General features: G+C 37.4%; 9 protein-coding genes across 22 annotated transcripts in view; 6 read left to right on the top strand and 3 right to left on the bottom strand.

Moving 5' to 3' along the window:
* si:ch211-266o15.1 (zinc finger MYM-type protein 4) overlaps nucleotides 1–484 on the top strand; it is a 31,336-nt gene extending 30,852 nt beyond the window's left edge. For all 4 annotated transcript variants that reach the window (XM_051868336.1, XM_051868337.1, XM_051868338.1 and 1 more), the window contains one exon: nucleotides 1–484. This exon is cut by the window's left edge and continues 57 nt beyond it. In XM_051868336.1, coding sequence (XP_051724296.1) covers nucleotides 1–154 — 154 coding nt within the window. In that variant the 3' untranslated portion in view covers nucleotides 155–484.
* Nucleotides 485–10,150: 9,666 nt separating this feature from the next.
* Nucleotides 10,151–15,189, bottom strand: gjb9a (gap junction protein beta 9a). The gene is made up of 2 exons (XM_051868576.1): nucleotides 14,321–15,189; nucleotides 10,151–11,777 (listed from the first exon to the last, which is right to left on the bottom strand). Exon 2 carries the CDS (start codon nucleotides 11,761–11,763, stop codon nucleotides 11,002–11,004), a length of 762 nt encoding a protein of 253 aa, XP_051724536.1. The 5' UTR covers nucleotides 11,764–11,777; nucleotides 14,321–15,189; the 3' UTR covers nucleotides 10,151–11,001.
* A 59-nt stretch (nucleotides 15,190–15,248) lies between these two features.
* ptp4a2a (protein tyrosine phosphatase 4A2a) lies at nucleotides 15,249–19,873 on the top strand. 2 transcript variants are annotated; one of them, XM_051868577.1, is made up of 7 exons: nucleotides 15,249–15,397; nucleotides 16,785–16,861; nucleotides 17,128–17,725; nucleotides 17,818–17,910; nucleotides 18,647–18,777; nucleotides 19,021–19,095; nucleotides 19,186–19,873. In XM_051868577.1, the coding sequence occupies exons 3-7, from the start codon at nucleotides 17,630–17,632 to the stop codon at nucleotides 19,295–19,297; spliced, it is 507 nt and encodes a 168-aa protein (XP_051724537.1). In that variant the 5' UTR covers nucleotides 15,249–15,397; nucleotides 16,785–16,861; nucleotides 17,128–17,629; the 3' UTR covers nucleotides 19,298–19,873. The 2 variants fall into 2 exon arrangements, with proteins under 2 accessions (XP_051724537.1, XP_051724538.1); XM_051868578.1 differs by lacking the exon at nucleotides 16,785–16,861 and having other exon boundaries at nucleotides 15,276–15,397.
* A 1,721-nt stretch (nucleotides 19,874–21,594) lies between these two features.
* On the top strand, nucleotides 21,595–66,590 carry ppp1r13ba (protein phosphatase 1, regulatory subunit 13Ba). Of its 7 annotated transcripts, XM_051868405.1 has the most exons (19): nucleotides 27,593–27,761; nucleotides 27,929–28,238; nucleotides 33,431–33,578; nucleotides 36,287–36,406; nucleotides 39,610–39,680; nucleotides 55,171–55,272; nucleotides 56,923–57,097; nucleotides 59,390–59,586; nucleotides 60,211–60,351; nucleotides 60,609–60,801; nucleotides 61,501–61,632; nucleotides 62,602–62,708; nucleotides 62,792–63,224; nucleotides 63,335–64,086; nucleotides 64,375–64,512; nucleotides 64,624–64,757; nucleotides 64,914–65,080; nucleotides 65,188–65,387; nucleotides 65,537–66,590. In XM_051868405.1, the coding sequence occupies exons 2-19, from the start codon at nucleotides 28,230–28,232 to the stop codon at nucleotides 65,576–65,578; spliced, it is 3,261 nt and encodes a 1,086-aa protein (XP_051724365.1). In that variant the 5' UTR covers nucleotides 27,593–27,761; nucleotides 27,929–28,229; the 3' UTR covers nucleotides 65,579–66,590. The 7 variants fall into 7 exon arrangements, with proteins under 7 accessions (XP_051724364.1, XP_051724365.1, XP_051724362.1 ...); XM_051868404.1 differs by lacking the exons at nucleotides 27,593–27,761; nucleotides 27,929–28,238 and adding an exon at nucleotides 21,595–21,800; XM_051868402.1 differs by lacking the exons at nucleotides 27,593–27,761; nucleotides 27,929–28,238 and adding an exon at nucleotides 30,510–30,762.
* A 377-nt stretch (nucleotides 66,591–66,967) lies between these two features.
* On the top strand, nucleotides 66,968–70,669 carry sdsl (serine dehydratase-like). Its single transcript, XM_051869063.1, has 8 exons — nucleotides 66,968–67,200; nucleotides 67,386–67,564; nucleotides 67,806–67,848; nucleotides 69,279–69,418; nucleotides 69,537–69,625; nucleotides 69,742–69,969; nucleotides 70,051–70,175; nucleotides 70,263–70,669. Exons 2-8 carry the CDS (start codon nucleotides 67,412–67,414, stop codon nucleotides 70,451–70,453), a joined length of 969 nt encoding a protein of 322 aa, XP_051725023.1. The 5' UTR covers nucleotides 66,968–67,200; nucleotides 67,386–67,411; the 3' UTR covers nucleotides 70,454–70,669.
* An 8,888-nt stretch (nucleotides 70,670–79,557) lies between these two features.
* daam1a (dishevelled associated activator of morphogenesis 1a) lies at nucleotides 79,558–143,118 on the top strand. Of its 4 annotated transcripts, XM_051867505.1 has the most exons (27): nucleotides 79,649–79,666; nucleotides 91,217–91,333; nucleotides 109,916–110,149; nucleotides 114,497–114,586; nucleotides 119,255–119,326; nucleotides 119,659–119,753; nucleotides 122,476–122,809; nucleotides 123,048–123,158; nucleotides 123,245–123,348; nucleotides 123,439–123,505; nucleotides 123,589–123,706; nucleotides 125,407–125,545; nucleotides 126,468–126,526; nucleotides 126,734–126,921; nucleotides 129,670–129,948; nucleotides 130,345–130,452; nucleotides 130,694–130,720; nucleotides 132,393–132,490; nucleotides 133,916–134,000; nucleotides 134,877–134,983; nucleotides 136,023–136,111; nucleotides 136,251–136,419; nucleotides 136,508–136,615; nucleotides 137,988–138,048; nucleotides 138,380–138,511; nucleotides 139,971–140,141; nucleotides 141,740–143,118. In XM_051867505.1, the coding sequence occupies exons 3-27, from the start codon at nucleotides 109,964–109,966 to the stop codon at nucleotides 141,947–141,949; spliced, it is 3,207 nt and encodes a 1,068-aa protein (XP_051723465.1). In that variant the 5' UTR covers nucleotides 79,649–79,666; nucleotides 91,217–91,333; nucleotides 109,916–109,963; the 3' UTR covers nucleotides 141,950–143,118. The 4 variants fall into 4 exon arrangements, with proteins under 4 accessions (XP_051723463.1, XP_051723465.1, XP_051723464.1 ...); XM_051867503.1 differs by lacking the exon at nucleotides 91,217–91,333 and having other exon boundaries at nucleotides 79,558–79,666; XM_051867504.1 differs by lacking the exons at nucleotides 79,649–79,666; nucleotides 91,217–91,333 and adding an exon at nucleotides 91,665–91,996.
* Nucleotides 142,685–150,281, bottom strand: LOC127498287 (G-protein coupled receptor 135). Its single transcript, XM_051867507.1, has one exon. The coding sequence runs from the start codon at nucleotides 148,964–148,966 to the stop codon at nucleotides 147,623–147,625; it is 1,344 nt and encodes a 447-aa protein (XP_051723467.1). The 5' UTR covers nucleotides 148,967–150,281; the 3' UTR covers nucleotides 142,685–147,622.
* Nucleotides 150,282–150,411: 130 nt separating this feature from the next.
* Nucleotides 150,412–158,191, top strand: jkamp (jnk1/mapk8 associated membrane protein). Its single transcript, XM_051867509.1, has 7 exons — nucleotides 150,412–150,559; nucleotides 150,749–150,828; nucleotides 152,863–153,017; nucleotides 153,184–153,390; nucleotides 156,614–156,795; nucleotides 156,889–156,965; nucleotides 157,068–158,191. Exons 1-7 carry the CDS (start codon nucleotides 150,556–150,558, stop codon nucleotides 157,284–157,286), a joined length of 924 nt encoding a protein of 307 aa, XP_051723469.1. The 5' UTR covers nucleotides 150,412–150,555; the 3' UTR covers nucleotides 157,287–158,191.
* A 1,826-nt stretch (nucleotides 158,192–160,017) lies between these two features.
* Nucleotides 160,018–172,044, bottom strand: ccdc175 (coiled-coil domain containing 175). The gene is made up of 19 exons (XM_051868258.1): nucleotides 171,901–172,044; nucleotides 171,627–171,712; nucleotides 170,972–171,083; nucleotides 170,698–170,833; nucleotides 168,127–168,355; nucleotides 167,935–168,057; nucleotides 167,727–167,836; nucleotides 167,559–167,640; nucleotides 164,548–164,684; nucleotides 164,350–164,460; nucleotides 164,191–164,262; nucleotides 163,616–163,751; nucleotides 163,407–163,535; nucleotides 163,149–163,287; nucleotides 162,775–162,854; nucleotides 160,624–160,776; nucleotides 160,432–160,534; nucleotides 160,299–160,342; nucleotides 160,018–160,203 (listed from the first exon to the last, which is right to left on the bottom strand). The coding sequence occupies exons 1-19, from the start codon at nucleotides 171,965–171,967 to the stop codon at nucleotides 160,054–160,056; spliced, it is 2,199 nt and encodes a 732-aa protein (XP_051724218.1). The 5' UTR covers nucleotides 171,968–172,044; the 3' UTR covers nucleotides 160,018–160,053.
* Between the last annotated feature and the right edge of the window lie 116,314 nt (nucleotides 172,045–288,358).

A 288,358-nucleotide genomic window follows, 5' to 3' on the forward strand; every position in this document is an offset into this window, starting at 1 on the left:
CCACCCCAGCAGCCCTGTGTGGTACTCAGCCCAGGCATTGGACAGCACTATGATGGAGAGCATGCTCACACGTATCCTAGCTATACGGGACATTCATCTGGACTCTAAGCATCAGCAAAAGTACCTGGACTCATCAGATGAGGAGAGCTCTTAATTAGAACATACAAACTTTGAGACCTTGCTTTGAAAATGAACTAAAAAAAACTATCATGAGACATTTAATGACATCTACGTATTACTTTTATTCAGACGGGAATGGGATGAAAACAGAAATGAAATTGTGCACAAGCTCAACAGACATTCCTTAAGTCATCTATTCTATCATGAATGTTAGACAGTTACAATGAAATTTGGAGGGAATTGTTTGGTTTTTAGTCACAGTAGATATTGTTTCTCAGTATTTAGTATTATTTAGTGCTTTTTAAGTTTAAACATTCATCATGTCATTGTTCGTAACCTTTGAAAATATATATAAATTCTCAGATGAACGACTGGCTTACTTCTGGTAAGATTTGTAAGGGTTGGCATTGATCTTAACATGTTTTCTGGACAATTGCTACTTTGTGCACTTATTGACATGTAAAGGAACATTCACAGTGAAAATGTTTCACAGCCACAAAGCAACCAGAAGTCATTTTGTTTCCCTTGAGAATTGGTGAATTGAGCAACTATTAGCGATGCTACAGATTTATGTAACAGTAAACCTATAAATCTCATTCTGAGAGCATTTTAATGGACAGAAATTTGTATATTCCCATGTGTGCAAGATGCAAAAAAGTCTATTTTGAATGTGCATCTGCTGAAAGTAATTTCTCTAGACCACAGACACAGGTACAGACGACCTCAGCGCTAACAGATGTACTAAAAGCTCCAGTTTTATTTCAGTGGGTCTTCAAGAAATAGATATTTTAGATGTCTTGCTTCTAGAAAAGACATTAACGCAACATTTATGAGTGCGATGCATTCATGGAGTCAAAGTGTCATGTCTCAGTCAATAGAGGGCAGTCCTGCTTTGTTAGTTCAAGTGACAGGACCTTGACAGAGCAACAATGGGGAATCAAATAAGAAATGTTTAGCCAGATGATTATGCTGATATTTGCACAGATAGATGCAGAGCCAGCCTACTATGTAAAGCCAATTGTCATTCGCTACCATGGTAACAGAGACAAGAGCTGTTGCATGTGCTTCACACTGGATTCTGAATGTGCTGCTGCTTTTGAGAATCATGCAACGCAGATATGAAAAGCACTTAAATACGTGCATCAGCCTTCAGTAATGGAATTATTGTATAACTTAACCAGCACGTCCCATGTCGGGACCTTTAATTTAGCCTGCACTGACTTTGAGCATTACCAGGCTAATGTAAGGGGAACAATATATAAGAGAAGCAGCTGAACTATTTACAGTTGTAAAGGGCAAATGCTGTTTGTGTGATCACTACATCTCCTACCAATTGTTTGTACATGTACAATTGGGTATGGCGGACAGAAAGATGTATCTCAGGGACAGATCACGTTTATATTGCCTGTTCAAAAAGAGTGTGTGGGCGTGCTCCGGGCAGATGAGGTGTGATTCGAGAGGGTTCGAGAATGAGAGGAGAGTGTGTGGGAGAGAGAAGTACAACAAAGACAGACAATCTGGCAGTGCATGACTGGATTGCCATTTGAAAAATCCAAAAACAGTGTCAAACTTTGCTTTTTTAAAACCAATGCTATTGGCGTAATGTGCTAAATGTTTAATTTAGATGAGGTTTTTATTTACACAGATAAGACAAGGATATTGGCAAATGCAGATAACGTCTGATGAAAATCTAAGCCATCTTATTAGAGGTCAAAACAAATTGAGATAAAAGTGACTGAAAGGAAATGAAATGAGTGAGGCAAAAAAAGTCTTAAGCTCCTGATAAGTGCTAAAGCCCTGAAGCTGCCTCAAAACTCAGGGGAGGGAGCTGAGAGAGTGATAGTGAGGCAGTAAGAGAGAGGAGGGAGAGAGAGAGAGAGAGAGAGAGCTGCCGTTGGTGTTGATATAAGAGGCTATTTATCAAACCAACTGTGTTTCTGTGTGACGAAGGACAAGACTCTGAGAGCTGCTAGATAATGCTGGAATACAGACTGGATTCCTGGACACTTTTCACACCTGGACCACCGGTGCACAAGGGACTTGGACTGTCAATCTGTCATCCTGCGATGCTATGATTGTTAGTTACGTCAGTGAATAACAACATGAAGAGAGGCAATGCAAAGAGACCGTGGAGAAGTGTTATGTCACATTTGAATGAGGAAAAGAAGTGAGTTTTTGCTCTAAAACTGCATTTTTGAAGTGTAAAGATGCTGCCTCAGGAGACTGGGAGCTCTAAATTTGGAACAGAACTGCTTATATCTAACTAAACCAAGGGGATAGACAGATATACAGTTTCTTTGTCAGTTTACAAACGAAAAGCTACTATGTTTACATGGATATGTAGAGCGTACTGACTCACAAAGTTGCTTCCTTCCCACTCGATGTTGCTATCAAGCTATACATGGGAATGGCATGTTAAAGGCATGTTTTTTTTTTTTTAATTTTTATTTCCAGTGGAGGTACTGAAGCCATTTCACCAGAAGACCAGTAAGTTTTTTTTTTTCAGTTTTTAAATCAAAAATGTCTGCCTCCAGTAACTGCTGAGAAGATCTGGTACATATGCACTGGCAGTGTCACACGATAGACTTCTGGAGGATTGTACTGGAGGTTGTGTAGAAGGCCATCGTTAAGAAGTGACACAATGGGAAAGCCATTAAGTCGTCCTGGCTGCTTACGGCAGAGCCCTTGTTGTTCGAAAAAAGGTGATGACAGGGAGGGCTACAATGAAGATGGGTACATACCTCAACGCTCCATTTATGACACAATGTGCATCAATGAACAGATCGACCACGGTTCGGCACACAGCACTCTGGGTTCGAGAAGGGGCAGAGAAACTGACTTCTCCAGTAATGGTTCCCTGGGAGCAGGTGGAGACATGTTTGACACAAGGTCTTCTGTGCTAGTCAGCAGTGGCAGAAAACTGGACGAAAGGTTCATATTTGATTCTCTGAAATTAGCAAATGATGAACTAAGCAAGTCACCAAGAGGGTTTGTAAGGTCGGCATCCCCCAGCGTATCCTGCAGTTCGGCTCCAAGCGGATCTATGAACAAACGGCATCATCACCAGGACAGTGGCAAGAAGGACAACCTCTGCCGTCACTCCTGGAAGGTTCTGTCTCCACCAAAGTTCCAAGAAACATTTGAAATCTCTCCAGGAGAAAAGACCTACTTAAACCCAGGAGTTGCCTTCTTTCCAAACAGCATCACCTCCCCACAGATTTCACCCTTTTCCGGATCCCCTTTCTCCACTGGTACACATACACCTTCCGTGTTCTTCTCTCCCTCTCCCTTGCCCTACCATCAGCAGTTCAACAGGCAGTCTTTACCTACCCAACCGTCTTCACCAAGACCACCTCTGTCAGAATTATCAGTCAGTGCCCTAATGTGCGGACAAGAAGACCAAGACAAACTAGAGATTGGCCAAGGTATAAGAAATGATGGGTGTATGGCAAAAGATACTTTGTTTCTGACTTTTAAACCCCAGAATACTGAGCCTGAGAAAGAACCGCTGCCAACCACCCCAGAACCTGAAACGGACACTACACCCCTTCTGCGCTCCCAAACGTCAAAAAGACCTGCTGTTTCCCCCACTCCGATGGAGTCCACCTGGCCACGCCGACTGATTGGAAGGAGGAGAACGGTAAGACAAGGTGGTGCTGTTCACAACCTCCCAATTCTTCCCCCACTACCCTCTCTGCTAATGCGGAGTGTCTCTGATAAAAAGACCATTCCCCGTCTTTCACCATTCCCTGAGCACCAGGGAAATGTGGATGGACAGCTTGGCAAGTCTACATTGACAAGAGATTTGAAGGAATGCTCACTTCAAGAATGGAAGATCTTGCGAGAGCAAGAAGAACGTAAAGCTGAAGCATCCAAAAATGAAAGTGTGATTGAGGAAGCTTTAGAAGAAGAGAGCAAAATGGTGCTCATACAGGAGAGCATTGAGCCGAGCATTGATGAAAATACCACTCCTGAATGTGAGGAAGAAAACTGGGAGGCTGTGTTGGAGATGGTTAATTCACTTTGGGATGAGACATGGAATGAAGATTTGCAAAATGTTGGCTCTCTAAGGCGCTGGCCTCTTTTACATCCTCCATCGGGGTTTGGTGGCTCACAAGCTCCATCAGGTACAAGCTCAGAACTGGGTGCTGAAGATATGTTGGAGATTGAGAAAATGAACCGAGAGGTTGTGGAAAGCCAAGATGATGACGAACCAGTATTTCAGTACAATTTACAAAGATGTGAAGGTAAAAGTAATATTATTGTTACTCAGCCAGGGGGCCATAAACTTGCTCATGCAAAGATCCCAACCAGTTTAGATCTTGCCACCATTGACGCCCAAATGGGTAACAAATATGACAATAGCGAATCGCCAGATTCTCACCTGACACTAGACTCGGATTCAAGTGGCGTCTACATGTCAAATCCCAGCCAAACGAGTAGAGAGGACATCACTTCTGATAATGACAGACCTATGTCAGATCTTGGAAGTATTACATCGCTTATTCAAGGGGAAGAGGGAAAAGACATTGTCAGAAATATTGGGGCTTACGCTTCAATTCCAAAAGCAAACAAATTGGCATCTTTCCACAAAAAAGATCCGTCTGGACTGAGAGCTAATAGCGTAGAGCTAGGCAGGCAAGCATTTTGTAAAGAGATTACAACCAAAGCTACAGAAATACAAGCACGCTTGAAACCTGTTAACAAAGGATCTCTAACCCAAGAGATTCATAACACTGTGAACACAACAAAGACTGATGTACCTTTACCACTTTCCCCATCCAAACATGAGGCTAAAGAAACTTTATTAGTCAAGAGCGACACTGATCCATTTGTTGCCACAGACAGTTTTGTCTACCTGGCAGTATCAGTGCTGCCCCCACACCAGGAAAGTGTGACCAAACCTGCACTGGAGGAGCCATTGCCTCCTACTTCCTTTGCCAAACCTTGCCGTTACCCTGATGAATGTGACTTCCTCTCTACAGATAGTTTTGTTTACCTGGCTGCTCCTGACTGCCACCTGCTGGTTACAGAGGGACATTCAGTATATGGTGACTCAAAAGATTCTGAATCAGAGGACAGTGGTTCTAAGGCAGACTTTGTTCTGGCCTCTGCGGTAGGAGGAGATAGCGATTGGGACTCAGATCTGACTGATTCTGAAACCGAGCCAAACTCTTCCAAGCCTGCGTGGGACTACTGGGAGGAGCTAGAGCAGGGGGTGCTGCAAGAGCTGTTCGGCGAGGACCAATCGGATGCAGACAAACTGCTCTATGGCAACCAAGCTCAGCAGATTTCCTGCCAGCGTGGGGAGTTGGCTGCTATTGTTGTACAGGAGCTGGAAGAGGTGTCCTCACAGTATACACAGGGGGCAGAGGCACACACTGAGGTGAAGTCTGTATCCTAACTCTTATTACTGCACTTGCAAACCTATTGTAATAGAGCCCATTTAATAATTCCAGTGCTAAACATCATAAACAGGTATTTTCATTTATGTTTTCCTCTCTTTCTCATTATTTAATGATGTATATATTATTTCAAAGTCGTGACTCCAACATCTACCAGTATTCACAATAAAATCTGGATGTGTTCTTGATAGCAATTTTGTTGAAGCACAGTTTAAGTCTCTCTTTTAAGCTGCATTTCTGTTTTAAAGTTCATGTCATGGTGGACAGCTTTATGGGTTTATTGAGTTGTTATTGATTTCAATGTTATGTTAACCAGTAAGTATTTGTTACCTGATAGGTTTGGCTATTAATAGGTGATCGTGGATGCAATATGACTATCAGAGATCAAGCATAGGAGCTTCAAATCTATTGCACACTAATGTTACGTCAATAATAGATACACTATATGCTGTGTGCTCTGTGTAACAATAATTAATGTTTTATGTTACTGGGATCATTTTTAAAAACTGACTGTGAAAGTCCTGAATGGCAAATAGGCTGATGTAGAAATTTTGACCTCATCAATATAGGAGCACAGTTTATAGCACAAATAATGCTTAATATGCAGTAAAATGTGTGTACTTAGCTCAGTTTATAAAGTTTAAATTCAGCAGGGAGAGTTGTTTCACCTTTTAACACATTGCAAAGGAAATGCGTTTTTGCCTGGGTTGTCAATAAATGAAATGTAAAGGATCTAAGTCTTCATTTCTTCACTTAATTTCTTTTTATTCTTAGCTGTTTACTTAGCATGCTGTTGCATAGCCTTCTTAGGCCACCCCCTCCAGCCTCCTTTCCACCGCACCATCTGTCTCATGGCCTATATGTATATGATTTCTCATGTGAATTATTTGGGATCAGAGTGAAGGAGCCTGAAATTCTGGTGGTGTTGTAGGGGCCAAATGGGCTATTTTTAGTTAAATTAATTAGTTCAGTGTGAATGAGGCCAAACTGAATGCATTGTGTGCCAAGATAATACATAAGTGGGTCGTGTGCATGGGATTTTGCTGCCACCCATCGTTGTTCCTCAGTAACCTACATTACGCTCGTTGTGTTCCATCTTTTATGCATAGTATGCATCAACAATGTCACAGTTGTTCCTGGGTCCAACCTGAATCTTTTGGCTTTGACCGAATATCCTGCAGCAACACATGCCATGCATTCCCAGCACTTTGATTACTCTATTATGTGTTTCTATGAAAGACATAAAATGGTTTTAAGCCCTTTTAGCAAGGTTAGGCAAAATCATAATTTAAGAACAGTCTCCCTTTCAGTTCAGGTCAGAGTTAGGCAGAATGTGGAATGGTTTCACATTACTCTTAGACTTACTATATCTGCCTGTATCTTTATATGACAGAAAAAGTATGCTAATATGCTATATAGCCATAATATTTGAATTAAATTGTCCCCACAGGATGTAGAATTGGAGTGACGCAAAGACGAAATCAACAGTTACACAACAACAAAATGGGCAAGAACAGAAAAGTTGGTGTAAGCTGCTTGTAAACTTGTATAAGCCGCTTCATGTTGTTTGATTCCATTTTGAAGATTTGGACCTTACAACTGAAAAGCATTCTCAAAAATCAAAGTGTTCTTTCACTGTGGTCAATGGACCAAATTTTATATTTTTTATATAATGTATGTTATATGTTAAATGATTTATTTACTACCATTCAAAGATTTGGGGTCCGTAAGATTTTTTATGTTTTTTGCTGAGCATAATTAGTCTCTTTTGCACACCAAAGCTGCATTTATTAAATTAAAAATACAGTAAAACATATTGTGAAATATGATTACAATTTAAAATAGCTGTTTTCTATTTTAACACATTTTAAAATGTAATTTACTGACAAAAGCTGAATTTTCAGCAGCAATTACTCTAGTCTTCAGTGTCACATGATCCTTGATTGATATGATTTTTTTTGCTGAATGTAAAGTTCGAAATTAATTTGAAATAAAAAATATTTGTAAAGATGTAAGACTTTACTGTCACTTTTGGTCAATTTAATGCATTCTTTATATATATATATATATATATATATATATATATATATAAATGTATATAAGCAATAAGGTACGAGAGGCTGTGCTGTATCATGAATAAGTCATGGCTGAAGGGCGTTTTTTTTTTACCCTGCAACCCCTTCAGCCGTGACTTATTCACGATAACGCACTAGCTCGAGTACCTTATTGCTTTTATAAAACGGTTACCACACAATACAAATATTAAAACCAAAAATATGTATCAATGCAACTTTCATGAAGTAAACTTTAACTAAAGCCTTCCTTCCACTGGAAAAAATAGTCCCTGACCGTGAACAGCAACAGAAGTTACATTATTATGCCATTAGATGGCAAAGACTGTCTTTATGAGTGTGTCAGTCAGTAGCGAAAACTTACATTGAAAAGACTGAATTGTTGTGAACACAGAACAAGACACAACTGACAAATGCTTTGACTAGCGCTGTCAGTCATGGGAAAACCCCTTAACTGTTAAAAGGACAAGATAATACATCGGACATTTAAACAGATTTTTTATTATGAACATAGGACTGACCTGAAGGAAAATGCTAAATCTGAATGCAGGTAATAAACTCGTTCACTCGATCTCTTTCTCACAATAATCTTCTACATAATACAGTAAGCTTCAATGAACAATATAAATTGAGAACAAACAGTTTACGTTGCTAAGAGTGGTTGCTAAGGGTGATGTGTAATGATACACAGAACCATTGGGTGAAGCGGTCACAGCTGTGTTTTATCGTGAATATATTGCATATAATGCTATTGATCAATCAGAATTAAGGACAGGAACTAATCGTTTTATATATATATATATAGTTCAGTCATGAAAAGCCATTGGTTCACTTTGTTCTATCTACGTAACCTATTTATTCCTGACTTCGAATAGGATCAGTTCATTGCAGCGCACCATGAGATTTTGCTTGCTCTCCACCTTCCCCAGCACCACCTGCCAAGATCTGCTCGGGGGGTTCTCCCTATGTTTTATATATATATAATTGTAATTATTTATTAATAATTATTAATAAATGAAAATGGTCATAAATGATCAAAAATTACAATAACAGCAGTTATGTGACCATTGAAGTTTACTCTAATTTAATATTATTTCCTTACATTAAAGTTACACACAACTCAGATTCTAAAACATCATTATTTGCAGTGGAGAAGGAATATAGCTGAATGTGTACGAGTCTATGGTGGTATTTCTAAAAGTGTGTGTGTGCTGATTTGCGTTTGTGAGTGGGATGGATTGTTTGCTGTGTGCATTTGAGCCGAAGCCAGGGCACATGTGTAGGAGGAGCAGCACAGAGTGAGTGAATCATACATTAGGACATTTGCTGTATTCTTTCTGGTCAATGTACTGAAGACTGAAAGACTATCTGCAGGTTAGCAACATGCCAATGCCAAGGAATTGTTCAGGTCGGATAAAATGCTTAGGATGAAAGAATCACGTGTCGTTCTCACATTATCATTGAAACACATTAAAATAAATATATACTAAATCTTTTTTTTTTTTTGCCCTTGGTGTGCAGTGATATATTTGTGTGTGGTGTGTGAGTATGAGATAGAAAAGGTAGGAGGGATGTAATCATTGGTTGCTGAAGGCAAAAGATCAAGAGGTGCTTCTTATGTAACATGTAAATGAAAGTGCACTGGGTTCTAAAAGATTTTATTTTTAAATGCATTCTAGGTACAAAAGCAGTGTATGCTGACTTAAATTTGGACAGAAAAGATTCAGAAAGCGTTAGAAGAATTATATGGAGAGTTTGAAATGTTAAGAGATTTGATGCGACATATTTGGCATTAATGCCAAAAGTCATTTTAAAGGAATAGTTAACCCAAAAATTTAATTCTTAAAACGACTTTCTTGACACAAAAGGAGTGGTAACACTTAAAGGGTTAGTTCACCCAAAAATGAAAATTCTGTTATTAATTACTCACCCTCATGTCGTTCCACACCCGTAAGACCTTCGTTCATCTTCGGAACACAAATTAAGATAATTTTGATAAAAACCATGAAAGCAGTGTTTCTCGTCGCTTTATAATATTAAAGTTGAACCACTGTAGTCACATGGACTGTATTATAGCAGCTTTCTGGGCATTGAAAAAGGAAATTGCTGTCAATGCAGGCCTCACTGAGCCATCAGATTTCATCAAAAATATCTTCATTTGTGTTCTGAAGATGAACGAAGATGTTACGGGTGTGGAAAGACATGAAGGTGAGTAATTAATGACAGAATTTTAATTTTTGGGTGAACTAGCCCTTTAACAATAAGGTTTTATTTGTTAACATTAGTTAACTACTTTAACAATAACTAAGAATTAACAATACTTCTACAGCATTTATTAATCTTAATGTTAATTTCAGCATTTACTAATACATTATTAAAATCAAATGTTGTATTTGTTAACATTAATTAATGCAGTGTGAACTAACAAGAACAAACAATGAACAGCTGGATGTTAATAAATAGATTAAATAATGTTAACAAATGAAACCTTATTGTAAAGTGTTACTGGAGGAGTTAATATTAGAGCTGCTTTTTCCAATCAATAAAAGTGGGGAAGAAAAGAAAAGAAAGGCATAATAAAAGTGGTTTTCACAACTCAGTCACTCTGTTCCGAGGCTTCTGAAGGCATATAATGGATTTGTGTGAAAAAAAGAAAGGCACCATTCAATTTCTCAGTATTCTTCTATAAATATATCCTTTTGTGTTCCATGGAAAAAGAAAGTCATGCAAGTTTCGAAACACATACAGGTGAGTAAATGATGACAGATTTCTTATTTTTGCGTAACATTTCCTTTTAATATAACGATAACCTTTCCCATCCTGTCAATTCAAGAAAACTAATGAAACCAAAGCAACATAAATGAGATTTTATTGATATCATATGCACTGAATACACACAGAAAACTTTAAAATGTATGGTACTTCTGAAAAAAAAATGCAAATGAGGTTGCGGCTGATACCATATTTGCATAGAGCACGCTGACACTCATCGCACCATATATTCAGTCAAGCTAACTTCACCCAACTTTTTCCTGCATTGTGCTTTTAAATTCCATTCTAAAGTGCATTTACTGTAAATTCCAACAAAAATACATACATTTTTATAAATACATCAAATATGCGGTGAAAATCTTTAAACCTCTAAAAACATTTTATAAAAAATATATATCTACCACTGTTTAAAATTAACATGATGTCTAAAATGCCTCATAACATTTTTCATTTATCAACATTATTTTCAATATGATCTATCTATGTATCTATGTATCTATGTATCTATCTATCTATCTATCTATCTATCTATCTGTATTCGTTTGCTACCATTTTGGATGTTTGAGAAAAAGGGCTTTTTTAATATCCCAATCTCAGGGAGGTTGTAAAGGTTTTGCAACATACAGCTGTCATTAAAGAGCAGTCTTGTCCATTTTTGTGTCCTTTAATTTTTGTAAACCCAAGTTTTGGCTGCTGGAGAGAGTGGGATCAGGTCTTTTGATTCGTTGCGGTGGTGATTGTGGCATCATACAGTATTTGAGTATACGCTTTCCAATGAGATAAATCATTTCGCAGATACACATGAAGATGCAGAGAGCAGAGGAGGCCACCATGAAGATCATGAAGATTTTCTTCTCTGTAGGGCGCGAGATGAAACAATCCACCGTATTGGGACAAGGGTCCAGCGAGCACTTGGTAAGGCGGGGGAGGTCATAGCCTTTATACATGTGATGAAGAATATAGAGAAAGGCAGCATCAAACACCGCTTTAAAGATCAAGCTTAACAGGTAGGTCCACCAAAGACCCCCGCGTTTTTTTCCAGGGTTGGCGTATAAATGGTTGCCCTCGTGGAGAGCAGTGTACTTCTTGTCTTTTTCCTCTCTGTATTTGACGTGGGCTACGACCATGAGTGATGGACATGTGACGAAGATGAGCTGTAAGGCCCACAGACGGATGTGAGAGATGGGGAAGGTGCTGTCGTAGCAGACGTTGACACAGCCGGGCTGCCTGGTGTTGCACACGAAGTCTTTGTTCTCATCGCCCCAAACGCGCTGAGCCGCCACCACAAACACCAGAACACGGAACACAAACACCACTGACAGCCACACTCGACCAAAAACTGTTGAATATTTATTGACCCCGCTAAGAAGGGACTCAAGTCCTGTCCAGTTCATCCCTGATCACAAACCTGCAATAAACAGTTATATATGATAAATCATGAAACTCAAAAGAGACACTTTTGCATAATATAGGCCATTTTAGTTTGGGTCAGTGAATCTCTTGACAACTGGTGTCAGGAAAGTATGGTCTAAATTTAACCAAAAACTTAATGGCTTTTTTGTCATTTTTTTTGTGTTGCTGATTATCTTTTTAATTAGCCAGTGGAGATTTGGTCTTCGATTAATATTTAAACTCCAAAAGGGATTTAGTCACACATAACAGGTATTCCAGATTGTTTCTAAAAATCTTATCAGAAAGTTTGCAGAAACTGATTCTGTTCCAAGCACTTTAAATGGAAGTTATGACAGTTTTTTTTTTTTTTTTTTTTTAATAATAAGGGTTTTTGCAATCACAAGGATGACACATTTCAATATAACAAGCCTGCGTTGACACATATTTCCAAGCATGTTTTCACCTGCTCATTATAAGTCTTTGCTGTTTTGACTTTGCAGACAGAAATGTGGATTTGTCATCCTGCTGGATCACACCAGGGTTTGTCACAGCTAGTTGCTCCAACATGTTTTTAGCAGTTTTGTAATAAATTTTGTGTGTGTGTGTGTGTGTGTGTGTGTGTGTGTGTGTGTATATATATATATATATATATATATATACAGTCAAACCGAAATTTATTCAGACACCTTGAACATTTCATTCATTAATTCAGTTTATTCACTATAGTTTAAAAAAATGGTAATAAAATATGACAAGATCTCAGAGTTAAACTGTGTCAGAAAACATTAATCTTAATTTTGTCAGATAACACTTAAGCAAAACATGGTCAGGTCAAAGTGTCTGAAGAATTTCTGGTTCCAAATTTTTATCAATTTTACTGGTAGTTCACTGTATGAAGAATTTTTGGGTATAATATGACACAGTTTACTTTATTTTGCTATCCTCACTTACATAAATGAACTATAGTGTCCTGCACCCACTAGTAAAAATATATCAAAAATATCTGAATAATTTTTGGTTTGACTGTACATATACATATACACACACGCACACACTTTGGTACACCTATTCAACTGCCTGTTAACACAAATATCTAATCAGCCAATCACATGACAGTAACTCAATGCATTTTGGCATGTAGACATGGTCAAGACGATCTGCTGAAGTTCAAACTGAGCATCAGAATGGTGAAGAAAGGTGATTTAAGTGACTTTGAACATGTCATGGTTGTTAGTGCCAGATGGGCTGCTCTGACTATTTCAGAAACTGCTGATCTACTGGGATTTTTACGCACAACCATCTCTAGGGTTTACAGAGAATGGTCCGAAAAAGAGAAAATATCCAGTGAGCGGCAGTTCCGTGGGCGAAAATGCCTTGTTGATGCCAGAGGTAAGAGGAGAATGACCAGACTGGCTGGTCAAAATTCTTAGGCCACCACCAGCTTTGTTGTTTTAGCAATGTTTTAATGACCATCTATATTTATTTTTCAGTCTCTTTATAACAATACAAACAGAAAATACAGTATTTAGCGTTACCTCCTGTCACATGTCTCCTAGACTTTCATTTTCTCAAAGAAGAAACTCTGAGAAACTTCTCATCAGGTTTTGAATGTTTTCTTGGCCTTCCAGTCCTTTTTCATTCCATTTAGGTTTAAGAGAGCCAGGTTCCTGCTATTGCTCAAGTGTAAGGGGAGGTCACTAAATACTTGCCACTTTAGTCTATAGAAGCTGTTTTTATTTTTTTAATACTGCATACAAACTGCATACAAATTTACTGTATTTTCTGGTTATATTCTAATAAAGACTGAGAAATAATTATATATGGTCATTATACCATTGCTAAAACAACATCTAATAATGACCTAAGACTTTTGCACAGTACTGTGTACATATATATATATATAAATATATATACACAGTAATATAGTGAAATATTATGACAATTTAATGCAATTTAATAATTTATAACAACTGTTTTCTATTTTGATATATGTTCAAATGTAATTTATTCCTATGATGGCAAAACTGAATTTTCAGCATTATTACTCCAGCCTTTAGTGTCACATGATCCTTCAGAAATCATTCTAATATGCTGAATATTTTCTGGATACTGATGAATATATAAGAATATATAGTATGTGTGTATATGAAGACTTTAGATGCAAAAACCTTTAAGTCCATCTGACGTTTTTCTTTTAAATGAGCATTTTTATTAGGCTCCTATATGTTTATGTCCAGTAATTTCACTTTAATGGCAATTAAAGGTTATTAGTCAGTTGTTGATGTGCCTTATTTTCAAAAATGTCATTGAAAAATTAAAAACATAAAAATGCTCATTTAAAAGAAACATGTCATATGGTCTTCAATATATGCACAAAATAATACAATGCATTACTAAATAATGTATTAGTTCAATTTAGCCTACTGTATATAAGCATAAATCAACTTTTGCATTTTCATAAAGCTTCTTATAATTGCAGTGTTGATAAGGCCTATATTTGTTTGGTATACTCAGTAATAAATAAGTAGGCTACTAATAAAGTACAAAAGAAGATCTTACCGTGTTTTACCCCAAAACGGATAGGCATTGAAACAGGAACCTCAAAAAAGCAAAAACAAATGTGAAAAGGTGAAACTAAAAGCCCTAAGCGATCCTGTCCAACCTGATCTAGGGACATACCTGAGTGTAAGTACTGTGTTCACATAAGAGACACCTGTGATGATGCAGCCTCATTTGCAGGGTGTGGCGGTGCTGGAGTGTGGGTGGTGCATGGTATTCATTAGATATCATCTTACAGATCTGTCTACAGGGACTGTAATGTGAGTTGGCCTATACTAGTGTCCGGATACATTTGCAAGCCTTGCAGCCTTGCCATGTGCCATCACCACACCCAGCAAACAACAAACATTATATAATACAGGAAAACATACATGACATTTTCACGAATATCATTTAAATCATTAATATATTAATAGTACACATTCCAAAACAGACCGCAGAAATATGTTGTCGGTCTGGCTAAGAATTGATTTTTTTTTTTTTAATTCATGCTCTAACTCTTTCTCACCAGGAGATGGTGACATAACCTCTTTTTTAAAATCTGTGCAACTTCCAAGCTGTACGAGCTGATTTTTTTTTTAATACCTTTTGTAAATATTGCATTTAAACTAGATATTTATTTGAATGATATATATGACCATTGGATCGAATATGTTTTTAAGACTAATTTATTTAATATAGACCTAAGCATTCTTATATAATTAATTCATATTTATCCAGCCTAATTGAAAGTATATAATTTTACCTATCCCCGAAGCCTTTTATGTGTGCTGTAATAATAATAATCACAAACAATTATAACAAACAACCATTAAAATATGTACAGGGCATGGGAACAATCAACAGGATTGGTCGATACCCATTATCGGATAAAAACTAACATCTTGAACGTTCGAGTGTAAAAGGTGCGGGATTATTGGCCACGTGACTACTGCCAGCCAATCAGCGGTCATTTGTGCGGACCGGAATTGTCGCTTGGATACGGGAGCTCTACGGTAGAGGAGAGCTAGCCGGCTAGCAGCGTCTCTCAATCCGTATTCTCTTTGTCACGGTATTCATATCTACCGTCAGCTCTCTGTGAGTATCTATATGAAATTATATCTATATTATTCTATTATTTATAAACATCTAGATGAATGATGAATTATGAACATGTGCGTGTTTTTTTAAACATATACGCATTTAGCAGCTAAAACACATGCTAGCAGGACAAGAGCGAACTAATCTCGTAAAACATTTGGGACTTTTTGAACAATGTTTTACCATTGTAATGTAATTATAGTATATTGTTTATATATAAATATGTATTAATTTTTTAGATAACAAGGCTGTTCATTATAAACGAGTTCTGTTTTTATAATACATATGTCATATTCAACCAAATAATGCAGTGGGTGTTACGGGCATGGTGTTGTTCTTGTAGAGATTAACAAAACAATTCTCCTTTAATGAATGTTAATTTTGAATTAAATGGTTGTTTAATTGGCTTTCCACAAATATAGATTAACGTGTAGTCAGCAAATGTGAAAAACCCAAGCATACATACTATTTCTTTGTCTTAAAGGAATAGTTCAACCAAATAATGTTTTTGTTTGTTTGTTTTTGTAATTTACTCTCCCTCATGTCGTTCCAATCCAAAATATGATTTTATTTCTTCCGTGGAACACAACACAAAGGAGCGCGTTAGACAGAACGACATCCTCCGTCACCATTGACTTTCATTGTGTGGGAGAAAAACATGCAATGAAAGTGAATGATGGCCGAGGCTGTCATTCTGCTTAACATCTCCCTTTGTTTTCCACAGCAGAAAGAAAATTATATGGGTTTGGACTTTGGAGCAGTATCAAGGTTGGTAAATGACAGATTTTCCATGTTTGTGAGAACTATCCCTTTAAGAATGAGATAATGGTCAAAAATAGACTTGGGCAGTAGATGAGGTGAGCGAGATATGTGTCATAGGCATGTGTAGATTGGCTCCAGCATCTTTGCTCCTTTATATTTACAGTTTTAAGATGGTGTGTTAATATTTGAATGCTTAAAGGTATAGTTTACCCAAAAATGAAAATTATCCCATGAATAAAATTATTTTGAAGATTTTCAAGCCCAAAAAAATTCATCCATCCATCATAAAAATAATCCATACAGCTCCAGGGTGTTATTAAAGGCCTTTTGAAGCGAAGCGATGCGTTTTTGTAAGAAAAATATCCATATTTAAAACTTTATCAATTCAAATAACTAGACGACTGTACGCATACTGATGGCTTGAGGGTGAGTAAATAATGGGTTAATTTTCATTTTTAAGTGAACTAACTATTTAGGTAAGCTTATCTTTTATAACTAAAGTCTGTACAGTACTTAGCTGTTTCCATTTTCCATTCTTGACTTGTTTCTTTAAAAATTAACTCAGGTTGGAATGAAGAAGAGTCTTGTTTAGTGCTTGTTTTATGTTGATTATCTTTTCTAGGTGCAAAGTAGAGACAGTCACGAATGGTGAAGATAGAATGCAGAGTTCTCAACTTGTTTTCTGTTCACTTATTGAAAGTAAGTGCATGATAGGATTTTCCATATAAACCACCGTCTTAGTATGTGGTGCAAGACCTGTATGCTTTTATGAGTTTATTATCCATCCAATGGCCAAAGTCAATATCAACTGCAGTGGAATGAGGTCTCTTTTCAGCTGTAGGCTATATCCAGTAACCATTTGGAGTTAATGGTGACATGTTTTGATTCACTGCACTTGCTGGTTGTGATGCTTTAGGATCCACTACCCCGGTTATTTATCGGTCACCATCTTTTTCTTATTCCAGGCTGCACATTTATGGCGTTTGTCAGTGTGAGTGGAGACTTCTGCCAGGCACAGCACCTGGTCATTGTGGACAAGTGAACAGAGGGCCTGCCATATGAAGATTATACTACCTGACTGCCCGTCTTACATTCTGCACTTTCGGGGAGCATCTTTTTTTTTTGTCCAAAGTTGAAGTGTATGAATCGGTTCGAGCCAATCCAGGTACTAGAGAGTGAATCGTTTTTCCCTCTCTCTAGTGCCAACTGATCATCTCTCCTCTCCTGAATGGGGTAATTATAAATTGCGAATCAGAAGGATAGTTCCCTTCTTTAGTTTTTATTTTAAAACCGTGGGAGCGTGAAAGTGGTTTCCTTCTCCTGTTTCCCTTTTTTAGAACATTCAGAGATTTGCCTAAAAGTCAAAGAGCTTAGATATTTTTAAATCATTATTTGTACCCCTGTAGAAGATTCGGAAGTTGTTTTTTTTCCCATCAAGTACAATTAAAACTTCAGTTGAGTGTCAAAATGAATCGCCCTGCTCCTGTTGAGATAACTTACGAATGCATGAGGTTTCTCATCACTCACAATCCCACCAATTCACAGCTGACCAAGTTTACAGAGGTAAGTCTCTAGATGGTTGAGGTTAATATGAATAGCAATATTATCATGAGTGACAAAGCTGAATATTTATTTTATTTGTCACTATCTATTAGGAACTGAAGAGCTTTGGAGTGCAGACGCTTGTCCGGGTTTGTGATGCAACTTATGACAAAACACCAGTGGAAAAGGAAGGCATTGAAGTTTTGGTGAGATTTGCTGTTAACCCCTATTAACAGTCCAAAAGTTTCTGACGGAATTTAGTGATCATTGTATATGTGTTTTGTATGTTTTATTTACTTCTCTCCACTCTTATGATTGCACAAAATTTTAGTGAACGAAATTCAATGAAAATTACCCCAAGATTTACTCACCCTCAAGCCATCCTAGGTGTATATGGCTTTCTTCTTTCTGATGAACACAATCTGAGTTATATTAATAAATATCCTGATGCGTCCATGCTTTATAACGGCAGTGAACGGGACCAATGAGTATGAAGCTCAAGAAAGTGTACTCCACAAGGCTACAGGGTGTTAATGAAGGCCTTCTGAAGCAAAGCGATGCGTTTGTGTAAGAAAAATATCCATATTTATGGAAGGCAGTCTGGCGGAAGCTAGATATTTTACTTTATAACTTGTTAAATATTGATATTTTTCTTACACAAATGCACTGTTCGCTTCAGAAGGCCTTTATTAACCCCCCCGGAGCTGTGTGGAGTACGTTTAAGATGGATGGATGCACTCTCTTGAGCTTCATACTCGTTGATCCCGTTCACTGCCATTATAAACTTGGATGTGTCAGGATATTTATTAATATTTCTCAGATTGTGTTCATCAGAAAAAAGAAAGTCATACACACCTAGGATGGCTTGAGGGTGAGTAAATCATGGGGTAATTTTTCATTTGAAAGTGAACTAATCCTTTAAATCGTAATGTTTTTCTTTAGGATTGGCCTTTTGATGATGGTTGTTCACCCCCTGACCAAATAGTTGATGACTGGCTGAACCTTCTCAAATGTAAATTCAAGGATGAACCAGGCTGTTGTGTTGCAGTACATTGTGTTGCTGGATTGGGACGGTAAGTATTATCAGGACAAATGCTGGTTTATGGTTGTCTGTTGCTCACTGATCTATTACACTGTCATTTGAGTTATCTTGATGTGCAGTAACACATTCTTTTGGAACATTTTGTGCTGTAATGTTGTGAACCTCAACATTTATCTAGATCAGTTAGGGAAATTCCTGTTTAGTAATAAAGTGACTTGACTCTTGACTTATTTTAAGTAGTTTTAAATGAGAACACAGCATTTTTTGTGTTCAGAGCTCCTGTCTTGGTGGCCATAGCCTTAATCGAATGCGGGATGATGTATGAAGATGCTGTCCAGTTTATTCGACAGTGAGTCACAAGCGAAGTTTCTTTTCTTTTTCTGTAGGATATGATTTTGTTGGTCATTTTATGATGTGGATGATTATTTTTTTCTTTTAGGAAAAGGCGTGGGGCTTTTAACGCCAAACAACTTATGTACCTTGAAAAATACAAACCCAAGATGCGCCTGCGCTTCAAGGATGCCAATGGTCAAAACTGCTGCATTCAGTAGAGAAACATTCGTCCAAAGGAACTTTGGAAACTATTGACATTTTTACTGTTAGTGTTATGATTAGTTTTTGTTTGGTTATTATATTAGACCAGGATTTTGCTGTATTACAGTGCCAAGCACACAAACAGGTTACACAGCATTGGTGGGTTTTTTTTTTTGACCAAACAGTTAAGCCAGTCATGTAAACTCGCAGGCAAAGCGCAATGTTTTTCATTGTGACAAACACATTGGTGTAATGATTGACTGCAGTTGTTAGTGTTTTATGCCCTCTCTAAAACTAGATGTCCCCAGTTGTCTGGATTGTGTAACATCCTGCAGTACATGAAAAATTCACTTTGTTGGTGAATTGGTTGGTGAATGTTTGTCAGCTTCTCCAAAGTTACATGGGCACAACTACTGTATCTAATGTTATAGATATTAAACATTCCAAGACATATTCACAGCACTATTGGACACTAGATCTGTAAAATGGACAGATGAAGGAAAGCCTAGTAATCCATCAATAAAACTTGTTCCTCTCTAAACTGAATGAAATGAGTCAAATTCATATAATAATAAAAAAATCAAATAATTTTATTTTTGTTGTCATGTGTTTTTTTTTTTTCTTCTCACACTAATTTTCAATAATGTGGGTGGGAAACATAAATGTTTACATAGACAGCCATGTTATACACTTGTAAGCTAGTAACGTATTAGATGTCAGATTGTACAACAATAGAAATCGTATACATATCATGGTAGTGAATTTCAATATTGATGTAGAATGTAAAGTAATTCAAGTAATGCCATTGTACTATCGTGGGACGTTTAAAATGATAATATGGTACTTTTCGTTAGTAGCTACATATAGCATGTATCTTGTATTATTACACGTAATCAGCTGAACTGCTGTAACTCCTGTTTAAAAGAAAAAGTGGTGAATGTTAAATCCGGTGGTTACATTTTTTTTTTTTTTTTTAAATAATTTAATACCAAAAGCAGAGAATATTCGTGTAATTTCGTACATGTGGACTTCTCATTCGGTGGTGTTTTCTTATCTTGACCACGAGTCGGTGCAATGCAGATTCACTGGACAGACAGTAAAATGCATGATGTTTCGACGAGAATCATACTATGGTGAGGGCATGGCTCATGAATATTACTTAATTTGCGTGAGTGGACGATTTTGGAAGTTTTACCGGTCATCGTCAGTATGGCATGTTTAATATTCATTAGCTAAACCTTCACAGTTGTAGTACTATTCGTAATTTCGTTGTCCGGACTGGTTAAGACCTATGGCAATCCGCTTTAACATTTATTCTTTAAAAATATATTTTGTAACTTGTAACTGTAATTCACACCCCTGTCCAGTTGGTGGTGAGTGCGCTCCAGTGTGGCAGCAGAGCGCGAGTTCAGTCTCCAGAATAAAATGAAAATGATGCGATTGATTACACACAGACGAGCACCCAGTTTAAGTCCATTTTATAATAATAAAGTTATAATACTTATACTTACATAATTATGTTTCTAATTCAGTTTGTTTTGTTATTTTTCTTACTGACAGTCAAGTTTATGGTCAACGAACGGCTTTTCTTTGCAACACTGATTGAACTGATTAAGACGTGATACAGATTTCGGTAAGCTACTGTATCTTTCAACATATTTTCTCATGTTCATTCATGTTTATTTTGTTCTGTAAAGTAGTAAAGAGGAAGGGATGATCGTGTTCACTCACTATCCGCGACAACTGTTCAAGATGAAGTCTTTGTTCAACTTTCTTTTCATAATGTAAATAAATGCATATCCATTAAGTTCGTGAATGAAAATGAAAATGTGAATGAAAACAAGCTATTAAATGTCTTATTATCATTAAAATATAAAAATTAAAATGATGGGTAATAATTGATAAGACAGAATTTTTACGATAGGTGCGAAAGTCTAACGTGACCTCTGCTGTTGACTTCAAACTAATAAGTAAGTAAGCTGTTGCTGGTACCTGTTTCAGTCATTAGTGCTTATTCTTTAGTTACTAGTAACTATTTAGATATTTACTAGTATCTATTCCAGTTTTCACTACAAAGTGGATTGAGGAGTTTTCAGACATATTCCTATTATAATTATATAGGCATATATTAATCAAATGAATAGTTTGTAAATAGTACATACATTAAAAATAAGTAGTCTACTAGTAAAATGAAAATGGATAAAACATTTAGATTTGTGTAAATGAATAGCTAAATGTTAAAACGGCTTGCCATAAAAACCTGCGCAAAACATCGAAGCCACTGGATTGGGACGCCGCTGTGACGTAAATGACCCAGTTCAGATGGCGCATCCTTTCACCACATTCACAGGACCAAACTCATAACGGGAAAAGGGCTTGAATAACAGAATTAATCACTGAACTATTTGTCCTTGCTCCTTTGGGAGTTGCCGGCGCTTATTTTATTTTATTTTTTTTATTTTTTTATTTTTTTATCCAGGTCTCCCTGTTTGATTTCGCCATTCTGCAATCATGATGCCGGTAAGTTTGTAACAGCTGATGATACTTTACTGGCGCTCAAACTCAGAACAGTCATTCAGGATCGTGACTGACAGCTCTGTCAACATTCATTCATAACTTGTGTAGGCTATACATTGCGTTGGAGTGCGGGATTCCATTAGACTATCATGCAGGAATGCGACTCTTATGGCTTGTCAATCATAACTAGGGAAGCAGTCATGCTGTATTTTGTCATATGGGTGTAGTATGGATTTTAACATTACATTTTGGGTTGCTTCTATTACCGGTCTATTATAATAATCACTGTTATATCTGGTTTTACAACAATAGTAAAGTTATTAGGCTTCTCAGAGTTTGGTTAAAATCAGTTGGCTTACTTTATGACAGAGTAAATGAAATGCACAGTATGTAGGATCTCTTTATATCTACATAAATGGCCCCAAAACGTTTTTGGACACTCAAAAGAACTCAAAGAATTTGTTACAAAAAGTAATATAGGTCTTAAATTTGAAATGTATTTATGCCCTATTAAAATATATTTATTAAGAATTTGACTTTGCAAAGTATTTGAAGTTAATATGATGCTTTGATAGGATAGTTCTACACTCTAGTATTTGTGATATTTTGTGTGTGTGTATATATATATATATATATTTTTTTTTTTCCCCCCTTGTTTTACCAATTAGAAATCATGATGTATTTTACTGCTTTGATTGATTTCTTGTATTGTCATTATTTCTGTGTGAGAGTGATGCAGTTGTGGCTGTGTTGAATGAAACATTAGCCTATTGGGAATATTTGAAAGCACTGTGCAGTGAGCTATGGAAAAGTTGTCAGAATTCCTAAATTGTGACACACTCACTCAGGGCTGTGTGCTTTAAATCCCTCACACCCTAAATCCCAGAGCACTTTTTCCAGCCATTGCACAGAATACTGTTAGAGTAGAAACTGCCATTTTATCCTCCATCTCCATGAGGCAGCAGACAGTGTCCCTCAATAGGAGACATTAGAGCACAGATTACAGGGAGAGCTAGATGGGGTCAAAGGTCAAAGGTGAAAGAAAAGAGCATCCTCTGTACTGAAGTTAACCTTTCACCTTTGCAAAGGCGGTCACATTTAGAGTTAATGGACTGCACACTTCCCCTGTAGTGAATTAGACGGTCAAGAGATTCCTTCACTTTTGACTGCATATTTTGGCCCTTTTGCTTTCATTAGACCACCGGAATAATTCTGTGACATGTTAAATTCCAACACAGACATGTGTGATTAACCTCAGGATTTCAGATTGACTTGTAAATATAAAAGTACTAGAGCTTAGATGTCCTTACATCCTGCTAGAGCTTAAGAATTGATCTTCCAAACACACTCAGATCAGTTTTTTTTTTTTTTCCCAGATCTGTGGTTTATGTTGACTTACTGTGCATATGAATATTTATAAATCTAGAACTGTCAGATGGGGAAATGCAAAAGTAATTTCTTTCTTTGGGACAAGATACATAAAATATCAAATATGATAAGCAAACAGATATATCTGTCCTCATGTTATGTTAAAGTCTTTTCAGAATTTTCACTTACAATAAGTGATAGTTGTTCTGTTTTGTAAAATTGCTCTCAGCATTTTAAATATTCATAAACAAACGCCCATAGTGTGAAGTCTATGACAGCTATGGCAAGTGTGAGTTTACGTTTGCAGTGCATTGAGGCAGTAAATAGGGAGATGTGGTCTGTTTACTTCACAGCTTGTTCATTTCCTATAGAACTGAATATTAAAGCTTCTAAAATGAACCATGACAGAATTTCATTTGCTGTGAGAATATAATATAATATATGTTTTCTTGTCAATTTCCAGTTAAAGGTTGAACAAATTGTGCCCTGGGTCAGGGGTTTTCAAACCTGGGTCTGCAAGAAAGTGCTAAGGAAAAAACCTGAAAAGTGTGAAAATAAATGAATAGTAAAAATATAGATTAAAATAAGTAATTAAAAATATCTTGAAACTAGATATAAATAAAAAATAATACATCTAACAGCATACCAAATTGAGAAGAAAAAAGTAATATTTTATAAATAATATTTTACATTGGTGTAGTATATACAGTAAGTGCCGGGTAGATTACTTACAAATTGTAGTCAGTTATTCCAAATTAAATGACAAAAATTTAATTAGTTAGTAACGTAATCCATTACATTATACATTTAAGGTAATATAATTTGACTACTTTTTGATTACTTTTGACCTAATTCATTTATCACATTGATTTGAATAGGATAATCTTGTATCATACTGATATAAAAATACAAAGAGAAAGAAAATATATTCCATTCTTTGTTATCAACTACATAAAGTGCATTAAATACTACATTACACCAGGGTTTCCCAGATTATGGTTCGCGAAGGAGCTGCAGGTGTTGAGTTTAATGAAAAGCTATTATGCAATTAATTCATAAAAATGTAAAATAAATAATTTTAAAATAAAAACAATCAAAACAAAGCGCTTACTAAAAAAGAAAAAAAAGTACTTGTTTATCTGCAGGTCATGTGACCATTAACCGACACAACCGTGAACATAATTTTATTATTTATTGTTATTATTATTAACTTAATTTTATTATTGACCTAACTTATCAACTTAAAATCTCAGGGGGTTGGAGGAATCCCTGCATTGCATGTAAATATGAAATGATGTGAATTTATACATTTGAATGTATAAAAAGGAGCTGATTAGATATGAAATTTTGAGAAAACATTAAATCCAGTGATTAAATGCTGTGTTGGTCTCAGTTTTCAGTGATAGGCATATGACTAGTGTGAGCAATTCCACAAACCTGTAGTCTGATTATAAGTATTTAAAACAATATAATCTTATTACAAGTACTTAATTTTTGGAAATCTGATTATGCAGATTACATGTAATCAGTTACTACCCAGCACTGAGTATAAAATTATTCAGACATTTTTTATATTTTTTATATATTTTTACTAGTGGGTGCAGGACACTATAGTTCACTTATGTGAGGATAGCAAAATAAAGTAAACTGTGACATATTATACCCAAAAATTCTTCATACAGTGGACTACAAGTAAAATTGATAAAAATTTCGAAGCAAAAATTATTCAGACACTTTGACCTGACCATGTTTTGCTTAAAGGTGCAATATGTAAAAATTTTGTCTGCTAGAGGTCGCTAGAGGCCTATTCAAAACAAAGGCGTAGCTTGATGACGCCAAGTTTGAGCGCGGAATCTTGGGACATGTTGTCTTCACCTCAATGGACGGTGCAAAAGAATAGGGATAGGACTCGGGAAGAAATCATGTTCATGGATGCGATTATTAACATTACTGTAGTATGAAGCAGAGCAGGACCGAATGTTGTTGGGAGCTGAACGAGGCCGCTGGAGCGATTGCGCAACACACGTTGCGAGCAGCGGAACTTTTAATGTCACAGTCGCCGGCGCTGCTTCCGCTTTTCCGGTCATGAGTATGAGGTAACGCAGATCTGTTTATCATATTAGATACATTTGAGAGTGTTGAAAATGATGTTATAATGTTATTCTGTGCGTTTGCTCAGCGGCTGCTATGAGACACTAGTTGCACACTGCAGTAAGATAGATCGATTTTAGAATATCATATAAAATGCTGGATGGCTTGTGTTGATAAATGGCATGCAATTAATTTTAAAACGTATTGTATGATGGAGAAAATGCTGTATTACTGTTACTAAAAATAAAGCTGCATCTGATTATGCTATGTTAGCTACTTGACAAAATAGTGTTTTTCTCTGAGGCATGGTAAAGCATGGTACTCGCAAAAAATCAAGAAAATTAGATTTAAACAATAAGACTAAACGTGTTGAGCTATATAACAACAATTCGTTTTCTGTCTATAAATATATCAAAACAGTTGTTCCCTTGTCTATTAAAACATCTAATATATTAAAGCATCTTTGGTGTTTCCATGGTTTCTACAAAATAAAACCGGAAACCGAGGGTAACGCGGGTATGACGCAATTGACAGGCGACTCCTCACACGTCCCGGAGCCTTGGTTAAAATTGCAGTTTTCTCACAATTTACAAATAGTTGTAAACATTTGGGATATTGTAAGTACTCAAGTACTCAAAATATATAACACTGGCCTAGTGGTTTTTGGATATTTTACTGCAAAAATATTACATATTGCACCTTTAAGTGTTATCTGACAAAATTAAGATTAATTGTTTCTGACACAATTTAACTCTGAGATCTTGATATTTTGTATTACCATTTTTTTAAACTATAGTGAATAAACTGTATTAATGAATGAAATGTTCAAGGTGTCTGAATAAATTTCGGTTTGACTCTAAGTAAAAATTGGGTCTTTAAACATTGAATGTATACTGTATAGCTGCCTTTTGAATTTTAGGATGGGGGTCCATCGCATGATGATGATCATATTTGGGGATATGTGGCATCTAAAAGATTGAAAACCCCTGCCCTAAATGAATGCTTGTGAACATGCACACATTTTGACTGTCTCATCTTGTGTTTTGGCCTGTCCTTTGCACTGTGGCAGGCAGCATTCTGTCTGTGAGATTACAACTTCATCTGCACTCAGAACAGAGAGTGTTGGCAGCTCCGGATCTTTAATACGTCCCACATCACTGTAGTATAGGCAGCTGAGCCAGAGTGTGCTTTAGTTATTAGAGTCCACGCTAGTGTCGCTCACATCTCCCCAGAGCCTCATTATTGAAATTGCGACCTCACGGCATTGCCACAGTATTGCTGAATCTCTAAGTCTGCCTCAGCATTGACTCCTGCACTTCACCTTTGCATTTATGGTTACTTTGATTATTTTGTGACCAGTGTTGTACATTCATTAGTAAGAGATAGTAGTAAATATTTATGATCTGAATGTGTCTTATATGTCTATAGCTGTTACTATATTGTGAACTTCAACATGGCTGAAACACTGTATTGAAGCCAGAAGCCAGTATTGAAACTACATTTTATTATTTATATCATTACCAAACATGATATAATGCTTGGCAGATCAATAATGTAATTGAAATATTCAGCAGTGTCATAGTTACAGTAAAAATACAGTGAAAACAGTAATATTATGAAATGTTATTGCAATTTAATGTTTTCTATTTTAATATATAGTATTTAACTTACTATGCCAGTCTTTAGTGTCACATGATCCTTCAGAAATCATTCTAATATGCTGATTTGATGCTCAAGAAACATTTCTTATTACTATCAAAGTTGAAAACAGCTTTGAAACCATGATATGTTTTTTCAAGATTTTTGATGAATAGAAAGTTCAAAAGAACAGAATTTATTTGAAATACAAATCTTTTTCAACATTATAAATGATTTTGTGCCACTTTTGATCAATGTAATGCTTCCTTGCTAAATAAAAGTATAAAGTGTAAAAGTGTAAAAATATAGTTATATAAAGTTATATGAAAAAAGAATATATTGTTCGTTCGTTGCCTCTTCCATTTCCATCTGATTTTCCATAACCCTCTCATGCACTCTTTTCCAAGCTTATAACCTCACAACGCCAACCAATGTTGTTTTCCTACATGGAGAAAAAAAAAATCAATAATAAAACTGTGACTAAAGATTATTGATTATGAGTAAGAGACTGGAGAATGCTCTCTGCAAACTTTGAGTTATTTATACATTTTTTCTTGAATTTATGATGCTTTAATCTGAATTTTCCAGTTTCCTTTTAGTGCTTTTCCATGCCATCTAAAACTTAAATGTGAAATCCAAACATACTCTCGTCTGTTTTCAAGCTCACTGGGTCCAGGTGTTGGCCATGAGAGCGAGGAGCTGTCAGAGCCATTAAATGCTCAGAGATTGAGTGTGCTGTTTACTGCTGTTAACTGCACTTAACTATGAAAGTCTTTGACCAGCAGTGTAGTGAGAGGAACTGACATGTTTCCATGGGTGCAGTCGTTGCTATGGACACCCTATTGATGGCTCAGTACAGTAAATCAGGTGAGCATTCACAGTGTCAACAATTCCACAATGCTTGAGCAGGGGCACATGTCCCATCTGCATCAAATAAATAAAAACACTTATATGTTGAGAAATATGGGTATTTAGGAGTTTGACAGTATTATATATTTAGTGTTTCACAAAAGTGTTTCGTTGTCTTTTTCTAGGATTTTCCATACAGCATCTTATTCAATGACATGTTGTTACAAACTAAAGGAACCAATAACAGTTTTTACAGTGGAAACTGGGCAGCTATACCCAGCCAGAGCTCTATTTGTCAGGACTGCCCAAGACCCACAGTGACAAGGCCTGCCTGTGTCCTGAGATTTATTATTGACAAAGCATTGAGTGCTGCGACTTCACCTCCTTCTTTGGAATCAGAAAACCTTCTTCTCTGACTTACAGGGTAGATACTGCGCAATCGTCGCAGAGAGAGATCAACAAGAATGCTCAGTGCTTCAGAACAAGATGGTGTTGGTTAGTGGTTATAATGATTACTCTCACATTTTTGGTTAGGGTTTTTTTTCACAACTTACCTTTCTAAACTGTCAGATAAATGGGTTTTTTTGATTAAAAAAAAAAAATCTCCTTTAAGGAGGGATTTAAGTCATATCTAGAGACCAGAATATTATAGATATTTGGGGGTGGTTTTAATGTGGGCAACCATCTACAGTGGACCACCCTAGCAACTGCTTAGCAATGCCTTGGTGCTGGGAAGTTCTACTGTAGATGGCTCCAATTGAGCAACCACTTAGCAATTCTCTGGCAACCACCCAGAACATGCTAGCTACCGATTAGCAATGCCTTGGCATTAATCTAGAACACCATAGGAACTGCTTAACAATGCATTAAAAAAACTGCCTAGTAACTGCTTAACAAGGCCTTGGAAACCATCCAGAACATGCTAGGCACGCTCTGGCAACCACCTAGAACACCCTTGCAACCATTTAACAACATTATGGGAACCATCTACATTTTGAACGGTAACATAAGCTTTTAAAGACCGACATACTACGAGGTTGTTAATTGATGGTATTATTTCTGCTTATTTTCAAAATAATTGTTTAACAGCGGAATTCCTGGTGAAAAACTATATTACCCATGATGCTGTACAGAAAATTCCACCAATCAGAGTCGAAAAAAGCAACAAGCTCCAAAATAGCTCTCGAGCTCCGCCCACTCCCATGAAACACTGCAAATGATGTAATCGAGTCTATCTCCCTACACTCTCAAAATACTTAAATGTTTGTATATGCATATTTTGCAATAAACTTAATATATATAGTTTTTATACATATAATCAACATTTGTAAATTTTAGTAGTTTTATATTTCTCCATCGTTTTTAATTCGATTATGCAATGCTTCAGGGGATTGTAGTTCTTTCCCTCACTAAAAGTGTTAAGTATACAGTCTTGTATCTTTTCTGATTTTCAAAAACTTTTTTTTCTTCAAATCAAAGTTTGTAGTGTTGTGATTCACCTCATAGCTGATTGGCTTGGTTCATGGCTTAGAACTCTTTAACGAAGACTTTTTAAAAATCCTGATGGGAAAAATGAAAGGAAAAAAAATACTTCCGGAACCAGCGCCACTGAAAAACATGGCGGGTGCTAATGTACTCTATGGGCTCTATCATACACCCGGCGCAATGTGGCGACAGGCGCAACGCAAGTGTTTTTTGCTAGTTTCAGCCCGATGCAGTTATCATTTTCACATCTTGTGCCTCGTTGTTTAAATAGCAAATGCATTTGCACCCATTTGTGCGCCTATGGGCGTGCTGGTCTGAAAATGAAGTGTGTTCAGGTGCATTGTTGGTAAATGTTTTACCAAACATTAAAAATAAAAGGATTACAATGTAAAAGATTATTATTGTTTGCATAAAGATAAAAATGCTTTGGTGGAATCCGGCTTTTCCCGTAGATGGTCTGCTCACACGCTAACCTTGCAGATCCGTTTTCTCGCTAGAGAACTTTCAGTTTTTCGCTTGCAAATTCCGCCATGTAAATTGCGAATCCGCCATGGCGCGAGTGCAACTGACTTTTAAAGGGAATGGGAGATGAGTCTCTGATTGGTTTATTGCACGTTACGCCCAAAACACACCCATGGCTCATTAAGAGACTAGGTACTACTTTTGGCGCGCTGACCATTTTTCCCATCGTTAAACTAGCAAATGAGGATTTAGACACGCCCTAAGTGCACTTGCGCCATGCGCTTTAGACCATGTGCTTAGATCGTAAAAATAGGGCCCTATAGAACACCCTAACAACTGCTTAGCAATGCCTTGTCAATCATCCAGAACATGCTAGAAACTGCTTAGCAATGCCCTGGTAACCACTTAGAACACCCTAGCAACAATTTTCTTAGGCTATATAAAAATGTAAATTGTGTATAATTTGAATGGATGATCAGCAAATTCTAAAGCTGATGTATACTTCAAGTACATGCTGTCTATCTGCACGCTTCTTAGTTTGATAACATAAGTGGAACGAGCATGACTTCCTATGGCGGCTTGAGTTCATGGAAGTGTGTGTTTTAGTGAGTGAGTTTGGTCCCCTCTATCAGTGACATGTCACAGGACTGTCTGTGTATCGTCATCAGATACTTCTTATCTTCCCCTGGCACCTCTGCTTGTTCCTGGAGGGAATGCAATTTGGGAGAGAGAGCTTGCCTACCCTCCCCTTTCCAAATGCCCCCAAACCCCCTCCCCTTCCCTTGACCACTCTATAGTATCTACACTCACACACACTCAGTCAAACAGACAGGCACCCACAGAGAGAGAGAGACAGACACACTCCAGTGGTAGCAGGCAGCTCCCCAGCGCCTGGGCTGCCCGGCTCCTTCAATCCATCAACCCCCAACCTCAGAGCCTCATGAGGAGGTTCATCAGTATGGTGCTACGCAGCCTGGTCAGCACCTCCAAGGGCAGGCCGTGGCTGCAGAAGAGAGTGCGGGCACAGGAGAAGGAAGACCGGAAGCTGAAGGTCCCACACGGGTTGACTAAGGTGAAAGTCCGGAGGGCTTAAAGTCGAGCAAGATAGGGGCAGACAAGGAGAAGCTGAGTACAGAAGTTTAGGCACTTGTGTACAGCTTAAAATAGCGAGACATGTCTGGGACATGGATTTCAGAAGACTGACATTTGTGTTTATGTGCATGTGTAAGTGAGTAGTGCTAAATTGAGTCTTACTGTAGTTGGAATGGATCGCGGATATGATAAATCAAAGGTTGCTATTTCACGCACATGATTGTGGCATGCTGGGATAGGCTTGTTGTTTGTTTGTTTCTTGCACGCTAGCATTTGTAGTTTGGAAAAGTTGTAATTCTGTTGGTTATGACAGAATAATTATCTTCTCTCAACTTGTAAAAACAAACAAAAAAACATGTATGGAATGGAAGTTTAAGAGCATTATGGGGTATGTTGCTTCCTTTTATTTTAAGTACATATCTATCTTTTTGTTTGTTTGTTTGTTTATACAAATTGAGGGATGAGTTGAAATTATTTTCTGAGGTAATCAAATGTTAATTGAATGGAATCTGGAACAATCATTTCCGGTAAAGGATGATGTTACATTTCCTAGGATTCACATACTGTCAGTCAGTACACTTTGTCATGAACTAACAATGAACTTTATGCTTTGTACAGTATGTATTAAACTTTGTTCATGTTAGTTGATAAAAAATATATTGTTTATTGTTCGTTCATGTTAGTTCACAGTGCATTAACTAACTTTTGAAATTTTAAAAATTGATTGGTTAATGTTGAAACTAACATTAACTAAGATTAATAAAGGCTATTTATTAAGTATTGCTCATTGTTAGTTCATTTTAACTTATGTTAAGATAATGAATGTAAACTGTTACCTGTCGATCTACTTTTTTAATTATTCAAAGGGATAGTTCACCCCAAAATAAAAATTTTGTCATCATTTACTCACCCTCATATCTTTCCAAACCTGTATGACATTTTTTATTCTGTGAAACACAGAAGAAGATATTTTGAGAAGTGTTTTTTGTATATATATATATAAAATCAAATTAATTGTTTTAGACCGCATTGACTTTCATTGTACACTGTAAAAAGGAATTGTTGGTTTAATTTAAAAAAGTAAGTTCCCTGGTTGCCTTAAAATTTTGAGTTCATTTAAATTAAAAATTTGAGTTAATACAATGAAGGTGATGAGTTTAATCAACAGAAACTCAAAATATTATGCTATCTGAACCACATTAATTATTTAAGTTGATTTGACAAAAGAAAAAATGTGATAACAAATGAATTTTTTTTTTTTTTTTTTTTTTTTTTACAATTTATGTACTAAAAGTTATTTTGTGTTCCACAGAAGAAAGAAAGGCTTCCAGGCTTTGAATGACATGAGGTTGAGAAAATAATGAGAAAATTTTTCATTTTTGGAAGGGGACTCTACCTTCAATTTTGTTTGATTTACAATTTTTGTCTTTGGTCATGGCTAGAGTCCAGTAATTGAATTGTTCATGTGGAGCGTTAGCATGATTTGACATTTTTTTGGCCCTGGGCTATTTTAATATGAAACCATGTGACGCTAAAATTCCAGGCAGCTGTCCAGGTCGGGATTATCTGCTGTCTTCACAGATCATAGCAGCATTTCCCTTTCTGGATTTGTTTGGCTTCAGCCAGCGAAACAGTTTCCTTAGCTCTCTGTAGCCACACACGCTTGCATGTTTGCACCCCCTCCTAATCAGATTATTATAGCTCTGCCCTGTAATCCAACCCTCACAGAATTTCTCTTTCAATCCGGTGCTTGCTTGTTTGAAGGGATTGTGTTACACTTTAGAAGTAAAGCCTCCATTCTTACCCGCGGGGTGGGAATTGAATTCAGAAGGATTTATAAGATGTGCAGTATTTAAATTTTTGAGTGAAGTGAAGGGAAGCAGGATGAAGAATACATCGGTGTGTTTACATTTTATTAGTGACTTGTGTAATATAATACACGCATTACCCAAATGCCTATACCTACAAAGATTTATTTATTACAATTATTCTTACTGTACTGCGAAGTTTATCCAAGATTGCAGATTTATGTTTTTCAAAATATTTTGCATTTTAGATTTTTTAATTAATTTTATTTTAGGGGTGCTTTCTAAATCCAATCAATCAATCAATTAATCAATCAATCAGTCAGTCAGTCAGTCTGTCTGACTATCTATCTATCTATCTATCTATCTATCTATCTATCTATCTATCTATCTATCTATCTATCTATCTATCCATCCATCCATTCATCCATCCTGGATTAAATAACTCTTGCAGATTGCCGTCTGGAAATGATGCAAATTGTGTTGTCCTTCCTGAAGATTCTTTCCTAAATCTCCTTAAAACCTTAGACATTTTCCATTTTGAGTGTGGCTAAAGTCCTCGCAAATATGTTTTGGTATGTGGGAGATAATCAGTGCACAGAATAAACATGCAATTCCCTTAATTTCAGCACAAATTTTGAATGTCTTTTATTTAGCTCTCATCTGTCTTTGCAACTGACATTCATTCCATGAGACGGTTGTGATGCAGACCACTGGGAAAAATAATGTAAACAGTTAGAGAATTATAACAAGGCAAGGAAAGATTAAGGAGAAGCCCACACAGTCAAAAATGAGAGGCTGCAAGTTTACTCAAAGACAGATGTTATTCTTTCCTCTTTACAGATGATTCTGACTGTTTTTCTGAGTGATAATCAACAGTTGCTGACTGAGGTGCCCATTACTCCAGAGACGCTCTGTAAGGATGTGGTGGAATTCTGTAAGGAGGCTGGGGAGAGCGGCTGCCACCTCGCTGAGGTCTGGAGAGGCAAAGGTACCAGTCCGCTAGCACATACTCTACTGTTAAAAAGGAAGTCGTTATAGTTTTAAATAGTTTTATTCAGCAAGGATGTATTAAATTGATCAAAAGTGACAGTAAAGATATTTATAATGTTACAGAAGATTTCTATTTCAAATAAACACTGCTCTTTTGAACTTTCTATTGATCAAGGAATCCTGAATGAAATGTATCATTGTTTCCACATTATTAATATATATTAATACAAATATTCAGCAGCACAGCTGTTTTCAACATTTATAATAAAAAAAATGTTTCTTGAGCAGCCAATCAGCATATTAGAATGATTTCTGAAGGATCATGTGACAGAAGACTTGAGTAATGATGCTGAAAAATCAGCTTTGCTGCCACAGGAATTAAATAGACAACAGTTATTTTAAATTGTAATAATATTTCACAATTTGGTAAAACTTTAGTTTAGGGTCCACTTCTAACTAATTGCTTATTAGTATGCATATTACTAGGATATTGGCTGTTTATTAGTACTTATAAAGCACATATTAATGCCTTATTCTGAATTACACAATCCTACTCAATACCTAAACTTAACAACTGCATTATTAACTATTAATAAGCAGTAATTAGGAGTTTATTGAGTTAATCTGCTGAGTGTCTTCTTTAAAAAGAGACCAACCATAGGTCTGTATTCTAATTCCAATTCTATGAATTACAAGTACAACCATTTAAGTTTAGAGGGGGGGAAATAATTAGTCTGTGTGGCTTTTGGTTGACTTTAGACAATATAAAACAATCAGCTTAAAGTCTGGTGCACTTTTCATATTTCTTCTGTCCAAGAACCACTTTATTAATGCAAAAAAGCAGTCATCTGGACTAGTATATACTGTTTGTGTTAACATCTAAATGAATTACATTAAAATGCATTACTTCAATCCGAAGAAGTGGAAGGAGAACCATAATAAACTCCTCTGCTGAAGCGCAATGCATTGTGGCCTATATTAGTATACTTGGAAAATCTACAGGAATTAGTATACCATCCAGGCACCTTTGACATTCTATTTTCTTAACTTTTTTTCAGGAAATGGGCAGACTTGAATAAATAGCAGCAGACTTGAATAAATAGCAACACAGTAGCGAACAATAAACGATAAACATTGCAAAACAAAAATTAATAATTAATCCAAAGTTTGAACATTTATGATTAGGCTAAATCATCTTTATTTGAACATGCATTGTGTGACTGTTTACAGTAAGCCTACACTTTGCTCATACACAGTGCAAAAATAAAGGCATTATATGGGTAAATTTGACCTGCTGGTGGTTTTAGGTATAAATGCCCTGGTTTTATCTAAACAATTTTTAACAACAGGTGATTGTAAAAAACACAATTTAATAAAAGTAAATGACTGGGAGACTTGGATATTTTTTTGAAAATCTCTTAAGTACATTTGATAAACAGACATGGGTAAATTTGACCCCGAGGCGGTTCTAGTGTTAATCTCACATAAAATTTAGGTGGTATGCAATAGATAATATGCAAATTTGGATACATCTTTTTTTAAATAATGTAATGCTGTAAATGAACTATTGAGTGCCTAGTTCTTTATATGAATTGCTTAATTTTTCGCAACATGGTACAACTTTGTTTTCCAGATTAAAAACAAATGGTGACGACCATGTAATCACATTGGACTGGATCTTATGTGAACTTTGAACCTGTTATTTTAGTATTATTTATATGCTATTATAGTATCTATTAATATTTTGAGTAAACTTTTATTTTATATTTTCAATTTTCAATTTTATTTTTAGTTATGTGCTTTTGTCACTGTTATTAATAAAAAAAATCTATTTAGTTTTAATTTATTTTTATTTCAGTTACAGTTACTTCAACTTAAACATATTTATTTCAGTTAGTTGCCAAGGCAACGTTTGTAATTTCTAGAAGTTTTTTTAAGATTAAGTTTTTCATCTAATACATAAATTTTATTTTAGTTTTATTTGAGCATAATGAGGGGTGTGTAGGCGTGCTGTCTGAGGTTGAGACTAAGTGTTGATTCAAAATATTACACAGTACTGTAAAATTATATAGTACTTTCTAGTCTAGTCTGTCTAGTCTCATGAGTCACCCCTGTTTTCAACTCTTTTGAAAATCAAGGATTGTTCTTTAGTCAGTGGATACAGACTCATGCCATAATGTGCTGTACAGGTTTTCCACATGTGGCTGACAGATACAGATGTATTGCTTAGCTCTTTTATATCACTAAATACCACTGAATGGAAACATTCATGGACCAGGTCCCACAGAGAAAGCAACGCTGTCCATCACATAACAATGACATCCTTGTCAGAGTTTGTCCTAGACAGTGGGTGGTAGTATGTGGGACAGAACGTCTCGGGGCCTGGGCTGCAGCCTCTAGGTTTGTTTACATGGCTCCTGTGGGCCTGTTATTCCAGTGTCCTACAGATGGCACGCGGCCCGCACTGTCAAAGACAGTAAAGATAGCCTTCAGCAAGGATAGCCAGACCTTTTTCATCTGGACGTGTCACCATGTTTTGCTATGGGGCTGTTGTACAATTTTCCATTTTAAGTTTACATATCATGTGGACTAGATTAAAATAGATGTATTGTAACATTTTTGACATTGACATACTCTGTGCTAAGTGTAGAGCACAGGGTTTTACAGCCTGCTTGAGACAAAGAGTGTCTGTGTTCTTATTCACAGAGAGAGCGATCCCTTTTGATCAGCTGATGTTCGAGCACCTACAGAAATGGGGTCAGAGGAGACAGGAAGTGAAGTTTTACTTGCGGCACGAGGAGTCTCTCATCGCGAAATTTTCTCAAGGTGGGTAAAAGTTACGCAAGACTGACCACGACAGGTCCTTTTGTTGGATGCTTGGTTTCTATTACCATTCAGAACTTTGTGTTTGGTTACATTTTTTCGAAGTAAGTCTCTTATGCTCACCAAAGTTGCAATTATTTGATCAATATACAGTAATATTGTGAAATATTACAATTTGTAATAGACAGTAATATTGTGAAATATTTTTACCATTACAATGGATTGTTGGATGGTTTGCTGTTGCTGTGATCTCATGTGAGTGACAGGTTGTCCCGCCCTCATGTCGAAAAACATGTTATCAGAGAAGAGAAGAAATGTGGCTGCAAGAGGGAGGCGAAGTTATTTTGATGAAAAATTATAAGGTTACACATGAATTAAAAAAAATTGATGTGCACAGATAAATCATTTATAATAAATACTGCAAAAAACTAAAAAAAAAAGAATTTTAAAAGAAATTTAAAAAAGTCCCTTTAAAATCCCTTAAAACTCATGTTTGATCACCAAAATTACATATTTAAATGTTTTTACCTGTGAAAAAAAAATGTCATGCCTTAAAATAGTTTTAATGTAACTGTACACCCTTGCTTCATTTAGTATACGCGGATCTATGAATATGCTAATTAGCCCCGCCTCCACTCACTCGCACGAGCTCAGAGATCCTTACTGAGGTAAACGCTGCACAATGGTATTACTTTTTACAACGTCGGACACATAACGGTAATTAATATGATTAGCCTTTTGCTTGACTGTTATCAAACAGCTAATAATTTGTTGCTAATGTTACACAAACCATGTTCACATTCACCATCTCAGAGTCAGACAGCTGTCTTCTAAAAATCAGCTTCCTTACAAAAGCTCTCTTTAGATTTGTCTTAAAGCATATTAAAAACACCACATAGATAGACATATAAACAACATTAAAAACTTGATTTTCACCACAGGGGGTCTTTAATTTCATGGCGACTTTAACACGTTTTAGGTTTTTGATTAAAAACTTTCTATTAAATCTAGTGTTCAAACTCGGGTTCTTTCAGTTCTTTTAAGTGAGAGTCCTGTCAGCTTTGGGCATTGCAGAGTTTTGCCTCTGCAGTTATCTGCAGTTACGTAACTAATCCTCTTTCTGTGTAATTGGTCTCCCGCCTTCTTGCACTCATATCTGCACCTGAGACAGACCCCAGCTCTATCAGACTAGACACGGCGAGTGTCCGATGCCTGCCTGACCTCAACAGTGAAATACAGACTTTAAGTTTTAATATGGGAGAAAACATCACTATTAATATTGCTCATACATAGGGTTAGTGATTTGAACTTGGGCTGCATGACATCGGAATAAACTGACATGGCGATATTTGGCTTTTCTCCAATTGCTTGAAGCTTTATTTGGAAATAATGAATCATTACCGAATGCTTGGAGTGATTTTGTAGGTGTCATGGTGCAGGCAAGGTGAATATGAGCAGAGGATCTCAATTGCAGCAGATTTAGTTTATTTACAAAAAATTAAAACAATGGCAATCCAGAAGTCAAGAATCAGTGTAACAGATTCACATATGTAAAGACAATACAAGACACCAACTATAAATGGAAAACCTTTTATGTTTTTTGGCCATTCATTTACATGACGACAACGTTTTGGGGGCCTGAAAACACAAACTTTTGAAAATGGGTTAAGTTTTTGAAAACAATAACATTATCGTCTCTGTGTAAACTACAAAAACGCGAATTTGTGAAACCGATGTGTCATGCACATGCGTGTTACGTGTTCAGTCTGTGGGTGCGTAGTGTTTCTTTACTAAAGTGACATCGCCAACTACTTGGCTTGGCATAAATAATACAGTGTTTTTAAGTGTTTTCACGGATCCGTGAGAACAGGGATTTTTTTGACAATGTTGTTGTCTGTACGGCAAGCTTTATAGTTTTTAGTACATAGTTGTCGTGTAAACGTACCCTCAAATACATGGCTAAATGAGGAACCAAACAAGAATCAGGTGAACATAATCAATTAACCAGTGAGTAACTATAGAAACCAAATAGCAATGGGAACAAAGGGAACAGGAACTAAACAGATGAAGGAAACATGGGAACCAAAGGAAAAAACAACAAAAGAGTTTACACATAGAACATAACCATTACAGTAGGGGGGTGCATCTGTATAGAAATTAAATAAAAATAAAAAAGCAGAAAGTTTTAAGTTTAAAATGTAATCATTTTAAGTGTAAACCATCCTTTAGGGCTGAAAAATATGCGGGGAAAATGTAAATATTTGGGTATTCATATTTGTTATAAGAACCAAAAAACCTTCAATATTTGCAGTATTTGTTTTTATTGGCTACATTCCTACTTTTTTGACCCATTCATTAAGATTATAGAATAATAATTAGTATGATTATAAATAAAATAAGAAATACATTGTAATAATGCTGTTATACTGTAAAATAAAACATTTAATAAAATGTAATAAAACATTTTAATATTTTATAGTACAACTGCAAAATTGCAATACTTATATTTACATTCTAATTTCTTCACTCTCAAACCATCAGTCTTTTATTTTATTTTATTTTATTTTATTGATATATAACAATGCATGAAAACCATAACCTTGTAGTAACATTGTAGCAGTAAGTTTTGCATGGAAAGCAGTACTGTAATGTGAAAATGTATAAATCTAGTTCATCGTATCACTATTCTAAATTAGTCTTTGAGAGCAGAGGGCGGTCAGTGGGATTGTGTACAGACCTATCAGAGGCGGCGCGGTCCATGAAGGTCTAGGTATTTCCAGAGCCTCTGACAGGATTACACATAATAACACAGCCCTGGATTTAGAGAATTAAGCCCCTACTTATTTATAGAAGGCAGAGCTGAGAGCGCTGGTGAAACAAAGGCTCACAAAAGAGAAATGACTGGAGGTTGGTAAACGTTGTCAAACAACCCACTGTCTCGGCAAAGAGTAATCAGGGTTAATATGCCAGCCAAAATCCCACTACTGGATCACATGCTTATTAGATGGAAAGGTATCCTTTTCCTTCCTTTTTCAGCCATACGTGTAAGGGATGTTTTAATATTTTAATGTTTTGTCAATATAAAAATGCCCTTTTGTCTAGTAGCACTGTATGTGCTTGCCCACAGCTGTGAGTTTTTGCACTCTGCAACCGTTTCGACTTTGTTCAAGTGCAGGGGTGATGATGTAATCTTGTTTTATTCCCAGCAGGAAGTCAGACTTCAGAACAGGCCGACAGGAAGAGCAGGGGGAGCTCGGACAAGCCCTGCGAGAATGGGGTACGTACGCATTCACGCTGTTCTCAGTCACACTTCACTTCTGGACTGTTTAAGGCTCGTAATGAGGGCTGCTCACTGACGCTTCACATAATTACGGTGAAACTGTCTAGCCAAAACACAAGTTCAGCACTTAAGTGAGCAATGCTCTCAGAGGTCACTTTCTGTGCGTTACGTGTGTGTTTCTGTGGAGCGTTCATGTTTCAAGCCGTAAAAGCACTCTTTTTTATGTAAATCATTCACTTTCTTTTTTTTCTTTTTTTTTTGGTGCAAAAGAATAAAAAAGCTCATGGCCCTTTTATCTGTTGCTTATTTTTGAGCAAATTATTGTTTTTATACCTTAAATTTGAGCATGTGTACAATTAACAAGATAATGATAATGTCCTTGATATTGAAAGCACAGGCATTTCACTGTAATAGACTTTGACCCTTTACACAACATGGGAACATGTAATTATGGAAAATATTGTTCAATCCAACTGATGTCAATTTTTTTAATTGCATGTAAATGTACATATACAAATGCAAGTTTGAGAGCTAGAAGGGCAAGATTTTAAGCAAGTGTTGGTCTTCACACACATCTACATTAGAACAGTGTTATTTTAGTATTCCTATTATATTTTTTTATTTATTTTATTATTATATTTTGAATTAGCTTTTATTTTTCTATTTTCATTTGAATTTACTAAAATTTGATTCATTTTGTTATGTTCTTTTGTCATTTTTTATTAGTTTTGTAAATATTTCTTGTCGGCTTTGGCTTTGGGTTTTGGTTCATGTTTATGTTTTCATATCTTTTATTTTGTAGTTTTCATCGTCAAGGTTCCTGTTTGTCATGTGATTCCCTTATCCCATTTTGTGATCATGTCATGTGCTTCCCTAGACTTATGTGTAATGTTCTCATTGGTTCATTGTCTGATTGGTTCATTGTTTCATTAGGGTCAGGTGTTTCTTGTTGCTCATTGGTCTTTGTGCATTAATAGCCCTCATGTATCTTTGGGCTTGTTTGACTTAAGCCCAGGACACACTGCATGACTTTCGGCTGTCCCAGACGAAAGATTACCATCGTGAATCAATCGTGGCGATTTCTGTGATCGTGGCTCCTAATTGGTGGTCCTATGTTGTACAGTGAGAGAAGTTCAAAGACAGCAGTTGTCACAGTCTTGCGACCAAAGATAGTCTTCAATAATTTTCTGACAGTGTCAGAAATTCAGCATGATCATCGCACAGTGTGTTTGCTGCTATGACCTACGTGAAAAATGTGAAAATCAACGAGACATGGCACTAAAACTTAAAACTTTTTGTTTACCACTAGCTAGAGTTATCAAAAGTACTGACTTCGGTACCTTTTCGGTACTGAAATTTTAAAAATGTGACGCTTTGAGCGCTGTTGAGCGGATTCGTAAACACCTCTGATTGGCCATTGTGTTCACAGCTCATCGAATATGTCTGTGATTGGCTTCAATGATCAACGCTGTAAAACGTTGTAAATAGTCACAATCACAGACATATCCGATGAGCGCGTCAACACAATGGCTAATCAGAGGTGTTTACGAATCCGCTCAACAGTGCTCAAAGCGTCACATTTTTTAAATTTCAGTACCGATTGGTACCGAAGTCAGTACTTTTGACAACTCATGCTGACGACATTTCAGTCTTCTATAGAAACTTGCACCGTAGCCTACTAGTCAACAGGTGTCATCATCGTACAGTCTATGTGCATGTCGTACCCAGGTTTAACAGATCCATGTCGCACAGTGTAATTTGTAATGATCTTATAGGATTGATAAAATTGTGCATTCTGTATCGGGCTTTAGTGCAGCACGGCGCAGACCAATCAGTGGCTGATGTGTTAGAAATTTTGTCCACCTTGAGACAGCGCTGACAGCATCTCACTGTGATGATGTATCAGAGCATCAGAGTACCGTGAGAGTCTGAGAGAGATTTGAGAGCAGTCGGCTGAGTCGGCCGGCAAAGCTTCTTCAGAGCGGCTGCTGGCCGCTGCATGAGCTCTAATGAGGACCCAGCTGCTTCACGATAGGCCAGATTCACCGATGGCAACGATCATGTGTTTTGTGTTCATTCTGACAGCCTTAGTTCCACTAATGTTTACAAATATGCATTTTTATAACAGTTCTTATAACAGCTCTTTTCATGTAGTCATAATGTTATATTGTGTCATGTTTATCAAAATAAAACTGATCACAAAAGCATAAACCCCACTTCATTGGTATTTAAATAGTATAGGCTTATGCTGAACTTTATTCTTGTTCAAACAGATGCTGTATTAAGCAGTACATAAAATATTGAATGAAAACGTCTGAAATGCCTGTGTATTTGACAAATGTTGCATTTAATTCATTTCATCAGTGATAAAGTATGCAAACACCGTACAAGCCTCATAAGGGATGCAGAAAGTGTCTGACTGCACGCAACTCTCGCCGATCGGTTTGTGCAGCACAGCTTGAAGTCGAACAAGCCTATTGTCTCTTGTAGAGCTTTGTTCCCTGTAACCTCTGTTCGTGAGTTATGTTTCATGTTCAAGTTTAGTTTTTAAAGTCAAGCCAAGTCAAGTCTTTGCTTATTTTGTATTTGTTCATGTTTTGTTTAAATAAAAACTGCACTTGGGTTCTCACGCTCACGTCAGTGGACTTATTACAGAAAGCTAGACCTACAATAAACCCAGCAGTTTGCTTAATTCGCATTAGTCAAGAAAACCGAACCACTGAGGACTATGTTACTGAGTTTCTTTAACTTTCCAACCTTGTGGATTTTAACAACATCGCCATGATGGATATTTTCAATGGAGGATCAAATGAGCCCATTTACTCACAGATTCCTGGGGGGATTCCTGTTGCTAAGTGGATCATCGTTCAAGGTGGGAATTGCAGAGGAACTCCACAGTTCTGCAGCTTATGCCACGCCATGGCCGCCACACCAGAGCCTCTTCACGTCATGGCTGCCATGCCAGATCCTCTTCAAATCATGGCCGCCACGCCAGAGCCTCTTCACGTCATAGCTGCCATGCCAGATCCTCTTCAAATCACGGCCGCCACGCCAGAGCCTCTTCACATTATGGCCGCCACACCAGAGCCTCTTCACGTAATGGCTGCCACGCTAGAGTCCCCTAAATTCACAGTTGTTCAAGTCTCCCATAGAGTTTTTTGGAGGGGGGCTATAGTAACCAAGCTCCAGCGGATGCGGGGCTTGGCTCACGACGAAACTAACTGCCAGTGTTATGAATTTAACAACTGGGGTCAGTGAAAGCGGTGAGCAGGTCAAGTTCTTTGGTCCCAAGTCCAAGTCCAGTGGTCCCAAGTTCAAGTTTGGTGGTCCCAAGTCCAAGTCGGATGGTCCCAGAAATTATCCCTTTGTCCACGGCGCTGCCTGTGATGGCAACTTCCATCCTGTGTGTTTGAGCCACACACACTTCCCCCGAGGTGGCAGAAACCGCTACAGCTCCTACAGAGGCAGCAGCGACAGCAAGTGAACTCACTGTGTCCCATGTTATGAACACGGAGGCTATCCATGAACTCACTGTGCCCCATGCTAAGCCCATGGAGGCCGTCCATGAACTCACTGTGCCCCATGCCAAGGCCACGGAGGCTGTCCATGAACTCACTGTGCCCCATGCTAAGGCCACGGAGGCTGTCCATGAACTCACTGTGCTCCATGCCACAGAGGCCGTTCATGTTCTTTCTCCACCAGGGCCTCCCGATCCACCAACTCCAATTTGGTGCTCTCCGGCTCCACTACGGTGAGATCCAGGCCCTCCACTGCTCTACGATCCAGGCCTGCCAGTGCTCCACAATCCTGACCCGCCACTGCTCCACTGTCCAGGCCTGCCACTGCTCCACAATCAAGACCCATCACTGCTTCACAATTCAGGCCTGCCACTGCTCAACGATCCAGAACTGCCGCTGCTCTACGATCCAGGTCCACCTCAATGCCATTATCCAGGGCCACTTCTACGTCACAGGCCTGGGCCTCCATCTCTGCCCCTGTACCACCTCCGTTCCACCACCCTTCTAGTTTTTCATGTTATTTTTGGGTTTTGGGTGGGTGTTCCGTCGAGAGCTACCCTTTGGGTGGGTGGGTGGGTGGGGGGGGGTATATATGTCACGTTTGGCTTTGGATTTTGGTTCGCATTTATGTTTTCATGTCTTTTATTTTGTTGTTTTCATAGTCATGGTTCCTGTTTGTCATGTGATTCCCTTATCCTTCATGTGATCATGTCATGTGCTTCCTCAGTCTTATGTGTAATGTTCTCATTGGTTCATTGTCTGATTGGTTTATTGTTTCATTAGATTCAGGTGTTTATTGTTTCTTATTAGTCTGTGTATAAATAGCCCTTATGTACCATTGTCTATTGTTTGGCTTTGTTCCTTGTAATCTCTGTTGGTGAGTTATGTTTCATGTTCAAGTTTAGTTTTCAAGTCAAGCCAAGCCAAGTCTTTGTTTATTTTGTATTTGTTCATGTTTGTTTAAATAAAAACTGCACTTGGATTCTCACTACGCTTGCTTCAATGACTCTTTTAGTACTTCAACTTAAACCTATTTTATTTGGTTAATTTTCATTTAAGTTTTTTTATTTAAAAATTTCATCTAATATTCATATTTTATTGGTTTGTATTTTAACACATTTTTAATAGTTTTAGTTAACAATAGCAACACTGCTTCAGAAGCCTTTGAATATAGTGTATGGATTTGTTTTTTGGTACTTTTTTGTAATTTTTTTGGAGATGGACAGGTCCCAGACTCTACACTCTTATTATATGTAAAAGACACTGTTTTTCTCAGAAGAAAGAAAGTTAGGTCAGGTTTGGAACAGTTGATTAATGCTGACAGAATTTACATTTATGGGTGAACTGTTCCTTTTAGGAATCAGGCCTGACTGTTGCCATATAATTATGGTCCACATGAGAGGCTCCAGTTGGAAGTTAGAAGTTGGAAGCTTTCACAGCAGGGAGCTTGTGTGCAATGTGCTGATAAGCTGCAGTCCCCACCACAGTCATTTTCAGCAGATTGGTTCACGTGGCGGACGCAGGAAGTGTTAGAGAAACAATGCACAGCTTTCCCTGTTTCCAAAAGATCACTCGACTACATAATGCTACCTTCTGTATGCTTTCTATTCGACTACATACGTCTGCCTTACTGATATATGATGATATACTGATCATGCTTTAAAAAATGAGGTGGTGTTCTCTTTTTCCAAGCTCAAAAACGCACATCTACATTCCTCTGTCAGTATCTATGTCAGTATTTTAAAGAGGCTAAATTTATGCCCTTGATTTAGTTTTTAGGGTCTACTTGAATAGGTTTTCATGCTTAAATGTAAAAAAAAATAAAAACTTTTCAGGTATAAAAACTAACACTTAGACATGGCGACAACACACTACTAACACAACTCAAACAAACCTCAAACCTTTTTTTATGTGTATGCCTTGGGTGGGAATTGTTTAAATGAGGAATATTGTGATGTTCGTTCCCTGAAGACTACAATTGAGGTGTTTCAGGGAGTTCAGAAACAGTGCTTACTGATAGACAATAACCCCTTTTGGAGTTGATTTTGTGCTTGTAACTTTGCAGACATTTTTCATGCTCAAACAGCATCATTACACACTAAAGAAAATGTAAAAAAGCATAATAGGTGCTCTTTAAGAAAAAGGAAACTGATGTCTGTATGTATGTATAATCCAGATCTCTAGATTGCTTAACATTTCACAAGGCTGTAATCATAAAATGCTTAAAGACACACAGCTATTGAACAGGTGGTCATTGGGAGCTCCCCAGCGTCACCAGTTATGATATAAATGAGTGACACGCTCACTGCGGCATCTCGATATGCGGCCCTCCCCACGTCGCATTATGCAGCTGTTATTACAGATAATCCAGGCAGCGGGGGCTTCTCTTTCAGGCAGTATCATGTAATGATATTTTAATTACATCCGGCCAATAAACTTTAGGACTTCTGAACTCGTGCTCTGGCCTGATTGTATACTCTTACTCTAAAACTGTCAACGTAATATGCAAGTGTGCAACTGTGCTCTACTTTAAACCAGGTCAAAGGGCCAGAAGGCAAAATATATAGCTGCATGTTCAGCACACCAAAAATCTCTCCCTCCCCTTAATAATACAGCCGAGCAGCTGAGAATGACATTGTACATTTGACAGTCATGCATTATCTTTATATAGTTTAAAGCAGTGTTTCTTTTAGCGTCAGAATACATCAGACTTTATTCATGATGTCTTATGTCATTATGCTCATGTCAACAGCATGTAACCCACATATTTAGTGTTGTTTGCTCATCTGCATCTATTTGCAGAGAGCTCAGATGGATGTACACTACCGTTCAAATGTTTGGGATTGGTATGATTTTTAAAGAAGTGTTTTATGCTCACCAAGGCTGTGTTTATTTGATACTAATACTATTAATACTGTGAAATGTTAATACAATTTAAAATAACAGTTTTCCTATTTATTATTTTAAAATGTAATTTATTCCTCTGATGACAAAGCTGAAGTTTGTAGCTATCTAATATTTTGATTTGGTGTTCAAGATTTGGTGCTTTTTAATTTTAGATAAACCCATATGCAAATGCCATCTAAAAACAAAACAAACTGTGGTTGGTCTCTTTTACATTTACTTTAAGTTATTCTCTGACTGACTAAGTGGGCGATTCTTGGCCAGAATAAGCTGCAATCTGGACAAGACTTTTATGCTGTTAGTTAAAAGTCTGGCTTTGCAGGAATATAAAGAGATCTTTCATCAGGCATGTTGTTGGTTTTCAGGCCCGGATCGGCTGGCAGCTTTGTCTCTGAGCTCACTGACCTTGCCCCACTCTGATATCACTACCATTGACCTTCACTCTCTCCTTTTCTGCCTCCTAGATGCTTCTGTAAAGTTCATGATGATGCTTATAGTTATCATTTCAGCGGCTCAGCGCTTTCTGCACCCAGCAGATAAAACTTTATTAGATAATCAAAATTCACCGTAAAATGCGATTAGGGGTTCTGTGAGAATGCAAATGCTTTGTCCGTAGAAATGAATGCTTAGCTCTTGAAAGTTCCCATAGATCTGTGCATGTTGTCCCTAAGGGTGCTCTGCATAGTCATGAAAGAGCAATGTGTTTCTGCCTAAATGCAGCAGAAAAAATAAACATATGCAGTGAATTAAAGTGTCACTGCATTTGAAGACAGCATTATGAACATGTTCACACTTGGCAGGTTTGGTTCGATTAAAATGAACTCTGGTGCGATTCATTTGAATAAGTGTGAACACTGCCCTCTGAACCCTGGTGTGATCCAAACAAGTGGACCGAGACCCCTGAAAAGGTGGGTCTCGGTCCGCTTCCAAATGAACTGCGGCGTGGTGCAGTTTGAATGAAATATTAATGCAACATGGACTAAAGACATCTAACCGAAGCTAAAACAGGACGTGATGCCACAAGATGTGACCCTAAAAAGGAAAGAATGCTCAAGCACATCTGTTTTTTCTCAATACTGGAGCAATGTTGTCCATTACAGGCATTCGAAATGCTGTCTCCTTGCAACAGATCTTCGTCTGTGTGTGACAGAGGAATTTCTGGCTCAGTTTTGACACTTCTGTAAGTTCTCAGCTGGTAAAAATTCCATCCTATTTTCCATTATTTCCAACATTCCATCATGTTTTGAATGGTCTGTCACAAAATAAATGTCATAAACGCCTTTTTTGTATCTTTAGGTTCGGTCTTAAAAATGACAGCGTGGACACTAAGAGAATCAGGACTAAGGTTGTGTTCACACTTGTAGTTCGGTTCTCTTGGTTCTGTTGGTCCGGACCAGAAAAGAAAATGATACATTTAGTCCTGGTTCGCTTAGCGTTCACACTGTCATGACATATTTTGTGATGAAACTTGTTGAACATGCTGGATGCTGGGATAAATGCGCACACTGTATGTGCATATACATATGATGGTAAATGATGATGCTGACAACTCATGACGAGCTTATAAAATGTGTAAAGGAGTCAAAGCAGTGGCAGGAATCCCTATGTCACACACACAAATGAAGATCTGCTGCGAGGAGACGTGGTTCTGATACCTGTACCGAACTGTGATGGCCAACATTGCGACTATGACGAGAAAAAAACAGGTATGCTTGAGCATTGTGTCCTTTTAAGGGTTGCATCTTGTGACATCGTGTCCTGTTTTTTGTTTGTTTACATGTCTTTGGTTCGTGTTATGTTCATATTTTAATTGAACCGCACCAGAGCTCATTTGGAAGCGGACCAAGACCCATCTTTTCAGGAGTTTCGGCCCACTTGTTTGGAGCGAACTACTGTAGGGTTCAGATGGCAGCATTCACACTTATTCAAATGAATCGCACTAACAGAGCAATCGCACCAGAGTTTGTTTTAAGGGTGCAATATGTAAGAATTTTGCAGTAAAATATCCAAAAACCACTAGGCCAGTGTTATATATTTTGTTCACTTGAGTACTTACAATATCCCAAATGTTTACAACTATTTGTAAATCGTGAGAAAATTTCAATTTTAACCAAGGCTCCGGGACGTGTGAGGAGTCGCCTGTCAATTGCGTCATACCCGCGTTACCCTCGGTTTCCGGTTTTATTTTGCAGAAACCATGGAAACACCAAAGACGCTTTAATATTTACATGTTTTAATAGGCAAGGGAACAACTGTTTGGTTACGTTTATAGACAGAAAATTATTGTTAAATAGTTTAGTCTTATTGTTTAAATCTAATTTTATTGATTTTTTTTTTTTTGCGAGTACCATGCCATAATTGCCTGCCATTTATCAACACAAGTCATCCAGCATTTATTAATATGATATTCTAAAATCGATCTATCTTACTGCAGTGTGCAACAAATGTCTCACCGCAGCCACCGAGCGAACGCACAGAGTAACGTTATAACATTTTCAACACTCTCAAATGTATCTAATATGATAAACAGAGCTGCATTACCTTATTCTCATGACCGGAAAAGCGGAAGCGGCGCCGGCGACTGTGGCGGACCTGCAACCCAATTTTTGTCATAACCTGCCAGTTGATAACCACTTATTTAGTGGATAAATTTATCTAGAGCACATTACAGTGCATTATCAGTGCTTTGCATCTTATGAATTGCACCTTATTTGTCCGGTTGTTCTCCTCCAAACGTCTGTTTTTGCAGAACAAAATCATTAGAGCACAGATTTTGGCCTGTGGCAATGACTGTTTTTCAGCATATGGACATATGAAGGTCAGTCATGAGTGACCGTGGTCAGTATAGAAGCTATTAAAATACTGAGGGAGCTAAATGGCTGGCTCAGCGTTATTATAGCACTTATCGACTGTGCCCATTTCTGTCCAAGATCCCTCATCCAACTGGCACAAAAACGGTCTTGTTGAATTGCTCATCGCTGTTGGAATACTAATTTGAATTTGCCACATTGCCCACATGAGCTTCACATCTTGCCAAAAGACATGCATTTTAAAATTTTGCATTTTAGAATGACAAATTGTGCATGAGATATGACAGCATTTTAATTTTAATGGCAAAAACGTGTTATTAAAATTATGCACCTTTATGATATAGCTTATTGGACGTGTACCTTGGTATTATTTATAGTAAAGAGTAGTACTCTTTGGAGGAGTAAGATGTAGTAGCATGGTGTCACGACATAACCGTTTAATACTCTAAATGTACTATGGTACTTTATGTAAGTTAAACTGACGTGTTTACTTGTTAAATATCCAATTCATCAGCTCTTGCGCACTGTAATGCTTGGTGTATTTTAAAGCACATGCACGCTGTAAAGTTGTGCCGCAAAGCTGCAAACATTAATGGCAGATTCTCTGGAGACGGTCACGCATCTGGGAGTGAGTGCGGGGCAGCTGTGGCGCAGCACGGGCAGTCTGACAGCGGCGCTCCCGGGAGAGGAGGGGTCTGTGTGTGTGCATGTGTGCGCTGTTGCGATGTCCGATTCGCGAACGAATCAATTTTTTTGAACCGCTTGACTCGGATCATTTGAACCGAATCACATTGCTGTGTTAAATTAGCTGTAAATTAGATTATTAGGTGTGCAAACTTTAAGTAGAAATTATAAACTTAAATACGATGTTTGTTTGTTTATTTGTTTGTTTCAAGTTGCAGCGACAAGTACAGAATTTAATCGAATCATTTAAGCAAAGCGATTCGCTGAAATTAATCAGAATTCTCCTCCAATTTGCCAATTGAATTGTTAAATTCAATTGTGAATTGTTAAACTAGATGACTGCGACTGAACCCGTCCAAACGCTGGGAGTGATTCAGTCCGAGTCTTAAATTTTAATTTAAAGTTGGCTATTGGTATTATTGTGTTTACATATAGGCTAATATTACCAAAGAATAAACAAAACAAGTAATGTTAAAAAATAAACAATATAACATTAACAAATAGACTAACAATGAAAATGTATTAAAACAAGGTGCTAAGAAATTAATAAAAATAAATATATAGGCTATGATATAAAATAGACATGTATCAAGACAATATGAAGAAAAAAAAATAAAATGTGATAATTTTTTTATATAGATATTTCTCAGGGTGTGCCGCTGTGAGTTTAGAATCGTTTAAATGAATCGTTTAAACCGGGTTTGTGAACTTGTTCAACCGATTCTTTGAAAAGATCCGACTCAAAAGAACGATTCATTCAGGAATCAGACATCACTACTGCAGTCTACTCCAGGCAGGAGAAACACGCACACACATTAAGAGCAAGAGAAGTGCTTGCACGTCAAAACTGAGCCTGAGGGGAAAAAAACTTACGCAGTCTCCATCATCACAGATTCACGTTAACATTTTACAAAGGTCACGCATGTCTTTCCAACATATTAGTGTTTAATGTACTGCAATTCCTCATTAGAGTCACAGGACTAACTATGTATAGTAAGCAAAAACAAGCAAAGTCAGTCGCGCGGAGTGGGGATGACAGCCTGACTCATCGCTAATGTGCTGGATGACTTCACTCCTGCTTTTTGGAGAGAGGATTGCGGCTGTGAGTGTGACTCTGGGGTCTCATAACGAGCACAGCACCGCAGATACTAGGCTACAGCTGCACTGCATCCGTCCACACTGCCACTGCCGATGCTTTTCTCATAAGAGACTCGGAAACACGCACCTGACTCTTATTAGAAATGGAGTGGAACCACGTCGAGACTGTGCAGGAATTCACTGCTGAAGGACAATGCAGCAAAATTAAGGTCCGATCATGCAGAATAACCTGGGACTCTCACCAGGTAATTTTCGCGCCCCTCTTTTAAGTGTATTGGTCTTTGTAGCATTGATTTGTGAAGAGCAGAACCGGTTTACTCAAATTTTCACACTGTTCGTTTGTTGATCAATAGGAAAAAGGATTGACCAGTTGTGATAAGTGTCAAAGTGTTGGATCAGGTTACTTTGTTGTAGTTATGTGAGCTGATAGATCACAGCTTTATGTATGGGAAAGGGATGCTCTCACCTGACATGTAATATTTGGGTAGTTGACATGACATTTCAGACAGTGAGTGGCTAATGCTATAGTTCATCTTACTTTAAACTGCGTTTTTCTAATTTGTATAATTATTATACATGCAGTTTTTGTGATCTCATATTAGTAGAGACTAAATTGAATGTTGTTCTTTTAAATGATTTATGCGAGCTTCAAAAAGGTGATATAAAAATGGCAAAAAACTTAAAATATAGCTTATTCTTGCCCTTACACATACATTAACTTTTTAGGATATAATATATGTGTGTGTATATATATATATATATATATATATATATATATATGTATATATATATAATATATATTTCTTCACTTTTCATTTTAAAGTGCCTTGACAGAAATGTGATAGAAGTGAAACTAATATGGCAAATTATACTTTAGGATGTCTCCTATTACCTTAGATCAGACAAAATATTTTAATATTGATTGTCATCCTTTTGCAATTGCAGCCATTTTGTAATGTTTGTAATATCAAAACTCATTGTCACTATCAGTTGACAAATCATCATTTTCCCTACAGCTACCATTCTGGGGAAATGCTTTATTTAATAATTTATGGTTTATAATTTACACGGTTTTATATTTCAGCAATGCACCAATATTGAATGTATATTTAGATAAAATATAATGCATATTTAGATAAAATATATATTCTGAATACATTTGCTTTGACATTAAATTCATGTTACCTGCCACAAATAAAATTTTCTGACATGACAAAATATGTTGTAAAAACGTTTTTAATAACGTTTCTCTTGCATCTCTCAATCACATACAGCTGTAGATTATGGGCTGTTAATATATGTTTATGTAATAAAAAAAAAAAAAGTGCTCAGTTTACATTATGAAACTTATTACTCTCACTCTCCTCTAAATGTTATTTGTCAGCTACCCATTTACATATTTGCCAGAATCAAGCAGGTTTTATTACTTGTGATTAAATAAGTGTGATGAAGCTTTCGGTACACACTGTCATTTTCAGGAGTTGCCATGTCAGACCTTGAAAAGAGCATTTTTGGGATTTGTTCTTGTGACAGGAGGAACTAAAAGTACTCTAATTATGGCTCATTTGTCAGGCGAGATATGAATAGCAGTGGCTGCGGGCAGGCGATGACCTAATGGACTATGTCATGTGTGAAAAAGAGTGAAAAGGAGAGAGGTAAAGAGAGAATTATGTCTCCTCCTGTAGATACTATTGGCTATAAATTGACTAAAAAATGTTTTTTAGTTAAAAAGTCACTCATTTTGCTGTAAGTTATTTTAATATATTCCTCATGCTTTAGTTTATGCAAGGTGGGTTGATAATGTAATGGCTGAGTGTGTTTAATACTTTGTGAGTGATCTCATCCTAAAAAGAGGGCCTGTTTCCTCAGAAGCACCAGGTGCTCACCAACACCAGAACGGCCCCAGGGGTGACCTCATTTTCTGTGGCTAGTGCCACATTTCAGGCAAATCCTTTCTCAGAATGAACATCCAAGGTTGCTAAGAAAGACACTCAGAATTGTGATTTTTTTTTTTTTTCCCATGAAAGAATGATTCCCTGAATGTTTATATAACAGAGAAAGCCTTTGTTTTTTTTTGATGGTACCTGTAGATTATCTGTAATGTTGCCTGTACATGTGGTCTGACACTTTGCTAAGTGTTTCCTTCCCAGTATTTCCCTTATTCAGTTAAACAAGTGATTAACCAAATGGCATTTACAGCTCAAAGTGACTGGCCTCAACTTGTCAGCAGAACTGAGCGCCAATCAGCAAAAATGGCTGATTTCAAATCACATAATCACATAGTATTTCTGCCTTATCTGACAGCACAGAGACCTCTTAGGATATTCTATATTAACTGGCCAGCCCCAATTTTAACATAGATTAGCCACATTGACTTTTCTTATAAAATCTCAGTGATGCCTCAATGAGATCATTTAGATAAATGTACCCTCCACAGAAAAATGAGGTTTTTCGGAGTACTGCTCTGACTCACTGGGGCCTGTCAGATGTTTTAATCATTATAAGAATAACATGTGTGCAGTGAGCCAGTTATGGAAATTGAGAGAAGCCAATGACTCAATTATTTTGAATGTGTGCTATACTGACATGTCAGACAGAAAGACTATCCCGGATTTGTTTGTGAAATTCAGGAATATTCGCATACATAGGCTCTTGTTATTTGTGCTTTTGAGTGTCGCTGTATACATTGTGTTTTTGTGTGTGTGTGTGTGTGTGTGCCTGTATCGTTAAGTATGAGTGAATGTTATGGAGTGTATATAGGTGAGTTTGCAGGATATGGCATAACTGTGAGCATCCTGTTCAGTCTCTTTAAACATTTCCTCGTGATTTAATGGTGATGATTTTGTATTTTGTGATTGTACCTGTTAAGTTGTTTTGTTTACTGTAGATATTTCTTTTGCCCAATGCCACACAGCTGTCTACCCTGCTGAAATCAACAACTTGGACCAGTTTATATTCTAAACTCATTTTAGATGGACAATGGTGGTCTGTTGCTGGCATGAAAATGCAAAAAAGAAAAAACCATATATGGTATGGTGATGTACTAAAAACGGAAACGTTTCTCCTTTGCATTTTTCGCATACAGACAACAATGTTGCAAATAACGATTCCGTTCACACTGATCCGGGAAAATGACTAAAAACTCTGTATTATGCATGCCAGGCCAGTAGTTGGCAATGTCACTTTGTTAAAAAAAAAAAAAAAAAAAAAACACTACGCGCCTGTAGACTGAACACATAATACATGCATGCGCATGACGTCACAGTTTTCCTAAATACGCGTTATTGTAGTGTACACAGAGACGATAATGGTATCGTTTTCAAAAACTTGCACTTTTAAATCAGTTTTCAAAAGTTTGCGTTTTCAAAATGCTGTCATTGTGTAAATGAATGGCCAAAATGCATAACAAGTTTTGTTAGTTGAAAACGGTGTTGTGTAAACGGCTTCTAATGCTGGGTACACACTACAAGATAATCGGGCTGATTTTGGGCCGATTTCTCCCCTTCGGACAATCCTAAGTATGTCCCGATTATCTTGATGGTTCTACAGATTATTTTATCAGATTTACCTGTGGTGTGAGGTGTGTTAAGAGTGGCTGAATCTGCTCGCCCGATCGCAACATGTTGAATATTTATGATCAGAAATCCTGAAGTGTGGGGGTAACCCCGAGGACAAACTCGCGCACGCTATGGAGATTATGACGTGAAACGAAACAATATCCAATCAGAAAGCGAGCTGACAGAAGACAGAAGCATAACAAACGCAGTCATGGCGCAACATAAAGTTAAATGGATTTGGACAGCAGAGATGGAGGATCAGCTTGACGATTTGTGGCAACAGCACAAGTATTTATACAAAGTGTCTTGTAAAACATACCAAAATCATTCCAAACACTATCATCGCAATTTCTTCCTGCATATCGTCCGTCATGTTTATTCTGAAATCTCGAGAGATTTTGCGAGATTTCTTGTGTTCACAGTCGGGACTCTGGTTGAAAATCTGTTTGTGTGTGGTGTGCTGTGTTTGTCACATCGTGGCACACCGCACACTATAGGAGCAAAACGGTTAAATCTAGGATTTTTTTGTCCACACTTTCAAAATCTTATACGTTTTCAAAAATCTTTTAGTGTGTACCCAGCATAAGTCAGACATACAGAATAGCACCAGTATAACCAACCATATATATATATATATATATATATATATATATATATATACATATATATAATATTTTGGCTGTCTACTTGAAAATTAACACAAAATACCTACATATACATAATATACAGTCTGTTGACTACTAATTTGAAACTAATTTTATTCTTAAGATGGCTGATCATTTTCATTTTATTGGAAAGATTTCATAAAAAAAACAAAAAGTAGTAATTCTTTGTTTCAACAAGTGAAGTTCAGCGTGTTTGTACACAAAGATGATTTTACGTTAATTTGTGTGTATGTGTCTGTGTGTGTATGTAGGTGGGGAATCCACGTGTGGAGTTAACACTGTCAGAGCTGCAGGAGATGGCAATGCGACAGCAGCAGCAGATCGAAACACAGCAGCAGATGTTGATAGCTAAGGTATGAAGCCTCTTGTCTCTTTATTTATTCATATGTCTTCAGATCTTTTTCCTCGTCTTATGCTTGGGCTGTTAAATTAAGAAGAAATTGCCTGTCCTATATCACTTTTATTTAGGATAAGATATGCATATTTTATTTTAGAGTCATTTTCAGATCTGTTAATAGTGCTCTGCTGGTCTGCTGACTTTTGCTTATTAAAATGAAGACCCCTGTGGTTCGCCATAAGCAGGTGTACGCACATGTATAAGGGGCATATGTGAACACATGGTCATATCATCTGGGGAGTGCATGAACTGTCATGTTTGATTAATTGTACTAGCCTGATTCCATGCAGCCATGTTAGGAATTTTCTAAAAGCCTTTTAAATGATTTGCATTTTAAAAGTGCACTCAAACCTGACTTCATTCGTTTAATTCGGCTCTTTTGATTTTGTGTTTTGAGAATTGTTTATCTCTGTAATGGAGATATTGTCTTGAGGTCAGTGTGTAATGGTTGAATATAACACTTAGGTCAGGGCTGGAGGGAACTGTGCGTGTTGCCTGGATGCAAAGTTCTTTTCCTCAAACAACAACAGGAAAGAAACTGCATTCACATAGGAAATGAGATCAGCATGGAACTGCAGCTGTCAGGAAGAGGGTGGACGTTAAGACCACCGGAGATTGAGTGTGCATGTACGTGTGCTCGTGAAGGTGTAGTCAGTTCCCGGGAAAAAAAAGTACCAGAATGCTTGGAAATTCGCAGACAAGCGACACAGTGACTAGCTATGATCTTTGAAGTATATGTTACTTGAAAATGTGTCAAGAAGTCATCAACTCACCTGTTGTAAGGTAAACAAATTCATGTCTGTTTAGAACTCTTCAGGTAGAGGTGGTTGTTGAATTGCTAATGTATTTATTGTATTTTTATTAGTTTTATATTGCTAATACATATTGTTTTGTGAATAGATAATGCAGATTTGAGGCAATTTCCATCATGTCAGACAAGAAAATATTGATATTTTTCACTTTAAACATTGTATAGAGATAAAAATAAATGAAAGAATATAAAAAAGTGCATGCATATTTCAAACAAACATGTTGTATGTAACTAACCGTAGTAGCCCTGTGGTTAAAACACACTTTGTTTGTTTGTCCATTCATTTAACACTGAATTGTGTCGAGTCAACACTCTGGGACTGTTAGGCCTGGCTTTGTATTTGCTCATTCTGAAGCAGACCTGAAAGTGCTTGTCAGCATGAATGCCTGTGCTTCCCTCCACTTTCTATTTTAGTCTCATTCCTCATACATTCACTTTTTGGGTGTGTTATGTTGTAATATCCCACATAACTGAATCTTTCATATACATTTGAAGTAATTAGAGTATGATTTTCAACATGTAATCGCTTCTCTGTTAACATCGGCACTGAAATTAAGTTGATATTCTTTTATCTTGTCTCTATCTTTTCTCTCTCTATTTTACCATCCTACCTGGTCCTTCCTTATTGTTTCTATCCCATTCTCTCGCAGCTCTCCACTGTGCGTAGTGAGGTGTGAGAAAGGGCTTTTGTTGATCTGTTTCGTGTTTGTTTTGATAATCTGTGGAGCATGCCCCCCCCCCATTTTGAAATTGACCCTCTCCTGTCCTTCCATTTCCTCTCCCTTCTGCGTTTAGGAGCAACGATTGCGGTATCTGAAGCAACAGGACCCACGTCAGGGCCAGTCCGTGTCTGAGAGTGAGAAGCTCCAGAGGTTGAGGGAAAGAGTAGACAGTCAAGAAGCCAAACTCAAGAAAGTCCGTGCGATGAGGGGCCAAGTGGACTACAGCAAACTCATCAACGGCAACCTGTGTATGTACTGTACAGCCATGTTAACAGACTTGAAAACGCTTTTGGGATTGCTCACTTTATAAACGGATTTAACTTATGTTCTCTGAAACATTAAAATGGCATATGATCATATCGAGTACAATATCTGTTTGTTATTGAAGTATCTGATATTGTATTGTATTGATATGTTTTTATGGTGATGTGACATAGTATTTATTAAAAAATGACTTGTCCGTGCACATCATTTAAAAAAAAAAACCCATCACAACAACATCTCTTCTCTGATATACCAGTGTACTGTATATATATACTAGGGGTGTGACGAGATCTCATGTCACAGGATCTCGCAATATATGACAAGATTTCTCATTGAGGTGAAAAGCTGTTTCGCGATATCGCCATGATGGAGCATGAGGGTGAAATTAGCATAGAATATGCCACCGCTATGTTTACATTACATTACGGTGCCCGCCGCGTCACCGCCTCCACTGTCATTTTGCTTTTTTATAGAAAAAAGCACATACACAGAGTACGTGCGGTTGTGAATTTGAAAGCGAAAGTAAAACGCGAGCTCCCTGATGTGCACAAATTAGGCTACATACAATAGCCTGTCTCCCAATATCAAACCTATCTTAGGCTGGGCTGTGTAGTTGTAACCACCTCTTAGCTCTGGTCTCTGTTTGTACTTAGAATATTGAGAGAGTACTTTGACTATGGTTGCACTTATTGTTTGCACTTAAGAAGACTAAGAAAAAACTGTTCTTTTTATTGTATTATTATTTATTTATACTGTTTTTATTTCTGTTCAATTTGTGGAAAGGAGTTCAATTAGGAGGTCACACACAGCCTCAATCAGATGTTCTGGAAGCTCATTATTCATGTAAAGAAAGTTCTGAAGAGATTCCTGTGAAATCATACAGGAGAGAAGCCAGTCAGTTGAGTTTGTGGCCAAACCTTTTACAGTGCTTGTATATTGTTGTCTTTCAATGCATATGATAATTCATACTCATAAAGTAGAACTGAAATGACATTCATTACAAGATGATTAGTTAAAACATTTCAAAAAGACTATTTTTCCAGTCATGAATTTTGTCATTGAGGATTTCTTAAAAATACTGTGCAAAAATCTCATCTTGTCTTGTTCTCGTCAACCCAATCTTGTATCTCGTCTCGTGAGCTAAGTGTCTCGTCAAACCCCTAGTATATACAGAGCAAAATGGTTGTCCAATGGCCAGATGAGATACAACCCATTTGGACAGAATCAAGTCCCATCCTCCTTTGTTTTTCATTTAAGAATCTGTTTCACTCAGATATATGTCACAATGGGGCCCCACAAGTATTGAGTCACAAGCCATCACTATAGAGTGAAGCAGGGATGACGTCAAAACCTCGCCGCCTTATTCCCTCAAGATTATATATGGGGTTTTATAATATATATATATATATATATATTTTTTTTTTTCAATTTATGAATAAAATATCTTGTGTGGTAAACATAACTTGACGAAACTTTGACGTTTTGTTCTATAACGTAAATTACACACACCCATAGCAAAAACGTGAATTTTGCAGCAGTTTTGTGCATTTTTGAAAATGTACATTTCCTAATAACTAGATAATTCAGTTTGTGCAGTTTACGTTGTAGAACAAAACATCAAAGTATCGTCAAGCTATGTTTACCACACTAGCGTATTAGACTTACAGGTTTTGCGTCATCCCTGCACCCACTCTATTGTTCCCTTAAGCAAAGCACTTAACCCCAGATTTCTCCACAGTGATTGTCCCTGTAATACGTTCATATCACCAATCAAAGGCAACCGTGCACAAAAAAATTCTCTCTAAAGAAATCAAACCGCTAGGTCTGAAACTAACAGTTATTACTATTGTTAGAGCACACAGTGGAATTTCATTCCTTGCTCCAGTTGCTTTTGCCGTCCACTCCCTCTGTGTTCCTGGCTGTGGATCAGTCAGTATGAGCATCTCTGAACTTTGAAACAGGGAGTTCTGTTTGGGGTGTGGAAGAGCCTGGGGACGATTTCACCCCCTCATGACATTCTTGAGATAAAAACCAAGATCACAATACCATTCCTCTCTATTTACAATATGTCATATGACATGTGAACATGGGGGGGTGGACAACTGGGCTAGCAGCAATTTGCACTGGACCTCACTCCCACACACTTGCTCAAACACACCCACACTTGAAAAATCCACAGACACTAACATATATATGAAGCGTATCAACAATCGTGCATCCATTTGCACATTATGATATTGTATTTATAATCTGAATGCTTTGTGCGTGTCTTTCAGCTGCAGAAATTGAGCATGTTAGTAGCCTGTTCCAGGAAAAGCAGGCAGAGCTGCAGTCGGCCATGGTCAAGGTGGACCAGCTCACACAGCAGCTAGACGATCTGCGACGGGGGCGTCTCAATGGACTGCAGCCTCTGGGGGGACCAGTGACCAGTAATGCTGCTCTGGAACTCCGCAAACTCTACCAGGAACTGCAGGTAAATGATGTAGGGATGATTCAGACAGAACTCAAAAAAGCTGTTCGGTGAATTTTGTTTGTTTTAAATTTTCTTTTCTTACTGTACAGAAACTACAATGTATGACTACATGTGACTACATGTGTTGGTGGTGGTGATGCTGTTTGTTTTTTGTTCAAGTACAGTCAACTTATGATAACTCGAAGGGCAACCGGCACCAAAACTAGCCAAAAAGTCAAACCAGAAAAAAATCATCCAACTCCGTTTATCTTAAAAATATTGGACTCCCTTGGGAAGAGTAATATGAAATAGACTTTCTTTTAATCCATTAATGCAGTTTGATCATCAAAAACTATTTTATTCCCTGGGGAATTTTTTAAAAGACTTTGATTTTAATGCGCTTTCCTGTTTTGCCACACTTGTTTATTCTTTTCTCAATCTTCTCTGAAGTTGTTTGTGGTACAGTTTGCACCCCAGAGTGATACTGCATAAAATATTCAGATTATCAAGCGTGTTTTTAAATTCCAAAGATATTAGTTGCATAAACATGTGACATTTGATGAGATAAAATATTCAGATGCAGTAACATAATCATCACTTCTGAATGCATGTGTATGACTCATGTATGATTGTATTAACATTTAGATCCGGAACAAGCTAAATCAGGAACAGAACAGCAAGCTACAGCAACACAAGGATATGCTTAACAAGCGTAACATGGAGGTGACCATGATGGACAAGCGTATTGGGGACCTCAGAGAGCGTCTCTACAAGAAAAAAGCAGAGGTAAGTGCATTGTAAATCATTGCTTAATGGCTTTTAAAGATAGTCTGGAATTAGTTAAACCCAGCATTTTAAGCTCAAAGAATTTTGAAGCAAAGTGTTTGACCCCAGCTATGCATACAAATCGCATTCAAGGGTATTTGTTGATATATACAGTATACTGCATATTTTTAGGTGTAAAAACTAGCACTGTATTGACCTAGCCTTTTCTTGCAAACTTGTCTGTATGGGGTTTGATTAACTATTCTTCTTCTCTACAGCTTGGCCGAATGAGTGGTCCTCCCTCCCCCCAGGCCACCCCAGGCAGTTCCGGGCGGGTGGCAGCAGTCTGTCCCTACATCCAGATACCGGTGCCTGGGCGCCAGGAAGGAGGCTACTCTTTACCTCCTGATCCCCTGAAGCCACAGTCTCTCTCCAGTCCTGCTACAGTCAACCATGCTCGTTCCAAGTCAGGTCAGTCTTTCCTCTTATTCCTTGACAGAATTTTACTTTTGCACTTGGTGTTTTCCAGGACTGTAACCAAAACTGCTACAGGAATTCTGGAGATTTGTCCAGGGATTAATGCATCATTGAGAAAACTCTTGGTACTCTCACACAGAAAACGTCCAAATAAAAGCTCTCTGTGGTAAAACAATGAGCAACAAATGGGTATACAAGGTTCATGACCCCAATCAGCAAGATAGTACTACATAAATGATGATAGATATATCATCTCAATATGCTTTCCTCTTGAAGGCTGTGTATATCAGTCACTCAACAGCAGAAATCTGCCCACCGGCTCTCCTTGTGAAAATGAATCTTCTTTCTCACCACTACTGTAAAATCATTCATTCAGCTTAGTTCAAATTTCTTTCTATGCTTCACTCATTTTCCTGATATGTCACAATCTTTATCATCCTTGGCATCATAGTACAGTTGGATGAAGAATTTCAATATCTCTTTCCATCTAAAAGGGGAGCTCATAAGCACCAAGTTTTGAAACATATCTTTATTCAGATATTCTCATCAATGTCAAACTAAAACATCTTTTTGTTTGTTTTTTCCAGCCTTTATCGCTAACATGCTTTTCCATTTTCTCATGTCTGTCACCTTTTATCTCCTCCCCCTATCGTTTGTCATGCTTGTGTGTCACATTTGGGGGCGGCGGGACAGAGGAAGAGAGGGTGAGGATGCCTGCAGGCCCATGGAAGGTCTCAGACTTAGACATCATAGTGGATCCTCTGGTGCCATCCTCAGAGCCTAGAGATGGGCCAGAGGCCCCCACAGACTCCGACTGTACTTCTAGTGAGTTTTTTTCGGGCATGATATCAAGAGGAAATCTTTGATCAGAGTAAATAAAACAGGGTTGCACTTCTACTTACAAGACAGACATTTGCCTTTATAAGACCATGTTTGATTTTAAGTTGTAGATAAATAACATATAAAGACACTGTGAATTGATTTGATTATCAATTATTCACACACACTGACAATCTACAACACTAGCTTGCACTTAGTTTGTCAGTACCCATAATGTAAGTCCTATGCATAATGCCTTACCTTGTGGGTAATGACAAACCAAGTGCATAAAATGGCAAATTTAAGCCCCACCCATTATTCATCCTAAAATGCACACTTACTGTAACATATCCCAATAAACACTTAAGTTAGATCCACAGGACTCCTAAAACCCTGAACTGAACTGGTGGAAAAAAGTAGCTATTATGTAATAACTTTATTTTTGTAAGTAGTCATGAAGATGTCAGGCTGGCCTTACAAATACATAACAAAGGACTCTATTCACAAATTAATTACTGGAAGTATCTGACCTATTTAGAGAAAAGAAAACCCCATATTTGATAGAGTTTAGTCCTTTGCTTCACTCCATTTCTCCTTTGTGGGACTTGGCAGTCGACTTGCCAGTGAGTTTGATGGCGCGTCTGTCAGACGGATGGGATAAACATGCGTCATCGCCCGTGGCTTTGACAAGCATAGCAGTGGACTTGGACACATAGGCTTAGTAATCCATTTAACCCAAAGAGAGCTGGATCTGTGCAGAGAACAGGACAAAAATATACCCCATTCAAGCCCCTGATTAGAAGTGTCCTGATGTCACAGGGGTCAGAGATGTGAATGTAGTCCCATTTGAGACTCATCTCCTGCTTTAATGACCTTATGAGCAGGTCAGTCTGTGTCATAATGAGGCTGACTGGAGAAAGAGCATACACGTCTTTGTCTGTTTCACTCTAACTCATACTGCTGTGCTCCCTACAGCTAATGATGCAGTCTGGCCCTCGTTCAGCAATAGGGTTCCTCTAAAACCTCCAGACTGGAAGGACACAAGTCAAGATCATACCAGCAAGATGGGTACCTCAGACAAGGTGAGATTAAACAGTCCTCCTTAGAGCTTAAGCACAAGTTCTAATGAAAGACATGCTTAATTCATGTTTTTGTCTCTTTCCAGGATGCCCCTAAGCTGTTAGGGACAGTAACAGCATTGTCTAAGCAGCCTCCACCCATCTATGGAACCTATCCCAGTGCAGGCCATCACTCCACAGTTTGTGCCACCAGCTCTTTGCCCCGCTCTGCTCCTGGCACCTTAGGCTGGCAAAGAACACCCCCTGCCTCTGGTTCCTCTTCACAGCAGATCCAACAGCGGATAACAGTGCCTCCCAGCCCTACGCCTCAGTCTGGATCAGCCCTCTTCCCTCAGAGTGAGAGGACAGAGCCTCCTCTAGCTGTGGCAGTGCGTCCCTTTATTCCAGACAGAGGGTCCCGGCCCCAGTCTCCAAGGAAGGGCCCTGCCACTATGAACTCCAGCTCAATCTACAATATGTATCTGCAGCAGCCTACAGCCAAAAATTACTCCAGCAGCAGCAGAGCTGCTGTTAAAGCAGGTAAGAAGCAGTTGCATTGGTTCCACAAACAGGTATGGTAATTAGCTTTCCATATTATGATCATGCATGATCCCTTCTTTTAAATTTGCTTTCTTTTCAATGGATTCCAGTATACGGAAAACCAGTCCTACCGGGCTCCACCTCTCCATCTCCAGTTCCACTCTACCAGCAGTCCTCCACAGATGAGGTCGACAGGGAGGCAGCCCATGAGAGCACTCCCTTACCTCCACCCAGTGTGGAGAACATCCCTCGCCCTCTCAGCCCTACCAAACTGACCCCTGTGGCCCACTCCCCTCTCCGTTACCAAAGTGACATTGACCTGGAGGTGCTGAGAAGGAAATTAGCCAATGCTCCCCGACCTTTGAAGAAGCGAAGCTCCATCACAGAACCAGAAGGACCCAGTGGGCCTAACATCCAGAAGCTCCTATATCAGCGCTTCAACACCCTTGCAGGGGGCATTGAGAGTGGAGTGGGTGGTACACCTTTCTACCAGCCTGACAGTCCTCTGAACTATATGGCCACAGCCCTGGGTGATGTGGACACTGCCAATGGGAATGTGATGGAGTCAAGCATGTTAGCAGAGCCTTCAGCAGAGCCGTCAATCTCAATCCCTCCTCCCACCTCTTCTGTGTCACCTACAGCTGATGACAATGAGAACCAGCCGACACATCTATCTAGTGACTCAGGGGGTGCCCAGTCGGATGATGGATCAGAACCTTCTCCTAAGGACACCCATGAGGACAATCATAACAACAACCACACAAATGTTACAGACACACAATCTAGTCCAGTACCAGAAGCTCATTCCCCTGCAGAGCAGGACACCACAGCACAGTCAGGCACTCCTCCTAGTGCATCTACGGTGAGTTGGCACTAGCTTGTTGGCCAGGGTCATGTCTAGATGTAGCCCTCATTCTGCAAAAAGTCTTGTGAGATTCACAAGCAACATTCATACACAGAGTCCTGCAGCAATCCTTTAACCCTAACCTTGGTAGTAGAATGAGTTTATCATACTGTTGGCTGTATCAATTAGCATAGCTCTGATATATCTTCATAGTTTGATTTTTTTCTCCTCAAAAGACATATGGCTCAAAAGACAAGATGTTCGTCTTTGAAATGTGAAAACTAAAAGATTTTTTTACATCCACAGGTAAAGCGCACCAATTTGAAGAAGCCTGGCTCTGAGAGGACAGGTCATGGCTTGAGGGTCAAGTTCAATCCTCTTGCATTGCTTTTGGATGCATCTTTGGAGGGCGAGTTTGATTTGGTGCAAAGGATTATCTACGAGGTACCATTCAGTTGCCATACGCCCCTTACACCTATATTGTATACTTGAAATGGACTCAGTAGAAGCTTGTCAACTGTTTCCTCCTCAAATTGTGTTTGACTCCCTCCTCAGGTGGACAATCCTAGCACTCCAAATGATGAGGGTATTACCCCTCTCCATAATGCGGTTTGTGCAGGTCACCACCATATTGTAAAATTCCTGCTGGACTTTGGGGTCAATGTCAATGCAGCAGATAGTGATGGATGGTGAGGACTATCACTTTTGTCTGATAGTTTATCTCTTGACATTTGTCTGCAATAGAGAATATCAGACATCTGTTGTAATTTCATATTGTACAGACATGAAATTCTCACTCATAAAGTGGTGCTAGCAATTGCTAACACTATCTCACTTGTGATCAGGACGCCCCTGCACTGTGCAGCTTCATGCAACAATGTTCATCTTTGCAAGTTGCTGGTGGAGTCTGGAGCTGCCATTTTTGCCACTACTATCAGTGATGTGGAGACAGCAGCAGACAAGTGCGAAGAGATGGAGGAGGGTTATATCCAGTGCTCTCAGTTTCTATATGGTAATATCAAAAACATTATCTGTGTTGTTATTTTTACTATTAAATGTGTGTTTCTAGAGTAGTTGTGTTACATGATTTTGAAAGCCAATTCTTTATTTCCCTTCCAGGTGTACAGGAGAAGCTTGGTGTAATGAATAAAGGGACAGTTTATGCTCTGTGGGACTATGAAGCTCAGAGTGCAGATGAGGTGTCCTTCCATGAGGGCGATGCTCTCACAATCATGAGCCGTAGAGATGACAGCGAGACAGAGTGGTGGTGGGCCAGACTTAATGACAAGGAGGGCTACGTACCACGCAACTTGTTAGGGGTAGGATATCTGTATAGGCATGCATTTGTTTCTTGAATGGCACTAAAATATTTTGTTAAAATTTAAGACATAAAATGAGAATCAACCCTGTAAATTGTTTAAAAGGTAGGTTCTCCATCTGTAATTGTTGTTCACTGTTGTCATTGTAGCTGTACCCAAGGATCAAACCCAGGCAACGTTCCTTGGCATAGGTGGCCAGAAGAGACAGCGCAAGTTCCTGAAACAGCAGTTGGCATGAAGCTGCGGGATGGCGCTCTGCCCTATCTTTGCCATCACCACAACACAGAGCCCACCTGGGTGGCGAGATGTTGGAGCACGTCTGGTGTTGGACAAGAGGGAATAACCGAAGAGTGGGCAATTCAGTGGTCTTTTCCGTTTGCATCCCAGATTTTATTCGTCACTTTGATGTGTTGTTTTTGCAGTATCCCTCTTACCCATATATCTGTTGAGGAACATGTTAGCTTTTCTGAACTCTTCCACAGTGCAAACCTCCTGAGTATATGTGCGTGTGTGAGTGTTTCAGAATGGGATGTTACTGTCAGAGTGGGACGTGGATGTGATAAGAGTTGGTGACAGAGTATGCAGTCTTGAATTCCAGTGTTTCATGCTCTGTGGTTATTATCAGGCGAAGAGGAAACTGAAGGGACTGATGTTTCATTTCCCACGGTTAGGAAGTTGCTGATTAAGGGAAAAGGAAGGAAAGTGCTGGAAAGTGTTTAGAAGAGACCTTGAGGCTGGTCAAGCTATTGATGGATAATAAGGAAGTGGCCTGGTATGGAAACATGTATATTTTTATGTGTGGAGAATCATGTGGGCTGATGGAGGTGAAACTGTGTAGTCAGTTTTAAAAGGATGCTGAAAGAAAACTGATGCCATAAAAACTAATGCTGTGGCTGTTTTCCCATCAACCAGGGGATATTGACAACATATCACATAAAACCTATATTACTATGCTTTATTTAAGTTGGGCTTGATTTTTTTTTTTTTTTTTTTTTTTTATGCTACATGATATTTTCCCTCTTTAAAGGTTGTTTATTTAATGAAAATTGAAAAAAAATTCTTTAAACAGCTTGATATAGACTTTTATGGCTGTCAAAACAGGCAGGCAAAACGTCTGCCTTGTGTTTGTGCTGCCATACGAGAGCCATTTATGCAATGTCATGTATATGTGCACAATAAAATTTCCACATTGGGACAAAGTCACATGTTGTATTGACTGGATTTTTCACAGGCTGTAGTCTATGCAGGAGTATGAGTGATGCTGTGTACTGCACAAACTTTTTAAAAAATCTCTTTGGGGTTTCGATCTTGAAATATCAATATAGATGCATTTGTTGTGAAGTTTGATACATGATATTACTTGCTTTATTTTACTTTAATTACTTATTTAGCTTCAAAATAAATGCTTATCATATCTTTTGAAAAATTGAGTCCTTAGCTGGTCATAAGCTGGTTTATGCTGGTCCTTAGCTGGACCAGCACTTGACCAGCTTAAACCAGCTCAAACCAGCTTCCATGCTTAAAAACATACCTAACCAGCATATGCTGGTTTTTTTCAACAGGTATAAGTTGTTAAATATTGGATTTAGACTCCTGTTTCACAGTCTCAGGATATCATTGCTCGGTACTCCCATGAATGAGTAACTTCTAGTTTAACCTGACATTACATTATTTCGCAAGCTGTCATATGGTTTATCTAGCGGTCTTCGACATTAGTTCATTAGTGCACTATTACTTTATTGTCAGTAAACGAACTTTGAACTTCTAGGCAATACTCATGTTCAAGAGAATCATATACACCGCGACGCAATAGGTGAGTAGACCAGAGTGATACTACTTTGTATATTTTATGTTTAAACCTTAACATGCCTGCGACTTAAGAAAACCCCAAGATACTGAAAACGCGGGAAATGTGTCATATTTCTTTAAATGTTCGTAACAGTTTGTGCACAGAGGTCATTTACCCACCGTAACCGGTTGTCCACTTCCTCCCTGCAGGACTGCATTTCAGAAAATTGAACAAAATGTCAAAGCAAAGCGGATTTCATGTCGTCACCCCGCTTCTCGAGAGCGCGGGCATGTCTAAGCGGATGGGGACCACTGTGTTTCTGAAGATGGAGAGCTCACAACCCACTGGTTCCTTCAAAATCCGTGGAATAGGATACATGTGTCAAAATGTGAGGAAAAACATCGCTGCATTTCATAAAATCAAGCACCACAATATTTTTGGACTAAACATACAAAGCTGCTAAATGTCTAACGCATGTTGTTGCATTTTACATCGATCACTGAATCAACGTTTACGTCCCGTACACCCAGTATATTGCGCGTTCACACTGCCCTCTAGGGCTTATTAAAGGAACGATTGCATACTATACTATTCTAAACATTAAATTTTATTTTCTATTCCTTTATAAGGTTGCAAGTTCAAATAAGTCGAGAGGTGTCGTTTGTTCTTCTGGTGAGTGAAATGGTAAACATTTAATTGTATTTCCATTCATACATGGGCACTTTTGGCCCTGGGGCCCTTTAGAAAACAAACCTAAAACAATTTTCACAATGTCACTTGTTTATTTAACATGAATATATTAAATGATATATACCATTCAGGCATAACATTATGACCACTTTCCTAATATTGTGTTGGTCCCCCTTTTGCTGCCATAACAGCCCTGACCCATTGAGGCATGGACTCCACTAGACCCCTGAAGGTGTCCTGTGGTATCTGGCACCAAGATGTTAGCAGCAGATCCTTAAAGTCCTGTAAGTTGCGAGGTGGGACCTCCATGGATCGGACTTGTTTGTTCAGCACATCCCACAGTTGCTCGATTGGATTGAGATCTGGGGAATTTGGAGGCCAAGTCAACACCTCAAACTGGTTGTTGTGCTCCTCAAACCATTCCTGAATTATTTTTGCTTTGTGGCAGGGCGCATTATCCTGCTGAAAAAGTCCACAGCCACCAGGGAAATACCATTTCCATGAAAGAGTGTACATGGTCTGCAACAATGCTTAGGTAGGTGGTACGTGTCGAAGTAACATCCACATGGATGGCAGGACCCAAGGTTTCCCAGCAGAACTTTGCCCAAAGCATCACACTGCCTCTGCCGGCTTGCCTTCTTCCCATAGTGCATCCTGGTGCCATGTGTTCCCCAGGTAAGTGATGCACACGCACCCAGCCATCCACGTGATGTAAAAGAAAACGTGATTCATCAGACCAGGCCACCTTCTTCCATTGCTCCGTGGTCCAGTTCTGATGCTCACGTGTCCACTGTTGGCACTTTCGGCGGTGGACAGGGGTCAGCATGGGCACCCTGACTGGTCTGCAGCTATGCAGCCCCATACGCAACAAACTGCGATGCACTGTGTACTCTGACACCTTTCTATCAGAACCAGCATTAACTTCTTGAGCAATTTGAGCTACAGTAGCTCGTCTGTTGGATCGGACCACACAGGCCAACCTTCGCTCCCCTAGTGCATCAATGAGCCTTGGCCGCCCATGACCCTGTCACCGGTTCACCACTTGTTCCTTTCTTGGACCACTTTTGATAGATACTGACCACTGCAGACCAGGAACACCCCACAAGAGCTGCAGTTTTGGAGATGCTCTGACCCAGTTGTCTAGCCATCACAATTTGGCCCTTGTCAAACTCGCTCAAATCCTTACACTTGCCCATTTTTCCTGCTTCTAACACATCAACTTTGAGTACAAAATGTTCACTTGCTGCCTAATATATCCCACCCACTAACAGGTGGCGTGATGAAGAGACAATCAGTGTTATTCACTTCACCTGTCAGTGCTCATAATGTTATACCTGATCGGTGAATTGTGTTTAACAGTAATGGAAATTACATTTTAAACATTTTCTCTCTGTCTCTGTGCGTACATATAGGTGGTAATGCTGGTATGGCCACAGCATATGCAGCAAGAAAACTCAACCTCCCAGCCACCATTGTTTTGCCCTCATCGACACCCCAACTGGTAGCTCAAAAACTAAAGGACCAAGGAGCTACAGTCAAAGTTGTAGGCAAGGCAAGAGCAAAGTACCATCACAGATATCCTAAATGCCTTTATTCCAGATTCGACACAGTTATGTTATCTTATCCTATCTTAAATCATTTACATAACAGGTTTTTATGTGATGTTGTAGGTGTGGGATGATGCAAATGCTGAGGCCCTACAATTAGCAGAAAGTGAAGGTCTTACTGTAATACACCCATTCAACCATCCTCTGGTCTGGTGAGTTTGTAGATATAACATTTAATAAAGGAATTTAATCATGTGTAGCCCTTATTTATTTCTTGGATTTAGATTTCACACAGTTGAAAAGCTGTTAAAAAAGATCTGTCTCTTAGGAAAGGTCATTCCAGCATTGTGCATGAACTCAAGGCCTCACTGCCATCCAAACCTGGAGCTATAGTGCTTTCGGTAGGGGGTGGAGGTCTGTTTTGTGGGGTTATGGAAGGGCTGGATGAGGTAGGCTGGGGAAATGTCCCTGTCCTGTGCATGGAGACCGTGGGTGCCGACTGTCTAAATGTTGCTCTAAAATCTAGAGATCTGGTCACACTTCCTGACATTACAAGGTAAAAGTTAACAAATCATCTTGAATTTATAAAGTTTTTTGTTTGCATATCTGACTGTTTCTGAAATTGACTGCTTGCAAGTGAAGCAAAGTGTTTGGGAGCAAAAACGGCATGCCAGCAGGCGTTTGAGTACAGCAAACGGCCCAATGTCATTTCAGAGGTGGTGACAGATCTACAGGCCCTGGAGGCAGTGGAACTGTTCCTGGGTAAGTTCATCGCTATGATTAAGCCCATCAAACTGCTCAATAACAACATAGCTTGCTTTGTAATCGATTACTGTATACTACATGCAGATGAGGAGCGTGTGTTGGTGGAGTTAGCCTGCGGAGCATCATTGGCTGCAGTATACAGCGGAGTCATTCAGAGGCTACAGGAGGAGGGACGCCTTCCTAATCCGCTCGACCCGCTGGTAATGATTGTGTGTGGGGGTGGCAGTGTGGACCTGGCTCAGCTTCGACATCTACAGGCAGTCATACGGAAATGACCACATTTGTACAGAGAAAAATGGTCAATGCATCTGCTTTGAATATAGCGCTGACGTGTTGTGTTGCATAAATCAAAAGATGAAATGGATAATCTGCCTTATTTCAAACAGCTGAGAGCAAATTGCTTTGAGGAAACATTCAAAACTATTCTTTGGATTTTCTGTAACACCTTATTTTAGTGAAATGCTGTTTGTGTAATAAAATCCTTTGACGGACCAGAATGTTGTCACTTGACACCTGTAACCAGCAGGTGGTGCTAATGTCTGTCATTTTGATATGTGTTGCTTAGCAAGTGAACATTAAGGCAAGACACTTCAGGCTAATATATATATATATATATATATAATGCACTGATACATTTTGAGATTTTGGGCTATTTGGATATTCATAGAGTGTTGTTTCAGACTTATGGAAAGAAAACATCCAAAGTATCCATGTAAATGTGTTTTATTTCATAGTTAGAGCAGTTGTGGCCTAACGGTTAGAGAGTAACCCAAAGATTGTGGGTTCAATTCTCAATACTGGCAGGAAACGACTGAGCTGCCCTTAAGCAAGGCACATAACCCCCAATCACTCCCCGGGTGCCACAGCAAAATGGCTGCCCACTACTCTGGGTGTGTGTGTTCACTACTCCTAATGAGTGTGCACTAACTGGATGGGTTAAATGCACAGGACAAATTCCAAGTATGGGTTACCATACTTGGCCTTCACATGTCACTTTTATTTTTATTGCACTTTATCTATTTGTATGTATCTGTCTGTATTCTGAAGGATTTTTTACAGAAGGGTTTGTTCATATATCATTTGCCTGATTTTATACCAACGACTTATATAGTGATGGCTGATTTCAAAACACTGTTTCCTGAAGCTTCGGAGCGTTATGAATCAGCGTGTCGAATCAGCGGTTCAGAGCGCCAAAGTCACGAGATTTCAGCAGTTTGGCAGTTTGACACGGGATCCGAATCGTGATTCGACACGCTGATTCATAACGCTCCGAAGCTTCATGAAGCAGTGTTTTGAAATCGGCCATCACTATATAAGTCGTTATTTTGTTTTTTTGGCACACCAACAATATTCTCGTCGCTTTATAATATTAATATTGAACCACTGTACTCACATGAACTGATTTAAATATGTTTTTAGTACATTAATGGATCTTGAGAGAGGAAATGTCATTGCTGGCTATGCAGGCCTCACTGAGCAATCGGATTTCAACAAAAATATCTTAATTTCTGTTCCGAAGATGAATGAAGGTCTTACGGGTGTGGAACGGCATGAGGGTGAGTAATTAATGACAGAATTTTCATTTTTAGGTGAACTAACCCTTTCATGGAATAGTCCACCCAAAAATGAAAATTCTGTCATTTACTCCCCCTCAAGTTGTTCCAAACCTGTATATAATTCTTTGTTCTGCTGAACACAAAGGAAGATATTTGGAAGAATGTTTGTAACCAAGCAGACTACCATAGTAGGAAAAAATAATACTATAATGTAAATCATTTGAAAACTACATAGCCACTGTCTGTTTTCAGCTTAGCCATTTCAAAGATGGCGACAAAAAAGATGATGAGTATCATTTTATATACACTCACTGGCCACTTCATTAGGTACACATTGTTCAGAACTGCTTTAATTCTTCATGTCATATATTCAACAATGTGCTGGAAACATTCCTCATAGATTTTGGTCCATATTCTTTGTGATAGCATCACAAAGTTGCTGCAGATTTGGCGGCTGCTCATCCATGATGCGAATATCCCGTTCCATCACATCCTGTGGAAACCATTGGAGTATAGTGAACTCATTGTCATGTTCAAGACTCATCAGTCTAGGCAACATTTTTCTATTGTCCAATTTTGGTGAGTCTGTGCCAATTGTAGCCTCAGTTTCCTGTTCTTAGCTGATAGGAGTGGCACCTGTGCTCTTCTGCTGCTGTAGCCCATCTGCTTCATGGTTCAGTGCTCTTCTGCATAACGAGTGGTTATTTGAGTTACTGTTTCCTGTCTATCAGCTTTGACCAGTCTGACCATTCTCCTCTTACCTCTGGCATCAACAAGGCATTTTCGCCCACAGAACTGCCACTCACTGGATATTTTCTCTTTTTTTGAGCCATTCTCTATAAACCCTAGAGATGGTTGCGTGTGAAAATCCCAGTATATCATCATTTTCTGAAATACTCAGACAAACCCGTTTTACAACAACAACCATGCCACATTTAATGTCACTAAAGCACATTTCTTCCCCATTCTGATGCTCAGTTTGAATTTCAGCAGATCGTCTTGACCATGTCTACATGCTTAAATGCATTGAGTTGCTGCCATATGATTGGCTGATTAGATATTTGCTATAAAGAGCAGTAGAATAGGAGTGAGAGGCCAGTGAGTGTATATTTTCTCATTATATATATTTTCTTGTGCACACATGAAGTCTTCTGGTTTTGGAACCACACAAAAAACTGCAAAAATGTGACAGTATAATGCAAACCACTTGGCTGTAACTCAGGAGCTGCTTTGTTTCCTAAGGCTGTTATAAATGGACTTCATGACCCATGTAAATAACGATGAAATTACCAAGTACTTCGTCATGTGATTTTTGAAAAGGCAGGTAATTGTGTTGGAACAAAGACTCTGATTGTACATTACAGGCTTTATGGTGCACTGAATGTCGGGAAACATACAAGATACTTCACTGTGGTTAAGATATCATACTGTTTCTGACATGAGCAACGTTCTTTTTGCATTGATTGATGATTGTTTGAAATGACTGATACATGAGAATGTTTATCTAGTTATACATTATTGAATAGCTTGAATTAGAGAAGTTTTTAAGGAACCAGATCTTTGTTGGTATTAAAGTTTCTGCCAAGATTGAATATACATAAACGGCTTTACAATGAGAGTGCATTTAAGCTTCTCACAGTTTTCAGTCCTAAGAGTTAAATGCAGATCAAAGCTGTGAGATTGATTTTGAGTGCCACAGAGGGCCCATAATCTACTCTACTTCTGGCCACTTTCTGTACTGTACTGAGGTTGATTTCAGTTGAAAAATACGACAGCTAAGAGCAGCTTGTTGTTAAATACAAGGCAATGATATGCAGGAAGTTAATCATAGAAGTTGTAAAGAATATTTGTGCTATCAGTTATCCCAAAATGAATGTTGTTCCAAACCCGTATGACTTTATTTCTTCCGTGTAAAAACAAATAGTCCCGGCGACTCATTTCCATATTTTATAAGGGTTTGAAACAACACAAGGGTAATCTTAAAGTGCCCCTATTATGGATTTTTGAAAATGACCTTTCATGTAGTGTGTAACATAGCTCTAAGTGTATGAAAACATCCTGCAGTTTTAAATCTGAAAGTGCACCGTATATATAGTGTTTGTCTCTCAAAAGTAAGAGTCGACTCTGAGTCAATTAAACGAGTCGTTTGTAAAACGAATCCCAAGCCACAGCAAAACATTAGCATATTGCCCGCCCACTTATTGCGCGCGCAGACGCCATGGAAAATTCATTTTTTCAATCATACCACAACAGTACAATCTTTTGTTGCGTTCCCGTCATTTTACTGACGACTGCTTCTCAAACCTCTGGGAGTTTAACGCAGGATTCACAGGATTAATTGATGTTTATATTTTCTAGCGATCAATCAAAATTTGTAGTTATGTTGTGTAACGTACACCCTAGTCTGTCTCCTGCTAACCGGCTAACTCACGTTTCTGTAGTTCTGCTATTCAGATGTGGGTCCAATATTGTCTAAAAATGTGTCGATTAATGCAGCTTGTCTGTCTTATTACTTGGAGTAATGATCAAGGATGGAGCACGACTTTTGTTTACAAAGTGTAATGCATTATCAGCTATTCACGTTTGTGCTCGGCTAACGTGGGAGTTTACAACATACAAAACAAACTGTTTTTTTTCCTCTGCATTTTTATTATTACAAGAGTGGAGCTCTATCTGTATTATAATAGGATGTTAAGATGCTAGTCCGTGCTAACTAGTTGAAGTATTCTCTCTGTAAACAGTAAACACTCATTGTAATGTCAAACAATGATATAGCCATTTTTCTTTCTTAATTATGACGAAAAAGTCACACATCTGGCCTAAATGTTTGGCATTCTGATACAGTTCCCACAGGTGCACCTACATAAAGTATAACAGTGACGCTGCTATCACGTTTTATAAATAAATAACTAAGGTGACACTTACCATATAGAAACGTCCTACTCCAGTCGTGATTGCGAATCAGTTTCTGGTTGATCGACTACTTCAGACGTTTCATCGTCGGACTCGGGCTCGAATTGATACGGTAAAATCGATGCTATCTTTTCTGTCCATACATTATGTCTTGCGAATTGATAGCTGTCATTTTTGGTGCACGCAGTAGACCAATCACAAAGGATTGGGACATCTGACCAATCAGAGCAGCGTAGGCTCACGGAAAGGAGCCGTTTAGAGAGACTGATTCATTGAACTGCTTCAAACGAATCGTTTACGAATCATTGAGAACTGAGGTGAAATTAAATGTATATTATGAGAAAACAAAAGTGTTTCTTGACCTTGCATGCATGTAAACCTGTTGTAGGAGACTCTCAAAACAATATTAGGAACCTTAAAAAAGGCATAATAGGGGCACTTTAAAGTAAACTATTGCCTTAACTTTTTGATAGAAAAGTTTTATTATATTTTTAATATTTATAATTTTAGAAAATGTTTCATATATACTACCAAAAGATTGGGGCCCACAAAGATTAAAAATAATAATAATAATAATACTTTAATTCATCAAAGACACATTAAGTTGATCAAAAGTGGCAGTAAAAACCTTTAAAATGTTAAAATAGATTTCTATTTCAAATAAATGCTGTATGCTTAAACTTTCTATTCATTTAAGAATCCTGATCAAATATGTATCGCGGTTTCCACAAAATATTAAGTACTTTTCAACACTGATAATTCTAAGAAATGTTTCTTGAGCAGCAAATCAGCATATTAGAATGATTTCTGAATGATTCTATACAATATTACTGTTTTACTGTATTTGTATTTCTGATCAAATAAATGTAGCATTGGTAAGCATAAGAGACTTATTTTAAAAACACTTCTTTCATGTTTGTTTTCAAAAAACATTACTGATTCCAAATTTTTGAATGATTGTGTATGATCTGTATCCTGGATTTCCTAATGAATTATGTTCAGGATCAGTAATTACAGTGTTAGTTTAAGGGTCGAACAGGCGTTATAGATAAGTCATGTAATCCAGATAGAGTCCTTTTGGCTTAAGCAGTTTTAAAGAGCTGGGTTTTTCTTTTTTAGCTGCTTATAGAAAGCACAGGCTCATTCCCATTAGTTCCTGCATGCTGAAGTAACAATATGCAGACCTGGGCTGCTTAAATATTTACACACCTCTAAAACTTTCAGCCCAGTCCTTAGAAGCGCTGTCCTCTATATACATTTAACAGACTGTCCTTCCAACCATGACAGCTCTAGTCTGGCATACTGACTCTAAGCTGAAGTGAAAGGAACAGCTTTGGCTTCTGAAAAGACATTTACTGACTGCCAAGACACTGAGGCATGTTGAAAGCCAAGTTAGGTGTCCTTAGCGAGTTTTCAGACTAAAGTTCTGTTGCCAAAATAGCTGAAAGCGAGATAGTGACAGTGTACAGTTGTAGCAGGGAGTGGAGACAGAAACAGTGGAACAAGATTTTTTTTTTTTTTTAAATAAAAATAGAAGTAAAAGATGTGGAAAGTGCATAGGGAATGATAACAGAGGGCCGCTGTGTACTTATAGTCGTCATAGTCACAACATCACAACGGTAATCATAGTTACTTCGAAGTTAATTAAGAATGTGAAAGCAATAGACCTTATTCTAGACTCAAGACACTACATGCTAGCAGGGTTAAAAAAATTGTTAACAATATTGTTATGAGATAGGCCTATTCTTATGAAACATTAGGGCTTTTCACACTTAAAATAGTTAACCCTGGGTCATTCTAAACCCTGTAAATGGAATACTGTGTTATCTTGCTTCACGTTGCACATTGCTCATAATTTACCTGGGGTTAACAATTGACCCTTCGCCGGGAGTTTGATTGGCAAGCGATTTAACCAATCATAACGCAGAATCCGCCATTTTGTCCGACAAAAAAGTCAGGAGTTAGAAAATTAACCTTGGTGGACTTGAACTTGAAAAATGGTGTGTATTTACGTCTTTCCGCATTTTAAACAACATTCCTTCTCATGTTCATTCATGTTTATTTGATGCTATAAATGAAGTAGTAGGAAGAGATGATCGGTTCACGAGCCGCTTGAGCTGAGGTGCTACAGCAGTCTGTCATGACACATTAAAGAGCCACAAAACGGTTTTTATTGTTCGAATTTCTTAAAAAAAATTACACAATTTGAAAGCTGGGACTTTGTTTAATATCATAAGTAACCTGCTCTGTCTTGTCTGTCGACGTGTTGTCAGTGTCCTCTTTGCTCTGCGGTGTATTTTACACTACGTGTGGCATGACAGCGCCATGGCTTGTCGGACAAAGCAACAGTAACTAAGGGGGGCGGGTCTTTGCGAAGGGTCAATTGGGCCTAATCCTGGGTATTTATAAAGTGCTGTTTCAAAAATTCCTAAACCATGCACTGTAAACCTGAATAAGTTGGCAAAACTCAAAAAATTAAGGCAATCAGTTGCCTCAAATTTTTTAAGTTAAGAAATTAAAAGTTTAAGTAAGCAGAACTGGTGAACAATGTGAATATTTTTATTAGTGTAAGCTTAGCTAGCTATAACAAGCTAATTTAATAATGCTATCTTGCTAATTTGCTAACATGTTAATGTCACGTTCAGTATTGTTTAGTTTAAGTGTGATTGGACTTTCAGTTTGTTTGTATCTGTCACATGTTCCTTTGTTCTGTTTCCCGCCATTTGTCTGTCTCCCCGGTTACCATCGTTATTAGTTCATCTGTGTCAGCTGTGTGTTAGTAGTTATCCTCATTATGTTCACTAAGTTGTACCTTCACCCTCAGTCTCTGTTTGATCTACGTTGTGTTAAATTGTGTTCACCCTGCCTGTTGCATTATTGTAATTAAACTTGGAGTATTTTGGATGGATTCATCTGTCTTCATCTTCCTGCCTGAGCACAGTGTTACAGTTAACAATAGCATGGTATTTGCACTTGCTGAATGAGTACAGCAATATAAAGCATTTTAATACTTGCTTTCAAACCAAGCCGCATGCACCACTTGATACCATCCAAAAACCCACATTAACAGAAACTCTTCTAAATTAGCATAAAAAAAACATTAATCACTACTAAATCTCCCACTTAACATTAATCTTGCACAAAAAACATTATATAACACTTAATTTTAGCATTTACTCTCCCTTTCGTGTGCCATGGGCAAAGCATGCTGGGAAATAGAAATTCCAGCCCAGTTTCTGTTAAACTTAATTTATCTAAATTAAAAGAAATAAGTTCATAAAACTCAAAACAATGAAACAGTTCAGTTTACTTAAAATATATCAGTTCTGTGAACTTGAAAGAAAAAGAAAGTGCTTAATACTCATAAAAGTTCATTTGACTGAACTAATTTGTTTAAGTTTGTCCTACTCAAACCAATTAATTATTTTGAACGTTAGGGTTTACAGTGTGGGTTAATGTTCTTATTTGCATATTTGTGGTGTCAGAGTCACTGATTGGACAAACTATATGTTTATATAAAGGTGTTTACATCTAGCATTGCGCATCCTCATTTTATATGTTGCCACCCGTAGGCCTATAAAGTCTATTTCGGACTATAAATGTAAGAATGGAATGGTATCTTTCTTCTTCTCTCCAATTGTGCTTCTCTCCATTTCCCCTCTCAAACGCTGAAACGATTTGTTCTCCTTATACAACGCGTGGCCAACACGCTATGTTTCGAATATATAATAACATATACACATGCTGTGTATTATTTCTGTGTCAACAATAATAATAATGATAATAATAATCAATTCAAGAATCAGACTCACTCTGGTGAGTCCTAATTTTTTGACTAACACTAATTCCTGGAAACAAATTAGAGCAGGCAGTATTTTTGGGAATTAAAATTTGATCATTGGTTAGTGTATCCCCATGGCCCAATCTCAATCACCAGCTGCTGCCATGCCTGTAATTCCACCAGACAGCCCACCATGTACAATTATTCCCATAATCCTGTGTAAGTCTGTCTGTGGCCTGCTTTTGCCTAAATAAATCCTATGGATCTCTTCCTTCAGTTGCTTTTAAGTGGAATGCATGCCACATTAAACCTCACGTGACATACTGTATACAGGAAGGCTGCTAATGGGACATAAATGTTTAATTGGTATTTCATACTAGTTCATGAAAAAAGTAAAATAAGTATTCTTCATATTTTATGTGTTATGATCTTTACATATTGACTCATTGCACTGCCATGCTTCTGATCATCATCTGACTTTACATTTTACTGAAAAAATACTTTCTAATTGCATGCATGGAATTAGAGTGGGATATTTATTCAGCCCTGGCAAATTTGTCTGAAATTTAAGATTTGCTTGCTAATTAGTGCTCATTATGTTAATGTTCTTGTAAGCTAATTTGATGTTTCTACTTAAATCAACCCTTGAAATTTGGCAAGACTTCCACTAATGAAATGCTTTCATCTATTATAACAGAAACTATTGTAGTGATTCAGAGTTATAGAATGGAAAAAAGCTTTGTGACCACACTGGGATTTCTAAAATCAGCACAGAAGGATTATGTTTGATCTTTGATTTAACATTTCAAATAAGATATATTAAAATTGTCTTATACTTTATAAATGTTAGTTAAATTATCAAATTATAGTTCATGTACAATATATAAATAAATGTAACTTAGTGTATAGAGTATATTAACATAGGCCTACATTAATTGACTTACAACCATCTATTTTTATCTGTTTATGAGCAATGCATGTCATTAATTAATTTTAAGTCTGTTTTAAATGTCCAAATGGTTTTTGTGGCTGTGGCGCTTTCCTTCACACAGAGTAGGCCTACTACATTTCCCATATAAACATGCGCAACTAACGGTTGCGCATGCGCAATAATTGTCAATCCTAAAGCCTAAAAGGGATGACGTCACCTGCCTGTTGGGTAGTGCTGTATTGTTACACCGGGGAATGAGGGCGCACGAGCTCAGAGCGTTTGCGGGGAGGATGGGACTGTTTACAAGGTAAGTTCTCAATCTCAAACGTCAAACTGACAGCTACATGACACGTCCAGAAAAACAAATAATATAAATACAGCCGACTTTGGACTTATTTTTAAGTGATTTGTCTTTAAAGGGTGGGACATAGAGATACGCGAAATCGGCGGTTCAATGGACGAATGATTCTCGTCTGATTTATAAATCAATTTGTTTTCAGTTTCAGTACACTTGTTTGCATTCAGACGCTGCCTGTTTGTAATTATTTAACTACTTTGATCTAGTTCACTTTAAAAAGTGCACTTTGTACAATGTTTGTCTTACCAACTCATGACAGTTTGATTCAATTTTGCCATTTAAAACTCCTTTACACGCAAGATATACTTCAGTTTAGTTCAGACAGTATTTGTCACCGTTTTTCCAGCTGTTCTAGTTCATGAAGGACAAAGGAAAGTTAATGATTAAGCAAATGAAAATCTGCTTTTCATGAACTGCAGAAGAAATGTTGAAGGTTTCTTTGGTGTGAGTTGTGTTAGGATAATGAAATGTTTTACTAAGTAAAACCCACAGATAAAACATTAGGAGAAAGATATTGTTCATTCACAACACAGCAGAAGTATAGTGATTGTTAGTACACTAACTTGTGGTCTGGACAGAGTATGTATTGGTTTTTAGCACATTTGCTATAATGTTTCCTGTAATAAGCTTTGATACTGTGGTTGTTGTGACTTGTATAACTGAGGACAAAACTGAGGCTACGATATTTTTTCAAATAATATCCGATCCAGTTTTGTGACATTAAGTTAGATTTGAGGCCATGTAATATGTTTGTGTGCTCCAAAAAATGAACTAAATTAACATTTAAACCTAACTACTTTTCCAAAATATCGATCATATCCAATTTTTTTGTTCAGTTAAATCCTCTCCCTGATTCCACCTGCCTGTAGCTACTACAGCCCTTTAATATGTTCTTCAGAAAAACTTCCTTTTTTTCCAAAAGTAGGTATGTAAATCTGGCAAAGACTGCTTGTCAAGCTATCTTTCGCATTACATGCAGTAGCTTTACCAAAAAGATCTTGGACTGATAGGCAGCTGTGTGTGAGGTCTGTTTTCTGATTGTTTGGATGAATAAAATATTGCTCCTGGGACTTGTGTGGTATTATTTTCTCCTTTGTCATTAATTTTACACAAAGTGGAACGATTACGTCTGCACGCGATTCACCTCAGCATTTTAAATTATTGCAATAACAAGCAGTTATAGCATTCTTCTGTGATCAAGCTCACAAGCACAGACTTGCAGTGACAATGTAAGTATTAAAGATGCGACTGAAATTGCTGCTCGCTCATGGATGTAATGCAGGTTCGCTCACATTGAAAATCATTGCCACATTCCTTTTATATCCGCGACTGCTCATCCAGGGCCGTCTGACCTTATTAATTTGTTGCACCGTGCAGTGTTCAGCGTCTCTCGTTTAGTCACACCTCTAGTACTTAACATGCTGGGCGATAAGCCAAATCCCTCCAGCAGGGCCCAGAATTCCTGCCTGCAGTCCCAGCACTTTTTTTTTGGGAGAGGGTTGATGGTTTATGTGAAGGGTGTGTGAGCATGTATGTGGTCGTGCACAGCAACGAGAGTTTGTTTTGCCTAATTGGGGAGGCTGGTAGAGATGCTGACATTAGACGTGTGGGAGATGTCTTTAATTACAGAGGTGAGGTCACATTGACACATCTTCAGTATCTCAGGGCTAGAGAATGTCAAAATAGTGCCAAGATGTGATACCGGGACTTCTTTCAGAGTGCAACCGATACCAGACGGAAGACTCCACCCTCCTATGGGCTCTGCCTCTGTCTGAGCTAATCTGTTTTTTTTTAGGTTTTAAGTGCTGTTTATGTGTAGTTTCTGTGACTCTTTGAATACGTAATGTATGATGAAATATGTTGTAAATAGAAAGATGTGTAATGTGTGTTTTTTTTTTGGGATTTGGAGCTGGTTTACTTTTGCTGTGCATACAGAATTGAAAGTAAGAGAAGGACAAGTTTGTTTGGATATTCTGGTCTGATAATCACATGCGCATGTTTCTTTGACAAGAGAGAGAAATTGTAATCTAGTTTCAAGTTTAAAGACAACACCTAAAACCCTCAGTCCATGACAACCTCTCTGCTGTATCCATGGCAACAGAGATGTCTTTAAAGCACTGTCAGGGATGTCTCTTGTTTGCCTAAAGTGCTATGTTGTACACCTTTGTTTTGTTTTGTTTTGTTTTTTATTCCAGTTTGATGTTCTTAGTTTGCCATATCTACAGTAGGCAACTTTAAAAGATAGAAAGATAAACCTGTCGAGAAAATGTCTGGGTCATATTTTACTTCAAAATCAAAAGAAATGTTATTTATTCTTTTATTTATTTTATTTAAAGAAAATATATCTTGTTTTTAGGTATTGTGACATGCAAAACATTGCAAAAAAAAAAAAATATATATATATAATATGATATAATAGATATATATTATAATTTTATATAATCAATGATGATTTTAATAAAATTATTATAATGATAATTTATGCAATACAATACGCTCGCAATATTCTAATCAATTTGCTTATTTTATAATAACAATAATTTATATATTGAATTATTTAATGTAATATAATTTGTTGATTTATACAATTCCATCCATCCATCCATCCATTAAAATCAAATATAAAATATATAATCAAATATAAAATAAAAATCAAAAATATAAAATAAAATCAAATATAAAATAAAACAAAAATATAATATCAAATATCAAATCAAATATCAAATATCAAATCAAATATCAAATATAAAAAATATAAAATATAATCAAAAATATAAAATCAAATATAAAACATAAAATCAAATATAAAATAAAAATCAAAAATATAAAATATAACCAAAAATATAAAATCAAATATAAAATATAAAATCAAATATAAAATATAAAATCAAATATAAAACATAAAATCAATATAAAATAAAAATCAAAAATATAAAATCAAATATAAAATATAAAATCAAATAGAAAATAGAAAACAAAATCAAATATAAAACATAAAATCAAATATAAAAAATATATAATCAAAAATATAAAATCAAATATAGCATAAAATCAAATATAAAATATAAAATCAAATATAAAAAATGACAATTTAAAAAACATATATAAATAAAATATGAAATAATACATTTAATTTTGTTTTTGATTTTCAGTCATTTCAGTTTCATTATGAACATTTTATATGATCATTGTAAAGACGCATACTGTTTTTCTCTTTTGATCTGTTTTTTATCAATGGTGGGATGCTTGTCTTCTAGTACTGGTGCCAGCCTCTTCTTCATCGGGTTGTATTTGAGATTGTACTGCACTGCAAAAGCTTGCGGAAGGAGTCGTGTGAGTGATTGAGTGTGTATGTGTGTGGATGTGGATGTGCCTCTGGGTTTGTGTGCCTTGGATAAAGGAGGTGTTCTGGGAGGCCTATCCCAGCTCTGTCCAGTGTAGTGGAACAAAAGCCCAGTGTAGCTGTTTAAATTTGCCATTCTCTCCTGGATAAAGCTCGGACAATGCTCTGATCTCATGTTATTCATATTACGGTCTTGCTTGGCACCCCAGTGCTCCAAAAAGCATTGCACCTCTAACCACCCAGAGGCAGGAGGCTCTCAGCATGGGCAGGGGACACAAATACCATTGAGCTGATCTGTCCTTTCAGGTTCCTGTAGTGTCCATCATTGCCACAGCCCATTGCAACCTGTTGCAACATACAGCTGACGCAAAAGAGCCCTAGTGGCATTCCTTAATGGAGATCGACTAAAGGTTTGCTTCTTTGACTCATCTTAGTTACACCATTCTACTTTGACAGTGCAGTTGTGCTTGACTTGTATTCATGAAGGTTTCTTGCTGTATAAGTATACCCAGATCTAGACTTTGAGCTTGACGGTAGGTGGAAAGGTGCCAGTTTAGATGAACAAAATCCAAAGCCATTTCCAAATGTGGTAAAAAATTGCAAGAGTGTATCTAATGTTTACACGGGACAGGTGTGAAACATACACTGTTTTTTTTTTTAGATTTAACATAGATTTTTATCCAAAGCCAGGGGTTTTCAAACGTTTTGATGCCACAAACCCTCAAATATCATGATCCCCTTGAGAAGGACTAAAATATCTTTAAATATGCAGCTTTATATTTTTATGTATAAAGTATCATTAATATTTTATTTTATTTTATTTTTAATCATCTGTGGAAGTAGCCATAAGTGAGAGAGATTTTTTTTTTTTTTTTCTCTTCCTTTTCTTGTTTGATCCATTGTAGGAGAAGCCGGAAGTTAGAGATTTTATTTTATTTTATTTTATTGTTAATCATCTGTGGAAGTAGCCAAAAGTGAGAGATTTTTTTCTTTCTTTCCTTTTTATCTTTCTTTTCTTGTTTGATCCATTTATTTTATTTTATTTTATTATTTTATTTTATTTTATTGTTAATCATCTGTGGAAGTAGCCAAAAGTGAGAGAGAATTTTTTTTTTTTCTTTCTTTCTTTTTCTCTTCCTTTTCTTGTTTGATCCATTGTAGGAGAAGCTGGAAGTTAGAGATTTTATTTTATTTTATTTTATTATTTTATTTTGCTGTCTTTCTCTAGCTTGAAACCCTATGTCCTCAGTGACACATGGGAAGGCGTGACAGTGCTTCTGCATGGAGTGGGTTTTAAGTGATGGATTCGCCAGATGGAGAAGGTGGTGGCCAGCAGCCATTGTCCATTGAATCCACATCAGAGGCTCAAGTAATGTACCAAAGCAGCAGAAACGGTGTAGCCTTGAACTCCTCTTGCACCAGGAAGACAGGCCGACATTTAATACGCTTGGGGATTGAAACAAAGATGTTTTGGAGGTCATTGTATTCAAGAGCTGAGGGCGCTAGCTAGCATTGCAGAAGGGAATGCCTGCGACCTGCCAGCTTTAACTAAACATTTCAGTGGGCCATGAAATGTGTGCAAATGTGGGTTTAACTTAAGTGGAAATGCAAGTTCCCAACAAGACCGCTGAGGCTGAAAATGCAATCAAGTCTAAAGGTCTCTAATTGGCTCTGGATTGGTGCCGGCACATGCGGTAGGGTGTTTCCAAACAGTAGCCAGTGGCAATGTGATTCTCGGGGGGAATTTTATTGCCCTTTTTGTTACCAGGGTGAACCAGAATGCTTCTTCTGGTTTGGCAACAACTAGAAGCCCTTCGGGCACACATTAGAGCAATAATGGTGGGGAAAACTGACTACATTTATCCTGCGGCGTGGAAGAAAGGCCACAGAGCTCTCAGCTCCATCCCCTAGACTACGGACAAAAGCAAGACTGTTTGTGCCACCAGTCTTGCCAGAACTATTTCTGAAAAAAATGAACTATTTATTCACTCTCTGCTATATTTAATGAGGCCGATAATAGTTGCGGTAGTGTTAGGGAATGCTAGGTCATGTCTCGGACTTAATTATTTCCATGTTAGCTACCACTAGCTGTCAGAATGAATGGTTAAATGGTGCTTGTCAACACTGGCTGTCATATGCAGCTATATGTTTAAGTACAAATAAATCACAGCTTGTTTCTTAAGGGCGAGGCTCTGAGTCGTCACGCCTTGAATTCATCCGCCTGTGTGTGACACACCTACTGCATAATGGAAAAAAAAAATGATTTCATGGACCCAAAACATTGACTTTATTGTCTATTTAAACATTATAGACACTTTGAATAAATTCCACCCTTTTTTACATTAAAACAGAAAGCTCAGATTGTTTTGAACTGCTGTGGATTAGATTTGGTTCGTATCAAATAAAGAAGACAGGACACTGTGTCCGATTTGGACTGGCTGCTGTGTTTTCAACAGCTTTCTGGCACACTTTACTATTAGAATTTGACTTTGTCTGTTTGGACAGTGACTTTGTGCTTCTATTTTGAAGAAACAGGATATCCCTTCTTTTATGGCCACAAAAGAGGTTTCTGCTGTGTAATGAGTGGGTGTATTGATACGACTCTTGTGTAAGTGAAATGAGTGATTTCTGCTGGCCTTTTGTAACCTTCATACTTTTTCTGTGCATCCAGTCCTGATTTATTAGAGCCAGGCGTTTATCCATTCCATCGTAAGAGGTTTTTGGCCAAAGCAAAAGTTTCTATTTCTTCACTTTGTTACAGTATTTTGAAAAGAGCAGGGGATAATCTGGGTAAAGGTCAGTGGTGGGTGGTGGAAAAGCCCTCCGCAGATAGTGTGTGGTCATACTTTAAACACTTTCCCATAGGCCCATGGGTTTACATGATGCACATCCTGTCATCAGGCACACCCACTTCCCACACCCGTCGCTTTACCTGACAGTCTAAGGGTGTGAGAAATCCCTCAGAGAGGATACGGCTGTATTTTCTGAATGTTTACTCAAGACACGCCTCACAACCTGAAGAATCAGATCTGGTTCTTATCATACTTGAGTTTGTATCTGATTAAATGCTTTGCATTTTGTGCTGCACTGATTGAAGAAAGAAAGTAAAAATATTGAAATGGTGTCCTCGTTTCACAGTGCTAGTGTTCAGATATGTTGAGGCATAATTAACAGGATAGTTAACCCAAAAATGAAATTTCTGTCATCATATACTCACCCTCAAGTTGTTCTAAACCTGTACGAGTTTCTTTGTTCTGTTGAACACAAAAGAAGATATTTTAAATCAATGTTGGTAACCAAGCAGTTGCTGGTCCCCATTGACTGCCATAGTATGAAAAAAAAAAAAAAAAAAAAAATACTATGGCAGTCAATGGGGACCAGAAACTGTTTGGTTACCAACATTCTTTTAAAATATCTTCTTTTGTGTTCAACAGAACAAAGAAACTCGTACAGGTTTAGAACAACTTTAGTCACTCAAAATTTTCATTTTTGAGTGACTAAAGTCCACTACGGTTTGCCTTTAGAAGAAAGATGTGGAATTCTGTGGAAATTGCACTAGGGATGCACCGATCCGCCTTTTTCGCTTCCGATACCGATTCCGATACCTGGGATTCAGTATCGGCCGATACGATATTCAAGTAATAATTCAAGTAAGAATTATTTATTAAATAATTGTGCATCAGTGCAACAACTGTAAATAAACCAATAGCTTCACTAGCTCAGTAGACATTAAAAATAAACAGTCCAGCCGATTCCTTCACCCATGACTCATGGCTTGTTTTTCATGAATGTTTGAGTCATACATTACATAAACTAAATATATTTGTATATAAATATAGGCTATACAATAAAATTAAAAGACATTTCTTTTAAATTTATAGCGGAGTTTTTTTTTAATGAGGCAGCAACATATGAATGCTATTAACATTAATGCAAAAAAAAAAAAAAAAAATGCTATTAACAATCTTTCATTGCGCAAAAGTAAGTATATAATATGAATGGCTCCCATACAGAGCAGCACAAAGCGCTTATGCGCATCCCGTGTGCAGAATGATGCGCTTGAAGCAACATGGAGTCACAGCGCGCAGCAGCAGCGCTCCGCAGTGAAAAGTTCAAAGCACAAAGTGAAGATATATTAATGCGTATTGTATTACCGGTATCGTTGTCTACAGATGAAGTATAATAATAGAAACATTGATTCATCTTGGAGAGAGTTTCATTGTGTTGACTGTTGTAACCGAACGCAACACGCAGTTTGAAAGCTGAATTGAGAATGACTGACAGCCGCAGCGGAGGGAGGCATTTACGTGAACTTTAATTTAACGACTTAAATATTTATCTGTACCTCAAATTAAACTATGGAATGGCTTCAGAACACTTGGAATATAGTGCACATAAACTTAATAGTGCTTTTTAATGCTTTTGTGCCTTTTGTGGAGCTTAACAATAACACAGAATAGTACACGCACAATATCGGATTTGGATCGGTCCCATCTGGCCGATACCCGATCCGGCAAAAATGGCAGTATCGGAGCCGATACCCGATCTGAATATCGGATCGGTGCATCCCTAATTAGCATCCTTAATCATGAATGCATTTCTGAAATTTATGGGAACAGTCAATTTATTTGAAAAAAAAAAAAAAAAAAAAAAAAAAAAAAAAAAAAAAAAATATATATATATATATATATATATATATATATATATAAATATATTAAAATAATATTTTATTTTATATTTTTTATTTTGCCATGATTAAAGACTTGATGCAGATATAGCAACAAAAATATTTACAGTGAACAAATTACAGTGATTGCAAGAAGAGCATGTAAACACCTTTATAAAACCTGGCAATTTCAAAATCTCCCAAAAATGAAAATTACCCCATAATTTACTCACCCTCAAGCCATCCTAGGTGTGTGACTTTCTTCTTTCAGCCAAACACAATCAGAGTTATATTAAAAATATCCTGGCTCTTCCAAGCTTTACAATGGGAGTGAATAGAGGATGAGATTTTGAAGCCCAAAAAAGGGCATCCATCGATCATAAAACATACTCCACGTGGCTCTGGGGAGTTAATAAAGGCCTTCTGAAGCGAATTGATGCATTTGTGTAAGACAAATATCCTTATTTAAAACTTTATGAAGTAAAATAACGAGCTTCTGGCGTGACAGCCATACTCATTCAACTTGCATCTTAAAAGCTTTAACTTCCGCGTAATGGCATACGTAATATATATATTTTTTTTAATCAAAATGTTACACACAACAATGATGTCATTGTAATATTGCATTCTGAATTGCAAATGGTCTTACATTTATTTGCATACTGAATGTCATCTACACTGCAAAGGATCAATAATGTGTTTATTCTCGTCAAAGACTTTATATATAGAAAGACGGTGTACTCGTATTATTATGAATGGGAGAAAGTGCAATGCACAATATGGCGGAATAAGTCCCCCCTTCTAAATAAGAGCCAGTCACCGATTGGTAAAGTCATCACGTCACTGCAGCTGCCTTTAGAAACTCTCCGGTTCTTATAGAAACAGTCAGATGTGCGCTTCCTTTAGAAACGCGTGCTTAGGACTGCGCATGCGCATTAGCTTGATCTGTTTGATGTTTCCCTGTTCAAAGAGATAGGAGCTGCATGCCAGAGAGGCATTTCAAAGATGGCCGCCGAGTGAAATGAGTTGTCATAAAGGGACTTTGTTCTCGTGCACAACTGACCGAAAACAAGATGCGTCTCCGTAGCATTTCAACCAAAGCAAAACCAAAAACTTACCCAAAACTTTAACTTTTTTTTTTTTGTTGCCTTGCAAGCACTGCTGTTTCCATCATGAAATGTAATTTTAGTTAGGAGAAATATTCCAATACATAACCAAGAGATATTGCAATTAGATATTCTATTAAAAATGTTCATGTTAACAAAATTGGCGTAGACTCTGACCTCAGATGGTAGCTGTTGTTGTGCTGATGCAGTGAAGTGAATCTATCTGTCCACTCCACTGATGCAAAAGAGCAAAGTTCATGATCAATAATTGCTGTTGACAGACATAGATCCCCATTAGCACTACCCACACTTCCTGCCAATGACCCTAACCTGACCTCTGTGACCTGTGCTCAGCACAGAAGAGGAAAGAGCCAGATACACTCTGGTTCGTGTCCTTTAAACAGAGGTAATTTGATCTGCTCTTGGAAACCAAGGCTTTCATTATTGCTTCCAAGTGGTATTTTGGGAAAATAATGGCATTTCATATCTGAAGCAGATTGCTCAAGTAAGGCAACCAGACACTGTGTACGTGTTTTTGTGTCTGTGTACAAGAGCACAGCTGATTGGTTGATGGAGATCAATGGAGTGACGTGAATTAGTGATTAATCAGTCACTGGAGTGATATGGGCTGATGCTGACTGTCTGCTGTGTGAGTGTCAGACAACAGTTTAAGTCAACATGACATTAAAACCTTGTTGACTTTTTTAATACATGTTCCTGGTCTTATTGTGCATGATTATAGTATTATTATTCCAAAGAAATTTTTTTTGGTCTTCATAGCCTTTAATCAAAATGTAATAACTTGTTCAGTCTCTGAAAGTGTCGGCGTTAGACAATGTCAACAACCAATATTAACAGTAAATTCTCATCCAGGTCTGGCTCCATTCTGGTATTGAACACTTACTTTTCACAATTTAATCAATCCAGTTTAACGCAAAAATGTAATTATAGATGTAAAGTTAGTTGCCGTGCCATGTTGAATTGAACATGTTTTTTTTTAAACTCATAACAAAAAAGTATTAAGATTTATTCATAGTCTATGCAAACAGTATTTCCAGTATTCCGCCAGATAGGATTTGCATGATATGCCTGAAAGCTGGGTAGTTCTTTGCTACAAAAGGTCAGAACCAAAAAATGGAAATAATCGCTAACATTTCTGCAGTAAAGATGTTCTGTGACAGCTGTTCAGCTTTTTAATCGTCCTTTCCAGCTTTGTTTCTAAGTTAAAGGTTTGTAAACTGGAGTTAATAGACAGAAGGCATTCAGAATTATGATAATTTCAAGTCTCACATAATCTGCTTTAACTTGTTTACTATCTTCACTGAACCCACTTTAACAAAATCAGGCTTTATTTGCAGGCATGTAGAGAAAGCTAGTAAAGAAAACATCTTTATTTGTGAGGATTAGTGAATTGTTGCCAGTGAAAAACAGTTTAATATGTTTATAAAGGGTTTAAGCAGTTTTAGATTTTCATGTTTTCCAAAGAAAACTCATGGTGCTTGTTTATGCAAAACTTGCCGACACAATGCTAGTGTGCTGCTGTGTGGTTTCTAAGGTGTTCTGTGTTTTCTGTGTGGTTGCTAGGATGGTTTTCTGTTAACCCGAGTCAAAAGACCCCACAAGTCTTTAAGATATTCATGTTAATAGTATTGTTTTTCTCATTTTATGGCCACTTATTGAAAATTCTAAGTCTAATTGCTTAGAAAAATAATAGCACACCTCCTCCCCAGTAAACCTCATGATTTGAGGTACAGTGATCGTGACAGTTGCCTTAGCTACAGTGTTATTTTAGTATCATTTATATACTATTATAGTATTCATATTTAGAATTAGCTTTTATTTTTTAGATTTTAATTTTAATTTTAGTAAATTTCTTGTGCATTTGTCTTTCATTTTTGTTTTTTAGCCTTTTAGCTGTCATTTTTAGTAATTTTAGTACTTCAACATAAACCTAAATTTATTTAATTTTCATTTAAAGGGATAGTTCACCCAAAAATGAAAATTTGATGTTTATCTGCTTACCCCTTGGGCATCCAAGATGTAGGTGACTTTATTTCTTCAGTAGAACACAAATGATGATTTTTAACTCCAACCGTTGCGGTCTGTCAGTCGTCTAATGCTTGTCAATGGGAACTCCATCTATAAGAGTCAAAAAAACATGCACAGACAAATCCAAATTAAACCCTGTGGCTCGTGACGACACATTGACACAGATGCTCAAGGCAGTTGGACATAGTGGTGTTTTAGAGGTGAAAAATGATATAAATACTGTTCGGTTTCTCGCACAAACCGATCGTTTCGTGTCGTAGGACATCAATGTGTCGTCACGAGCCACAGGGTTTAATTTGGATTTGTTTGTGCATGTTTTTTTTTTACTCTTATAGATGGAGTTCCCATTGATAAGCATTATACGACTGACAGACCGCAACGGTTGGAGTTAAAAATCATCATTTTTGTTCTACTGAAGAAACAAAGTCACCTACATCTTGGATGCCCTGGGGGTAAGCAGATAAACATCAAATTTTCATTTTTGGGTGAACTATCCCTTTAAGTTAATTATTATTTTTTTTTTTTAATCTAATATTTATATTTTATGTAATTCCAGCCTAATTTTAATTTTTTTTTTAAACAGTTTTAGTTAATAATAGCAATGCTGCTTAGCAAACACAATGCTGGCTAGTGATTGGTCATCCAATTTACGTTACTGTTTTAACATCTTAGATTCTTTTTCACTGTACACTTGTCAGCTCTCCCAGTGGACAGTGCAGAAAGGAGGTGTGGCATACAAGAAGAGGGCGGTCCCAGTTAGACCGGGAACATCTGTCTGACTGTGTGTGTAGACGGAGCACTTATTCAGACTCTGAGCTCAAGCTTACAGTTGTAGTCAGATATTAAAATATTCAAACTGCTTATACTGTAAATCCAGTGGAGAATTAAACCCGAGGCTGTGCTTTTTCAAAGAGTGCTTCTTTGTGTTGCTCTTGTGGAGTAGAGGGAGTTTCATCAGCTATTTCAGGACCAGCTCTCTGATTTGATGGTGAGAGATGTATGAGCCGTTGCGGTCTGCGTGCTTCCCACACCGCAGCATTCAGGGCTGAGATCAACACGGCTCTCGCTGCCTGGATTTCACGCGACAATGTGCTCTTGATGTGCCTTTCTGCCAGGTGAGCATGCTTTAGAGAAATCAGAATGTGTTGTCACTTTAACATTGACGCTTTAGGGTGTTTGTTTCTGTATTTCTCAGCTAGTGTAGCTCAGTTAGAGTTTGTTGTGTGGGTTGCCATGTGAAGATACATAGATCACTGCAGATAGATAAGCTTTATGAATACTTACCCTTTGGCCCTAGGGTAGGGTTGCACCAGCCATTAGTAATTTCTTACTTAAATTGAAACGTAAAAGTCCACACAAGTGTAAAATAATGCACAGTCGCATAATATGACGTTTACCCATATTCCAATAGCAGCCTTCAAATATGTTGTGTTGAAATGCAGTTTATCCTTCATTCTAACTTTTACCTTGTGTAACTAATGGTAAAAATAAGTTAAATTCAATACGATACTACTTAATCATGATCATAATAGGTATTTTTATATGTAGCATAGGCTAAATAACATTCAGAAACTGTATTTGAAATGAATAAAGATCAATAAATAAATACTGATACAAAAAAAAAAACATAAGAAATGACATTTGACATGCACTACACAGGATGGGTTCATGTTAAACAAGATGTATTCTATTCACATAATGTTCTTTCTCTCTTAAAATGTAAGCGTAAGTGTAAATGTCAGCATTATTATATACGTCTAAAGAATTGTAGTCTGTCGGGTAAAAAGAGCTTATTGATGAAGTTCGGTCAGTCTGCTGTTTTATTCCAACCATTACTCCTGATCGGAGGCTTCTGTAAATATTTAGTTTATACGTAGAGTTACGCTTCAGCTAAATTTAACGGTGCAACACAAAAACACTTGGTAGTGCGCAAGTTTTACTTCAGAAACAGTTGTAACTTGCGCACAGCTAGTGCAACTGGCCCCAGATGAACTGGTGTGTGTGCTTGTGTCATTTTTTTTGTCCCATAGCTAAGTGTCTCAGATGAAGCAGCCGTAGAGTTTTAACCTCAGCTGAGGAGCTCTTATGAATGGAATGAGACTGGTGTGCATTTTTCCTGTGGGTGTGCCAAGTGACATAATGCATACTTAATCAGCTATACGTAAACAGCCTGTTGATGATTTATTTATCTAATATGTTACTGTCCTCTTTGATTTATGTTTGTCCATTGTGTACCGATCTGTTTTTGTTGGATGAGGGTCAGGGGTTGGACATCTGTGTGTTTGTGTATGTATATGTTCATTCTTAGGAATAAAGGTTTATTATTGGTACAGAAGGTTCTTTATAGTGGAAAAGGGTTCTTTAGATTATTAAAATGGCTAAGAAAGAAAATTGTTCACTGAAAAGTTCTTTGGGGAACCCAAAATGGTTCTTCTGTGGCATCACTGTGAAAACAAGTAGAACTTTTATTCCTTTGTTGTTTTCAGTAGTGTTTTGCATTGTGTTTTTTTTTTTTTTTTTTTTTTTTTTTTTCTTCTCACCATGGTGACATTTGGACTGTGCTTTTGTTGATGACCCTCTATATTAATTAATAACCAGTACCAGCATGTGCTATTTGGTATTTGCTCATCCAATCACAGATGAGCTTGAGGAAACTCATTATATACTCAGTTCAACTGCAATCCCCAGTATTGAAGCCACAGGATTAGCACATGTAATGCGGCCTGCTGAATCACAAACACGCCTGGCAAAAACAGACAGTGTGCGTGTGCTGGATAATACTGGTTCTCTGGACTCTGGAGGAGTCTGACCCTGGGGAATCAGGCTTAAATGTGGCTTTGGAATGAAGTTAATGTGGGTCAGGGGTCTGTATTTTGAAAACTATTTGGCTCGTCGTCTGCCTGATGGACAGCATTTTTGCATCTTTCCTCTCTAGTTGCCTTTCTTGTTTTGTCTGAGTGCTCAGATCCCTGAGGGGTGCAGCCTATGACCCCTATGGGACGCCTCTGCTACTGTCCTGATGTTATTGATTACACATAAAGCCCCATTGAGATACCCAGCAACCTTACTATCTCTGACTTAACGGGGACATAGATAATGTTCTGTGTGCGTACGTGTTTGACATCACTTGTTTTTAGACATTATCTTACATGAATGTATACATGCATAGATAATGTCTTAATGTTTTCTCTTGAAACTTGAATAAAATCTGGAAAAATGAAAGCCTAATGAAAAATTAATCTTTTACCTCAAAAGAACAAAGAAATTTTTTTTTTTTTTTCTTTTCTCCATAGTATGACCCCTTTCACTAATTTCTGCTCCCTTTTTGAGGCCCAGCTAAGAGGCTTTCACGGTCTTTGAGTTATTATTTTTAAATTGGTTTAAAGTTCTAGTATTGTTGTTTTTAATATCTTTTAAATTTATCTGTTTATCTCTATATACTATACTACATTTATATGATACTACATGATACTACATTTCTCTGCCGATACTGATTATTCTGAATAATAAATAGCCAATTATTCTGAATGATATCTGTCGATACAGATAGTTTGATTTTCTTAAGGGGGGAAAAAAAAATCTCTCAACTAATGCTGTTAGGGGAACAGTCTCATTTAGTACATTACTATATCATTATGAAATTATGCTTTGAGCACTGTTGAGTGGATTTGTAAACACCTCTGATTGGCCTTTGTGTTCATGCACTCGTCAGATATGTCTGCGATTGGCTACAATGATCAACGCACAGGAGCGTGTGTATCTGCGTAAGCGCTTGGTGAAGAGTGTCGTTGATGTCTATTTACAACATGTTTTTGAAGCGTTGATCATTGTAGCCAATCGCAGACATATCTGATGAGTGCTTGAACACAATGGCCAATCAGAGGTGTCTACACATCCGCTCAACAGTGCTCAAAGTGTCATATTTTTTTAATTTTAGTACCGACTTGGTATCGCGGTCGGTACTTTTGACAACACTATTATGCATATTTTATGATTAAAGTTATGATTAAAGTTGTTTAACATCCCTGAACTTAAACTTTGTTACAGTTACGTTTGATCACTTACAGATCAAACATAACTTTAACAAAAAAATTCACATTATTTTGTTTAATTTTAATGAAACAGCCAGAAATGCTGAATTAATACTCATACAGGTCACTTCATTTGATGAATTAAAATTGTGGGGTAACGCAGCACTGTTTTACTTCAAAAACAATCGTACTAAAATATGTTTGAATGTGTTGACGTATGTTTAATATATTATTCATTTCATTGTTTCATATAATGTGATTCAAAAACCTTTCATTTGTTTGTTTGTTTTTTTCCACCTGTTTACTTGAACGACAACAACGGATAAATCTCATGGTTGCATATGCCAACAATGGACAAAACATTGCTTTGATTAGTTCAGTAGGGATCAATACTGTAACTTGCCATTAGGAAAATTGGCTTGTGACTGCTGGATGAGAGACCAAAGGCCAGGGTTTGTTTTAGTCGATCCTAGACTGGCCTGAGAGCTGCACTGGCTGACCTCCATTATGTAAACTCTAAAATGGAAACCCATCCGCACTTCTGCAGCCCCACTGATCAAGGCTTCTAGAGTAATGGATTAGCTTTTAATGAGAGAGGCAGAAAAATTACAGACAATGTTGCAAGCCTGCGGAGATGTTGGTTTAGTGTTAGTTTCATGACTGCATTTGATATCAGAGCACTGATGATGATGGATTTTTTTCCATTCCAGATGACACGGGCACAAAATAAATGGCGCAGGGAGAGAAAATGTCACAGAGCAAATAAGGAAAGACAGACTAACAGCCACACATTCATTAGATTATTCAGTGAGGTCTGTTGAGAGAGTCTGGTGTTGAAGTGCTGTTGTCTTTCCCAGGGAAAAAGCTCTTTAGGTCACATCCTGGAAGAGATATGACTGCTGACTTCATCATGGGACCTCAAAATCGTGCCTCATCTGTTCATACAATTGCTGTGCAATTATGCTATTATGGAGCGCCAGGGCTTGAGTGATGTTTGCTTTGGGATGTATGCATTAGTTTTGGTTGGGTTTAAAGGCACAGTATCTTAGGACTATGCTCCTTGCAATCAACCTGCATTAGAAGACTACTGTTCAAAATTTTGGTGAAGTATTATTTCAATTTAAAATATTTTTTTCTGTTGTAATATATTTTAAAATATAACTTATTCCTGTGATGGCAAAGCTGAATTTTCAGCATCATTACTCCAGTCTTCAGTGTCACATGATCCTTCAGAAATCATTCTTATATGCTGATTTGGAGTGTAAGGAACATTTATTATCAATGTTTTAAACAGTTGTGCTGCTTAATATTTTTGTGGAAACAGTGATACCTCTTTTTATTCTTTGACAAATGGAAAGTTTAAAAGAACATCGTTTATTTGAATTTTTATAATAATGTAAAAGTATTTACTGTAATTTGATCAATTTAATGCATACTTTCTGATAGGGCTGCATGATATATCAAAATATCACAAATGTACAATTGCGATATGCATATTGCAACAGCTTGCGATAACTGAATGACTTTAATACTTCAAAAAACATTACGAAAAAGTCTAATTTTTGTCGCCGCAGAATAGACTGGACGTGACAATGTTATAAACAGTTATTGTAACAGTTACACAGAAAGCCGCGTCTCAGACAGATTGTGTATTGAAGTTGAATTTTTAAAAATCTTTACTGTAACTCTATAACTGGTACTGTTGTTTAATACATATTAACATTTTATACTTTTTTTTTTAAGCTAAGCTAAAATATTTCTTAGTTAAATAAAATATAATAAAATACAAAAAATGTCCAATTATTGGCATACATTAAACAACTTAAAATTTAGACTACTCATCCAAATATCTTGTTCCTGTCACAACCGTTGCAACAGCAAAGAAAGAAAATGCAAATTGCCCATGAGCAGTACATTTCCCATGACATCATTTGAGTTGTGTGCCTCTTTGAGAACTCTCTCCTTTTATAAATCCAACCGCCTAAACTCTGTAGACTGTGCCTAAATGTGGTGAGACTTTTAATGAAACTGATTACAACTGTTTAGTTTCAGTACACAAAGCTGAAACAGGCACGTTTGTCTACCCATGTATTTGAAGAATGCACATATTTTATTAATCTTTAGAATGCTCATCTTTGCTTTGAAGCTATGCATGTCAGATTTGTTCATTCTATTGGCGATTGACCAATAAGTCGTTTGCAGTGAAAACCAACAGGTTCCAGTCATTCTGTTGACAACTGAAGACAAAGCACTCTGTGATCTGAAGCTCAGGAAGTGTTTGTTACCACAAGTAATTACCAGTATTTTATGCAAGATGGGTAGAAATTCTAATTGTTTCTTGCACTTTTCTTAAGATCTGTCTGTGGAATGAGGATAATAAGAATGTTTGTGTTTTTTGTTCATTTTACAGCTCTTTAAGGCTAATCAGACCCTTCTGTTAGAGCATATAAAAACAATTAACATCCCGCCATCTAGGGGTGGGTGATAACGGTAAACAAGATTTACCAGTAGAAATTTTTCAAACTGTAGAGAATTTGGACTATCGTCTCTATCGCTGTTACACTCATGTGACATTGCTGTCATGAAAGCTTGTCATGCATTTTTAAAGCATTGCATTTAACCTATTTTAAACTGTTGAAGCGCAATAAGCAAATTTTGCTATATGCGTGTGGTGTCTGAGAGATGGTTTCTAGGCGCTGTCTGAGAGATGTGCACACATGAAGCCGTGCTCAGAGAGCGCATGAGTAAGTATCTGTTAAATACACATAGCCTACTATTAAAATGTCCATCTTTGCAAGGATCCTATAAACACTGTCATTTATGTCTTAAAGGTGGGGTAAGTGATATTTCAATAACACTGTTGGATATTGTTGATATTTGAAATCAACCCAAACAAGCCCACCCCGCTCCTCATTGCTCCGCCTCCAAAACTCACCCTCCAATCCTAACCACCCTGCTCTGAGTCAGTCTCAAACCTCGACTGCTGCTGGCAGGTGAGGTGAGTGCACTAGCAATGATGCTAAACACCGCATTCTCTAGCGGTCGTCTATGCGCAGTGGTTTACCTGCAAAACTCTCACTATCTGGCCACTGTTACACACGCAGTGCGAGAGCTGATGTCTGTTTATCACAGCTGATGCGCAACAAAAAAATGCTTCACGAAAAATAAAGCGCAGATGATGAACGAACGACAAGGCAGCACAAAAAATGAACGTACTGTACAAAAGAGTAAATACAAACAAGTGTTTGTTGTTAGGCGCCAACAGAACAGCAGCTCCAGACAATCATTGCACTCAAACCCAGTGTTACTCACATGTGAAACGGAATCAAAGCAGCCTCCCCATCTGTTTTCAGGCCTTCCCGCTTAGCTCTCTCCAGCACTGGAAAGCTTTTCTAATATTAGCACTTGTCCTACAACACTTGCCCAGTCATAAACCTTCATTCCAGTGATATTCTTTTGAGCTCTTTTGTATTGTCTTATCTCTTTCTGCAGTCTTTCTTCAAATCTCCCTCTTGCTTGTTCTGCCTCCTCAACCGCCATACGCCCCCTAATGCTAATTGGCTACATGTTTGTTGTTGGTGTCTGTCCGACTAACTTCCAAACAGTGTTTTTGAAATATGACTTACCCCGCCTTTAATTTGAACGTAAACAGTTGAGAAAAGAAAGGTGATTTTTAGTGGATGTATGAAGTCATCAATATAAATATTGACATTTGACAAGCAGAATGTGTCCAAATTATCTTATTTTTTTAATAGTTTTTTTCCCTACATCACAAACATCTTACTGTAAAATATTTTACTTGAAAATACTATTTCTCTTTAAAATAAATGCCATATAATAATGCAAATACATTTACATGTATTGGATGAGAACAAAACTGAATTGAGCTGAATAATGGCACTACTATTTTCTGCAGAGCTGCTTTAGAGCCGTTTCGACTTTGTTTCATAACTGACGTAAATTTAATCAATATTGAACTGACTGTATTGTATAAAGCGCTATATAAATAAAGGTGACTTGACAGTGTGGCTAAAGTTTTTAAATATTTTTTTATGGTCCACTGCATCATATTTGCTTTTGATTTTCATTCTGAAACCATTAATTTTAAGCAGGAGTGTATGTACAGTGCTTCATGATGTGCAGAAGTGTAAACGTGCTTCATGATTTTGGTTTATTCTCAATGCTTTTACTCCTGATCCAAGATGAATGGGAATTGCTTCCTGATGCATGATCAATACAGCCGTTCATAAAGATATGACTTTGCTTACATAATGAGGCATAATGAGGCCTGGTGAATCAGATCAGAGAGGTGGTGTAAACGTGTGGAGTGAACGTCAGCACATGCCCTGCTGAAGTGCGGTCACCAGGGTGGGGCACGGAGATACATGGGCTGGGCTGTCATGGATTAGCTTCACTGGTGAGAGAGAAAGAGAGAGAAAGAGATTTCATAAGACAAGTGTGTTATGGAGGCATTTTCATGCCAGTTGCTGCACAGACATGCACATCACTTGAAATCTACCTTCTGGTGTTCCCTCCCAGTTCTGTACTTGTTGTCATTATTCCCTTTTATACTCTGTATATACTTTTATAACTGTTGTGCTTTTTTTTTTTTTTGTATAGTGAAGTATCAGTCTTGTCGTAGATAGCCCTTGATTATAGTCTCCTGAGCCTGACCTTTAATATAGACAGTACAAGGCTTGCAGAAATTGACACTATTCCCCTCCAAAAATGTATCTGAATTGCTTTGGAAGAGGATGTTGAGAGTATCTGGAGAAGTATTTAAAATGTAACTTCACCAATTTCAATCCATTTTGTGTTGTTACAATGTCGGTAGTATATGTATTTTAAACAACGTTTACTCATTCTTTGTGTAACTGAGAAATTCACATTTATTTGTCACCAAAAGTCCACCGGATGATGCAAAAAAGGTCATCCTTTTGACAGCTCCAGAGCTCCAGGCTGCATCATTTTTGTATCCTTGAACACAGACAGTTGGATCAACAGAGGGTTAAAGGGATAGTTCACTCAAAAATGAAAATTATCCCATGATTTACTCACCCTCAAGCCATCCTAGGAGAATGAGAGACTACAAATGCTGTCACAACTGTGAAGTTCACTGTGGCTCTCACATTATATGATGTAGCAGACTAGTTGCAGACCCGTAGCACACTAGTTGTCCAGTGCAGTTCCGTTCGTTCAGCGCGGGTTTGTCGAGAATGCTGTTGTGAGTCCTGAAAGTGTGCAGGTGTCTGTTTGGTTATAGAATGTGGCTGTCACACTCATAAAAAAACAAAAAGCTGTATGAATGCAACTATATTAAACGGTGTTGCCATACTAGCCACTAGCATCTGCTCTAGAGTTTTGTTTTGTGTGAAACGTGACTGGGGATTAGGGATGAACGTAAACAGTGCGTAATCAACATAATCAATTATGTCGATGTGTCTTACTAGCCCTACTAAGAAGTATTTCCTACTAAAGGAAGGCGGTATTTGACTCTGGTCATGCGTATCAAAGACTAGATATAGAAAGATGGTTCACTCCTGTTAGTTATGAATGGGAGAAACTGCAACGTGCAATATGTTGGAATGCGTCCCGCCTTTTAAGTAAAAGAGCCAATTGCTGAATGATAAAGTAATTGCGTCACAGCAGCTGCTGTTAGAGGCTCCGGTTCCCATAGAAACCTGAGACTCGCGCTTAGGACTGCACATGCGCATTGGCTCGTCTAGCCTGAAAAATAAGCTTTTTAACGCTATTTGAGCATAAGAAACAACATTTATGTGACGGTTCATGTCAGATTTTGTTGTTGATTTGAAATATGTAATTTAATTGGGAGTTCGCCAAGCAGTTTTTGAGATTTCAGGATTCAAATAGATAGGACTTGGTCTTGGATGTCCGAAATAGCTGCTTGGAGGCGTTGCAAATATGGCCGCTGAGTGAACAGACTTTCCTTGAATGGGACTTTGCGCATATCCATAGCAGACTGGTGGGAGTAGCCTTGGACGGCAACATGCCTAGTGCATTATGGGAGTTTTCCTACCTATTTGGCAAAGACAACAGCCTTTTTTCCTCTGTTTTCTCTAGTCAAGTAGCACTGATTTCAGTTTTAGTACCCCTTTAATGCTGTGAGGTAATATTAACAAGATGTCCATTTTCAAGGCCAGTGTTATTTTAGTATTATAGTATTTATTCATATTCTGAATTATATTTTTTGTTTTCATTTTAATTTTAAATTAATATTCAGTAAGCTTCAGATTCAGTTTTTATGTACTTTGTTATTGTGCTTTTGTGAATTTTTTTTATTTTTTAATTTTTTATTTGCTATTTTTTTCCCATAAATTTCTGTAGCATGAATTTTTGTTTTACATATTTATTTTTTCACCAAGGCAACATTTCTGTTTTTTTTTTTTTTTTTTATCTAATATTTATATTTTATTTTTTATTTTAAATAACTTTCTTTTTTTTGTTTAGTTTTAATATAACAGCACTGTCAAGGATGCATGTCAAATGAAATGGACTTGAACCTGTGACCACAATTTTTAGAACATGCTTCTTTTTTCAGTTGTCAGTTGTCCATTCAGTAAAGACAAGCTTATACATAAACTGGTTGTTTTATGTGTTTTACAAGCACAGCGAGACTCTTATTTCATTTGGGCTTTGGGAAAGACGTCATTTTTTATTAGGGATAAAATGTTAAGCTCTGTTCATAGCACATGTTTGCTTTCATTTAGGCTAGCTGCTGATTCTTTTACTATTTTAGTTGTAAATATTTTAGTCACCTGTCTTAGTACAGACTGCGGTATCCCATAAGCCTGTGAGCTGAAAGATGAGGAGCAGATGATCATTTTTTTTACATTCACACATTTGTAGGTTTTGTAATAATAACTTTCCTGTTCTAGTCTTTTTACGATGTTTACATTTTAGGGGTTTCCCAGGATGTAAAGATTATTCTGCTCCTAGGTGATCCCAGTGCTTTGTTTGGACAAGATGTGGATTTGGATTACCCATTTTTATTTTGGCATTTGTCAGATAAGCTCCTGCATTGTATTGTGTTTGAATTGCAAAGAAAGAGAATATTTGCTTAGCGGTGTTTGTGGGTCATAGTTTGGATCAGACCTTGCGAACAAGGACATCCAGCAGTGGCACGTGGGATTTAAATCTGCCGCTTGTGAATGATTTACAGTGGCATATATATATATATATATATATATATATATATATATATATATATATATATAGTATTTTATAGTAAGTAGTATTTGTTGTACTGGATTTAATTTAATTAGTACTAAGAATGTAATTGTCAGGTTTATTTTCTGTTTTCATGGACTTTTAGTTTGTATCACCTTGTTTTCCTGTGTTTTGTTCCTGTTTGCTTTTCCTGCTCTTCATTTGTTTCTAGGGTTACTGATTTAGTTGCACACCTGTTTCTAGTGTGATTATTTAACCTGTGTATATGCAGACCTCAGTTTTAGTAGTTCTTTGTCCATTCTCATTGATATCACAGTGGTTAGCTTGTTGTTCTCCTGTTTTTCTCGCATGTTTTATAATTTGGCTCTTTTGTAAATAAATACACTGTAAAAAATTATTTTCATGATTTATCACAACATTTTTCTTTTGTCAAATCAACTTAATTAATGTGGTTCAGATAATATTTTGAGTTTCTGTTGATTAAACCAGTCACCTTCATCGTATTAACTCAATGAACTCAAAATTTGAAGGCAACCATGTAACTTACTTTTAAAGGGGTGGTTCAGTGTTTTTTTTTTCTAGGCTTGATTGTGTTTATGGGGCGCAGTTTAACATGTCTTAATGCTTCGTTTTTAAAAAATGCCGTGTTTTTTATATATTTTTGTTCATTCTACACCTCTGTTTCCCTTCTCCTAAAAACTCCTATCTGACAAATGCCAAAATAAAAATGGGTCCGTTGAGTTCCTGGTTCCATGAAGCCCCTCCCTCAGAAATACGCAATGGACTGAGATTGGTTAGCTGGCCCTGTGTATTGTGATTCGCTGTCCGGAATACGTTGTCGTGATTCACATTGTCCGGAAACGCCACACCCCTTACCATTGTAAATAATGGCATCGATATTGCCGTATTAATTTGAGCCCGAATCAGACCCAGATAGCAGTAATGATGAAGAGTGTCAAGCAGAACCTCTGTAAGCACGGCTTTTAATGGACGTTTATGAATGTTAAGTATTTTTGTTAGTATTTGTCAGTGTTTAGATATGCTGTCACTTGTAAATGTTACTGCTGTGTTCTGATTAAAGCTTTACTGTAGCTGAGTACATGACTGAGTAGTAGCATTTTTGTAAAGGTATTGTTTAATTTATAACATGAACGAGCATGTGGGTAAACACAACATAAAAGCCGTAAAGAAACAATGCTGGACACCGATAACAGAAACGCCAACAAACACCAACAGAAGTTCGCTGGTGTGATTACATACAAGTTTGTTGGTGTTTGTAGATTTTAGCTAACTGGCTAGCGAAGCCAAACCGAGTTGGTCTTTGTTTACGTCCCAGAAACTATATAACTTCATAAAAAAATAAAACATACTTACAGTTAGGGGCCCATAAACAGCAGCTTCTGCTTTTAAAGTGGGAACTGCTCCATCTTTCAGTAATAGCCTTTGTGCAAATCCAGCATTGAACATTGAGATTCTGGAAGCTGTCTTTAGAATTAAACATAAATTTTAAACATTGTTCACTAAGTCCAGCGTCCCTAGGAAGAAGACTTGTATGCACGCGACATGGCCTCACCCACTTTGTTGCGTGTTCCCGTGGGCAGGGTTTATGTTAATTGCAAGGTTTATGATGTCACCAACCCGGGAAGAAGCTCGTTGTAGTCCAAACCGGTTGTTTTTGTAGGCATTAAACTGCCATAAGTTTAAAAGACAATATCTCCGTTTGCATTGAACTTTCAGCGCTGTAACTTTGCAGATACTGTTTATGCTCAAGCAGCAACATTACATACTAACTAAAGTTAAAAAAGTGAAATCGCAATGATCCACCCCTTTAGGTTAAACCAACAATTATTTTTTTTACAGTGTATAACTGCTGCAACTAGATCCTGCATCTGCTGTCCCTTGCTGTAACCAACACTGTGACAGTAATGAGAAATTATCAATACAATGGGAATTTCAAAATAAAACTCAAAATTAATTAGAATTAGAATATGGGGGAATGTGCTTTAATGTGTTTTTTTTTTTTTTAAATGTCATCAGGCAAAACTTATGGGCTAATAGGGCTTCATTATCATTATGCAAAATATGTTTTTTTTTTATTTAAGTAAAATGTTCTTGACATGTTTTTATGAGATTTACCCATCTCCTAAACGAATAAATGTAATATTGCTGAGAACATCTACATTCTCAAAGCCTGTTGTCATGGTAGAAATTGTCATGAATAGAAATTGTGCAGTTGTTCTGTATTCAGGATGATCTAATAATAGATCTGGAATCCATTTTTTTGTGGTGAGAAGTGTGTGGTCCTTGCCCACTGATCATTTGACCAGCTAGCCAGGCCGGAGCTATTTTCACACCTTTAAATAAACCCAGCGGTGAGAAAATTCCCAGCCTCGCTCAGAGGAACAGCTGTGTCTGCTCTGCTGGGTTATCGCTGCTAAATGGTTACAGTGTGAGAATCGAGATACTCTTCCTTGTTGGAAAATTACTCAAGGCCGTGTTAGTGTGAACATCCAGGCTGTTGACATGGCAGAGTGAATCATTCGTTTCAAGGCTTAGAAAAAAAAAACGCATAAGAGTTTCCTCTACAATTTTGCTTTATCTTTGCTTCCTTCTTTGCTTCCTTCCTTCCTTCCTTTTTTTTATCTTTCTCACCTGGATGTGACTAAACTATAAAAGTCGCATTTCCATACTAATTTAACTACATTTCTCAGTAGCATGACAGTCTTTGTAGCTTTTTCAACATTATTCAATTTTCAGAAGTGGTGTAGCTTAAAAAAATGCTGACAAACCTGTTTTTTTTTTTTTTTTTTTTTTTTTTTTTAAATGTCATGTTGTACTGGGCACGTAGCCTGATAACCAAAGTAGAGTCACTCGGACATGCTCACAAAGCCATTCTTGATTTCAAGAAGCAATGGGAAGTCCTATTGATTTTAGTGAATCATTCTGAAGATTCATTTTAAAGAACCAGTTGAAAAGAAATGATTCACAGATTCATTTTAATAATCTCTCAGTGGTGTTCACGGATGACCCTGCATGACATTGCGTTTTTAATTGTATTAGTTGTCTTTAATACAAGTTATTTGTTCACCCATGAGTTTGGGTCCAGCTTGAGTAGGGGTGTAACAATACACTCATGTCATGATTCAATACAAATCGCGATACTGAACTTATGATTCAATACTATCGCAATATTTTAATCCAAATTAAAGAAGAGAATAAATTAATATTAATGAATAATAAATGTTTTTATTATTATTACTTTATTATTATTATTTTTTTTTTTGTTATGATCAGGACCCCATTGCATTATTATACGTTATATTAAACATTATATATAGTAGTTTAATGTAGTATTGCCTCTCCCTCTATTAATGGACTATACATATAAGAATAAATCATCTAAAACACTTTGAATAATCATGTTACTAAAACTAAACATGACGGTGATTTAAATCAATGCAATCAATCACATTAATTACAGTTCTAATCGCAAGAAAGCATGTCAAAATGGTTAGTTCATCCAAAAATTTAAATTCTGCATTTACTCACTCTCATGTTGTAAATCTGTTCATCATATAACACCATCATGTCTCTTCAGAAGACTTGGATTTGGATTAGACCACTCAATTGATTATTTTTACAATGCCTTTGACATTTTTGGATCTGAATGGACTTTAAATGGAGGGACAGAAATCTCTCAGGTTTCATTAAAAAATATTTTCAGTTGTGTTTGGAAGTTGAATGAAAATCTTGTAGGTTAGAAACAGTATGAGAGGGAGTACATGATGACAGAATTTGTGAATTATACCTTATAAATACAGTAAGCTGAGCCTTGGATAAAAATAACTATCGCAAATCATAACATTTACATCAACGATACATATTGTCGCACTTTTATATCGCGGTATCTCGATATAACAATATATCGTTACACCCCTATGCTTGGGCCGCTTTTTGGTCTATCCCTTCTTTTTCTTGTCAATTCTCCACTGTCTTCTAAGTAAAAATGACAAAAGCCTCCAAAAATTGCATTTTTTTATTCTAATTCTGATGGTTGATGGTCTGAAACTGCTCCTTTAATTATTTTGTGTAGCTCTTAGTGTTGTCACGGTACCAAACTTCCATATAATAAAAATTTTACGGTTCTCGGTACCAATTTCGGTACCACAGGAAAATCTGTTGGAACTATTTTACTATTTTATATTTTAAAAACATATTAAATATGATGGTAATCATACATATAAATACTTGGAGCTTGTGTGTATGTATGTATATATACCTCAATGAAATAAATTTTAAAAAATAAATAAACAAATGCTCAAACATCCATTTTGTAACAGACGTGCGTGTTTTATTTTAGCTATTCCTTCAGTGAAACGACACACTATAGCCTGTAAAACTATGAAACAAATATCGGTAAATAATGGTAACCTAAATAATAAGAAAGTTATACATTTCGGTTTTTTTTTATTTCCACACAAAGATGCGTCATATAGCCTACCGCTCTGCGCTTTGAGAGGGATGTGGGACACGAGCAGGAAAGAGACCATCTCTTTTATAATATCTTCATGTTATCTCCTGACGTTACAAGCAACTGACACTTGTTGTAAAAGGTCTGAAGAGCGAGTTTTATCTTCAGCAGGGGCAAGACATTCAGGCTATGTTTGATTTAGTGCTGCCAGAGAAAAGGAAACTACAAATCACCTGCGTGTGTGAAATGTGCTATAGAAAGTCTAATAACAAGCACAAACTGTGTTAAATAGAAATTGACGTGCAAGCAAAAAGGTTTCTGTCCTACAGTGTTTTTTCTACTTTACCACAGTAAAGAATGAGAATAGTCTATAATAGGCCTAAAAGCGAACAAAAGGAAGAAACGTTTATAATCCCCTGCGTGAGTGAAGATTTGGGAAAAGAAACAGAGATTCCATGTTCAGTGGAATAACTAATGGAATATTGTTAAATTCTCTGCTAATCGGGTGACCAGATCGTGATTTGCAAAACAGAATACAAAGCTTAAATTTATGGACTCGCGTACCTCTCTCATTCGGCATGAACCAAAATGTTTCCATGGCTGCGATGTCACATTTAATTGCTAACCTATTATTTCTTTTGTAAACAAAGCTTTGCGCTTCACTTGTGTCATATTCACGTAAATACTGCCACAGCCCTATCAGTGGGTACCGTACCCGGATTCTCGTTACTAACGGTACTACAGAAATGTGGGTATCGTCACATTTTCAAAATTTCAGTACCGACTTGATACCGAAGTACCGGTACTTTTGACAACACTAGTAGCTCTAAATTGATAGAATGATTTTCAGCAGTTTCTTTTCTCAGATGAGCTGCAGACAAACATTCAGAGGTCAAACTGCATAGCGGATCATGTTTGGCATCACCATTTAAGTCTGTGTTTGGGTATGATGGCACTATAAACCTGCGCTGCAGGGTCAAGTACACTGAGCAGATTTTACACAAACACACGTACTATAAACTCCAGTCTAATCCTGAAGCCATTTAAGTCTTTATGTCCCTGTTCTTCTAAAGGGAAACATCTGGTCACTTTGAGCTTCTGGGTCTGATCATAAATTCAGAGTGAAGTTTATGTTTGACGACTTATGGGTCATGATGGCCTTTGCGCTGGAGCTCAGGCTGGTGTACTCATTAAAGCTGGACTGGATGAAGATAAAGTTGGGCATGGTAACTTTCTCTGTTATTCCTAATATGGAGAAAAGGAAGATGAACACGGTTCAGTCTTTTGAGAGGTGAGGGCTAGTTTCATTGTGTGAGGTCTGGGGATATAGATTACAGACAGACAAATCTTTGTGTCTGTGTGTCTCTTTTGTGTTTTATGAAATCTGGGACATCTGGGGATCTAGATCAAACAAGGTGATGTTGTGGTTAAGTAGTAAGTAGACATTTGGCAGACACTTTTATTATGAAAAGACACAAACGACAGTTGCCTTGTAGTAACCTGGTGTTAAAGGGATTCAAAGAAAGTTCATCCAAAAATGTAATTTCAGTCATCATTAACTCACCCTCATGATGTTCCAAATTGGTTTAAGAAGAAGAAAGTTCATTCAGCCCAAAAAAAGGATATAAAAAGCACCATAAAGTTGGTTTATGCACTATTTGTCAAGACTTCTGAAGTCATACGATAGCTTTGTGTGAAGAATAGACCAAAAAATAAGTCTTATCTTGATATGCAGAAGCTCCAGTTTTACACTTTGGTCTGTTCCTCACACATAAGCTATCATATGGCTTCAGAAGACCTGCAATGCAAACCCATTTTTATGGTTCTTTTTGGAGCTTGTGCTCAGTTTGGTTTCACTGTATGTAAAGGAGATGTGTGAACATTTTTAAACTTTCTTCTTTCACAGTGGTTATTGTTAATGTATTGGCCTTTTTGGTGTTCAAACTTACATTTCGGTTGATATTCACACATATGCCACCACACCTTTAAAAAAACGAACTGTTGTTTACATGATATTTTTTAATAATTTCATTGCTTTAGCATTTTTGATTAATCCTTGTCAAGAGCTTCTCTGTTTTCCCATGCAGTTGTCTTTCACTGATAGACACAGACCCACTTAAATACTAAATTATAGGCTATTACTTGTAAAGCAAATTATAAACAATGTTTAGTGTCAACATGGTTTGCTTTTTTTTTGTAAAGGGATTCACATATAAAAGCACCTAATAAGCGTAATGTGATAGCTCATTGCTTTTATAGCTATCTGTCTACATGACGCTCTGCATGTCGAATCATGTCACTGTGTGTTTCTAGAGTTTATGTGCTTGTGTGTGTTTCTAGAGCTTGTGTGATTGTTGTGATGGGTTATAATATCATATAGTGCTGCATATTATGAGTATCACTGCACGGAGACACAAAGAGTCAATCCCATTTCTGATTTTCACCATTCAAAAGTCTAGGTTTGGGAAGTCTCTTATCCTCACTTTATTTGCTCAAAACTACAGTAAAATCAATAATATTGTGAAATATTATTAAAATGTATTAAAAAATAAACAGTTATTTTAAAATATTATTTATTCCTGTGATGGCAAATCTGAGTTTTTCAGCATCATTACTCCAGTCTTCCTCTTCAGTGTCACATGATCCTTCTGAAATCATTCTAATATGCTAATTTGGTGCTCAGAAACCATTTTTTATTACTTGCGATGTTGAAAACAGTTGTGCTAATAATATTGTTTAAACCATGATACTTTTTTTTTTTTTTTTTGATTCTTTGATTAATAGACATTTTAAAAGAACATATTTTTTTTTTTTTTTTTTTTTTTTTTTTGTAAATATCTTTACTGTCACTTTTGATCAATGTAATGATCAATGGAGTTAGCTAATCAATGAGTGCTGCATAAAAGTATTTATTTCTGTAAAAAAATCTTACTGACCCCAAACTATGTACCTTTGCAAAACATGATGAAGTATACTGTAATCAAAGTTTTGATTGTGTTTCATTGCAGTAAGATTTTATGCACCAATACGGACACTTTGCAATGCATATCACTACTGGTCTACAGTGGGAGGTCCAATTTAACCTGTTAGTCACGAGTGTATACTCAATACATTAACATTTTAGTTTCAATACCTCACACTTCTCTTGTGACATATGGCTGCAAATAGCCCTGGTGAGGGTATGATTTTCCACCACGTTGTCATGTTGTTCTGTTTTTCATTGAGATGCATCCCAGCACAGCCATGCACATTTTCAGTGACCTAAGAACAATTCCCTGTATCCTTTTTTTGGTAGCTTTGATATCACGCCTTTTCATTTTCTCTTTTTGTTTTATCTTGGACAGGGGGTCGTAGCTGAAGCGAGACACATTTGACTGGCTGGGGCTCTAGCCATGATGGCCCCACGTAAGCGAGGAGGGCGGGGCCTGTCATTCCTCTGCTGCTGTCTAAAGGGGCAGGACCATCCCGAGATCACCTACCGCCTCCGCCATGACAGCAACTTCACACTGCAAACCATGGAGCCCACCCTGCCCATGCCCCCCACCGAGGAACTGGATGCCATGTTCACTGAACTGGTGGTATGTGCCATGAACTCAGACTTTTTCTTTTGTTTCCTTTCTTTTGTTTTATTTATTTCCCATACTCTCAATTGGATGTATGGATGTATGGATGGATAGATGGATAGATGGATGGATGGATAGATAGATAGATAGATAGATAGATAGATAGATAGATGTTATGGATAACTTATTAACGCAGAGAGTCTTTGTATCGGATGGGTGGATGGATGGATGGATGGATGGATGGGTGGGTAGATGGATGGATTGGTGAATAGATACAGTAAGTGGGTGGATGAATAGGTAAATGGGTGGTTGGATGGATGGATTGATGGCTAGATAGATGGGTGGATAGATGAAGCACTCATTGTAGTCTCATTTTCTTTTAGTTTGCTATATATTTTATTAAACTAATACTTTAGATCTTTGGACTCAGGCCACTTTGAAAGTCAAATCTGGTCTTTGGTTTTGTCAAACATTATACTAACAGACATGTTATGGATAACTTATTAAAGCATTAGAGGAACTTGTCTTTGTATCCCATGATGGATGGATTGGTGAATAGATAAGTGGGTGGATGGATGGGTGGGTAGATGGATGGATGGCTAGATAGATGGGTGGATAGATGGAGCACTCATTGTAGTCTCATTTTCTTTCAGTTTGTTATATATTTTATTAAACTGATGCTTTAGATCTTTGGACTCAGGCCAGTTTGAAAGTCAAATCTGGTCTTTGGGTTTGTCAAACATTATACTGACAGGCATGTTAAGGATAACTTATTAAAACAGAGGGGCGCTTGTCTTTGTATCCCATGATGAATTTTCACCATTGCCTTTTTTGATAAGACAGAACATTCAAAGTTTGTAAGCTTGCATGCCTGCATGACCAAAAATCACAAACAGAGTCTGTTAACTGTGTTTATTCAAAAGAATCCCATCAGAATAGTTAGAAAAAAGCTTATTCTTTATTTAAGAACTGCTTTGCTCTACCATTCCTCCATTTGTGGAGTGAATCAGTGCTTGTCTTGGATTCCGTAATATGGGGAATCCAAGCATTCCCTGCTAATGGTCCAGTAAAGAGTATGTTAGACAATGCATGTCCCCTCATTAGCTCTGCAGACTCTGTTGAGTAGAAGAACGTCTGTATGTCTCATGCCCACCAGCGCATGACCAGCAGGCATTTGGCACAGATGGGCTCATGGATGACTTGTATGCACCAGACTCCATCCCTTACGCAGCCTGTCCCCTGCTGAGCCTTTGAGCTTTCACAGAGAGACACAACTGAGGTGTCAATCAGTGTCATGTTAAGTTGATTTAACAGGAAAATACTTCTGACAGGCTTTTGATTTTGCATCGGTTTGAGGCGAGAAAGCTGTCCTCCTTATACGGAACTTTATCTTTAAATTTTTTTTTTTTTTTTTGACTGAGTCATCTTTCTCTGCAACTCAAACAGAAAACTGGTCTCATAGTTTAACACTGTCACAACCATACGCAAGAAGTGTTGCAAGTACATTGCTGTCACTGCTTGAAAGCATCCAGTTATCATTTGTTGCAGTTTTGCAGAGCTGCTTCTATCTAAATGGCTTTCATTTAACAAAATCTCAAGTTCAGGTTTTCCCGCAGAGACATAAAGAGGGAGAAAAGTATGAGAGAACGATCTGGAGAAGATCAGATTTTGACCTGCCTGCCTCTACAATAGACGTGGTGTCTGGATGTGATGTTCTCTCTCTGGAATCTCTGCTCAAATATACATGAGTACTTACGAGTTGGATTAAACGATTTCCCTGTATTTTTCATTCTTTTTATCCTCATTATTTCCTTATGCAGCCTGTTAAAGTGGTCTCTGGACCTGCTTGTTGTGTGTCTCTCACATGATGTTAATTAACTTGTGCCCGAACATCTGGACTGAATATGACCAACTTAGTCCAGAACTGCATCATGGGAATGCACCGAGGTCACAGGAGTGTGCAGGCAATAATTGATGGTTTACGTGACTAAATCTTTTCTTTGCTGTGAGGAAACAAGAAGTCTCTCTCTCACACAGGATTGTGGGAAATTAACCCCCGCTTCAGGGTCAGTGATATCCAGAGGCTGATGTCAGACTTTAAGTCATGTTGGTTTTGTCAGGCCTCGTGGCTGACTTAATAGGATGCCTGTGTGTGTTACTGCCAAACTAAATATTAAATGCAACAAATAAATAGGCAAGAAAATATTTTGTCTGGATTTTTTTTTTTTTTTTTGTATGGAGTATGACAACAGCCGGTATGCTCCTCACGGAGATCTGATCTCACCATCATCAAGTCCGTCTGTGATTAGGGAGGTAGGATTCTTCAAGTGTCTTGAAGACGTTGCTGCAGTTCCTCTAGATTTAGTCTGTCTCAGTTTTTTCCTGTTTCTTCATGTAATCCCAGATGGACTCGATGATGGTGAGATCAGATCTCCGTGCGAAGCATACCGTCTGTTGTCAGACTCCTTGTGCATACAAATATTTTTACAATTAATTGCAAAAGGAATGTTTGGAAATGTAAACTGATATTTCCTACTGACTCACTACAGCAAAAGATATAAATAACTGACTTAAAACCTCTATTTAGGTGAAAATACAAACATGCCCAAGACTTTTGCACAGTACTGTGTGTGTGTGTGTGTGTGTGTGTGTGTGTGTGTGTATATATATATGTATATATATATATATAAAATATAAAATATACTGATCAGGCATAACATTAGTGAAATGTTGTTACGGCACCTGTTGGGTGGGATATATTAGGCAGCAAGTGAACATTTTGTCCTCAAAGTTGATGTGAAGCAGGAAAAATTTGGCAAGCGTAAGGATTTGAACGAGTTTGACAAGGGCCAAATTGTGATGGCTAGGGTTAATCTCCAAAACTGCAGCTCTTGTGGGGTGTTCCCGGTCTGCAGTGGTCAGTATCTATCAAAAGTGGTCCAAGGAAGGAACAGTGGTGAACCGGTGACAGGGTCATGGGCGGCCAAGGCTCATTGATGCACTCGGGGAGCAAAGGCTGGCCCGTGTGGTCTGATACAACAGATGAGCTACTGTAGCTCAAATTGCTCAAGAAGTTAATGCTGGTTCTGATAGAAAGGTGTCAGAATACACAGTGCATCGCAGTTTTTTTGCGTATGGGGCTGCATAGCCGGAGACCAGTCAGGGTGCCCATGCTGACCCTTGTCCACCGCCGAAAGCGCCAACAGTGGGCACGTAAGCATCAGAACTGGACCACGGAGCAATGGAAGAAGGTGGTCTGGTCTGATGAATCAAGTTTTCTTTTACATCACGTGGATGGTCGGGTGCGTGTGCGTTGCACACCTGGGGAACAAATGGCACCAAGATGCACTATGGGAAGAAGCAAGCCGGCAGAGGCAGTGTGATGCTTTGGGCAATGTTCTGCTGGGAAACCTTGGGTCCTGCCATCCATGTGGGTGTTACTTTGACACATACCACCTACCTAAGCATTGTTGCAGACCATGTATAGAGTGAAGGAAGCTGTATTCCCTGGTGGCTGTGGCCTCTTTCAGCAGGATAATGCACCCTGCCACAAAGCAAAAATGGTTCAGGAATGATGAGGGTTAGCACAACAATGGTTAGGACATAGTTAGCACAAACCACAAAAAATGGTTTGAGGAGCACAACAATGAGTTTGAGGTGTTGACTTGGCCTCCAAATTCCCCAGATCTCAATCCAATCGAGCATCTGTGGGATGTGCTGAACAAACAAGTCCGATCCATGGAGGTCCCACCTCGCAACTTACAGGACTTAAGGGATCTGCTGCTAACATCTTGGTGCCAGATACCACAGCACACCTTCAGGGGTCTAGTGGAGTCCATGCCTCGATGGGTCTGGCTGGTTTGGCAGCAAAAGGGGGACCAACACAATATTAGGAAGGTGGTCATAATGTTATGCCTGATCGGTGTGTGTGTGTGTGTGTGTGTGTGTGTTTTTTTTTTTTTTTTTTAATATATATATATATATATATATATATATATATATATATATATATATATATATAAAATATATATATATATATATATATATATATATATATATATATATATATATATATATATATATATATATAAAATCTTTTGTTCAGCCATTGTAGTTTGTAAGATATTTATTTATTTGCATAAATATAATATAAAACTATTATATTATATTATATTATATTAATGTGAATTTTATATTGTATTATTATTGTATTATATTTTATTATATTGAAATCAAGGGACATAAAGTCTAAATTTTAGGTATTTAACCATATGAGAATGTGGTAAATTAAACTTTATTTATTGGGCTTGAAATTATGGAGTATACACTTGAAACCTCTCATCATGTCTCCTTCTCCTACAGGATGAGCTGGATCTCACAGAGAAACATAGAGAGGCCATGTTTGCCCTTCCTGCTGAGAAGAAATGGCAAATCTACTGTAGCAAGAAAAAGGTAAGACATTGCCACTGGATGGTACTGGGCAGGGACCTTTTCCATTTTCAGAAATACCTGCATGTCAAAGTGTTTTGCCTGGCTTTAAACATCCATAGCAGTTTCCTAAAACCAGTTTAATCTGATTTGACCATAGAGCTTAAAACTGAGCAGCTAGATGTATGAACACATCGCACTCTTACTGTACACCCAAAAAAGGATGTAATGTAAATGGTGCTTCTCTAGCATAGGCTTGGCTTCGGGACAGAGAAGTGGTGTTGAGTGCAAGGGTTTATTTTCACAGTATGTGTGATTTGGGTCTAAGGAGTGAGAGGTAACAGAACCCAGGCTGCCCTGACACACTCTGTAAACCCTCATTTATAAGAGGCATTTACACCAGTGGAACTAAAGAGCAAACCACACAGCGGTGGCCTGGGGATTGTCTACGGCTGCTGGAGTTCATGACCAGTTACCTGGTCACGACCCACCAGGGGACTGCTCTTCAGCTGCTGACCCATTGTCCTCCAAACCACTTAAAACAGAATACTGTCAATCATTATGATGTTAGGAATGAAGTTTATTCTCATTCATATATTAAAGCAAACATTTATGTTGGTGTTCTGTATGATGGATCAAAGCTTTGTAAGCTTATATACTGGTAGAGATGGAATTTCAGTTGGAAATTTTTATAGCTTATGTCTGTCAGCTCTCAACTTAAAGGAATAGTTTACCCAAAAATGAAAATTCTGTCAATTATTCACCATCATGTCATTCCAAACTTGTTTGACTTTTTCTTCTATAAAACACAAAAGATGTTTTCAGTATTTTTAGTATTCTTTTTTTTTTTTCTGTCATACAGTGAAAGTCAGTGGGGTCCCACAAATGTTGTTTTCCACCCCATTGACGTTGTCATTGTATGGAAAAAACGATATAAAAATTACTGCTGTCAAAAACAAATGCCTTAACCTGAAAAAATTATTCGCATGCGTTAACATGTTAAAACTATTTAACACAATTAACGCAGCATCTATTTTTTTCCGTCATCCTTAAGTTAACATTACAGTACAGTATCTCACAGAAGTGAGTACATCCCTTACATTTTTGTAAATATTTTCTTATATCTTTTCATGTGACAACACTGAAGAAATGACACTTTGCTACAATGTGAAGTAGTGAGTGAACAGCTTGTATAACAGTGTAAATTTGCTGTCCCCACAAAATAACTCAGCACACAGCCATTAATGTCTAAACCGCTGGCCACAAAAGTGAGTACACCCCTATGTGAAAATGTCCAAATTGGGCCCAAAGTGTCAATATTTTGTGTGGCCACCATTATTTTCAGCACTGCCTTAACCCTCTTGGGCATGGAGTTCACCAGAGCTTCACAGGTTGCCACTGGAGTCCTCTTCCACTCCTCCATGACCACATCACGGAGCTGGTGGATGTTAGAGACCTTGCGCTCCTCCACCTTCCGTTTGAGCATGCCCCTCAGATGCTCAATAGAGTTTAGGTACCCTCAGCTTCTTTGGCCCAGTCTCTGAAGGGAGGGGATCATGCTCTGCTTCAGTATGTCACAGTACATGTTGGCATTCATGGTTCCCTCAATGAACTGTAGCTCCCCAGTGCCAGCAGCACTCATGCAGCCCCAGACCATGACACTCCCACCACCATGCTTGACTGTAAGCAAGACACACTTGTCTTTGTACTCCTCACCTGGTTGCCACCACACACATCTCTTGACACCATCTGAACCAAACAAGTTTATCTTGGTCTCATCAGACCACAGGACATGGTTCCAGTAATCCATGTCCTTAGTCTGCTTGTCTTCAGCAAACTGTTTGCCAGCTTTCTTGTGCATCATCTTTAGAAGAGGCTTCCTTCTGGGACGACAGCCATGCAGACCAATTTGATGCAGTGTGCGGCGTATGGTCTGAGCACTGACAGGCTGACCCCCCACCCCTTCAACCTCTGCAGCAATGCTGGCAGCACTCATACGTCTATTTCCCCAAACACAACCTCTGGATATGATGCTGAGCACATGCACTCAACTTCTTTGGTCGACCATGGCGAGGCCTGTTCTGAGTGAAACCTGTCCTGTTAAACCGCTGTATGGTCTTGGCCACCGTGCTGCAGCTCAGTTTCAGGGTCTTGGCAATCTTCTTATAGCCTACGCCATCTTTATGTAGAGCAACAATTCTTTTTTTCAGATCCTCAGAGAGTTCTTTGCCATGAGGTGCCATGTTGAACTTCCAGTGACCAGTGTGAGAGAGTGAGAGCGATAACACCAAATTTAACACACCTGCTCCCCATTCACACCTGAGACCTTGTAACACTAACGAGTCACATGACACCAGGGGAGAGAAAATGGCTAATTGGGCTCAATTTGGACATTTTTACTTAGGGGTGTACTCACTTTTGTGGCCAGCGGTTTAGACATTAATGGCTGTGTGTTGAGTTCTTTTGAGGGGACAGCAAATTTACACTGTTATACAAGCTGTTCACTCACTACTTCACATTGTAGCAAAGTGTCATTTCTTCAGTGTTGTCACATGAAAAGATATAATAAAATATTTACAAAAATGTGAGGGGTGTACTCACTTCTGTGAGATACTGTATATGATCACATTCTTATTCATGCAAATGTTTTTAAACCATTCAAGCGCAACAATAAAGTGTTGGTAGCACAATCTGAGCCGCATTGAGTTCTCTTTCGTGCTTGAATGGACAAAACACAAAATTATGTCAAAATGCCCATTTTGTTGAGTATCCTCGTAAGCACAGTCTTAAATTAGTTACATTTTTAAATGAACACAAAGAGTTGTGAGAAAATAGTGTCGCAGGTCTTAAAGTGACAGCAGCCTAATAAACCTGCTACAGTCTGCCAATAATGATAAAGGAAAAAAGGAAAAAGAAAATCACTCACTGCTCTTAAATGAGTAACTTTTGTAGCTTTAATAAAAATTAATCTATATTTTAATCTAAATTATGCAGCGAAGATTGAAGTGTTTGATAACTGCTTTGATTCTGGATATTTCCTACCTGTTGGATCAAATATTTAAAATATACTGTCTTTGTTGTTTCTACATTAATTTGGAGATTAAATTTGAAATTATTATAATAAGCATATATTAAAAACTTTAATGTTAGGTGCAATTAATCGTGATTAATTACAGAAAAATGTGTAATTAATTAATTCATTTTTTTTTTATCGATTGACAGCACTATTAAAAATATGTTTGTTTGTGTTCCCCAGAAGAAATACAGGTAACACTTTAGTTTAGGGTTTCTCATTAACTATTTGCTTATTAGCATGCATATTACTAAGAAATTTGCTGCTATTAGTACTTATTAAAGCCTTATTCTGCATGACCATATTCTACATCTCTTAATCCTACCTAAAGCAGTATTTAGGAGTTTGAGGCAAAAGTAGTAGTTAATAGTTAGTTAATAGTGAGAACTGGACCCTAATCTAAAGTGTGACCGAAATAAAGAAAGAAAATAAATAGACAATAAAATTATTTATCATTTACTCAATTTTTATTCAGTAAAACAGTATAGCTATTTTTTATTTTATGTTATTTTATTTTGTTTTAGAAATACAGATTCGCAGAACTTTTGCAGAAATGCTTTCAACCCAAACTGTCTCAGAAAAATGAGTATGCTGTGTAATCCCAGCTCAATAAAACACTGCATGCAGTGTGTCAGCCAACTACACCTGCAAGGCCTGGATCAAATCTCCTCCCAGTGGAGTTTTGAGGTCTGAGCACATGTGGAACCAACACCGTGCAATATAATGAGTGCTAAAACTACTGTCAAGATGTTGAGGCAAAGGAACTTGTGAATGTCTGGTATGAAGTATTTGTGTTCATAATAACTATAATGAGAACTTTCTCACCCTTCTTTTTGGTTTCAAGCTATACTTTTATTAATCTCCAAGCCCCTTTGGTCCAAAATAGTTTAGTTAAATTGTATAATTGCAAAGCGTGGTTATAAAACAATGGGTGGACTTGTTAAATAAGATTCCTGGAAGCTTATCGGCTCATGTGGTGCGCGAAACCCCCCAAAACAACCCCAATTCCCAACTCCAAACTTACCCTGGCCAGCATAAGTCAATCTCAGTCTGAAAGAGCAAGCAGCTGTTATATTATAGACACTTGAGCATAGCACAAAACACTGTGGTATTGTTTCCCAACCCCAGGCTTTGTATTAAAAGCTTTAAAGAATAAGTTACTATGGGAAAAGGCATGTTTTGGACTGAATCGTAGCCTTTTAGCACTCTGCCAGAGCGTTTAACTCAAAATCGGGAGTGGAGTAGTGCCGAAGTGCAGAGTCTGTGTCTGTTTTCAGGTAACAAGAAGCATCTCAAACAAGGTGTCAGCTGTGGACACTCACACACATAAAACTTATTCATATCCATTCACAAACACTTCTGGATTGTTGGATGCGATTTCTCTGGGAATTGCAATGGTTAGATAAGATATGTTCTCACACATCGTGGCTGTTGAAAAGCATGAGAATGTGGCGGTACAAAGAGATCTCTGTTGGTGTGGAGGACAGAATGTTGATGTTTTTGTGTCAAATGTTTGCAGTTTAAAATGTCTGTCTGTCTGTCGAATATGTGTCTGTCTGTCTGTCAAATGTGTGTTTAGATGATTCCAGTATCCAAGCTAATCTTTAGTTTTTCCATAGGAACAGGAAGAGAATAAGGGGGCGACCAGCTGGCCTGAATTCTACATCGATCAGATAAATTCTATGGCTGCTGTAAGTATGACTTGCCAGCTAGACAGCAAATACTGAACATTTCCCTGACCATGCTAATTCCCGTCTTTTCCCTGAGGACATAAAAGTCTTAGTCAAGAGGGAGTCATTAAACTCACATATGCTGCCTTGAGGAAGTTGTTGGGGATGTAAGAGTAGTAAACAACTGTAAATATTTCATAGGGCAAAGAGCGCTGATGCTCATCAAACCTGAGATAATTGGTGAAGCTATAAATTCCTTCACACATTTTTTGAATTATGTACTTTAACAAAACTCTGATCTGGCAAACTTTGGTCAGTCCATTAATTGCCTTTACGTTAAATATCACCACCAGAGGAAGTCCCTGCTGGCCTTGGAGAAGGAGGATGTGGAGGAGAGGAATAAGACCATAGAGAGCTTGAAAACAGCCCTCCGCACACAGCCAATGAGGTACTGCCTTTAGCACACACACTCACTAATGGTCATTGTGTGTATATATATATATATATATATATATATATATATATATATATATATATATATATATATATATATATATATATATATATATATATATATATATATATGCAATGACTGATACCAATAGTTTGATTTTCTTGAGGGGAAAAAAAAAAAAACCTCTCTCGACTTATACTGTAAATCTTACTGGGAACCCTCTCATTTGGTGTATTACTATAATATTAGATAACTGAAAACATTATTAAAATTAATAACAGAGGCCAAACTATTATATTCAACTGCTATTCATTTTCAGATATAATAATTGCACTCAAATAAAAACTGAAATGTTTGTATACAACTTAGTTGACAAGGTAGTTTTCATAAACATTTGTCTTCATGACAAATTTATTCAAACATACAAATCAGTGGTGTGCAGTGGTGTTTTAAAATGAGGAGGCAAAGTCCTCATTTATGTCCCTGTTACACAATTTTAAGTTAGCATTACATGAAAAGAGAGACCAAATTCAATTCTATTTTGTTATTTTTACACTATGTAATGTTCTATTTATTAAAACCAAGTATAAATTTCATCAAATTAGTGTTTTTACACATTTTTACATTTATTCCAAAATAATAACTAAAGGCAGTAACAATTTAAACAATATGTATTATTTTTATACTAATATTCAGTCTTTCTTTTTAATAGTCAATTTATTTTCAGCATACACTGGTCACTCACTCACAGACACAAAGATGTACCTTTAATTTCACCACACTCATTGCTCACTAAAACCCCCAGCAGTCATCATGTTTTCAGGTCATTTCGACTTTGATTTTAACATGACACAAAGCGGTGATATCTAAGTGACAGTTGTTTACTTACTTTTTAATTAGTCTTCCCATTAACGCCATCACTGTCTTCATTCAGGCCGATTCGAAGAGAACGCGCACGAAAACGAGAGGCGGGATTTATCGCAGGAACCAATCACGTCCAATCATAACCAATCATATCCAATCATAGCGCGATTGAGGCATTGTCTCCTCTCATGTGACTTTCCCCCATTCATTCTCAATTATCCCCCACTAAACCCAACGCACGATGAGGTGGCTCTGCTTTGTTTCTATGAGCTGAAGGAAGTTACAGAGAAGTCTGGAGTCTTTTGTCACGAGTCAGAGTCGAGTCTCGAGTCATTTAAAAAAAAAAAACCTCATACTCAAATCCTTTTTTTTTTTTTTTTATCAGTTACACTTTTTCCGTAAGTTGAATAGGTAAGGTGTAGGATGTGGCGTAAGCTTTATGAACTTCAAGAGTTTTACACATTCTTCCTACGCTGAATACGGAAGGCGGTCTGGCGGAAGCTAGATATTTTACTTCATAACTTGTTAAATATGGATATTTTTTTTTACACAAACACATCGCTTCACTTCAGAAGCCCTTAACCCCCAGAGCTGTGTGGAGTGCACGTTTATGATGGATGGATGTAGATGTAACATCTACATCAGCTCATACTAGTGACCCCTGTACACTGCCATTATAAAGCTTGGATGCGTCAGGATATTTATAAATATTTCTCAGATTGTTTTCATCAGAAAGAGTCATATACACCTAGGATGGCTTGAGGGTGAGTAAAGCTTGGGCTAATTTTCATTTAAATTGAACTAATCCTTTAAAGAGGAACAGATGACTGACTCGCGCTCCGAGGTGCTACGGTGGTCTGTCACATCATATTAAGAGCGACAAAACGGCATTTATTGTTTGAATTTTGTAATAAAATTGACAGAATTTGAAATCTGAGACTTTGTTTCTTATCAGAAGTAACAGAGCACAAAGCTCTTTGTGATTATTAGATGGGAGGTTTGGTGTAGGGAAAAACTGCAGACCTGGCAACCCTGGCTTGAAATACGGGTGATTCATAGGGTCAAATAGAGCCTGCTTTAACTCTCTATTTTTTATTTTTTATTTTTTTAACTGTTAATGCGTTATTGTCTTGTTAACTTCTAAATTCAAGACCAGAGACATTTTCTTCACACACAGTATAAGTTGCAGTCTGACACATTTTTATGCCCCCTTTTGATTTACTAATTGACAGGATCGTCCCTGATCATTGGATAGTGATTATTGGCTGATACATAGTGCATCCCTGAGATATATATATATATATATATATATATATATATATATATATATATATATATAATTATATACACACACACACACACACACACACACACACACACATATATATATGAGTATAGATCTTTCATGTATACATTCATGAAATTTTCATTTATACTATTGTATACTATTTTAATGTATTCTTATGAAACTGCTCAAAAAACAGATGTGAAATATTTATCATCCCAATAAATGCACACTAAAATTGAAATTGAAATTGTAAATGAAGCTTGTACAAAAGATGTTAATGTTGGCCTGCTTTTACACATATTTAATTGTATTATTTTTGTTAATTCCCAGTTTTATAAAATAACATGTGCATTTAAAGGCACTGTAACAGCTGCAGAAGTGATTATGAATTTCTATTGCTGTCCCCCAGAAACCGTTTACAGGGCCAGCAACCGTCTCTAAGCTACAACAGAAAATGCGCTTAAAATTCAGGACATTAAGTTTAAAATTTTCCATGTGTTCTCCTACCTATGAGTTGAAATGTCTTTTCATGCGCTTGGCCTGACCTCTGTCATGCTCCTCAAGGTTTGTGACACGCTTCATAGACCTCGATGGACTGACGTGCATCTTGAACTTCCTGAAAACGATGGACTACGAGACCACCGAATCTCAGATCCACACCTCACTCATTGGCTGCATTAAAGCCCTGATGAACAACTCTCAGGGACGTGCCCATGTACTCGCACATTCAGAAAGCATCAACATTATCGCTCAGAGCTTGGCCACCGAGAACATCAAGACCAAAGTGGCCGTTCTGGAGATCATGGGTGCTGTTTGCTTGGTGCCAGGAGGACACAAGAAAATCCTGGAAGCCATGATGCACTATCAGAAGTTCGCTTGTGAACGGACGCGATTTCAGGTGGGCAGGAGAATTCAAGATTTTTCTCTCATAGCCACATTGGGCCTCATTATTCAAACACAAATCATTCATAAAAAACACTAAATACATAAATTGTCCCTTTGAATTGAATGCAACAGAAATTCGTTCTGCTTGTGTTTCATGAATAAGGCCGTTGAGACTTATGAATGAAATATTAAGAGGTCTTTCTCCTTTGTTGTTCTCATTCTTTCTCCCCATCTTCTCGGTTTACACATAGACCCTTCTAAATGACTTGGACAAGAGTACGGGCCGCTACAGAGATGAGGTGAACCTCAAGACGGCAATCATGTCCTTCATCAACGCGGTCCTCAGTCAAGGAGCAGGGGAGGTAAGCGCTACTTTCTCCACATCTGCATCTCATTAGATTCAAATCATCCAAGAGTTTCTCCCTGACTTCCAACGTTTCATTTACAGACCAGTTTGGAGTTCAGAATTCATTTGCGGTATGAATTTCTAATGCTGGGCATCCAACCAGTGATTGATAAATTGCGGTCCCATGAAAACTCCACGTTAGATCGGTAAGTGCTGTATTTTGAGACGCGCTGTCCTCAAGTACTTGGCTGAGTTCTGTTGAACTTAACATGCAGTCATCTTTTATTACTCTTCAGGCATTTGGACTTCTTTGAGATGCTACGAAATGAAGATGAATTAGCCCTAGCTAAGCGGTTTGAAAATGTATGCTTGCGGTCTAATTTGTCTCTGAATATAGCCACTTTGTTTTAGTAGTAATTTCAAGATTGTCTCTTTGTTTGGTTCAGGTTCATATAGACACTAAAAGTGCCACTCAGGTGTTTGATCTCATCCGGAAGAGGATAAACCACACGGACGCCTTCCCGCACTTTATGTCTGTCTTACAGCACTGTCTTCATATGCCTTGTGAGTGATGTCACTTCCCTTAACCCCTCCATATCAGTGTGAGCAAATGAACATCCAACATGTTACCTCATCATACACAAATAGTGGCACTTACAAAAGAATACCGTGGTATATAGTTTCTGACAGGCCACTACGGTAATACCATGTTTTATGGACATTTATTGCTCATGCACCATGGTAATATATATATATATATATATATATATATATATATATATATATATATATATATATATATATTTTAACAATTACAAGTTTTAGTTAAAAAGTAGTTCTCTTTTTGTGAATTGTAGTCAGCATTAGATTTTATTATGAACATTACCATTCCAAAGTTTGGGGTCAGTAAAAATATATATTTTTAAAGAAATTAATAGTTTTATTCAGGCAGGATGCATTAAATTGATCATAAGTGACAGTAAAGACATTTATATAAAAGATTTCTATTTCAAATAAATGCTGTTCTTTTGAACTTTCTATTCATCAGAGATGTACCACACTTTCCATAAAAAATATTAAAGGGTTAGTTCACCCAAAAATGAAAATTCTGTCATTAATTACTCACCCTCGCGCCATTACTTATCCTAAAGACTTTCGTTTATCTTCGGAACACAAATGAAGATGTTTTTAATGAAATCCAAGAGGTTTCTGTCCCTCCAAAGAGATCAATGCAACTACCACTTTCAAGGTCCAGAAAGGTGGGAAAGACATCATTAAAGTAATCCATGTGACTCCAGTGGTTTAACCTCAATTTTATGAATAGTGATTTGTTTGAGCAAAAAAACATAATTTACCACATTAATTACAAAACAATATTATCCAAAGAGTGTTCATGCAACAATGTGAGCTCTTGCGTGAACACAAAATGCATGCGTTGTGGTGCTTTCGTACGTGCGAGTCTGAACACAACATGCATGCGTTGTGATGCTCTCGTGAACGCGCTTTGCAGATCAGTGTTTTCGTAAATACAGTGATAAATTGTTTATTTTTTGCACAACCAAAGCACTCATAAAATTGTAACATGGAGTACTTTAATGATGTCTTTCCTACCTTTCTTGACCTTGAAAGAGGTAGTTGCGTTGGATCTCTATGGAGGAACATAAAGCTCTCAGATTTCATTAAAAAGATCTTCATTTGTGTTCCGAAGATGAATGAAGGTCTTACGGATGTGGAACCGACATAAGGGAGAAAAATTAATGATAGAATTTTCATTTTTGGGTGAACTAACCCTTTAAGCAGTAAAACTGTTTTTAACATTGATGATAATAAAATGTTTCCTGAGCATCAAATCAGCATATTAGAAATATTTCTGAAGGACCATGTGACACCAAAGACTGGAGTAATGATGCTGAAAATTCAGATTTGATCACAGGAATAAATTACATATTAAAATATATTAAAATAGAAAACAGTTATTTTATATTGTAATAATAGTATTTCACAATATTACTGTTTTTACTGTATTTTTGATCAAATAAATGCAGCCTTGGTGAGCATAAGAGACTTCTTTCAAAAACATGAAAAAGTCTTACAGACCCCAAACATTTGAACAGTTGTGTATATATTTGCATTGTATGGGCCATTGCCCACTTTGCTCTCTACATATCGGCATCAGCCCTTAAAAACATATTAGTTGATTACTATAGTGAACGCTGTGTAGTTTGCTTAGAAGTGTTGACATCATCTTTGCTCTTTGCTCACAGACAAAAGAACTGGGAACACTGTGCAGTACTGGCTCCTTCTCGATCGAATTGTCCAGCAGATTGTCCTACAGAACGATAAGGGTCATGACCCCGATGTGGCTCCCCTTGAGAACTTCGACGTGAAGAACGTGGTGCGAATGTAAGTGGCACAGTCCAAGAATTTGTATACCCAAAGAAGTAGTACCCTGGTGTTTTCAGTTGCTCTCATTTATTAATATCCTGAGCTTTTAATACCATCCAAAACTGCCTGCCATTTGGTAAATTTTGCAATTTCAGTTATTTAGCTTTGCAAATTAAAATCCCAAATACATAATCCAGTCTCAAAGTCATTTTAGAGCTAGCCACCCATCCACCTGTACCTCATCACATTTTAGGAAAGCGCCAGACCATAGATTTTGGTGTCGTATGGTTTTAAACTTAGACCCTTCCAGAATATGATTGAACATGACAATCATGAACGTGTACAGATTGAAAAGTAGCTTCTTTTTGGTGGTACAAGAGTTAAAATAATCAACTCTTGTAAATAAATAAACTTTGTGTCATCTTTCTGCATGGGATTAATTAGAAGTGAGACACAACTTCATTCTAGTTCAAACAAGTCGAAGGCTGAGAGACGGTCTGGGACAGTTTCAGTCAAATAAAAACAAATATGCAGAATGCATATGGAAAACATTTGGTGGTTTGATCAAATGTTACAGAGCTGAAATTTGACTCAAGTTTTAAGGCGACAGGGGCACCTCTGATTGCTTAACATTTCGCACCGAGGTTCCTTGGTTTCCTGCTGGTCCTACCCAACTAATATGAAGCCATCTTTGTGCTTTTTTAAGAATTATGAATGCCAAGTTTTGTGGTTTAGGGTCACATGGTGCTATTTAAAATGATACTTCACCCAAAAATGAAAATTGTGATCATTTACACTCCCTCATGTCGTTCCAAAACTGTATGACTTTCTTTCTTGTGTGGAACATGACATTCTCGATTCCTTTTATGTGAATTTTGTGTGAACTATCCCTTTAGCCATACATAAGTGCCCAACGCTGTTCTCTTGTTCGATTTTACAGGTTAGTCAATGAGAACGAGGTGAAACAATGGAAAGAACAAGCGGAAAAAATGAGAAAAGGTACATGACCTCTCTATGAGGCGAATATTGATCTAAGTGACTGTTTATCCTCAGTAGGCCTTGAATGTGTTTACATGTGCCTTCGTCAGCATGGGAATCAGCGATGACATTGCTGATGTTGTCAAATACTGAAGTCTTTGTGCATTTTGATTTTTTTTTTTTTTTTTTTTTTTTATATATGTGTGTTTTCTCTGGCTTGAATCGTAGAGCATAATGAACTTCAGCAGAAGCTGGAAAAGAAAGAAAGAGAGTGTGATGCAAAAGCCCAAGAGAAAGAAGAAATGATGCAAACACTCAATAAGATGAAAGAGAAGCTGGAGAAGGAGAGCAGTGAACATAAGCTTGTTAAGCAGCAAGTGGCTGACCTTTCTGCCCGGCTACATGAGATGAGTAATGTATGTTACATATGCACATAAGCACAAAGTACCTCTTCCAAAACCTAATTTTCTCCTGTTGGCAGCTACATTTTAAGGCAACAACCTAACTGAAATGGAACCTCATATGTCACTGAATTGGAACAAGCTCTTAGCTCCTTGGCTGCTATTTAGACTGCTAGTTAGACTGATCTGGTGTCGAATGAGACCAGATAATCCAGCTACTACTTCAGAGAGTGTCATCTAACTATAACATGTCCAAAAAAATATGTCAGTACCATAGTATCATCACCAAACTAAAGAGTCAGGACCAGAGACCACTTTCCTGTCTAAAGTTATTGAACAGAAAGTCCTTTACGGCAAGCGGGGAGCAGGAAAGTGTTAGATAGATCAGGAAATATATAAAAGGGCAGGTGTAAACATCAGGCAGAAAAATAGAGAATACAGAGGGAGGGAAGGAAATTCAAGGAGTGAATTAGTTAGACTGATCTGGTGTCAAAGGAGACCAGATAATCCAGCTAGACCATCTTACTATCTTAGGATGGTTTACGTAAAAAAAAAAAAAAAATCATTGCACACATAGAAATAGTGAGAACTAGTATATATATATATATATATATATATATATATACAGTGCTCAGCGTAAATGAATACACCCCCTTTGAAAAGTAACATTTTAAACAATATCTCAATGAACACAAAAACAATTTCCAAAATGTTGACAAGACTAAGTTTAATATAACATCTGTTTAACTTATAACATGAAAGTAAGGTTAATAATATAACAAAATTTTCAGTTTTACTCAAATTAGGGTGATGCAAAAATGAGTACACCCCACTGAAAGTCTCTGGAGCAAAGCTAAATTTTAGACTACAAATGTCTAATTTAACAAGAATTCAACCACAGGTGAGTCTAATTATTCATTACACAGGTGTCCAGCAGACAGTTGACTATAAAAGGGTGTTAAAACCCCTTCCCATTTCATGCTGTCAGCAATGGCACCACATGGAAGAGAAATGTCACAAGACCTGAGAAAGAAAATAATTTCTTTACACCAGAAAGGTGAAGGCTACAAGAAGATCAGCAAAGCTTTACTTATCAGTCAGAATACTGTAGCAAAAGTGGTACAAAAAATTTAAAAAGATGGAACTGCAACCATCTCACAGAGATGTCCAGGTCGTCCACGGAAGTTAACACCTCGACAGGAGCGTCTTCTGATGAGAAAAAAGCCCGCCTAGAGTTTGCCAGGGCCCATGCTGACAAAGATAAAGACTGCTGGGACTCTATACTCTGGAGTAATGAGACCAAGATAAATGTTTTTGGAACTGATAGCTTCAAAACTGTATGGCGTCACAAAGGTGAGGAATACAGAGAAAAATGCATGGTGCCTACAGTGAAACATGGTGGTGGCAGTGTCCTCATGTGGGGCTGCATGAGTGCTGCTGGTGTCAGGGAGCTGCATTTCATTGATGGCATCATGAATTCACAGATGTACTGCTCTATACTGAAAGAGAAGATGCTACCATCACTCCGTGCCTTTGGTCGTCGTGCACTTTTCCAACATGACAATGATCCTAAACACACATCTAAGGCCACTGTTGGATTTCTGAAGAAGAACAGGGTGAAAGTGATTCAGTGGCTCCTGATCTGAACCCAGTCGAACACCTATGGGGAATTCTGAAGAGACAAGTTGAGCATCACTCTCCATCCAGCATCCAGTCTCTAAAAGAGGTCATTCTTGAAGAATGGAAAAAGATAGATATTGCAAAATGTCGCCAACTTGTTCATTCCATTCCTAGAAGACTTGGTGCTGTCATTAAAAATCATGGAGGCCATACAAAGTACTAGATGTAGTAGTTTTTGTTGTGGGGTGTACTCATTTTTGCATCACCCTAATTTGAATAAAACTGAAAATTGTGTAATCTAAGTTATATATTAACCTTTCTTTCATGTTATAATTTAAACAACTGTTATATAAAACTTAGTCTTGTCAACATTTTGGAAATTGTTTTCGTTCATTGAGATATTGTTTAAAATGTTACTTTTCAAAGGGGGTGTACTCATTTACGTTGAGCACTGTGTGTGTGTGTGTGTGTGTGTGTGTGTGTGTATGTATGTATATATATATATATATATATATATATATATATACATACATACATACATACACGTATATATTTAAGAAATATTTGCATGTATATACTCTATATATATATTTCTATAATTTATATTGTATAAATATTACATATATAAATATAACAAATTTTTTGTGAATATATACATGCATGTGTGTGTATTTATATATACATAATAATTATACACAGTACACACACATATATTATGTAAACACAAACTTTTATTTAATTCTTAATCGTTTGACAGCCCTAACTAACTAACTAATAAATAAATACATAAATATCCCTTTTCCCTTACAAAAAGGTTCCCTTACAAAAACTACTGTAGTGGTATTGGATGATTTCCATATTCATGTACTATAGTATTTCCAGTATACACTAAGGTATTTCAAAGAATACTATGGTAATGTCATGTCCAAAATAATCATGGTACTGGTACCATTCCAGTGGTACTCGTTTGTTTGTGTATAAGCCAGCATAGCTGAAACAGCTTGGAGCCTTCGATGCCTAAAAATGCAGTGTCAACAGCTCATGGGGTTTGGAACAGACAAAAATGTTTTGATTCATAATTATAATAGAGCCAAAGCCTCACAACACTTTTGCTTCATGTTCCTACTGTGTCTTGCTTTTTAGAGGACAAATATCCCAGGCGGCCCCCCTCTCGTCCCATTGGCCCCTGGTAGCATCCCACCTCCACCACCAGGTCTAGCTGGCATTCCTCCTCCACCACCTCCAGGTGGAGCACCACCACCCCCTCCCCCTCCCCCTGGTGGACCGCCACCTCCACCAGGCCTGCCTGGCTTTGGTGCTCCTCCTCCCATTGGAGGTCTTCTGGGCTCCACGCTGAAGAAAAAGAACATCCCTCAACCGTCCAATCCGCTTAAGTCTTTCAACTGGACCAAACTCAGTGAAGTGAGTTATTAAACGTTTGTAATGTTTATGAAATACATCAATGTGTGTTGTTTTTTTTTTTGTTGTTTTTTTGTTTTATTCAGAAGTCACAACCAGCTGTTTTTATTAAAACAAAATAAGCCATGATAGGCCATTCTTTACAACCATGGTAAAGGGGTGTTGTTAGGCATGACATGAAGCACAACAGCAAAACTGTGGCTGCACTAATACTGTAAAACACACCAATTTTCAATAAATAATGACTTTTATTAATATTAATAAACACAATAATTATTTTCATTTTTATATATATATATATATATATATATATACACACATACAACTGTTAGTCTTTATAAATGTTTCTTTATAAATTACCTCAATGTAGTTTATTCATTACTCATCTCTGTCTCACAGAATAAACTGGAAGGGACATTGTGGCTGGAATTGGATGAAATCAGAGTTTTCAAACAATTGGACTTGGAGGATATTGAAAAAACATTCTCCGCTTACCAGAGACAGCAGGTATAAGACATTTTTTGAGAACTTTTACCCTTCTGCTCCTGGATTGTAAATATCGTGCACATTGTTCCAAATGCATTTTGAGAATAATACTGGAGTGTCAGACTAAAATGACTAAAACTCCACTCCTTGAATTTCTTTCCCTCCCTCCGTATTCTCTATTTTTCTGCCTGATGTTTACACCTGCCCTTTTATACATTTCCTGATCTAACTAACACTTTCCTGCTCCCCGCTTGCCGTAAAGGACTTTCTGTTCAATAACTTTAGACAGGTAAGTGGTTTCTGGTCCTGACTCTTTAGTTTGGTGATGATACTATGGTACTGATATGTTTTTTTTGAACATGTTATAGTTAGATGGCACTCTCTAAAGTACTTTAGGATACCGTATGAATTATTGAATCTTAAAAATAAACGTCCTGTTACATCTCACCCCCAAAAAAGAAAAGTAATTAAATTTGGCATAAAGATAATGTTTTGTTGCACTGTGTGCATTTTGTTGCATTATTTTTAGAGCACATTTTGCAGTTTACTATTCTGATACAGTACTCTTTACTTCATTATAATGAAAAATAAAATGAATTTTAGTCAGGTTAGACGGCATATTGAATTTAACTCAGATAAAAAGTGTGAGGGACAGACGTTCAGTACAATACCATGCACTATATAAAGGTCCTAGATCATGTAATTTTCACAACTTTTAACTGTTTTATAGAGTTTTTGTCTACTGTAAATTTTTTGGAAAGATGTTTTGTCAGCTGAACAATTGTTAAACAACAGTACAGTCCATTGAATGCACTGTATAACCCTCAAAGCCTCGTTTTCATTCCTGTCAAAAAATAAATATGGCAGTACCCTGACTAAGGGCTATACCTTAAAATTAAAGTAATATGAGAATATGAAAATGAGAGGGTTTTTGCATTAAACTCTCTGTACTTAAAACATGATTTTAATGACAATTATGTAAAATGCATTACTGTAAAAACATTTCTCAATCTTAATTGTCTTAAAATAGATTTTATGTTCTGCTTTTACAAAATAAAATGTCTTATTTTGCTTTTTGGAATTAAATGTTATTTTCTTAAAAGGTTTTCATGAGATTCACCCAAATACCATATATAAATAATAGTAATCAATAAGAACATTAGTATATATTAAAGTAATGCCTGATGCTATCACTACCATGATACCACTATAGTTTTAATCAGCATTCTTATCACCAAATTGTTGCCTTTTGTATCCTAGCTTAAAAACACAACGAACCAAATGACCTATTTCAGTTTATTAGCGAGCATTTCAAGATGTCTCTGTTCGTAATTAGCCAAGTTGGTTATGAGGCATGCAGTTGGTTTTGCATGCATCTGGAGTTTATGCAATAGTGAAGGAGACAGATTTCCACCAACTAAAAAACAAATATCCCCCCCCTGTTTTTGGACAGATTCCCTTCCACTCCTTTCACCCTCTCCCTCCTCCAAATAAAATCCGGCGTGCCATTGTCTAAACACGCAATTTCTTGCTGTCTGCTCCCCAGCTGGCACTAAAAAGGAGGAGATGACTGTTTTCAGCCTCTGTTGTTGTGGATGTCTGGTGTGTTCGGTCACAGATGTGTCATGAGCATGTTGTCCTGTGTTTGAAAAATCATTTTGTTTGGGTTTTACTTTAGAGAGCAGGTGTCTTGTTGGTTTCACATTCAGCGTATTTGCTAATGACTGTGGTTTTGCTTTTAAACTATGTTATGATGTTCAGAACCACACTACATTTGAAAAATGCTTTAGTCTCTAAATATCATCCCATGCATGACAAGTACACCAACTTTGAGGACAATCAAACGCTGATTTGCACCAAAACCTCAAGTGTGAAACCAACTTTAGACTGCTCTCTTAGTTTTTGCTCTTCATTGCAATGTGGTATTAATGCTGACCTTAACTCCACTTGTCTGTCTGCAGAAAGAATCAGAGGATGACACTGTCACTTCTAAAAAGGTCAGAGAATTGTCTGTCATCGATGGTCGCCGTGCACAAAACTGCAACATCCTTCTCTCCAAGTGAGTCTGTAGCTTAGGAACCCATAGACACCATCTTTGACCATTTAAGATTCGTTCACGGTAATGAACATTCCTGCATGACTCACTGTAGAACAATTCTTTGTTTATTTAAGCCATTTTGGATGATCCTAGGCAGGATTATTTTCCTGTTGCATCACAAGTCGCCATAGAAGTGGCGATAAACATCTCCCCCACAAGCTCACTTCATGTGTTCGATTTAATTGTACAGCTATGAACGAAGCCTGGAATTCAGCTATTTTAAACATTTACTGCATCAAGAAACATTCATTCACAGTAAACATGTGCGGTATACGGTAATACGATATATCACGATAATGAACATATGCACGTTATTGTTATTGTGGGTACTTCAAAATACTGTGAACAATTATTATTATGAATTATTCCAATTTTTAGGATGCATTTTAAGAATACTTTACCCATCATCCGTTTAAAATGCACAAAACCGCTGTATCCTGCGACAAAGAGGCACACACGTGTAAACAAGCCCAACACGCATGAGCAGCGCATAGCTGAAGGTGCATATTTACTCTCTGACAACAGATGGCGCTGATGGAACAGCAGAAATGCAGTGGTTACCCCGGTAACACCTGTAAACAAAGCAGCTGCGTTACCTTTTAGTATTTAAATGTTTCAAACAGCCATTCAGATTTTTGTATTCGCCATGGTATTCATCACAGCACCAAATACTTAAAGACTTAAGGCTATTTATTTTCAAATTTTAAACATTTTTATATTTTAATCTGGGCTACTACAACATGCCCTAGGTTTTGTTTGCATATGTTCTGATTTTGTTCATTCACACTTTAGCATAAAGTTAACATTATTTAATTCATTAGTTAACATAAACTAACAATGAAAAATACTTCTAAAGCATTTATTAATCTTAGTTCATGTTAATTTCAACATTAAGTTGTAACTGTATTATTTAATGGAGTTGAGCTAACATGAACAAACTGTTATTAATCCTTTTATAATATGACAACACTTTTTTTTGCAAATTATTTCAATATCGTGATAATACTGTATACTGTGATTAAAATCTTCGGCAATTATTGCAACATGAAAATTTGATACTTGAAAATTTGAAATTTGCTGTTGCATCAGCAGCCAATGAGCTGCGGCTCAACATTCAAACAGGGGTTAATTCATGTACGGTACTTGTGCAGCAGCATGTCTTACATGCTCACAGCAATGTCTGTAAATGTATTGGCAGTAGCAAGTCTCGGTACTTGCTCTGCAGCAGCAGCAACAGCGTAGCAGATCTATTCTGCCAAGACCATATACATTAACAATGCCATATTCATTACCATGCCAATCTCCCGAGGGTTGTCATGACAGAAATATATTTTATCCACTCATGAAAGCCACACTCAAAGATTCACTTAAATCTATTTCTTGCAGGTTAAAACTCTCCAATGAGGAGATCAAGAGAGCCATACTGACCATGGATGAGCAGGAAGACTTACCCAAGGATATGTTGGAGCAGGTGAGATGCATCACCACATACAGTACTTCATCAATTACCTCACACTTTAACTCATAATTCCAGATGGCTTATGTCCAAACAAACCTGTTTTACTGCAGTGGATTGACGTCAAACATTTCAGAACTGTGATTAGCTGATACAGCGTCTGCACGGGTGGCGAGTTTAATTACATAAGCCCGGCAGTCCAAGCCAGAATGTAATTATTGTTTTGCATAAACATTTTTGGCAAGACACCAATATTGTCCTTGCATTTTTGTCATTCTGAATGATAGTGAAATTTGTTGTAGTTGGTAAAAATATAAACCATACCGAAGCCTTTCCACATGCCTGAATTAAATCTGTTGTGTATATCCTGCTAATGGAGGCTGAAATCAAGCACATTTATAGTTTAATTAAAACCCGTTCAAGCCATGTAGCCATTTTGGTAATAAAATGCAGCTTTGTATACCTCACCCTGTTTAACCTTTAAAGCAAATCACCACATAAGAGCAGCAAGTAAATGGTCGTAACATTTTCCAAATGGACTTGAAAAGCAATATAATGGCAATCAGGTTTTATAAGTCCTCTGATTGCTGTTGTTTTAATCTGAACAGTAATCATACAGTTATTGTAGTGTGACAGGAATGCATGTTCACTTAATGGATATATGTTTGATAGGGCTACATTGCATTAAAGAACTTAATGCAATGTAGCCCTATCAATAGCTCTATCAAAGGGCTATAATATACTAAATTGTAACTTTTTTTCATGCTTTATCTTATACATTTTATTTTATGAATAAACAGGCTACTGTATCTTTAAGACTTCTCTTTCAAAATGACCTCTGATTAGTTGGCCCAATTTAGTCATTATAATGCTTTCTCTCCTTCCCCGCAGCTGTTGAAGTTTGTGCCAGAAAAAAGTGACGTAGATCTTCTGGAGGAACACAAACATGAGTTGGAGCGGATGGCGAAGGCAGATCGCTTCCTTTATGAGATGAGCAGGTAACGATCAATTTAGGTCACTTAGTTTGGGATATAATAAATAATGTTCATCAGACTGGACAGAGCTGTCAAAACACACAATATCTTCTAAATGGTGCTGCTACACAACAGCTACAGGTGATGGAGAGGTCAGTATGTGGAAAATAAACTCTTTTACAGGATTAACGTTCTTATCTTGGTCTGTCTAGTCTCTTGCTATAATAATCTTTGACTTCAGTTACCAAATGCTGTCTGGCAGTCTGAAATTGTCTGAAACAAGACTGGAAACATGTCGTCATTTCTCTGACCTCTTCATTGTGCAGCTCTTAATGTCATTAATCTCTGTGGAATGACAGCCAACAAAGACATAAATATAAAAGCCATGAAGAATGGGTGGCTCCAACAATTAATAAAAAATAAACAAGTTGCAGGTGTTATTGGACTTTTTTTTTTTATTATTATTTTAATATGGGAAACAGGACCCGTGTCTCACGAACAGGCATGCTTCGACAGAACAATGAAAAACCACAGAAGAATATTTGGCTGTTAATGTTAGACGTTTTGCAGCAATGCATTATGGGTACACCCCTTGTAAATAAATGTGGGTTTTTACAGTTAGTTTTTTTCTATTCTAGTATGCATTTGTTTTTATATTATTTCATGTGCACTACCAGTCAAAAGTTTGGACACATTCTCTTTATTTTGACTATTTTCCACATTTAGAATAAAAGTCATAGCAGTAGAAATTCAAACAAACTAATCAAGAGGTTTTCGTTCAGACAATTGTTCTAAACTTTTAAAATAAAAAACCTCAAAAATGGGAAATAATGCAAATGTTAATGTTAAATAAATCAAAACTTATATTTGATGAATTTAGATCAGTTTTATATTTGATCAGTTGTGTCTGCAGGCAAAAGTGGACACAATTTATAACTGTCACCAAAACTAATTTCAAGCATTTAAGCCTTTACTTTATTAAGAGCTTTAAAAACTGGTAGTGTAAATGATATATTATCAAATATTAATAGTGTTTCATTTCAATTTTCCTTTTAAATCACAGAATCAACCACTACCAGCAAAGACTGCAGTCTCTTTACTTCAAAAAGAAGTTTACAGAAAGAATAGCAGAAATCAAGCCGAAAGTGGAAGGTAAATCCTGATACCTCTGTCAATCATGTGTGTCAATCATCTACAGTTATGTTCACTACTAGACTTTTGTGAAATAAAGCATGCAAACACCTAGTAGGTTATGTAAGGTGTAATATTAAAATTTTTTCCCCCTCCACAGCTCTCAATAAAGCATCTAAGGAGGTTCTTCAGAGCAGGAATCTTCGACAGCTTCTGGAGGTGGTGCTGGCCTTCGGGAACTACATGAACAAAGGCCAGAGGGGCAATGCCTATGGATTCAAAGTGTCCTCTCTCAACAAGATCGCTGACACCAAGTCCAGCATCGACAAGTAAGACAGAGCTTTGGTTTATGCAAGTTCTGTTTATTAAACTCTGACCAGCCGTGTAGTTACACAAGCTGTGCATGTTTCTCAATAGGAATGTCACTCTTCTGCACTACCTGATTACCATTCTTGAGCAGAAATACCCTAAAGTCAGCCTGATTCATGAGGATCTGCACAACGTTCCAGAAGCTGCCAAAGTCAAGTAAGCACTAAAACAATCAAGTCTCACTATTGCACCCACTTAAGTGGTTTTAAAGAGTTTCTGTTCCAGTTTCTGTTGTATGTAATAAGATAGGAATGTAGGAAGATGCTTAGGATTTGGCTAAGTAGGATAAATGTCATTGTTGGTCCAGGAAGGAGTAAAGGAGTATTCTAGGTTTATTACAAGTTAAAGGATTAGTTCACTTCAGAATTAAAATTTCCTGATAATTTACTCATCCCCATGTCATCCAAGATGTTCATGTCTTTCTTTCTTCAGTCGAAAAGAAATTAAGGTTTTTGAGGAAAACATTCCAGGAATTTTCTCCATATAGTGGACTTCAATGGTTACCAACTGTTTGAAGGTCCAAATTGCAGTTTCAGTGCAGCTTCAAAGGGCTCTACACGATCCCAGCTGAGGAATAAGGGTCTTATCTAGTGAAATGATTGGTCATTTTCTAAAAAAATAAATAAAAATTTATATACTTTTTAACCAAAAATGCTCATCTTGCACTAGCTCTGCGATGCGCCATGCATTACGTAATCACATTGAAAAGGTCAAGCGTGAAGGAGAGAATACAATTGGAGTTATATTAATAAATATCCTGACGCATCCTGACCACCTTCTGTATTCAGCTTAGAAAGAAAGTGTAACGCCTCTCGCAGTTCAAAACGCTTACGCTACTTCCTGTGTCTTCTGTATTCAACTTAAGAAAAACGCATAACTGACGGAAGTGAATGCAAAAGGCGAAAGCTAGATATTTTATTTTGTAACTTGTTAAATATGGATATTTTTCATACACAAACGCATCGCTTTGCTTCAGAAGGCCTTTATTAACCCCCCAGAGCCATGTGGAGTACATTTATAATGGATGCATGCACTGCCTTCATACTTGTTGTTTCCCATTCACTGGCATTATAAAGCTTGGATTCGTCAGGATATTTATTAATATAACTGATTGTGTTCATCAGAAAGAAGAATGTCATTTACACCTAGGATGGCTTGAGGGTGATTAAAGCTTGGCCTAATTTTCATTTTAAAGTGAACTAATCCTTTAAAAACCAATCAGATGTTAGGGATAAGGTTTGGGCTGAGAGCTTGAAGCCTATCATTTCACTCTCATTTTAGGGTAGTTTATAGTTCGGGATAGGTTTAGGACTTTGTTAGACAGGAATGTTGTTCCAGGACCAACAAAAGTTGTTGATCCAGGAACATGTCCTATTTGGCAAAACCATAGTCACTGTGTGAAGATACTGTTTGATGTGATTCATTCCTCAGCCATTCGAAATGAGATTAAAGGGTCTGCAAATTGTCCAGTGAAACATTATATCTCATTATCTCCCTCTCCAACTTATTTTTCTTCCTTTTTTCTCAGCATGACTGAACTGGAGAAAGACATTAACAATCTGCGCACTGGCTTAAAAAGCGTGGAGACGGTGAGCGACATTCTCGTTTTGTCTACAATTTCAACAAGCTCTAGAGCTTATAAGGTTATCCAGTGTAGCAAATGTATCTATTTATACAACAGCTATGCAATATAATAGGCTAAACATTATTTATGGTTACAACACTTAAAACTAGAAAACAAGTTTCAAAGTTTGAAGGCCTTGATAGATTGCTAAGTTGTTTTGAGTGGTTACTAGGGTAGTTCTGGGTATTTGGGATGATTTTGGCATTTTGCTCTAAATTTAATGCACTTTTTCTATTATTTAAGTCATTGTGTCCATCCCTCCATCTTGATAGCAGTCTGTCTCTCTTTCTCAACAGGAGCTGGAGTACCAGAAGGGTCAGCCTCAGACCCACGGCGACAAGTTTGTGTCTGTTGTGAGTCAGTTCATCACTGTTGCTGGTTTCAGTTTCTCTGAAGTTGAGGACTCTCTTCAGGATGCCAAGGAATTGGTAAGATCGAAAGGACACCACAGTTCGTTGAACCTAAGGAGATTATAGATGTTAAAGGTTTATGAGAGGTTTGAACATAGCGAGGCCTGTCACTCTATCTGGCTGCTTAATTGTGAACGCTCACATAAAGTTGCTCCGCTGCAGCTTTGAAGTTGCTGTTAAACGTCTGAAATGACAGATTTTTATCCCCCTGCTCCATGCTGGCACACATAACTCAGACATATAGAAGTTAAATCACTGTTTTCGTTGGAGTTTATTGGGCTTCTGACCGTCTGTGTGGACATTGGAACCGCTGGAAACATGAACCTTAATCTTTAACTGCAATAGGCTGAAGATCAGTTTCAAAGGCAGGTTCTTCCAGTCTGATCCTGCTCATGAAGCTGCACATGAATTTGATGGCACTGCAGCTGTCGAGTTTTCTAGCTGGTTTTCTAAAGGGTTGGCAAAGGGACAGATGAGCGTTTGATCTTAGTGTGACATGAGGACCTACTCATGATTTCTGCAATATCTGGATACCTGTCTCATATTTTATTACATTTACACTCTACTGTTCAAAACTTTGGGGTTTGTACATTTTTGTTTTTTGAAGAAAATGAATATTTTTATTCAACAAGGATGCATTAAATTGATCAAAAATGACAGTAAATACATTTATAATGATTTTATTTCAAATAATTAATGTTCTTTTGATTTTTCTTTCCACAAAAATATAATAAGAAGAAATGTTTCTTTTGCACCAAATCAGCATATTAGAATGATTTCTGAAAGATCATGTGACACTGAAGACTGGAGTAATGATGCTGAAAATTCAGCTTTACCATCACAGGAATGAGTTGTATTTTAAAATATATTCAAATAGCAAAAAGTTATTTTAAATTCTAATCATATTTCACAATATTCCTATCTTTCTGTATTTTTGAACAGAAAAATGCATCATGAACAATAAAGACTATATTAAAAATCTTACCAACCCCACACTTTTAAACAGCAGTAAACAATATTACTGATCTGCCTGTATTGACACCATTGTTTGCGAACTGAACTGTCATCACTGTTTTCTCCAGAGATGCTGTATAGATAAAGAACTAAATTAATAACTAATGATTTTTTACAATAGAAATGAATCAATATTGAACTTATGTAAGCTGGACAATGACACTATTTGTACTGCTGTACAGCCAAAATTATGTTTCCTGCTATCAGAGTAAAGCTGCTTTGAAACGATCTGCATTGTAAAAAATGCTATATAAATAAAGGTGACTTGACTTGACTAGTGTACATGAGAAGCAAGGAGATCACTAGTTCATTCTAGTGGCCTGGACCTGAGTTTATTACGTCAGTTTTTGTAGTACTTTTATTGCTTACCAAGTTCAAGGGTCAAAATAATGATTATATGACATCATTATCATTATGAAAGAATCACACCCTCCTAAATGTCCTTGTCTTTCATTCTACACAGTTTGAGAATGCCGTAAAGCACTTTGGGGAGGACGCCACACGTATGCAGCCCGAAGAGTTCTTTGGCATCTTTGATCAGTTCCTACAGGCCTTCAATGAAGCTAAACAGGACAATGAGAACATGAAGCGACGCAAGGAAGAAGAGGAGCGCAGAGCCCGCATGGAGGCACAGGTAATGTGTCAAGAAGCATGCAGTGTGTCCATTTCAAACACATGTACACACATTCCCTCTCAAAAGTGTTGTACTAACGTCATTTTATAGACAAACTGTTCCCCTTTCTAAGCAAAAACTATTATGAATGACATACTATCATTATGAAACATACTAGGAATGTTGTACAACACAGCAGTGTTTCTGAATGAATTCCCGTTTTAAATGATGGCCCATTCATTGACCCTGCATCCCAATGTGCATACTATCCACCCTATCCGCCCTAAATAGTATTGAATATTACTAATGTCACATTCTACAGTTGTCAGCATTTGAAGTGGATCAAAAAAGTTCATCAAAGTTGTGCTAAGAACTAAATTGTCCCAAGAAGGTTTTAGGACAACTTTGATGAAAGGTTTTGATCCACTTCAAATGTTGACTACTGTATTTAGGATGGATAGTATGCACATTGAGACGCAGGCAAAGAGAGCCATTTACTTCATTCCTGAATGAATCAGCCATTTGAATGGTTTGAATGAATGACTCAATGATTTACTCATTTAGACTTTTACTGCCACCTACTGGCAGTTTTAGTTACCATATGAATTAAAAACCCATTAAAGGTATAGTTCACCCAAAAATAAAAATTCTGTCATCATTTACTCAACCTTAATGGCCGTTGTAGCCTGAAAGTTTGTGTAATAATAAATTCTATATTGAATGAAATACGCTATAATATTTATTTCTAAAGCAAATTTTGTAGTGTCTATTTGTTGCTTTTCTCATTTAACACAACAATGATTTTAAATTATCTTTTGGGGGTAATTTCTCTGCCAAATTTGATGTGCGATTAATTTGCTATTAATTAAATCGCCGCATTGTGTTATTAGATTAAAAATTTCAATCGCTTGACAGCCCTAATATATACACACTATTGTTCAAAAGTTTGGGGTCGATTAGGTTGTTTTATTGTTTTTGAATGAAGTCTCTTATGTTAATTTTGCATTTATTTGATCAAAAATACAATAAAAATCGTAATATTGTAAAGTGTTATTACAATTTAAAACAGCAATTTTCTATTTGAACATATTTTTAAATGTAATTCATTCCTGTGATGGCAAATGATGTCATGTGATCCTTCAGAAATCATTCTAATATGATGAATTGATGCTCAAGAAACATTTCTTATTATCATCACAATCACTGCTTGTCATTACTTGTCTGTATACACCAAGTCACAGTCATTTTTAGTCATTGTGTCAGGTTCGAAATAGAGTACATCTCAAAAATAAATCTATCTCAAGCATTTTTTTTCCAAAAGCATGAGAATTTGCAAATGCAACTGTACATTTTTTCCCCAGTAAAAATCCTTGTGTTTAAGCAAACTGAGAATTAATAAATATAAAGACATGCTACAGACTGAGGGGAAGGGGGTTATAAAGAATATGTTGCTTCTAATTGACAAAAAAAAAGTAAGCTGCCTATAGTATTCCCTGTGTAGTATGCAGTCGGTAGTACTGTACTATTCCACTGAGCAAGCTAAACACCCCCACAATGACAGACATTAAGACAAAAGGAAAACGTACAGTTGTGATTAATGGAAATATGTCTGTGAACAGCTCAAGGAACAGCGTGAGAAGGAAAGAAAAGCCCGGAAGGCCAAAGAGAACTGCGAGGAGGATGGAGAATTCGACGACCTGGTGTCTGCACTTCGATCTGGGGAGGTGTTCGACAAAGATCTATCGAAGATGAAGCACAACCGCAAACGTCCCGTCAAACAGAGCGCAGAAAGCAGCAGAGAGAGGCCCATCACCAAACTCAACTTCTGAGGAAGCTTTGCATGCGAGCGCTGCCTCCTGGTGGTAGAGCTGAGACATTACACTTGCGTGCACAATGCTCTACCACTGTTTATAACTGGAGAGGATATCCAGGCCCCATTTGTGCTGACTGCCAAAATACTTCTGAAAGATTTATAAAGGCTTTTCTAAACATGTAAATCAGTTGACAGTGTTTGTGTTGAAGATGACAGGAGTTGTGCACCAAGGAAACCGTAGTTCTCCCCACGGAAAGAATGAGCAGAAAGGGCTACATGCTTTATAAAGCATTAAAAAAACCCGGTGCTGAAATGTACACCCATTTTCGTAGTTTTGCTTCCCTGACAACCATAAACCCTGTTTATTTCTGTCAGGTCAGATACTGCATATGTTTTTGTCTATTTTTTGGTAGTGTACAAACTGAACTTTCTAGAAACAGGCCTTGTTTTGCAACGCTAAAAGTCAGTTTTTTGGAAGCAAAAGTGATATTTGCCAATTCTTGGGACTCAAATGACAAAGTCACTGATACTTGTATGGTGTGATCGGCCTAAGTAGTAAGTATTTCCTTTTGTTACACTTGTAACTCAAGCACAAGTGATTGTTTGGTAATAAAGGGTCCATTCCAGACCTGTTAAAGCACAATGCACAATTTTAGAAAAAAAACTCTTCTATGAAATGTTATTGAAATTAAAGTGTTTATTATAATCTACCGATGCCATGTATTAAATGTACTGACAGGAATTATAGTGGAAAACAATATGCTGAGATAAAATTTTGATTGAAAGTATATTGTAGAGACACAATGTCCTTTTTTTGCGGTTACCAAAAAGAAGATTCATTAAAAAGAGCTGTGGATGCGAAACATACATCTTAAGCAAACCAAACTGTCTGCCATGCATGTATATTCTTGTAATTTCTTTTGTTTGTGTTTAAGGTTGTATATATGTACATATACCCATTGTTAACTCTTCTGACCAAGGCTTTTTCTTAGTCCTTGACACAATTTTGTGCTAATAATTTTTCCTGTTGATCAGATGCCATTAAACCTTTTTCACTAATAGTTCTTTGTAATATTGTATTACTTTGTAATAGTTTCCTTTGTTGGCGGGATTGTTTCATTTTCTTTATTTAAGAATTCATTTGGATGTAAGATAAGTAATCAATAAACAAAACCCTGAGGGTCATTCCTTTGGTGTATGACTGCTGATTTGTGTTTCACAACCTCAATTCATTCTTGAACTGCAACAAAATTTAAGTGCTTCATAGCCATGATTACACAACATTACTGTAGTTAAAAATGAATTATAGTGTCAAAAAGTGATCTATGAAGAGTAATCAAACATAGTCATTACTTAAAAGAAGCAAAAATGGATAAAACAAATTCAAACTTTATTTCAGGCAAACTGTTTTCAAAGACATATGGCAATTTTTAATAGATGATCTGTCTGATATATTTAAAAAATAATAATAATTTGAGTATTTGAAAATGATAATGCATCTCTGTTATTGAAAACAAGGTAAGCTTGTTTAAATGGTAAAAAAAAAAAAAAAAAAAAAAAAAAAATTAATATGATCATTCTATGCTTGCTAATACCATCTTAAAAAATACATCCATTTGAAGGAATGTTTCGCATATAAAACACCATGTGCTTTTGTAAGACTGGATTATCAACATAATACACCTCTCTAGAGCTCTAAGACTGGTCTTACATTGAAATAAATACTGATGAATGGTTGAGGAAAAAGTCATATTTTCATAAAATATTAAAGACTTAGAAGCACTGATATATAGAAACATAAATGCTGGTTTAACACATCAAACTAATGAATGGCAGTCTGATGCTAAAGTGATACACATTTATAAAATTCATAATTTGATAAACTCATGCTGCAAGATAATGGAACTGTTCCAAATATTTCAAAACTGATATTAATGCACTCTGTAATCTGTAAACCATGCTACATCCAACAATTAAGGCAGTTTATTGGTTATATACAGGTTTTAAGTTGATCTTCCAAAACGCCATACATCAGAGAAAAGATTTAATCTGATTTCTTTTAAAAATATTATTTGACAGTAATATAATATATGCTTTTTTGGTACAGATTAATAAAAGGAAATTATATCCCATCCCTATTTTATTTGACTTGTTTATAAATGCAGTGTGATTTGGAGTCCTTTTACTGCATTATAGAAGGTAGTCATGGTTCTGGATGCCACAGCATGTTTTGAAAATGTATGTGTAAAGGGTGTGAACATAGGCTACAAGCAAAGAAATATATTTCACAATGATGAAATGAAAAGGTTATAGCCCTATTTCTTAAACGTCCATGTCAATATGACTGATCGTTTAATTAGTTACAAAATCATCTCATCTCTTAAGTTTGACTGTTAAAGGGGCTATATGAGAATGTGTGAACAGCTTGTAACGAAACTTAAAAAACGAGACCCGAAATTGTCTACGAAACTTCCTACATTGTCTAAAAAAAAAAAAGCCTGAAGACTGAATTTTATGTGAAGGACTCGGGACGTGACGTTTATAACACATGAAACAAATGTAATGTTCAGGATAAAGAGCTGTACTGTAATGTCAATGTGTCATGCAAAGAAAGGGGATTAATTCAGACTATAGTCAAAGACTATAGAATAACACAAGACGCGTCACATTATGAACGGGAGAAAGTGCAACGCGCAATATGGCGGAATAAGTTCCGCCTTCTAAATAAGAGCCAATCGCCGATTGGTAAAGTCATCGCGTCACTGCAGCGGCTGTTAGAAGCTCCGGTTTCTATAGAAACAGTCAGACGCGCGCCTCCGAAATGAGGCACGAGACGCGCATTTAGGACTGCGCATGAGCATTACGTTGATCCAGCCTGAAAAATACCGTTTTTTTGTCATGATTCGAGCGTTTAGAAACAAAATTTATGAGACAGTTGTTGTCAGATTTCATTGGTGATTTCAAATATGAAATTTAATCGAAAGCTTTGCAAACAGCTTTAGAGAATTTGATGTTCCTCCATTCAAAGAGATAGGAGCTGCACTTAGATGCCCGAGAGGCGTTTCAAAGATGGCCGCCGAGTGAAATGACTTGTCTTAAATGGACTTTGCTATAGTCTCACATAGCCAGATCTGTATAGTCTATATTGAATATACTTTATAATCGAAGTATCATAACAGTGTAATTTAATTACCTTATCATGATGCCAGTGAATTGCAGAGCTTCTGCAAACATATCCATGTCACTATGATCAGATGTTTTCTTAACGGCTGCTTTTTCACCTCTGTCATTTTTGTTGAGTGTTTACTTTATTGAGAGGAAAGTGCGCAGCACTCATTTACATATTCATCTAAACGTCACTCTCAGCATCGTGGACGGCGTCGGGATGTTATCGCTGCAAAGGTATTTCCAACTTCTTTTTACTTCTTAGCAAAGAACAAAGAAGAATGCCTTGAATCATGTTCAGTCTATCGTACATTACGTGTGCACGAGAGCAAGCACGAGCAGTAAGGTGCTGGCTGCAGTTCACTTAACGGCCACCGGTGTCGCTAATAATAATGGTTTCACTATTCTACATATAGCCCCTTTAATATTCCAGGTCAGCAGATAATGAAGATGTGGTTTTAGGCTATGTGAGAGATTTCTGTAAACCCTTCGGTTCTTTCACAGTGTTGTAAAGCATTTGCATTAGGCTCAAGAGTGACTTTCATCTTGACACTTCAGACACTATACACTAGTCTACACTCTTTATCTGCTGATTCATTACACTAATTCAATTAGGTATGCTTGGAGAGTTTGGTTTCAAATACAGGTTGGTGGTAGCAAAAGTGTTAAAACAAAGCAACGCTTTATAATGACTTAGCCTATAAGTAAATCATAAACATTATTAGAGTATATAATGCATAACAGATCTTAAATTCATGTACATTCATTCAATTTTAAATGTCATGGAAACTCAGACATTTTTATCGGCCTATTTATATTTAAAGCTGAAGAATGTAACTTTTTAACACTGTGTCATTATGAAAATTGTTTTGGGCGACCCGGTCAATACACGGACTCGACCAATGGCGAGAGTTGGGGGTGGGGTTATCTGTTTCTTCGCTAAGCTTCACTTTGACATTTTCACTAGGTGGTGCTAGTGACAAAAATGACATACTTCAGCTTTGAAAAAAAAAAAAAAAACAGGCAAAATAATGCTCTTTTAAACATTATATCATGTAATAATGTTAGTTAATGTACATTCAAATAGTTGGAACTGCCATGAAACTTGGATTCACAGCAGCCTATACTCCATTTATTTGAATGCACATGATTTTCTGAAATCGAAAGGCTACTACAGGTGACATTTTCCTTGCAGCAAAATGAAATGTTGTTGTAATAAAATATGTAAGAACGCACAATTTTTGCATTGTGACTTTATCCCTAATTAAATAAAAGTTATCAATAAAGTAATCTGCAAATTAAACATAATCTTAGCCAATCTTAGCCAATGCATAGCCGATCACAAATTATATAAACCCTACAGAAAATATCACAAATGTAATTTTTACAACAACTAAAAGGTGCAGTGTGTAAATTTTAGCGGCATCTAGCGGTAAGGTTGCGAATTGATATATAGAGAAACTACGGTGGCCAACACAGGACAAAGATGTCGTCGTCTGAGACAGCAGAGAGTAGACAGTCAAGCAAATGCGCACTGTAGAGCAGTTTGTCCGTTTGGGGCTGCTGTAGAAACATGCTGGCGCAAAATGGCGACTTAACATGTAAGGGGACCCGCAGTGTATGTAGATAGAAATGGCTCATTTTAAGGTAATAAAAACATAATGGTTCATTATGTAAAGTTTTTATACACCACTGAAAACATCGTTATGTATATTATATTGCATTTCTGTCAACAGATACTCCTAAAATTTACACATTGCACCTTTAATGGTTTGTGATTGTCAGCTCCTTCTGTCAAAATCTTAATTCTTGAACTAAATACTTAGAAATACATTTTTCATGTAGGCTAATTTTCTAGCTCTTTTAGGATGGCCCACACCAAAGAAAGACTTGGCTATTACCAGCATAAATATAATTTAAGGAGAAAATCTGATAGGGTTTCTATTATATATTTACTGTCTGAGCAAAATATCAAGAAATGGCCTGCAAACAATGTGAATGTGATATAAAATCATACCAAATACATGTGAAAATAAAGTTGGCCATTATTTTGTTTTTTAAAGTAAATGTATTGCAAAAATGTAATTGTTGAATCCTTCCAAATTCATATCTTACAGCTTAAAAGTGTAATAATGGCAAGATGGCGGCGCGCATAGACGCTGCGCTCAGAGCGCTACTTTTCATATAATTTCGTTGTACTTTTTTGTATAATGACAAATAAAGATTCTGATTCTAATGTCATTGCATTAGAAAAGAAAATCAAACCAAGTGGAATCTGAAAACAAATGCTCCACTAACGTCCAAATCCAAACGTGTTTTTTTTTTTTTTCTCCATCTGAAACCTAGCAAACTTCTCTTTGTTTGTGCTATATGTTTTCTTAAAATAAAGTCCACTTGACTTGATTTTGTTATCCAGTGTAATAAATGTAATTTTAGATTTTAAAGTGTGACCCAAGTAAATGTTTGGGCCCACCTGTAGCACCTCCCGTCGTTTTCATTTAAGTCATCATAAAGTGTGGCCGCATTACAAACTGGTGTCAGCAGTCTCAACTTTGGGCACCGCCGGTTCAGTGATTGTATCCGGATGCGCATCTCTGCAGAAGAACACAGCCGGGTTTTTACAGGCCCACATGGCCACATCTCCCCCGTTGGCCGGGCTGGAGGAAGACAAGCGGCTGTTTGCGCCGTGCCGGCTCACGTACCGGTCCCGAATCCGGTCGGCCCGTGTCCGGACCGCGTCCCTGCGCTGCGTCTGCGTGGACAGGTACGCAGCGATGTTTCTAGTCCTGTATCCCTCCTCTCTGCTCCGGCCCAACAGCATGGATATATTCGGGTTCCTTATGGCATAAATCAACGGGTTTATGGCACCGTTAGACCACGCCATCCAGATAGCCACAGTATCCATAGCGGGATTGAAAGAGTACCTCCCGAGCGCGGTGATGATACCCATCAGGCAGTAGGGCCCCCAGCAGAAGATGCTGAACACGATCATGATGAGCACGGTGGTGGCGGTGCGCATCTCGCTGTAGAAGCGCAACAGGTGCGCGTAAGTGGTCACCGGCCGCACCCTGATCTCCGACAACCGGACGGTTTTGCAGATGTTATAGTGGCAGAAGCACATGAGGGCGAAGGGAAGCAGGTAACACACTACTATTAAAGCAATACTGTAGGCAGTGCCCATCCTGGAGGTGCCCGAGTGGAACACATACATGCAATGGTAAAAGCCCTGTTTGTGCACCACCAAGCGCCCGGAGGTCTCCATAAGCAGGTACCAAGGAAACGAGAAGACCACCGCGGAGAACCAAACGGCCACCAGGAGCTGGATCGCTCTCCTCCGGCCAATTTTGGCTTGCGGCTGCCTGACGATAGCATAATACCGGTCGAATGAGATAAGAGTCATGGTCAAGGTGGAGATAATACCGAAGCAGGTGTTAAAAAAGCCGTTGGCGATGCAGAAGGGCTCCCCAAACATCCACTTGCCATCCTTGCTGAAGAGCATCATGAAGGAGAAGGGCAAACAAAGAACGGCCGTGAGAAAATCAGAGAGGGAGAGGGACATTATGAAAGCGTTAGTGACCGTTCTCAACTGCCTGTGTTTGATTATAACCACCACAACCGCTGAGTTACCCAGACTGGACAGTAAGAAGATGGCCAGCAGGAGCAGCGCCTGCGCGGCTACCGCGATGCCCTGGAGAACCGAGTTCCCCTCCGAACTCCACACTGGGGTGTTCATCTCGCCCCCGGCTGTATAGTTGCTGGCCTGAGTGCTCAGGCTGTTTACAACTGGTTTGATGGTCACAATCTCTAAAATGAAGCCCAAACCTGACATGTTGTCCACGGTCGTGTTGCTGATGCCGGGGAGATCCATTGGACACGGTTAGGGCGCATCCACAGGGTGGAAGAGAATTCATCCCTTGTCAGTGTCTCCCGTGTCCGTATCACAGTAAAATGAGTATGCGCTACGATGTCACAGATGGTCCCTATGTGGTCATTTAATGCCATACACTGTGCTTGGGAGTAAATAATGCACCCCTTTCCCTCCCCTGTTACAGATTGAGCCGACAATGCTGCTCGCTTACTGTTAATGCGAGACGAAACGTTGTCATTCCTCTAGGGGGCGCTTGGAGGCCCAGAAAGCAATTTCACCGTTGAGACGCATTCAGATTTTAAGACAGTTTGTGTTTTACTGGAAACATTTTTGTCTAAAGTTTTTAACAGTTTTAAGTATTATAATTTAACGGATTAATATCGGAAATGCAAATGGAATTCGGAAATATCAATGTCTATAAAAGTAATTTAAAAATGCCTCTTCGAATGTGCATCAGCATCTGCGATTGGTCCATTCTGATAAGCGCTGAGAAAAGTAACAGGCACCGTTTGCTCTAGTTCAGTAGCTGTTGGGGCTACATGTACACCTGATTGATTCCCAGTTGAATCAAAAATACTCATTGTCAGATGAATTAGGAATAGTTTACTAACATACCAGTCTACGACTACTGAGTCTACCTAATAAACATAAACATCAGCCAAAGTGAATTCGAGCAAACAAACTGTGATTGGTCCATCCTCACAAGTGCTGTGAAAAGTAATAAGTATCATGTGACACAGCCGTTTACTTCAGTAGCAACCTGGAAAATATTTTATTTTGACACGGTAAAACTTGAATAATCAATTAATTAAAAGAGTGTTTAATTGTTTGTCTAGCCCGTTGTATCTGACCAACGCCAGCCCATTTTTAGACACCGTTTCATTGTAATCACCGCTCTACATGCTTGCTTTATTTCTATTATACAGATGCAGGCCCCTGCACCTCCCCGTGACGTTTGAAGCCGTTGCCATGACACCGGACCAGATTTTTTTCCCAGCTGAATTACGCACTTTCTTATGAAGATTGGTTTCATTTGTTGTGCTTTGTGCGCACGCAGCCGTTGATGCAAACCTGCAATCGGTGCCATTATCGTAGTGTATATTTTATATTGTGTATTTTATTTTTTTTTTGTAATTTGTTTAACTACTTTATTTTAAATCTGTCTATCTATCTATTGCGTTTTGGGTGTGTTTGGAAAATTCCCTTGAAGATGGTTGGTTCAATATTATATTATTATTGAGATGGTTCAATATTATAATTTTATAAATAAATAAGTAATAGACACAATCATTCAACTTAAAAAAATGAGTCAGTCTCTCATTGTGAATAAATGATATGGTGATGCATATATACATAATGGATCTGAATGACTGTCATATGTATTTACATGCATATCAGAGAATATACATCTGACCAGTGAGTGGCGCTGTTAAACGATTCAGTCTTTAGCAACAACGTCCCACATTCACGTGAAGAAGACGGATGTGTTTATTCTTCCGGTTTCTGTTACGTCGTTTAGATCGGTGCGGTTTAAAATCACTAAAAAAAAAACCTGGGCATATTGATCGCTTTGTAATGCTGCATATGACATGGGTATGTAAAAACAAACAATATTAAATGCTAACAGTTAATGACAATATCTATTTCAGCCATAATTGTTTTTTTTTTATTTTGCTGTTGATAGAATCGCTAGTTTATTGGCATAACAACAACATTCAAATATGTCTTTATTTTGAATTAAAGGATGTTTTTTTAAATGTTGTTTCTCTGGCTGTAATGCAGCTGTAGCAATGAGCTCCACTTGTCCTGGGCTGTACTGTGGAAGGACCATCATAAATGAGTCTATTGAAGGAGAATGTGGGGTAAGTGCCTCATATTAATTTAATGGGTCCGAATAAAACATACACATATTGTGTAACTGTCTGATTACAGTGTGTACTCATGCAAGAGCTCATATTGACAGCACAGTTGTGTATATAAGCACCATGATGTGCGTTTTACTAGTTCACCATTGTTTCTTTCGGCAACACTTTGCATTAAGGTTTCATTTATTATGCTAAATAAGTTAACACGAACAATGCACAATACTTATACAGCATTTATTAATCTTAGTTTATGTTAATTTCAACACTTACTAATATTGTTGAAATCAAAAGTTGTATCTGTTAATATTAGTTAATGCACTGTGAAATAACACAACCAAACAATAAATAATTGTATTTCTATGAACTAGCATTACATTAATGTACTACCAACATTAATAAATGCTTCAAAAATATATTCCTCAATGTTACATTTTTCAAACTGGGGTCCTGGGACCCCCTGGGGCCACAGGGGAGTGACAGGGGGGTCAGTGGAAAAGTCTAGATTAAAATAAATAAACATTTTGATTATAATAAATAAATAATACTTAAACGATACATTCTTATACTGAGCAGAAAAATATGATAATGTAATAAACTAATTTTAGATTTATAATATTAATTTTTCAGTGTATAAATTTGGTGTTTATAAAAGATTGCATTTGTTAACATTTGTTAATGTACTTTGAACTAATATGAGCAAACAATGAACAACTTACATTAGCAAAGATTAATAAATACTGTAACAAATGTATTGATCACTGTTAGTTCATGTTAGTAACTACATTAACTAATGTTAACAAATTAACCTTATTGTAAAGTGTTACCATTTAATTTAAGAATGGGGGTCCCTCACACAAGGATGATCATATTTGGGTGTCTGTGGGACCAAAAAGATTGAAAACCCCAGTGTTAGATAATGCATTAGCTAATGTTAAAGGCACAATATGGAAAATATTCAAAAAACACTAAAAATGTTATATATTTTGTTGACTTGTGCACTTACATTATCCCAAATGTTTCCAACTATGTTTAAATCCAGAGAAATCAGCAGTTTTAACCAGTGACACGGTCCATGTCATTGTGTCGCCTGTCAGTGACATCATATCCGCGCTACCCTCGATTTCTGTTCTTTCTTCCGTAGAAACCATGCAAACACCAAAGTCACATTACTATATTATGTTTTATTAGATAGGTGAACAACTGTTTTTGATACTTTTATCGACAGAAAACTAATCATTTTTATATAATTCAACAGGTTTAGTCTTATTTGTTTGAATCTCTTGTTTTTTTTATTTAGTTAGTACTATGCCTCAGAGACAATGCTATTTTGTCAAGTAGCTAACATAGCAAAATCAGAAAGAGCTTTATCTGTAGTAACAGTAATACAGCATTTTCTCCACCATACAATATATTTTAAAATTAATTACCTGCCATTTAGCAACACAAGTTATCCAGCTTTTATTAATATGATATTCTAATATCGATCTAGTTTACTGAAGTGTGCAACAAGTGTCTTATATCAGCCACCGAGCAAACACACAGTAATGTCATAACTTAATTTTCAACACACTCAAATGTATTTCAGTATGATTGTTTTGACCAAGTAAAACAGCGCTGTGTTACACCACAATTTTAATTAGTCAGATAAAGTGAACTGTATTAATAGTAATTCAACATTTTAATGAAATTAAATAATGTGAATTTAAATGATTAAATGTAACTAACAAAGTTCAAGTTCACGGATGGAGGCGACGAACGTTAAACACAACTTTAATTGTAAAATAAACGGCAAATGAAACTATCTTTTTTTTAGCGACCTCTAGTGGCGAAACTTACATACTGTGCCTTTAACAATTGAGACCTTATTGTAAAGTGTTACCTTTATTTCTTTGTAAGTCCATTAGTTATTCCTAACTGCAACAGCTGTCACCTGATCATTCAAGAACAGTTCTGCTTGTACTCGTTGCACAGTTGTTGGTTTTTTTGTGGACTGTATTCAATTTAATAACCTTTACCATTCTCATTATAAAGGTTTGTCCTCGTGGTCAGAGGACAAACCTAGAGAAGATCTGCATGAAATGCACTGGATCTCCTGAGCTGTATGACTGGCTGTACCTGGGCTTCATGGCGATGCTGCCTCTGGTCCTGCATTGGTTCTTTATTGAGTGGTATTCTGGGAAGAAAAGGTAGTCGGCAGAATTTTCTTGTGCTAAACAATAGTAAGATATATGAGGCAATAATATTGTGTGCATCTGATTTTTTTTTGCAGTACTATGCCTTAAACTTAACTGATAATACATCTTTAAAGTGAGCTTTCCAAACTAACCTATGCTTTCTTAATGTCATCTCCAGTTCTAGTGCCCTTTTCCAGCATATCACCGCCCTGTTTGAGTGCACAGCAGCTGCCGTAGTGACTCTGCTGCTCAACGATCCCGTCGGCCAGCTGTCTATACGTTCCTGTGAGGTTAAGATGCTTTCTGACTGGTACACCATGTTGTATAACCCCAGTCCCGACTACGTCACCACGCTGCACTGCACGCAGGAGGCTGTTTTCCCTCTGTGAGTGCCCTTTACATTTGATTTGATCTGAAACACCAGTTATTTCTGTTGCTTTCTAGGGGTGTATCTAGAGCTGCATGATCTGGATAGATCGAGAATCACAGTTTTTTGTTTGTTTGTTTAAGTTGGAGATTACAATTCTCCCATGATTCTGAATAGACAACTAAGCAATAACATGTCATTTATTAGAGATTCTGACAAAATGTTAATTGCTATTTAAAAATATTGAATTAATTTGAATTATTTTTATTTTTTATAATCTAAATGAATAGTCCATTTACAGACTCAGTGTTATTTGAACAAATCTTTTGAGTGAATGATTCAATGACATTTTTTTGACAGTCACTAGTCGCCACTTACTGGTGTAATGATGTAATTATACAATCTTTATTTGAAGCATCAAGTTACTTTCAAAAGGTGATTTGCGCTATTTTGATAGCTACCGTAGACATCAGTGTTTATTTCCGAACTATAAACTTTTATCCCATTCTGTTATTTTGAATTATTGTCACACAATTAATGATACTGTGTGTATACTGTATGAAAAGACTGATTGTGAAGCTGTTTCATACCTATACACGACAACTGCTCTCTCTGGATCAGCAGCAGCACCAACACAGATCTGAATGTTTGCTGTGATCGTGAAATAGACATTGCCAAATCATTGTCATTTAGGAGTAAGATTGTGTGGGTGTTTGCATTGCAACATTTTAACAATTAATCATGCAGCTCTAGGTGTAACAGTACACTCATGTCATCATTCTGTCTGATACACAAATACTGATCTCATGATACTTTAAACAGAGCCAAAATAGTTAAAATGCTTTTTTTAAAGACATGATAAACATTTAAAGGGCAACTTCACCCCCAAATTAAAATGACCTCATGATTTACTCACCCTCAAGCCAATCATAGGCATATATGACTTTCTTTTTTTCAGATGAATACAATTGGAGTTATATTAATGCCCTGGCTCTTCCAAGCTTTATAATGGCAGTAAATAGAGGATGAGATTTTGAAGCCCAACAAAGTGCATCCATCCATCCTAAAAGATTAAAATAATTAGCTTCCGACAGATGGCCATACGCATCGATTTACGGCACATGATGTATTGATGAACACTGAAGCGCAGAGGAGAGAACAAACACCGGTTACGAATTAGAAGTCTAAAACGAGAATTTTTAAAGAGAAATGTCAGAGGACTTTGATATAGGAGTTTGTTGCCCAGCCCTATTTGTTTGAACAGCAAGAGGCGTCAAAGCTTACGACACTCCTACATCGCGTCAGGGGTTACTCTTTTGACGTAAGTCGACATGCGTACGGCTGTCTGCTGAAAGCTAGTTATTTTAGTTTTTGAAGTTTTAAATATGGATATTTTTCTTACACAAACGCATTGCTTTGCTTTAGAAGGGCTTTATTATCCCCCTGGAGCCATGTGGATATCTTTTTTGATGGATGGTTGCACTTTTTGGGCTTCAAAATCTCATCCTCTATTCACTGCCATTATAAAGCTTAGAAGAGCCAGGACATTATTTAAAAGGGTCATGACATGAGAAATCTAATTTTCCTTGATCTTTTGGCATATAAGAGGTCTTTGTATCATTAATACATCCTGCAAGTTCCATAACTTAAAACGTCCTCATCATTAATAAAAAAAAACGTTTATATAATCAAGCTGGAAAAATACTTTGTCTGAATCCGAGGTGGCATGTGACGTCATAGGGGCACAATCATTTGCATACGGCTGCCTCTGGAGCAAGACAACAACACCTATTTTTACATCATTGCATCATTGTCCCCGCCCACTGATGTTCAGTCAATGAGCAGAGAGTGGATCTAAAGTAGGCTTAGTTGTTTACGATAAGATTGTGATGCCACGCAGACTTTGTGCTGTTCCTGGCTGTGGAAAAACATAATCTTTGCATGAGCTGCCGATCGAATCCCGATGTCAGAGAAAAATTGATTCAGTTTATTTTTATATTTCACTCTGGAATATTTGGTAATTCAGTTGCAGTATCGACACAGGCTTTGCAAACAGATTTTTACAATATGGATTCGATAGCAACACCACAAACATCTAAGTAACAGTGTTCATTCTAATGCCTGATCTGTGATCAGTGATAACTGATGTGTAATTATTCAAGGTCAGGTTCCGATTTTCTTTGTCCCAAAATTGTTTAATACTGTTTATGCATCAGTAAATCAAGCCAGTAAACGATCAACTTCACATTGTTTCTCTTAGTAGCATGAAAATAATCAGATTTTTTACATACGGCTGAAGCTGTCAATCACACAGCGCGAGTTTATCTACACACGTGCCAAAAGTGCCTTTATAATGAATGACGCTGTTACACTGCAGAACGAAGCTCTTAGGCTAACATTACTGTATTTACAGGATTAGTTAATATAACCAATTTGTTAATTCGTTAATAGTAAAAGTATCCGAGAGGGTTCCACGTGTAATACGTATTTCAAATGCAAAGATGTCAGCCAATCAAAGTAGTGCGCTTTTACACTGAAGTGTCACAGTAGACACGCCCCTTCAAACAGAGCGTTCAAGCCAGAGGGCTAAAATCAGGATAGAAAAATGCCTTTTATTTCTAAATTATGACAATTTTTGATGTAAAAATCGTACTAACATTATAAGTGCACCTCAGGACACATAAAATACTAAAAAAAAATCCACTTCATGACCTCTTTAATATAACTCAGATTGTCTGAAAGAATAAAGTCATATACACCTAGGATGGCTTGAGGGTGAGTAAATCATGGGGTAATTTTCATTTTTGGGTGAACTATCCCTTTAAGGAAAAAGTACTGTTCATTAAAATGCTAAATTTTGTATTACATCAGGGGTACACTTGAATAGACTTGGACTTGGTCCTTTTCCCCCATTCACAGAGCGCAATGGAGACACATTTCATAGCTAAAAATACAGAATTATGTTAGACACACATTCTTGCACTCTGTCCCTGACAACATGTATGTAAAGTTGTATATATAAAATATAGTATTTTGTTTAGTAATGTATGTAATTTTTAATTTATTAATAATAATTTATAAATATGTAAGCTTAAATGAGTGACCTTCTGGGTTTACCATATTTGACATATCCATAATACATATTGTCAGGCTCCCGGATCTTCCAGGGGAGGTGGGATGTCTGTATTTTTGCACTACATTGAGACACGATACATTATTACACCCCTATGCTTTTTTTCAGGTACACCATTGTGTTGATCTACTACGCCTTCTGTCTGGTTTTCATGATGCTTTTGCGACCACTTTTGGTTAAAAAGATTGCATGTGGCTTAGGCAAGACCGATCGTTTCAAGAGCATCTATGCAGCGTTGTACTTCTTCCCGATCCTCACTGTCCTGCAGGCGGTTGGAGGAGGACTTCTTTGTGAGTGTCGTTTATTTATTTTTTTTAATGAATATTTGAGAATGTACCTAGTTGACATTTGTGTTTTTATATTTCCCTTTCTTATTTTATCAGACTATGCATTTCCATATATTATTTTGGTGTTATCGTTGGTCACGTTGGCAGTTTACATGTCAGCTTCAGAGATACAGGTAAATATATTGTTATTATATGTTTTTTGTAATGTCACGGTGCTTTTTATCTCGTATTCAAAGACAAATGTGTTAAAACTGTTTGTGTCTTATCTCCCGCAGTCTTTCAAAAACCTTGTGGCTAAGAAGAAACGCCTCGTGGTTCTCTTCAGCCATTGGCTCCTCCATGCATACGGAATCATTTCCATATCCCGACTGGATAAACTGGGGCAGGATTTGCCTTTGTTGGCTCTGGTGCCCGGACCCGCTCTCTTCTACCTGCTAACGGCCAGGTTCACAGAGCCGAATAGAATTCTGTCCGAGGGTGGGAATGGACACTGATGTCACTTCCTTTTGTAGGAGAATCGCCTTCCCCACAAACTTGCATGTTAGAGCTCTATACAGATGCTGTGGACCGACTTAAAGACACCTTTTGCATGGACACCAAAAAGCCATAAAACATTTAGTTATTGCTTATGAAATAGTATGTTGCCATAATGTTTTCGGTTACGTCTATGAATATTTTTGATTGCTTGTATTGAATGGAGATCAAATGTAATACTTTGTAAATAACGTTCTTTTCTTTAATGTTTTCCTTTGAATCCTGAAAGCGAGTTTTGGAAAGTAAATTTTTTGTAAATTTATGGTAACTTATATTATTCATTATACTTTGCGATTTGTATCTATTGTCAAGAATAGTTACAAATCAAACATCTGTTGTACTGTACAATGTAATGGACATTTTTTGTGTTATATATATGAAACAGCTGGTCTGTGAATTTCTTGAGTGCCCTGAAGTAATGTTGACAATTTTCGTATGACAAACTTTCTTGTGCCAAATATAATTGTATGTATTTCAGCTTTCTATTCATGTGCGGTTAAATGATAATAGTTTAACACTATAAAATGAATATTGTGACAAAATGTATTTGCATGTGGCATTATATGCATGTTTTGCTGCTGAATATGTAAATCTGCATATACATTGTATTGTGAGAATCTATGTAGTTTTCAATGTTCTCAGACACTCATCCTTTACAACTTGACTAAAGATTTTTTTAAACATGTATATTTATAAGTTCTATAGTTATGTGTGGAATATAACAAACTGATTAGAGATATTAATGTTTTAAACAGTTTTATTCAACATGCAATATGTTGGTGGCGAGTTACATCCATGCCCATCAGATCAATGAAAATGAATGTTTCTCAACCGTGTGACTTGTTGAATAAATTATTGTGACAGATTTTTGGATAGATGTGATTTTTTTTTTTTTTTTAACAGTTCTAACAAAAAAAATTCTAATTTTTTTTTTTTTTCAGTTCTCAGATTCATGGAAATTAATAACATGTTAGGTAAAGGAACTTGCAGTAAAAGTTACAGTAAGGTTCCATGTTTCTGTAGGTAAGGTAAGTACATTAGTTAACATGACCTAACAATGACCAATACAGTTTTTATTAATCTTAGCTGATGTTAATTTCACAATATCATGTATTTCACAATGTAGTTAACAGCACATTTTTTAAATAATATAAATCAATGCATTTTGAGCTAAAATCAACAAACAAACAATTGTATTTTATTAACTATCATTAAAGAGTTCACCCAAAAAATGAAAATTCTGTCATTAATTACTCACTCTTATGTCATTCCTCACCCGTAAGACTTTCGTTCATCTTCGGAACACAAATTAAGATATTTTTGATAAAATCCGATGGCTCAGTGAGGCCTGCATTGCCAGCAAAATTGCCACCTACTCCCTTTTTCAGTGCCCAGAAAGCTACTAAAAACATTTAAAACAGTTTATGTGACTACAGTGGTTCAACTTTAATATCATAAAGCGACGAGAATACTTTTTGTGCGCCAAAAATAATAAAATAGCGACTTTATTCCACAATATCTAGTGACGAGTGATTTCAAAACACTGCTTCATGAAGCTTCAAAGCTTTACGAATCTTTTGTTTTGATTCAGTGGTTCAGAGTGTGAATCAAACTGCCAAAGTCAGGTGAACTATTGAAGTTTCAAAACATTCACGATGTAACGAAGCCTTGTTTACTAAAATCATGTGATTTTGGTGCTCTGAACCACTGATTCGAAACAAATGATTCTTAAAGCTTCGAAGCTTCATGAAGCAGTGTTTTGAAATCGCCCATCACTAGATATTGTGGAATAAAGTCGCTATTTTGTTATTTTTGGCGCACAAGTATTCTCGTCGCTTTATAATATTAAAGTTGAACCACTGTAGTCACATGAACTGTTTTAAATATGTTTTTAGTAGCTTTCTGGGCATTGAAAAAGGGAGTGTTATTGCTGGCACTGCAGGCCTCACTGAGCTATCGGATTTTATCAAAAATATCTTAATTTGTGTTCCGAAGACGAACGAAGGTCTTACGGGTGTGGAACAACATGAGGGCGAGTAATTAATGACAGAATTTTCATTTTTGGGTGAACTAACCCTTTAATGAAGTAAAAACATAATTTACCACTTTATTTACAAAATATTAATCTCCAACGTACATTCACGAGTGTACCACGACGTGTTGACGCGAGAGCAGACGTTGTTGTGTGAACGCACGTTGGAGATTAATGTTTTGTAAGTAAAGTGGTAAATTATATTTGTTTGTTTTTTTGTTTGTTTTTGCCCAAACATTTTTTTTTTTGCTTCATAAAATTAATGATGTGTTTGCGACCTTTGTGGTGCTCGAAAGTGGCAGTTGTGTAGGCTGTCAATGGAGGAACAGAAAGCTCTCAGATTTCATTAAAAAGAGTTCATAAAAAAAACTTAATTTGAGTTTAGAAGATGAACAAAAGTCTTACGGTTTTGTAACGACATACATGCTGTAAAATAATATTTTGCTCATTGTAAGTTCATGTTACCTAATGTGCAGAAAAGTCATTTTTACTAATGCTAAAAATTAAACCTAATTACCAAACTTTCTATAATCATTATAAAAATGTTTCTAGTAAGACTGTTCTAAAAATCAGCTAGAAGTTGCTCTTAAAGATTGAAATCTCTGTAACATATTTTATATGTCAGAGGATATTGGAAATAGTGGAAATGCTGTTCCATATTAATGTAAAGTATAAGTGTTTATTTCCTGACTTTTCTAGTTTGGCTTCTCTAACAAGGAACTTATGCCCACTAACTCTTTCTCCAGCCTGTTGTTGATGTCACCGATGTGATGTTTTCTTTCCTGAATCCTTAATATGAGACTGTATATGTTCTCCACTATCTTCTGGTCTTGATCTGCAGATTCCTAATATAAAAGAGTTCTGATTAGTTCATTTATTGTAAAGTAACTTGATAAAGTTTATCAAAACATCAAGGTCAGAAAAGACTTTTTGCTTGTACCTCAGTAAGCACCATATCTGTGGTCCAGCTGTCTATTAGACACTCTGGGGATAGAAAAGAGACATGATTTGTTCTGGATCATTATACTAAGAGCACAATACTTCAAAATGTAAGTGGTTGCCAAAAGACTTACTAAAGAAGGACTGTGTTTCCTCTGTCATCCACTTGGCCTCCTGCATATATCTTTCCTTGTCTTTCTCTGCATCCAATATTTCCTCCCTCATTTGTTCAATGTACTGCAAGTACAGAGATGTTAGAAAGCACTGCTGAAAAACATCTCAAGCAATGTGCTAATGTGACTGTACTGATTAGTGTGAGTTTTCACCACAAGCAGACGACTGTTTTCCATCGTAACTTGCTCAAGCATGACCCTGTTCTCATAGATGCTTTTTTCGACTGCACTGATGTCTGCAGCGTTAGCAGTTAACATCTCCATATGCTTGGCCCTCGATGTCATCAACTCTTTCTTCAAATCATCCTACATGGCAGCAAACATACAAATAGACTCTTAAGGCTATGTCTAGTAATCCATACACTAATCTGGATACATTTGAAAATGTATTTTTTTTTCTATGTCCTCTATGTTTTAGCCTTCCATATACTGAGATGCTGTTTTTGTCCTGAGAAAACTCAGCTTTTTAGGGCCCAAACACCGATGGTGTGAAACTTTGCACACGCGTCAGAAGTGGTGAAAATTTACGTCTGATATGGGTTTCAGAATTAGGTGTGGCAAAATGGCTCGATAGCGCAACCTACAAAAAAATTTCAATTAAGCACCCTTCGCGCTACGTTTCACATACAGGTATGAAATTCGGTAGACACATGTAACAGCCCAATACTTCAGAAAAAGTCAGTGAGAGCAAAATCTGTAAACCGAACAGGAAGTGAGATATTTTGAATTTTCTCTGCAAAATTTTTACAGTTTTTGCCATTTCCAGATGTTGTACTTTAACGAACTCCTCCTAGAGATTTTATCAGATAAACATCATATTTAGTCAATCTAATCTAAAGGCCTTTGCAACATTAAATTGCGAAGATCTTGAGTTTTCACTGAAGTGTGTGTCCGTGGCGGCCTGACAAAATTAGATGTTTCTCCATGAAACAGGAAGTTGTTGTAACTCAGGCATACAATGTCCGATCTGCCCCAAACTTCATGCTTTATTAGAGTCCTGGCCTGAACACATCTACATGCCAATATTTAGTTACAGTCATAGCGCCACCTGCAGGCAACAGGAAATGGCATGCTTTAAACTGTAATTCACTCACAGAAACACATTTCAATATGCCACGAAGTATCAAACATACTAAAAACACATTAAATCATGCAACACTTGGCTATGTGCTAATGTTTGCGATAAACGCCACGAAACAGGAAGTTGTTGTAACAATGTCCGATCTACTCCAAACTTCAAATTTTTGATAATAGTCCTGGCCTGAAGACATCTACATGGCAATATTCAGTTATAGTTAAAGCACCACCCGCTGGCAGCAGGAAGTGCGGCACATCAAAATGACTTTGCCATATTTATCCTATATTTACCCGCTTAAATGCATGTCACCCACTGTTCACTGTTTTCCTAAGGCCACCGGGTGGCGGTGGCCCCAGGTGTGAGGGCCCTTTCAATGCTGCTTGCAGCTTTAATTGAAGATGCTTTTCCAAGTGGATAAATTTGAAAATGGCATTGTAGTGTGAAAACAGAGGTATCTGAAAACAACTATGTGTTTAGTCATGAGACGCACACCCATAGATATCTCTGTTTATACCAGCATGTGCCTGCTATGTGCTATTCACTTTCACAGTGTTGCTAAAGATACATGTTTCTTTGTACAATCTTTATATTACATTTCTGCAAAGATGACAGAAAATGTACCCTCAATTGCTCTCCTGCGGGAAATCATGAGGGCAACTGCATTTTAGACCATACATGGAGTGGCGATTGAGTGTGTCCTGAACGCACCAGTAAGAGATGAGATATTCTGCTAATAATGTGATCATGGCAGAAGAACAGCATGAAAACTTTACTGGCTGCGTCTTAATAATGTATCCTTCACTGACTTTGCTATCCCACAGTCCTGTGTGACAGTTGAGCTAAAAAATAAAGATGGCGTCTGAAAGTTGCGGTTGGAGGTCAGTTTGTGTGTAAAAAAATGCACTTTTCACAACCGTTTAAAAAGGACATTCTATATAGTATGAATGTGACAGTGAAATTCGGACATACTATATCCGCCATGTTGTCATTGTCATGTGACAAGGTGTGTCAGTTGCATCGCTACTATATAGTATGAAAGGCATAGTAGGCATATTTGTATGCAGTATCAGTGTGGACAAGAAACTTTTGACGCTAGAGTGGACAGGGAGAGTTTTGAAGCAAAACAGCTGTTTTCAAATCTATCCGGATTAATGTAGACATAGCCTAAAACCATCAGGTAATTTAGAACACAATTGGGAAAAATGCAATGCTGAATAAATATTAACCTTTGGCTGTAGGAGAGCCGCAGTCTGCTTTGTGACCTCCTGAATAGAGAGCTCAAGATGTTCTTTTTGGGTTTCCAACTCTGGTAAAGAGAGAAAACACAAAATCCTTACAAAAACATCTGAGTTTACCTACAATCGCCATTGAATTTGACAATGCAAAACCCTCAAAACATCAGTTTACTGTGCTTTGATAATCTCTATTCTTTCTCATTTCAATATTTTACAATAAAACAACCCAGTATTGTAAATAATATCTCATAAAGAAACTGACATTTGAAACACAACACTAGCTGAAACAACAGGTGGCCAGTTCATGACTCCACACTTCAGTGCAGTGTTGAGCTACATGAGAAGAATAGAAATGAAGCCTGTACCTGTTATTTGGTTCTTTAAAGTCTGATGTTTAAAATGCTCAGTGTCTAACTGAGACTCCACTGTCTCTAAAATCGACTCCTGGGCCTTGAGCTCCTGTTCTTTCTCCAAATGAGTTTGAGCGATTGATTCTGAATCCCTCTTTAGAATCACAAGACATACATTTTTAGTTTGCAGATGCAGTTATGCATGCTTGGCTAAACCAAAAAATGTTTTATTAAGCTTATAATAAGTATATGAAAATGGATTTTCTCTTGTACAGTAAGCTGTAGAATTTCAGACTGGTAGTTCATTTCCATTTGTTTCCCCTCTTCTTCAGTGTTGGCCAGCTCTTCTGTAAGATCCTTTATCACTGAATTCAATAATATATGGTCTTGCAGTTTCTTCTCCTACAAAAACAACAACATGTCTTAGATAGAGTGATGTCTCTTTGTATTGCCACCATTACTGACTAGTGATTCTGTCAGACCTCCTCGAGAAGCTCTCCATATCTCTTCTCTGTTTGTTCGATGGATGCATTCATCTCCCTTACATACTCCTCATGTTCCTCTTTAAGAGTTTTCAGAGATTGACATATTTTCTCTCTCTCAGCTTCAATTGCTGCCCTGGGTACAAAAATGTTAATGTCATAACAATAACCATGTTAACTCTTTCCCCGCCATTGACGGAATTTTCCGGCAATCCATGTTTTTGCTGTTATGTGGTAGGGGGCACTATTACACATTTTTGGAAAGAGTAGAGAATGTCTGGATCAAAACACAGGCGAAAAAGAAGCAGAAATAAGATTATTAAAATTAGCATTGAACGCGACAAGACGACTGTTGGAATCCCTTTACTGTTGGGAATTTGTCGCATCGCTCCGTGCCGCATCCAGTATAGACAATATCACGGATTATTATGGGTTCTATTGTCTTTTGACGCATCGTGTTGCGCTGCTTGCGTCCGGTGTAGACACGGTGTAAGTATATGTGAAGTATATGTATATATATATATATATATATATAAAACATTATAAGTAATATTAAAATAAAATGTTATACAGACCTGCTCATGTTCTGTTTGGCCAATTGACCTTCCAGTTCCTCCAGAGTTTTTCTGAACATATCTGCACTGATTCTAAGAGACAACCATTCAAATAAAGGTATGAAAGAATTTATTTGTATGTAGTAAGACAAAACCATAAAACAAAAGACAGGGCCGTACATGTTAGCGTCATGAAGCTGTCTCATCTCTTCTTTCATGTTTTTGATTTCAAATCTACATTTGGCAATGGATATAATGTCTTCATCATGTCTCCGTTTATTCTCCTCTAACCTGAAACAAAATGATCATTTTAAATACATTTGAAGGTAGTCACCATGATGAAGCAAAGAAGAAAGAGTACTAAAGAGACAAATGTACCGTTTGGACAGACTGTGTTTTTCAGCAATCATGTCATCTTCCTTTTTCCTCTGAGTGTTGAAGATGTCTGACAGTTTAGCGTGGGGCTCTGACAGAGCACTTTTCACTTTCTGTTCTTCCTTTATCTCATTTTCAATCTGAGGAGAAATCACATCTCCTTACTGTGCCTCAGACCCAGGTTAAAAATTTCACTCTGCTCTTTACAGATGGCTTAGATTGGCAGTTCAAGTCACCACAAGAACTGAAGATCTATTATATTACATAATATATATAAAAAAATATAATATATAATATAATTATACATGAAAAATATTATATTAAAATAATATGAATATATTTTTTGCACGACAATCAAGCACCCACCACTAAAATGTCTGTTTTATTACTGTAATACAGTAAAAAAAAAACATCCTATTCAGATTGTTTTATTAAAAGAAAATTATATATAACTGAAAATTAAAATAAAAAGTGAAATAAGGTTGTTCTCCAAACCTAACAACACCAAATAGAGGTCACTCTTTGAAAATCAAGTGTTCAGTCATTCTGATAAAGGCCTGGCTTCTAAATGTGACTAGATTGCAGTGTTTTGTTCACTTACATGCTTTAGACACACATGTTGTGTAACCCACTATAGTTCATGTCAAGGTGACGTCTTCTGTCACTGTGTGCTATAATGCCTGCGTAATTCTGATACTTTGGTAAGGAACATTTGTTGGTAAAGAGTTGCAAACTCTTCATTTTAGCCAACTATTAATAGGCCCATGACTAGCACAGAGACCTGGAGGGCAGAACATACAAAGAACTACAGCACAGGTCTGTCAATTTTCCATCTCAAAAGAAGAAGAAGAAAACAAATGTTAGCAAAAAGTTTTGGGCACTTGTGATCCATATACAGTACAGCACCTGCTGCAGTATTTCAATCACTAAATACAATGGGACATTTTAAAACGCTTAACGTGAAAAACACTTACAGTAAAGTGCCTTAATGTACTAAAACAGAGATCAAATTCAGTATACACCTTATTGATGATGCATACAAGCAGATGAGCCCAGTATATGAACACAACGAACAGATGGTTTTCTTTATAATGGTTTTCGAGAAACTGTGTTTTGCATTTATATTCAGAGTTTATCTGCTTGCCTGTACATAGTAAGCATCATCAATAAGGTGTATATTTAATATCCCCAGAATGTGTCTGTGAAGTTTCAGCTCAAAATACCTCACAGATCATTTATTTTACCCATTTTTGAGTGCATGCAAAAACATGCTGTTTTTGTGCATGTGTCTTTAAATGCAAATGAGTTGCTGCTCCACACCCCCTTTCCAGGAAAGCACTTCCTGCAACATCTCCTGCCTGCATCGGATACTCTGCCAAATACTAACAAAACATCTGCTTGGTTTGATTAAAGTGTTTAAAACACTGTATGTGTTTTAAATCTATATCAGTTTAAACTTCTAATTTATCGTTTTCTGAGCACACATCTGAAGCACACGCACAGAAAGCTGGCTGTCAGACAGCACATCCCGTGAGTATTAAAATAACTTCTCTTTCATGTCTTATTGTGTTTAATCTGTCAAATACACAAGGTCATGTCAAAAACACACAAAGTTCACATAAACACAGTCGGTTATGTCTGTGAACGTAAACAGCAGAGACAGAAATCCTGCATAAACCAGCATGAATTCCAGGTCACAAGGTCTCAATTCACAAACAACAATGTTGTTTTAGTATTGTTTATATACTATTATAGTGTTTATTAATATTTTGAATTTGTTTGTATTTTTATATTTTCAATTTTAATTTTTTTAAGTTTTAGTAATTTTGTTACATGCTTTTGTCTTTTTAGTTTTTTTTTTTAATTTCTATTTAGCTTTATTTTTATTTTTGTAATTTTAGTACTTAGTCACTTATTTTATTTCAGTTGCAAATTAGGGCAACATTTCAAATATAATTTTTTATCTTTGAAGGAACACTCCACTTTTTTTGAAAATAGGCTCATTTTCCAACTCCCCTAGAGTTAAACAGTTGAGTTTTACCATTTTCGAATCCATTCAGCCGATCCCTAATGATATTGCGCAGCGTCTCTCACAAATGTCTCCATGGTTGCAAGGCACCAGGGGGTCACAGGCGCTGCGTAATATCATTGCGCCTGCTGCACCCATGGTATGGCAGCAAATTTCCTTGATTATTACACCAGAATGAGAGTATAGTTCCTAACCATATCGGCCTAGAAAATCGCAACTTTTCATTTTCCGTCGGTCTTTGTGCACGATGTAACTACAGAAGAGTCAAGTTTTAAATAGGAAAAATATCGAAACTCTTTGGTCATTTTTGAGCGAGATGCTAACGGTCTAATCAGATTCAATGAACTATGCTAAGCTATGCTAAAAGTGGTACCGCCAGTCCCGGAGATCGGCTGAATGGATTCGAAAATGGTAAAACTCAACTGTTTAACTCTAGGGGAGTTGGAAAATGAGCCTATTTTCAAAAAAAGTGGAGTGTTCCTTTAAGTTTTTTACATCTAATATTTATATTTTATTTTATTTAAGCTTTATTTCAATTAATGAAAGTTTTAGTTAAAAATAGTACACTGACAGTCTCTTATACCTTGCATAACCAGTATCATCGTATACCGCAAGCTAGGTAGGTAGGTATTAGATAGATAGATTAGAGGTATAAGATAGATGGTTAGACAGATGGATGTTCATATATCCAGACCAGGCGCACACCTATTGACTGCTTGAACTATATAACATCTAAGGGCAGCCCAGCACTCGGCTGTATTAAAGGTCATCTATGCACATTGTGTCTTTGAAGGAAAGCATTTTAAAAGCTCAATGTGATGGCTGCTCAGCGGGACCTGCCAGAGGCAGGAAATCGATGCTTCAGATCTGACATCTAAAGACTGAGATTTGAGGGTTTTGATCCCTTCCGAAAAGAGTGCATTAAACACATAGCAGCCATTCGTTTAGTGTCAGGAGTTTCACAAATATGTCTGCCTCTACTTACTACTATCATCTGCTCCTGAATGGCCTGAACTTTCTGTTCAAATGCTTCTGCCAATTCAAGCTGTTCTCGCTCAAGAAGCTCCCTGTTGGTTATATATAACAAAGCTGATTTCTGTTGACCAGAGGTGAAGAAAACAGAAAGAGACAACTGTTTTGCAGTGCAAGTTACTTTTCTCGATCAAGTTCTTCTGTCTTACTGATCTCCTCATGAAGCCATTCTTTGCACTTTATTTTAGATGCAGTCAGTCTAGCGATGTTTTTCTCCAACTGGGAGATATTCTGAAACCAGATGAATGAATTATGCAGGCAGTACAAATAATCCCATGGCAACATTATTTTAATATTGTTTTGACATTTTATTGTGCGTAGATGCTTACTTTTTCACACTGTATGACCGTTTCCTCTTTGTCTTGGAGTTCTGATGCAATGATATCCATCTCCCTGCGTGTTTCTGCATTGATTTTTCTTTGTTCTTTCATCTTAAGAACAGTTTTCTCAATCTAAAGAGGGAAAATATGATTTAAATCACAGCTTTTGAGTGAAAATCTATACCATTTGAAAAAATCTACCTCCTTTCCCACAGCGCGTTTGCTTTCAGTAAATGTTTTCCTCTTCTGAATCATGTTTTCTTTTAGGTCCTGTTGGGCAGTTTCCACCTGGGCAGTTTTGTCCTTCAGTGATTGGATCTTATTCTGTTTTTCTGTAAGCAGTATCTGTGAACCAGCTTTCTTTGACAGCTGCTGATTCATCTGATCAACAGCATCTTCATAGTTTCCTTTAATGTTTTCTTTCTCCCGACTGAAATATAATGACAAGAGGAAGACGTAAACATGCATTTTATCATTTGTTTGTGAGTTTTTAATGCTTAAGTGTGTAATTTCTACATCGCCAAACCGAATTGCAAAAATAATGACTGTTTTCAAATAGGTTTCTCAAATGTTTTCCATTGGTCAGACAAAAAAGATAGCCCCTCCTTGAACTCACGCCCTTAGGTGTGTTCGACTTGATGTGGCGCTGTGTAGACCGATCGTTGTCTGACTTGAAGCAGTGCATGCTGGTTAGAAATTTCGTCTGATTTAAAGGGATAGTTCACCCAAAAATTAAAATTCTGTCATCATTTACTCACCCTGAAGTTGTTCCAAACCTGTATGAATTTTTTTCTTTTGCTAATCACAAAAGAAGATATTTTGAAGAATGTCAGTAACCAAACAGTTGATGGGCTCCAATGACTTCCATATTTTTTTCCCCTTACTATGGAAGTCAATGGGGCCCATCAACTCTTTGGTTAACTAGAAACTATCTGAGCGAATTTGAGGAAATATTTGAGAGAACTATCCCTCTAAGACGGCTCAGACGCCACATGACTGTGACATATATATACGATCAAAGTAATGGCTGCATGAGCTCTGAGGACAACGCAGCTGATCATGATTGGCCGGATTGACTGATGGCAACTATCACGTGTTTTGTGTTCACTCTGATACATTCAGCTCAGCTGATGCTCACAGATTTCTGTTTTTGTAACAGTAAAAACTCTTTTCATGTAACCACAATGTTATATTGTATCATGTTTATCAAAATAAAACTGATACAAATATATAGACCCATTTTATTGGTATTTAAAGGCCCACTGAAGTGCCTTGGAAAGGCAGCTTTATTCACTGTGTTGACGTAATTTCCATTGAAACAGGTAGACAGGGCGAAAACGGACTTCAATCGCGTCAATGGAAAGCATATTTACACTCTCTTATCGTTTCCTATCCTCTATATAGTGCACTATGTGCCATTCACCATACAGAAACCAGTAAATGTGTGAACAAATGACCGAATTCAGCTGCAGCTTAAGCGTCTGTTTATAGTGTAGGAGGGGGCAGGATATCCGATTCTAGAGAGCATTTGATTGGACAGAAGATTTGATGAGAAGCTGAAGTCCACGTTGATGTCATGAAAATCCGTGAACCATTTTAGTGTAAGTGAGAGGCTGTAAGGCTGTGCCTGAAATGGCCCCCTATACCCTTAAAAAGGGCACTATTTGAGGGGACAGACATTTGTAGTGGTGTCCGAAACCATAGTGGATGATGTTGAGTGCACTCATTCAATCCCACAATGCACCGCAATAATGAGTGTACAACCCATGCATGCTCAACGGCTAGAGAATACCCATAATTTACTGAAAGAGTCGCACACTGAATGAATTCCCACGTCTCGCCAGAAGATGGCGTCCGCAGCTGAATCAATCATCCATCCATTTTCCAAACTGCGCTGGTCAAGAATATCATACAGGTATAAATTCCTTTTTAATTGATCATTGAATCGTTTAATTAAGGTTTGTACATGCTAATTTCCATGGCAGAGTTCAACATAAATATTCATTACTACTGGAGCTGCCAGTTTGCTACGTTTCAAAAGATTATTAAACAGCAGCACTAACTATGCGAAATCGGCATCCCTTCCGGCGCACTCAGCGCCCGAATTCACTCACTCGTTTCATTCACTCCTTCAAGTGGACTATATTAGTGGAGTAATGTAGGGAATAGTGAATAGGGGGGGATTTCGAACACAGCATAAGTTTTGATTGCTTATATCTCCTAAATGCAAATTTTGTCTTTGTTTTGGAACACACCAGCTTATTCATAACCTTAAGGCCAACATATTCATACTAAAAGCTAAAAAACTTACATTTTGATTGCAGGGGGACTTTAAATAGTACAGGCTTATGTTGAACTTTATTCTATGTAAGGCACTGTATTAAGCAGTATAAATTACTGAATAAACAGTGTTTCTCTTGCTTCATGAAAACATCTGAAACGGCTGTGTATTTGACAAATATCGCATTTGATCCACTACATTTGTGATAGAGTACGCAAACACTGTGCAAGCGCCACTATGGGAAGCAGAATATCTCAAACTTCATTTCTCTGTTTTCAACTCATCCCCGACTGCAAATGGTAAATCTCACAGATAGATTACATCCAGCCACAGCCGAAGTCGAACACACCTGTTGCTTTGACAAGAAAGTTAATGTTGAAAGAAATGTACACACTTCAGCTTTAATTAGTATGGTGTAGCTTAATGGTACAAATAATAACGTGAACTACATTTGCCATGATCCCCATGGGTCAACATGTTTAAATACTCACAACAGAACAGCATTTTCTTGTTCAAGGAGTTGTTGCTTCTCCTCCATGGATTGTATGTCATCTACTACAGATTTCAGCTCAGTTTGAAGTCGATTCAACTCTGCAGCATTGACTTCTCTAGCTGCAGTTACACAAGCTTCAAAAACAAACAACAAACAACTTTAGGATGTTACCTGAGCAGTTTCCCATCTCTCACCATGAGTTGTTGCCAGAGATGGCACAGACTTTATTTCATAGATTCATCAGGTTTCCAAAGATTTGTGGATGAACTCACCTGATATTTCACTCTTGATATCATCCTGTAGGTTAACTGTTTGATGTCGAAGCTTGCTCGTCTCAATGGTTTCAACCTCAAGTTTCTCATGTGCTGTTTTTCTAGAAGATTCCTAAATAAGATTGCCATAGTGATATCAACACATACATTGATCATTCCTGTCATGAATTATCATCTGAATTTGGTAATGTTAAACTTTAACAGGATGGAAAATGATATTGAGGTTTGATTGATTACCTCAATATTATTTGTTTTGTTTAAAGCACTTTGATTAGAGAAAGGAAGAAACACCTACAGAATATTTATTAAGAAATTTTCCATTTTTTTCATGTTAGAAGGTATACAGTGGATGGCACTCAAAATGGCAACATCACTCAAACTAGTCATTCAATTATTTGAATTCACCCCTGTTGACTTGTGACAAAAGAAAACATTGGATATGAATTCCATCTCTTAAAAATTATGAATTTAATCATTTATATTATTATGTTAAGAACGATTACAAGACATGAAAAAGTAGGCTGCTGCATAACAGAAATTACACATCGAATATGTACTGAATATTCATATTTAGCCCTATTTCTGAAACCAACAGTAAAGAATGAATCAGTTTTAGATGATGATGATTCAGTTAAGTGTAAATACTAGCAAATACCAGCTCTTTAATGGCTTCAGCTGTCTCTCTCAGGTGATGACTTGCTTCTTGACTAAATGAAACACCTTCTTCCCTCAGTCGTTTATCTGTAAGGTGTCAATGCATCTATATCATTTCACAGATAAATTAGAAAGCGATTCTTAATATACATATAATGGCATAGGGCTTATTGAAAATGGTGTGATCGAAGCGATTCTAGAATTTGCCACTAGTTGGCGTATGAAATTGTGTGTTTAAAAAGACTTTTAACCCCCTTACAAAGAAAGTTTCTTACCTAACTCGCCCAAATGTTCTAAGGCAATCCTTACAGCTGGAAAATCCGGCACCAAACAAGCCGCCATATTATTCAAAATTATTCTATTTTTAAACGGGAAAAGGACGACTTAACAAGCCATTGGCAGAAGAAACACGAGTTGAAAACAACAGTTCATCTGTGTACTGAACACGTTGGCATGGCGACCGTTATAGCAAGTTCACGAGACTCCATGATGAGCAGTTTTCCTCAATTTTGGTTGTATGTAGGAAGATTATGAAGTAAGCAGATCTCAAAAAAGATTTCAAGTCTTGGCCTGAATACTTTAGGTGTCAGGTGTTTACATGAAATCTCTTTACTGTCCCTTATTTATTTATTTATTTGTTTGAAGGATTTACATTGTTTAGTTTGTATAGTATTTCAAGAAAGATAATCCTAATAATCCTAATAATTTTTTTATTTTGTTATTTGTTGCAAAATATCCTGTTTTTAATCAGTATTTTGTCTTATTTTCTTTAAAAAGAATACATTTTGTAATTTATTTATTTATTTAAATTCTTTGTGTGTGTGTGTGTGTGTGTGTGCGGATTTTATGTCTTATAGGAGTGATACAACACTTACAAAAATATACTATGGCAATAGTTTCCACCAAAATACTATTGTTGCTATTGTAAAATCCATCTTGTTCTGTCCTTCAAACAGTAAACAGACTATTAATTTGGCTGAAACTATGGTTACTATGGTACATTTTTTATTTTGTTTTCTCATGTGGCAGCTGGTCAGAATCAAGAAAAGCACCATCATATTGATATGATTGCTAATCCTTTGTATTACAGCTCTGAAGACAGAAAGTGCTTTGATGGATCACAGAAGCAGCTGAAGCAGTGCTTCTTTTGAGGGCCTGTCTGAACCTGATACCCTTTTGTAATCTTCTGAGACAGTGAAAGGAAACGAGGTAGTTGATGTGGTTCACCAACTCTCGGAGAGGCTGTCCTTTTTAAAATGTCCATTAGAGAGCGCTGTTGGTCCTTGTAAAACAGTAGACAGTAGCCCAACATCCCTGACTTGAAATGCAATTAGAATGGGCTAGAACTGCAGTGTTGCTATTGATTTCCTTACCACAGCATCTAGAAAATATTATGTGTATTTTTTATTTTTTTTTCCCCACAATATATGGAGTTTCTGTCTGTGTGCAAGGCTGTGGATACTGCCATTTGAGTCTACGAGTTCATACTCTTAGTCCACTATCAGCAAAAGTCTATTAAGCATAGGCTACACCTATAATTGATTTTTACTAGATAATGTTTATATTAGTGCTGAGATGGCAATCCACAAGTTGCCACCACAGTCTCTGTACCATGAAAGATGATAAAAACATACTCTGAATCATGTCAAACACTAGGGCTGGGCGATATAGTCAAAATAATTATCACAAGATTTTTCATATGAGTGAAAGTAGTAGCCGGTAAAACCACACATTGCACTATAGTTACTATATAGTTTCTATGAAATTTGTTATGAAAAACAGTAGCCCCAAAACTGCTATAGCCTATTAAAGGCAGGGTAGATGATTTGTTTTAAAAACATTTTTTTGTTATGCTGGTTGAAAATTTCTTCACATCCTGATAGCAATCACTAAGTTAAGTGGTCTAAATGTACTGTATTTATATGTATTTATATCATCTGTGGAAGGTGTAGGACCATAAAATGTTCATCCAATCATATCCCTCAGTTTCGAGGGATATGATAGGATGTCGTACCTGCCTGTCAACGTATATTTTTACATACCCTCATGCACCCTGTTCATGCAGACATCATACGTCATCAGCATGTTTCATGCTATATGCAGAGTTAAAACAGACGCCAGTCACGAGCATGAGCACCGCAACCAAAACAGCAGCCATGTTTTACAGTTCCTCCTGTACCAAAACAATGAACTTATGATGCATTCATGCCATAATTACCATAATTTGGAAGAGATGGAAACTTGTGACGTTATACTCGGTTCGTGATTCGAATTTATGCGTTTCAATGTCAACACTATCAACGCCGAAATGAATCTGCAGCAGTCAGGTCGTACAGGTCAGTGATGTTTAAGTTGTTTACATTCATTATTATTGTAATGTTATGTGCTTTGAGACATGAGGTAGTTTAAACGCCATCTCTCATGACACTTTTATTTGCTCCCTGCTGTGTTCATGTGTTTTGGAGGAGGTGTGGCTTTTATGCTTTCAAAGCTAGCTCGCTATCACTAGCCTCTCCGAAAATGACCTACCCTACCTTTAACAAAACAAATACTGCAATTATTTTCAATTACTCCTTTAAAGGTGCACTCTGTAGAATTTCAAATCCACTGTTTGGAAGTTAGTCGGGCCGACACCAACAACAAACGCGTAACCAATCAGCATTAGGGTGCGTATGATGGTCGAGGAGAGAGAACGAGGAAGAGGGAGATTTGAAAATAAGGAGAAAAAAAAGACTGCAGAACGAGAGACAGGACACAATACAAAAGAGCTCAAAAGAATGTCACTGGAATGGTTTATGACTGGGCAAGCACTTTAGGACCTGTGTTTATATTAGAAAAGCTTTCCAGCACTGGAGAGAGCTAAGTGGGAAGGCCTGAAAACAGACGTGGATCACGCTTCTCATGTGAGTAACACGGTTTTAATTGTCTGGAGCTGCTGTGCTGTTTGCGACTAACAACGAATGCTTCGTACTCTACGTAAATTTTTTTGTGCTTCCTTGTTGTTCATTCATCAACTGCGCTTTATTTTCCGTAAAGCACTTTGTTGCACATCAGCTGTGATAAACAGACATCCACTCGCATTGCGTGTGTAACAGTGGCCATATAGTGAGAGTTTTGCAGGTAAATGACTGCGCACTGATGACCACTAGAGAATTCAGTGTTTAGCGTCATTGTTAGTGCACTCGCTTTGCATGTCAGCAGCAGCCAGGCTGGGGTTCGAGACCGACTCTGAGCAGGTTGGAGTGTGAGTTTTGGAGGCGGAGCAGTGAAGAGAGGGGTGGGATTGTTTGGGTTAATTTCAAATATCAACAATGTCCAACAGTGTTGTTCAAAATCTACTTACCGCACCTTTAAAACAATTTGTTATGAATATCCCACATTTCTGCCCTAATCCCATGGTTTCCGTTAGTGTTACTAAAATAAATCATGGTAGTAAATGTTGGCACCTTGTGGATTGAAAAGCTAGAAGAACTCTATCATTGTGGCTCAATGTTTCTCGTGTTTTCCGCATCAGTGTTGAGAATGTCAGCGCTGTTTCATCTGGATTTAAACTAGTTTAAATCATGAGGCATTTAATTTGTATGGGAGAATTCTGTACCGAACTGGAACCACTGGATCACTAACGCTGCGGTGTGTTTTGAGCCGAGCTAATGTTCCGTGTGGCGCGCGGTTCAAACGAGCAGCTCTGTTTTGTTCCGCTTTTGCTGTGATTGCTGTTTAATGTCAATGTTTCTCATATGCAACGGAAATGGCAGCACTTATGCAAATTGGCACTGGCATCAGTGTGATGGTCTGCAACACGCATGCACAGCATTATTTGCATAGTGCATAAACATTGGGCGAACTCCAAATGGCTTTTTTTTAACCCTTGAAGGGTACATTGGAGCATGTGTAGGGGCGTTCCAAACGAAAGTGAACAACTGAATCCCTTCACGAGGGAACCTTCCACAAGTCTGTTAGCGAAGGGAACATGTGATGGTCACTTCAAGTAATTTAATCGTCTATGGTCATGTGACCCAGGGTGACAAGTCCCCACTTCAAGGGTTCTGCTTTTTTGGAGCGAGTAGGACAAAGGGATGCTCACTTCTGATTGGAAGTTGCCCATTATATCGAACACTTATCGAACATTTGTTAAAATTTATCGAGGAAAATTATTTTGCAATTATTATCATTTCATCGCCCAGCCCTAACTGAAATAATTTGTTTCTGTTAAGACTAGTGCTTTGTAATGATCTTCACCTTTCAAAGTAGAAACATCGATGATGCAAGTCTGGCTGAATGAGATTGCACTCGTTTTCATCTTTCCCAGTCTGAACGTTAGTGCTCCCTGCCAATGCAGTTGAACTGGGAAACGGTCCAAGCAGAGTGATTTTAATTGGACAGAGGTTCAGTAGCCAACATACTAGCTGATGTGGGCAGCAGAGTGAAGGGAAGAGCCGAGGCTCATAGTTTAGTTTGTGATGGGAGCTTCTAACTGTCTGCCGCCTTTTCACAGCTAGTAGCCTCTTAGGAGAACTTTAACAGGGATCACTGAGGTCTTGAGTAAAGCTTTTTAAAACATAGACTTGTAATAAAGCCTATCTAGTGGAACACATCAAATGTTTCTTTTTGATTCTGACCCCAAGGGCCACAAAAAGCCTCTAAAGAGCCCCAGCCTATAATTTCTGACAGCTGCAACAGTGGCAAAATGGACCAGGCCTGCTTCCAGCTTGTTTTTTTCGTTGGTTCAAGACAAGAACATCAACACAACTCTCAAATTACAGTCATCCCACCACATGCTTGTTCAGGTAGGCCATTGCCACACAGTTAGAATCCTGTGCGTCCTTCACTTTTGTCCTTTTATACATCGCTGGGGTGCCACATCCAGGCCAAAGAGTGTTCGGTGTCACACGTGGCTGTCTCCTGTGTTGTTTGCAGACAGGCCCATTATGGGGCTTGATTGTGCATAATGGAACAGGTAGTGCTGTTACGCTGTTAAAGTACTTGGCTTTGCTTCAGACCAGGGTCGTGTTACGATTCACGTACATAATTTATCTATGATTCAAGGTCAAAAGCCCCTGCAATAGAATGACATCTAACATACCAGTACGTGAAGTGGGTTTAATGTTTCTCATTCCGGAAGTGAGCACCGAGGATTCTTTTCCCAAATTGCTGGTTTTAATATTGTTTTGTGAAAAATCAGCAGTTCTTGGTTGGAAGAGGAAATGGGGAAAAATAGATTACGGTGTAATGGTTGCATATAATGGGGCTTAATTCTCTGTCTGATAATGTAGCAGGAGGATTAACTCAATGATGGTACAGTACGCTGTATTAAAACACAAGACTCATATTGCATAATCCCTTTATTCAGTATTGCACATTCTGTCTTTATAAGAGCATTTAGATTTTCTTGAATCAGCATGCAAACAGTCACACCTCCATTACTGAAGAAATTTATCAACTGGGGTTTTCTATGTTAATGTATTTTAAAACATCATTAATTTCTGTGCTGGAACGCTGAATTTTCAGCAGGATCATTCAGTCTTCAGTGTCACTGAATTAAAAATGGAAAACAAGAGCAGGATCTAATCGCAGCAGTTGCAGATTTATTAAATTCAAACTCAAAACAAAACAAAGGACTACAAACAGAACAACCTTATGCTGTAATTAGAGCGGACAATAAACTGAAAGAAACACAGAGCTTAAATACACAAGGGAAGCCAATCAACGAAATAGAGAACAGGTGCAACACTTAATCAATCAATCAATGAGAAACCATAGAAACAAACTGAGGGTACGTTTACATGACAATGTTATGCTTAAAACGAAGAAGTTTTTCCTTTGTTTTCTCTGTGTACAGACGACACCATTGTTAAAATGACCCACATTCACACTGATCCGTGAAAACAACTAAAAACACTGTATTCTACTGCCAGGCCATTACATGACGATGAAACACCATAGACTGAACATGTAATATGCATGTGCATGACATCGTCATTTCCACAGATTTGCGTTTTTGTTGTTTACAGAGGGACCGCTTTCAAAATCTTGCACTTTGAAACCTGTTTTCAAAAGCTTGCTTTTTCAGGCACCCAAAATGCTGTTGCCGTGTAAATTAAGAGCTAAAACGCAGTTTTACATTTATAGTTGAAATTGGTGTCATGTAAACGGCCCCTTAAACACAGGAAACTGAACTAAAGCACGTATCAGAACCCACCCAAAACAGGAACAGATGCTGCGTCCCAATTCACATACTATCCATCCTAAATAGTATTTGAAACTAGAATTAGTGTGTTCCAAATTGTAGCATGCTGAAATAAGTATTCCAAAGATTCCCGGATGGTCTACTTTTTCCGGTTAGAATCCGAAATGGACATCCGTGCACACTCTAACGGCTAATATTGCCCACACCCCATTGCGTGTTCGATTAGAACTACAAACACAAATAAAAAGTGTTAAAAAACTACAAACATGATTGATGTGCGAGTCAAACGGTTAAAGGGTTAGTTCACTCAAAAATGACATTTCTGTCATTAATTACTCACCCTCATGTCGTTCTAAACCTGTAAGACCTTCGTTCATCTTCGGAACACAAATTAAGATATTTTTGATGAAATCTGAGAGCTTTCTGACCTCCCTATAGACAGCAATGTCATAACCAATTTCAAGGCCCAGAAAGGTAGTAAAGACATCGTTCAAATAGTCCATGTGACTACAGGGTTTCAACCTTAATGTTATGAAGCAACAAGAATACTTTGTGCTCAAAAACAAAACAAAAATAATTACTTTATTCAACAATTTCTCCTCTTCCCTTTTAGTCTCTTACGCTGTTAACATTGTAAACACAGTGCAGCACTTCCGGGTTCTACATCAGAACGCCGGCTCAGTATTGGCTCCAGCATACACATGCATCGTGGTGCTCACTTGTACAGCATCGGCCAATACTGAGACGGCATTCTGACATATAACCCAGAAGTGCTGCACTGTGCACATATCTTAATTTGTGTTCTGAAGATGAACGAAGGCCTTGCAGGTTTGGAATGACATGAGAGTGAGTACTTAATGACAGAAATTTCATTTTTGGGTGAACTCACCCTTTAAGTAAACAGGTTTAGATAAAGAGGTTTGAGTGATTAATAATCAGTTTCTAACCTGACGAAAAGATATTTATTCAATGTTATCCACATTATATTTAATCTGCAACAGCACTGTGAACTTGAAGATATGACCAATATTGTAAAGATGCGTTCGGACATTAACTTTTAAATGCATCATTATGCAAATTGCAAACACATGAGGAGAGTTTTCAGCATGATTGTAACTGTGACAAGATGATTAACAGGGCAGTTTTTTAAGAGTGACAGGATGCACATAACTAAACAACAAAGCTGTCCGTTAAAGACGCAATTATGACGAAGTAGTATATCCCAAAGGATCCATAGTATGTCCCAAAGGATCCTTTTTTCAGGATCTTTAATAAATCAAAAGATCACAGCATTTATTTAAAAAATTTTTGTAGCATTATAAATGGCTGTACTGTCGTTTTTGATGGATTTAATCTATCCTTGCCAAAGAAAAGTATTAAAAAACACACTTTTGAATGGTAGTGTATTTATGCACCAAAAAAAAAAAAAGACATAAAAAACATTTTTAAATATATATTTATTTCACAGAATGCACTTGAGCCAAACAACATAAAGCAACTTAAACAATTAATAACTAAAACAGATCTCCCATGACTGATGTGTCTTCTATTCAATTCAATTCAATTCAATTCACATTTATTTGTATAGCGCTTTTCACAATACATATCGTTTCAAAGCAGCTTTACAGAGAATGCATGTCAACATTACAATTTGGAGAATGCAGTTAGCTAATAATGTAATAATTTAGGCAATTAATTTACAATCACTGTTAGCAATTTAATTGAAGGTAGAAGCAAAGAGCTCCTGGAAAAATGAATTACATATTAACAATAATTAGCATATATAGAAATTTGCGAATGTGCGTGTTGATCCAGATGTTGCATCTTCTGAAGTACTCTCTAGTCACCTCGGGACGGAGCGATTGTAGGGTGATAGAAGATCGGTTAAGTACACAGGAGCTAAACCATTTAGAGCCTTATAGGTCATTAGCAGTACTTTATAATCGATACGGAACTTAATAGGTAACCAGTGAAGAGATGATAAAATTGGTGTTATATGATCATATTTTCTTGACCTGGTAAGAACTCTAGCAGCTGCATTTTGTACTAATTGTAGCTTGTTTATTGAGGAAGCAGGGCAACCAGCTAGTAATGCATTACAGTAATCTAGTCTAGACGTCATCTGAGTTCTGAGTTTCAGATCACCCTGTTCCTCTTGCTGTCATTCCAATTCATATTCCAATTCAACATCCAGTGGGGACATTCAATTCAAATTAATACTCATGGATTGAAAAAACACCAGTTTTTGAATTCTGAATTTTGCCTAGTCCCATCATGCCCAATGTGCACCGCATTGTAGCTGACACTCTATTATTTGTGACTGATGTGAATAAAAGATTACAACACGACCACGTCTCTGATGCAAACAGTACAGAGAGCCGAGACTGTACAGGGATCTTGAGCTGTCATCATTTCCCATCTGCTGTGCCACGGTGCTGCAGGCAAATTAGAAAACCCTTCCCTCTCCGTATAGACTTTCTATACAGCTATTAAAATGAGATACTTAATGAGATTGTAGGGAAGGGCTGGTTGTTGAAATCAGATTCTGGGTGAAAGGATGTGTGGAGAGGTTATGTATACTAATTATGAAATCATTACGATAGAAATAATTACACAGAACTATAGGATGTTTAAAACACATGGCATGCAAAAATGTGTTGGGAACACAGAAGTGTTTGCTAGTAAACTGTTTGCTTCAGTAATTTCTATTGCTTCACAGATGGGATCAAACAATTAGCATAAATGTCAGTGCAGCAGGTGAGCAGGTGTTTTCATCACTGTGCTGTGTGTTGGAGACCTCCTGGTTCTCTACAGCTCTCAGATGGCAGATTACTCTTAAAAGTGTTATAAAAAACCACTGTATGTTGTTGTTTTCTCATTATTGGCACTTGAAAGGCTTCCTTTATCAAGAACACACAACACAGATTCATGCTGTAATGTTTGAGTTTTGTTCTGTTTAGTTGTTCATGTCTAGAGTTTGTTTTTCATTGGTCACATGTTCTTAGTTTCCCGCCACTTGTTTGTTGTCATGGTTTCTGATTTGATTAGTGTTTGAGTTCAGCTGTGTCTTGCTAATTAGTATCGTTAGATCTTCAGTTCACTGTGTATTTAAGCCCTGTGTTTCAGTCTGTTCTAGGTCAGTTCTCTGTTGTGTTTACCTGGTTGTTCTTTTCTGTGTTTTTGTATTCTGAGTTCTCTGTTAAAATAAACATCATACTGCTTGCGCTTAAATCCTGCATCTCATCCTTTGCTGCAACCTACTGTGACAGAAGAACTGACCCTTATCATGGATCTAACAGCAGTAAAGATGAGCATTCTCTTCACCCCGGTAGAACCTGCTGACCGCTTACTCACCCTCTTTCAGGATGCCCGCCCGATTGAGGACTATACTGAGGAGTTCCTTGATCTCTCGCATTTGGTAACCTGGAGTGATGAGGTCCTGAAAACTGTTTTCTGGTGTGGTTCAGACGATCTTCTGTACCAGCAGGTCCCAGCCGCAGCTACCACATGCTCCTTGTTGGCGAAGTTGATGAAGACACCACTGCCACTCAGCCACAGTCACCCGCATCCGCTCCAGTCCCCGAGTCGAGTCCAGCCCCCGCTCCAGTCCCCGAGTCGAGTCCAGCCCCCGCTCCAGTCCCCGAGTCGAGTCCAGCCCAACAGCCTGTTCCAGAGACCGCTCCAGATCATTAATATAGCTTTATTTTTATTTATTTATTTTTTTTAAAAAAAGGTTAGATCACCCAAAAATGACATTTCTGTCATTTATTTCTCATCCTCATGTTGTTCAAAACACGTAAAACCTTTGTTCATCTTCAGAACACAAATTAAGATATTTTTGATGAAATCCGAGGGTTTCTGATCCACACATAGGCAGCAACGTCATTGTACCTTTTGACGTCCAGAAAGGTAGTTGAAAACATGGTGTTAAATAGTCAACGTGACTACAGTGGTTCAACCTTAATGTTATGAAGCATTGAGAATACTTTTTGTGCACAAAAATAACGACTTTATTCAACAATTTGAACCACTGTCATATGTAGTGAACTCGGTGCAGGACATCCGAACACCAACTCCGTATTGGCCGAAGCTGAACACGTGAGCAGCACAACGCATGCATGTGATGCTGACACAGTATCCGGTCGTTATTTTTGTTTTGTTTTCTCATTGCTTCATAACATTAAGGTTGAACCACTGTAGTCATGTTGAATATTTTAACCATGTTTTCAACTATCTATCTATCTATCTGGACGTCAAAAGATGCAATGACGTTGCTGTCTATGTGTGGATCAGATACCCTCGGATTTCTTCATCTTTTGTGTTCCGAAGATGAACAAAGGTGTTACGGGTGTCTAACGACATAAGGGTGAGTAATTAATGACAGAAATGTAATGTTTTGGGTGAACTAACCATTTAAAACAATTTGAGTGGTGCTTTCCATCTCTTGGCTAGGCAGTTATGGGGATGTTGCCAGTCCATTATGATAGGCAGTTGCTATAGGGTGTTTTTGGTCATCACCAAGGTGTAGCTAAGTGGTTGCTGAGGTTTTTAGAGTTGTTGCTATGGCATAGCTAAGTGGTTGTTAGAGTGTTTTGGATGAGGGTAGTTGCTTACTAGTCCAAATCAATATTCTATTGATATCTGGTCTTAGAAATGGCTCTAGTCCCTCCTTTATTTTAGATCTATGAATATTTTGTTCAATTATTTTTTTTTTTTAAAAATCATCCACCAGATTAAAGTCTTATCACTTTGAAAAGTAATAACGCAGTTCTCTACAGCAAAGCTACAGATTATTCATATCTTAAATTCATATCCTCTTCATATCATAAAACACAAAGTGACAAGAGGTAAAAGCTCTTCCATGTTAATCTGAGTTGTTGTCCATACCAGCTGTGATCCCAACAAGAAACAGGTTTTTTTTTTTTTTTTTTTTTTTTTTTTCTGGGACAGGTAGCCCCGCCCACTGTGAAATCCCTTTGATCCAAAATCCTGTTTTACACAATTGTACTTTTAAATATCTTCTGAATGGCTGTGATTTGCATCACTTCAAGCAGCAATTTCTCGTATTTTCTAAATGCATTTTATAGACCCTTTTCACATTTCCGGGTTTCTCAGAAGCGGAAGTTGTCATAGTTGGGTAAAATTCTATAGCGGTGAATGAGAGAATACATTATATATATATATATATATATATATATATATATTTTTTTTTTTTTTTTTTTTTTTTTTTTTTTTTTGTTTCCATTTTACACAAATAGCAAAAAAACCTCCACAATAGTGTTTTCATAACTTTCAAAAAGAGGAAAAAAATAGAAAGTGAATGATAACGGCAGCCAGAAGAAAGATGTCATTTTTACCTTTACTTCCATAGCCTAACTAGTTTTTTTTGTAATTTGATGCAGTGGTAATATAATACTAAGTATAGTGTTAAAAATATACATTTAAAAAAAAAAAAAAAATGAAAATATAAAAAACTTTGCAGGATTTACGATATTGATAACCGTTAAAATGCATCATCACAGTCTGTGAAAAGGATCTACTGACCTTATTGTGAACAATTCATTTGTGCATGTTTCATTTTTGAATACTTTCCATTTGACCTCATAATTCTTAATCTCAACACGGTCTTCCGGTGAAACGACTTCTTTGTGGTGACGTATGTCGTACTTCTCCAATCATTTTATCCACAAAAACACATAACAGTCCCTGTCCTACTTTTTTTTTTTCTACTTCGATAATCCATTTCTCTAGGGTGTACGTTACAATACGGAATGTTTCATTGTGACTAAGTATGAGCAATAGTAATAGTGTCACTTGCAGCCATAGTAAAGAAAAATGAGTGTTTTAAGTGTCTCAGACTCACACAGTGTGTGTCTTGCATCAGTTAACATGTCAAATTGCTAATTTGTTTTTCATGATTGAACTACTTCATGTGAAACCATTGCACAGTTTGCTTGAGGCTTCAGGAGAGAGAAGTAACCCTTTTAGACTTGTTAATCTGTTTCTGTTGCAGACGCATGCCATGTGCAAATGTGATTCTGGGAAAGGTAGACATACACAAGGGTGTCTTTATGACATCAGACACTACAGTACTCATGAGTTCCGCTTTCCACAGTCACCGGGAACGGCTACTCAGGCTGTGCTGTATGCTACCAGATATGCTGTTCACTTGATACATTATTGAGCCTCTTTCTAGAAATGTGGTCTGCATAATGCATGATGTAGTAATAAATACCACACTTCACATAAACTGCAGATTCCTTGCTGAAGAGACACTCTCGTCCGTGGGGAACGGCGAGTAATTTTTTCTGTTTGATGAAAGGGAACCAGAGGCGACGACTGGGAGAGTGATTGCGAACGATGGAGTGAGACGGCACGTGAATGAGTGGACAGATTGGGGAGTGAGGGATTGACACAAAGCTTTGTGTTCGTTTCGAAATGGCAGAAGCTTGAATGGAAAAACCCCCTGCTGGCAAGAGATGCTCCTAAATTGTAATTGGTGCTGGAAGGGGTGTTGGAAGTCTCTGTGTGCCAGTGGAACCCAAGCACCAGAGGTAATACATCATCATGTCTCTCGCTTGGGTAGTAGAGCTTATGCGTGTAAGAGCCTTTCGTCCGACATCCCATCTGACCGGAGTTGGATCCGTCCCTTCGGCCAAGTCCGACTTCATCCTCCCGTACAAGATCACAGGACTTTGACTTATACCACAGAATCACAACTCAATTTTGCCCTTAACGAGTTTGTTTGACGGCGCTTTTCGTCATGGTGCATGGTCGGGATTTATGACGTGGCTTGTATAAGTGAGGAAGTACTTGCTGACAGTGAGGTTTTGTCTACTAGTGTTAGTACAGCATCTAAATCAGACATGTTTTAGGACTTTTTCTTTCAGGACACCCTGTCATCCAGAGGCACAATAAATGACCCACTAGAACAAAGTTGTCTTTCTCTTTGAACACTCTTTGTACTCTCACCTTACCTTGACCACATACTGCACTGGTCTGATTTGCTGATGTGGGACTGTTCGGTGGCTCTAGAAACACATTTATCACTTTGCAGATGGTCTCCTGTGCCAGATCGAAGACCAACTGTTCTGTTGTCCTTAGAATTTTCATGCTAGAGAACTCCTCAAATCATAGGAATATTTACTAAATACGTTTTTCTCCAACTTTGTGATGGACAGCAAAGCACACCAAATTCCAAGCGGCATGTTAACGTCATCTTGCGGGTAATGCAAAATCACCCCCAATTGATTTTCCTTCCTTTTGAGAGCAGACCTTGAATACACCTGGTTGTCAGAGTTTAACTAACAATGCTTGAATGACTGGAGAGACAGCACATAGACCATAATCGATGTCTTACACTTCTGTGCCTGCGCAAATGAAGGCCTGTTACAAGCAAACAATGGTGCTCTGAGGGAAAAGCTTGGGCCGTCAAAAGTGAACTGTCAAGCTAGTTGTCCTCAGGAGCGTAGCCATAACAGTTCTGCCAAGTCTAATCCTGTTTGTGTTTACCTGTTATACAGCCAAGTGTGCAGCTGCTGTCTGATTGCGCTAATAGCCTCACAGAACGACTGCATAGCCTGAGAGACCGAAAGAGAATGAGCGAGTGATTGTGTTCGAGAGAGAGAGGGAGAGGTTTTCAAGGGTGGCAGAGAAAGCAGATCAAATCCTGTTCGTTTAAAGCCTCTGCACACGTTCTTACTTTCGGTCCACCGTGTGCTGTTAAAAATCGATCGTCTACCTGATTCCAGCCTTACAAATCCACCTAAAATGAATTCCTTTTGTCATTCTCAGAGTTGCCATTTTGCATTGAAAAGAGATGAAGAAAGTAATTGTTCACATATAGGGGTGTTCTGTGTGAGTTTCGACCATGATGTGCTTGAAACAAAAGGTTTAGCAGAAACTAATGTTCTTGATATGCCTCCCCAAAGTTTTATTACATTTGTCGCTACGGTACATGAAAAGTAACTGTATGGGAACATTTTCAAAGGAACAAGCACACAGTGGCTGGGTTGGTTAGGTGAGAAGATATTGCGTTGGCTTGAACCATTTTCACTGTATTTTGTTGAGGAATCTAAAATGTGTTATGTTTTTAAGACTTTTTATATTTCATCTTAATCATTGTTTGCTATCACATACTGTATAATGTAATATTTTATTGCACTTGTATTACCGTTCAAAAGGGGTCAGTAAGATGTTTTGTTTTCTGCAAAATTAATACTTTTTTTCAGCAATGATGCTTTAAAGGATTAGTTCACTTTCAAATGAAAATTAGCCCAAGCTTTACTCACCCTCAAGCCATCCTAGGTGTATATGACTTTCTTCTTTCTAATGAACACAGTATTTTAATACGTATTTTAATAAATATCCTGACACATCCGAGCTTAATAATGGCAGTGAACAGGGGTCACTAGTATGAAGCTGAAGAAAGTGTTTCCATCTGCATCCATTCATTATAAACGTACTCCACACGGCTCTGGAGGGGTTAATAAAGGCCTTCTGGAAAAAAAAAAATCCATATTTAAGTTATTTAAGTTATGAAGTAAAATATCTAGCTTCCGCCAGACCGCCTTCTGTATTTTAGTTACGGAGAAAGTGTAAACTGGCGTCGCGTCCGTAAGTTGAATAGAGAAGGCGTAAGCTTTTTGAACTTCAAGAGTTTTACACTTTCTTCGTACGTAGATTACGGAAGGCAGTCTGGTGGAAGCTAGATATTTTACTTCATAATTTGTTAAATATGGATATTTTTTTTTTACACAAACGCATAATTTCACTTCAGAAGGTCTTTATTAACCCCCTGGAGCCGTGTGGAATGTTTATGATGGATGGATGTGGATGGAGACACTTTCTTCAGCTCACACTCGTTTGGTAACGCTTAATACCATTATAAAGCTCGGATGCGTCAGGATATTTATTAATATTTCTCCGATTGTTTTCATCAGAAAGAAGAGAGTCATATACACCTAGGATGGCTTGAGGGTGATTAAAGCTTAATTTTCATTTGAAAGTGAACTAATCCTTTAAATCGTTAAAGTGACCGTATAAGACATTTATAATGTTACAAAAGATTTCTATTTCAAATAAATGCTGTTCTATTTGTCAAAGAATCATTTACAAATGTATCATGTTTTACACAAAAATATTAAACAGCACAACTGCGTTCAACATTAATAATAATAAGAAGAACATTTTACTACGCATCAAATCAGCATATGCAACATGCTGGCTGTTACACAATCCAGATGTTTAATCAGATGGTTGCTTGTAAAATATCCACAGTTGCCCACTAGCTAAAACTGCCTGAGTAAATGGAGATGAGTTTCCCTCTTCCTAGATTAATTAACCATCTTTCTTTATCACAGCTGAACCAATGTGAAAAAATGAAATCAGAACTGCAGGTGTGCATGAGTAGAAATGCAGAGAGCATTGATTTTACCATCAGCGGTTTTTGTAGACCTCTTCTTTTTATGTTCTTTGCAATTGCATTTTGTTACTATTTACATGATGATAGTCTGGTCACCAGATCTTGCAGAAAGTAATGTTTGTTGTAATTGGGCCTATACATTTTCAGATAGTTCTTCCTGAAACATTTCTCAAACCTGCTTAACTGAGTTTATGTTGGCTGCTGTTTCCTCTCTTGGTTATGGACCAGGGTTTTATTAGATTTTTTCCTCATAAGGTCCTCACCAGTGCAGCGTTAGATTTAAAACCTTACTCTGAGTGTCTCCAAAGACACAACCGGTGGAGAATGTGATGAAAAAGCTCAGTGCTGCTGCTACACATGAGATAAAAGATGTACTGTTACAATCTTTTCGGCAGTGTTTTCATTCTATGCCGTTCACTCCACGGGTAGATTGGTAACACCTCCAGGCAACTATTTTCTGTGTAGGTGTGGTTGTACAAGTACAGCTCTTATCTACTTGAATGGATAAAGATGGAAGTTTATAAAACAGCTTGTCAAGATTGTGTTTCAATAACATTTCGAATAAGTTTAGCTTTTACAGCTCAAATCTTCTCCTGTTTTTAACACATTTGTTCTCAGTCTCATTTTAAAAAAACTGATTTTATTCACTGATATTTTCTTCATAAGCAAATCAATACCTTAAACATCCTCAGCTCTGTGTGACATTGAGTATGAGTTGGGTTTTATAAGCCATAATTGGAAAAAAATGAACAAAACCTTCTATCTGTCTAGCATTTTTTTTTTCTTTGCTTCTGTCTAACCTTGCTGGGCCAAATCATCATTCTTCCAGCAAGAACACAGTCATGCACTCCGTGGAGATCTGCTTAACCTGGAGAAACACTGGCCTGTCTGTTTACCCAACGATAACAATTCTGTTTACAAAGGTGTTCAGGGTTTTCGGCTGAAACAAGGTTGGACTTTGTTCTCAAAAATAGTTTTGAATATGGTAATGAATAATGACGTGGATTTTTGGTACCTTGGTAATTGGTAGTCTTTTGAAGTATCATTTATATAATGTGGCAATTGTTCAGTACCATGCATATTTCAAAATACCCTTTGTATTGTCTTCTGATACCGCCAGATTTTTTTTGTAATGGCCACATGCACAGATAAAATGGGCTATTATTCAAGTTAAATATTTATTGACGTTTGCTTATGAAAGCATATTCATCACCGTCATGTACAGTCTGTAACGTCCCTCATCCGTGTAGTTTCCTACAATGATCTAGAATTCTGTTATTCATATGTGACGTGAGCTGACTCAGGTTAGGGGTAATTCTACCACATGGGGGCAGAAGAACATTAATTAATAGTGTGTGAGTGTGTGTGATAATGGTGGGAAGCTTTAGAGATGAAATCTTTCTTTCTGGAGATCCATTACTGTTTTCTAATGAAGGGAAACTCTGTCTTTAGCTTCAGCACAGCATTTTGGGATCTTGTAGAATAATCATCATTAATTACAGCAAATGTTACCACATTTAACTTAGTTGGATGGTACATGGCAATAGAGAAGAGACCCCCTTTTTTATTTGTCTGACTAATTCTTTAAAATGCCTGAGAACAAATACCAGTGTGTGCAAAATGAATCTGGCAGTATCTGTTGTGGTGCGTTAGAAGGTACAATATAACAAATCTTAAGAGTTGTGATTTTTGCCAATGGCATTTTGTACATATGAACAAAACATCTGACATTCAGTGTTAGCATCTGCTAAGGAGATGTTTGCCAGCAGCTACAATTTCTGCTTGTCTCCTGTTGTCATGCACGATTGTATGGCAACGTGCACGTATGTAAAGTGAAGTGGTACCATTTATAAGAATTGCTGACAGGGAGATCCATCAGGTCGCATGACATGATGGAAGCAGAAAGGTGTCACGGTCCATTTACAGAGTGCAAGTCAGGGATGTAAAGGATGTCAGTGTTCTTGAATGAAGATCTGGTAACCAGTACTAGCTGATCAAGTTGTCTCTCACTGATTCTTATAGCAAGGTTATTAAAGTTCCTGGTTAATGCATAAACTTAAACTTTACAATAGCGACCAAAGGTTTGGATTCAGTAAGATTTCTTTATACTGTTTTTGAAAGAAATGTCTTATGCTTACCAAGGCTGCATTTTTTTTAAAATGTCATTCATTCCTGTGAAAGTAAAGCTGAATTTTCAACATACATTACTCTAGTCTTCAATGTCACAAGTTCCTTCAGAAATTATTCTAATATGCTGATTTAGTGCAAAAAAAACATTTATTATCAATGTTGAAAACAGTTGTTCTGTTTGATATTTGTGAAGTGAAAAGTGAAAGTGACGTGTAGCCAAATATAGTGTGAAATTTGCCATCCTTTACCCATCCGAGTGCACACACACAGCAGTGAGTATTGAACACACACCCGGAGCAGCGATTGGGGGTTAGGTGCCTTGCTCAAGGGCACCGCAGTTGTGGGTAATAAGAGTGGAAGATAGTGCTGTTCATTCACTCCCCCCACATTCATTTCCTGCCGGTACTGAGACTCGAATCCGCGACCTTCAGGTTACAAGTCAAAATGTCAATTTTCACTTGGGATTTACAGGACTTTAGAAAGATGGCAGCATCATTATTTTATTTTTACACAGAGATTGGTAGGTCTGTTAGTCAAATCTGTTGACTTTAGCTATCTTTTCTGCATTGTACGCCAACGGTGACTGTTCAAAATGGCAAAAAGCTCTTCTTGTGTTTTTTGCCCGAAGTTTGCATGCCTGTAACTCAAGAAGCATTAAAGATCTCCTTATAACCTTTTAGATTCTTAACAAACTTTTCTTGTGGTATCTTAATTTTTAAGGCCTAATATGGTTTAATTTCCAGAGATATGGGGATCTAATGTGGCTCTATGTGTAAATTGTACACATTTTCAGTGGTCAAAAACCAAATGTGGGTCACTTTGCATACAGCTGATACTTTTTTCTTTTTAAAGAGGAATGTCTGAAAAACAAATAACGTTGAAACTAGAAATGTACCTATTTTTTTTTTTCTGTCAACACAATTGGACAGAACATGTCTTACTGCAATAAATATTCTTTTTTGCATGCCTGAAACTCTAAAAATATTAAATATCTCATTATCCTTCTAGATTGACATTCTTAATAAACTCTTCTTTTGTAATCTTAGTTTTTAAGGCCCTATATGGTTCAACCCCATTGATATGGGGATATAGGGATCCCAAATTGGGTAACACTTTATAATAACTGCACACTATTAAGAATTAGTTAAGCATTAGTAAACAGTCAATTCATCATTTATAAAGCATTAATAGACATTAATGAGCCGTTTATAAATACACCTACAAATGCTTTGTTCTTGATTTATAATCATATCTATAATGTGTTTAATAATTGTATTACTTACATACTTTATTAATGATCAATTTATCATTTCTAAATTAAGTATTACATTATTTACAAACCAGTTATTTAGGAGTTGTCAGTGGTTCATAAGATCCTTTAGGAAATGTAAGTAAATGATTAATAAAATATTTAAATGTACATTTATACATCTTTTTATTTAGACATATAGTAATAGTTACTCAGTGTGTTAATAAATGCTTTATTAATACATATTCCTACTGTAATTCATGATTAATTCAGGGAGTTTAGAAGTGGTCAGTTAACTATTTTTGTGAGCTCATCTAAAGTGAGCACTATTCATGCCTCGTAAAGCTTTACAAAGTAGATTTAAAGGTTCAGGGATCTTCTGCACTGCTGTCCTCTAATATTTTAAAGTTAGCACTGAGGTAGTTTTGACACTGTGAAATATTTTATTACATTATTATTGTTTTATAAAAACATTATTTGTTGTATTTTGGCACTCCTGTAATCCAGTGTTGGCACTGGTACATTTTTATTCAGCAATGTTTGCATTTTACAGAAATTTACTTTTATATCAGATTGCAAAAGCTTAGTTTCATTTTACTGCACAGTTATGTTTTCTGGAGGAGTACAGGGATTTTTATTTTCTTTTAAATTGCAGAGGTTTACTTTTAATCAAGTTACCCATCGTAAAGTTTCATTTTTTTCCTTGAAATAAATATTTTTATGTTCTGTATCCTTTAAATCTCCTTTATAAAAGCTTTACGAGGCATGAATAGTCCTCACTTTAGATGAGCTCACAAAAATAGTTAACTGACAACTACTAAATGTTTTATAACTACCTGAATTAATCATGAATTACAGTAGGAATACATGTTAATAAAGCATTTATTAACACACTGAGTAACTATTACTACATGTCTAAATAATAAGATGCATAAATGTACATTTAAATAGTTTATTAATCATTTACTTGCACTTTATAAATGATCTTATGAACCACTGACAACTCCTAAATGTAAATAATTTTTGTAAATAATGTAATACTTAATTTAGAAATGATAAATTGATAATTAATAAAGTATGAAAATACATTTATTAAACACATTATAGATATGCTTATAAATCAAGAACAAAGCGTTTATAGGTGTATTTATAAACTGCTTACTAATGTCTATTAATGCTTTATAAATGACAAACTAACTATTTACTAATGCTTAACTAATGCTTCATAGTGTGAGTTATTCTAAAGTGTTAGCCCAAATGGTAGTTTTTACCCATTTTCAATGGTCGAAAACCTGTCACAGTTATGTTCAGTTTGTTTTAGTTTTCATGGACATTCGGTTTGTTGTCATTAGTCACATGTCTTCCTTTGTTCAGTTTTCCCGCCACCTTTTAGTTGTCATGGTAATTCATTTGATCATCACAGGTGTTCATTATTGCCTTTGCACTCTTCAGTTGTCTGGTATAGCTTGTGTTTTGAAGAATAAATAATGTTGAAACTAGAAATGTATCTTGTTTCCCTCTATCAAAACAGTTGCATAGAACATACATCTCTTAGTGCTAAAAAATATATATTTCTTGGTGGCTGCTGTGGTGTTCAGAGAGGTTTTTAGCAGGTTGCTACGCTGTTACTATGGAGTGCTGGATGGTTACTATGCTGTTGCTAATGTGTTCAGAGTGCACATTGCTCTTCTGTTCCCTATATGATTCAGGTCCCTTCTTCGGTGTAATTCTATGATTTTTGTGCATTTACTCATCAAGTCTGATTAATACAGTAGCTCACCTCTTCTCAACCAACCACATATTTTGAGGTATCATTCATCCATGAGGCTTCAGTGTCATTGCACAAACAGTGTGATAACTTGGTTCTCCCATGACAATTGTTGGAGTGTTTGGCATTGTAATGGATATGACTATGTTGATATGTATTGGTGGAATAGGCTAGATCTGCTATGCTGCTGCTGTTATTGCTGTTGCCAATACAACATGCTGCTGTGAGCAAGACATGCAGCATACATGAATTGGCCATAGCAGATCTATACAGGTGGAGCTGGGGAAGGTGAATGGTTTCTGAAAGTGCGCTTCAACTGCTACAGTAAGTGCTGACCAAGTATTTGAAAACTAGACAGAAAGCTCATTGGCTACTGATACAGCAGGAACCAATCAGCTGTGCCCTATAGAGAATGATGTGATTGCAAGCAGATTGAGATAAAGGTGCAATGTGTAAAATTTGGGAGGATCTATTGACAGAAATGCAATATAATATACATAACTATGTATTCAGTGGTGTATAAAGACCTTACATAATGAACCGTTGTGTTTTTACTACCTTAGAATGAGCCATTTCTATCTACATACGGACCCCCTCCATGTCAAGTTGTCATTTTGTGGCAGCATGTTTCTACAGCAGCCCTAAATGGACAAACTGCTCTACAGAGCGTGTTTCATCACTATGTTGTTGTTCTTCTAAATCATTTGTGTTTTTAGAGGCAGCTTGCATCGTCACTATGTTGAATACGCAAGAAGAAGAAGTAGTAGTAGTAGTCGTCTGGTTTATTAGAAGCAGAGACTGTTCTTTGTTAGAAGTAAGAAGAAACCTCATTGCTTGACTGGCTAACGTACTCTCTGCTGTCTCAGACGACATCTTTGACTTGTGTCGGCCAGACGGCCACCATAGCTTCTCTATTTTGCTTTGAAAGGGAGGGGTGAGCTGCTGTTGGTTGCAGTTCGCAACCTCACCGCTAGATGCCGCTTAGATTTACACACTGCACCTTTAAGGGCCTATCAACCTGTGCCATCAAGAGTTTCATGACAGAACTTTGTATATTTCAGCATCTTCATGAAAGTTTTTGTCTTTTACTTTGTGTTAAATGGCTTTTATGCAGCTCTGTGCTGATGTTCTTGCTGTACTGATGCTGAGGTGACTCCAGTAACTGACTTTTCATGTCATCTGAGTCCCTGAGCTTCATCTTGGCCTCCAGCTGTGCTGACGGGGGCCTGTGGTTAAAAGCCCGGCCTGCCAGTGCTGAATAATGAATAGGTAATACAGTGAGCTTCCTGTCACCAAACACCTGTGTTGAGCCTGGGTGATGCCACCCTGTCACCCTGAGAAAGATGTCTGCTGGCTGTTATGATTTACTCTGCCATGGCTGTAGGATAGAAGTGGGTATGTGTGTTTGTGTGTGAGGAGGTCATAAACTTTTGACCATAACTGCCAACCTCCTGCTGGCTGAACATGTGGCAAATGGTTCACCATCTCATCACATGTCTGTATAGTAAGTTTAGTTTAAGATTTTTTTTTCCAGTTACTTTCCCCTCCAGTGTTGCTTTTGACTTAAAATTCAGTCATTAATTACTCACCCTCATGTCGTTCTACACCCGTAAGACCTTCGTTAATCTTCGGAACACAAATTAAGATATTTTTGATAAAATCTGATGGTTCAGTGAGGCCTGCATTGCCATCAAGATCATTTCCTTTTTCAATGCCCAGAAAGCTACTTAAAACATATTTAAAACAGGTCATGTGACTACAGTGGTTCAACCTTAGTATTATAAAGTGATGAAAATACTTTTTGTGCACCAAAAAAAACAAAATAGTGACTTTATTCAACAATATATGATGGGCGATTTCAAAACACTGCTTCATGAAGCTTCGAAACTTTATGAATCTTTTGTTTCGAATCAGTGGTTCACAGAGCCAAAATCACGTGATTTCAGTAAACGAGGCTTTGTTACGTCATAAGTGTTTAGAAATTTCAGTAGTTCACGTGACTTTGGCAGTTTGATACACGCTCCGAACCACTGATTCGAAACAAAAGATTTGTAAAGCTTCGAAATTTTGACCCAGTTTAAATAAACCCAGTTTTTTTTTAAATGTAAAAAAAAGAACTAATTAAAGAATATATAAATTAATTATTTATTTATTTATTTGTAATTATTTTATGTATTTGTCTTTAATTATTTGTTTTAAATAATTATGTTTTTCAATGTTTTTATTTGATTTGTATGTATTTGTTTTTAATGATTTTATGTATTTATTTTTAAATAATTATGTTTTTATTTGTTTATAATAAATTAATTGTTTATTTTTATTTATTTACTTGTTTTTAACATTTATTAAAAAATATTTTATTTAAATTAATTTTGTCTTTTGCATTGTTATTAAATAAAATATGTAGTGGTCTCAAACTTTTGGATCCCACTGTACAAAAAAGTGTTAAATTACAATAAGTTATGTCTGTTTGATTCTGCAATAACCATTTTTCTAAAGCTAGACTTTGCAACCCTATTTTTATGTGCCTATGATATCATATTCCTTTTAATAGTTGAGCTTTTGTTCTCTGTTTTGATCAGTAAATCCTGTGTTGTGTTGACTACAATGGTTCATAGCAACCCTCTTGCATGTTGATGTTTGTTTGTGCACAGCTCAGCTTGTGAAACAGCATAAAGGTGTCGAGAAGCTATTTAGCCACAAATGGGGGTAAATGCACAACCAATAGTGGAAATGTTTGACAAATGAAGCCGCTGGTCTCATGTGAGAGGACATGCATATCCGTTAGGACTTAAATTGTTTATTCAAACCAGTTTGTGTCCTTTCAATCATACCTCATGCAGAAGAGCACCACTTTGAAGCTCTCAGGGTTCAGAAACAGTAAAATCGAAATCCACAGGCAGTACGACGCATTACAGAAAGAAAAGGAAAGCCTGGCATATCCAAAGCAAAAGTTTGTGACTTCCATTTGATTTGCCAAGCCTCCCATGAGGGAAAGCAGCCCACATGATCTGTAGTCATCTATTTATCCATCTGTGGGAAGTGAGAGGTAGACTCATTAAATCCTACGCTGCTGGATGTTCTAATTCCGCTCTCTCATTTAAGTCGATGACTCAAATTTTGGACAGACTTCAAAAAGTGTATCTGTAAATGTAGCAGTTGGGAGGCCATTAGTAGTACTGCAGTAACAATCCCTTGCAAACAATAGCCCTCAATTATTCTTGTTTTAAAGAAGCATAATGATACTAATTTTAATGCAGGTTCGCAATATCCATTAATATAAAAAAAAGTCACTGCTGTACACAAATGACTCATCTTGGATTGTATTAAATGTATTTCATGTGCAGTATATTGCGCTGCTCGCTCGAGTACATATTTTATTATTTGTTCGTGTTGCATTGGCGTATCTGTGGGTGCATGCTGCAAATTGTCCTATTCTTAATCAGATATTTTTTACTGAAAAACAAGATACCAAATATACTTAAAATTACATAAATCTACCAACAAAGGTTTTCAGAGAATGTGTATTGAATAACTTATTTGGATAAAAAATATTTGATTGATTGATAACAAATTGGTTGATTTTATTAACCCTATTAGGTCTTATTTCATGTGAATTTTTCCTTTTCCTTAATATACACTGCTCAAAAAAAATAATAAAGGAAGACTTTTTAATCAGAGAATAGCATCAAGTCAGTTAAACTCCTGGGATATTGATCTGGTCAGTTAAGTATCAGAGGGGGTTATTAATCAGTTTCAGCTGCTTTGGTGTTAATGAAATTAACAACAGGTGCACTAGATGGGCAACAATGAGACGACCCCCAAAACAGCAATGGTTTTACAGGTGGAGGCCACTGACATTTTTTTCCCTACTCATCTTTTCTGACTGTTTTTCACTAGTTTTGCATTTGGCTAGGGTCAGTGTCACTACTGGTAGCAGTCTTAAAAGCATGGAGGAGATTCCAGGAGACAGTCAGTTACTCTAGGAGAGCTGGACAGGGCCGTAATAGGTCCTTAACCGATCAGCAGGACCGGTGTCTGCTCCTTTGTGCAAGGAGGAACAGGATGAGCACTGCCAGAGCCCTACAAAATGACCTCCAGCAGGCCACTGGTGTGAATGTCTCTGACCAAACAATCAGAAACAGACTTCATGAGGGTGGCCTGAGGGCCTGACATCCTCTAGTGGGCCCTGTGCTCACTGCCCGGCGTCGTGGAGCTCGACTGGCATTTGCCATTGAACACCAGAATTGGCAGGTCCGCCACTGGCGCCCTGTGCTTTTCACTGATGAGAGCAGGTTCACCCTGAGCACGTGACAGACGTGAAAACATCGTTCAGCATGACCAGTTTGGTGGTGGGTCAGTGATGGTCTCCATATCCATGGAGGGACACACAGACCTCTACAGGCTAGACAATGGCACCCTGACTGCCATTAGGTATCGGGATGAAATCCTTGGACCCATTGTCAGACCCTATGCTGACGCAGTGGGTCCTGGGTTCCTCCTGGTGCACGACAATGCCCGGCCTCATGTGGCGAGAGTGTGCAGGCAGTTCCTGGAGGATGAAGGAATTGATACCACTGAATGGCCCCCACGCTCGCCTGACCTAAATCCAATAGAATGGGACATTATGTTTCGGTCAATCCGACGCTGCCAGGTTGCACCTCAGACTGTCCAGGAGCTCAGTGATGCCCTGGTCCAGATCTGGGAGGAAATACTCCAGGACACCATTGGTCGTCTCATTAGGAGCATGCCTCAACGTTGTCAGGCATGCATACAAGCACGTGGGGGCCATACAAACTACTGAGTACCATTTTGAGTTGCTGCAATGAAGTTTCAGCAAAATGGACTAGCCTGCTGCATCATTTTTTATTTTTTTTTTTACTTTGACTTTCGGGGTGTCTTTGAATTCAGTCCTCTGTAGGTTGATAATTTTCATTTCCATCAAATGATGTGGCATCTTTTCATTCCTAACACATTACCCAGTCCATATCAGTATAGATATCCAACATTAAATATCCAACATTCCCCAATGAGATCTGATTTGTTTTCAAAGTTTTCCTTTAATTTTTTTTGAGCAGTGTGTATACAGTATATACAGTTCCTGTGGTGATACTGGCAGAATATTGCATGGCTGGAAAGACCACTCAGCCAATCAGATATATACAACAGTTCATTCTGGTTCTTGAATCTGATTGGCTGAGTGGTCTTTCCATCCATGCGATATTCTGCTAGTATCACGATGGGAACCGTTTCACTGTATGAATCACTTCCTCACAAAAGAGGGTTTTTAAAAACACTCCATTGTTGTTTCTTAATTTTACACACTTGTGCTGTCAAACTGTTGTATAAACGCAATATCATACCCGTAGCCATGCGATATGGCTCTATATTAGCACGGCTGTAATTACCTGCGGCCGAATCACAGATGTGCTGATATAGAGCGATATTGTACGGCTAATTGTGATTTTCAACATTGATAACAATACGAAATGTTTCTTGAGCAGCAAATCAGCATATTCTAATGATTTCTGAAGGATCATGTGACACTGAAGACTGGAGTAATGATGCTGAAAATTCAGCTTTGCCATCACAGCAATAAATTACATTTAAAAAAATATTAAAATAGAAAAAAAATTTACTTTTTGTTTTACTGTATTTTTGATCAAATAAACAAGACACAATTTTATTTATTTGAAAACATAAGACAATCTTTAGATAAGACAGTCTTACCAACCCCAAATTTTGATTTTGATGAAATTTTAATTTTTCACTTGAGTTATTAAATAGCACTTACATTTTCTAACAGACATTTTTTGCAGTGCACAATGTGGATGTTACATGCTTATAGAAATTAGGTCGCCTTAGAAAGACACATTGAGGTCTCACGGCTAGTAGAACCTGTGCCGTGTGCATGTGAAATGACCATTCCCAAATATGACATGAAACCCATGTGCATTCATTCCAACATATTGATTGCTGAAGTGTAAAATGCTTAAACTCCTCAGAATAGTCTCCAAAGGATAACTGACTCCTATGTAGTTGTAAAACTATTAATGAAAAATTGTCCCCAATTGTGTGGAGTGATGTGTCCTCCTCATAATGAAATAATGAGCTCTCCAGAGATCCAGGAGTCTCTGCCTTACTCCTCGGCTTTGTGTCCAAGGAACAATGCAGAGCAGTTCTTGGCCATACAGCCATTGAGAACCCTGTCTGATTGCCTCTTGATGGATGACTTTCTCTAACAAAATCCTCAGGAGAATTGAGAACATGACGTAGGCCCTGGATAGTCCATTGTATCGCACTGTAGCTCATTGATGCTGGACTGTGGATAGCCAGATGCTGACCAAAATCAGTAATTCCGGAAAATTTAGATAGATAAATGCTTAAAGGTATAGATCACCTAAAAATGTAAATTCTATTATCATTTACTCACCCTCATGTCCTTCCAAACCTTTAGACTTTGTTTCTTCTCTGGAAAGCAAAGGGAAAAATTAGGAATATTGTTGTTATATTGAAGGGTGATTAGTGAGTTGAACTTGAGAATCAGATGAGTTTGAATTATACATCTATGAATGAACTGGTTCATCAAATTGAATCACCTGATTAATTGAAAAGATCTAACTTAAAAATTTGATGCTTTTATAATACTTGTCCAGTGTTTTTTCCCCTTTTGATGCCTTCACTTTAATAATAATGAAAACAAGTCAGGATATTAATCAAAAACTTTTATGTTCCACAGAAGTACTCAGTGTATTTTGAATGACATGAGAGTTTTCAATTTTGGGTGTGCTATCATTAAAGGTGCATCCCAATTTGAGTACTTATGCACTATTCTATGACATTTTTAAGTATAAATAGTGCAAGTAGTGTGTTCACACTGAAAATTCCAAAAAGAAAAAGTACATTTTAAATACCCGGATGATGCACTAAATTAACGGAAAAAACGAAGTGTGGAATGTTGGACACTTCATGCATTCAACTGTCGCAGCTTTAATTATGTAGCGGAGGGGAAGGGGCTGTCAGACTCTGGTGTTAAATGACAAAATAACCTTATACAATTCACGCACTACGTGGATGAGTACATAGTGCATAAGTACATAGTGTATAAGTGCATAGTGTATAGTGCGTCATTTGGGACGCAACTTAAAGGGATAGTTCACCCAAAAATGAAAATTTGATGTTTATCTGCTTACCCCCAAGGCATCCAAGATGTAGGTGACTTTGTTTCTTCAGTAGAACACAAATGATGATTTTTAACTCCAACCGTTGCGGTCTGTCAGTCGTATAATGCATGTCAATGGTAACTCCATCTATAAGAGTCAAAAAAACATGCACAGACAAATCCAAATTAAACTCTGCGGCTCGTGACGACACTTTGATGTCCTAAGACACGAAACGATCGGTTTGTGCGAGAAACCGAACAGTATTTATATCATTTTTCACCTCTAAAACACCACTATGTCCAACTGACTTGCGCATCCGGTTGGTGAGGTCTGAACACGCTCTGACAATGGAAGTGATGTCTCGTACTCATTGAAGTATAAGCGCGAGACATCACTTCCATCATCAGAACACATTTTCAGACCTCACCAACCGGATGCGCAAGGCAGTTGGACATAGTGGTGTTTTAGAGGTAAAAAATGATATAAATACTGTTCGGTTTCTCACACAAACCGATCGTTTCATGTCTTAGGACATCAATGTGTCACCACGAGCCACAGGGTTTAATTTGGATTTGTCTGTGCATGTTTTTTTGACTCTTATAGATGGAGTTCCCATTGACATGCATTATACGACTGACAGACTACAACGGTTGGAGTTAAAAATCATCATTTGTGTTCTACTGAAGAAACAAAGTCACCTATATCTTGGATGCCCTGGGGGTAAGCAGATAAACATCAAATTTTCATTTTTGGGTGAACTATCCCTCTAAGTCTTAAGTCCCTTTGTTTTATCTAAGATAAAACTGTTAATTTGGTGATTATGGAAGGCCACGAGGGTTAATGAATAAAGTGAATCAAGAATTCTGTGTAATTAAGGTTAAATGTGTCTTTGTCTCTTTAAAATGAATGACTAACATTACATTGGCCACGCACAGATGTGTGCTTATTAAAGATAGCATCCTTTGAGTGATTCATTTTATGATTCACACTGGTTTAATGCCAGTTCAGATCTGCCCACATACTACATTACAGTTTTAGATCCTCACACCTAAAGTTTGCAAAGATGCACACACACACACCCATCATCACGGGAAGATTAAATCAGAGGCTGTTTTGCTAATTTAGTTTAGATGAAAAGACAATGCACTGTGCGAGAACTAGGTGTACTGATGAAAATATTATATTTAAGTATGAGTAATTTTATATCATGGAATTGGTGAATATCACAACACTTGTGTTTGCTTTTGTGAATTCAGCTAAAATGTTTTTATTTATAACAATCATGTAGTAATATAACCTCTTTTAGAACAGTGGATATATATATATTAATCTTTATTGTTATTGGTCAGCACTGCTAATTAAGGTCTTACCTTTTCTGCATCATAGATATCATGACTTCAGTTTGTGACCGAATTGATTTTATCATTTTCCTCTGCTACAGTCCCCACAAAATGTACTTTATGAATGTGATTACATTATATTGTTACTATAATATTACAGACAGTCAATGCACTAGTTGGCAAAAGCAGCTTTACACCTCAGTGAATTTTCCCATGAGCCTCCAAACAATAGAGGATGAGTAGGAGGGACAAACATTATAATGACGATGGTGCTAATCTAATTGTGCTGGCTGGCAGGAACTGCTGCTGGAGACACTATAAGAAACTGGCTCGTTTTTCACAGTGTTTGCCCAGACAGTGTCTGAAGTGGCTGTAGTAAACAAAACTACAACTATGACACATTTAGAGATGAGAACAGAAGCTACAATTGTCCCTTACAGGGTATTGCCAAAAGTCTTTGTTTTTTAACTAGGCCTATAAGAGATCTGGGAGAACTAAGGAGGTCTGTAATACTTTTATGGTTTCATAGATTCTCCATACAGTAAGTGCACAATTAGATTGTCATCTTTTTTCTTGAGCACTCAGTTCTGGACAAAATTTGATCCAATGAGCTGATCCATAAATGCCATAATGTGAGTACTATGTCTATCATGAGCTGTGACATAAGACAGCAAATATTAGACTCTACCCTACAAAAATGTCACTGATGAAGCATTATACATGTAGAATATAATCTAATATAACGAAGTTCTGTCTGTCTGAATGAATGAATGCACGCACGAATGAATGCACGCGAGAATGCACGCATGAGCGAATTAATGCATGCATGAATGAATGCTTGGAAGAAGATGCTCAATGGAAAAATATGCTTTTTGCTCACTAAATGTGAGCAAGTGTGTCCTTTCAAAGTGTGCTATTACTTTTAAACTAAAAATAAGAAAGTACACTTTCAGTCTACTTTTTTATGTACTTCTCAGAAATACTTAAAGGGAACCTATAATGCCCCTTTTTCAAGATGTAATATAAGTCGTTGGTGTCCCCAGAATGTGTCTTTGAAGTTTCAGCTCAAAATACCCCACAGATCATTTATTATAGCTTGTCAAATTTGTCCCTATTTGGGTGTGAGCAAAAACACGCTGTTTTTGTGTGTGTCCCTTTAAATGCAAATGAGCTGCTGCTCCCGGCCCGCTTTCCAGAAGAGGGCGGAGCTTTAACAGCTTGCACTTCGGTTGCTCAACAACAACAAAGCTGGAGAATCTCACGCAGCCAAAATGATGAATGTCAGTAACAGTGTTCAGCCTTACATTGTTCAAACCGGAGTCGGACACTGATGGGGAGACAACTTTTAGAATGCAACTGGACGTTTCTGAATGGTTAGTGGGTAAATTTATGTAGTTACTGTCAGTGTTAATTTAGTTAATTTCAACGAGATTTTTTAACGGACGAAAACGAGACGACTAAATAAAAATGCGTTTTGAATGACTAAAACTATGACTAAAATCTACTCTAATTTTCATCAACGAATAAAAACGAGACGAAAATGAAAGAGAGGGACGATTTGGGAAGATATCCAGTCAGGACTGCTGTCCTGTGTTGAAGATACGCGCATTTGAAGTGTAACGTGCTGATCTAACCGCGGGAAAAAGCGGCGCTGTTGCGCACTCTACAGGCTCGCGCAGCAGCACTTCAGACTGCTTTGCAATTAATGAATAGCGCACATTTATGCCAAGCGATTGCTTATAAGCTAATGTTGATGAATTATGACAATGTTTACTACACAATGTTTATATGGTAGTATGTTTTAGACGGTTGTAAGAATGCATATTTTATCACCCTCATGAGCAGCCTGCTACAGTGCAGACTGCAGACATTTCAGAATAAGAGTCACGGTGTATTTTGGGATGGTTTATAATTATTATTTTTTCCTGGTCATTATTGTTATTGACACAATAAACTATTTAATTTCTATTTAATTCATAGTAAACTACTGTATCTTCTGTCACAGGAAGGAAAGACTAAGAACATTATTTGACACATTATTCAATATGTTTTACAAGTATAAGGGTTATTATAGTTAACTAAACCTAAAACCAAAGAAATCTTCATTACTTGAAATAAACATGAACTCAAATAAAAAGTAAATATATATAAAAAATGTAAACTTATTTTATTTTATCTAGTTTCTAAGATTTAGCTTAACCTGAGGTATTAAAATAACAAACAGAAATAAAAACCTATAGACATTTAAATGCAAAAACTAAAAGGCATGAACACACAAAAAATTGCCAAAACTTTTAACTAAAATTACAATGAAAGCAGAAAAACTAAAAATTAAATCTAATAAAAAATTTAAACGAAAACTATAATAGTACCTCAATGATAAGGGTGTCAGTCCCTGAAAAGTACTGAATTTTGCTCTTTCGTGTCTTTTTGCACTTGAACGGTCAAAAACCATCCGCTTTGGTGAGCAAAGTACAGTTGGGTGAACATAAACAGTTTGGGGAAAATCAGATGTACTTATATCAGTGTATAGGATCTGTGTATTGTTAGAGAAATGCTTAATGCATTACAATTTAACTAAATTAGATTTTAGTCGACTAAATCTACTGTAGATTTAGTCGACTACAATCTTATGATATTTAGTCAACTAAAACTAGACTAAAACTAAAACAATTTCCGATGACTAAAATATGACTAAAACTAAATCAAAATTTCCTGTCAAAATTAACACTGGTTACTGTGGAGTTGATTCAACTCATCGACTAGCATGTGCCATCATGTTAATCTTCTACCAGCCTACCAGCCATTTGTTGTAGTCCTTAAACAGCGAATTCTTTAAAAGAAAAAATCTAGTGAAAAGCATTCAAATTCAGCGCAGAGTTCTCCGTTATTAACCATAGATATAAGATCAAACAAGAACAGCGCTGACATAGAAACTAGGAGAAACACTGTGCCATAAATGAACAAGTTATAGAGGGCTTTCAGTCCACAAATTAACAACATTCGCCATGGATTTAATGTAGTAACACTAACTGTAACCACGGAAGTTTTGCAGGAATAGTACAATGCTTTCAAGTACTTCAAAGTACTTAAAAACTTTAATATTATCATATTTAAATGTTATTTTTAATGCAATGACCAAAACAGTATCAACGCCCACTTGCTTTGAACTTTGGAAAACATTATTGTATAACCGCTACCCTTTTTTTTGAGCTTAAGTTACATAGAGTGAGGAGGGAAAGCTTAAAACTAGGTACCATTAGATGAATGTTGACCTCCTTTGGTTTATCAAACAAAGCATTTCAAGCAACAAACCCAATACTTCCAAATGAATTGCACGTATGTTATATTCAACACCACAATCAATCACCCCAAACATTTACATTGCACAAAACACAACAACAAAACACCAAATAGAAAATATGAAAAGAAATAATCAAGAAATATTCAATGTTTGGGTGATATGGACCAAAAATAAGAACAGTAAATGATGATGAAGCCAACAATGTTTGGTAATGGCTGAAATTGTGATGTCCATTCAATTAGTGGTAATCCAATGTTGACATAAGCAAGTCAAACTTGATGCAACAATGAATCCTCCTATCTTCCACATATAAAATCCACCAGTTCTTTGTGTTCGTGTAAAACGCCCCAAGTGTTCATGAGTCCAGCGACAAACAAAGCGGGCAGTGGAAACAAACCTTTGGAACTACTTTCCTCATAAGAAAGAAAGCATAGGAATATGCTTGATTGACCAAAAGGAAACAAATTCCTCAATCATAGGACCTCAGAAAGAAAGCTTGAACAGCACCAGAAAGCCATTGCTTCCTCTATCCAAACGCTTGCCTACTTCTTCAGGTATAGTACCTGGCTAAATACTCATCTTAGAAGATGAGTATTTAAAGGTAACAGTGTTAGAGCCGTTACAATTGTAACATGTATGTTATACCCCGGTTGTTTCCCTGTTTTGCCCTGTGACCTACTTCTAGTCTGTGTCTCCCTTATTCAATTCATCTCTTGTTAATCAATTAGCTCATTAGTTCCTTCATTTGTTCTGGTATTTATACTCCCTGTGTTCTTGCAGTCCTTGTCCTGTTTACATCAATGTTAAGGTGTTGTTATAACCGATTCCCTGAGTGTTCCTGAGTGTTTTTGTATTAAAGACTGTTTCTTTGGATTATTGCACTTAATTCTGAGCATCCACCCATGCCATAGGCCATAAGACAGGACCAAAACAGTTTATTATAGTGGTGTTTTACCTTCCCTTTTTTTGTTGTTGTTGTTGTTGTTGTTTTTCTTCCCTTCCATGAACCTGCCTGCTGTTCAGCTGCTCTGCCTGGAGTAAGGAGGCCGTCAGCTGGAAGACCACATGTGGGACTTCCATCTAGCATGCCAAATGCAATGAATGAATTGAATGATTTATTGGAGGTGTTTTAGGAGGTAATTCCCGTTTCTCCTGTCCCCGCTGGTCCAGCCAAACTCTGTGTCTCCTGTTTTCCCGCTGGTTCCCCCCAGCCCTGAATTTTCTGTTTCTCCGCTGGTTCTGCCCAGCCCCATGTCACCTGTGATCCCTCCCAGCTCTCTCTCCCACCTCCTCTTCCCAAATCTGCCAGTTCCTCAGCTTGCCTTTACTGGTTCCCTTCAGCCCCTCTGCATTTCCAACACTCAGAGTTTCAGGTCACCAGCTCCTTACAGTAAGAAGGATCCTCTGGCGCAGCCTGACGACCCATCTGCCCCGCCTTCGCTCCTCCCTCCCTCGGCTCCACCAGAAACCATCGTCCTGATGGCTCCACCAGGCTCCCTCCTACTACCGGCTCCGCCTTGGTCAGATGTCGTCCTGCCTGCACCTTCAGCTCCATCTGGCTCCATTTTCCTCCCGGCTTCACCTTCGTCCTCAGTCCAACCCGTAATTTACAGACAAAGCATTATGCATTATTATGCAAAGCATTATTTCAGTGTGCAATGTTGTTGCTGTCAGGTCCAATACTGTGCTGCTGTGACGGAATCACAGAATCAACAATATCAAAAAGAATAATTTTTGGTTAAATAAATGCTTTGTTTATAATGAAGAGGACGTTTTAAGCTATGAAACTTGTTGGGTGTTTTAATGTTCAAGGAAAATTGGATTTCTCATGTCATGACTCCTTTAAGATAAACTGCATGTTGCATTATATTAAAAGCAGTAACTGTGTGCAGCATTGCAGCAATATTCTCTTTGTTAGTTATGTTAACACATGTATGTGCTGTATTTCCAGCTAATAGTTAGCTGCTATTTTTAGTGTTTTCAAGTGAAATTCATTCATCATAGTCACACAATTGCATTTATAATAGCAAATAAAATGAATAAAAAGTAAGAAAAAATGCTGTATGAATTTGGCACTTTTTTAAAGAAGCTAAGGCAGGCCTTTTTTTCTTTGTAAATGTAGATGAGAGTCACCAGTCTTTTGGAACCACAGCCAGGGACACTCATTTGTTTGTGTACCAGAGGAGGGGAGAAAGGCATTTGTTTCTGAGAAGAGGTTGCTTTTGATGGCATGACGTGTGTGTGGTGGTGAGAAGCCGAGGGACAGACGCATAATGTTGAAGATGAATAAGCAAATGCGTAAATCGATGAACTCGGGCCCCGGTTCTCTTTATGAAGCTTGTCGTAAAGCCATCATTTAGGATTTGTGTCGGCATAAACAACCTGTCTTCGCATTTTATGGGAGGCATGAAGGAATGGAAAGTGCCTATATTGCCGAGACAATTTTGCTGATGACCTTTAGTTTAGTGGATGTCAATTTATCCTGCTGAGTGAAACAGCGAAAAGGAAAAAAATGTAAGAGCAAATGTGCTCTGACAAGGCTGGTTTTCAGAGCAATCCAGAACGTGTTTAGCGATATCGGTCATTTAACCGAAGTAGCTGTTTCAGGTTGCTGATGGACTGACCTCTCTCGACTTCGCCTTTCAACGCTATTCTCAGAAGGGACCAGCACATTATTACTACAAATTTAGGCAGGCTGGATAAAACACCTAGTGTGGTTTGCAAGATTGGGGGAAAAATGTCAGAGTTGCATCTATATTATTATTTTTGTTCCCCATCATTTTTCTTTGCAATTTTGCCATGGCGAAATAGGCTCATTGAGAGGGTGTGCACTTGTCCCGTAGCATAGCTGATGGAGAGACAGACATTTATGGACCCCCAGGCCACTGTTCGGCTTGGGAATTATGAAACTCATAAAACCAGCTCGACTCCGGCAGCTAGGCGGACATAATGAAAGAAGGGCCTTGAGACAGAGAAATCACCAGTCCAAGTTTGGAAATGTCACCCAGACTTACGATATGATCAAGAGGATGGTCTCTGGTGCCCAAGGTGTCCTCTAAAATGAGCACTCTGCATATAGAATGCCATGATAAGACAATGACCGATAGAAGCATGTTTAACGTTTCTATGTTCACACTACAATTTTTGCTTAGTCATCGAAATAATTCATCCAAATACATTCTCTCATCATTCGTTCACCTTCAGTTTGATTTGTATAACATTCTTCCTTGGATCACAGAAAGAGAAATTTGGAGACTAAAGAAATTCTGCTTTTTGCTCCCTCCAACCCCCCAATTATAATTGTGCTGCATATTTTTGAAGGTTAAGGTTGCAAAATTATCACAAAAGCAGTTCTTCATTTGAGTCATACGATAGCTTTGTATGATGAACATGGAAATAGGTGTTATCAAAATGCTGACATACCTTAGCTCTCCTTGGTTGCAGTGAATGATTTGTTCTTTTGAGCCAGATCTTTCAAACAAATCAGCTGATCTAGTTCACAAAATCGTTTTCAATTTAAAGTTCAACTCACTGACTCACTGAGTATGTCCCAGCAGTTGATGGCTCACTAGAGTGGAAGATTATCAGTGAATTTCAGTCTGTTTCCTCATACAATACAATTATATGGACTTCAAAAGACTCAAATATAGCACACAGACATTTTTATGATAATTTTATGGTATTTTGTTTCCATTATGATGCTAGAAATCCAGTAATTGCATGAAAAAAGAGACCAGCACACTCTTCAGAATACCTATTTTTGTGTCTCTCGAAATAGCAAAGTGATGCTGGTTTGGAACGACATGAGTTTTCTCTATTTCTTTAAAATCTACTCTGGTAATTTTACCCTTAAGAAATGACCACACAAATGGATTTTTATGCTCTAGTCTATGGATGTATGAATATAATTCTTCTGTAGCTGGACATTGTTTTAAATCTTGCTACAGACTCATAATTAGATTAGCACCCTTAGATTTAATAAAGGATACTAAAAAGTGATATAAAATATTTATTATCATCATTCTGGCATGTATTAATGGAGGGCTGTCTATAACTGCTGGGACAGGATGGTTAGCAGATGTCATTTTTTTCAAACAGTTTGTCAAGCAACTGACAAGTGTTATAACATTAAAGCATACAGTTTAGGATAGAGGTGTCCAAACTTGGTCCCGGGGGCCACCGTCCTGCAAAGTTTAGCTCCAACTTGCCTCAACGCACCTGCCTGGAAGTTTCTATTACACCTATTAAGACAGGTGTGTTTAATTGGGGTTGGAGCTGAACTGTGCAGGACAGTGGACCTAAAGACACTTTAAAGAATGCATTTTTGTTGTTGTTGTTGTTGTTATAATACTAACTTATATCCTAACTAACAAAAATAACCAATTCCTTGAAAAAAAAATCTAATTTATTTAAACGTTTTATATAAAAGTATAAATACACTGATCAGGGATAATATTATGACCACTGACAGGTATACACTGATTATCTGATTATCTTATATTAGGCAGCAAGTGAACATTTTGTCCTCAAATTTGATGTGTTAGAAGCAGGAAAAATGTGCAAGCGTAAGGATTTGAGCGAGTTTGACAAGGGCCAAATTGTGATGGCTAGGGTTAATCTCCAAAACTGCAGATCTTGTGGGGTGTTCCTGGTCTGCAGTGGTCAGTATCTATCAAAAGTGGTCCAAGGAAGGAACAGTGGTGAACCGGCGACAGGGCCATGGGCGGCCAAGGCTCATTGATGCACAATTGCAGGATGCAGGATGCACTATGGGAAGAAGGCAAGCTGACGGAGACAGTGTGATGCTTTGAGCAGTGTTGCAGACCATGTACACCCTTTCATGGAAACTGTATTCCCTGGTGACTGTGGCCTCTTTTAGCAGGATAATGCACCCTGCCATAATGCAAAAATGGTTCAGGAATGGTTTGAGTAGCACAACTATGAGTTTGAGGTGTTGACTTGGCCTCCAAATTCCCCAGATCTCAATCCAATCGAGCATCTGTGGGATGTGCTGAACAAACAAGTCCGATCCATGGAGGCCCCACCTCGCAACTTACAGGACTTAAAGGATCTGCTGCTAACATCTTGGTGTCAGATACCACAGCACACCTTCAGGGGTCTAGTGGAGTCCATGCCTCAATAGGTCAGGGCTGTTTTGGCAGCAAAAGGGGGACCAACACAATATTAGGAAGGTGGTCATAATGTTATGCCTGATCGTTGTATGTGCATTGTTCTGTTTGTTTAGGCATCCATACCAGATATTTTTATTTTATTTTATTTTTTATTTTATTAAAAAGTTATGTATACATTTGAACCGGGGTCTCCTTGAAAGAAATGAAAATTATACCACAAGATCACACAACTTCCCCTAGGGTGCCAAGTCTAGACTGCCACTGAAATGACTGGTGATTATTTTACGAAGGCAAAATTGTGTTATGAGTGTTAAATTTAGCACTACAAGGGAACACTGTGGTAGAAAATCTAGGCCAAGTTAAAGGCCTCTAGTAATTTTTGGTACTGGGCAGTAGTTGGCAGAAAAAGTGGTTTACATTAGAAATGTCCATTTAAAAGATAAAAGGGTTTTGTGGATTTGATCGGCAAAGAGAAAATAAATTTTATGCTTTTCATGTTGTAAGCGGAAATTGGCAATGGACAGATGGGCATTCCCATTGAAGTTGGGAAAGAGCGCAGTTTTAGTGTAATTGAAGTTTTAATGACAGGTCCATGATCTTTGATCTGAAAGCCAGACCCCAGGAAGAGCAGGCTGAAGAGATCAAGGTAAATTCAGTGGAGAGAGAGGTTTCTCTGAGATCACCAATACCGAGTGAGAACAGAAAGAATCATTAAATCACCCAGCTGTTAACAGGATGGAACAGAAAAGCCAACTCCAATAACAATCTGCCTTCTGACGCTTAACACTCGTGTTTACACCCAGCCCAGCAGCAGGATGTAATGAAAGCTAAGTGTTGCGGCATATGTGTCAAACTATGTTGTTTCCCTGGTGTATTGTTGGAGAATAGGTTTTAAAGAATCCTCCATCCTCTCCTGTGGACAGATGAGAAAGAAAGCAACAGATAGGTGGGTGGTGGCTTCCAAAAGAAGATCGATTTTTAACTGATGCACTAGTTCGTCTTTAGCTTGCCATGAGAAACTGCCTGAGTGTAAGAGTGGGTATTGGTGAAGTCTTTATGAGCATATCCGTCATTTGAGATTGGATAATTAGGGCCCAAGCGCCCAGTTTTTTTTTTCTTTTCTGCTTCTTCCAACTAGCAGCCCCTAGAACCATATGGTAATCTAATTTGAGCTCTAATGTTTTCTAATATGTACCTTAACCAAATTTGTTCTTGAGGCAATGCTTTATAAATGTAGCAAGCAACCAAATGTCAAGTGCACCAAAAGTGAGTTCATATTTTTGCAACACTTCACTGTATTGATGTGTAAAATATGAATAAAATAAAACATGAATAATTATAACGTGACAAGAGTCTTGCTATTTACACACTCTTCTTAGACGACTGCACATTGTGATCAGTACTGTGGGTATTGCCACCTAGTGGACTCTTCTCTTCTGTCCACGCGGACGGGGTGTGCGGCCGGCCACAAGCCCTCCGCATGACGAAAATTACGAAAATTACAAGCATTGACTAGAGTGGCCGCGGATCAACTCCAGTAGCCGCGTCGTAGCTGTAACGCACCGCAGACGCGTGCAGTGTAAACAAGGCCTAAAGCTGTTTCAAACTCCAGTAATGTACTCCAAATTAACCTTTTGGCCTGATTTTGTTTGACACAACATTCATTCTTTGAGTTTATCAGTATATCAGGGCCTTTACAGTCTCTGTTTAATCTTTACCACAATTCCTAACTATATTTATTTAAGAGATTGTTGCACTTGTGCGTTTCTGCAGGAACTGAAATCAAGCATTTATTAGTGCTCAATGGAGACAATGTTTCTAGACAGCAGTTTAATTTGTGAATTTATGAGGTCCCAGAACCTTAGAGCACCTACTCGACAGTGCAAGTAAGCAGCATGACAGGATGCAACTAAACTAAATTGCTTCCATTAAAGTCAATGAAGCTGTCTACATGATGAACATTGGGCATCTAAGGTGTAGACTTTTTTCTTTTTTTTTAAATGGCGGGAGCATGTCAATGCATTACTTTTAGTGATAATATAGAGTATAGCAGGTGCATTTCCCAAATGTTAATATTGCATTACGGCAAATGAATAGGTAAATATAACTTTGATAGCAAAGATGTCTTTTTGAGGCATATGAGGTAGGGGGTCCACTTAAATATGTGCTCCATCCAACTTAAGTGCTAGACGTCAGGTAGACATCACTTCATTGCTGTAAGTCAAGAGAATGTGGTAAGTACTACAGCAGGCAAACACAAAGACGTACTTGACATTTAAGCTGTAGTAGTAGGTTTAATAGCTTCTCTAAAGTGTGATAGGTGAGTTTGATGTCCAGACTGCCATGTATGAGGACATGCGAGTGCTAAAGGCCATGTCTCTCTGAAGTGCTCTGTGCGGCATGATAAAAATCTCTTATTTAGACTTGATTCATAGAACAGTCATTCATGGATGAGTCATATGGCACAAAGAAGCCAAGCTAGTTGTATTTTTCTGTCAAGCTGCAAAAGTGTTATTGCAAAGCCAGAGCCTAGTCTGTAACTCTAGTCTTATTTTCGTTGTGACTTCATTGAACATTGACAGTTTTTGCTCAAGACAAAAAGTAATTTAACTCATGTTTTCTGTCCAGCTATCAGGGCCTGTTGTTACTATAGGAAATATGTTGCTATATAATATTTAATGTTTTTTTTTCAGCAAAATGTAAGCAGTAGTTAAAAATAAATTTATTATAATAAAGTTTATTAACCAGCTGTCTTTAATAATTTATGTGAGTTTTGTTGAGTTCCCAAGGGTATTACAAAATATGGGAAACAATATTAAATTGAATTAAATAAATATACTTTTTGTTTATAACTGTTAATAATACGTTAACTAATGTTATTTTATACAACTTTAAATGTTCTCTAAATATATTAGTATGTGATTAGATTGTGGAATACTTTAAAAACAATGTTCCTCAACGTCAAATTGCAAAGGCTTTGCAAATCTCATCATCTACAGTGCATAACATCATCAAAAGATTCAGAGAAACTGGAGAAATCTCTGTGCGTAAGGGACAAGGCCGAAGACCTTTATTGGATGCCTGTGGTTTTCAGGCCCTCAGACGACACTGCATCACTCATTGGCATGATTGTGTCAATGACATTACTAAATGGGCCCAGGAATACTTCCAGAAACCACTGTCGGTAAACACAATCTGCCGTGCCATCTGCAGATGCCAACTAAAGCTCTACCATGCAAAAAGGAAGCCATATGTGAACATGGTCCAGAAGCGCCATCATGTCCTGTGGGCCAAGACTCGTTTAAAATGGACTGTTTCAAAGTGGAAAAGAGTTCTATGGTCAGATGAGTCCAAATTTGACATTCTTGTTGGAAATCACAGACGCCGTGTCCTCCGGGCTAAAGAGGAGGGAGACCTTCCAGTGTGTTATCAGCGTTCAGTTCAAAAGCCAGCATCTCTGATGGTATGGGGGTGCATAAGTGCATACGGTATGGGCAGCTTGCATGTTTTGGAAGGCACTATGAATGCTGAAAGGTATATAAAGGTTTTAGAGCAACATATGCTCCCCTCCAGACGACGTCTATTTCAGGGAAGGCCTTGTGTATTTCAACAGGACAATGCAAAACCACATACTGCAGCTATTACAACAGCATGGCTTCGTCGTAGAAGAGTCCGGGTGCTGAATTGGCCTGCCTGCAGTCCAGATCTTTCACCTATAGAGAAAAATACGTCAAAGACGACCACAAACTCTTCAGCAGCTGGAAACCTATATCAGGCAAGAATGGGACCAAATTCCAACACCAAAACTCCAGAAACTCATAACCTCGATGCACAGACGTCTTCACACTGTTTTAAAAAGAACAGTACACCATTGTAAACATGCCCCCGTCCCAACTATTTTGAGACCTGTAGCATGCATCAAAATTGAAATGAGCTCATTTTGTGCATAAAATTGTAACATTTCTCAATTTAAACATTTGTTATGTTATCTATGTTCTATTGTGAATAAAATATTGGCTCATGTGATTTGAAAGTCTTTTAGTTTTCATTTTATTCAAATTTAAAAAAACGTCCCATTTCTGGAATTCGGGTTGTAAAACTCACAAATAAATTCACTGCTAAAGTAAACACAAAATTTAGACTCAAAACCACATAGTTTCTGACACACAACCTGTGTGACGACTAGCAGTCCCCTCTACAACAGGCCTGTTTGCATGTAGACTTATCAATTTTTTATTGTGATTTTTTTTATTAGGAATATCGATATCATTTAATTCAGACACTTTAGTGTGTTATGAAACAACCATCAGCAGCCAGAATTTTTATCACATTCTTGTTTGTTCAGGTCCTCTCCTGTAGCGTGTGGAAATGTAGATACTGGTCACGCTGACAGATGAGTTGTGTTTTACTTACAGAATGGCTGTGAATTGAAATACTGGAATTCTCGAGGTATAGACAGACAAAGTGCACTTTGATATTGGCTATCCACTCACTTACCTCTTATTACAAGTACTCTCGATTGCTTATTAATTCAGTACCTGGACCCTTAGCAGGGAAAAAGGGAACTGCGATGCTTTGAGATTCAACTCCATTACTGCATTTGGCCCATTTTTCTTCATAAAAGCAGTTTACAGGTTTGAAAAATGCATGCTTTTATTGCTGCGGAAAAGCGCGTCTTTCTGTTATAGAAAAAAAAAGCAACAAAACAAAGGCTGATTCTGAAAGAATGGCTTTTGTATTTCTATAAAAAGACATAAGGACAAAAAGGCTCATGACCCATTTTTACAAGGGTTGGATGTCTTGTGTTTGCACATGTTGGATATGAGGGTACCAGCGTCCCTGTGAGAGAGGGGACACTAAGATGGATTACTGTGATAAAACTGTCTCTCTTCTTAAAGAAAGCGAATGGAGGAGGAGCTTTTAAAGCCTCTGATAGTGAGGATTTTCCTCACACTAAAGAGACGGATCACTCTGGAATGAATGGTGTTGGAAAGAGATAAGCCAACCTGGCTTTTGATGGATATCTTTTGGCATGAAAAGCTGGAGAGGTGCAAGTTTCCAAAACCGATGTCAATGACCTTTTAAGGCACATTAGGATCAAGAGTAAAATGTGTCCCACTCACATTCATCATTGTGTGATGTGAGACGTCATTTCATTTCTGTAGTCAATATAATCATGGTCAGTATACAGCAGACAAACACAAAGACATACTTGACATTTAAGCTGTAGTACTAGGTTTAATGGCTTTACTAAAGTGTGAAAGGTGAGTTTGATGTCCAGACAACCGTATTCGGGGGCATGTGAGTGCTAAAGGCCATGGCATTATAGTGTTTTTGAGGCATGTCTTTCTGAAGTGCTCTGTTCTGTGTGGTGGAAATATCTTATTTAGGCTCAATTCAAAAACAGGTTGCAGGCCATTTGTGGATGCCATGGATCTGTGGTCAATTTCATATGTTTGGCTTTGTTCACACACTGCACTAAACTGCAATTAGTTTCTTATGTTATATTATCACCATTTTCCATCATGGAGAAAAATCTATTAAGAAAAAGTTATTACTTCTGTTTCATTTGTCATACAGGAAATGGAAGGTAAAGTTGAGTGCATTGTATTGTGGTATATGTTACTTAGTGTAGTTTGCTGTTGCATAGTGAATTATACCTACATAGTCAGTGTTGAGGAAAGTTACTTTTAAAAGTAATGCATTACAATATTGCGTTACTCCCTAAAAAAGTAACTAATTGCGTTACGTAGTTACTTTTTATGAAAAAGTAATACGTTACATTACTTTTGCGTTACTTTTTCTCACCTGGGCTGGGCTTACTTGTTTGTTTTTTAATAACAACCAAAAAAGGTCTATTTTTGGCAAATGTAAAGGCCCTTTCACACCAAAAGTGAAATGAATAAGCCTCAGGCTGGAGGAAATGCATATTTACGCCTGTACAGTAGAGGGCGCTGCTCAAACAAACCTTTCAACTGTGCTGCAATTCTGGATTGAAGAAGGATACAGGAGAAAGAAGTTCAAACTCTTATTTCTAAATGTAATCTAAAATAATTTTTGCTTATTAGTATGGTTGAATTAGATCATTGAAGGTCAGCAGCAAATACTTGGTTAATAAAGTGAGATTAAATACAAAGTATATTTGTGTAATTTAATATAGTGAATTATTACAGGTTTATGTAAATGTATTGCACTTTATTTCTCTCAACGTGGGGACAGGAGAGCTGTCAGTCAATAAATGTGAAAAAGTAACTTGTGTTACTTATTTGAAAAAGTAATTTAGATACTTTGTTGTAAATTAAAAAAAAAAATAATGCGTTACTTTACTAGTTAATGGAAAAAAGTAATCTGATTTCAAAAATGAAAATTATGTCATTTATTACTCACCATCATGTCGTTCCACACCCGTAAGACCTTCGTTCATCTTCGGAAGACAAATTAAGATATTTTTGATTAAATCCGATGGCTCAGTGAGGCCAGCAAGTTAATTTACACTTTCAATGCCCAGAAAGCTACTAAAAACTTATTTAAATGTGAGTACAGTGTGCCCCAAAAAACAAAATAACGACTTTTCAACAATATCTAGGGCCTCATTTATAAAATGTTGTGCAGAAATTGTCCTAAGTTTGATCTAACGATCATTTCTCAGATGTGCGTACGAGTGATTCTAGAATGAACGTACACACAGTAAACGAGCGTACGCCTCTCTTTCAGATGTGAAATCTATAAATCGCAAATGACCTTGAACGGTGAATGGTTTCAGTTCCCCGTGTTGTAAACAACACATAATTAATGTCATGTACATATAAAAGATCAACAGTCATCGTCCAAATCCTTAGCGAGCTGTGTGTACGTCTGCTCAGACCCTGACATGGCTTTAAGCACTTTTCCACGTCAAAGATCGTTTTCATAAATATGAGCGTTGGCGTGGATTTAAGTAAAAAGTTACTGAGGTGATTATGTCCTCTGTTGAGAAATGCACTTGCCCTTAACTAGCCTGCCTCTATTTTAAGTTCTTCCAATTGAGTAATGATGCCTGTGCCAAAACTGGACATTGTGCTGCTTTGTATGAGCTTCCTGTGTTCCTTTGGGGCCTCTATGTTGTAACGGAAAGTTGCTCAACCAGCACAAACCCAAGCCCGCCTACCTCACCTCTACGGCCAGTGCTGCACAGATGTCACTGCACCCTGGAAAACCCACGGTCAGCATCTTGGACAGTGCATCTTCATTCTCGTGTACTTATGATTACACTGCTAAAAAATCGAGGTCGACGATCGAAGACGCAGAAAGGCCAGCAGAATATCGACATGACGATAACGCATTATGGTATTGTGTTGTTTAAGATTTATCTAGCTAGTTTATGTGCGTTGTTCAGGTCTGTCGGTACCAACACATGGCATCCTTCATCCTCTTTGATTGCTTTAGAGCTTAATTGGCCGAGATGGGTTCTGATGGCTTTTTAAATGAACTGCAAAATATCTCCATCCTCGTTACCCCTGGAGGTTCAACATGATGAATGACAGAGTTCTTGAAGTGGAAGAAGGCACCCCCCAAACTGCAGTTTCATCCATCAGAACAGACTCTGCTGGATTATCTTCAAAAAATGGACAGCCGCAGTTGCTGCATTGATCTGTCTGTGTCTCCACTTCAACAGTATGTATCGATTGCGAGCAGACCGGCTGAGATATGAGTTTACTTTGTACCGCTGCAATGAAAGAGCTGCTCAGCAGCATAAGCAAGAAATCAAAGACAGGGTTATTATATTTATCTGCATGGGGAGTATGGTGTCATTAAAATACTAAAGACTTACTGTATGCGGATCATGACCCGATTCAGGAGTTTTTAAACTTTTGCCCAATTATGATGATCCCCTTGTGAAGGATTCTATTCCTAAAATACAAGGCAGAATAAAATACTTATTTTCATATTAATCCACATATTTACCCATATATGCATGCAATATATGATATTGAAAAAAAAAAAGTCTTTAAATATAAGTGTAATGAATTATATGCATAGTGATCAATATACTTAATTTTTCTCCCCAAAATGCTTGTAGAAAAAAATTATTATATATATAAAATATATGTTCAACCCAATATTATATTATACTATATGCATATGTGAGTAGAAAAAAGTCTTAATATGTACCCAGTATTTTATTACTTGTTTGTTTTTCTTACTATTTAAATACAAAAGTTTTGATTCAGTAAGATTTTTCAAAAAATTTTTTTAACAAAGGTGACTGTAAAGACATTTATGATGTTAGAAACTCTTTTGAACTTTATCAAAGAATCCTGAGGGGAAAAAAATGTTATCATGGTTTCCTCAAAAGTTTTAAAGGGTTAGTTCACCTAAAAATGAAAATTCAGTCATTAATTACTCACCCTCATGTCGTTCCACACCCATAAGACCTTCATTCATCTTCAGAACACAAATAAAGATATTTTTCATAAAATCTGATGGCTCAGTGAGGCCTCCATTGACAGCAAGATAATTAACACTTTCAATGCCCAGAAAGCTACTAAAGACATATTTAAAACAGTTCATGTGACTACAGTGGTTCAACCTTAATGTTATGAAGCGACAAGAATACTTTTTGTGAGCCAAAAAAACAAAACAATGACTTTATGACAATATCTAGTGATGGGTGATTTCAAAACACTGCTTCATGAAGCTTCGAAGCTTTAAGAATCTTTTGTTTTCTTTCGAATCAAACTGCCAGAGTCATACCCCCCAGTGGTGAACCATTGAAATTTCAAAACACTTATGATGTAACTAAGCCTCGTTTACTGAAATCATGTGACTTTGGAGCGTGCATCAAACTGCCAAACTACTGATTCGAAAAAAAAGATTCGTAAAGCTTCGAAGTTTCATGAAGTTTTGAAATCGCCCATCACTAGATATTGTTGAATAAAGTTGTTATTTATTTATTTATTTTTTTGGTGCACAAAAAGTATTCTCGTCGCTTCATAACATAAAGGTTGAACTACTGTACTCACATGAACTGTTTTAAATATGCCTTTAGTAGCTTTCTGGGCATTGAAAGTGTTAATTGTCTTGCTGGCTATTCTTTTTGACGTCATGTTTTTTTTTTTTTTTTTCCCGTCTCAAATTTTGAAAACTCAAGTGGAGGAAGTACAGGTTTTAGAGACCAGCACTTTTAGTTAGACTTGTTGGAGTACTTCAAATGCCACCATTTCCTGCAGACTAATATGAGAAAAGTGCACCGTGGACAATTTATAGCAGCGTACTATGTACTTACTCAGGCAAGGACATTCTCTAATTAACCATCCAGTTATGTAGCGGATGAACAGACAATTTATTATGTGGTGTCTGTATACTATATGACGACACCTCACGCTGTGCCTTTTTTACAAGGATGATATTTCTTATAAATTAAGGTCATTCTTCTGCTGCTCTTCACTGCAGGTCTGAACTAATGTGCTAAGAAAAGGCAAAAGGTTATTCATGAATCAGATATAGATCACTTCACGTATAATTAAGATTAAAGAACGTTATCTCTTCCGACTGCATTGAAACAATATTTACGCTGCATCTTTTAGTTTCTTTGCATTATTCATGAGTGTTATGAAAACTGAAATTGATGCAATGAAAAAGTAATAACCACGGCAAGAATATAGTGCCTTTTTTGATCTGCTTTGACGCATTTACACAATTTCAAGCTGTATGTTCACTACATATGTTTCTGCTTTTCTTGTTCACAACCAGGTAATTTTTCTAATGGCACAATTCTCAAAATAATTCAGATGGCCATCCAAGCTTGTACATCAACTGTACTTGAAATTTGATTTGTGTCATTTTTCTTTTTGACGTCAAAATGCATATATATATATATATATATATATATATATACACAGTATCTCACAGAAGTGAGTACACCCCTCACATTTCCGTAAATATTTTATTATATCTTTTCATGTGACAACACTGCAGAAATGACACTTTGCTACAATGTAAAGTAGTGAGTGTACAGCTTGTATAACAGTGTAAATTTGCTGTCCCCTCAAAATAACTCAACACACAGCCATTAATGTTTAAACCGCTGGCCACAAAAGTGAGTACACCCCTAAGTGAAAATGTCCAAATTGGGCCCAAAGTGTCAATATTTTGTGTGGCCACCATTATTTTCCAGCACTGCCTTAACCCTCTTGGGCATGGAGTTCACCAGAGCTTCAATGGTTGCCACTGGAGTCCTCTTCCACTCCTCCATGACGACATCACAGAGCTGGTGGAGGTTAGAGACCTTGCGCTCCTCCACCTTCCGTTTGAGGATGCCCCATAGATGCTCAATAGGGTTTAGGTACCCTCAGCTTCTTTAGCAAGGCAGTGGTCATCTTGGAGGTGTGTTTGGGGTCGTTATCATGTTGGAATGCTGCGCTGCGGCCCAGTCTCAGAAGAGACCATGCTCTGCTTCAGTATGTCACAGTACATGTTGGCATTCATGGTTCCCTCAGTGAACTGTAGCTCCCCAGTGCCAGCAGCACTCATGCAGCCCCAGACCATGACATGACATCCCACCACCATGCTTGACTGTAGGCAAGACACACTTGTCTTTGTACTCCTCACCTCACCATCTGAACCAAATAAGTTTATCTTGGTTTCATCAGACCACAGGACATGGTTCCAGTAATCCATGTCCTTAGTCTGCTTGTCTTCAGCAAACTGTTTGCAGGGCTTTCTTGTGCGTCATCTTTAGAAGAGGCTTCCTTCTGGGACGACAGTCATGCAGACTAATTTTGACAGGCTGACCCCCCACCCCTTCAACCTCTGCAGCAATGCTGGCAGCACTCATACGTCTATTTCCCCAAACACAACATCTGGATATGACGCTGAGCATGTGCACTCAACTTGTTTGGTCAACCATGGCGAGGCCTGTTCTGAGTGGAACCTGTCCTGTTAAACCGCTGTATGGTCTTGGCCACCGTGCTGCAGCTCAGTTTCAGGGTCTTGGCAATCTTCTTATAGCCTACGCCATCTTTATGTAGAGCAACAATTCTTTTTTTTCCAGATCCTCAGAGAGTTCTTTGCCATGAGGTGCCATGTTGAACTTCCAGTGACCGGTATGAGAGAGTGAGAGTGATAACACCAAATTTAACACACCTGCTCCCCATTCACACCTGAGACCTTGTAACCCTAACGAGTCATATGACACCGGGGAGAGAAAATGGCTAATTGGGCCCAATTTGGACATTTTTACTTAGGTGTGTACTCACTTTTGTGGCCAGCAGTTTAGACATTAATGGCTGTGTGTTGAGTTATTTTGAGGGAACAGCAAATTTACACTGTTATACAAGCTGTTCACTCACTACTTTACATTGTAGCAAAGTGTCATTTCTTCAGTGTTGTCACATGAAAAGATATAATAAAATATTTACAAAAATGTGAGGGGTGTACTCACTTCTGTGAGATACTGTATGTATGTATGTATATATATATATATTTTATATATAATTGACAGCATATGACAACATATTGCTCTGATTAATTTAGCTCTTTAGAAAGCCCCCCTGGACATTAGTAAAATTAGGAACAGCCAACAGTCTCTGCATGCGGCTAATGTGTATTTGTGATCTAGAACTATTTGCTCTCCAGCATGAGGTTTCTGTCCACAGTATTCAGTGCCAGTTTTTGATGTCAAAGCTCTGATGTATTTGGTCCTGATTTGAAGGCTTTGGTTTCAAATATTCATCATATACAGAGAAATTGGGTCTTTTAATGATGTTTGTCTCTCGGTTGGTCACACTTGCTAGTGACATTAAAGACACAGAGAGTAGAGGACAGAGAAACTAGGAGGAATAATAGATTTTAAATGAGTCCACTGCGAATAAACAAAGGCAAATTTCAATTTTCTCATTGTGACTTTTCCAATAATGCCTTTGAAGAAATTACACACAGCAATGGAGAGCCAGTAATTGGCACCGGGGATACAGAAGAAAACATTTGAATTACCTCAAGATACTTTGAACTCTCTTTTGTTCCCTTGAGGGTTTCCTTTGTATGTCTTCTCATCAGTAGCATTAGATCTTTTGGGCTTGTGGACTGCAAAATCAGATTAGTGTGAATATGACTGTTCTGGATGACATTAATGAGCTATTTTAAGATGAATTCCTATACCGTTTGTGAATTCAGCAATACATATGAATTGTAAATCATGTTTTGTTTTGCACAGGGATTTGCAAACTGCGAAACTGAGAAAACAGTAATCTATTTAAAATGTTAGTATAATATTGGGCAGAAAAAAAAGTAATCATTAACTTAACAAAATAAGTATTTTGCAGAATATATTTTAATTTGTTTTAGCTTTTGTGCTGTGTACAATGACAAACAAACAAAAACTAATTATTTAATTTTGGTTTGTTTTCTTTATAATGTCATTCTTAATTATTTTTCACACAGAGTGCAAACTGGTCTTTATACATGAAAATACATAGCTTCCTCACATAATTTTGGCATTTGAAAACCCCTGTTCTTAAGGTTAAATGGTTTTGGGTCTCTTATAAGGATGCTTAAAAGATGCTAAAAAGGCTTTAGAAGAAATCTAATTTAAAAAATATCTAAAAAATGCCTTTTCCAAGCAATAGGAATTGCACATATTTATGTGTGTGGTTAACATAAGCAGATTTTAGTCTCTTATATTTACACATCACACTAAGAGTTTTGTTTTGATAGAAGTCGCTTGGTTATTTAAAAACTGTCATATCGCAAATATTTGATGCTGGGCAGGCACACGGTGATAAATTAAGCTCTGAATGGGAGAACACTGCAGTATTCAAATGAGTTTTTATAGTGAGCCTGCTATCCAAGCCTGATATAAGAGAGTGGTGCCAACTCAGTAGACCTCGAAATAATGCCCTAGAAATGTTGCACTAAAACAAACAGATGCTGTAAAACAAGCATGCTTTTATGGAGCATCTGCTTGGCCATTTGAAAGCTTTTTTCAGTAGCTGTAAAACGTTTCATATGGTATGCTGTTTCCAAACCTTTTGAAGAACTGTAAAGTGCTATTTACTCTAAATCTATGACTATGGCATTCCTAATAATAGGGCTATGCAGTCTCTGCAGACCTGACTAAATTGCACAACTTTTGGAAGATTTGATACTTTTAAGTTAACCCATCTTGATAGGTTGTAACATCCTTTAAAATACTTTATTAAAAACGGCCAAAAATTGTATAAAGTGCTATTAGTACTAGTGCTCAGAGGATGTCACGGGGTGGTTTTATTGTTAATAATAATAATATATATATATATATATATATATATATATATAGTTAATAATATATAAATACATTATCAGTAAGGATTAAGTCAGAATTCGTGACAGCTGATAATGCATAGGCAGATTCACTTGAAAAACTATTAAGTGTTCGTAATTACATAATTCTGTGTGTTATGCTGATGAAATTACACATACAGTTATATTGCACTTTGTTTGTACTTCAGTAATGCTTTTTATCAAGTCTGGTGACCACGTCTATGGCCGTGAAATTAAATACAGTATGTGTTGCACAAAAATGTTTAGCCACTTACAAATACTGTGGGTTTGTTCAAATTTACTAGTACAATTGATTTAAGCACGTACAACTGCGCAGCATTAGCCCACCAAATCATTTGACAAATAGTCACATATCAGTAACAGGCTAATATAGCATTAATATTCACTTTCCTTGCAGCGAATTCATTACAATGACATAAAATAGTGTGATCAAACTTACAGATAATACAAAAACTAATTCATTACCTCATCCGTGAACATGATTTGTGAATTCCATACTTCTGCATGGTGAAAACTAGGGATGCACCGATACCAAGCTCATGTACTTGTACTCGTACTTGTAAAAATACCCCCGATACCAAAGACCGATACCTCACGTGACATAACTGACAGAATTTGACGTGCACAGAGACACCGGCGGCAGCAGCAGAAACAATGCTAGCCTCAAGGGAGTGGAAAATACTTCAAATTAGTGATGACAACACACACATTGCGAACTGCATGCTTTCAATCACAATTCGTTATCGATTAGTGAAGGCGGGATAGGCGGAATTGCGCTGAATGACACAGACCAGAAAGCGCTCCCTCTCGCGCGCTCTCTCTCTCTCTCTTTCTTGCGCGCGATCCCAGTTCTCTCAGACAGCACGCGATCAGTTCTCCTTGCGCCTGAATGGTCAAATCCACACATAATTGTCAAAATGTCCATCGTGTGGAGTATCTCACGTAAATACAGTCGGTTATGGCTTAAGTGGACGTAAACATTTGGGTGAAAACAGGATATGTGTCAGTATCCATGGATTCGGTCTTAAAGGGACCGTAGCCTATATTTGTCATTAATGTTAATAAAACAACAAAATATGTTAAATAAATGTATACATGGTAAATAAACCTACTGTCTCTGAAAAACAAGTTTATTTAATTTGTATCTCTATAGTATTTGTTGTATTGTTTGTAATTTGTTTGTAAATTGCTTTTTATATAACAACAATTATATATTGGTAATTATGCCCTTTGAAGGTTATTGGACACTGTGAAATTTTTGTTCTTTAAGTTTGTGACAAGCACATAAAAATTATTACTTTTTCCATTAGAGTAATAATAAATAATAAAGAAGCTGTCCTACATTAATTAGTTTCACTGTGTTGTGCTTGGAAAACTGCAACATCAAAAAAAAAAAAAAAAAAAAAAGAGAGAGAGAGAGAGAGAGAGAAATTAATAAATGTATAGGCATCGGGATCGGTAGCGGCGAGTACTTGAAAAAATGTATTGGTACTCGTACTCGGTCCTTAAAAAATGGTATCGGTGCATCCCTAGTGAAAACGACATCTCCCATCGTATCTGCTCTCCTTCATAGCGTCATAAGCTTCACCTTTGTAATTGTTTTGAAAATGTGACCCCTGGTGGCGAAAACCTACATAGTGTGCCTTTAGGTCAAATAATGAAGGTAGATGTAAACCATAAAATTAAAATTTGTTCTCTAGACAAAGATATTTTCTTTTAAAGTGCCCCTATTATGCTATTTTAAAGGTTCCTAATTTTATTTTGGATGTCTACTGCAGTAGGTTTTTATCTGATAAGAAGACATGCGCATAAACTATGATGGAAACACATTTAGCAAATAAACCCTTTGATGCGTGACTTAGCCTCAATAGTGGATTTGATTGGATAACTAGACTAATGGACCAATTTCATTGCACAGAATCTCAAATTTTGGTTTAATCATTCTGAAATGTCTTACTCTGAGCCAAAGTCTGTCATCAGAAAGATTTGGTTTAATGCTACAATATACAGTACATTTTTCGCCACTAGAGGTCGCCTATTCAAAACAAAGGCATAGCTTGATGACACCGAGTTTGAGCGCGGAATCTTGGGAGATGTCGTCTTCACCTCACAGTCAGTGGAAAAGAATCGGGACGGGACTCGAGCAGAAATCATGTTCATGGATGAGATTATTAACATTACTGCAGTATGAAGCAGAGCAGGGTCGAGTGCTGTGAGAGCTGAACGAGGCCGCTGGAGCGATTGTTGATGAGAATAATAAACATGTAATATATTAAAGCGTCTTTAGTGTTTCCATGGTTTCTACAAAATAAAACCGGAAACCGAGGGTAATGCAGATATGACACCATTGACAGGTGACTCCTCACACGTCCCGGAGCCTTGGTTAAAATCGCAATTTTCTCACGATCTACAAATAGTTGGAAACATTTGGGATATTGTAAGTACTCAACTGAACAAAATATATATCACTGGCCTAGTGGTTTTTGGATATTTTACTGCAAAAATTTTACATATTGTGCCTTTAACTCCCTCCGAGAAGTATCTCACACGATTGCGTTCCTAAAACAGTCTAAACGCAAGATAACATGACAGTGTTTATTACATTTCGTCTGTGTGCTCTGAGGCGCAAGTCATTTATGATGTAGGATAAAAGAGATACAGTGGCTTCCCTGACTCTATTTACCCTGCATATGGATCTTTGAAACTTTACAGACCTTTTATATTCACAAACAGATATATTACACACTACATGAAAGGTAAAATCCTAAAAAGCATAATAGGGGCACTTTAAAGTGACAATATTCACTTGAGTGAAAAGTGTGACAACTAGCCCATGCCTCCACTATTTAGTTTTAATAACTTTTAATAACCACTTTATGTGCTTTCGCACAAAACACTTCCCATCATGTCTATAGGGTGTCAGTCAGCCCTCTGGGCACAAATATCTTTTTTTCCCCTGTGTCTTTTCTTCTTTTTGCAGGACTAAAGTTAAACCAAACATAGCATTTTAAGCAGTGGCTCACTGGTGGTCCCTTGCGGTTTACCATGCATGTATGGCCAAAAAAAGGTAGAAATATGATTTGCCTCCCTTAGGATTTCTTCAGGGCAGGTCATGCATGTTTATCTCTCTTTTTGAAGGAAGGTGTGGAATTTTAAACAGACCGTGAAAGCCTCACTGCATGACTTTCTTATGGAGCAGGAAATGGTGCACTGGTGTCCTCCTTCTGGACCATATCAATATTTTATGTTTACTGAAAAGCACTTCACAGAGCTTTCACCTATCATATTAGCATTTATATACTTCTCTCGGAATTCAAAATTTTTTATGATGTTGTATACTTATACAAGTAAAGAATCTTTGACAACATCAAGTTAAGGCTAAAGATATTGTGAAGCTAAGACAGAACTAGCTGAACGCCATGTCAACTATTTTTATATTACAGCAAGAACAAGCAAACTTCCCACTGCATGGAACGCTGCTAGTGTTGCAGTTTCCAAAATCTATCACTTAAAAGCACCTGGCATCTTGATGCTCCTCAGTCAAAAGTTTCCATGTGATCAAACAGCAGTGTTACAGCCATATGTTATCCAGAGAACAGCCAGATTACAGAGAGATGACTTTGACTGGCAAGTTTGTGTTAGAATTCAGTGCTACTGTGAGTGGAAGCCTCTGCAGTGTAGTGATAAATGAACATTCAATCTCAAGCCCACGTTTGTATTTATCAGATATGCCTTTATGCATCCAGGCAGCACACCAGCCATCTGAGCCGAATCAGGAAACGTTGACGGTTCTTGATTCTGTTCCCTTCATTTGCTGGAAGTCTCGGCTTGTGAAAAAAATGTGCAAAAGTGGCACCTTCAGCTACTCTTAAAAGTAAACCTTTGTACTTTATATACCCTTTAGGTTTTCCTTTTGAGGCTGTTGTATCCCTAAAGGTTTTTGATGACGTGTTTACTGGTGCAAGGACAAGACAACCTGTCACTCACATTAGATCACAGCAATAGTAAACCACAATCATTCAACAGTCAAATCAATTTCCCATGGACAAAATCAAGTGCTGTACAACTTTTTTTTTTTGTTCGAGAAGCCGATCCAATCAGACATACGTCACAATGGGGAGGAAAAGACTTCCATTCCATGCAACTTTAAATGTCTTAAAATGGAACTTTTTATTGTATTGCTATTGGTAGCACTTTATAAAAGCAAAACGTCACATGAGGCCAGGCATAATTTTACAATGTACAAGTGGGGTATCCACTTTGTGTCCTGCTTGAGAATACCCTTTATCCATGGTCAACTGTAATGCAAAACCTATTGTGGCTTATTACTTTAATATGGGCTTAATAAATCAATTTGTATTTATAGCTGCTTTTCCACCTTTGGGCCAAACGGCTCTAAGAACGGTAAGGAACGTTAAGGAGTGATTAGAGTTATATTTGAGATTGGTTCGATATGGCATGATTACAAACCGTTCTTCTTCACTGCACGATTACAAACTGGCCTGTAATTCTCAGCACTGTTAGCCACAGTGGTACGGTTTAACCGTGCCGGTAGAATGTGTAAATGAAGTCACTACTCGGGATTGGTCACTTGTCTGTTGTGACTGACACATTTGTATTACATTCCAAAAAGCTATGTATCTTTTTTTTAATAACCTTAAACACATTTATCATTAGCATTAGCCACCAAACAAGCAAAATAACAATGTACATTTGTGTATGATGCAAGCAAAGCAAATCCTTTTGTATGACCAAACCATACGTCTTTCCTTACAAACTTGGCATGCTCTAATTATGCATAGACATAAGTATGTCTGGAAAATGAAAGTAGCTTAGCAAGAGACCCTTATGTGCTAATTAATGGCACTGAAGTGTTAGCCATGGAATGTCATATTCCATATACTGTATCTGCCATGACTGTACAACATCATTTTTCCCCCCTCCTTCTTCCTTCAGATATTCACTTGATGCATATTCATGCCTAGTCAGGGATTCTTTCTTTGTCTGCCCGTGAATATGTTACCTTGACTGGGCCTGGATGGAATCGCAAATGTGTTCACAAAGTGGGAAACCAGCTGAGGTTTATTATGGTCCTACCTGACAGAATGCATTACTAATTACTAATTTTAAAAAAAAATGGCAGATTTTGCCTATGTCAGTGTGTATTTTTCAAGCTCTAAATGTATTGTTTTACTAGTACTTATGTATATTCAAATGTCTGAAACCTGAAATAAACATAATATGGTTGAAAACACTACATAACTTGTGATAAATGACAAAGCGCTGAACGCGTCCATCTCTGGCTCTGCGCCAGCCAAAGCGAGAAAGCACGGTTTGAATCTGGCAGTTATGTGACGTCACTGAACATTCTAAATCCTATATGTGGGACCGTACTCTCAGAGGCACAGAAATAAAAATCTCATATGTGGGACCGTACCGCTCAAAAGGTTAAAACTTTCCTCACCTTAATTCTTTCTGCAACTTGTGTGAATGTGTGTGTGTTTGTGTTAGATATTAGTTTAATGTGTTAGAATAGTCAATAAAGTCTAAAGAGAAGTGTTTTGTGTTATGTGCTTATAAATTTAATGTCTTCAACTGCTCAACTTGTTACCTTGCTAATAGTAGTATTTTAACTATATTGTGGATATTAATATCTGCTGCAGAGTTGATAGTTACAGCCCGTTCAGTTGAGCGCTGGACAATTAATTTGTTTGGCTGTAAAATAACGGAATTCTGTCAATTCCCTATAAAATGAATGAATTCCCTTTGAGCTAAATTGACCTTTTTCACTTACGAGAGTTATTAGCAAACTGCAGCCTGCATTTCTCTTGTCTGCGACATATCTCCCATTTGGATGGCCCTAAGGGTTGATGCTAGGTGAATGGAGTGGCTGTATAGATTCTCTCTACTTCATTTACCTCTTCCCCCAACTATTGTTGGGTCTTCAAGTGGGGATGTCACTCCCCTTTGATGGGTGCTTTACTATGGCCTGGTTGACAATACTAATAGAGAAAGTTCACCTGTGGGGTGTCCCTTCTTGTTATCTGTCATATACTATGGTCTAGTGCTTAAAGGAAAAGACAGAAGTGGATTTTGGGTGGAGTGCCTTTACTCAAGGCACTTCTTTACTCCCCCAGTGTTCTAGGGTCTTTATGTAGGGTCTAAGCTTCCCTGGGACTCCCTTGGGGTTCAGAGTCTCGGTGATGAGAGTTACTGGGCACACTATCTACCCTGCCCGTCAGTTATACCCTGTTCCCATTTTCCTCTCTTTCCTGAGTACGAGTAGGGATGTGTGCAGTTTTATTTTAAGCCAACTTGTATTCTTTTTAAAAGTTCTACCCTATCTATCTTTATTTATAGGATAAAATTACTTTTTTTATTCATCTGAATTGTGCCCAGTCTCTGCTTCTTAGTCTTGTGGCATTTCTCTAGGCATTTTGTTCTCATTTATCATAATTAGGCTTTTGGGTCTCATGCTTTAAAACAAAACAGGCCCTGAAGGAGCCTCAAAATGCTAGTTAAGAGCACTGAGCCTTTGTGATGGTGAAGTTTGAAAAAGTAGCAGAGAAAGTTGTTTAATTTCAGCAAACTGCTGACACAAGATCTGTGTCTCTTCCTTCTCTCCACTGATGGAATGACTCAGGTGTCTGGATAAGTTTTATTTAGAAAGTGAGAATGAGTTTGTGAGAGATCAAGGGGACTAGAGCGAGAGGACAGGCGTGACAGAGTTCGCTCTGCTTTGGTAATTTGTAAAAGAAAGGCACTTTTGCATTTGCCATTTGCAGCCTGACTGCGGTTCGCGATGCATTCTGATGACTTCTCAAAGGCACTGCTCTTACTGCCAACATCACATTATTTCACAGGATCAGAAACAGAACAAAATAACACATCAGAGCTGAACTACACTGGAGAAGTGAAATGTGGGGAGAGAAAACTAACAACATCGTTATCGCTGAACACCCTTCTATTACCCCAGGGCCCTGTCTTAGATCCACCAGCTTGGGTGAGAGAGCAGTCCATCCATGTCATTTTTCATTTTCAAAAGATAAAGGTGTTGAGCACAGTCAGTTCCCTTTCCCTTCACATCAAACTCCCTTTATAAAGATTCTCATGATTAAGAGCTCAGTTGTAAAGGTTCTCTTGTTTCTTCTTGTTTCCAGGGCTCCCAAAGGATAAAAATAGTAGGCTAAATCGTGCGCACGATTTACGAATTTGTTCCCTCGATTTCCTAAAACGTGCGCACGATTTACTATTTCGTTCCCTCGATTTATAGATCATGCGCATGATTTATAAATTGAGGGAACGAAATAGTAATTCGTGCGCACAATTTAGTAAATCGAGGGAACGAATTAGTAAATCGTGCGCACGATTTAGTAAATTGAGGGAACGAGTTAGTAAATCGTGCGTACAATTACATTTTTTTTCTTGCATGTCATGTGCGGGGCTCCGTAAAATACACCTTTTTTCTCAGGAAAAGATTTGAACTGAATTCATTTGAATCATCTCTTACTATGACTCGATCACTCTAATTGGTTAAATGATTGAAGTCAACCTGAAATCAGAAATTACCTTATTTACTTTCTTACAAATTGTCTGTGGTCTTCTTGTGAGTCATTGGTCAGTAAAAATAAAAATAAGCAAATAAATAAATTTCAAAACACGAGTTGGACATATGACGTATTTCTGTGCCAAAAATACTCTTCCAAATCCTCATAAACTTCGCAGTCTTTTTTTTCGAGTATGTGCCTGAGTGACATCAGAAAGGTCAGAATTCCTTGTACGGGCACTTCTCCCGGAAGAGTTCACGCTCACATGTCGACCAGAGCGAGAGAACAAGAGCACGCCCATCAACGCGCATTCGGCTTTACGGAAATCGTCAGCAGCGCTGCACAGGTCACAGGACTTCACGAAACCAACAATGTCACCAAAGAAGTGTGTATTTGGTTGTGAGGGAAAGATAACCTTGCTTCCCAAAGAACACAGCGTTAAGAGGAGCTGAGAGTTTTGTGCTCACGCATTACATTGATGCGCTTTCTATATTTGTTATTAAAATAACCATAGAAACTGATGGTTGCACTTTTTTATTGGTTAAAATGAATGGAGAATATCTCGTGTTTTCTCGTGGCTGCTTGAGCCCTCAGGATCTTATGGTTTCATAAACAAGGCCCAGTTCTACGCTGGATTTACAGATCATTTGAAACTAAAAGATGAAGCGGTCACAGCGGTAATGATCCCTGTCATGAACCGCAGGTGGTGAGTAAAACTGCTTCAAATGTCTGTTTTGTTGGCAATAGGCGCCTAAGTGCATACAATGTAAACAACACGAACATAGTGAATTTATAAATTCATTATTTATCATTCACTATATGCTATATTCATTACAGTGATTCAAAAGTGATCCATGGATAATGCGATGGTGTATTGTGTGTGTTTAAATACATTTGTTTAGCTGACCATTGATTGCATTGAAGCTGTGCATGCTCGTCACTCTTTAGCTCCGCTCACACGGCACACCTCCAGGCGCTCGGCTGTTTTCAGAAAGACTCGGTATAGCGTATGTATCTTTTATAAATATGGTAAAACTAAAGACTTTTTGGAGATATGAAGGGTGCACTACTACTCTATAGGTACTCAAGATTAACATGAGATTGGCAGAAACTGTGTGTGATACACAACCCCCAAATTAAGATTTTTCTTTCCTTCTGATGTAATCATGGCTGTTCTGTGTGTTTCTCACAATGTATTGCAAAAATAAATATGCTGAAATATATACAGCATTTAAACTCAGTGTAAATATAAATGTGTGTATATTATATTATATATTTGAAAATTATATTTGCATAATTTGCATTGAAAAATATTTGCATTTTTTTAGTTTAGTAATTTATTTTATTAATAATTATATATTAATTTATGCCATTAGTATTTCAGTAACAATTCTATTAAAGAACATGTTTTTCTGTATGAATCACAATATTGATCTTGTGGTGTTTCATACTTCTTTCAAATTAAATATTTTTTATCGATCGAAAAAACGAAGCAAATGAAAATTTGTGTAAACCCTTGCATTGTCTGTTCCATTTAAAGTAATGTATCTTGGGAGCCGCAGTGTTTGTTTGAACTGTTGAATGTGTCACATGGTGTGTGGAGACTGTACTCCTCCATTATTTACATAATACATTGTATTATGCCATATATACACTTAGTCTTTTTCAGTGCAGTCATGGGGATAATGGGCTCAGAAGTGACACGTAAAGCATATGTGGTGTATGGAAACAGAAGTCTGGATTTTCTTGACAAGCTCAGCATGAGTGCAGCTGCACACTAAAGCTTCATCCAGCTGGTGAAAAAAGAACATTGAAGAAAAGCCCTGTGGAAAATTGGTAATACGGAAGGCATGTTTGGTCTGCATCAGGCCCTATTGCTTTGAAATGTTCAGTGCTTTAAATCGGATTGATAAACAGATTTCTCCTTTACTACAGAAAGCATTAGTAGAGTCATCAAACATACATGATTAAAACAGCAAAAGTAAATGCATCAAAAAATTAATTCTATTTTTCTATATCTTAGAGTTATAGAGTTCTTTTTTAGAATATCCTGTTTTATCCTCAAGTCCACATTAAAATAAAAATTGGTGTAGAAACAAGCTAGCAAATTGCTAGCAAATTTCACAAACAATTACAAAGAAACAGCAAGTAACACATTGAATTGAACATGAAATTGTGAAGTACAAAAACTGAAATAGTATTTTTTGTAAAATATACTCTAATAATCTTTGTTGTAATTACAACTTCGAAAAAACATTGTTACACTTTATTTTGTCCGTGTCTGTGTTGCAGTGTAATTATACATTTAAGTACTGAGTAATAATAATTAACTACATGTACTTACTATAGGGTTAGGGTTAGGATGAGGGTTTGGTTTAAAGTGTTAGTTCACCCAAAAATGAAAATTCTGTCATTAATTACTCACCCTCATGACGTTCCACACCCGTAAGACCTTCGTTCATCTTCAGAACACAAATTAAGATATTTTTGATAAAATCCAATGGCTCAGTGAGGCCTGCATTGCCAGCAAGATCATTTCCTTTTTCAAAGCCAGAAAGCTACTAAAGTCGGATTTACAACAGTTCATGTGACTACAGTGATTCAACCTTAATATTATAAAGCGACGAGAATACTTTTTGTGCACCAAAAAAAAAAAAAAAAAATGACTTTTTCACAGATTCTGCAAGTAGTTCACATACTTTTTCTTGCAACTGTATGTTCGCAAGTCAATAGCTCCAACAAACATCCGCAAACTACATCGCAAAGCTGTGTGGTTGGTACAACAGTCTGTTGTTAGAAGCATAGTTTTTTGTAAGTATGACATGTGACTTAATCCTTATCCTGAGCAAAATAAGCAAGCTGACATTCAGTACAATCTATATCTATAGAGTGCGCATGTGCGTACGTGCTGTAGTACGTAAGAGGCTATGATTGAATCTGGAAATAAAGCAAAATAACTGAAAAAAAAAAAAAAAAAATCAGAATTAGTCCTCAGACCCCATGTCTGTAATATATAGCAAAAAAATCTAGCATTAATTAAATCGCAAACAGATTCATTAAAATAAGTTATAACTTCACCGCCTGCGTGACATCATTAACCAACATTATTACACAATCGTGACTAGCTAGTTGTTCCCTTTCGAGGTAGGTCTCTCGACATTGTTTCACTAGCTGACGCTTAGGAGAAAGGCGTTTCCCCAATGTGTCAGCTAGTGACGCAGTGTCTTGTTCCGTACTCTCAGGGGATCATGGTTACGTTGAGTAACCCGAGACAATTTCTTCAGCACCCCAGGGGTGCGTTTTCCGTACAACAAGATAACTCACTGCTTAACCACCATAGTACGATGCATCGTTGTAGAACTAACTAGCTAGCCTTGAACATTTTGAGGTCCAGAAAGGTATTAAAGACAGATAAAATAGTCAACGTGACTACAGTGATTCAACCTTAATGTGATGAAGCAACGAGAATACTTTTTGTGCGCAAAAACTACACAAAAATAATGACTTTATTCAACAAATTCGTCTGTCCCCTGTCATACTGCTACGCTATCTTTGTTGCAGAGCTTCTGTGTTTACATCCGAACGCAGGCTCAGTATTGGCCGGCTCTGGTCACATGAGCAGCACAACGCACGAGCCAACTAATACTGAGCCTGTGTTAGGACATAAACACGGAAGCTTTCATCACGTAATAATTTTTCTGACATTCTACTGTAATGAACTGAGGACTGTTTTTGTTCCCTGTCATTTTGCTTTATTTGATTCATCGCAGGTTCCCTCATACATCCCTCATGCTCGCTTGGCAGGCCTTCCAGCATGCACTGTCAAGCCTCTACAACTGATCCAGAATGCTGCAGCAAGACTGGTCTTTAACGAACCGAAGAGAGCGCATGTCACACCTCTCTTCATCAGTTTGCATTGGCTGCCAATAGCTGCTTGCATCCAATTCAAGGTTCTAATGTTTGCCTACAGAACATCCACTGGCTTTGTACCACTATACCTAAACTCACTACTTCAGACTTACGCGCCCTCCAGAAGCTTGCATTCTGCAAGTGAACGGCGTCTTGTGGTGCCATCCCAAAGGGGCACAAAATCACTCTCACGGACCTTCTCCTGGTTTGTTCCTGGTTGGTGGAATGACCTACCACGCTCTATCCAAGCATTTTCAAAAAACTGCTAAAGACATATCTTTTTCGTCAACACTTGACCCAGTAATATTAGCACTTTTTATTTATATTTTACTTTTCTTTTTTCGATTTTCTATTCTTTCTCCATCTATTTGCATATATATTAAAAATAAAAAAAAAATCTTGCTACGAGCACTTTACTGATGAAACTGACTTGACACGGCACTTACATACTGTTGTACTCATGTTGATTTGATTGCTTCTACTATTCTCATTTGTAAGTCGCTTTGGAGAAAAGCGTCTGCTAAATGACTAAATGTAAATGTAAATACGCCATACTTGCATATGCGTACTCTTCAAAAACAGCACTGGTTGTTTAAACGCTGAAATATATAGATTAAAATGTATATATATTTAAATGGGATGAAAGTTATAGAATGCATTAAATGTTAGCTTGTTTATTGTGCCCAAGAGTATTATCTATTTAAGTCCACATGTCATTTTAACAAGAAAGCTCCAGAGCTGTAGTTCCAACCATGTAAGTTTGCAATGCTGTGTAACCCCTCTGGTTCTACTCACAACGGGATTCAAACCGAGTGTCAGTCGCTAGTGCTTCTCTTAAGGTCAGGGGAGTGAGATTTACTCGTACAGCTCTTACTAGCTGGCCTCCATTACAGCTGCTTGCGAATGATTGATGGAACTATGGTTTTAGAAAACATGAAATCTTTCAACTATGTTGGTAAAGACAGAACTTGCAACCGAAGTTGGGTAATAATGCTTTTAGGAAACAAACCCCAGGGATGCGTTTCCCAAAAGAAGCGTGAGCCTAAGTTGATCATAAACAATTGCACCAAAGGACTTTTTATCTACTTAGGCTTATGATGCTTTTGGGAAAAGCAACCCAGCTCGACACACCAACTTTGACTTGAGTTTGACCAATGCCGGGCAGGACTGTTTGCCTGATCAATAGCAGACAGAGGAAGTGTTTCTCATTATTTTTGCGGTTCTGTTTGGTGATGCTAGTGACACACAACATTACACCATTCACCTTTAACTTAATTACATTAATTAACTTTAAAAGCAAATGATAACTTTTAATGAGGCATCAGATGTGCTTGTCCTAGAGGTAAGACGGCAGAGGCTGCATTTGATCCCACTCAAATCGCTATTAGCATGCTTGTCTATTAATCTATAGCTCCCACATTTAACTGAATGCTAATGAACATTTTAGAGCGCTGGGAATTTCAAAGATCACTTTTCATGCAATCCAGATACTTGCGGCAACAGTTTCGCCCTAGAGAATGATCAGAGGTCTGTGTTGTAGGTCAAACTTTGGAAGGGCACTATGTGACTGAGAGAACCTCACATGAACTGTTTATTAGCTTTGTGTTTCTCATCATGAAGTTTTATTTAACAAAATTCGGGAGGCGGACGTTCAGGTAATCAACCAATCAGTGCAAGAGGAAGCCAGTATATAAAGCCGTCTCTCACCTCTATCCCGCGACAAGTTTCACAGCATCCCTCCACCACCCCATCACCTCACTCTTGGCTGGTTTCTATCCCAGTTAAGGAGGGGGAGTACTCTGGGTTCGGGCCAAATTCCGAGCTCGGAGCCCTCCCCCGGACAGCACGCCAAATACGCATAAATTACTATACAAATTACTTTATTTTGATTTCATGTACGTGTAAACTCGTGTATTCAGGATCTAAGAGGAACTTAAGTTTACTCTGAAATGGAAGAGTAAATTCTCTTCTCCTTAAAGGGTTAGTTCACCCAAAAATGAAATTTCTGTCATTAATTACTCACCCTCATGAAGTTCCAAACATGGACGTTCATCTTCGGAACACAAATTAAGATATTTTTGATGAAATCCAAGAGGTTTTTTGTATCCTCAATAGAAAGCAACGAAATTAACACAATCAAGGTCCAGAAAAGTAGTAAAAACTTCGTTAAAATTGTCAACGTGACTACAGTGGTTCAACCTCAATGTTATGAAAGGAGAATACTTTCTTTGTTTCTTTCTTTCTTTCTTTCTTTCTTTCAGAATTATGTCTCAAGTCTTTCCAGGCTCTTTTATATCATGATTGTTCACCTTGCGCCAACATTGTCCTCTTTATGCAGTCAACATTACAGGCCTGCATGACTTTTAATTGAGCTACACACATTTCAGACGCCTACCGATAATCCTCTGCTCAGATATGCTATGCTAATCAGCTCATCTTTATGTAACTTGTGCCCCTCATATAAGACTCTTATGTGAATAGCACTTAAGATACTGAAGTACGTATCTACCGATAAAAAACGTTATATAATTTTATACATCATAAAATTTTACATAATTTTTACACACCAATGAAAGAAAATATAGAACAAAAAGCAAGCAGGGTTTATTTTATGAAAAGACCTCTGGTTTGCACACTTTTTTCCTGTGTAAAGGTCATTGTAGATCCAAAAGCACGATAAACAGTACTTGGTTTTCTTTTTGTGTTGCAGAAATATGCTCTGCTTTTGCACAGCACACAGCTGGAGCCTGTCAGCGCTCCCATATTTTGGCATTAAAATCAGATTTACAACAAAGGCATGTCATTATACTGTTGTTGAGGGAGAAGTATTTAGTTTTGATATGGAGTTTAACTGTCAGCATGGTGCCATTGTTGACTGGTTATTGATTAGGGATTGTTAACACTCATTAATTTGAGATAATCAGACATTTAAAGTCAGCTGCTCTGTGTAAAGATTGACTAGGGCGTAGAGAACCATCATAAAAGGTATTCCTGAATGTCAGATCCCCATTAAAGTGGAATATTATTCTTGCAGACTGTCATAGTTTTTTAGTTTGCTTTGACAAAAACACAGTCTCCTAATGTAAATTTCAACACTCATGAGGACAAAAAGCAAACCGCTCTCATTTTCGCTCAGGAGTGTCTGTGGTTGTCGACCAAGTGTCTCACTTGTTGTAATGGCTGGGTAAATCGACCTAATTAATTGTTTTGTTTGTCTAGTGCAGTGAGCAATAGTGACTGAATTTGGTCATTACAATGTCTGATTTTGCACAGAAATGGCTTGTTGATCGTTTGGTTATTGTTTTCCTTTCTTTGTTTAATGTAAGCTAGTTTGCCAGGTGAATATTGGTTCTGATGGTGCTTGTCATTCCTGCAACAAGGCATTTATGAGAGCAGGTAATGAGTGGATCACAAAATGGAAATTATGCAAAGTTTGTCTGAACAGCTTGTTTGCATACTATGTTCGTCTCTGCTTGACACATTTGTTGAAATAACTTCAGTAAACTCATACATGTGCACCAAATATATTTATTATGTTCTGTTGATGAGTCCTGTGGGCAATATCTTTCAAATTGTGCTAATCTTTACCCCAACAGGAAGTTATATCTTTTTCATGCTTTTAAATTATTAAGAGGGAGAGGTATATTTATTTATTTTTCTTTCTTTCTTTCTTTTTTTTTGGAAGACAAAATATCCACATTTAATGAGCACAAACTAAGTTAAACATTTTTCATGACTTCATAATTTCATATTATTTTCATATATATATATATATATATAAAAAATGGTTAGTTCCTGTTCTGATTGGTCAATAGCTGTGTTTTATTCACAATAAAACACGACACCCAACGGTTCTGTGTATTACTACACAACACCCTTAGCAACCACTCTTAGCAATGTAAACTGTTTGTTCTCAATTGATATTGTTCATTGAAGCACACTGTATTAAGAGTATTGTGAGAAAGTATTACCTGCATTCAGATTTAGCAATTTCCTTCAGGTCAGTCCTATGTTCATAATAATAACTTTGAACCAAATAGAAAACCAAATATAAATATGTTTAAATGTCCGCTGCAATATCTTGTCCTTTTAACAGTTAAAGGGTTTTCCCGTGACTGACAGCGCTAGTCAAAGCATTTTTCAGTTGCGTCTTGTCCGTGTTCACAACAATTAAGTCTTTTCGATATGAAAGTCTTCACTACTGACTGACACACTCATAAAGACAGTCTTTACCGCCATCTAATGGTGTAATAATGTAACTTCTGTTGCTGTTCACGGTCAGGGACTATTTTTTCTGGCGGAAGGAAGGCTTTTAGTGAAAGTTTACTTCATGAAAGTTGCATTGATGCATATATATATATATATATATATATATATATATATATATTTATATGTATACATTATATGATTTGTATATCCTTTATGCAAATATATATTTCAGCGTTCAATTTTCTATAAATTTTGATGTTTGAAAAAAAAGAAAAAAAGATCTATCAAAATGCTTTTTGAGGCAGTAAGAAGAGAGAGGAAGGGAACAGACTGAAGGGACAGATAGGGGTAGGTCTGAGACCTTTTTGGCTAATCTGCTTTGATTTTGTAGTCTGAGTTTAGATCTGGTTGACACGCCATTTACAGGCCAATATAAGTCACACGCAAAGATGCACCTGGCCTCACAGCTTTGCCTTAATAGAATTAAAATTTCAATTTCCTGTGTAGAGATCAGGCAGAGAGGAAAAGAGCTCAGATGCCAGCACATGGCGGTGGAGAAAAATCCCATTTCCTGCCTCTCCTCTCCCATTTCCCTGAATCTTTGGCCCCCACTGTGACACATTAACACACAGCAAGATTCGTTGAAAGGAATCTATGTGACCAGATTGGATTTCCTTCTTGGCGCAGGCTGGGATCTGATCAGAGTTGACTTTAATCTGGGTTTAGGGTTGAGCGCATCGATTCTGCACAGAAAATACAGCAATACATTATGACTGGCTCCAAGGCCTGTTACCAGATGCCTGAACCTGACATCTTCACTTTTTATTTTTTATGGAAAGCTGTATTTCCATGCATTACTGGATTTTAAAATGTGTTAGATACTGTTGCATAGCATGATTCAGGTGTCAACACCATTTGAAAAGAACAAATTTGCCATGGAATGCTTCAGACATTGGATTTTTTGTGTGCGCATCTGTTCAGCAGACACTTAAAGCGGTGAGAAAATTCAGCTTTGCCATAACAATAATAAATGAAATTTTATAATATAGTTGGTTACACTTGATTTTGATGGTCCATTTTAGAAGTTCTACTAACTATAAATAACTTTGCAACTACATGTCAGCTAACTATCATTAGAGTATTAAGACTGCAGTAGACCTGTTAGTAGACTATTAGATTAGGGTAAGCTGTTTGCGTTAGTAGAATAAGTTGACATGTAGTTGCAAAGTTAGTAGAATGTCTGTTGGGGGACCATCAAAATAAAATGTCAGCAGATGTTAAGTAGACAGTCTACTAATACTCTAATGAGAGTTAGTTGACATGTAGTTACTTATAGTTAGGGCAGTCATGGTCTAATTGTTAGAGAGTCAGACTGATAACCCGAAGGTTGTGGGTTTGATTCTCAATACTGGCAGGAAATGACTAAGGTGCCCTTGAGCAAGGCACCTAACCCCCAATCGCTCCACAGGTGCTACAGCAAAATGGCTGCCCGCTGCTCTGGGTGTGTATGTCCATAGTTTGCAGTGTGTATGTGTTTACTAGGCTACTCATTACTCCTAATGTGTGTGCACTAACCTCACTTGGCATACTTGGCCTTCACATGTCACTTTTACTTAAACAAATGTAGTAATGTTTCACAGCATTACTGTTTTACTGTATTTTTTATTGTTTTACTCTATTTCTCATACAGCCTTGGGGAACAAAAAAAAATTACCTAACCCAGACTTTTGAATGGTAGTGTTCTTTGGCCATAAAATGAATGTCAGTGGAGTCTAATGTTGTTTTGGACCCCACTGACTTTGAGTGTTTAAGGAAAACCATTCTTCAGAATATTATTATTTGAATGAGATGTTAAACAGAGTTCACTATGCACCTGAGCAGAGAATGCATGTCTTACAGAATATATCCATCCATCATAAAGACACTCTCACAAGCCCTCAAGCCCTCATGGAAATGCAGACTGAACATCTCCATGGTTTTGCACTATGCACAACAAAGAAGGAGCAAATATTTTCTTTATTTTCTCCTCTCCATCATTAGTGCAAAGAGCTCTTCAGAATCTTCAATGGTGTGCGACCATGACATAAGCATTGGGAATGTTCCAAAGAGGAAGAATTATTGAATTCACTTTAATGTGTCTGTATATGTTACTATATAATGGCACACAGTATATGAGATCTCTATAGAGTTGTACCGCAGAGATGCAGGAATAGAGGTATACTTGTATAAGGGAAAGGCTATGTCTGGATTAATGGTCAGCTCAGCAAAACATTCAGTAACCCAGAGAGTACCGCTGCAGCAATCAGTCGCAGGGTCCAGCAGACCGGTGAGATCACAGTGCCTCCATTTGTCCAGGCTCATGAGGTTAATGGCATTCTGGCTGAGACATCCTTACTTCTCTGGCTCTCTGACCTCTGAGGTGAAGATAGGTCATCTGTGAGACAAACACATGCTGGTGAGGGATGACAACAGTCAAGGCTTGCCCAAGCAGTGAGAACTTTGAGGTGCCAGTTAAACGGTTGCATTTTCTGCTTTGATTTCATTTGTACTCCTGGATGCAATACAAAGCAGAGTTTGTTGTTTATGGTTACAAGCAGTCACCACTTTTATATAAAATCTTTCTTTCAATTTATGGCCTGTGTTCAGTATATTTTATAACTACATCAAATGTTGCTCATCCAATCAGATTTGGTGTCATAATTATCCTTTTTATGTTGTCATAAATTTTGTTATTTTTTCGGCTGGTCCATCTAATGTTCATACATGTTCAGGACAGACAATGACTCCATATTGCTGTCACAATACCAGAAGGAGAAGACTCAGATGTGTAGTGATTTTTCTTTCACCCATCTAAGGACGCCGAGTAATGTAGTGATTGGTACTCACGTCACCACTGATTTTTGGATCACACGTCTCTTAAGGTGTGGTTATAAGTACATCAGATGACCACCTTCCCTCCTCTCCTAGTTCAGGGCACCAGTCAAGGTCTTTTACTTTGGCAGTATGAGAACACTCCCAACAGGAGACTGTTCAATCGTTTAGAATTTTTTAGAATTTTTATGAAGAATTAGTCTCTAGATGGCTGAAGGGCAGAAACTGCATGTGGTCCAAGTCCTGTCCTTCCCGGGCTTGGTACCAGAAGTCTTCTTCTTGCCCTCTAAGTGGTGTCTGGCTGTTGTCGTAGCATCTTTAACTGATGGCATTGGACAGTTTGTTTGTGTTAGTCCACCAATATCGAATCAAAATGTAGCAAACCTTCGTCCACTGTTACGGAAAGAGAGGCGCCCGGCCATAAACTGGGCCCTGGAAGGTGCTGTTCCCTACAGATGTAACATAAACAACAGTGTCTTTATTTATAGGAAGTTCAAAGAAGCAGCGTGATAAATAGGTGAGTATGGAATTCAAAGTAGCAGGTTTGCACTTAGCTTGAGCATTTACAGTTGTTCGTTTGTTGCAGGTGCTGACTCGAGTGCGATGTAGCAAAATACAGGCTGGATGTGAAGACAGACTGAAGACAGGTAAGTTTCCAAGGTGAGTAGTTGGGTAAATCTTTCCATTGGAATTGACGAGACCAGACAAAGGTGCTTGTGTGAAGTGGCTGTATCCTAATGAGCATGTGCAGGTTCAGGTGCACATGCTCCTTTCATTCAACATTTAAATATATATATATATATATATATATATGATATCACATCATTATCATGAGTTAAAGGATAGTTCACCCAAAAATTAAAATTATCTGATGATTTACACTATAAAAAGTAATACCCTATATCTACTCCATAAAATTTTGGGAACAGATTACAAGCAATATTATTAATTAAATTCAACAAATAGAATTAAGTTAGAATTAATCAAATGAATTCCTTAGATGTCAACCATTTAAAATGAGTAAAATTTAAGTAAAATTTAAACAAAAATAACAGACAGACATCAAAAATTAATTAACAACTCTTTATTTTTTATTACCAACATTGAAGACATCTGATGATAACAAGCAGAATAACTGAAGCAAAGAGAAACACAAGAATAAACAGAGGTTTAGATGTTGATGTTGATTTGATTGAAAATATTTGGTCACTATTATGGTGATCAGTGTGTCATTTAGTTGGGCAGTTTGACTCTGCTTTTTATGTCAGTTTGTGGGTTTTTGTAATGGTGTTTGCTAATTTTACACATTTTAAATGGTTAACCTTTAGGGGATTAAAGGATTTTGAATACAAAAATAATGCATCCATCCATAAAAAAAAGTAATCCATATGATTCCAGGGGGTTAATAAAGGCCTTCTGAAGCGAAGCAATGAGTTTTTGTAAGAAAAATATCCATTCAAATAACTAGCTTCCAGCGGGCGACCATACACAGTTCCCATTACTTCTCTTTCTTTGCACTGAGCAATTTACTTACACAAGCCTGTTTACATTTTTGCATGGCAGCTCACTTCTTCTGAACATGCAAAATGTACATTTATTATTACTGAATCCACCCTAAACATAAAGCATATAGAACATAGACATGTTTCAAAGACGGTATACATGTTTTTCAAAGAACATGTTCATGTCTGTTAAACAAATGGAAAAAAGACATTTTAGACATTTACACTATCAGTGGTCAGTGTGCTAATTTTGAGTTCAATGTTCCACTGTCTGGCCACTTGCAGAAAGTGCTCAGCGCAAACGTCAGCATAGTCACGTCACGTCAGCATAGTCACGTCACCTCTCGTCTGTCTTCATAACGGTCAAAGTGTGTGACTGAAGTTTCCAGTGTGTGTCAAAATAATGTGCTGTGACCCCCAGGTAGCTATGGTTATAATTTCAAGTAGACCCTCGTCCTCGACTATATTAACTGTCCTACATGCTGTAGCCACCCATTTAGCTATCGCTGTGGTGAGTCTATTGCTTGTGGAGTTGTCCATCCGTCTCCACTGCAAACGATCTAGTGTCATCTAACGTTGGTGAGGTGAGGAGAGCTCTCTGCATCAGTTGTATGCTTCGCCATCAAGTGATATTTTAAACTTGACGTGCTGCGGTGATAACTTAATTCACATTGACAATAAATGCAGACAACTTTTTTCTTGTCGACAGGACCATCAGACATCATTTTGCATATGAATTTTCCGTTCAGAAGACCTTTTTCTGTCTCCATTTCTGTTTGCTGCTGCATCCTTTACTGTCTATGGCTGCATCTCCATTTCTCCAACTATGGGCTAGGCCATGGGTCAAACAGAAAATGCATTATTAACTCTTTAATTTTGACAGCCCTAATATATATATATATATATATATAATGTTAAATGTATTTGAATTGATTCTTACCACGGTGTAATGTTCAATGACTCTGTGAAGGTGATCAATGGTTATTGTACATCAGTTTCAGCTGTTCAAAACTGATTGGTTAGAGGAGAGGTGGTAAACAAGATTAGAGAAATGAGAAGGAGATGCCTAAAATCTATGCCAGACTCTGCAGGCAAACAGTCCCACCTGGACCTCCATCCAGACTGGGACAGCACTGATTCTTTTTAACCAGTGCCAGCCTCACTCTGGCAGCTGGAAACTCATGAAACTAGGAGACAGAGAAAAGTTGGCTTGGTGGCATCAGGAACAGAAAGAAGCAGAGAGAAAGACAGGATGGGTTTAAATAGTCATGGCCATGGAGAAGAAAAAATAGGAAATTTACCACATAGATCTGGATGTGCTGGTTCAGTGCTATAATGAAATTATCTTACTGTCGCTCTCTTGAAAGTTTCTAATGGCGCTGTTACCTTGTTTTTTTTTTCTTCTTTGAAACAACAACTAAGTCATGGAAGTAGTGTGTTTTCTTGTATTATATTGGATAATAGCCACATACTACATACACTAATGTTCAAAAGTTTGGGGTCAGTATGATTTTTGTAAAAGAACTTAATTTTTTTTTTCTAATCAAGGATGCATTAAATTGATCAAAAGTGACTATAGATTTGTTCAGGGATGACAACAGTCAAGGCTTGCCCAAAGCAGTGGAAACTTTGAAGTAAAGTTGCTGTTGGTGGTCAATTGGTGTGTGTAAATGTACGTTTTTGACCAACTTTTTCCACTTTTGATGTTATTTTTAGTGAGAAATTACTATTGTAGTGATTGAATATTCACTTAGTTATCACCAAAGCTCGCTTTATTTTCTTGTAGATCAAACTGTTACGCTGCCTCAGAAGCCATTTACTTTGTTACAACAGATTTATATTACAAATAAATGCTGTTCTTTTGAACTTTCTATTCATCAAAAGATCCTGAGAAATATAGCATTATTTCCATGAAAATGTTAAGCAGTTATGTTTTCATGTCACATACTATGGCTGTAGAGATCACACGAAAATGGGGAATTTAACAAAAACAGTCTTTAATCAAAAATCCAACAAAAAATCCAACAAAACAACATGCAGGAGATCACAGGAGAAAGCTTAGCAAAACAACCATGTATAACGTAGACAACACCAAACAAAGAAATTAATGAACTGAGAGCTTAAATACACAGGGACATAATCAACAGAACAGGAAACAGGGTATTCCAGAAAACAGGTTATGTGACATATCTGGGTATGTTTAAAGGGTTAGTTCACCCAAAAATGAAAATTCTGTCATTAATTACTCACCCTCATGTCGTTCCACACCTGTAAGACCTTTGTTCATCTTCGGAACACAAATTAAGATATTTTTGATAAACTCCGATGGCTCAGTGAGGCCTGCATTACCAGCAAGATCATTTCCTTTTTCAATGCCCAGAAAGGTATAAAAACATAGCACTGTATGTTCATGTGAGTAACAGTTCATGTGAGTACAGTGGTTCAACCTTAATATTATAAAGCGACAAGAATACTTTTTGTGTGCCAAAAAAATAGAAAAATAAATAAATAGCGACTTTATTCAACAATATCTAGTGATGGGCGATTTCAAAACACTGCTTCATGAAGCTTCGAAGCTTTACGAATATTTTGTTTCGAATCAGTGGTTCGGAGCGTGTATCAAACTGCCAACGTCACGTGAACTATTGAAGTTTCGAAACACTTATGACGTAATGAAGCCTCATTTACTGAAATCACGTGATTTTGGTGCTCTGAACCAATTATTGTTAGCTATAGCCTGCCTGAATAATGAGTCATAATGTTCTCATAAACCATGCCCTATCTATGTATTAAAATTAATATTTGTTGAGCTGATAAGCAAGAGAACTAGCTTGCAATATGCTTGAGAGCAGTAGTTATTGTCCATGTTTCTTCTCCACATGCAGTAGATGTTGGGATTCTTAGATATTATATTCTTATTATTTAATTATATTATATTATTATATTAGATAATAGATATTATATTCTTAGATATTAGGCAGTCTCATTGGGATGCTGGGGGAGCTCTTGTGTTGCACTGCAGTTTGCTTTTTGGCAATTGGCCTTTAAAGGTTGCTTTGACCTGTATCTTTACTTCACAGGGTTGAGAAGGTTATCTGCTATCTGGAGGGGCATCGAAGGGAGCTTAAAGAAGGGCTCTCGCGGTCGATATGTGAGTGATTTTGGACACTTATCACTGAAAGCGAAGTACAGTCATACAATCAAACACACAGATGTGGTTGTCAAGTGGTGGCTTAATAAATGCATATTCTGTGTGATACAATGATCTGCATTATGTAACAATTCAACATTTCAAACACTAGTATTGCACATTGTCACATGTTTTTTCTTGTTACATGCATGTTTAATTCTTCAGGTTGCTCAGTTACCATCAAAATTTTCATCAAACATCAAACCAAGTGCCATCTGCAATTAAAAACAAAAAATTTCAGACTGTTTTTCAAAATTTGACAGTCAGAAATCGTCCAGTTATATGGGTCAATGATGTGACGGGTCATTTTTCTGTCCAAAGGCCTTAATAATAATAAAAAACAAAGATATGAAATCCAAAGTATGTAATGTAGTACAACCAGATCTCTTTTATTGAATCCAAAACGTTTTGATTATATTTTGCTACATATATTTTAAAGATTTTGAAATATCAAAAGGTCATTCGGTTTAACTGTCTAAAGGCCAATACAGCCGTTTCATTTGTGATTAAAATATCATAAAATAAAAAAATGTATCTATTTTTTTACTCTGGCATGATTTTATAACATCATATATCAACATAGTGCAAAATGTTGTTAAAATTATGTGTTGAAGTCATTGCTTTGTTATGAGAAAGAATGTCCGGAAAAAAATTATTTCACTGATGTCATTCGGAGTAACCAATATAAAGGGACCATTTTGGATCAAGTCATGTGGTCAGTATCATGTGACAGCATGTGACATCATTCAGACACCTGAAAAGGACCACATGGTCATGAAGCAAAGTAACTAACTCTCTCTTAACTATTTGAAAAATTCATATTTTCACTTGCTCATACGCATGTCCCAAAAACATCAGGTCATTCGGTGCAACCGCTATAAAACATGGAAAATGTTGTAATAGTTTAAAAACTTAAAATACTTAAAAAAATATATAAAATGTTTGATTGTCCTTTTGCTAGCTAACTAGCAAGCTAACTAGCTAGCTAGCAAGATATCAGCCTGTTAGCATTGTTTGAAAATATCGTCATTTGGTATAACCAAAAGTGTCACTGGGTAGAACAGAATGACTTTTTTGGTGACAAATTTTGTCCATCTTGTAAAAAGTTACAAAAGCAGTGTTAATTGATTATAAAAACCACATAATCTCATTGTTAACACTTAATAAAACTTCAAAATTAATCATGTCTCCATTATGTTTTTTTTTTTACAATTTTAAAAACCTTATTCGTCAATGACCCATATATTTTTGTACTGAATATAATATATGCTACCGTTCAAAATTTTGGGGTCAGTAAGATTTAAAAAAGAAACTGAACACCGAATCAGGTCGCCAGGTTGCCAGATTGAGGACATGCAACAGGAGTGAGCACAATTGATAATGAAAGGTGAGGAGACTTGCATACTTGTAAGTGAATGAGTTGATTTATCCACATTTAAATATGCTCCCATTCATAGGGATTTTTAGTTGAATGCTGAGGCTTTTTAGATCAGGTAGAATCTGCGATCTGTCATCGTTTGCTGGCGTCCATGGTTGTAAAACGCTGTGTTATCTGCCAGTTGGCAACCCAGGGTGTCGAAATACTATTGGGTAAATTGTCAGTGGGTGGAATCACAAAGACCAAAACAAAAACAGACATCTCGACAAGAAACACACATTGAACATAGCATATTTCCTAAATATCTGCAAACATATTATGGTATTTTTATGCTTTAGTATAGTCAAAAAATTATATACAGCACCTTTAAATGTCCAAATATGTTTTAGGGCCATTGTATTACCTTGTTACTGAGGATTCTGCAACTGTGATATCGAACCTGTTTGTCTCACCACAGGTTGTGCTTCCTGAACTTTCTTTCTGGGTGTAGAGGGCAAAAAGAAAGGGATTTAGGGAGGAAAGAATATGAGCCCAGTATGTGGCCTGGAGTAATGGTATAATATGTTTTCCAGTACAGGCCCTGTCAAGGTCCGCTCGATATGTCAACGAGATAAAACTATGCCAGGTAGGAAGCAGAGTCTGCAGTAGGCAGATAAAAGGCACTCCTGAGGTATTTCATCAGAGACTCCTCACGTCCCATTAGTTGATTTGAGTGTTGCCCCCTCCCTCCCTTCCTCCCTCCCTTCCTTCTCTTTGGACCTCAGGAGTTCAATCCCCCCCACACAAGCCAAAACCAGAGTGCAGGCAAACCCAAGGGGAGTGTTTTCTTTTGCCTTCAGCTGCTGCAGACACCCCTCCATCCCTCCATTTTCTTTCTTCTTCTGAGGGAATGACAGAAAGAGACTTTAGGTGCTCTCTCCACACCAGTGTACATTTCAGTCAACGTCACTCAAATGCACTTCAAAGGAAACCATCTAGCCCCTAGAGAATCAGTGCAAGAGTTCCAGCACTCTCTTCACACCCCACTATAACAGGTTTGTTTGGGGCTTGAGAGCTCTAGGGCTTGTGCCAGGACAAAAACAATTTGTTTTCAGGCAGTTTTCACATTGATTGGATTTCTTGGTCCAAACCAAAGTTCAATTCAGCCCCCCTTCCCCAGCCCCGAGGGTATGTTTTCACACTGTATTACTTGCAGAATTTGGACAAAATTCAAAACTTGAGAATTGGCTCCCTTTCAGTTCATGAGCTGGAATTGGAAATTATATATTCTGTAGGCACACCCCCTATTTGGACTGACAGAAAGAGGAATTTCACTATTCCAAAACAAGTTATCTTGTCAAAAAATTACATAATTATGCATATTACTAATTATTCCTATTTATTGCCTGATATGTAGAATACTTCTACTCAACTCATTAAGTGGCGGTTTATACAGAACACGTTTTTGCTGTCAAGTGCAAGTTCTAGAGATGCATTTTTTTTTTTAAATTTGAAGTTTTTTTTTTAACTTGAGCGTCTCGTTTTCAGAATGCCGTGTCATGCGCAAGGCACTGCAAAAGATGCAAGATGGAGCGCAGTGGTTAAAGACGTCCATCTAGTGTTTGTTTACATTGAAAACAATGTAAAAATAGTGCAGTGGAATGGAAAAATGTGTTCTGTATGAACGACCCCTAAGACATTTTAGTATTCAGGAGGAGTTCTTTGGAACTTTGAGTCCTTTTAGAATGAAGTCTACGATAATAACTTGATGGTTCCTGGGAGTTGCCCTCCCCAACAATCTTACCGCTACGAAATCTCAATTTGACACATGTAGAGAATACATAGAGTGCTGATAAAAATGTATTGGGCTGATGGGGAAAAAGCCCACTACGGATAGCAGTCCTAATGACAAGCTTTCCCAGCAGCACTGAGTGAGCTGTGACATCTTCATTAGATTGTTATTAATGATGAGATGTCTCTGCCAAAAGCCCTTGTAGGGATGGCAGCTGTGGACCCGTATTTTTGACTCTATTGATCAAATACAGCCAGACAGAATGTTATTATAAAATGTAGTGCAGAAACCAAACAGCAAATGTTGTTCATCAACCAATCTTAGAAGGTAGATGCCTCAATACACATATAGTATGGAAAGATTGCATGATGCAGCAGTATCAGGTAGTCAAGGTTTGACTGGTTAGCATTGGCAATTAGCCAAATAATTCTATCATCCTATAAAGCTTTCCCAATTATATATACTAAATAGCTCTCTCCAGGGTCTTTTAATGACATGTTATTGTCATTAAAAGGAAGGTCAAAGAGGAAGACAAGGGAAAGGACGCATTCAGGGACAGCTATTGAAAGTTAAGAATGCAGAACAGAAAGAAGTTGCAGGAGGCTAATAGCACGCTAATCTAAGTTCAGGCTAGCAGACAACCCTGTTAGCGCATCTCAGAGCTTAGCAATATACAACAAAATGATGCAACCCTGTGACATATCACGATAATGACGTGCTCTCTCTCTCTGTCTCCCTTTCTGTCAGTCAGTGATGATCAGTCAGTGATTTGTTAACTGTTTTGCAAAACCTGCCCTAAAACAAGACTATGTAGACACTTCTAAATCATTTCGGTTATTATCTTCTTCCTTATAGCGGAAAATCCGTCTGTCCCCTTCTTTTCCGCACATCCATCATGAGGATGAAATATGGAGAGTGCATTTGTTTCCCTGTCAGAAGAGAAGATAGGGTTTGTTTAGCCTTGACGTGTTTGTATAAAAGCCACTGATTGCTTTATTGAAACAGTCCTTTGATTTTATGGGTGGAAACGGATTCAAGGCTGTTTTATGCAGTGACAATGAAGTATACAAGCATATGAACGCACAATATTTGTTGTCAAAATGCTAATTTATGTTCAATTGACTGTGACATTTTCACCTGGCACTTTGCCTGTACAGGACATAACAGGAAAATCTACTGTTTTTGCTCCTGCCTGCATGCAGTTGAAATGTTTTTTTTTAGTTTATTTATTTATTTTGCATTCCATTATTGTGTCCATTTTTGGGGGGTATTTACTTCTTGTATCATATTTCATTCATTGCCATAATATGCATGATTAATTAAACAAATTATCCACTATTAAACAGTTATATTAAATTGAAATAATATTTCACAATTACTGTTACTGTATTTTTGATAAAATAAATGACTTTTGAATGGTAGTGTACACACACACACACACACACACACACACACACACACACAAACACACACACACACACACACACACACACACACACACTCTGTTCAAAACCTTTCAATTGTTTACTGCTATGTGTTGTGTTTATGTGTAGTTCATCTTGAAAAATGAAAATGTTTTGTATTTTTGAAAATGTAAATAGGAATTCTGCATTCTGTTATTTACTGCAATCCAAATTAAGGTATTAAATAGCAATTTAATTCCATAGCTTATGAGAAATTATGACAATTCATCGAAATTTAAAGACATTATTGTGGCAGACCAGTGAAGAACTGATCAGACAAAAAGTGGTTTTGAAAGACATACATATTGATTGATTGTTTAATTGGTGTATCATTGAATATAAATTTATCTACAGATTTTTGTAATTATAGTCCACAGCGATCCATTTTGCTTTTTAGATTGTAATTTTACATATTATTTTACAATTTTTCACAATTGCTAACCCCAGGCCTAAACCCATTTGTCAATTAAATCCCTCTTTCTGCAAAACCTTAAACAAGTTCAAGCACAATTTGCAAATCTTCTGCACTCTTTTTGCAAATCTCTAATCTTAAACACATTCTCGCTCACTAAAACACATTTTGCACTGTGTTGCACGTGTTGCAAAACAGTAAACACAAGTGGCAAAAGGCCCAAGTAATTTGTTGATGTAATTTCAACTGAAACAGGAAGACAGAGTGGGACATATCAAGCAGCTCCTCCCCTTTTTAAAAAAAAACCCAATAGCGTTGTGTTTATATCACTACTCAGCCAGAGCTGTGATATAAACATGTTTTTCATTTCAGTTTTCTTTGTGCTTTTGCGTTCTACTATACAATATTCAATACTATACTTGCAGTCCATACAGTATACAATATATTCACCTTATATTCACCTTAGTTGCAATTACTATACTTTTTAATTAATCTAATTACTATTACTATACTTTTTTTTACATAATTGCAAATTTTGTATGCATTTTTTTCTGTAACTAGATGCTCTAGATGCTGTGTTCTCCATTCTTTTAATGTGGTTTCTAATGAATGATATGTAGTGTTTTTATATTGACTGGCTGTGTGTAGGTCTGAAAGCATTGTTTGATTTTGAGTACAGGTGAAATGGTTATGAGCCAATTGTTTGATTTTTCCAGAAGATTTAAGAGTTTTGTGAATGTAGTTTGAAGGTGTTGTGTTTAATGTTGTTAGAAAATGGGTGAGGGTTCAAGAAATGTGTCTTAGCAATTGTAAACAACTGTAATTAAATATGTCTGATATCTTGAGGGCTTTATTGGCCAGTGTGAAAATAAGGTTAAAATTTGAAAGAAAATCTGATGGTTTGCAATAGTGCATAGCATAGAAGTTTTCAGAGAGTGTGTGCTAGATTTTGTTTGCATGGATCAAGTCCGGTCAAGTCCTGAATCCAACCCCCTTCCGTTTCCTTCCACTTTCTTCTCTATATCTATTTCCTGTACATTAAAAAGGCAAAAAGTCCCATAAATAAAAAAGTGATTTATTTAGCAGCAGCTTTGACAGGTGCCATATGCGCAAATTATTTTTAATGATCTCTGGGACCAAACTGCCAGCTTTCAAAAATACACTGTTGACAAATATCCCAGCTCTACATAGTAATTTAGTCCAATTCTCATTTGTTCACAGTTTATAGGATCACCAAGTTGTTTCCTTTGCCTCATGGGTTTTTCTGCAGTAACGAACTATTTGAGAGCTATAAAACAGCAACGTCACAGAGGAAAAGGTTAACATGCAGACCTGGTTAGAGAGCCTGATGTGGACCTTTTAGTTCTTTGGGCCACCAAAATACAGATTAAATGAAACTTTTTAGCATTTGAAGAATAATTAAAGACATGTAATCATGTTCTTCAAGCCAGTTGGACTTCTTGTGTGTTTTTCTTTGTATGCTGCATTTTTTTTAATTTGCTGATTTGCAATCGCAGCTTTTGACCTATTGCCACAATAAACCTGGCAAACATCACTTTGATGAAAATGCGCTGTATTAAATATTGATTTGTTTTGTGAGTCCAAAAATAAACTCAACCAAAAACCTCTTAGATATGCAAGACTTTTTACTTGTTTGTTGGCTGGTTGCCTTGCATGGCAAAAAAAAAAGCAAGCATGCTATAATTCCAGCTCCACTAGTGCATTTTTAGCCATGATGTAGTGCATGCTTGAAATTGGCCAGAAAGAGTGACTTGTTTGATGCTCATGTGCACGAGAAGTAATATGTCAAGAGTGTTTTTCTGTTTTGATCACGTCTTCTAAGACTCCAGCCAAGGTTTCGTTTTCTTAGCCCGGAAGGCTCCGCTGTCAATCTTCTGAAGCTTGATTTGGTATTCCTTGCATTGCATCTCCACTAGGACCACAAAGAAATGTGAGCCGAAGCAGCATATGGTCCACTAAATAAGTGGGGAGGTACTTCATGTAGAAATGTGCTGTGCTGCTGACAAATGTGACGTGGTTAACCATGTAGTTCATTCTGACACAGTGTTTAGCACGGGCTGGTGCACAGTGAAGAGAGGAGAACAGATGTTGAGGATACAACACCTTCCACAGATGAAACAGTGCTGCCTCAGTTACTTTACTCCCATTAAGCATCAACAGTTAAGAGCAATTAAGATGGAGGTTGAACTAAATACCAAGGTAGTGCCCAGAATGAGATGATTATAGTTTAATTGCTATGATATATTATTCTTATTAGAGACCTATTATGTGTAGCTAATTCACAGTAAATGGAGGATTATAGGTCTGCTCCTTTTGTGTAGATTTCTCGCTGTGCGTTTGTAAAGGAATTTTGCTAAAACGGTTATGATGAAAGCTTTCAGAGTAAAATTGACTGATTTTTCATGCACTAATGTGTGAATTTTTCATAAAATATAGTGATAGAGTGGAAATAAAACACATGCATAAAATACTCACTGCTAATTTTCTTGCTGCTTAATTTGTGTCCTTTGGCTCTGTCTTTTACAAGTGAGTGCTGATCAAAAGGTTTTGAGTCAAATGAAGCATCAAAGATTTCCTTTGTTGTTCCCTGGATTACAAGCGAGGGAAGTGAGCCGGAAAGGACACACACTGGAATGTCACCTGTAATCTTCTCTGGTGTCTTTGGTCTGTGTTGGCAGCAGGATTAGTCAACAGTGTTATGTTTCATGTTGATGTGAGATCTCCATTTTATATACGCACAGTGTAGACATTGTTAAATAGCCTGCATAGTGTTACCTAAAGTGGAAGCAAATATACTGGATGCCATTTAACCTCAATAGGGGTTGATTTAACATGTCAACAGTGTTTTGTTAGGTTGTCTTCAATGCTTACTACTTTCCATGTTTTGATGTATTTTAGATTAAAACTGAATATTTTGAAAGGAACTGAAATATCCATTGGGTTTTGATTAGATTGTTAAAAGTCTGTAATTAGTCAATAATATTATGATATCTATAAGGTTTTAATTGTGTCTATTTTTTATTTATTTATTTATAAATAATTAGGAAATTATATTTTTCTACAGTTATAATATATATATATATATATATATATATATACATAAAATCAGTTGTCTGATTTGTCATTATATCCACCTGTGTCTTGTAAATTATCTCATTAGTTCCCTTTGTTTGTTCATGCTCATAAGCCTTCAGTTCTGTGTTAGGCCACATCCACACTAAGCCAGAGCTTTCCCTATCCAATGTTTTTTTTTCCTCATTCTAAAAAAAATTCCATAAACGCAGCGTCGTCTCAAGAATATCTGCGTACACACAAAACCACTGAAACAGACTCAAAACGATGTAGTATACATGCCAGACCAGTATGTGGCGCTGTAATTCTGCCACAGAGATACACTAAAAATGGAGATGAAGACTTACGGTGCGTTCCAAACGGGATATATCGCCCTCCGAAGGGCACTTCGGAGTGAAAATAATCATGGCCGCCATATTGAAGGGTCGTTCCAAACTGCTCAAAACTGGCCACTTCAAAGGAACCCTTCAGAATGAAGGATTTCGAAGGGTACAAGGGATGGACACTTCAGGCCCCCATGATCCTTTGCACAGGGAAGTTGTTTGTCGTCACAGAATGGGTACAGGAGGCTCGGAGTTCGATTTTACCTATAAATGTATGTATAGTATTTTTCTATACTACCGTACTATTTATACCAGTTAGATTTGGTACAATATTATGGTAAAAACGACATTGTACAAAAATACTTTAGCTCCCTTTATCAGTCCATTCAAATACATAGACGCAATATACAATATGGTGCGATAAACCAAAAATAAATAAATAAATAAACTAACGTTAAACAAAAGGCACAGCTTGCACGATCTAGCCTTGATTGTCTCGTTAAGATGACGCAGAAGTGCATTCCAAAAAAAGAGTTTTTTTGACCCCTACACCCTTCATTCCTTCGAAGCTCTCACTCTGGAGGGTGTTGGTGAACTGCGGTTCAGCCTAAACCATCAGCATCACTGAGGATGACATCGTCAACAGCCCTACTCTGAACACACCACCAGAGACCAGCCATCCACCACTGACCACAACCGGCACGATGGAGTTGCTTGTGCCCACAGCAGACTGTGGAGACCAGCCCGCTGCAATGGATGAGACCGAACTAGAGAACAAGTCGGAAGGCATGATCACCCCAGAGGCTGTACCACTGCTAGAGTCTGACCAGGTGCGTGAGCTGACAACATCGTATGTCCATGTGCTGAGGGAGTGCTTGTGGAGCTTGAGGGCTGAGGGCTGGGAGGAAAGCCCCACCTACTATCCCACCACTGTGGATGAGATGTGTCCTCTGGTACTTGTTTGGAGGAACGCAAGGACATTTTTGAGGAGGATCTGATGGGACTTTTTTTGGAGAAATTATTCCCAGTCACCCTGTCTCTCCAGCACCCCCTGTCTCTCCAGTGTCCCCTGTCTCTCCAGAAGGCCTGCCCAGCCTCCTCAAACACCCAGTTCCTCAGCCAGACTTAACTGGTCTCCTTCAGCCCCTCTGCATCTCCAACATGCAGTGAGGATCTGCTTAGTGTCTTCAGGCCATCAGCTTCATTCAGCACAGAAGATCCCCTGGCTTTGCCTTCAGACTTTTTGCCCATCACTCCACCACGGCCTGTCGACACATCGGCTCCACCTTGCCTCCTCCCTCCCTCGGCTCCACCGGAAACCATCGGCCATATGGCGCCATACGGCTCCACCGGGCTCCCTTGTCCCTCTGGTTCCGCCTTGGTCAGACATCGTCTTGTTGCACCTTTGGCAGCATCTGGCTCCACCCTCCCCCCAGCTCAGTCTTAGTCCTCTGTCCCACCGGCTTCGCCTCTGTCCTCTGGTTATCCAGCTCCACCTCGGATGCTCATTACTGTGGCTTCAACTCTGTCTCACGTGGGCTCATCAGCTCCACTTAGGTCCACTTTGGTTAGCTGCATCTCAGTTGGTCATCCCCAGGGTGTCATCTTCCATCAAGTAGTCTCCACCATGTCTCCTCCCGCCTTCAAGTCCCGCCAAATATCTGGCTCCTCCTGCTCCTGGCTCCTCACTGGCTCCTCCCACCTTCCACTCCTCCATGGACTGTATTATGTTCCCAGGACTCTTCGTGTTCTTTTCTTGCTCCACGCCCTCCTCCTCCCTCCTCAGTTGGAATTTTTTACGGCACAAGGACGCGCTTTCTCGGGTGGGGGCGAACTGTAATGTGTATGATGTTTTCTGTGTGTTTTTAAAATTCCTACAAAACACATTGAGTCATTCTGAAACGATAGCTTTGTTTGAGAAATGTCATTGGCTTAAAATCCTTCTCTTCACCATATCTCTCAAATACCATTTGAATTTGTCTTTATCAAAAGACCTGGAATATAGCATCATATGGGTTTGTATAGTCATATGGGTTCAGAACAATAGCCTATATTTTCCTTTATTAATACAGATAAAAGTGTTTGCTCTAATATAAAACTTTTTTTTTTTTTTCAATTCGCTTGTTGCCTAGTTGCCCCAGCATCTGACCGTGATGGCCATGCCTGACCTGTGCTGATTCAGATCAGAGATTCAGTCTGCAAAAACTGCAGCTTGGATACATTTTCAGCAAACCTTGCAAATTGGCCATACCTCATTGGCCCGAGCATACGTTCGTGATATGATCTGTGTCTGTAAGAGGGGCTATTAGGTGCACAGTGCACCCCGCTGACTCCGGGCACTGAATGCTGTTTATCTCCCCATCCATTTCAGTCTGCTTACTTCACTTTCACAGTCTGCCAAAAGAGCCGTGATTGCATCTTAATCATAAAGCAAAACTCCGGGATGGAGCGGGAATGACAGGCACTGTTAAAGCGCCTTCGGCTGTTCCCGGCACCCACATTATAAATGGCTGCGGAAAAATGTGTGCGTTCGCTCATTCACCGGCTCTGTTTACATCACATATCTCTAAGTCATCACTGTCTCAGTAATGGAGATATCAGAGCATCAGTATAAGCTGACTTTCCTCACTCTGCACCGCCTGCCAGCATGGGCGCTCTGCTTCTAGCAGCATGAGGGACGAGGTAGAAAATAAAGAGGAAAGGAGGAAGAAAGAGGAAGTTGGCTCATTCAAGCTCCTCATCAATTATTCAAAGCAGAGTCACTATAGTAAACAGCTAAAGGAACAGGACGTATATGAAATGGTTAGAGCTGGTGCAATGCTTGGTCTCAAGGCAGTACATTTTAACCTCAATCCTCTAAAACTTCAGCCTGAGTTTTTTTTTTTTTTTTTTTTTTAGGCTAAGACAGCTTTAGTAACTGGCTGCTGTTATCTATCTTGCTAAGAGTGCAATGTCTGCTCTCAAATGTGTGTTTGTGACAAACAGGCAAGTAAGCATTGCATCTAGTTGAATCTGTTTAGCTTTTCTTTGTGTTTGGCTATAGCATAGCAAATAGAAATGGCATAAGTTTAATGGAAAACACTGGGAGGATACAACACAAAATTCAATTATTCTTTGCAAAGCCCCAATTTCACTGATCAACCACAGATTTAGCACACTGCAAAAAATGACTAGTAAAAATATCTTAAAAACAGTATAAATTTAATTGAGAAGCAATTGTTAACACTTGTTTTCACAGACTATATCTTGAATTAAAAGTAGGGATGTAGGCCCGATACCAAGCTCATGTACTTGTACTTGTACTCGTAAAAATACCCCCGATACCAAAGACCGATACCTCACGTGACGTGACTGACAGAATTTTCCGTGCACAGAGACACCGGCGGCAGCAGCAGAAACAATGTCAGCCTCTGAGGTGTGGAAATACTTCAAAATTAATGATGACAACCAGGGCCGGCGCGTGCCTATAGGCGAACTAGGCAGCCGCCTAGGGCAGCAGCACAGTGAGGGCGGCAAAAGGACGGATTTAGTTTTTAAGTTAATTAATGTATTTATTACTAAATTATATTTCCCTCATTCTACTGAGTACCGAACCCCGCCCCAACCTAGAGCGGCATATCACTGAACAAAAAAAAACTGTTTTGAGCGGTGAGTGGACTATGAGTTTGCACGATTACAAATTCTGTCATGAAAACAAAGAAATGTAGACATTATGTAAATAAGAGATTCAATGTGTGACAGCTTCATTTATTATAACAGAACTTTGTGAGATATGACAACTTTTTAGTGATTACAGAGGGAGCACACTTTGCGCGCCTTCTGCCATGCTTCCTTATACAGTAGGCCTATTTTCTGGGGGGGGGCTGTGCAGCTACACTGTCACTGCTACACTTGGTCGCGCGCGCGCCGCTAACCTAGACCAGAGCAGAGCGCCATTATCATCAATTATCAAAAGAAACATAGTTATCTGTTTCGACTTTCAAGGTAGTAAAATACTAACTATACATGTTAAATTATAGTAATACGGTTATGTGTTTTATAACAGGGTGCGGGATTGTTTTGGACAGTTTAAAAGTCCCCAGTCACAAGGCAGCAATTTCAATGAGTCTAAAATGCAAAATAATAATTTAAAATAGTTACAAGCCCAGCTCGTAAAAATGAAAATATTAAATTAATTAATAAATGTTAAAAATATTTGTTAAATGCTGTTTTATTTATCTAATCTAATATTTATGTTGTTTTATTTTTGTAATGTGATTTTTTAAAATTGTGTAGCCTAATAGTTTTTTTTTTTTTTTTTTTTTAGTTAGGCCTGGTTAATAGTGTAATTTTTTTTTTTTGGTGAATTGTATTAAAAACAGAACAAAAATCCTAATAATAAAATTAATCAGGAGTGTTTATGCTGGGCTGTGTAGGTTTTGAGACGATACGCGAAGGTCAGAAACTATTACAAGGAAATTGAAATATGTGTTTTTAAAGGTGAAGCACTTCTTCTTATAGCCTGAAGTTAGTTCACCCTCCGCATATGTGTGTGTGAGAGAAAGCGGGGGAGTCACGTAGCTCACCTTTGCACAATATTTATAAATGCCATATATTTATAACCTCTATTCATAATGGAGAGCTGTGCACGCGCAAGTGACGGGATTTTGGGTGTGAGAACCGCTTGCACACCGTCGCTTCGCAACTACTAGAACTACCACCGATTTGGGGCTTTCGTGTGTCTCTCATTGAAAATGAACTAGATACTTGTGATTTGCGCGTCCCGTAAACTGTTTTTATGTCGAAGTAGGCTACTGCCGGCCCACTTTATCAGCGGCCCACCAGGAATTCTCCTGAATCTTCCAGGAGATATTCTTACTATATAAGTGTTTGCATTTGTAGTTAGTGCTGATTATTTTTTAAATTGCAGAATGTAAAAAAAAAAAAAAAAAAAACAGAAAAGAAAAGAAATCCAAAAACATGCTTGTACATGCTTTTATAGTGCAAGTTTATTAATAAATCAATAAACAAAACCTCCAGTCTTTCACATGCATCTCAAAGATCGAGTTTAATTGTGAGTGTGAAGTGGGGCCGCAGGTGTTTTGCCTAAAGCGGCAGTTGAGCTTGCGCCGGTGTTGTGTAATATTCGGTTCCTGTGAAAAACTGTTCCAGTGGGTGGAGTATACGTGAATATTCATGATATTTCCCCTGTTGTGGGCGTGGCCTTGAGACAACGCGCAGACGAATGGAACTGAATTTAGTGCTCAAATCGAACTCGTTTCTGGATTATTTCGAAACGGTACCTAATGAAGATTCAATGTTATATGGAAGCCCGTTTCCGCCACAATTGAGTAAAAAAATATAATTTCTCATAATTATGACTTAGTATCTCGTTATATTGAGAAAGTTTCTCGTAATAATGACTTAGTATCTCATAATAACGAGAAACTTTCTCGTAATAATGACTTAGTTTCTCATAATAACGAGAAACTTTCTCGTAATAATGAGAAACTTTCTCATAATTATGACTTAGTATCTCATAATAATGAGAAACTTTCTCGTAATAATGACTTAGTTTCTTATAATAACGAGAAACGTTCTCATAATAATGAGAAACTTCTACGCATGCGCAGAGCAGCGGAGTAGAAGGGCGTGGCACGCTAGCGACATCCGTTGGTCAAAGTCTCGTAAATGCAAGAACAGCAAACATGGCACGTTATGCAAAACAGTTGTTTTCGTTAAAGTAATCTACAAAGTGCAGTCTATCTATAGTATCATTAAATAACATCAGTTATTATAAATCATCAGTATATCTTCAATACTTTTCCATGAGCACGAGAAGGTGGAACGCAAAGTGGTTTCCGTGGTAACGGTGGAAACTGTTGCATGAACGCTATCTGTTTGAAATCCATGGATCACCACTCTGTGTTTCTGCTTGTTCATACACAAAAATACAAATGAATGTTACAAATGAATAAACGACTATATCCCGTCTCATAATGATAATTTATCAATAATGTTATTTATTTAATGATATTATAGATTACACTTGTGCAGAACGTGCCATGGTTGCGGAGTTATCGCATTTGACCAGCGATGTCGCTAGAAAGTTTCTCATTATTATGAGAAACTAAGTCATTATTACGAGAAGGTTTCTCATTATTATGAGATACTAAGTCATTATTACGAGAAACTTTCTCAATATAATGAGATATTAAGTCATAATTATGAGAAAGTTTCTCATTATTATGACTTACAGAATTATATTTTTTTACTCAATTGTGGCGGAAACGGGTTTCCATAATGTTAAGCATTAACTGCAACAGTTGACATTTTCAAAACTCTGAATATATTGTGTAATATGATAAATCGTCTGTGCTGTTTTGCCTGATTGATTGACACAGCAGAGCAAACAATCAGCAAATAACCCATGCTCGTCTAGGCTAGTACAGTTTATTACTATTTGATGTCTTTATTTATTTATTTATTTATTTTTTATTTCATTTGTGAGGTTTTCGATTTAATTTGAATATTTTGGTTAGTAGCCTGTACTATACCTTTTTGCCATTCGGTGACAGCAGAGTGTTTATTCAGTATATTTGTCTTGTTTTCCAGTAAAATTACATAAGCATTGTTAAGCATCAAGATGAAAGGCAAACAGAATTTTGCAAGCAAAAGATTTTAAGTCTTGATTTCTGAAAAGTTTTTGTTATAAAAAAATAAATAAATAAATAAATAAAAAAATCTGCCAGTAGGGTAAGAAAAAAAAATCATGGTTTAATGGGGCGGAGCTTAGAGGAGGTCAGTTGCTACATGAATTCAGTAGTTCAGCAAATAGGAGTGGCAACATGCTTTTTTTCCAGTTTGATTTCCTGCTTTTGGAGTTCATTTACATGCTTTATTTGGCTTCTCATAGACAATCACTCTTTATCTGACCTTGACTTTGCCTTGACTTTGCTTAGTGCTCTCTAGAGTTTTGAAAGGGAGGCTCCTGAATCGAACTCATATGAATTAATGACCTCTGCTAGTAATGCCTGACATTAGCATCATTGGGCTCAACTGAGCCTTTGGGGGCTATATGGGTCATGGTGTATGGTTTCTTGATCAGGGATGAGAACGCCAAATGAGTCCTTACTCTAATAAAATTTTAGACACGAAGAGGCCAAGTGAACAAGGGCAGTAGATAGGAAAGACCACTAATTTTCAACCAGGTGCTGTTTCTATATATAAAGTAGAAAAGATAGTGCTAAGAGGCCCATCACACCACCTGGAATTATTCATTCGGTGTCAGTGAGCCTCATTAGCACCATGCTAAATAGGTCATGCTGTGTAGAGGCCTCTGACCTTCCTTTGCCGACACCGCCATGCCCTCTTACGGTTTTGCTCTGAGGCTCTAAGGTCTTATATCACTGAGACAGTAAGGCTGAACTAGCATGTGAACTGATGAAGAGGTGATATAGCTAGACATAGTTCAAGCTAAGAGGAGGTCTTTCCCTTCACGATGATATAGACCTTAGTCAGAGTAGATGGCATATGTAATTTGATGTGAATGAAAGTAGGGCTGTGAGCCTAATTTGGTTTGCTGGTTTTATTTGGTCATAGCCCGATCTGCTTTTGAATATTTTTCTTTTTAGCTTGGCAGGCTAGAGGAGGTTTATTTATTTATTTATTATTATTTCAAAAAAATATTTTCAGTAGGGAAGTACAATATGTTTAACATACAGTGCCGTTGTGTAGCTGGGCATAGTTTTTTTTTTATAATGTAATATAATATAATATAATATGTAAGCAATAAGGTATGAGAGGCTGTGCTGTATAGTGAATAAGTCACAGCTGAAGGGCGTTGTTAGGCATGATGTTGTTAGACGTGAAGCGGAGTGCCTGCAACCCCTTCAGCCGTGACTTATTCATGATAACTCACTAGCTCGAGTACCTTATTGCTTTTATAAAACAGTTACCACACAATACAAATATTAAAGCCAAAAATATGTATCAATGCAACTTTCATGAAGTAAACTTTAACTAAAGCCTTCCCTCTGCCGGAAAAAATAGTCCCTGACCGTGAACAGCAACAGAAGTTACATTATTATGCCATTAGATGGCGGCAAAGACTGTCTTTATGAGTGTGTCAGTCAGTAGCGAAAACTTACATTGAAAAGACTGAATTGTTGTGAACACAGAACAAGACGCAACTGACAAATGCTTTGACTACTGCTGTCAGTCATGGGAAAACCCTTTAACTGTTAAAAGGACAAGATAATACATTGGACATTTAAACAGATTTTTTATTATGAACAGGACTGACCTGAAGGAAAATGCTAAATCTGAATGCAGGTAATAAACTCGCTCACTCGATCTTTTTCTTACAACACTCTTCTACATAATACAGTAAGCTTCAATGAACGATATATATTGAGAACAAACAGTTTACGTTGCTAAGAGTGGTTGCTAAGGGTGTTGTGTAGTGATACACAGAACCGTTGGGTGAAGCGGTCATAGCTGTGTTTTATCGTGAATAAAACACAGCTATTGACCAATCAGAATCAAGGACAGGAACTAACCATTTTATAAAATATAATATAGAATTATTATTATTTACTACTGCTACAAATAGTAATAATAATACCATTAGAAAATGAAAACAGATTAAAAATTATAATTCAAATTATTATTATTGCAATTATATTATTAAATGAATACTATAAATAATGAATAATAGAAATGATCTGTAATGATTCACCTCTGTGACATTTTTTTTTTAACACAAGCAACCCAAAGGCTGTTTGTTTTTGTGTGAAATTTAACAGTAAGGACTTTTGTTTGATTTAGGACTTGGATTACCTAAATTCAGTTTGCATGAGACTTGATATGATGACCTTGAGATATGGCAAAATAGGCTATAACTTCAAAATTCATCACCCATAGTTCAGAGGGTTCTACAATCATTCTTGATTATTTCAGCAAACACTCAAGGAAGTACTGAAGTAAGTGCCAGCGTGGGCAGCTCCACCGAGTGTATTTGAGTATGTGTGCGTGTTTGAATGTGTATGTGTGCTCATATGTTTTCTTCTGACAGCTGACAGTGGATGCTGAGCTCTACACCCTCAGCAGAAGAGTTGAAAAGCCTGAGCAGCTCCCACCACCCGAGTGCCAAAGACCAGCTGTTATTAAGGAACTGCAGGCCCTGCTGTGGATTCTTGCTTACGCTGTTTTCAGCGCTGCACTGCTGCTCAGCGCTTTTCACTGAGCTTTCCCTCTTCAGCCGTCTCTTTGCCGGCTCTCTCTCTCCATCTCTGTGGCCTGTTTAAATCAGCAGTGAGGCTCTCCAGGTCGAGCTGCTGGCCCCACTGGGACTCTTTCTTTCCCAGAAGTGAAGCAGTGCACATCAGCTCTCTGTAGTCGACTAGGTCATGTACCCCATCCTAGAGACAGAGAGAGAGAGAGAGAAATACATAAACACAGAGAATCCCTTAAATATACTTTAACCACAAGAGGACAGAACAGATAGAAAACACAACTTGAACAGATAGAGATTGCATCAGAGAGGAAATCACATGAAACTTGGTGAAGTGTTTGTTTTATGCTACAAATATTTTCTCAAAATAGTTTGCACACTAATTTTTTCTGGACACACCAGAAGTTACAGACTTCCCCTATAAGAAACTCTTCACATTTTGTTCTCTGTAGTTCTTGTTGATTTGTTTTCAAACTGACTTTATTATTACTTTTACCCTAAAGTATTAAACTTAGTTGTATAATTAGTTCTGCACTGCTTGTATTTCTGTCAGGACCACTGTTGTCAAATATGATTGATAATGCATAGAGTTTGTATTTGCAGTATGGTTCTGTTCTGGGCAAGAATTCCCTGCACATCCATGCAGCCTAGCATGGATAAGAGCAGGGAGAACAGCAATAACCCCACTAGGGTAACAGAACAGAACCAACATATGCAGATATCATTAATGTCATAATTTAACATACACATATTTCAAGAATTAGACTGATTCAAGGGAATCATAAGCCAAATCCTGACTGACGACAGGAGGAGCTGGGGATGGAGGAGGGTAATTTTCTCCTGAGAAATGCGATAGCTGCTGATGATACTGAGGAGCTTATATATATGAATGCTGTGATAGGCGTTGTATTCCTATAGGCTGATGTGAGTCATTTGGGAGTCAGCTGATGCAAGCTTGACTGACGTGACCTGCCAGAACTGACGCTAACGCTTGATTGTGGACATGAATGAGACCTCAAATTTTGCGTTTTTTAAAAAAGCCATTCTGTTACTTTCTAAGCAATCTGACCTTCCTAGTGGAAAATAAAACAGCTCATATCTATGGATCAGAAAATCATGTGTGACTTAAAGGGTTAGTTCACCCAAAAATGAAAATTCTGTCATTAATTACTCACCCTCATGCCGTTCCACACCTGTAAGACCTTTGTTCATCTTCAGAACACAAATTAAGATGTTTTTGATGAAATCCGAGAGGTATATGACTTGTCCATAAACAGCAATTTAACCTACACTTTCAAGGTCCAGAAAGGTACTAAAGACATTATTAAAACAGTCGACGTGACTGCAGTGGTTCAACCTTAATTTTATGAAGCGACGAGAATACTTTTTGTACGCAAAAACAAAACAAAAATAACAACTTTATTCAACAATCTCTTCACTTCCCTGTCATTATCCTTACGGAGTTGCTTCTGTGTTTACGTCCGAATGCCAGCTCAGTATTGGCCAAAGCCCAATACTTCAGAAAATGTACAAATCTAGTCATTATTATTAATGTTATTATTATCATTATTTCTATTTTATATTTGTTTTTTTGGGGTTATTATGTCAAATAATACTTTTCACAGACTGTAAGTTTAATGGAAAATGTTAGATTTTAGCTTGCATCATTACGTTACTGGCATGCAAAATAAGTATTTTTAAGATCACAAATACTTGTTTTGGAAAAAGTTACAGTCATGTGTCATCTGAAAGTCTGTAAATGTGTTGTGAATTTCCAAATGTCCTTACAGCTTTGAACTAGGATGCCGTGTCCTGCCATGTCTAATGGTTCAACATAGTGCCATGCTGTTCTTGGAAGGACGTGCACGTCTACATGCCAGAAATCCTTAGTATGTGAGAAGTGCAAAATAATTAACATCAATTCTTTACAGTGCCTTTTAATGCTGCAATTATGAACCATCTGTCCCTTCTACATTTTTCATGAGCAAACAGCTGCTACTCTCCTTCTCTTCCAAGTCATTCTCCACTAAGATACTTCATGTGTCTTTAAATGCAATCTCCACTCTCGTAAAATCATGGTGTCAGGTTCATCGGATAAAAAAGTTTCACAAGCACCTGCAGTAATGATGCATAAAGCCCTAGGTTCAGCCAAATTACCTCACATTCGGCTCACTGATGCATTGTGGGTAATGAAACAGTGGTGATCCTGCTCACATTTGGTGTAGGTTGTGTTCAAATGGCGTGTATATGTTACAAAACTTCTCTTCGCCCGATGGCCCAGGTTCAGAGAGCCAGACGCCTGTGGTGTGAGACAGCTGAGTCTCTATAGCATGGCCTGTTAAGGGACAGACTTCTCATTAGTGCTGCCTGCTCCTTTGGTAGCGGGAGCCATGCTGGTTGCGCCATCTGTAGAGGGAGGGAGGAAACGAGAGGGATAATTGCAGACAGAGAGAAACCGAGAGGTCGAGCAAGAAAATGTCATTTTTTTCTGTGGCTAAACTGGCAGGAAAAGGGCCCTCAGCCTGGCTGGGTTTCTTTGTAGGCCCCTTGCCATTCTCATGTCTGCCTGGAGAACAATTAGAACACACACATGAGTGGTCCAGCATTGGGTGATTCTGTGTCCCCAAAGTGTCAACAGAATGCTCATTACCATTCAAAGTTCACTTACTGTTCCCTTCCTAGCACTGGCGCTGCAGTCTGTGAGGCATGTTACTTCAAGCAGCATGAGCTTGTTATCCCTTAAAGACATAGGAAAAGAGCCCGACCAAGGAGAACCAGGGGTGTGGAAGAGACAAGACAAGGAATTTCAATGAAACTGACTCGAAGATCAAAGTTTCTTTCTTTTTTTTTTCTCCAGCTCTTATTTCTCTCTTTTTTCTTTGCAGTGAGAAGTGGCAGTCTTCGTTTTTAATCACAGTTTTCTTTCATGTGTCCTCTCAAACGGTACGCAGCTGTGGTGGCCAATCAGCTTCGGAGTTCTTTTCGGCTCATGGGAGGAGAGCTGTCTGCTTGTTTTCACCCTTCGCTAATACAGAACCATCACTGATCCAGCGCCATTCCCTGTTCCTCTTATCTACCCCGGGTGGTGGACCCAGGCATCTGGCGAACGCTACAGGAGATGAGCTTTATGGAGTGTTGAATAGGTATCTGATGGCAAAGTTCTGCCATCTCAATTTTACCTACACTCATCCACAGCCACTTAAAGACCATGATCGGACTCTCGCTAGGCACTACAATGCTTTTAATACCAGTTTCCTCTGTGCACTATCTATATGTGGAGCGCATTAGATTGCTTCTCTTTGCTCAGTGCAATGGGAGATACGTCATCAATTATTCATTGATAAATACTTTCATTAACTCGGCTTTTGCTTAACCAGCCGCAGAGCCAGAGGAACAAGACAATATTGCTAAAGAGTTATTTTTAAAATCCTCTGGTAGCGATGGCTTCGCGCTGCGGGAGTTCGATGCATCTTGGGCTCCTTGTTAGTTGTTGTATTAAGCAATTTGTGTGTTCAACTAGAAATGTAGCCTGTGGATTGCATTAGATGTAGTGTAAAAACAGCTCATGTGGTTATTTCTGTAATGGATTTTCCCTTATAATGGTTGTCACCAAGTGGTTTTTGTGAATGAAAGCCTGATTTGTGCGTGATCTGATTACGTTGCTGGTTATATGTTCGCAATGCTGATATGTGCCTGCAGACAAAGATTATGCAGTTCATTTGACAGATGTAATGAATTAATGGATTGCCTTATTAGATGAAACATCAGTTGCACAGGTTGAACCACACGAAAGCTGTGAATCTTGCAGTTTGTTATATATTGGATGTTTTCATGCAGAGTATACAGTAGAGGAGAGTTGGTTATGCAGTGTTCTCCCCGTAAGGCAAACTATGCAATATTGGTAGATGATAGATGATATATAGAGTTTTTTTTTGTTTTTGTTTTTTTACACACACACACACACACACACAGACTCCTGGGCAAAAAAAAAAAAAAAAAAAAAAGTTAAAATATTTAGTGGCCTTTTAATGGTCTTAACCATTTTAATAACAACTCATTGGTCAGGAAATTAGCAAGAATTGGACAAATACTGTAGATAAAGTAACTGAGCATGGAATAGCTTTCCCCACCTTGCAGATAGCAGGCAGTTTTTAAAGCCCGGAACACACCAAGCCGGCGCCGACGAACTAGTGGTGACGAAAGCAGACGGTGGGGTTGGCTCACGTCGGCAGCGTCTGGGTCCAAAGTTGCCCTGACACACCAAACCGACACTCGACACCCGATGGCCAAGTAGCACGTCCGTTCTGCGCCTGCGTAAGAAGAAATGCCTTTCCGTACCAGCAGGTGGCAGTAGCTGAACAGCCAATCAGAATGATCAGACGGTCTGACTGACCGACGAGCTCCAACGCCGATTCAACATGTTGAATGAAAGAAAAGCAGACGAGGACCAACTTCAGCTGACGGTGCGGAACACACCGAGAAAACTTAGTCGGCCGATGAACAAAAACTGCCCGATGGCTCTCTACTGTGACATCTATCCGAGTGAAACGGCATCTGAAATGAGAGGGCGGGACTTGATTTCGTACTTCGGGAACTGATTGGATTGATGGAAGTTGGGCATTGTTAACAGAATGGAGGCAGATTTGAATGCCCATTTGGGGATTTCTCTCCACCGGACTCACTGCAAGCACCCTCACATTACTGTAAGAACTTTATTTATTGAGGATGACAAGGACGGTCAACGACACTAAACAGCGAGAGAGTGCGCAAGAGAGACTGACTGACCGACATGATTGACGGTGTGTGTCCGTTGGCGCAGAGCAAGCGTTTTTGGTTCAGTCCTATGGAAGTTGAGCCTCACACTCGAAGTTAAGCGTGACGCTGAACTTCCATAGGAATGAATCTAAAAATGCTCTGGTTGTCTGCCCTACTCCAGTGAACACGCAGCCTGACTGACTGAGTGTGTCCTCCATCAGTTTCTTTTCAATATTTGAGGGTACTGTACCCCCCAATGACTGGCATCAGCAGTGGTTAATGCATTGATCTCTATAAAGTGAAGCATCAGCTTACCCCAGAGACAGCATTTACCCCTTACTTCACTGGATCTGCTCGCGCCATAGCATGTGACAGGAAGCGACGATGAGTCGTTTTGAGGGGGAGGGAAGGTTAATGTTTTTGATTAAAGATTATGCGGGCACATGAATTTTAGAAAAATAATGAAGTGCACAAATTATTGGTAATAAATATTCCATAAAAAATAAGACTTGTCAATTTTGATTTATCGCATTATTCCCGCTCTGACAAATAATGTGATTATTTCTCATAATCAGAGTAAGGTCTTAATCACAGTAAGATGTTTACATGACACGAGCAGAACTCTTCACTCCACTTTACATGCAATTTTCATTACTCTGATTATTCGCTGTAAGTATGCTAATACCACACTCACAGTAAGCATATTACCGGCCACTGTTTTAATCTATTTACATCAAATTCAAAATACATTTTTATGGACATACTGGAGATTATTTGGCGCGTGATGAACATCGCAATGCCGGGTTTGCCTACGCTACTGTCGCGTTCTTCGCACTTTCTGGATGAAGATACAGAGCAGAGACTACTCAGCGAGTTGTGTTGACAGAGTTTAGAGATTTGGTGAAAAGAAAACTTCAGAATAATGTCATGGAGTTCATTCATAAAGTTGTGTGAACAACACACAGCATCCGTGTACGTCTGAGCACATGCGCACATAGTCAGAGCGGGAATAATGCGATTAAGATGTTTACATGCCTGTATATTAAACCCTGCGGCTCGTGACGACACATTGATGTCCTAAGACACGAAACGATCGGTTTGTGCGAGAAACCGAACAGTATTTATATCATTTTTTACCTCTAATACACCACTATGTCCAACTGCCTTGAGCATCTGGTGTGTGAGGTCTGAACACAATCTGACAACGGAAGTGATCTCTCGCACTCATTGAAGTATAAGTGCGAGAGATCACTTCCGTCATCAGAGCGTGTTTTCAGACCTCACACACCAGATGCTCAAGGCAAAAAATGATATTAATACTGTTAGGTTTCTCGCACAAACCGATCGTTTCGTGTCTTAGGACATCAATGTGTCGTCACGAGCCGCAGGGTTTAATTTGGATTTGTCTGTGCATGTTTTTTTTTAACTCTTATAGACGAAGTTCCCATTGCCATGCATTGTACGACTGACAGACCGCAACGGTTGGAGTTAAAAATCATCATTTGTGATTAAAAACATCAAACTGTGATTAAAAACATCAAATTTTCATTTTTGGGTGAACTATCACTTTAAAGGCAAACGTAATTTTGTCCCCATGGCACGCCGTCCGACGTTTTCTACAGAATTTCACGTATCACCACACAGTTCGTCTTTGTCATAGTACCAGTTTTGGGTTTCATTTTTAATTTTACGAAAGCTTCAAGTGCAGTTAATTATTTGTCATGCTGTACGTGTGCAAATAGATACGGAGCCCCGCATATGACATGCAAGAAAAAATAAATAAATCGTGCGCACGATTTATAAATCGAGGGAATGAATTAGTAAACCGTGCGTATTATTTAGCCTACTATTTATTTTTTCCTGTCGTGTTCGGGGCTCTGTAAATAGACGACGGCGGATACAAATTCTCCAGCAACGGGCCTGCTCTGTACTTTAATTCGGCAACATTTCATTCATGCCACCGCGACAAACTCGGAGGTACTGGATGAGAGGTGAGGTGAGAAGAATTTGATTTGTGGCTTCTTGCTTGAAGCTATACTCTTTGCCGTCAAACGGTTGACCGCTGCCGTGTGTGTATTATGTGTCCTGTCTCAAAATGCGGCGAAAACTCCCATACGACGTTAATAGTGTGATTAAGGTGTGTACATGTCTATAGCCTAATGCACTCCGATAATGTGACTAAAATAGGAATAGTCCACCTGTCTTAATTCGATTTGTGTTTACTTCGAGTATGACTTTAGCCGGATTAAGATAATCAAAAATCGCTGTTTACATGGTTCTTTCATAATCTGAGTATTGTCTTAATCGTGTTAATATCGGAATATTGTTGTCCATGTAAACGTACTGATTGTTAATGTTTTCAAACATACTTTTCAACCACTTTTCAAAAGTAGTTGAAAAGTTCATTTGAGTTTAATGTGAGACCAAATATTCACTATAGGGTTCAAATCTAGACCGTGACCAGGCCAAAACATGAGCCTTACACAAGCCACGTCTTGATTGTCTTGCTGAAAAAATATCATCTGATCATTCCTCTTTAGATAACAACTTTTCATTTGTGGGAAGCAAGCATTCTGCAATATTCTCATGTACTCCAAAGCATTAAATGACTTTTCACAGTGAATTAGCTCACCAATACCAGCAGCTAAAAAGGCTCCCCACACAAAGGCATCTCTTCCTCCATGCTTCACTGTGGTAGAGATGCATTTACTATTATATTTCTCAACAGATTTTCAAAGACGTGGCTCTGAAGCATCACCATGCAACTCGTATTTCATTGTGATTCATCACCCCACACACAACTTCCCATATTCTGCTAAAAACCTCATTCTGTCTTTGATGTTTTTCTGAGACAGCAATGGCTTTTTAAAGGGTTAGTTCACCCCAAAATGAAAATTCTATCATTAATTACTCACCCTCATGTCGTTCCAAACTTGTAAGACTTTCGTTCATCTTCGGAATACAAATGAATATCTTTTTGATGAAATCTGAGAGATGTATGGAAGTAAAATAATGCCATATGTTTTTGAAACAAAAAGCATCTTGAATTGCACTACTTGAAAAAAAATATGCATAGCATTAACCGTGTCTGTATTTTAATGCATTGTATTTTTAGGGCTTGCATTTTTATGGGCTGAAATTCAACATGGTTGCATATATAAGCTGTGAATATTTAAATTCAAAACAGTTCACACACATTTTCATTGTTAAAAATTCAATAATGTGTAACTTTAGAGACGGTCCGTCCAATGTCAAGCCAACTTAAATTTGAACCACTTAATTTGTGGACCCTAATTTAAGGACAATAAATAAAATGGACAGAAAATTACCTGCTGAATATTAGAGGTTGTATTTTTAATCAGAATGAATATTTTGCAAGTGAAATCTGAAAGGTGAAATCTGAAAGGTGAATATGGATTATTGAATTTTTTACAATGCAAATGTGTGTGAACTGTTTTGAATTATTTTCAAGTAGTGCAATTCAAGTAGTGCAATTCAAGATGCTTTTTGTTTCAAAAACATATGGCATTATTTTACTTCCATAGAGATGTTTGTCTCTCCATTGATTGCCTTTGCAACTGACACCTTGATGCCTCAAAAAGATCATAAAGAGATCAGAAATCTAATCCATTTGAATTTCCATATGTCCTTTCCATTAATCACGTGTATTATGCAGCATGTTTGAGCTTCAGGAAGAGGTTTGTTCTTGTGCGCTATTCAGGTTCGGTTGAGCTTCTGCTTACGTTCGCTGATCAATGTTTACATGTGAGAAAAAGCCTAAATTAAATCTTTGATTTGTGATCGAGTCTCTTCAGAAAATTTGGACTAAACCGCTCAATTCATATGGATTCGTTTTCTGATCTCTTTATGATCTTTTTGAAGCATCAGAGTGTCAGTTGCAAAGGCAGTCAATGGAGAAATCTCTCAGATTTCATCAAAAAAGATCTTCATTTGTGTTCAGAAGATGAATGAAAGTCTTATGAGTTTGGAACGACATGAGGGTGAGTAATTAATGACAGAATTTTCATTTTGGGGTGAACTAACCCTTTAAGTAGTGCATTTGCTTATATTTCGCTAATTTCCCAAACAATAATTTGTGGTTAAGACAATTACAAACTTAGTGTTTAGCCATTTTGGGCTGGCCACAGGAGAATGAATGTCTTCCCTTCTTATGGAGCTCCTGTGCTCATTAATGCGGGTCTTTAATTGGCTGTTAGTCTTACCAATATATTGTAGGCCACACGGACAACAGATGTGATAAATGACAAAAGTCGAAGAACAAGTAATGGTCTCTCTGAATTTATATGTTTTCCAAGTAGTGGTACTTATAAATGAATTTGTTTTGATGGTGTTTTCACAAGCTGAGCAGATCTTACATGGAAAGAAGCCAATAGAGTGGTCCAAAGTCATGTGTTTGTTCTTCGCAATAAAAGTGTCCGAATTAACCAAATAGTCTCTATTATTTATATAATAATAAAATTTAAATATTATTATTATTATTATTATTATTATGTATATAATAATAACAATAAATAATCATAACAATAATACAATATACTTAATAATAATCAAATAATAATAATAATAATACTTAATAAAAAAAAAAATTTAAAAAAAGGTGACTCACACGCACCCGGCCATCCACGTGATTCATCAGTCCAGCCCACCTTCTTCCATTGCTCCATGGTCCAGTTCTGATGCTCACATGCCCACTGTTGGTGCTTTTGGTAGTGGACAGGGGTCAGTATGGGCACCCTGACTGGTCTCCGGCTATGCAGCCCCATACGCAACAAACTGCGATGCACTGTGTACTCTGACACCTTTCTATCAGAACCAGCATTAACTTCTTGAGCAATTTGAGCTACAGTAGCTCGTCTGTTGGATCGAATCACACGAGTCAGCCTTCGCTCCCTGAGTGCATCAGTGAGCCTTGGCCGCACATGACCGTCGCTGGTTCACCACTGTTCCTTCCTTTGACCACTTCTGATAGATACTGACCACTGCAGACCAGGAACACCCCACAAGAGCTGCAGTTTTGGAGATGCTCTGACCCAGTCGTCTAGCCATCACAATTTGGCCCTTGTCAAACTCGCTCAAAATCCTTACACTTGCCCATTTTTCCTACTTCTAACCTATCAACTTTGAGGATAAAATGTTCACTTGCTGCCTAATATATCCCACCCACTAATCAGTGTTATTCACTTCAACTGTCAGTGGTCATAATGTTGTGCCTGATCGGTGTAATATATATATATATAATATATATATATATATATGTATATGTGTGTGTGTGTGTGTGTGTGTATATATATATATATATATATATATATATATATTTAAATATATATACACACCGATCAGGCACAACATTATTACCACTGACAGTTGAAATATATCAATATATCTATTTCTATATATATATATATATATATATATATATATATATATATATATATCCCACAATACAGAACAGCCTCTCGTACCTTATTGCTTTTATAAAATGGTTACCATACATATATTAAAGCCTAAAATTGTGTATAAATGCAACTTTCATTAAGTAAAATCACTAAAAGCCTTCCTTCCGAAGTTACATTATTACACCATTAGATGGCGGTAAAGACTGTCTTTATGAGTGAGTCACTCAGTCAATATGTAGAGAGGACTTTTATATTGAAAGGACTAAAACTTGTGAACACAAAACAAGACACAACTGACAAATGCGTTGACTAGTACTGTCAGTGTCAGGGTGCGGGAAAACCCATTAACTGTTAAAAGGACAATATATCGCAGCAGACATTCAAACTGATTTTTTTTTATTATGGACATATGAAGGAAAAGGAAAGGAACCTGAAGAAAAATGCTTAATCTGAATGCAGGTAATACACTTGGTCACTCAATCTCTCTCTCACAGTACTCTTCTGCATAATACAGTGCAATTCAATAAACAATATTAATTGAGAACAAACATGCGTTTGCATTGTGGTTGCTAAGGGTTTTGTCTAGTGATACACAGAACTGTTGGGTGAAGTCATAGCCGTGTTTTACCGTGAATAAATGAGAATCAAGGACTGGAACTAACAGTCTTGTTTAGAGATATATATATATATATATATATATAAACACACACACACACAAATCATTTTTTAATTAATAATAGCACGTAGAGAATCATGTGACGTAATATTATTGTAACATTGTTTACAGACAACAATGGGATTTACAGTTTATCCAGTTTGCTTTAATGAAACTAAAATTAACCCAGCAGATTGTGTTTAAACCCACAGTGCATAAAAGCAGAAAATACCAAGGTAACATACCATATGTTTGTTCTATGCTCTTAAGGGGATCTTGGATTGAAATCACACCAGGGAGGATGCTTGAGTCCTGTCCATATGGGGGAATCAGACATGTGCTTCACATGTGTGAATTAACAGTCTGTCTTTTGCTAGAGTGCAAACATTCACACACCAACATTCACCATTATCTCTCTCTGCATCTCCTGAAGGTGTTGCTGTGCCTGAAATTCCTGCTCTGGAGAAACTGAAGTGGTAGAGATGCTGTTGTCAGGCCTGTTTGATTAAGCAAGGGGCAAATCCTGCTGTCTTAGTTGGGGGTGAAATGTGCTGTTCTGCGATGGGATGTTTCTTCAACCGTTACCTCGTTAAACGTTATTTATTTTTTTACAAAGCAAAGATAATTTTTGTTTGATTCTTTCCTTTATTTCTTCTTTCTTTTGTTCATTATTTTGTTTGTATTGTAAAGATTTTTTTTTATTTGTTCTTTTTTTCATTCATTGTTTTTATATTTAAAGCATTCATCTTTCATTTGATCTTTTTTGTTTTCCTGGTTTTTTTTTGTTCTTTTACTTTCATCAATCATTTGTCCCTTTCTTTTGTTTTGTTTTTTCTTGCTTTTGTTCTGTGTGAATATCATGGAAGAGGGATCTTTTCTGTGTTCATTCTTTCATTCTTTTCATTATTCTGTCATTTGTTGTTTTTCTTCTCATCTACATCTCTCTCCAAGACTGATTGACTCAGAGGGAGCTGAGAAGTGGAGTGCAGTGTGCTGTTGAGTGAATTCCCTCGTTTCTTCTGACAGCAGGAAGTTAATGACCCACATTAGATAACAGCCGTGAGGCGATTATAGGCCTGGGCTGTTCGAGCGGCTCAAGGTGTTAATGTAAGCACTAAAGCTGGTTTGCTGTTGGGCAGGCTCAAGCCGGGGCTGGAGTCGAAGTTGTGTTGTAGCCGTGTGTACTCAGGCTCTGCTGGGAGCGGTGCAGGTGTTAATGTGGATGGAGAGTCGGGTGTCAGAGCTCAATCTAAACAGATGTGTGTTTTTTCTGAGTCAGAACAAAGCAGAATGCTTTACCCCAGAGCAATGCCGCCCGAGGAGAAAGAATGAGAGCTAAAGGGAGCGAGAGAGAGAAACAAAGAGAATGAGGGAGATGGAAGGAGAGAGGGACAGGTTAGGATAAAATGAGAGAGATAAAAAAAGAAGCCCAAGTGCTGCTGCAATTAGAGGAAGAGAGTTGCTTGGACACAGGGGGCTGGATGTCGCAGACAGGGACAGTTCGTGTAAGTGTGATGGAACTGAGTACTTTACGAGCCTTGTGGGTAATTTATCGCTCTGATGATGCCCAAGCAAATGCTTTTACCCCAGCGGGTTAGCCTGGTAAACCACACAGCTCTCCCTTTGTTAGCTCATGAATTGCTCCTATTAAATCGTGCCCCTATGTCTCTCTCTGTCTCTCTATGTGCGCACTTCTTTTTTTTAAGCACAGAGTTACTTTGAAAAGATCCATATCTATCTATCTATCTATCTGCACTGTAACCCTAACGATCAAAATACTTAATTGGTTTGAGTAGGACAAATTTAAATTGAACAAATTAGTTCTGTTAAATTAACTGTTATGAGTACTTAGCACTTTCTTTTTCTTTTGAGTCAACAGCACTGCATATTTCAAGTAAGCTGAACTGTTTCATTGTTTTAAGTTTTATGAACTCATTTCTTTTAATTTAGACTAACTTAAGTTTAACTGAGACTGGGCTGGGATTTCTATTTCCCAGCATGCTTTGCACATGGCACTCGAAAGGGAGAGTAAATGCTAAAATTAAGTGTTATATAATGTTTGTTTGTTTTTTGTGCAAAATTAATGGGAAGAGAAATTTAGTAGTGATTAATGTTTTGGTATGCTAATTTAGAAGAGTTTCTGTTAATGTGGGTTTTTTGGAGAGTTACCATCATGGTGACAAGTGGCGCATGCTGGAAAGCAGGTAAGTTACATGTTTTAAGTTGCTGTACTCATTCAGTAAGTGTTATACTGTGCTATTGTTAACATGTTAGCAAATTAACAAGTTGGCATTTTCTGAATATTCTTATTAGGGTTTACAGTGAAGTAAATAACTCAAAATAAAAAAGTTAATTAACTAAAGCTTTTATGTTAATTGCTACCAAAATGTATGAGTTAGTTAACTCAGTACTTCAAGTTAGGAGCAATTAACATGCATGAGTACTACAAACTAAAAACTTGATAGTTCTGCTTAAAATTGGGAACATCATAACTCAAAAAATTTGAAGTAACTGATTACCTCAATTTTTTTGAGTTAGCACAACTTATTCGGGTTTATAGTGTGTCTATCAGTCAGTCGGTCAGTTTGTCTTTCTATCTGTCAACAAGTGTCTATTCTTTTTTTTTAAGTGTATTTTTTACTTTTTCTACACTTTTACTAATGTCACTATTGTCACAGCAATGGCAAGGTATACACGGGGGAAATAATAATGTACAGAATTTCTGATATTATGGTGAAAAGTAAAAAGTAACATGTTATTTTAAGCATTAATTTTAATGAATATTTGAATTTCATAACATTAACTCAAGTACTATCTCGGATCGACTCTAAATTTGATTCTGCCATCCTCTCTAACCTTTACGGTCATTTGTTGCTTATCCTGTTTAGTGTGACCCCAACAGGTCATCTGATATACTCTCCCTATTTAAACAAGTTTGAACCAGAGTTGAATATGAGTACGACTGTGTACTCCTGGATAAATGAAATATTCAGCAGCTGAATGACTTTACAGGGTTTTTCGACATTCATCTATAAACAGAATCATAAATGTGTTCATCTTTTGTGTCTTACAGTCAGGGCTCTTGGGTAAAGGTTGTGTTTACTGCTTTCTGAACAAGCATTTGAGGAACAACTGAAAAAGATCCTCAGGTTCAAGTTATACCTTCAAAATACGTTCAGTAACCTGCAGAAATCACTTCTTTCATAGCCATGAGATTCTAGTCTACAGATTTGTAATATTATGAACTGTGTTCGTAGAACTTTCCTCTCAAATATTTTCATCTCAGGGTCAGTGACTCTGAATGAATATAAAACCGCTGAGATGCTTTTGTACAAATGCCTTGTTATATATATATATTTATATGAATCATGTTCAGTCTCTTGTACGTTACGTGTGCACGAGTGCGAGCACGAGCAATAAGTCACTGGCTGCAGTTCACTGAACGGCCACCAGTGTCGCTAATAACAAGGGTTTCCAAATTCTACATACAGTAGGTAGTCAAACAAAATGCCTATTATCGCCACAAGTAATGCCGCCGCAAGGCCGCAGCGTTAAATCCAACCCAGTGACACGTGACACTTGTCGTGAAATCACCACCAGGTGGCGCAAAGGGACGGTTTGCACCATTGTGTAAGGCTGCTGTGACATTTGTACTTTAAATGAAGATAAAATAACGAAATAAATTACTGGTAATAATAATAATAATAATATTAATAATAATAATATAACATTTAATCTCGGCTAATTATATAAGTGCATATGTTCCAGCTATTTAAATAGCCTACAGTTAGAATGAAATATTACAGTGACGGCAGACAAAACGTTTGAAACTACATTTAATAATTCACTGATGTATATCAACAGATAGGCATGCACCGCTTTCCCCATAAAACATAAACCGTGTTAGCAAAAAATCTGCTGTTTCTGCAAAATGCAGCGCAATCCCTGATCAAGATTTGAACGGCCCTCTTGCACTTCAATAAACATAGAGGAATGAAGAGCGCTCCTCTTTCGTGTGCACGGACGTGCTGTTACTGCTAGAAAAGAGAACTTTTGTTTTATGTGTTATGTGTAGCCTATATAATTTGCGGCGACAAAAAGTTGCTAGAATTACAACATTTAAATATTTAACCAACAGTTATTCTTTAAAAATGAGAAGAAGACAAAAAAAAAAAAAAAAAAAAAAATAGGGAGGCAGATGTTTATAGTGTTTTGAATTATGGATGTAGAGTTTTGTCAGTTTTTTTGGAGCAGATTCCACAGTGGGTATCCATTTTTTTTTTTTTTTTCAGTACTGCATTGGCATCAGCTACCCACAGCAGGGAGAATTAAAACCCTTTGTTTTAATTGAAAAATAAAGCCCTATGAAACAAAGAAGCAGGAGAAATGTCAAGATTTAAAGGTTTTCAGACACAGGAGAAGGTCTGCTGAGATAATGTGGCCAAGTATTTGCCTGAGAGCCACAAGGTGACATTTCTAAGTGGCAGCTTTGTTTTTCTGGTCACTGCTGGACATATTTAAACAAGAATATTAAGAAGCAGAATAATTATTTGATTTCACCCAAAGCAACAAATCAAGCTGTTTAAGCCCTAAATCATTTTTAGACTCATATATGATTTGTTTACCTCTGCTGGAGTATCAGTGAATTAAAAATAAAATGTTTAAATTTTTTTTCTTGTTTGAAAAAGTTTCTTGGTTTCTTGGAATTAAAAGAAACCCTGCAAGTATAAAAATGTCATGTTCTTACATATAGATCTTTTAATAGGTTATTCAGAGCACAGTGCTGTGATTAATAAAAGCTTTACGTGGGCATGCATAATTATCGATGTGACTTGATTATAGTCCGGAGAGGTTGTGCATGTACAAGAAGAAATGGATAACAAGGGTAGAAATCTAGCATTGATTTTTATGTATGAAAGTGAATAAACCTTTCCATGTACATTGATTGAAAAAAAAAAAAAAACAGTTTGAATGGATAATCAGGTTTTGTTTATTTGATTTTTGCTTGCAAAAAATCCCCATACTAACTCATTTAGACTGTATTTTTCCATTTAAGACATCTTAATTTGTGAAGATAAAGGTAAAGATGTTTTGTTGCTGTGTTTTTCATGTTGTCTAGTCGTTCCTGCGAGAGACCCAGAACAGTGACTGATGTGTGATTAATTGACAATGAATAAAGGAGAACAGAATAAATAACATCAAATGGTTTTGTCTGTACACACACATCCACAGACAAAACAAAAAACAAATGCAGGTGGGTCTGACAAATGTTGTACTGTGTCTCTCAGATGCAGGAAAGATGTTTATTAGTTTCTCAGATTATCAAGACTTCATTCATTTCATTATTTCCACAAGTAAAACGAACAAAAAACAAGGAACAAAGAATTTTGCATAAAGAAAATAAAGAACCATAATTTATTTTGCATTGTGACATTATTTTAATGACAATTAAACATATTTCAACCCAAATTCTTGTTACCATAATGAATGTTTCAGTATTCTCAATGGTAATTTTTTTTTATTAGATATTGTATCAATAATGTAAGTACTGCAATAAAAATGCAATCAACAAATTAGGCACAGCAACAAGTAATACTATGATATATAAATACCATATTAGATGACACTTTATAATAAGTATAGTGTAATAAAGTATTTACAAATCATTTGCAAACTATAGTTTATTAGTTTATAAACTGTAGTTCAATCATGACAACTCTCGGAAGATTTTTATCTTGGTAATGGATATGGCAGTGTTAATGTATTTGGTCTTGGCGGAATAGATCTGCTACGCTGCTGCTGCTGTAGATTATAGCTATTGTTGTAGATTATTGCTGCTGCTGCAGAGCAAGTACAGGAACTTGCTACTGCCAATACATATGCCGATACGCTGCTGCGAGTAAGACATAGTGCTACTGCACAAATAGCATATCAATAACCCATGGCAGATCTATACAGGTGGAGCTGGGGAAGGTGGAGGGTTTTAGAGGAACTCTGAAGCGTGCTGCAAACTGCTATAGTGAATGTAACAAACCAATTAAACGTGAGCAACAAGCTCATTGGCTGCAAAAGTGACATGAACCAATCACCTTGTGCCAAGTAGTTAATGCTGTAATTACCATCAGCTTGTGTTAAGACCCATCAGCCTGCGCCATCTAGAGTTTCATGACTTAACTATGTATTTAATACGTTCATTATAATTAATTATTAATTCATGTCTAATAACGGTTGGTTTAAAGCATTTAAAGGGAAAGTTCACCTCAAAATGAAAATTATGTCATTAATTACTCACCCTCATGTCGTTCCAAACTCGTAAGACTTTCGTTCATCTTCGGAACACAAATGAAGATCTTTTTGATGAAATCTGAGAGCTGTCTGTCCCTCCATTGACTGCCTTTGCAACTACCACTTTGACGCTTTAAAAACTTCATAAAGAGATCGGAAAACTAATCCATGTGAATCGAGCGGTTTAGTCCAAATGCTCTGAAGAGACTCGATCGCTTTTTATGATGAAAATAGACTGTCCTCCTCCAAAAAACGACCCTATAGGTCGTTTTTTCAAGCACCTTATTACGACCTATATATGTTTTAAAGTCATGCGCCCTCTAGCTGGTGTAAAAATAATGACAGTGTCGTGTTACGTCTGTCGTCATGAAATGATGTATGACTGTTGTTACCAATTTCTATCCATTGCTGTATGGATTCTCATCAGTAGATCAGTTTCATGTCCATCGTGTTTGGAGCAAAGAGCAACTTCAGTAAGGATTAATTATATCTTTATTCAAGGTGGACTTTGCTGATATGATATAATTCTTGCTCAGTAGTTATGTGTTTACATGTCCAGATGAAAAGTAAAGAGATTTTTGTTCTTTGTAGTAAATCCTGACTTTACTGAGTACATGGAATTAAATTTCTGTTTTATATGTTTCATGGTGTTTGAAATCATCATGAGCTGGAAACATCCCAACAACATCAAGTAACACATTTTATAAAATTTTTGTCTAGTGAAGGTGAGCGAGAAAGAGATTGCTGAGTATAAATCAGGAAAAAGACATTTAAGGTGATGTCCTAAAGGAGTCCCCCGGCTAACAGCTGTTACGCATGAGTGAGAAAAACAAATTAAAGGCCAGATATTGTGCATTTCACATTTAATAGGGTTTTCTTTTACTATGAAACAGTGGCAAACCCATACATGAACACTGGCTCTGCAGACATTTGTACAGGCAGACCACATAGAGGTTTTTGTAATGCTAATTTTACTTTTAATTTGTGCAGATTTATCATGCTTTGCAGTATACATGTACTGTAAGTCTGCCAAATGGCTTTTCAGGTTTATCCTGTGTTATTACTGTGTGCCTTACAATACTTTATTTCATAAAATGCATTGAGATTAGCTTGTCAGCTCAGAGTATACATATTTAAGCTGTATTTCCTCTTATCTAAAGCTCAAATATTGGGTCCAATATTATTTTTTGAACCTTCTTTAAGAAGGTAATGTATGTAGGTATGCACACAAACAGACATGCACATTTATGAAAAATCCTAATAAAATAGCCCTTTGTGTGCTGTTTAAATCCCTATTCGCCATTTTATCTATTTTAAGCTTAGTATTATTACTACATATGAGGTTTCTTTAGTAATGACTAATAGCTATGGCCATTTTAAATTGCTTGATCTCTACTCTTCACTAAAAGTAATCTAAAATCAGTTTTTCTTATTTATTACTTCTCATTGTAGATGCAAACTGGATAATTTTGTTGTTGCCAAAAAGTCAAGGTGAAGTGTGTAATTGAAGTTTTAAAGTTAATTTAGCTTTTTACAAACAAATTAACTTCAAACATAATGGTTGCTTCCAAACAGGTTTTTCAAACACCATTGTTTTTCAACTCCCCCAAGTCTGTTATGTTGATGCGAAAGCCTTTGATGTGTTTTCTGTGTGTGTTCGTTGTCTGTGGTGCTGAAATATACCACTGTTATCTGTTTTCCATCACATGCACATTATTTACGTAGAAAATGGGCTTTACAAAACAACATGATTGAAGTGCCATTCAGTAAAAGCATGGTTAGGCATGTTATTTCTCTGGTTGTCTCGTCAGCCTTTGTTTGTGCTAAGCACTTTAATCTGTTCAGGCATCTGTTTTTCTCTTATTTACAAATTTACAATCACAGGAGGCTAATCATGATGATGTTTTCTAGCATGCTAAAAGCAAAGTGTTGGCAATGTCAATATCAGACTGACGCTTCTTGTGTTTCGAAGTACAACTATAATCAAGGGTTTTTGTTTGTAGTGTAATTGTTAAATTGTAAAACATCACTGGCCATTTGTTTTTGGGTTGCATAGTTAAGAATAAAATATCATTATTGTTTTAAATTATTGTAAAAATAATTTTTCACCAAAACCGTGGCCCATGAAATTTGCTTTCGCAACTTTAACACATTAAGAATAGCATACTCTAAAGGTGATGATACACGTGGCAACTTTTTGAGCAATGTTGCTGAGCAATGTTGCTGTCAACGGGCAACCTGATGAGACACAGGGCAACTAATTAGGGCAACGGACAGTTGGCAGCAACGAATCAGAGAGGAGCAAATCTATTGCCAACCCACTAAATACTTTATTATAAACACTTGTTAGGCACTTTATTTCAACTTTTCAATTATTTTCTTCGTTTTTATTAAATATAAATGCCTTTCCGATCTGATTTGTGATAAGAAAAGGGAGAAGAGCGAGTTTGTCAAAAGGCAGATTCGAACCCACGTCAGTTGCGTCAAAAGCTCACACACCATACACTCTACAGCCTACACCACTAAAGACATTAAACAGAATGTGTCTTTTTAGTATTTAACTGAAAACATTCAATGGCTAAATTACAGCCAACGCACATTAAATTGGACACCTGTTGGTATTTTAAGCATTAAATGAGGTAAATTCCCTGTTTTGGGTTTACACATGACAACTTACCAGCGTAAAAAGATACAAGTTCACTTTCCTTTTCTTCGCTTCACTGCCGCCGAGAGGCCGATCATCTTCTTTGAATTTTTCTGAAATCTTCAAGCTGGTCACATGATCGGCTGCTAGCATTCTGATTGGAGGATCTCAAAAAATTGCCCACGACCGATCTAAAGTATCCAGATATAAATTGGTTGCTCATTCTCAATGAGAAAGTGCCCAAGCAACATTGCTCAAAACGTTGCACCGTGTATCATCACCTTAAGCGTGGTGTAGGCAGACGACAGGACGAGGATGAAGAATACGCAATTAACTTTATTAAAAGATTAAAAACCGTAACCAAACTTAGTGCAACGACAATGAGAACTGAATGGCAGATAAATTCACAGGGAAACAAGGATAATGAATGACATATCAGTAACCATAATAATCATATCAGTAACCATAATGACAAACTCAGGCGGGAACTAGAACAAAGGAAACATGTGACTGAGGGTGATGATACACGTGGCAACTTTTTGAGCAATGTGGAGACCTTTTTCAAAAACTTGCACTTTGAAACCTGTTTTCAAAAGTTTGCGTTTTCAGGCCACCAAAAATGCCGTTGTCGTGTAAATGAACGGACAAAACGCATAAAAAGTTTTCCGTTTTTAGTTGAAAACGGTGTCGGGTAAACAGCCCCTGAAGGTAAACAAACTAAAAGTCCATGACAATGAAACTAACCCTGCGTCCCAATGTCCGTACTATCCATCCTAAATAGTATGTGAGATTAAAATAAGTGTGTCCCGAAGTATAGTATGTTGAAAAGAGTATGCCAAAAGTCTCCGGATGGTCTACTATTTCCGGTAGATTTTCGAAATGTGGATCCAAGCACACTATAAAGGCTAATATTGCCCACAACCCACTGCGCTTTGGATGATGATTCCATATGTCTATGGAGGATTCAGTTCAGAACTACAAACATGAGTAAAAAGTGTTAAAAAAACTACAAAACATGGCGGACATGCGCGACCGACACTGAGAGGTTTGAGTGACTAATAATCAGTTCAACTTGATAGAAAATATTTATTTAGTGTTATCTGTTATATTTCATCTGCAATACCAATATGGACTTTTATAAAGATCCGATTGGCCATTAACTTTTAAATGCATCACTATGCATTAATATGAGGAGAGTTCTGCACATGAAAGATCAGCGTGGTACTGCATTTCTCTCCGATACGGTAGGAAATTAGCTAAATGAAGTGTGGAGGATGTAAGATAATTGACAGGCCAGTTTACTGTGACAGGATGCGACAGAGAGCAAAGACGCAATTGTATGACGTGACAGTATGTCCCAAAGCTTGTCTACTCTTTTGCTACACACTCAAAAGTATGTACTTTTTGTTCACAGGAAGCGTACATACTTTTAGGGCGTAATATAAGTAGGCGAATTGGGATGCAGCATTAGACAAAAATGGCTGCATATATGTTACACATAGCATACTACTTTATTTATATTTCTATTTCTGTAGTTTGCAGTAAGTATACAGTACTGAGAAATATTTGTGCATAAAATATGCATAAAGTATTGAAAATTTTCAGTATGCATGGAAAATGCAGATGGCTTTTTTTTTTTTTTTTTTTGACGGAGCACGCTACATGGAATATTGTTTCCCACAATGCAATGTGCTCAACCTGACTATCTGTTTCGAGTGTGATGAATAAGTAATGATATGAGGTCATGTGATGAAAGTGTTTTGTTGTAGCATATTGTGATCTTCATTTTTTTTGTTAATTTAATTTTATTTTTTTTTATTTTGTGCATAATGAGCAGTATTAACATAGCTCATGTCAGCTTACAAAGTCAGTCTCCATTAAGGAATCTGGGGTCCTTGTCAAGATGGTGATTAGTTCATGTATCTAAACTCGCAGAGCTCAAATCTGCAACCCAGATCATAACCCTACAATAGATTTTTTAATACTTACTTTTCCCAATCACGTATTTGTCCATCTGTACATAACCCAAAAGGGAGATCCAACAGTCATAGCGAAAAGCCTGAAGTAGAACTGAGGATCAGTGTCTTGCTCAAGGGTGGAACAGATATAATGAAGGACAGAATCAAGTGATCTGTCTGCTGCTGGTACTGGAACAAATGATTTTGGTTGACATTTGAGTTCTATCTAACCTCGTGTCCTACTACAAGGATATCTTTCAATCATACGTGCTTGTACGGAGGGAATCATGTGTGTTTGTGGTGCTGATGTTGAGAGGTCAATGAGTTATACGGAACATCCTCGAGCTATTCTCCCCTCTCTCTATCACAGACTCTCCCTCTCTCTTATTTCCACTCTCACTTTCTGCCCTCTACCCTTCTCTATCTCTCTGTCTCTCTCTAGAGAACTGCCTCAACATTTCTCCTCTAGTCATTGCATTTCCTTCACTGCTGCTATTTTCTCTCCAAAGATGTTATTGAAGGTAGCATATTTAATAAGATGAGAATGAAAAGGAGGATGTTAGCAATGAGTGAAACATTTCCAACCCATGTTTTCCATAATTTATCAAGATTGATTGATTGATTTGACAGCAAAGCTGAATTTTCAGCATCATTACTCCAGACTTCAGTGTCACATGATCCTTCAAAAATCATTCTAATATGCTGGTTTGATGCTAAAGAAACATGTTTTAACTTTTCCTGGACTTCCAATCTTAAAATATGAAAATTATAAAATTATTATTATTATTATTATTGATAAAAAATGATTATGTGAAAAGCATACATGAAATATGACTAATTTCTAGTGGCCAAAAGTGCCATAGAACCCCAGACTAACATTCCATTCATTTAGCTTTTCTTTCTCCTCCTGCTCTTTCCTTTCAGTCCTTTTCCCTATATTAGATCCCCTTCTCTTTCTCTGTTCTCCTCAGATTGCTCTCTCCTCCCTGGTTGTCCTACATTAATACTGCTCTCCTTTCGCCTCATCTCTTATTTCTCAAATCGTCCTCGTCCTCTCCCCTTTCTCATCTGCTCGTCTCATTTCCTCTTCTCCCCTATTCATAATGCAACTTTCATTTTTCTTTCTTTTTCCTCTTTTCATTTTCTGTTCATTTTTAGCATGCCTATTTCTATCCATCCTTCATGGCCCTCTTTGTTTTCATTCCTCATACCTTTCCGGCCCCTCATTCCGTATTCCATGCTTCCACCTTTCCTACTTTTAGTTCTCATTCTCTGTTCTTGTCTCAGGGTGGCATTCTTTCCTCTAATCACTTTCACACTCCATTGATCTTCTCTCTCTGCTGAAGTCGCTCTGACCCTCATGTACCATGTGTCAGTGTGACCGTACAGGTTGAACTCACAGGATGACGCGTAAACCCTTCCTATTCTCAATAACAACATTTTGAAAATAGATTCATGTTGAGTTTTGTTGTGTTTGGTGCCAAAACCCTGTGGCTCTGGGTCTCCTTGCAATAACACATCAGTCATTTAATGAGATGCATTTGAATTTGAATAACACTTCAGTTGAACCCGGTTTAGATAATTCTTATTGGTTGAGCCAATAAGCGTATAGTCAAGCTAATGAAATGTATATTAAAGGGTTAGTTCACCCAAAAATGAAAATTCTGTCATTAATTACTCACCCTCATGTCGTTCCACACCCGTAAGACCTTCATTTATCTTCAGAACACAAATTACGATATTTTTGATGAAATCCAATTGCTCAGTGAGGCCTGCATTGAGAACATTAATTTAGACTTTCAAACGCCCAGAAAGGTACTAAAGACGTATTTAAAACAGTTCATGTGATTACAGTAGTTCAACCTTAATGTTATGAAGCGACGAGAATACTTTTTGTGCACCAAAAAAACAAAATAACGACTTTATTCAACAATATCTAGTGATGGGCGATTTCAAAACACTGCTTCATGAAGCTTCGAAGCTTTACAAATCTTTCGTTTCAAATCAGTGGTTTGGAGCTTGTATCAAATGATCTTAAACTGCCAAAGTCACGTGATTTCAGTAAACGAGGCTTCGTTACGTCAAAAGTGTCGAAATTTCAATGATTCAAATGACTTTGGCAGTCCTCTGAACCACTGATTTGAAACAAAAGATTCGCAAAGCTTCGAAACTTCATGAAGCAGTGTTTTGAAATCGCCCTTCCCTAGATATTGTTGAATAAAGTCATTATTTTGTTTTTTTGGCACACAAAAAGTATTCTTGTCGCTTCATAACATTAAGGTTGAACCATTGTAGTCACATGAACTGTTAAATATGTTTTTAGTACCTTTCTGGGCGTTTGAAAGTCTAAGTTAACTTGCTCTCAATGCAGGCCTCACTCAGCCATCGGATTATATCAGAAATATCTTAATTTGTGTTCTGAAGATGGACAAAGGTCTTACAGGTGTGGAACGACATGAGGGTGAGTAATTAATGACAGAATTTTCATTTTTGGGTGAACTAACCCTTTAAGAGTTGTTCATTGTGATCATTAAAAATTAACTGAAATATTTATTGAACATTCAGCAATAATCCACTCAAGGCTGTACATTACAGTGATATAGTGACAATGATTAAGGGTGTCCTCTTTGAACTTTGCGTGAATATGCAGGTATTGTAACTGATATTTGAATATATTTGAAAGAATATATATGGGGAAAGAAAATATAAATACTGTTATTTGGCAAAGATACATTAAATTGACCAAAAGTGACAGTTAAAAGCATTTACGATGATGCAAAAGTTTTCTGTTTCAAATAAATGTTGTTCTTCTGAACTTTCCATTCATCATTGAATCCTGAAAAAAATACATTATGGTTTCCACAAAAAGGATCATGTGACACTGAAGACTGGAGTAATGATGCTGAAAATTAAGCATCATAAGCATCACAGGAATAAATTACATTTGTATGAAAATAATTTAAATTGTAATAATATTTCACAATATTATGGTTCTTACTGTATTTTTGATCAAATAATTGCAGCCTCGGTGAGCATAATTTTCATTAAAAAAAAAAAAAAATCTTACCAACCCCAAACTTGGTTGTACGGTAGTGTTTATATATGTAATATAAAAATATTCACATACACACACACACACAC

The sequence above is a fragment of the Ctenopharyngodon idella genome, chromosome 17 (assembly GCF_019924925.1).
Source record: "Ctenopharyngodon idella isolate HZGC_01 chromosome 17, HZGC01, whole genome shotgun sequence".
NCBI classification, from domain to species: domain Eukaryota; kingdom Metazoa; phylum Chordata; class Actinopteri; order Cypriniformes; family Xenocyprididae; genus Ctenopharyngodon; species Ctenopharyngodon idella.

What these genes read in the sequence shown, in the direction of transcription:
- gjb9a (XM_051868576.1), bottom strand. Translation starts at nt 11,763, where the DNA reads ATGAACTGGACAGGACTTGAGTCCCTTCTTAGCGGGGTCAATAAATAT.
- ptp4a2a (XM_051868577.1), top strand. Translation starts at nt 17,630, where the DNA reads ATGAATCGCCCTGCTCCTGTTGAGATAACTTACGAATGCATGAGGTTT. An exon ending in AGGAAGGCATTGAAGTTTTG is followed by an intron (nt 17,911 to 18,646) that starts GTGAGATTTGCT and finishes GTTTTTCTTTAG; the next exon opens with GATTGGCCTTTTGATGATGG. An exon ending in TGTGTTGCTGGATTGGGACG is followed by an intron (nt 18,778 to 19,020) that starts GTAAGTATTATC and finishes TTTTGTGTTCAG; the next exon opens with AGCTCCTGTCTTGGTGGCCA.
- ppp1r13ba (XM_051868402.1), top strand. Translation starts at nt 30,631, where the DNA reads ATGAGGAGGTTCATCAGTATGGTGCTACGCAGCCTGGTCAGCACCTCC. An exon ending in AGCAGATGTTGATAGCTAAG is followed by an intron (nt 55,273 to 56,922) that starts GTATGAAGCCTC and finishes TTCTGCGTTTAG; the next exon opens with GAGCAACGATTGCGGTATCT. An exon ending in CCATGCTCGTTCCAAGTCAG is followed by an intron (nt 60,802 to 61,500) that starts GTCAGTCTTTCC and finishes GCGGCGGGACAG; the next exon opens with AGGAAGAGAGGGTGAGGATG.
- sdsl (XM_051869063.1), top strand. Translation starts at nt 67,412, where the DNA reads ATGTCAAAGCAAAGCGGATTTCATGTCGTCACCCCGCTTCTCGAGAGC. An exon ending in TAGGATACATGTGTCAAAAT is followed by an intron (nt 67,565 to 67,805) that starts GTGAGGAAAAAC and finishes TTCCTTTATAAG; the next exon opens with GTTGCAAGTTCAAATAAGTC. An exon ending in TTCAACCATCCTCTGGTCTG is followed by an intron (nt 69,626 to 69,741) that starts GTGAGTTTGTAG and finishes TCTGTCTCTTAG; the next exon opens with GAAAGGTCATTCCAGCATTG.
- daam1a (XM_051867503.1), top strand. Translation starts at nt 109,964, where the DNA reads ATGATGGCCCCACGTAAGCGAGGAGGGCGGGGCCTGTCATTCCTCTGC. An exon ending in GAAAACTCCACGTTAGATCG is followed by an intron (nt 123,349 to 123,438) that starts GTAAGTGCTGTA and finishes ATTACTCTTCAG; the next exon opens with GCATTTGGACTTCTTTGAGA. An exon ending in GCACTGTCTTCATATGCCTT is followed by an intron (nt 123,707 to 125,406) that starts GTGAGTGATGTC and finishes CTTTGCTCACAG; the next exon opens with ACAAAAGAACTGGGAACACT.
- LOC127498287 (XM_051867507.1), bottom strand. Translation starts at nt 148,966, where the DNA reads ATGGATCTCCCCGGCATCAGCAACACGACCGTGGACAACATGTCAGGT.
- jkamp (XM_051867509.1), top strand. An exon ending in CTATTGAAGGAGAATGTGGG is followed by an intron (nt 150,829 to 152,862) that starts GTAAGTGCCTCA and finishes CTCATTATAAAG; the next exon opens with GTTTGTCCTCGTGGTCAGAG. An exon ending in TGGTATTCTGGGAAGAAAAG is followed by an intron (nt 153,018 to 153,183) that starts GTAGTCGGCAGA and finishes TGTCATCTCCAG; the next exon opens with TTCTAGTGCCCTTTTCCAGC.
- ccdc175 (XM_051868258.1), bottom strand. Translation starts at nt 171,967, where the DNA reads ATGGCGGCTTGTTTGGTGCCGGATTTTCCAGCTGTAAGGATTGCCTTA. An exon ending in AGAACATTTGGGCGAGTTAG is followed by an intron (nt 171,713 to 171,900) that starts GTAAGAAACTTT and finishes GACACCTTACAG; the next exon opens with ATAAACGACTGAGGGAAGAA. An exon ending in CAGCTTCATGACGCTAACAT is followed by an intron (nt 164,263 to 164,349) that starts GTACGGCCCTGT and finishes GTTGTCTCTTAG; the next exon opens with AATCAGTGCAGATATGTTCA.